This window comes from Corvus kubaryi, unplaced genomic scaffold, assembly GCF_017639235.1.
Source record: "Corvus kubaryi isolate FWS band 111438036 unplaced genomic scaffold, C.kubaryi_AGA036_p1.0 76, whole genome shotgun sequence".
Taxonomy (NCBI): domain Eukaryota; kingdom Metazoa; phylum Chordata; class Aves; order Passeriformes; family Corvidae; genus Corvus; species Corvus kubaryi.
This window is the reverse complement of record NW_024582063.1, coordinates 13,423,865-13,643,104: the sequence shown is the minus strand read 5'-3', so window position 1 is coordinate 13,643,104 and position 219,240 is coordinate 13,423,865. Positions and strand designations below refer to the sequence as shown.

General features: G+C 38.8%; 1 protein-coding gene across 4 annotated transcripts; it reads left to right on the top strand.

The window, feature by feature from the left end:
* The first annotated feature begins 20,597 nt into the window (after positions 1-20,597).
* Positions 20,598-147,220, top strand: SRBD1 (S1 RNA binding domain 1). Of its 4 annotated transcripts, none has more exons than XM_042051702.1 (23): positions 20,598-20,718; positions 21,914-22,015; positions 25,772-25,868; positions 27,156-27,232; positions 27,660-27,825; positions 28,440-28,790; positions 30,224-30,390; positions 31,513-31,630; positions 31,775-31,913; positions 34,701-34,797; positions 36,126-36,261; positions 41,275-41,378; positions 47,509-47,616; positions 53,648-53,805; positions 54,983-55,073; positions 56,095-56,202; positions 84,216-84,307; positions 97,535-97,617; positions 128,675-128,781; positions 131,028-131,204; positions 132,991-133,143; positions 143,765-143,949; positions 146,204-147,220. In XM_042051702.1, the coding sequence occupies exons 4-23, from the start codon at positions 27,156-27,158 to the stop codon at positions 146,491-146,493; spliced, it is 2,907 nt and encodes a 968-aa protein (XP_041907636.1). In that variant the 5' UTR covers positions 20,598-20,718; positions 21,914-22,015; positions 25,772-25,868; the 3' UTR covers positions 146,494-147,220. The 4 variants fall into 4 exon arrangements, with proteins under 4 accessions (XP_041907636.1, XP_041907637.1, XP_041907638.1 ...); XM_042051703.1 differs by having other exon boundaries at positions 20,598-20,765; XM_042051704.1 differs by lacking the exon at positions 25,772-25,868.
* Positions 147,221-219,240: the final 72,020 nt, after the last annotated feature.

Here is a 219,240-nt window from a genome sequence, read left to right as displayed (position 1 = left end):
CCCGCCCGCCGCCTCCCCTCGGCCGCCGCCGGCCGCCTCCCTCCGCGCAGCCCCCGCCCGCTGCCGGTGCCGCTCCGCCGCTCGCTCCAGCGCAGGAAATGCGCAAAAGACGTCAGTGTGTGTGTGTGTGTGTGTGGGGCGAGTGTGCGGCGGCGGCAGCCCCGGCCGTGCGTGTGTGTTTCTCTGTGTGTGTGTGTGTTTGAACGTAGAAAGTTTTGCCTGTTGGGGGAGCAGCGCGGCCGCCACCAGCCGGGAACTGCGGCGGGGGTCGCGCTCCCCGGACTGGGCTTGCCGCTCCTCCACACCCGCCGGGCGGCTTTCCGCCGGGGACACTGCCCGCCCCGGCCCCACGCCTCCTCCGCCTCCTCCTCCTCCTCCTCCTCCTCCTCCTCCTCCTCACAGGATAAAGTGGTGAACCAAACACAGATAAAGCACCCCCGGACGCCTTCCTCCCCGACCGCCTTTATTAACGTGCTTGACCACCAAGGTCCTGCCCGGACCGGGACCACCACTCACACCGCGCCGGGCGCTTCTGGCGCCGCGGTGCCGGCAGACGCCCCTTCCCGCAGGGCTTCCCGCCCCTCGCGCTTCTCTCCGTGATCCCCGGGACGCCTCTGCACGCGCCTGACGGGCAGCGAACTCCGCCGCCCCCGCCCTGCCCCGCCGCCTGACAGCGCCGAGCCCCGGCCCCGTCTCCGCCACCCCCGCCCGCCGCGGCAGCGGCACAGACAGCGCTACGTCAGCGGGGGCCGGGCCGGGCCGGAGGAAGAGTTTCCCCGCGGTGTGCGAGCGCCGGGAAGTGCCGAGCGCCGCCAGGGGAAGCAGCCTCCCGGGGCCCGCCCCACCCGGCCCGGCCCGGCCCGGCCCGGCCCGGCCCGCGGCCGCCCTTCCCCCGGCCGAGCGGCGCTGCCCGAGTTGGGACAGAAGGCGCCTGTTGGCCGCCCGACGCCCCGCGGCGGTGGGGCACTGCCAGCCCCTTTGTCTGCCGCCGTCACCTGGCCGTACCTGCCCCATCTCAACCCGCGGCGCCTCCCCGCTGCTCCGCGCTGGCGCTGAGCGGGACACCGCAGGCGGGCAGTCGCCGCTGCCCTGCAAGCGTACTGAAAAGGGAAAAAAAAAAAAACCAAAAACCTTCTGAAAGGGTAAAAGGGTGTGCATACTTTGTTCTTGAACGTTATCCGCACGTCATGAAAGATTTCAGTCATTTTTCATCACCGTGGTACCAAATACCGTATGAAACACCCGTGAAACTACAAGAAGCCTGACTTTTTCCTCCTCAGAACAAACGTACTCAGGATCAGAATGGTTTCCCATAGTGAAAATTATTACTGCCTTAATTATTTTTAGCTACCGATTTTGCCTTTTTGTGTGTGTGCTTGTGTGAGAAAGTCACCAGGAAATGGATGGACTTCGGCCTTTGATGGGATTTGAGTTCACTGTAATATCACAAGAGAAAAAGAAGCAGTCCTGGCACTCAGGAGGGTGGCTGCTGTGCTTCGAAGAATCAGCCAAAGTAGAAAGAAGCTCGATTGTCTGGATCCAGTTGAATAAGGACATAAAAGATGAGCACCCAGTCCTTGATCTGGACCTGATATTCCTGACTGGAGAGGAAAGAACAGATAATTATGGATTTCTGCAGATAATGGCTCAGGAGGCAGGTGTTATATTTGGAGCTAATGAAACAGCTCCAGTATCTGTGCTTCCAGAGCAGTTTCTAGATAGGAGATACGGTACTAATGAAGCCAATGGGTCACGAGAGCATTCATGTTAATGGAAGACAGACTTTCTGGTGCCTGTTGCCACTTAGTCTACTAGTCAAAATAGAAGTACAGTAAAATCTCCATGTTCATTATCATCTTGACAATCTCCAAGCAGAATCGTTTGATACAAAGCTGTGGTATGGAGCCAATTATGGGAAATGTCTTCCTTCACAATTCAGCCTTTCCTGGGCTCCCAGCAGCTGTGATACATCTATCATGTTACTTTTGAAAAGGACCGTACTCGCAGGCCTCACCAGAAAGGCAAGAAGAACCTGCTCCTTTCCTCCCAGCCCCATTCACTACCTGATGCATATAGTACTATATATTAAGCTATATGGTCTTACATTTAGGGTGTCAGACAGAATGCTGTAATTAAATCTTTCGTCTGGATGTCTTTGTGTTCTTTCTCAATAAGGACAATGTAAACAGTATGCTCCATTTCCTTAGATACTTATTGGAAAACATGAAAGCCAAACCGATACACTGTTTAATTTTTTTTCTGTTTATTTTTAGAGAACTGCAACTGTATGTATTCTGTATGCCCAAGGTAAGTAAACAGAGTCTCCATGGTGAGTTTAATGACCTAGCATGTCTCTGAGATTATATGTATATTACGAAAGTCTGAATAAATACAGACAATATTAGCACAGCATACAAAATAATATAAATAGACCTTATATTTGGCTAATTACATGTACAATCTACTACATACCTAGCTAGGCCCTGATCCCTCATTCGAGCCATGTCCCTTTTTCCATGCACTGAAGCTACCTAAGGTTTGGTTTCATAAATCATTTTTTCAAAGAATAAATGTCTGCCTGCATGAATAAGGATTTACAAGCTCATTGAGAATCAGACAGCTCCAGCCTTACACTGTTTAGGAAAATACAAATATCTTTCACAGTTTTAATTTATTTTTAGATTTGGGGGTTTTAAAATTATATTTCAGAAAAGCACATCTATGTCAAGACTGAACTTCTATCATGAAGCAGTTCTTAACTTAACCAAAGTACCCTGGAACAGTATTCTTAAAACCAGTAACTCACGTACATGGACCAACATTACAGTGCTTCTTGGAAGTTCGTCTAAAAACTTGGCTCAGTGGTCTCCAGAACTCTAAGTAATAGACAGAAAAGAACATGCCAACTGTAAGTACCATTTACCACTTGAAAAGTTTTTAAATATTTGTTTGCTTGATTTTTTTTTCTGTTCTCTTCCTGTGCATATGGAAGGATTTGGTTCTTTAAGAGCAAAAGCTATCCTATTTTGCACAGGGAGGTCTGGAGAGGAAGATACAGCATTTGCAGTATTTCTCCTGCAGAAGGGCAGCAAGAAGTATTCCAGATGCATTTCTGTACTCTGTTGCAAAGCCTGCAGCAGTGTAGTAAACCATGGCCTGAAGTTTAATTACGTTTTAGCTATTTTTCCCATCTGTGTTTTTTTAAAAAAGACACAGAGGGTCTACAGGGTACCTAGACTCAGGACTGGTTAAGGAGATCTGTCTACTCTCCAGAAGTAACCTTTGCTGGTAGAAGCCCCTCTGTTCAGCACTCTGAGATCAAACAGCCTTCGTGTCAGGGCTGCTCCCGGTGTGTGCTGCTCGACTGCAGGATCATCTGCATGCTGGCGTTTGATTTTCATTAATGTCGACTCACTTACTTGACAGACAACTGCCCTGTCAGACTGTCCTGTAAAGCTGTAAGGAAAAGACTCCCGAGAGATCACAAAAACCCAGGTTAATTGCATCAACTTCTGTTTCCATTCTTACTTTAGGAAAGAGGCTACATCAAACTGATAAGGAATAGCAGCAATGGTACCGCCAGCACGCAGTCATCTGCAGACAGCGGCCTCCCAAGGCACGGTTTTACTCCCGCAAATCACTTTTAGGCTGCGCCTGCCCTGTTTGAGGTCGTGGCGGTGGCAGCGGCAAGGAGGGACGAGTGAGCCGTAGTAATCTCAGACAGCCCCTGACCTTTCCCTGGCCTGTGCATCCTCAAGAGCTCCATGGAGAAACAGCACTATCTGGTGGAAAGAGGATGTAAAGTCCTGCCAGGAGTTGCGTTAGACTTCATTCTACTCTTGCAGCCGCAATTGCAACTGGGTTTGAGGTGTTCTTGCTCAAGATTGATAGATAGTTTGACTGCATTTTTTAGAGGATTTATTTTTTTAGTTATTCCCATTAGTCCTGAAAAACTGTTCAAGCATTGGAGAAAAGTCAGCAAATTTTCAGGTTTTTCCAAGCTCAGCAATATGAAAGAAGGAGCGGCAATTTTGTGTTGTTCTATTTTTAAAAATAAATAAATAAAAATAAAATCATGTCTTAAAGTTATACTAAGCAGATAGACAAGGAATAAAATCCAGCTTGAATGCAGGAGAGATTTTCAGAAACACCTTTATGTAAAAAATGAAATAAAAGCCAGACCCCTCATTATAGGCCCTGTGAAAACTAAGGAACTTTGAATCCACTCTGGACAAGAACATATTCCAAGCATGTGAAGATATTCACTAGTATGAGTATATCCACTGAATTCCTTTGAACTTAATGGTTATGCTTATGCAAGTGCAATAGTTGGGTGTTAGTGGAATCAGTCCCTTCCTGGCAAGAAATCAAAGATTGCTGTCAAATGCTGACTATCTTTGAAAGTCAAATTATTATTTAGTATCTAATTTTGGAGGTATGGTTATGAAAAAAGCATCCTCAAGAGTATTTTCATTCCTGTCATGCTGCAAATGACTTTAGGGTATACGAGAGCTAATTCATCTTTTCTAAAAATAAAGAAAAAGACCAGTCTCAGTGAGCTTGGTCCAGCCTCCAACTCCATTCCAAGGTTTCCTTTGTATCCAGCCAATTTCCTACTAATTTATTCTTCACGCGCAAAGTATGTACCTGAGGAAGTTACTTAAGGTACTCCCAATGTTCCCTGTGAAATGTCTCAGCATAAGGGATCCTGTCAATGTGTGATTAATCAGGTCTCTGACTCTTTCTCTAGTGTAATTATACTTTTGGTAGTCTTCCCAACCTCTTTTAAAAGAACATACTAAACACTAGCTCCGTGTGTTAGCTTTCACTAGGAGTAAATCTCTCAGGGTACATCTACATGGATTTGTCACTTTAAGGTACATGGTTCTGGCGGACACGGTGACATGGTGACTTCAGTGCAATATCTACCAGCCAGCCTGTTCTCAGCTATGCACCTGGTTTGCTGGCCAAGACTGAACCTCATGATATCATACCTTCCCAGCAGTTCTTATCTGAGCTAGATAGATCACAGCCAGCTCAAGTATATCTGCACGTGCTACAAAAACATACCTCCAGTTGCAGAACATATGCTTAGGTCACTTCTAGGCTAGAGATTTCTGGCTCAGGCAAGGCTGTAGAGCAGTATGATCTCAGACAAACATAGCTGTGCCAAGGACTCTCACCATTGTGGGAGGGGGTGTTATTACTTTATTGCTTGTGGATGAGTTTTGAAATTGATATAAAAAGTTTTAGCACTGTACATCTTTCTGGTAAAATATAGTGGAACTTCTATACTGGATATGTACCCCAAATATAAAAATAGGCTTCCATTTCGTCTCCTACATGTGTCCTCTCAACCTTCACATGAGTATGCTGACAGCATTTACTGTGGGTTTGCCATCTGCAGGATTGTTGCTATTCTATACAATGAATTGCTGGAAAAGCTTCTGAAGGGTAAAACCGAGCTCTGATCTGTTCCTGGTTTATCAGCCCTCGTACTGAGAATTTTCAAACAAAAGTTTCTGTGGCAGGGAAACTTGAGGTTACCTGGCATTGCTCAGGACTATATTAGGAGTCTGTTGTTATTCAAACTCAGTGATTAGATTGTCATTGCTGGAAGTGATTTTGGTACAGAGTGACAAGGAGAGAATTCTGGAATGGATCAGGATTCAAGAGACAACCCTCTGCCCTAGATCAGCCTCTCCATGCACACAGGGTGGGCCTTGGAAGATATGTTTTCTAAGAGTACAGTTCACTCTCTGCATCAAGACTAGAAGAGGACAGGAACACGAAGGTCAGTCATGCCTTTCCAGGCTGTTGCTTTCTTGAGCAGCACACAGAAGAAAAGCCCATCGTGTATTTGCTGCTTGAATGAATGATTTTGTATTGTATCGAAAAAAACCAAACCAACCATGCACAGTAAATAGGGAAAAGGACGAGTCTAATTGTGTACCAGCTACACAATTGCAGGCAAAGAGCAAACATAATCTAGTGCTAAATGTGATTCCTTTCATGATAGAAAAGCTGGCCCTTGGGTTGTTACAGCCCCCTGAGGCTGGACACCCAATGTATGTTGGGGTCAGCTGGCAATTATCCATACTTCTCTTGGCTTTTCCCAGTTTTATTTCTTCCATAGGGTACCGAAGTGGTGTTGCTTTTAAAAACTGTTCTTAATTTGAGGTGAACTTCCCTGAAAAAAATTGTGAAAGGATCTGAGTGTGCTTGCCTCCAGGATATGGAATTGATTCTCTGCTTTCTCATACACTACAGGAGTGCAAGCCATACAACACATGGCAGGATACAGCATACCAGAAGAACAGGCTAGAATGGTTTGCTGTTCTGCTGATCTGTTTGGTGTGAGTACACCAGAAGAAATTTGAAAAAATAAGGGAGGTTCCAAGTCTGGGCAGCTTGATATTTGCATGCCTAGCCATCAGCAGATATAGTGATGTTTCCAGAGAATAATGGCAGTGTGTATGCACTTTATTGAAGCATTGCTAGCATTTGTCCTACTGTCTTACCCTGAACCCTGTGCAGGATTTGGAGCATCTGTCACTAATATGTGTGACATTCCAAGGCAAACTCCTTTCACAGCTGATCAGTTGCAGTGGAGTGATGTGTGCCCTAGGTGTAACTATCGTTACCAGCTTCTGTTAATTTTCTTGATGATTTTCAATTATGCACACTGCCACTGTCAGTTCAGTAGTATCGATGAAATGTAAAAAGAATCAGCTTTTCAGAAGTAGGTAGTCTCACTGCTTTACAACACAGGGGAGTGAGAAAGACTATGAGTAAAGGGCTGCATTTTGGAAGCACTCTGAATTTTGAGTGCTTTAATTGTAAAATATCTGACTAGAGACATTTTAGGTATCTCAAGTTAAGTGGACAATTTTCAGAATTTAGTCCTAATCACCTGCTTAAACTCACATATGAAGTCATTAAAAGAGTCATTAATAAAACCAGTATGTTGTTATTCTCACAGCCCTCCTCCAGCCTTTTCCCATGGTAGTATTCAAGAAGTGAAACTTTGTAAAATGGATAAATAAAGGCAGAATAAAGATGTGATGTAATGATTTACAGTACTGGAGTGCTGTCACTCGGGACATGTAGGATATGCTGAGCTGTATTTTTTACTGGCTTCATTAATAAGTTACAATGAAGGCTAAAGCCTAAAAAGACCGATGTGTATGTGCATAACAGTATACAATTTGAATTGTCAGGATTCAGGACTCTTTGGCAGACTTACTCCTGCGCATGTCTTTGGAGAGCTAAAATGTAGTCCATAGGTTCACAAGTATTTATATTCATGTCCTGGAAGTTGCTAAAGCCTAGTTTCATTTTCTAGTATAGGTGGCAGTTTCAACTTTAAAAAGCCATGAACAGCAATGATTGTTGCTCTAACATACTTCTCATAAGGGAAGGAGGGGCGTCAGTGCTGGGTGAAACCTTTGAGGTGTGGACTGACTGAGATGGCTTTTTCCACGACCTGTTAATGGGCCTCTACTGGCAAACACAGAATAGAGAACAGTTGACCACTAAACTGCCTTGACTCATGACTTTGGAGTTCACAAACAGAATAAAGACACAAAGGAATAGCAGGTCATAATTACTCCTCAACAGTTTATTTTACTTTTCTTTCCCCTTTTTATGTTTGTGGGTGTGGTTTTAAGTATGTCGCATTCAATTTTTCTTCTGCATTTACATGCCCCAAACATACTCACCTCACCATATGTCCAGCTAAAACCTTAATCTCTTTTTCTTAGTGTTTTCTATTCTGGATTTTAGAAGCTCTTAATAATCCAAAGAATGTCTTCATTCAGTGTAATCCCACTTTGCTCTATCACAGCACAAGAGAGGCAGAAAACAATAGATGTGATTCTGTGAAACAGAATACTTGCAGCAAGACAGGGCATGATCCACTCCCATTACATATAGGTAATAGGGAATTTCTGAGTCTGAGCAAAGCACTACACGTCTGAGTTAGTGCAACTTAATTAGTAATTATACCTCTGTAACCTCATAGCTATCTACAAAACTTTCACATGTCTATCCTCAAACCACCCTCTTCACTTTAATAGTTTCATTTTAGGATGTGATGGCTATTCTATAAAGGAAAGAAAAATCTATGTTTAGCAAATAACTTTTAAAAGATACCCTCTATCATAAACATTTCTGCTTTTAGACATATCAGGTACTTGGGGGCAAAAAGAAAGTACCACAGACTACAGATTTTCAGTATCTGAAACCAGTCTAGGTCTCAACTGAAAATAATCTGTCATGGAATTTGAAGTTTTAATATGATAGTCAATTTGTTTGGTTGTTGTTTTGTTTTTGTTTTGTTGGTTTTTTTAAGGAAAGCAGACACTCTAAAAGAAATGTATGAGAAATGGTTGCCTTCATCTAAATCTCATATGATTATGTCAGTTACTTCTTGTTATGTGAATTTAAATTAACTAATAGAGGTATACTTGCCCTAATGCTGCTCTTGTAAAGTCAAATATGTAACTGATCCAAAGGAATCAAATGTAGGGCTGCTGGCTCTTAGCTAATCCAAGATAGAACAAGTTATAACTGATTTTTTTTCTGAGGTAGTTAATTAAGAAGTTTAAATTAGATTAGTTACAGTGTTTCTTTGAAAAAATATAAAATACTAATAAAACCATTTTGGGGTTTTTTGTTTGTTTAGATCATAGCTGTCAAAGTAGTGTGGTGAAGAGATATGTCATAATTAAGGACACTGTATTTTTCTGAAGTATTTTTCATGAAAACTGTTTCCCATCTCTAATATTAACATAACTGAAGGAGTCCCTTGGGAGATCTTCAATATCCATGGTTTTAACATTCTGAGTCTGGGGAATCCAGTATTCTTCACCCATCCCAAGGCAAAGTGAAAGGAATCTGTTGCATCTAGAGGTCTAGATATGATGCTTAAAAAAGCAGCATAGAGGAAAAAAATAATGTTTCTGCTTATGAACAGCTCTACTATTTTTGTAGATATTACAGTCCCATGCCTTCATTCTTCATAAAATAAATTATTAAAAGTATATATTTTGTTTATTTATAATATATATTACATTAGTTATTTCTTATATTTATATGGTATATATTTTTTATTTATTCACATCACGCAGTGCATAATTGCTTCAGTTTTTTTTTCCCCCATTATTTGTTTTGATCTGTTTGTTTATACTGACATTAACATATCTTTGTATCCTTTTCAAACTAACAAGTTTTCTGTTTTGTGCCTTTATGCTTCAGTTTGTATCTGGTTTTTTTTACACTAGCTTTAGCCTGGGGAGAAATGTTGCCACTTTTTTTTATTAGGATAAACACATACTTACAAATGAAAGGAGTGGTTCCTTTATGTACCTCTTCCTCCAACATATGGAAGTAGCTTACACTTGCTGCAAAATAGAGAAAGCTGCAAGCTGCACTAAGGAGTCATCAGGGAGAGAGGAAGGAAAGGGGGATTAGCAATTGGTTTAGAAACTCTAATAAGGTCTTACAATCAGCAATTATTTATTATCACAGAAAGAGCTATTATCCAGTATCATCAAAGTAATCAAGTCTATAATTCTAATATATTTTTCCTAACTTGTGCCATTGTATTTGTAATATTACAAAATACTTCATTCGGACTGAAACTCTTCTAGTTTTGCCTAATCTTTTTTTGTATAAAAGCTTGAGTAATATAATTCCAAACATTTCTAAGTTATGTATGTATTAATAACATAACCTTATTCAGACATTTCAGTAGCCAATTTTATGCCTGAATATTTCAATAATGGCAAAGGACAGTAACATCACACCTAGTTTGTTTTGGAGTGATTTTTCTTTTTAGTTTGGTGTGATCTAAAAAATGCCAAGTGTTTCAAAGTTTTGAGTTTAAAATGAGATATTTTCCTCAAGAAAACCTTATCTAGGTTTGTTTATCATCTCTCTCTAAAAGGACAGAAACTGACAGTTTCAAATGCACTAAGATGTCTAAATATTACAGTTCTGGTCTCCAAGGATGATGATGCCAAGATCATGTGGCAAAGCTCCCATTGTACTTACTCTGGAAAGGTCCAGCACTGTACTGAGATATAACCTGAGACCCAAATACCTATTTTTAATGACCTCTATTTTGTATTTTTGGAAAGAGCTCAGATGTCTTCTGCTGATTCAGAAACTTATCTGATGATTGGATCCACGTGAATATCTATCATGAGAACAGACAAGCAGAAATGAGAGGGAGTTCAAATATTTTGAGTCTGGCTTTGAGTAAAAACTACTGAATCTTACCTCATCCATCAGGTCGTTAATGGAACAGTTCAGGTATTTCACTGAAACCTAATACTCTGTACTTTGGGAATACAGGTCCACTGATGAGAGACAGCATTCACAAAGGTGTTTGAAGTTGGCAAGCTGTGACATGTTTCCACTCGCCTCTTCCCGTAAGGACAGTGCATCACCATGTAGAAAATAAAATGCAGATGGTTTTCTTCTCTTTCTTGATTATTAGTGGATTGCATGAAGTGAATGATAACATATTTATTGCAAGCTGTCTGAAATACCCCTTATGAGGCTTTTTCTCCTAGCTTTGCAGGTGAGTGCTTATTTACCTCAGGAGGCAACCTATAGTGTTATCACAGCTGTTCAGAAGCCAGGAAGCTTTGTAGTGAAGCATATGGGCACATTAAAAATGTGTCTGTAACTGCAGCTTCAGATTAAAATGTGTCTGTAACTGCAGCTTCAGATTAAAAAAGGACATGTGCATATAACCTTTTCTGAACTCGTTCTCCATTTGACATAAGTGAGTTTAGGCAGCTTCAGCTGAAGGTAGGGCACACAAAACAGCAGCAAGTTACTGCGCTGGAAGGGTGCAATTACTGCAGTTGAAAGGCACAAATGCTCCATCCTCAATAGATGGGAAATAGTGGATTCATTTACACTGCATGATTAAAGTAAACGTTCCTGGGAATTGTCCTGGGTAGGAATGTTCTCTAGATTTGTCCTTCAAACAGCTGTTCAACATACCTGCTCCTATCCCACTTCATCAGACAGCAGTCCAAAGCTTTCTTAGGAGGGCAAATAAAAATTTATTTAATTCTCTGGAAGGTCCTTCCAAACTCCACATGAAACTTACTCAGTACCTCCTTTAATGGGCAAAGCACTGGGAACTGCATCTTTCTATTTCTTTCAACTTCCCAGCTCATTTTTTTTCACAGATACCTTACAGAAAAGCGTTTCTCAAACCGGGTAGAAGAGATCCACTTAGGTACACAAAGGGGGAGTAGTGGGAGTGCTCTTTGGTGTCGTGTGTACTTACCACTGGGATACTTCAGTGACACGGGGTTATTGCCCATCAACAACATCCATTTCTGTTGTTACAGGAGCAATACTGCTGAAGTATGGGTTGTTGCTTGATGTTATTTTGTTTGACAACAAGTTGAGAACACAAATATCTGCATTTTTGTGGGAGCTAATGCTGAATTGCTGCAAACGTATTAAAATACAGAGAGACAAAACAAACAAGTTAATACAATTTTGTTTCCCATAATGATTCTTTCTTGTTATCTGCTTTCTTGTCACACTATTGTCAGGTCTAATAACATAGGTGTCAACTTCTACTCTGAATTATCTTCAGAGTTTGTCTTGTGGATCTTTTTGGCAGTGAAATCTTCAATCAGAGCCTGTACAAGTTACAATGGAGCAGCAGCCTGCTTTTTCAGTTATGACAGATATATTCCAGCACTGCTCCTGTTCATTCAGAATCTTGTAAGGATTTGTGTAGGTTTTTGCCTAAAACAACATACTGGTTACTCTAATTTATCCCTGTTTGCATAAACTCATGCTGTTGATTTTCACTTTCAGGCTCCTACGCAGCCCATCCCCACACTGCCTACAATGGCTCCTTCCTAACAAGATGTCAACACCTTTCTCTGCTCTTAGAAGCAGGAAAACTCCTTTCTTAAGTTTTAATTCAAGTACAGAAATGGTTTTCCTATTTAGTCCTTATGACTAGTAGCTCCCTGAAGGGATTTGCCCATCTGCCCATTGGGCTTCATGCTCAAAGCTCTCCTTTACTGTGACACCTACAAATACACACAATACTGGTCTGCTTTTCTCCTGTCTATAGCTTGGTGGGATCCTGCTCCCTTGCAGCAGCTCCCAGATCTTATGACAGTATAGAAATGACAATAAGAACCAAATCGGCAAAAGGTATTTCATAGGGATAGAATACTGGTCTCCTGATAGGTCCAAAGGCAGCTGATAGTGCAAAACCAGCTTCGCCTAAATAAAAAAAAAGTCAGATTAGAAAAGAAAAAATAAGAGACTGAAACTCTTATGTAGGTGCCCTCTATACTTCTCACTTGTGAAATTGTTAAATCCCTACCAAAAAAGGTACAAAGGATGAGTGATACTTTTTCTTGGTCTTAAAATACAGAGTCAAACATGGTTCGAAGCGAAAAGGGATTTTACCTTGGTATTTATTTTAAGGATCCTTACGTGTACATGTCCAGTTCGACTGCACCTCCCTGCACACCACAATGCACACTCCCAAAAGATCGGGTATAACATTATAGGTCTTAGTAATTACTGATCTATCAAAAATTCCCCAATGAGAGGCTCAAGTGAGCCCCCCTCCCCAAGGAGCCTTCCCCTGGATAGTTCTAGCTTAGTTTACAGAATGTGTTCTGGAGAGGACCTTGGGGTCTGGGGCACACTGATCCCTAGCTACGAAGCTTCTAAAATGTTTCGTCTCTTAGCTGAACAAACAAGTTCAAGAATTTAGGCAAAAAGCACTAAGAATACAGAGGTTGTAAAAAGGTTTAACAGGGATATAAAAGAAAAGGCAAAAAATCATCATGGCATCATGAGCAGCAGGCTTTCTAGTTTTACCAGCAGTAGTAAGCAAAACTCCCACAGTTTATGGGCAATAACTCTTCACTGAAGGGCAGAGATCACTGTAAGCCTACCTTCAAAGTATTTAACTGGTGTCTCTTCCTAGAGCAGCATGGTATTCAAGCTATTTAATATCACCTTCCCTCTCAAAGATTGATGACACATTTATTAAGAGATATCACTTCTGATCTGATCTTCCATCAATTTATCTCACTTTTACTACCTATAACTGCCATTTGAATGAGACGATTTTTAAAGACTGAGAGCTTCAAATTAATATTGTCTAAAAATTCATCCAAATGCCCAGGAGAACCTGAAGCCTCTATTATACCTATATTAATCCTAACTATAACATAAGATTAACAAATAATTGCATGGCAGTATATTTGGTGAAATGACTGTACTTTTCTTCACTAATGAAGGGTGAAGTGGCCAGCTAAAATGAGAACTAAGCAGCTTTAATGGAAGAGCACTTTATTTAGGAATGCGAGGAAGTATAATATGCCACACATATCCTAATTTAAGTCTTGTGGCATAGCAGAGCTATGACTGCAAAGTCATCATGTGTATAAGGGTGGGAGTCGGCAAATAACTGTGTTGGAAGCTCAAAGTTTCTCTTTAATCTTGTAATGTGTTCACTGGTATTTTATTTACAGAAGCAATTACTTCTGGCTATATATAGTTAGCTACTGTAATAGTTATTTTACAGAAATAGCAACTGAGTTTTATGTGTCAACATTCTCCATTCACTGGAATTTTTGGAACTTCTTGTCAGAGAATGAATGACCTGCAATGCGGCAGGATAACCGAGACAAATACAAGCAATCATTTTTAGGCCTTCTAGTACTATTAAATCTGAGGTTGCCATGTCACAGTTTCTTGAACCTAGCAGCATTGGTTTAAATTCAGCAAAGCTGACACATAACATATGTTTATGTTACTTCCAAAATTTTGGCCCCGTTACAAAATACTGTGCATACTTCAAACTGAGCAGATATTGAGACTGAGTCTGCAAGACTGATGGCAGTTGTTTAAAAGAATGGTCCCTAGGATTGCTAACAGTCATTTTCTGAGTATTTTTAACAAAACTGCAGGCTGCCATGCTAGTGAAAACACCGACACAAACCAAGAGCAAACTCTAACTTCTCCTGGAGAAGGCAGAAAGGCAGGATCTAAGGGGAAATTGCATCTCTCCCTGCAGCCAGGAACTGCATCTTTTTCTCATTTAGGATCAGACTAATCCATCTCCAGCTGCAGCTCTGCTGAATACAGTGGAATTTCAGGCAGGTGATAAAGGTCTTAAGTGACTCTTGTTTTCATCTTTACAGTTGTGTGGATTTGACCGCACACATAAAAGCCCTCTTTTGGCTTTTAAAGCATCAGTTTGCTTTTGAGGATGGGAAAAGAGAGGAAGCGTTGACTGAGAATGAAAGAAAGTCTCCAAATGATAATCTGTCTCAGGGTATCTAGTACTATAACTACATTTTGATTACCTATAAATTTTCTTGATTCAAAATGATCCACAGGTTGCTTGGTTAGAAATGTTTATGTATGCCTGTATAAGCTGTTGTGCCAGTAACAGACCTGCAGTGAATAGGGCAAACAGCAGACGCTGTCACTGTCCGTGCACTCACTGGAACTGGTCAACATTTTTCTGGCAGAAATTTCCCGGTAAAATCTGACATGCTTATCCATCTCCTTTACTTGCAAATGCCTGAGCATATCACAGTCATTGTTTATCCTCACACATCGTTTTAGGAAGCATTATTAGTAGCCCATTTTAACAATGAGGAACCGAGGCACAGGAAGAGTCACTTGTTGAAGGTCATGCAGGACATCTGTAGCAGAGAAGAAAATTGAGTCTGAGATTCAGATTTATGTTCCCTAGAATGAAGCCCTTTTCATAGCTTGCTGAAAGCATATGATCAATTTGTAAGCATGTGAGTTGCTATTTGAACAGATGGGAATAATGGACATGTTTTGAAGCTCCTCCACTTGCCAACATCATCTCCTCTTTTCAAAAGTGGTGGATTCAGTCCCTCTGTAACAAGACATGTGGCCTTGTGACTATTGAAGGTCCTGACCTGGATGATGCTTCTGCAGAGTCAGAAGAGGAAACTGGAGACTCTGATTTGCCTTTGAGGTATCGTAGTCCCACAAAGAGAAAACTGATAGGTATATATATGTACAGGGCAAAATAAAGAGGAAAAATCCTTTTATATGGATAATAGTACGGAAATAATGGGTTTTGATAGTTCAGTGGTCTAACTTTGAGTGAAGAATTTTACTTCTGATTCTCCCAAATGTGACTTTTTCCAGAAAACTCTCGCAGCCCAGAAGAAAATTTACTATCATCCTGAGCATGCTTATTTACAGAAATCAGAACTGATCTCTACAGAAGTAGAATTCCTTCTGGCAATCCCTAAACCACCTTTGCTTCTGATTCTGAAGAGACCTTCTCTTTGAAATAAATGTATGCAGTAACCTAGGAACAATAGCCTACACTTCAGTCCAAACATCCTTTGCACCCCGTAGCTTCCTTCCAAGACTTAATTCTTTTTCCATTCTCTTGTGTATATAGACTGGACATATGAGCATGTAACAGAACTTCAGGAGTAATCCTGCAAAAGAGTTGCTGGATCAGTCAGAAGAAGAATTACACTATCTTCCTTTCTGCACCTGTAGAGTTAACAGTTCATGTATGGAATACCAATGGATTTTGAAGGTGCTGGTACAGTTCTCTACGTTTGCACAAGGTATGTAATTTGTCTGTGCCTTTGTCCTTCACAACAGGGAAACAAGAAGGCTGTGAGGATAAATACCAGGGCTTTCTGGAGCAATTCAGAAACTCTTCAAATACACTCTGACAATATCATCCTATAAATGCATAGGGACTCTGCATGATATGGACCCTGCATCATCCACACACAAATCAGAGCTGCTGTAAACACCCACAGAGCAATTGCACAGCAATGACCAGTAGATTCAGTAGGTTTGGGACTAAAAATCTTGATTGCAGGATCTTCTTCAAAATAGAACTTAGGTTCTGAGTGTAGAGGACCCTCATTTAGAGACAACACCATGATAAATACTGTACTGTGGGGCACTCACAGTCTGCAACAGTGAAGGTCACATTTGTTTGCTAGAAAGGCAGGGCATAGGCTTAAGGCAGGGTCTAACTATGTGACCAAAGCTATGAACTTTCAGCAGTGAAGAAGGTAACAGTGACATGGAGTTTCCATTTACAAGCATTCCCTACCACACAGAATAAAAAATATTGGTGCTTTGTCCACCTGACAAGTAGAAAATATGAGTACAGTGCAAACTATTTCCTGGCAGATCTGTGCTTCTGCTGATTGTCATTTATATTAGTCCCAAATCAAATCAAATCAAAACAAAACAAATTGTGACTTAATACAGGTCACCCATATCACTGCTGCGCACACAAGTACTTAGGAGTCAGAGGCACAGATGAGGATGCCATCACACTGTATTTTTGTACAGAGACAGTGAGATAGTTTCTTTCATAGACACCTTTCAATATAAATATAAAATAGGAAGAAATAAGAAAACAAAAACAATGGGTGCTACAAAAGTGCTCTGAGTATATCAGCAAGATAGACAGTTGAGTCAACAGTTGAAACACGGGGGTTTTTTTGGTTTTAGTTTTTGTGGTTTTTTGGGGTTTTTTTGGCAGGTACTCTTATATCTGTATTGTTTGCAAAAAGTCTTTCCTAATTAATTGGGGAATTGCTGCTTTTTCTTCTGCAAGGCCATGCAGACAGGTGCAGGCAGACACAAGCAAACTCCGCTCACATGCTGAGCTGACCAGACTTTGCAAGCCTCTGTCTGGAAGATGTAGAGTCATGCTAATATGGCACCATGCCCAAAATAACATACCCTGCCTCTCAGCAGTGCTCATTAGCTCAGGTTCATGTAGTTATCTTGCTTCTGGACTGGGGCCTTCCGGTGTCTGACAAGCTAAGTGCACTGGCAGAGTTCTCCTGCCTCTCTGGCCTCCTCTGTGTACATATACCTTTATGTCATTACACGTTGTCACTTTTTGTTGAGAAATGGACTGTTAAAAATCACTGACTCTCTTCTCCCAGTCGCACTCCTAAGGAAACTTTTGTCAGTCTGCCAAGATGATAAAAACACATGAGGATCTCATGGTTCAGCTCACACCACCACCAAAGCAGCAGTAATGGCTGCAGAAGAAGCTAACTAACAAGCTGGCAAAGCACTGAGGTAGGAAACAGAAGTATGGATTACATTCTGTATGAAACCTGAGTACAGACCGTATGACCCTCAGCATGTTACTGCAACATAGCCAAGAACCAGACTGCACTCTCATACTATAAGTAATCCAGCATCTGCCCCAATGGCAAAATTTTGGGAACATTGTGAATGTCTGGATTTCCTCCAGTTATCAAGGAGGAGAGAGTAAGACCCAGCAGATTGCCCCACTGGTTCATCTCCCTTCCTGACATTTCAGGCAGCATCAATTTTCCAAATCCCAGAAAAAGAGAAAAAGATGCTGAGTTTCTTCCCACTGTCCACTGATAGGACCCATAATCCATCACCCTACATTAAAATGACATGTTTGACTGGTTTTATATTGAACTGTGGCTACTGTGGAAAAGACACAGGTTTCAATCCTCACTGGATATATATAGGTATAATATAGGATATGGGACAACTCAATTTAACTTTTACCTATCTATCAGATGTAGAAAATTGCACTCAGTAATACAAGAATGCTGCTGAGAATGCAACTTGAAGGACTCAGTGGGGAAAGAGACAATCCAGGTTGCTCATCAGATTTTAATTCTGCCTCCTTGTGGTTATTTCACTATGCTGGTCTCACAATTTTCCATGGGATGTCTCCATTCATCAGTAAATATTTGCACAAAGGGCAGTATAAAGATTACACAAGGAGCTCTAAGAATGGCTTTTTGCTTGGTTTTGCAGCATATATAATACTCTTTAAACACAGCTTTAAAAAAACATATCAAGCACACATATTTGTAAAATAACATTTATACTAATAAATGGATGAGAGGTTTTACCACAGCTATACCTCGAGTGTCTTTTGCAAGCATGTGCTTATTTTGTGCAGCTTGCAGAGCGCTAGGAAGCTGAAGCAACGTGAAGCTGCAGCTCTGTTAGCAGGGCCTGTTAGTTTTGAGGTTAGGTGCTGCACTAGCTATGGCTGCCCAGCTGCTGCCCAGCACAGAGCCTACATGGATTATTTCTTCTTGTAGACGAACTCATACACATACCTTTTGCTGAAGCTTTTCAAGCCGAGTTTGAGAAAACATTTTATTGAGGGCAATACTGGAATAGGCTGACACTTAAGTCCTTCTGAAACAAGAGGGGTAATCTGTGTTTAAACTTAGTCCTATGCTTTAATCTGCTTTTTTACTAGTTTGCTATCCTGAACAGAGATAAACATAAGCATGTGCTTTCCTGAGTGGAGCTCTGAAAACATTTACATGTAGCAGTTGAGACATTGATTTATTGGTGTCAAGTCTAGCCCTTATCAAAGAACAGTAACACAGAGAACAAGCCTTACCTCTAGGAAATGAGAAGCTATTTTACTTTGCAACTATATTGCATTGCATTAGAAAGTAAATGCTACACATGAGAGTGGAAAAGCTGTCGTATGATTCAACTAATTTTACTGAAAATTATCCAGATTAGGGAGTTTCAAATTTTATACATTTGAATTTACGTCTAGTTGGTTCTTTTGTGCTGCCTCAGAAATAATTGGGTAAATGTCTTTTTAAAGGCTTAGAGAAATGCCAGTCTTAATCTTTTGCAGCAGGGGTCACTATAAACAAACCTACAAAAACCTGCCAGAATACATATGCCAGAACAGACAGAAAACTTACTGATTATAGATAAGAAACGGTGTCACTGTAGGCGAGCATGAGAAAGGAACCCAAATATTTATATATAGGTAATTTCTTTTAAATCAGTTGTACAGGCTTAGCCTATCCTTACAAGAACAGTGACCTAATTTCAAACTATTAATAGAAGAGAAGTAAAGTTGACTGCATGATATGTACTTAGACATAGGAATTTTAATGCAGTGCATTAAAGGAATCAGATGACACAGGCAGTATTTTTATATTCTGAACAAAGTTGCACTCTAAGTATTACAAAATTTAATCAGACCAAGTCTTTAAATATGACTTTTAAGGTATTTATAGTCTCAATCTTTTGTCCTTACTTATATAGTGCACTGAGTTCCTAAATTTATTTAAAGGTTGTTTTGGCATAAGAGTAGAATCTGATCTGAAATATAAAGAATCAGAACCTTTCCTATTATAAATGACAATGTTTCATCTGAAAAACTGATGATCTAACATAATTTTATGTTTCCTAGTATTACACTAAACTACCCTTTGCTCAGCTCTTACGAGGGCTAAACTCCAAGTGAATCAGCTCTGAGCCTGCAAACACTTGCACACTCAATTACCTTTAAATATGTGAACAATCCTGTTGAGGGCTGTGAGTCAGATCCTCAACTTGTGTAAATCACAGGCCCTATTTAAATCAACAGAGCTGTGACAGTTTATATCAGCTGAAGATTTGGCACCAGAAATACAACCCCCATGCATAAAGACATGTATGTGCATAAGTCTCTCTCCAGGCCTCTGAAAGCCAAAGAAGTCAGGTAAACTCCATGGAAAGAGAGAGACTGCATTGAACATTATTGTGTTTAAACCCATTCCAGACTGATAAACACACATTTATTATAAAGTCAAGATGAAAAATTATGAATTATTTAAGTTTATAGCACCTTAGTTACATTTAAGATGTTGCTGTTCCAAGGCTGGAGGACAGCTGGCTCGCAGTTATGACCACAAGTTACAAATATTTATGATACAAAGCAGAAGACCTTTTAGGGTAATGGAAGCTCGAAAGGCGGCTGTAATGTAGCAGCGTGCTTGCTCCACGCTTCTGATGATGGCTGCAGAAGCTAGCACCCATTAAACTTTTGCACAAGATGTGATCTTCACAGGATCCTTGCTGAATGCTAACTTCGAAGATATGGATGAAAAAGGAATAGGTGTAGAGACTGCGGGGAAACATAACTTTAGATGGAATTTTAAGGCAGGCACCTAACAGCTGGATACTTTTTCCAGTACTAGAGGGGAAATGCTTGTAAGGAAAAACGATGCAAATTTTAGTGAGCATGGGTAAAGGAACACGAGCATCCTATGTATGCTGGGACCTACATGCTCCTATCCGCTCTGGGGGCTGAAAGGGCGTGTATTTATTTCTGCATCCTCTGTAGTCACCTTTGACGCAGTATCTCAGCTTCACACAAAGATGACTTCTGCTTCCCAAGACCCCTGTGAAAAAACCCTGCTTCTTAGCTAACACTTTTCCAATTCCCATCAACCCAGAAGCGAACCGGAACATTTCTGCATGGCCGCCCCTTGTCCTTGGTTTACGTGAAGGGCAGCTGATGCTCTCGCCCTGGGGGCAGCCTCTGGGCCGCTGGCCCGCAGCCCGCAACCCCTCACCCCCCACAGCTGCAGCCCGCCCTCCTGGGGCGGCGGGGGCGGCACCAGGGGCGGTACCAGGGGCGGTGCGAGGGGCGGCGGGGGCGATACCGGGGGCGGTGCCAGGGGCGGTACCGGGGGCGGTGCCAGGGGCGGTGCCGGGGCGGTGCCATCGCCTCACCGGCCCGGCCGCGCTTCCTGCGGCGCGGCGCGGCTGCCGCTTCCTGCTCCTCCCCGCGGCGCGTCGGGCGGGGGAGTCCGCCATGGCCGCGCTGGCGGCCCTTTCAAACGCGGCAGCCGGCGGCAGCAGCGGGTAACGACTGGGGGAGCCGCCCGCCCCTCGCCGGGACCGGGCTGGGGGTGAGGCGGGGCGGGCAGCGACGCCCTCCGTGCGCCCTCCGAGCCACGCCGCGGCGCCCGGCAAGCGAGGGGTTCGCTCTTGTCTCGGTTGTTCATAAGGAAACGAGCCTGTTCTTTCCCCGCCCCCATTCCTACCCCCTCTGGCCGGGGAGAGAGGTGCCCGACCCCTGCGGGGGGTGAGCGGGACCGCGGATGCGGGTGGGCACCCCCGGCTGGGCTGGGGCGGGACGGCTGGAAGGGGTAGGAAGGCGTCTGAGAGGTGGCTCATTCCCGTGGTTCTGCCAGGGAGCTGGTGTGCTTCCCTGGCGAGGAGGGTGATGTTTAGCTCGGTTAGCCCTTCCTCTTGAACGCTGTCAACATACCTGAAATAAACAGGGTGTCGCCAGGGAGAGAATAGTTCTTTGAAGTACATAAGGTGTATTTTCATCTCGGTCGCGTTTCTGGGCCGAAAAGCAGTGATTTGGGGTGGTAGTAAGTCACCAAGCAACAAACAATGCTTTGCTCTCAATTCCGCTTGTGCCTCCAAGCCTCCAAAATGAATGTTTTGGTGTGATAAACTCTGTTGTGGCTGTAGCCATGCAGAAGAAATGTGTGTCTTCCATATCACTTTGGGAGTGAAGACATCCCGTTTAATGAACCAGGATGGAAGTGTTACTGTGGGGCTGGTTTGGTGGACTGTAGAAAAGGAGTAACTGCACATGATGTAGCCATTTGTTGCTGCATCAGAAGCAGTAACCCCTGATTTTGAATAATGTCTGTCTTCATAGGTGGTTTGAGATAAACTGATTAAAGAAAATGCATGAAAAGCGTTTGTGTCCTCCCGTTCTTGGGCAGACCTCTTCTGATTCATTTACACGGTGCTGCATAACACAGGTTGTTCCTTTTTCTCAGAGGGACCACTAGTTATAGGAGCAGGCATGGGATAGAATGCGCTTTCTAGAGGCAGAAATGCTTTGCCTTTTTGATGGTACTTCTGTAAGTAAAAGCAGTAGGTGGTGTTCTTACTGCTTCTTACACCTTTTCCTCTCTGATTAGCTTTGAGGACTGTTTTGGTGTATGTGTGTACCTTGTATGTCTGTTTCTTTGTAGTTGTAATTTTCCAGTTAGTGCTGAAGTCTTCTAAATTGTGTCTGCAACTCCTTCCTCAGGCAAGCCTGACTGGCCTTGTGCAGTCCTTGGAAATCTGCACTAACTTCTCTGAACAAAAGTGTCTGGGAGTTCTCCAAGGTTTTAACCTCAAGAGGATTACAGTAAGTTGGATTTATATTTTGAAATACAACTCAGCTGACCTACCTCTCCAGGATAAAAACCTGGAGACAGAAAGATTTCCTTACAAGCCCCTCCCGTTGGTCTGCATAGTGTCTTTCCCCCTTGTTGCTGACTGTATGCTCACGTTTTGATTTTTTTTTCCTTAGAATGTTATTGTAGCATGCAGTGGAGGTATTTTAAAATGACAAGCAAAATCAGCCTGTTGAGAGCCTTAATATAATTATTGAAGTGGGCCATTCTGCTGCTACTAACAATGGTCCGAAATTCACTTGTCATGTGGGATTTGTATAGTGCTCTTTTTGTCCCGCCCCAGGTGCTTCAAGTTATAAATGCTGGTTTGGCTGGTATTGTTAGACTTAAGAAGAAGCTAAAATGCAAAATTCTGTTATTCTTGCTGGTTTATTTGTGATAGAAATGCAGAGGCTGTAGAGCAAAGTTTGAGGAGCTTCCTGCATAGAGGGATCCCCCTTTTGTAAGGAATGTGTTGCTTTGGATTAACTGGAAAAGAGGTTCAAAAGTTTCTGTCCGCTTTTCAGCTGGATAGGGCTTTTTGCAGTTACTGAAATGAAATTAATTTCCTAGTGTATTTGTGATGGTGGTGTGTTTTGGGTTGTTGGCTTGTTGGTTGGTTTTTTTGGTTTTTTTTTTAATCCTGTGCCTTCAGGTAGAAAAATCTATTAGAGTTATTTCTGAATCTGAAAATTGTTGCTCTATTGATGGAGTTTTAAAAGAGGTGTGTGCTAGTGCAGGGTTTTTTGGGGGGGGAGGTTGGGAGAATGGTGGTGGGGAGTGAGAATTTTTAAATCTAATTACTTTTAAACTGTTATTAAACTTCTCTTTCTGCAAGCAGTTGCTTATGCCAATGGGATTCACATAAGAAGAAATTTATTTTTAATGGGTTGTGCCTTTGCATGAATAGGGAGATTGAAGAGAACAGCAGTCTCCAAATGAGATTTGGATTGCTCCTTAATAAGGTCTTTAAAACCTCAATCTACTTATATTCTGTGTGCAGCCTAGACTTATTTGGGTAGAGAGACCAGAGAAATGATTTCTTCCTTGCTGTATGTTTTGTGCATACACATATTAAGATTCTCTGCAGTTAAGGGTGAGAGCTACTCAGCCAGTCTTTATTTCTGGCATGGCCTGACCCCAAACTACAGTAGCCTTATTTTAATGAGTAGCTGACAGGCAGGGAGAAGTGTACTATTTGCAGCCATCCAAACTGTGATGTGGAGCTCTCCATGGCATGCAGAGGATAGAAGTGGTGGTGGTGGTAACAAAGTAACTGGCAACAAAACTGATGCCAAACTATTTGGAGAGTGGACCTAGCAGATACATTTATCTACAATAACAGTGACTTAAATAGTTTCAGCTCTTCTTCTCTGGACAGCATAACAGCTCTGTGAATTTCTTGAATTTTTACCTGGGAAGTACTTTTGAAGAACCTGCTATAACTGCTGAGTTTTGTGGAGAAGCCAGGCTTTAATGGTGGCTTAGAGTGTTTCAAGCAATGATGCTTCACGCTGTCATTTGGGACATGGACAAACAGGCGAGTTTTGATTCCCTTGAACAGAGGATCAAGGGTCTAGTGTGAAGAAGGTTCAGCATTAGGGTTTCAGCCTATCTCACAGAAGCAGAAGATCATACATAGACAGATTTGAAGTGAAACAGCAGTCGGAAGCTTGAGTATGTGGGCAAGGCCAAAGTTTCCTGGGCCTGGCTCATGTTGCCTGCTATGGAAGTAAAATGTTGTTGAGATGAGTAAGAACTGTTTTTCTTAAAGAACAGCATTGTTGTAAATTAAAAGGTTGCTGACAGTGTATGTAAAATAAGAAAAAGTGTGTTAGCTGATGTTTACTGGCCAGAAGTTTACTGGCCTCAGATGTGAGAAGAGCTGCTAGAACAGAGCTTGTTGAAGTTCAATATGACAATTTGCAAGCTGGTGAAATCCTGAGCAGATTGGCTGGATAACTTGTGCACAGCTCTGGATACTGCATGTTTACTTCCTTCAGCTGATAAGGAAACACCAAGCACTGTAAACATCTGTTCAGCGAAACTGAACACAGTCATGGGAAGGGAAAATGACCTGACTGGTATAAATAGGTTACTCTTAATTTTTCAGCTTTGTAATTGGCTCTTCTAGAGCTATGCGATTGTTCTGGATCTGGAAGGGACTATCATTTCTTTCCTCAGGGTAGAAGAAACGAGCTGTCTTGGAGTATGGTTAACTGCAGCTGACAGAGAAGGATGAGTTAAAGGCAGTTTTCCCACTGAGGCCAGTCTTTCTGGAAAATATAGTAGGAGATAAGTGGCCGACTTCACACTGGCTTGATCCCAGCATGCTGTGGGAGGGTGAATAGCGGTGTTCCCAGTTCCCTCAACACTTGAGGCAGGAGATACGGGGGACTGTATCCCCACAAAAGCAGACCATGGAGCTGGCAGTAGCTTATTGAGTGCCTTGTCGTGCAGTCAGTGTTGTAGATGTCCCATGTGGAGCTTAACAGTGTTTGCCTGTTTCTTGAGTCTTCTGGCCTCACTTCAGGGACTGTCTCCAAGCTTTTTTTCTGTATTAGTTATCTGTCATCATCAGTGGCATTTAGACTTGTTTCTTTTTCATCCTCTTCCCTGCCTCCCCCTCCACAGTGAATCACAGAAGGGCTGTTTTTCTTAGTCATTAAATGTAGGTGTTTGCACACCCCAGCACAGGCCGCTCAGGAGGAAAATTTAGCAGACAGCTGTCTGGCAATTTGAAATTAAACAAGAAGTACTTTTGTGGGTTCTAATTAAAAAATTATTTTTTGTAAGCAAACAGTGTATATCTATAGTAGCTATAAGATTCTTCTACAGTTAGTTTCTTGTATTCACTATGAGAAGAGGAGCTGGTAATAATTTAGCCCCACCTCGCAGTGAAAATATGATTTTTTGGGGTTTTTTTCCTTTGTGATACCCCATGTTTGATATTATCTCACATGTGCTTTTTTTGTATTGGCTTTTATTTTCGGCTGTGTAACTCCCTTTTGGCTTCTGACCATGGCTTGGCTGTTCATGGAGAATTACTAAGGAGCTCATCTCCTATTCTTATGCAGATATGGAGAGTCAGATAGGTCACCAGTATTGGATGTCAGGAAGTACAATTAACTTCATAAAGCAAGCATTACTCTTGCCATAATCTTAATGTAACAACACAAATGTTGAGATATTTTGAGACCCTGCCTGTAGCCACTTGGGGTGGTAGGGGAAATACTAGCAGAAAGGACCTTCCAAATGAGGTTTTCCTTTTACCTGGGCTTCTGGGTAGGATCCAGAACTTTCATGGTATATGCTGAGTGTTCCAGACTGAGAGGGATGTTTACAGTGGTGTTACTCAGTAGGAGCAATGCTGACCTCAGGTGACAGACCATGTATATTGGTCTTTTCCTTCTTAGTTGCAGTGATTCAGTGGATACCTATAAAGAAGCTGGTTAGAGTGTTTAAAAACTGATCACTTGCCTGGAATACCCACCTAGTTGGATTAGCTGAAAAGAAGCATGAAGTGTCCCAGTGCCTGCAAAAGAGTGGATCAGGGATCCCTCTAGCTTGGATGTTGCCTAACTTTGGAAATCTTGGTGTTTAATATTTTTTGTATCTCCCATTCACACATTAAAGTAGGATATAAAAATGGAAACATAATTTTCATGCTTCTGAAGTAATGGGAATAAATAAGTAATCAGTTCAGCACTGTGATAACAACTGTTCAGGTATAAAGAGCAACGGAACACGGAGAAGCAGAGTGGCTGGATGAGCTTGGGAGTGTCTCAGAACTGACAGTGAAAAGGCATCTGGGAAGCTGATAAGGTGGGTAATATTTGTTGTGTTCTTTGGAGATTTGTGTTTTTCTGTGGTAGATGTGTGTTCCAGCCAGTCACATAATGGAATTTTAGTGAGTGGAACAGCATGGAAGTGCTGACCTGTTACTGACCAAGATGGTGGCTCCAAGAAGGTGCTTTGCAAATGAGGCAATGGTGCTTTTTGGTATGGGCCTCAGTAATGCTCTTTCCACTGCAGTGCTGAAAATTGTCCCCCAGTTTTGTGTTGCTTTACAAGGAAAACTTGCTGAAAGGCATTAATAACAGTTGTGTTCCAGCGCTTGAGCAGAGGTCAGAATGAAGTTGGATGAAAGGGTGTTTTGCCCTTGAGTTAAATGGCACTTTGGAAAATGCTTATCTGGTTTGTATTGTGCAAACATGGGACTTTAAGGTTCCTGTTGCAGTGGTAAGGCTGGATCAAATGTCAAGGTATAAAAATGTGAAGAATGATGATATTGTGCCAGATGTAGGTAAAATATGCTTCTGAATTTTGTACTAGTTGAAATAAATTACAGGACTTTTTTTTTTGCTTTTTAAGATTTTTAAATTTTGATTTTCTGGCAGGTAAAATTTTGAGGGTACCTAAATTTTTTTAACTAAAACTGCTAAATATGATTATTGAAATTCATAGGCCTGACCACTGCCAAAAATTCTGTAGCTGCTTAACTGAAATGCAGCTATTGTAGGTATGAATGTTGTATCAGGGGAAAGAGTGTGCCTTCCCTTTTTTCATTTGGTAATTGTTTTATGCGCTTTCTATATGCTAATGAGAAGCTCATTCAAAAGAATGGTTTCTTATTGTGCATACAAGCAACAGATAGTTTGTAAAGGAAAATTCTAGTTGAAAATGGAAAATTGTCTAGTCCTGTCCCATCAAAACCATATGTGAGCTCACTTTAGTAGATTTTAATTTGATTTGCTATGCTTTTTAAATGGCTGGAGGAAAGACTGGCATGCTATGTATGATACCAAGTAAAACATCTGAGAACCAGTACCCTTTTTGCTAGAACAGCTTTATGTGCAAGCCAACTAATTACCTTCATGTGAAGAGAAAAGTAGTTTGAGAGGTTATAGTGCTGGTTTGTTTGCTCAGTTGAAAAGATTTTTGAATGTGTGCTGCTGTGGCCTAAATTCTTGGATCCTGAGAAAACTAAACTTGCTCTAGAAGAAACTTTTGTGATTGCTGAAGACATTATGAGGGCATATTTGACAGTGAGCTAAAGAGAATACAGCTTCAACCAAATGTTATGTTTCTCTCTTCTTGCATCTGTTTCAGATGTCATCTCTGCCAAGGAGAGGGAAATCTGTAGCCAAAGCCCCTACATCAGAAGAGCTACCTTCATTTCTTAATTCGTAAGATCATTTTTTTCCTTAGGATTTTTTAAAGGTTTATGCTAAGTATGAGCACTTGCATAAGAACAACACTCAGTTTCTGAGAAGTTGATTAAAAAGCTTTCATGCACAAACCTTCAATTATGAAACACAAATTACTTATACTTCTGCCTGCTCCCAGTAAAGATGGGGTGAAAGTGAATTGTCAGTTGTCGAAACAGAATCAGATGTGTACACATCCCAGGAACTAGCTTCATAAAAGTTGGGAAATTGTTTAAGCCGTTAGTCCTGCAGCAGTGTGAAAGACCTGTATTTGTTGAGTCTCTCTACCTTTCTGTTAATTTTTCCTGTTCACTTTCTTTCACACCAAGAAACACTCAGACTATCTTGCTTATGTATTTTTTTTATTCTTCTCATAAGGAATATTATTGATTCATTTGTTTTTCAGGACCTCTGAATCAGAGGAGGAAGAGGAGGAATGGGAGCCAAAAAGCAAAATTGCCAGGAGACCTCGTTTGCCAAAGAAAACCGAGGCAAAAACTAAAAAAGCTGCTGCTCCACAGTCAACTGTAGCCAGGAAAATGGTGAAGAAGGTAGCAATAAAAGAGGAAATGGTGAGCATCTATAAGCAAGAGACATTTAATTACTGCTCTTGGGAAGCAACATAAACGGTTTTTCCAACTCTGGTTTAGTTGGTTGCCTGAGTCTGATCAGCTCATACAATTCCACTGTTCCTGTGAATATTCAGTATGTTGGATAAATGGGGCTTTGTTATGCATTAAGGTATCCATGATATAAAGATCCTCCTTGGAAATTTTGGCCAATGATAATGGGATGTGGTTTTCCCTGGAGATCTCTTCCAACAATGTAAATAAATAAATGCCTCTGTTCTTTCTGTAATATCTCTGGTTTTGATATTGCACCTTTGATGTCTTCTACCTTTTCACTGTCTGGGTACCACAAAAAAAAGGCAGCCTGTGCTTACATTTCCTTGCATAGCTGTTCAACCCAGTAAGGATTGCAGTTTTATTATTATATGTGTTTGTATTGTTTCTTCCATGCAAGATACATTTCAGGTTACTTGATTTCTGGCTTGGCATTTCGCTGCCAGAGACATTACTTGGGAAAATGATGTCTGGTAGTAAGTCTTTAATTTAGAGTTTAAATGAAATGCTGAACCACTTTGTAACAGTCAGTGCTTAATATGGTTTCAATGTCTTTTTGGCAGGATGTATCCTTGCCTATTGCACCTGTAGAAGATAATAAAATGCAGCTTCTAAAACCTAAGGAAGAAGATGCAGGCACTAAACCAAAATGTTTAAATCAAAAGCCAGAAGTGCCTAAAAAAAGGGAAATAAATTCATTCCAAGGAAAAAACCAAAACAGTTTAGTGAGTGATGAAAAACCCTCAACAAGTTTTCCTGTAGTGAAACAAGAGAAATGCGAGGAGGCGTTTGCATTTGATGAACCACCCTCTAAAAAGATTAAGTTGAATGCATGTCCTGAAGGAAAGCCAGTTAAAAATCTGGGAGGCAACAAAATAAAAGAAGAATTTGAAATGAACTGGGATATTGTACAGGTATGAGATCTTTTCCTTTTCTGGGGTACCAATGAAACTATTTCCTACATAATTAGCGCTTAGAATCTTAACATACAATTTCAGTCCTCAGAAGTTAAGTAGTCATTTAACATCTGCTTAGGTTGTCATAAGATGTGTATAAATAGAGATGGTAACTGTTAAAACTTCAGACTAGTACATCATTCTAATATCTGTGACTTTGGGTGTCCTTAGTACAAAGCTTACCTGTAACAGTCTGCGTGGTTCTCCTGTATCAGCACGTGGGGGGTTTTGTGGATGTACACAACTGAAACTCCTACAGGAAGGGGTGCTGAAAGATTTGGGATGTCCGTGTGCAGTTTTACAACTTAATATCTAGTCAGTGTTGATCATTTAGTTGTATAGACTCATTTGAGAATGTTCATCAATTTATGGATCTATCAGGAAGGAGATTCGCATTCCTCCCACAACAGTGACAACAAGGGAGATATCATCTTTGTTTTTGTAGGATTTTAACTTTGAAGCCATTCAGGTGGAGGCAGTTTTAGCATAGCTCTTGTGATGGAAGCCTGGATGTGATAGTGGAAGATTTTAATATGAATAGAATGGGAATAGATAGGACACATTGTGTTCGTCATCCTTAGTACTGTCCGGTAAAGAAAGCTGTAAAATTTTGTGAGTTTTCTCACATATTCCTGGAAATACATATGGAAAATTTGATCCTTGTGTGTGGTCTAAAATAAGTGAATATGATTGTGCAGGTGTTGTTGTATTCTTAGGCTTCACAATGAAACTTCTGCAAGGCTTTTGTATCAGCTGTCTATGGTAAGTAGTATAGCGAAGTGCAAACGAGTAGTGATGGTTATAAATGTTACTAAGATAAGCTGCTTGTATAGTGTGTCAGTGATTCCATATTGATACACTATAACTTCAGAAAGCTCAATTTGTACAAAATCATGTTTAATCTTGCGAGGCTTGGTTTGTCTTAAAACTGTCAGTAGTATCACTAGTTTCCTATTATTGGTTGGGTGGGATTTGGATCAGCTCTGGCTTTGTGGGTTTTATTTGTTTCGCTTAACCATGAGGTATGTCAGTGTTGGCTTAAAAAAAAAGTTCCAAGTTTTTCTGAGTTGATGTGTACAGTTTATGGTCTTTCTGTTTTGTTTTATACTTTTGGTTTGAATTTTTTTCTTCCTTGTCTTTTTTTTTCTTTTTCCCCCCATTTTTTACTGAGGTTACAAGTTTCTGGAAGCATTGGCTGCTGCATGTCTTGATGAAATACTGGGTGCAGTGGCTGGATGCACGAGAAGCCTGGCATCCTGTCTTAGGGAGGACAGTAGTCTCTGCTGGCCAGTGTAATGTTCTGGGAGTGCTTTTGAATGTCGAATGAGAGGCTGTTTAAGGCAATCTACCATCTCTCAAATGGTGTTTGGGTTTTTTCTCTCCTTTGACAGGCCTTGTCAGAAATAACAAATGTTGAACCATGGGTATGTGCAAACTTAATTCGGCTCTTTCAAGAAGAAAACACAATTCCTTTTATTGCTCGCTACCGAAAAGAGCTCATCAATAACCTGGAGGCCGACGCCTTGCGAGAAGTGCAGCAAACATTGGAAGAGCTATGGTGAGTGAGTCAACAACACAAGGAGGGCTCTGGGTGGGAGGTGAGTAACAACTGGCTGCTGCTTCTGTATCCCTTGTTTTACCTCTTTGTGCACACTACAGCTGTAAAGGAACTAATAAAGAAAAAAGTTTAAAATGAGGTAATTATGCTTGATACCTGTCTGGGGTTTTGTTGGGGTTTTTGGTAGGTTGGGGTTTTGTTGGGTTTTTTTCTCTCTAAGTAACAAGAAATCTAGAATTATTAATTGCCAAAGAGAAACTAACATCTTAATTTCCTTGCAGTTTCTTAAAACTGCACAGAAAAATCTTGTACTAAAAGAGTAGTTTATAGTTGCTGGAAATATGTAGCATGATGAGATGGAAGCTCCACTTCCATCAAAAGAATGAAGAAGAATTGCTGAGAATCTTAGCTCCCTGCTTGGATCAGGGAAGCTTCCAGTGAAGAGCCCTTCTTGAGGTCGGAGTGTACCAGGAGATGAGGCTAAACTATCCCAGATCACTGCAGGAAAGAAATGATCAGCAAAGGTTGTTGTGGCCATGGATGAGACTGCTTTCATTCCATCTGCTTTTGAGTGGCCCAATGTTCTTGAGATGGCAAGGGAACAGAGTTGTCAGCTGTTCTGTTAACTTGGTGTCGTCCTCCTTGTACTCCCTGCTAACCCCTACCAAGAGATTCTTTTCAAGGCGGGAAGGTGGCCTGAGAGAGTATCTTACTGAAGACCTAGGAGTTTAAATCTGGTAGCCTGTACTTGATGCTGCAGAACTATCTTGGTATGAATTGCAGCTGTAAGGGCTTATCAGGGTGGATTTATTCTAGGGCCTTTTTATTTGACTTCCAGGCCAGTAATCTTACAGAAGTGTATGCAGCAGTAATGACTATCAGTGTTAGCTGATGATTTTTCTTAAAGCTACCACAAGATATTTTGACACAGTTTTGAATTAATTGGGGAGAGAGAAAAATGGTTAGAAACTTTTGGATTATCAACTTGGTTTGTTGAAGATTAACATGAGATACAATCTTCTGGGGTTTCAGAGTTTCAGCAGTGTAATAGACAAGGTCACAATCAATAGACTTTAATTCACTGTGAAATGTGACTGTTAACATTAATCTCTTGCATTTTAGTACTGTTGCAAAGAAGACACATACGATGATACAGAAGTTGAAGAAAGAAGGCAAGTTATCCAGTTGCCTTTTAAAAGGATTGCTAAATTGCAGAACTTTGGAAGAATTAGACCATGTGGTTAGTACTCTAGTCTTTTTCAGATCAAGTTTAAATGTAATCTTGCATAACTAAATAGTGCATAATGTCAAGTGCATAGCATGATTGAAATACTTCCCTGCTTTTTAATAACTGTTTTTGTTTTCTTTGGTTTTTTGTTATAAGTCTGCACCTTATAAAACTGGGAGTAAAGGCACCAAAGCCCAGAGGGCCAAGCAGTTGGGATTAGAACCTGCTGCTCTCTCCCTCCTGCAGAATCCTATGGAACTCAATCTCTTTTCTTACATTAGACCCAATACCAAAGGTAAGAGCCCTTCTTCTATGAGCTGTAATGTTCTAAATGTCTGAAAATATTTTAGAAGGGGAATTACTTTAATTGTTCTGATGTTGCTGGAAGTTAGGCAACTACTTTAAATTCAACAATGCTTTTAGCAGCATGTGGTAAGAGCTTACATTTAACACATTTAATGACTCTCCAACCTTTCCTGTCCCTTTGTATTGTAAATAGTAATAATTACGGCATAGAAAAGACATAAGTCTGGAGACCTTATAGTTGACGTGTATTTACTGGTAAGAGAGAGGGAACCACACCACACACCTGAGACATCACCATGGTTCTACTTGAATTGTTTCCTGAAGATTCAGTGCTGATTGTACAAGAGGCCTATGCTCATACTCTGTATTGCAGGAAATGTCACCCAGCAAAGCATATCTTAATAAAGACTGGCCTAGGGGATTGGGAGTGAGCTGGAGAGTTTTTGTGTCTGAATGACAGTAGGGGTTGGAGAAGGTGTAATCTCTGAAATTTGAGCAAGAATTTTTAACAACATGGTTGTCATAGACTGCAGAATTGTGTGTCTTTGTGGATGCAGTTATGGCTGGATCTGTAGGGGGCAATCTCTGACAATAGAATGTGAAGATTGCTGCAGCCTTCTGTATGATGTTAAAATAGAGATGTACTTCCATTCTTCCCTGCCCCAGCACATACTTTTTGAATTTCATTGTAAAGGTACTGGACCTCCTGAGTAAGGCTGACTCTTACTTTTCCCACTTCAGTGTATTTTATTTAAATATTGCTTATAAAATTCTGCTAATTTTGCAATTAAAATCAGTTACCAGGTATTCTGGTTATTAAATTACTGCATTTCAGCATATGTCATTACTTCATACAGCAGTGTATTACAGCCATATATCTGACTATTCTGGTGCAGTCTAAAGAGCCAAAAGAAATCTTCACTGTGAAAGTTCAGATAAATTATTTAGAGTATATTCAGAAGGAAGTGCTATTTGTTGCAGCATAAACATTAGTTTTTGAAAATCAGTGCATCTATTTTCAATTCTGTGCTAAAAAATTAGGCTGCTTTGGTTTATATAATGGTCTGCCTTTAAAAGACATCAGAACTTATATACATCTATAAACTGGGTCACTTTTATCACCTTGGGAGCCAGTTTGATGGCTTATATACAGCTTGAGATCAGAGTGATTTTTTTTTTTTTTTTAAGGAATGAGCCATTTGCAGTGCAGAAAACTTTTCATCGGATCTTAATATTTGGTTCTTTTGAATTCTCAGTGTTTTTCAACTTATCCTAAAAATAAACTGAAATAAAAACAGCAGTTCATGTTTCAAGGCCAGACATATGAAAGAAGCAGGCTAACCAGAAAACTTTGTTCTTCCTTTTAGTTGTATGCATAGTCAAAAATTTCTCTAGTTACACAAGCATGTGCTGGTGGACACAGTAAAGTGCCTGAGTGGTGCTTGTTGAACGGAAACTTTCTGGTTATTTCTCTAATTCTGACTGGTTTGGGCCTATGCTGTCTCATTCAAATGATCTATTTGGGTGTCTCAGTTTGTATTCAATATGATGCATGTCTTCAAATTCCCTTGCCTTTGTGTTCTGACATTACTTTCACTGTAAGAAACATTAACTTGTAGATGTAAGGATCCAAATTTTACAACTTTTGATAAGTTTAGACATTTAGTAATGTATTCTTAGTCTCACTTTTTTTTTCTTTCTGGCAGGTAAGTTTAGCTTCCTTGTCTTAAAAAGGGACAAGATAAATTTTTTTATAGTATGTAACTTTATAGCCTAATCAGAAGCAGGGTTCTGGGTTCAATATAATGAATAGCTAGAGGTGTGCAACCTGTTAAAATGATGTAAATAAAACTGTCCACAAGGCAGCAGAGTGAACAGTAATGGGTTGCAAGAGACAGTTAATGTTGCATCTGCCAACTCCAGGATTCTTGCTGTTGGCTCTGAAGCATTCATTACTGACTCTTGCTAGGAGCAGGGTTAGATATATTGAATTAAAATACAAGAAGTCTGTTTTATTTCATTATCTCTGCTTCTGGTCTAGTTCAATCCCTGTGCTAAGGAGAGTTATGTGCTTCCTCTTCTGGCCATTTGAAGTAAAGAATTGGTTCTGCATGTGGAAAATTAACTGAACGATTCTGTTATCTCTTCAGAGATATGAAGACATTTATAAATTCATGTCTTTGAAGACGTTTTACAACTTCACTGTTTCATGGGAAAGGTTGATGGTACCCTGACCTCAAAAGTGTTGTTGTGCACTGCTATAATACAGTGGAAATATGAAACTATTCCACAGAGAAAAGAAAGGATTACCTGCAAAGAATTTAGGAAGTTTCCATATCAGTAGCAAAATATGTAGACTTTTGCTGCAGTTACTCATTTTATTAAAACCTCAAAAATTATGTTTAAATATCCAATTTTGCTATTGCACTATTTACATCACAAATGTCAAGATGTTAGCATCAAAGTCAAAAAAATTATTTTTCTCTGATTTTAATATAATTTTGACTTACAATACCACATTGATCACTTTAGGCTCATTAAAAATATAATAATTTCAGATGTTTTGGAAAGGAAGATTTAGTTGATAAAAAACTTTTAATGAATTAGCATTCTTTGAAACCTTTTCAAGTCAGTCAGATATCTTTAATCAGTTTCGTTTGCATATATGTTCTTAGTGCTTGTGCAGTTGTGTAAAGTAACTTTTTAATTAGTTTTTTCTGTAATTATTAACTGTTATTGTAGTGACTGCATATTCTATACTTATTTTTCTTCTAAGGGCTTGCAAATATCCAGGAAGTAGAGGCTGGAGTGCAGCATATTTTAGCAGACATCTTCGCTAAAGATAAAGATACACTGGATTTTATCAGGAAATTGTAAGTTTCATTCTTCCTTTCTGAACTTTCTTTGCTAGCATGGTAAAACACAGTCTCCTAGTGGCAGATACAGGACTTTTTCTTAATGATATGAAAATGGTGTTCCTGTGAGGTGGATTTAGGTCCATTCCTGTGTACATTCGTAAGCCCTTTTGCCTGTCTGGCTGTCAGTGCAGGAGAGATCTGCTGTGTGCATGGCATGATGCTGTAACTCCCAAAGAATGAAAAACTCTCTGTGCTCCTCTGCCCTATATATTGCTGATCTCCCCTGCAGTTAGTGACCCTTAAGGGAGTTTTCCCTCTGTGCACTTTCTTCAAGCTATAACTTTTCAGAAGTGAATCTGCTTAAGCTCTTGCTCCAATAGCTGACTTGACACTAGTCAGTGTAACTAGTGTACTGTGATGGTTGATTTTTGGCGTTGGTAGCCAATAAGGCAAACAAATATGACTGTTTTTAAAGCAGGACTTACTGATTCTTTGATTGTGTTAGCTGAATTTAAGTTTTCTTACATTACCTGACCTCAGTGTTGTTAAGACTGGGGATTTGCTGTGACATGGTAATAGTTACTTGTTATTTTATTTTGTCTGCTGTGTGCCATCTGGGACAGAGAAGAGAGTTATCAAAGAGCATGCACCACCTTAGGAGCATGCAGTGTTGCTTTGAATCAGCAATGTGATAATTTCAATGAAGAGGTTGTTTTGTAAGGGATGTGCTGTCACTACCTGACCATAACTTTCATTGTTTTGACTACTGGAAGTTTCTTAGTTGAATACTCAGTGCTTTACAGATGAATCCTGTTGATCTCAAGTCTGTTGTATGTATGATAGTCATGAGGAACATTCGGAAAGCTATCTGTTTGGGATCCCTGATACTCCTAAAAATAATGAAAACTTTTCTGGGTGTTAAATGCAAAAAGCAAGAAATTAATTTTGAGGCTGGGTAGATTCAAGAGGATGTAGCATTTCTATGAAATAGATAGCTACTGTACTTTCTTTGCAACTTCCCAAAATTTGTAGTGTGAAGTTGAATCCATAACTGAACTAATTGAAGTGCAGGTGGTGGCTTTTGAGTTTCCATTCCCTTGAGGAGGAGGGCTGTGATCAGCTTTTTCTGCTTCATTGTCTTCTCTTGGTATGTTACAGTCAGTACATACCATGTCGCCTCATCATTAAGTTATGTCATCCGGTTCTGCAGGTGATTAGATATAACATCACTTGTAATTGAGCAGACTCCAAACTTCATTTTTATTTGAGCTGTACAGTAATAATGAGTTGTTACAAGTTTCATGCTAAAATACCTTATAAATATCTGATTTTCTTCTATTCAGATGTCAGCAAAGGTACATTTCCATCCAGTCAACATTGGCAAAAGTGTCGTCTAAAAATGGAAATGAAAAAGATATTGATAAATTCCAACTGTACCATGAGTTTTCTTGTAATATAAAGAATATTCAGCATCATCAGGTACAACTTCAAATTTTAATATTTTTTTCTTAGAATTTTAACTGTAGTAAATGTTGCTTTGTTTTTGAATTTTGTTGCTTAAAACTGATTCTAAAGATACTTTCTTTTTCTTTACAGTTATCAGAGGTAATAGAGGTTTTCAAATTCTTGAAATGCTCTTGATCTCTGTTTTAAGAAACAGAGCAAAGGACTGCTATTCAGTACCCCAAAAATGGGTTTGTTTTGCAAGTCATCATTATTCCCTTCTGTAAAGCATCTTTGGTTATCCTAAGCCCCAAGCTTAGATTATATAATTAGATAAAGAAAGGAGGGCTGAAGCAAACTTACTAGCTGATGAGAGGCTGATGACTTGATAGCTAGGCTACCCCTATTACTGAAGCTCACAGGCTGAAGTGTGATGCATTTAATGCAACTGTCAAGACCTCTGCATTCATTCATGACTAACCACCAAGTGAATTGTCTCTTGCTTTGGTCACAATCATGTAGCTTAAAAAAAGTTCAGATAAAAACCCGCAAAAATCCCAAACCCAAAACAAACCATAATATCACAGAAAACAGACTCTCTTAGATGCTTCAAACTAGAAATGTCCTTTTCCTTTAGAAGGCTCTGATATGCTCTCGTTTTTTCTGTGCTTTCTCTTTTAAACTGGTGTGTTTTGAATTAATAAAGGGTTCATTTATTACAAAAAAATTTCATAACATGGATGGGCTCATTTTTAAGCTGTTTTTCCCCTTCTAATATGAAAGGTGTTAGGTGAAAGACTAAATAGCTACTGATGATTTCAATAGGCAGATCTTGTATAGATATTTGAAGAGGTATCTGTGGTTCTCTTTGTAATAAGTATGAACATTTACTGTACTTCTATTTGTAATTATTTGGTGAAAAGTTGCTTCTAGAGAGTCTGGAAAAGTTGATAGGGCAATCTGTTGGCTACTGTGGTGCCATGGCCAAAGATTGGTGGGTTCATCATGTTCTGATAAATGGATTCTTTTGTGTCCTTTATTGTTGAAGGAATACTTGAGCTGTCAAAGAGTATTTCGTTTTACCTGCACTCACAGTGGTGAATACTGTGATGTTTACTCAATACATGTTTGCGTAAGTGTTTCCTGGGATGATGGTATGATTTACTTCTTGCCCAAGGCATCCTTTTTTTTACTTAAGGAAAACTGTTGCTTAGCTACAGCAAGGGTTAAAAACTGTATTTCCCAGACCTGGTCAGCACTTTTGACTGTGTGGCTGCACTGCTTCTTATCCAGGATGTGCCCGTAGTTTGTCTGTTTGATGTTAAGATTAACTCGATCTGTTTCGTTTTATTCTTCCCTGTGTCTGCTGCTAACCTGAATACCTCTTTCTTTACCCATTCTGGCTCTTCAGAGAAGTAATAAGCACCGATTTTGTAGCTGGCAATCCTGTAATCGGGATGGTTTTGCACACTTACGTGCTGTCTTTCATCTGTATATTTCCGCTACTGACTATTCTAATGCAGTATCTCTGTAATGTGAATTGTAGAAGTCTGAGTTGCTTGTGCTTCACTGAGGTTTCAAGGCTCAAGGTGTGACAGGGTTCTCTGTACTAGTTGAGCAAAAAATGCATTTTATGATAGTTTCTGACATGTAAAATTTGCAGAGTTCGTTATCCTGTAACTTTTCGTATCTGTTTTTGGTTCTTGGGTCCTTTGTTCATTTTTCAGTTTCTCTCTCTCTTTCGTATTTTGATAGTGAAATAAGGAGAGAATTTTTCTCTTTATCTGCCATTTCTTCATTAAAGTTAAACCCTGGTATTGTTTCTCATCATCTTCATTTTTTTATTACTTGACCGTATTCCCTTACTGATACAAACTGCCACTTTTTAATGTCTTTTATTTTCTTGGGTTATGACCATCCTTTTCAATACCTAAAAGTCTTTATTTTTGCCTTCACCTAAGACTGTGAAGAGATAGTTCCTTTGTGCATGTAAAAATACGTTCTTTAAGAAGAGAGTTCAAGATGTCTTCAAGAGAAGAAATTCTCTGTTTTGGCTCAAGATTGTTAAAAGGAGCTTATACCTGAAAGAGATGTAGGAAAGCCTGAAACTCAGAGGGATTGATATAGTTTACTAATCCCCCAGGACTGCAGGTTAAACAGGCGTGTTTGAAGAACAGTTGTAAGACTTGCTCCCTTGAAGACCTTCTCTACTGCTGTCATGTCTGTGTACAGACAAGCATTCTGAATGCCTTTAGGTAGATGCAAAAGTCAGCTTTAAATCACCTCTTTCCAGAGTTGCAAATACAGCATTCCATAAAACACTGCACTGAAACTTGTCATCACCTGAGTATGGAAGTGCAAGTGATCTTAAAGACCTGGGTACAACCCTAGCTCTGCTCTGGCTTAGATGTGTGTACAGGGGGTGCACAGTAGCTTGTCATGTTACTTGTTGGAGAGTAAGCTGTGCCTTTATGACCAAAGCCCTGGCAGCTGCAAGTGTGTGTTGCAGTGAGTTAAAGTGCTGTGCAGTAAGCTATACTGCAGCTTGGTTCTACTGCAGGTCGGAGTTACTTCCTGTGCCACTGTCATTTTGTCCCCTGAGACATGGCATTTTGTCTTGTTTGAGCCCTGAAGTAATCAGGACTGGTGTGGAGTCAGGTTGTTTGATAAAGTTAAAATACTAAAACTATAATGAGAAAAAAACTTTGTTGTTTTAGTCAGCTTTAAAAGCTGACTCCAGATTTTGACATGGCCAAATACCCTGTGGGTGTTTCCAGCTGGAACATTTTGCTAGCAGGAGGTTCAGTCACAGCTTCTTCCTTTGGCAGCAAGGAGAACCTGACTGGACTCTCTTAGGCCATGGCTGAGAAGCAATACCAACACTGTCATAACTAAGGAAAAAGATCTTTCAAGAGTTTATTTGAATTTTTGACTGATTGTAAACAGTTCAGTGTTTGTGTATGCCTTGGGGTTGCTTTCCTTTATTTGGAGATGACTGAAATAGTGGGAGGAAAAGAATTCATGAATAAAGTGTAACATTTGAGTCAAGTGCTCTATTTTCAATCTCATACTTAAAAAGGAATTGGAAATTAAAGTCCTTGGCAAAGTATACAGAACTTATTCTGTGAGTTTAAATCAATATGCAACATATAAGGGGGCTGTTCAAAATGAAGCATGTTGTATTTTTATGATAAACAGAATAAGGTTTGATGAATCTTGTGACTGGATCATATTGTTGTTCTTGCTTTCTCTGAAAAATGTATGTTGTTTCTAACAACCCTTGCCCTGGATCTGTTCCAGTCTCAGATAAAAACAGTCTTTTTCCAGAAGTGAAGACTGCTTTGTGACTAGAATAGCCAGATTTTAACCTGTTACTTTAAAAACCAAGGTAAACAAAAAGAGCTTTATTATATTAGAGGGAGAAATGGAGTAATTCCGTTCTGAATTGAGCATTTATTAGATAATTCTTCTCTGAATGCATCACTTAAAACAGGATAGGCTGATTATTTGAGAATAAAAAAATATAAATAATATTAGTGACTGCATTAACAGCTGGTTTAAGTTCGGGTGACTGACACATTCTGCAGATAGAGTGCCAGGAAACAAAATGTGATGCAAATATTGACTCTGCTGACAGCATGCTGAATGATGACATGATAATTCTATCAGATGTATTCTATGTTGTGAGCATCCCTTTGATTTCATTTTAACTTGACATTTAACTTTCTCTCTTTTTAAAAAATAAAATCAGAATAAACGTGAAAGCATTTGATTTGTTAAAATGTGTCTTTCTAATTTGTACGTGAAAACATTTGCTTTGGCAGTCAAGGTACCAGATGCTATAATATTTCACATGCAATCTTTATTATTAGCTTTGTTGTTCAATGATATGTCAGGCCTGGTATGTCACAGGAGCAGTAAGGCTGAGGAATATAAATTGGTACTATGTCCTGGAGTCATTTTAAACCATTGTATTTAACATATGTGACATGTCTGAGTTAGCTAGTGATTGAATTAAAGTTCATGATTGACACAGAATGCTCTGTTGTGACAGTGCTCAGGGCCTGCTACATACAGCAACATGTGTAGTCATACAGGAATGTCAGCTTCCAGCAGGTTTCTTTTTTTTTTATTTTTCTACTTTAAAATACTTTGGAAGAAAAAATGAAATCTAAAGATGTGGCTTTTATTTGTAGCTGCTTCTGACTATTACTCTATTTCTAAAACCCACTGGTCAGAGTTTTCTTACTATTAAGGTGAACATTCAGTGTCTCCATAGTGAGATTAGACTAGGAGATATCCACCAGAATCCTCCAGGATCCACCACTTGTATTGTGATCCAGGTTTTAAAAGTAGAGTCACAGTCTCCCATTTAAAATTGAACTCGGTATGCAGGTAGCACATACTCAACCAAATTTAGCTTTAGATCATGACTGTAGTTATGTACGCAAGACTGTCAGAAATACGTGCATGTGGCTTAAGGCTGGAGTGTTACTGTAACGAGAGTGTTTTCATCCTTTTCTGCTGTTTGTGAACTAGGCATGAATAACTAAATTCATTCTCTTTCAAATTAAGCTGAGCACCTTTGTGTCAGAAGTTCTGATTCATAATTAATTTTAAATTTGGATTTATCTTGGGGAGAAAAATGGAATCTGAAGTGCGGGAATAACTTTTTCCCTTTCTGGTGTCCAGTTCTGATTGGAATCACTTTTCAATTAATTTCTTGAGTTTTAATTTGGGTTATTAAACAAGATTATTCCACCACCTAAATTCATGCTGTCTTGCATTTTAAGTGTGTTTAACATTGAACTGGATCCTGAGATTGCAGACTCCAGGAAAAATATATTATTTGTTATGCCATGGCATGATTTAATGTGTGTTTAAATTGTGGATGTTATCTGTACATGCTAGTACTTTGTGAACTGATTTACTGTACCACCATCCTGATTTGCTACAGAATGTCAAGCAAGCGTGTACACAAATGTTGATAAGTTTATCTTTTGGATATTTTGTGTGTCATCTGTCTCTGCCATTTATGTTTGCACTCAGATTCTGGCCATTAACCGAGGGGAAAATCTGAAGATCCTGACAGTGAAGGTCAACATTCCTGACGGGGTGAAGAATGAATTCTGTTGGTGGTGTGTCAATGAAAGGTCTGCATGGATACATATTCTTACAGAAGTCTCTTTTTTCTATAGACAGCTGCATACTGAAGTGTACCTCATATGTCTCGTTACATTAAGAGGACAAATTAAACAAATATTTATTAGATTAGATGAAATTAGCAAGTGGATAATTCTTATTCTGTATTTCCAACTGCTGTACCATTATGCTGAAAAGATCTTGCCTTAGGCTGTATTTGCAAGTTCTAGCACCATTCTTCAAGCACTTGAATTTTTTTTTAAACATATGCAAAGGCTGCTGAAATGTGAATATATTTTCAAATTGTAATATGCATCACATCCAGTAGCCTTTACTGAAAGGACTTTGTAGAATCCACTAGGATATACTTCAAACTTCAGAAAATAGCTTCATATGCCTGATTGCAATGATTAAATAGGACTGTCCTGGATTTTAGATCTGTGAAGTACATAACTTCAAGTTTCACAAATGTAAGGAATTACATGTTTAAAAAGAACTTAATGGATTTAACAGGCAAACCTAAACATAACTGCCTTCAGTGCATAACTCTCACATATTGTGTGAGCCATCTCTTGCAAAGTTAGAAAACTGGACTGTGAAAACCAGATTCTTTTATTTCTTACTGATTTGTTCATATAAATTGTCTGGATTTTTTAAGCCTGTAGTGAGATGTTTAGTGTTGCATAATTTTGAAGGTCTTTTGCAAAAGTTTAGGTTAAGTGTATGGGGTTTTGTGCAATATCTCTGTCAGTTTTTTTCTTGGGAACTGTACCTTGATGTCCTCTGTTGGAGAATATTGTGATCCAAACTGTGCATCTTCCTTGCATGTACAAAAAACTACTTTCTCTTCTCAGTAGTTTAAGATATTGGACATTGTTCTGATGGTGTCTTAGAAACTCCTTCCTTTGCATCCTCAAAATGAATAACCAAAAGGATGGAAAAAAATAGGAAGAAATGCACCTTTTAATGTATAAAATTGAATACTGTGATACTGCTTTAGCATGTATTTCTTTTTCACAGTAAGTCCAAGAAATGGATGTGGTAAAAATGTTCCTTTTCACTGTAGAAATTTAATAGGGCTGTTTCCCTGTGAAAGGGAAGAATAGGGCTCTGAAAGTATTAAAATATTTTTTGGTCAGATACTATTACTCTTAAATCATATTATGCTAAGTAACTTTTTCCCCCCCCCGGCTCCAGGAAGGTATCAGGATTCATAAACAAACCTGTTTCTTTCTAGTTTTAGTACCTGTAAAAGAATTTCTGTCCTCCCCTCAAGAAGTATATTCTGTAGGCAGAACACAGCTGTCAGTCTTGCTTTTACTGCATCTGTGACAGAATTTGGAAGCACTGTGGACCAGAGATAATGGAACAGCTTGTCACTGCTGCACAAATAAAAGTGGGATGTAAATTGAGATATTTTTGGTTGATTACCCTTTTGTGAGTCATCCTGGGATAAGAAGAGTATTGACCTTGGAAATGAATACTTATTAATACTTAGCACTCATGAGGCTATATATGCTTATGGCTTTTTACTATTTAAGGACACTTTTCCACCATTAGAAAACTTCTGAAGGAATGGTTTTAGTACATCTTTGTGCATTAGCATCTGTAGTGGTTTGGTCCAAAATACTCATTACTGTTTATCTGCTGTGAGATAAGAATTAGGAGAAATGCAAAACAGGCACCAAACTTGAAAGAATATAAAGAAGTTTATTAACAGACCTAAAAGAAGAAAAAAAAAATTATACCACCTTCAGAACTCTCCTCCTCCCCCCACCTTCCTCCCTTCTCCCACTGACAATGTAAAAAGACAACCCTTGAGGTGTTCAGTCTGTTTACCACTTCTATAAGAAGCTTGTTCAGTCCATTTAGAAAGAGAAGTCTCTTCGTGCTCATGCTATGAAAACATTATCACAACGAGCCAGCCGCCCACTTCCAAATATTGTTCAGTCCATTCAGGAAGAGGAGTCTCTCTGCCTGCGTGTGAGTCCTTTCCCCCGACTTGCAGCTTTTCCCGCAACTGCTTTCGAGGGTCCACTCTTGAAGTTTTTTGGGGTACAATTTTAAGGTTGAGCCGTTCAGAAACAAAAACAGAGGCCCTTCTCCTTCCCTGGGAGCAAAGGGTCTTCATCATCTTCATCTTTAGGACTATCTCTGGGAGCATCTCTAGGGACTGAGGTTTTCTCCTTTCCTGTTTGGAGCAAAAGTCCTCATCTGGTCCATCTCTCCCTGTCCAAACTTCTCATGAAATTACAGCTGCGTCAGCATCTGCCTATCTCAGCGCAGGTGCTTTTGCTTACGAGTTGAACACTCCACCCCCCATATCTTCATGGAATTACAACGGGATACTCTGATATCTCATAGCTTCACAACAGAATTTCAGCTTTAAGCATCTCCTCTCTCTCTTTCCCTCAGGTTTTCAGCTCTTCACAGCTCTAAAAGGGTTACTCTCACCTCGGCCTTGCAGCTTTGCAGCTGGAATGTTGAATTTTTCTCATCGCAGTGGAGAGGGGGGAGAGCCGAGCCGCTCCGGCTGCCCATGGCAAGGCAGTGGGGGGGGTTCCACGGCTGGAACAGGTCCATGGCTCCAGGGTGGCCGTGGCCCGGCCCAGCCTGGCCCAAGCAGGGCCTGGCCGGGCCCGCTGGCCCCCACACGGGCCCCGCAGCCACCTGTCCCAGCGCCGGAAATGAGAGAACTTGGGGGGGGGTTTGCCTATTCTTAAATGTGGATCACAGAGGTGATCACAACTTTAAGTGGCTTAGAGAATTGTCCATATTCAAACTGGCCAGCTGATAGGTTCTATCAGTTCCCAGAGGAAACTGTAAGCACCCCTTAGCAAGGACATCCCTTCCGGGACTATGCTTGCTAACCTACGACAGATTCTGATCTTCCTCATTAGATTGACAACTGTGTTACCAAACTGACAAACAGTGAGTGTGTATTCTTCCCTGCAAGCTTTGAAATGATTGTCCAAGGGTAGAATTTGCATTATTTTCATTGCATTGATTTGCTGGTTAGAGCAGAAGGTTTATAACTTTTATCTGAGTCAATGGTTTCAAAACTTTGCAAAGGTATTAAAACTAATTTGCTAGAGATCACACTATCAGTTGCAGAACCAGAAATGCCAGCTTGCTACAGAGTTTGGCCAGTATTTTAGCCACAAAACAGTATCACCTACTGCGTATTGCATTAGTGGCAAATATTCTGAACTTTCTGTGTTCTGAGACAAATTTTTTGGCATTAAATGCCCCTGAAATAGGAAGTGAGTTTGGAAGACTAGAGTTCTTTATTGCATTGACCTCCATGTAGATGCAGGCTAAGAATATTGTTAATTTTTTTGCAAGTTCAGAATGTTTATTAGCTTGTATAAGCATCTGTTTCCTTGCAGTTGGGGTTTGTGTAGAAAACTCAGGAATATCCTTATGCCTGGCCCTATGGATTGTATTTTTCCCCAGAAAATGGCATCTCTGACAGTGAACCTACTTCCATTAACACTAGAACTCTACTGGTCCCAAAGACTTGGTTGTGAAATTGAACTCAGAGAAGGGATCAATGAGAGAGCCAGAGAGGGGCTGCTTAGCTGTCTTTGAGTGGAAAAGCAACAGGGAGTTGTTCTTTGGGGTGGGGTGAGAGTTTGTTCCAAAGTGGGATTGCAGCCTTGAAAATGAAGTTTGATGTTTGATAATGTTTTTTTCAGTTTCCAGTCAGAATTCTCAGCTCCTCTGTAAAGTCCATGGTACAGGCCTTAAGGGCTTGCTTTGTCTGTGGTTACTAACTTGGTACATGTTTTATATAAAGTCTTGGAGGAACACAAAGCTCTGCTGTTTGTCCTTCAGGTCTGAAAGCCTAGCTGGGCTATTCCTGGGACAGTTACTAATCAGTACTGGTGGTTCTTAACAAGGGTTCTGTTAATTCTGTTGATGTGTAGTTTCACCCTCTGCTGTCTCAGTAGTCTTAAGCCATTTTTGTTTGTTGTGGTCCCTGTTGTGAGCACTAGCACGTGGAGAGCTGATGATCAGAGTAAGATGATATTATGTGTATGGAGCTTTTTAAAAATTTGTCTTCAAAAGTTAGATCTTGACTAAATAATCAAGAAAAATCCATTCTTAGAGGGAGGCTTAACTGGGCTGTGATGGTCTTTAAAAATATACACACGATTTTGCTTTGCTTTTTGCGGCAAAGTGGATTTTTCTCTTCTCTCATGAAGTATTGAAATTATTAAACTGCAGTATTTGCTATGATTGACCTTGCTGTTTGAATGCTTTCTCATTTGTAACAATTTCTAACAGAATGTTGCCTAAATTGTAGGCAGCTAATAAAAATATCTGCTGTGATAACCTATTTACAGAGGAAAGGTTTGTTAATTGGCTTTAATGGACGGAAGAGAGGGGGAAACAGCTGCCAGGTTTCCAAACTCATTCTTATTTGTGCTGAGGATATTTTCTGGGGGATTGTAGTCATACTTGCCACCTGTAAAAACTTCGTGTTTACAGAATGTGATGGCAATAAGAGGGTTTAAAGCCCCTGCCAGTTTTATATAGGTATGGAAAGAGTCTCTAGTTACAAATAAGTATAATAGAACTATTTGCAAAAGCTGTTAGCAAAGTGATGAGGTCATGTTTAGGCTAAGCACTGAATTACAGCCCTGAATGTTGTAAAACTAAATGGTGAGCTTAATTCTGCTCCTGTGTCCATCTGCTCAATGCAGGATTGACTCGATCACACATTTCTCAACTATTATATGCACTGACACTTAGAAAAGCTGTTTCAGGAAATTGCAGATCCCCTTAGACAACTGAAAAGCTGTCTGGGTAGGAGCAATTTAGAATTCTCAGCATTTATGACTGGCTGCAAGTAAACAAGGTCAAAAGTAGAATTCAGTTCTGTTTTTGCCTGCACCTGCACACTTTATGAAATTACCATAATTCTACCATGTTTCATTTAAAAAACCCAAGCCAACCAAACAAAAAACTTCCAAAACTTGCATGCTTTTTTTTTAATATATCTGAGTATCTCCCATTACAATTTGGGATCCAGGTATGTTAAATAATACAGTAAGTGAAGAAAACTCGGAATGTTATAAATATTTTTTAAAAGTAATAAGAACCAGGTGGACTTTAACAGAAAATGTTAATAGTATTTACTTCTGTTTGAGTATAACATATCTGGTTGCTTCTCCTCAATCTCTTCTCGTAGGTTGGACAATCTCAGTCAGTCAGTTCTGCTTTCTCAAGGACACACCCCCACACCAACCCACAATCCCCCCACCCCTCTCCTTTATGGAACTTTGCCCACAACAAAAAGATCAATTGATTAAATACCTATGAAGCTTTGACAGTGAGGTGTATTTTACAGCAAAATTTGAAGTACTTGTCTTTGTAGTTATGACTACTGTGTGTTCTCCCTAGAAAAGAGTTCAAGGTTTCAAAGAGTTTGGCTTAGAAAAAGTTGGGAAGCAGTCTTGTGTTTATTATTGTTTATTTAATTTTCCCTTTTCTTTTATTATTAGTTACACTTCAAATATATTAATAACAGGTAAAAGAAAAAAATAATTTGCAAGTTTTTTGGCTTTTGTGGTTTAAGAAGTGCTGTTAAATTAGTAAGATTTCATTTAGAAGCTGAATAGAGATACTCAAGGCATTCCAAATGAAATTTCAATTGGGTTTCATTTATTGGCATTAGTTTTGCTCCTTAATCTCCATCTGGGCATAGTTGCCTTTCGTCAGTAATTCTGCAGTGACAGTCAGAGAGGGTGTTTTGTCATTTTTCTAATGTACTGAGCAATAGCAAACAAAGCAACCCCAAAGGTGATATGGAACCAAGTTCTTTGTTCAGTTGTAATAAGCTTTGACTTCTCAAAATGAAGAAGTTTTTTTGTTTTCTTTAAAACATAAACCATGATTGTGTTCTAATACCTAAGAAAAGGAAATATATGCCTGTCCCTTGTGTGGTAATAGAACTATAAGCAACTTCTCATTCCATTAATACTAGACTCATGATTTAGTTGCCTATTATAGTAATTCTGTGGTTTATAGGATTTAACAATGTAGAAGCCTTCTTTGAAAATTCCTTTTTTATCTAGGTGTTTGCATATGTTCTTAAAATATTTCTTTTATTTTTCTTGTTCCCATCTTTTGCAGATGGAGACCAAAACAATTTTTAAAACCAGAGTTTATGAGGATACTACGGAGTTCTGTAGAGGATGCATATAAACGCCTTATATATCCTCTTCTCTGTCGGGAATTCAGGTAAGCTTGGAATAAATCTGTATTTTCATTATACTGATTTTTTTTAGCAATTCCCTCCCCAGTGTTTTGTTAGAATATCTTTTATCTGTTTGGAAATATCAGCGTGTTTCTAATCCTCTGTGCTTACAGAAGAAATGAACTATATTGGTTGTATAGATTTAATTTCTGACCCTATCCAGTTCAGGCTACAGTAGGTAAATGATCGTTCTGTGCAAACATTTTACATGTTTACATTCTAGATATTTGTACATTTATCTAACAAAGTGCGATTTAGATCTGTGTTATCATCACAGTTTTATCTTTATTCTTGTAATAGCATAAACCAGGATGTCACTGAATTTTCCCAGCATGACACTGTTCTGACACATTTTCTTTTACCTGTCTAATAGAACTGAGCAAACTATTGTTAGGGTTGGAAGCACCCCTCGTGTTTGCCAGCTGCATTTTGTGGCAAACTAATTAGTCATTGTGTTAGTCTGATACTATTCTGTAAGTATTGTGATGTGCCTAGAGAAGTCAGTAAACTTATTACTGGTGATACTGTAGTAATGATGTCATTGGATATCATGTCACTTGTTAAGGTCTATAATGCTGTTCTGAATTTAAAGGAAACTTAGTATCAAATTAACATGAATTGAGTAGGGTATATTGTGGTGTAGTATAGGAGTTTACCACATAGTGGAAATTATTCAATATGTCAACTAAAAGCATTATCTTCTGATAGTTAACAGTACTTACGGTGTGATTCTTCAATACAAGAGCAGCTCCTCAAAACATAACATGTTTCATTCTGACAAGGCTATCTGATACGTGACCTAAAAGTTAATGCCTTTTCTGAGGTAGTTCAGAAGGAAATATCAAAGAGACCCTGTTTCTTGGACCAGAAATGTTGACATGAGTTGTATCAAAATGATATGGTCTCTAGTACCTAACATCAGCGACTATGAAATGTAGTTCTTCTGTACTTTCCTGGGTGTGCTCTTGTGTTTGTGTTCAAATTGGAGTTGTTTTCCTGCCACTTTTTCATGGACATCATTGCCTGAATGGTCTGTGTTCTACCCCTCTGAAAAGAACCATCAGCTCAAGATTTTAATAGCGTGTATTTCCAGCATGTATTTTTGGGCTTCTTCACTACAGTATGTTGTGTTTGCTTATTGCTTTGCAAGCAAAATTGCTTCACCTCTTTTGATTAGTGAGTCTAGTTTTTTGTTACTTAGAATTTCACAGATTTCTAAAGTTACTGAGTTCAGTTGTTATTTTGTGACCACAATACATGCAGCTACTCTAGGGGAGCCACTGTGTCTATTGTGGCCAAAATAATGAACATCTCAAGGTGGAGAGTTCACTTGTTGGCTTCTGTCACGTGGGAGTGAAAATAGTTGTCATTCCTAGCCATTTCTACAATCAAACTCCTTTAAAATAATGAAAAAAGACCTACTTTTTAGTGGGGTTTGGTTTTAAGAGAACTAAGCAAACTGACATACGGGTACTTCAAGGCTCTTTTATTGTGTTTTTATTCTGTGGTTTTTACCACAGGACTGTTGTGGCTTGTGTTGTATATAACACTTTGAGGACTGCTAGAGCAGTAGGTTGCTGAAAGTTTTTTGTTTTCTTAAAGGGAAAAAAAAAGCTTCCTTCCCTACTAGTTATTAGATGTAGCTCACAAGTAATCAATGAGAAGAATATGAAGCTTGCTGCCTGTTCCTGAGTGGATATCTGCTTAGGTTTTACTCTTTGTGGTAATGTTGCGTGATTGGTGGTGTTTGGATAGGAAAAGCTGAAACCTCTCCCGTACAAAGGAACTCAAAGCACCTGACAGTGATATCCTGGTCCCTGACCACTTAACCCTTATCCTTCTTCCGTTTTCTTTCCGGACGCACCAGGAATGTTTTTTCCGACTCTTGCAAAGGGCTGCTAAAGTATTCAATACCTCCTTTTAGCATTAATATTTCCAACCCACCTCCTGCTGTTCTTTTTTCTTTTTATTATCATTAAATGTTGGAACAGAAAGTTTCCAAGAGTGTATTGAAATTGCTGGTGCTTCTAGTGATCAGAAGAAGAATGAAACTTGCCAGCAAGATGATTACCTTATTTATTGTTTAATTTCCTTTCTTCCATTCTGTCAGATATCATTTCTTGTATCTGGTATAATAATGTCCAGTGTTGCTTTTGGCTCTTTGAAATAAAATTTATCTTGTTGCAGTACTGCGTGGAATGATTCCGTCAGGGTTTCATGCAAGTGATGTGGCATGGGCATATTCTTTAATGGATAATCCTTTCATAATTTTCCATGCTTTCTTGCAGAGAGAGCTTTCTTTCCTCTGTCTTCAGGGACACAAACATTTCTCTGTATATCTTGTTTCACACCTGAAGCTAGTTCACAGATATTTTTCCATAGAAAGGATTGCATCTCAGACTGTACATGGAAGTGGGGAATTTTAAATCTGTTTGAAAACTGAATCTTATAACATTGACTGTCGAAACTAGTAGGTCATGCATAGGTTATTTGCTTTTATTATAATACACCTGTTAGTGATATACAGTCTGAGTGCTTTGTAGAATTCAAGGGAGGGGCTTGGAGTCCTGACTTGATTGATATTTTTTCATGAAGTAGGAGCTGAAGAGTTTTGAGGTTTATTTGTTTGGGTTTTTTTTTCCAAAATAGCCATTTTTTTTGTGTTTAGAGAGTAGGACTGTTCTCTGCCTTTCATCTCTGCCATGTCTCTGCCATTTTAATGAGAATTGTTGTAAATTGCAAAAGCGCGAAGATGGACATCTTGCCATTTGGATGAAGCCAGTAATACACTGAAAAAGAGAAAGATATTAGATCGTTTGAGGTAGTTTGATTTTTTTTTTTTTTTCCCTTCTTTCTGTTTTCTTTTCCAAAGGATCAAATGATTATACCAAGCTTGAAATTAAGGGCCGCTACTTCGGAAAGTAGATCATGTAATTGATACAAGTGTTGAGTAAGAGACAGTGAGAAAAGTGATGTCTATATTTGAAATTTAAAAATACAGGATATTATGTAATAGAAAGGACATTCCCCCTACGCACCTGGCAATTTCAGTAACATTTCCTGTTACTGTAAAAGTTTCTATATATCCATGCCAATTTTAAACATGATTTCCATAAGACTGACATAACTAATAACATGTGTTCAGGGGCAATTTTAATTCCTACACAAGTCCGCCTTCATAGATGGACTGATTGGAATTTGCAACGTGGGAGGACTTGGCCTTGTGGGAAGCTGGGACCCTGTATCTTTGGGATAGATGGAAAGATGGAATTTGGCCTGTCTTTGTACAAAGCCTCCAGTCCAAGGGCATTCCCTTCCCTTTTTTACAAGCCACTTTTAACCTTCATTTGCATGCTTGGGTGACTGGTTGATTCTCTGTTATGTGTGTATATAGAAGATCCATACTTCTGTGAGGCTTAGGTATCTGCTTTTGTTTTCTCTGGTCTCTCGTAAATGGCATCTAATTATTCAGTCTCTGGACTCTCCCTAGAAGAAACTTGTTCTATGGTTTAGCTTATTTTTTTTCTATTTAAAAAAAAATAGAGAAGGGAAAAGTGGGAGAAGGATGCTTCAAGACTGAATGATCAGGAAATGGAATGGCAGCTGAAATTCAGTGGAATGAGTGTAAAATGATGCTTGCTAAGGGAAGTAGTTATCTTTTTATAAGTATCTGAGCTATCCTGCCACAGGAGAGATGCTTTGGCACTGTGGACGGTAGCTCCACATAAATGTTAAGTGCTCAGAAGATAAGATTATTTAATTAAGGAATAAAGACAAAGAATCATTGATTTATTTGGCCTGTATTTGGAATATAGTTGTCCGTTTTGGTCCACTCACTTGCAGAGGGGAGGAAAAAGTTGGAAAACAATTCACTGGAACTGGAAAAGGCCCAGTGAAGGGGTATAAGGAGTGAAATAATTTCTCTGGAAAGAAAAAAAAATGACTACACTATGACTTCAGCTTGGAAAAGGGAGGACTTGGAGATAAATGATGTGTGAACAGTGGAACGAGGCTTCTAGGGATAAATTTTTACTTCCCTCCTGTATAAAGCTTAGGGGAACATAATAAAAAGAATCAGTTTCTAACCAAAAGGTGGCAGCTATTACACAGTTTGTGATGGACCTGCAAAACTCACTGCCAACAGACTCTGTGGATGAAAGAAATATATCTGTCTTCAGGAGGAGATTGGATAGTTGAGCAAGAGCTCTGTTATGAGCCAGTAAAGAGACGATTCATGTCAAGCTCAGGAAATGCTCTGGAAGTAGTTGGAGGCCAGGATAAGATTATGGGACACATATGCTAGTGCTGCTTAGGCAACTATTTGGAGACAGCATACTGGGATAGAGGGACAGCTTAGCCGAACTGGTGCAGCCATTCACACGTTTGGTGGCAATGTACAGTGTGTCTGTTCTTTGCTGAGAGCACGTTTGAACTGCAAAGGAGCCTTGTAATGCATATATGGGCTTCACCATCTCACTTTAAGTTGTGTCTGGGGTAGTCTGGTCTACCTGCTACAGAAACAAAGCACATGGATAAAAGGGAGCCTTTTGCTGCTGCACACTTCCGTAGGAAATGTTCAATCAGTAATGTGTGAAAGAGCATCTAGACCTCTCTCTGGACTGGTTTACAAATAAGAGATGATGAGGACTTACTGGTTCTTTCTGTACCACTGTGCGATGGGACAGGGCTGAGCTGGTTGGTTGGTTGGATGCTGGGCAAATTCAAGTCAGGCTGTTGAGTTCTTCCACATCCAAAAACTGCTCAGAACAGCTTCATATTCCATCATGTCAAATAGCCCTTATGAGGGTTGTCTTTGAACTATTTGTAGCCTGTTTGTGCCATGCACTGATTGGCCTAAACAACTTGAGTGATTTTCCCTGCCCCTTTCTTTTAGGGTTAGTTTAATGCAGGTTTTTTCCATTCTGTAAAAATAAACCCAGATAGTAGGGGTTTTTTTTCAGTGATAGGTAAAAAGAAAAGGAGAATAAGGGCACTGGCTACCTTTAAATGAAGGCTTTACTGGATTGCTTTTGACTCCCTAATTACTGTAATTACTGATGATGTAATGCATCTGCAAATGGTAATGAGTACCTGCAAAAGAAAAACCAGTGAGGTGATGAATATTTTTGTACCCATTACTCTTTCAGTTTTGTTTTTTTATATAAAGTGCCACACCATGATGAAAATACTTGTCCTTGTCTGTCATTGTCTTGACGGCCACATCTGACAAGAAACACATCGTGCATGTTGTACATCTTCACTCAACAAGACTGATTTGTTTCTTGTGACACTCTGCAGTAAGTGTTCATGCTTCAAGTCATCAAAGTCAATCCTTGCTGCACTACCTCACTTCTTTCTGTTGAAGAACATAACTTGGAAAAGAAAGGGAATGCTGTGGCCCCAGAAGCTTTCTTATTTGGTTCTGAGGAATCAGAATACTCTCCTAGAAAAAGCTCAAGTCTTCACGGCTCTTTGATGTCTGTTAAATGCAGTAATCCAAAGACAAAATTAAATGCCTCATGAGTCATGGCATGTTAGCAATTAATTGGAGGGACTCTTCCAGTGTCTCTCTGGTACCTCTCAGTGTAAACCATCGTCCTTTTTTTGCTGGGTGGTGATTTTTCTCTAGAACTGTGAAATTAGGATGAATTCAATCCATGCCTCCTTCAAATCCACTTTTCTTTACAATTTGGTATCAGCTTTGAAAGGAAGATGTTCTTTGCTCAAAATTATGAGTTGATGTTTGAATATTAGTTGGTGGGTGTATGTTCTTGCAAGTGTTTCTCTTGTACTTTTTATATTGGCTGACTTTCTTAGAACAAAAATGAGATGGTATATAGTTGATCCTTTTTTAAAAAGGTGTCAACTTGATTTGAATTGTAACATTTAATTAAAGATGATGGAAACATGATTGGAAAAAGCCTTACAACTTTGGAACAATTAGTAAGTGTATTTGAAAGCTAATTGAAAGAAAAATGTTTTGGCTTTTTTTTCTTTTACTTCTGTCCTTCTAAGATCCAAGTTGACATCTGATGCAGAGAAGGAGTCTGTGATGATGTTTGGGAGGAATCTCCGTCAGCTGCTTCTGACCAGCCCTGTGAGGGGCCGTACTTTGATGGGAGTAGATCCTGGCTACAAACATGGCTGCAAGTTGGCAATTATTTCACCAACCAGTAAGTTTCAATTCCAAACATTTTTGGAAGGACTGATAAAAATGTATTCATTTAGAGTAAAGATAATTTCAAAACCTACTTTTTAATCGAATTGGGGTTTTTTTTTTTTTGAAGCTTTTAGTATTTTCCACACATCCTGTCGTGTAAATTCCTTTCTTCAGCTAGCTCAAGGTTAGGTTTCTGGCACCTGGATTCCAGTGACTTCTTTGGTGTTATTACTTCTCTCTTAAATAGAATTTAAAATGCCTTCTGCCTCCCTGAAAACAGGTTCAAATAATTGCGCCCCTCAGTAGTCAGCAAAGAGAACACCTGGCATTTTTACTGTTTAACAAAGAATTTGAATTTAAATACTTTCTATAATATTGCTTTGTTCATGGCTAGTATCTTGGACATCTGGACACTTTATCAGCCCTTTTTGTTTAGTAGCGTGTGTGTTAATGTAAGAAGTCAGAAACACTGTTTGCAAAACTTCTTAGTTCACATACAGAACAGAGTCTTTCCGCTGCATCCTAGTCTGTTCAGGGGATACATACCTCTTTAGGCCCATGCAAAAATTATTTGTTTTTCTTTTATTTTGTTGCTGCATTTTGCCTGAGAATATATCCACCCCAGGTGAATGTAAAGAAAGTTGTGTTCTTGAAACTTTAGAAGGCAGTAAAGGTGAGGTAAATGATTACAAGCTTTCATTGCACCATTAGCTATCAGTACTAGTTAATACAATTCTTTCCAAATGTGATAGATGGGGTGATGACAAGAGCTAGCACTGGAATTCTAGAACTCCTGTACTGCAAGTCCTTGGATTTTCTACTTTTCATCAGTCTTTACTGGATTTATAAATTGTACTACACTAGAACAATAACTCTTTTGCAGTAAATTGCTCTTTTTCTCTATGATATAATACATTATATTTACTAATAGGTTTAGATGCTTATTGCTTGTTACATGAATGTATCTGCAGGGAACTACAAAATGCATTAACTTGTTTTGCTTTGCCAGCCAAAGCATTCTTGTCCTATGCCCACCATACATTTCTTCTAAATGGATATAAAGATCGAAGAGAAAGATGGCTTATTAAGAAGCTTTCTTTGTGAATCATCAAATTAACTTTAGTAGTTCTGCAGGACATAGCTTTTGGACCTTTGTGGGTTTAATCAAGTGGATTTGCCTTTCATTCTAGGTCAGATACTCCATACTGATGTAGTTTATTTGCATTCTGGTCAAGGATTTCGTGAAGCTGAGAAGATAAAGAGGCTTCTGCTACAGTACAAGTATGCTAAAGAAACTTCCATTTGTTGCTCCTTCTTACCAAACAAAATGAAAATCTTCATTATAGGAATACTTGATTTTTGAGTGCAATAAGAATTCAATTGATTTAACTGGAAGTTTATTTTTTTTTAATCTGGTTCAGAGCTTGCTTTTTCTTTTGGTCTGTATTCATGTTTTTACAGTACATATATTTTAGAAGCAGGTGAAATCAAGCCACGGCTATGAGTAAGGCTGCATGCTATGAATGTATTCCCATAAAACTCTGTCAATCCATTTATTTTTAGGAATAGGAATTAGCATTCTGCTAAGACATAAGTTTAGCCCCACAACCCCCAAACCACTTACCAATCTTTCCCTGTTCCGAAAGCCACATTTGTTAAGCCAAGGAAATCCTGCACAGGTAGATCTCCAGATGGAATTGCAAACAGGGGCAGCATGATTAAAAGTTTGTGTCCAGCTAGTCTGTGGACAGACATCTGGTCTAATGAGTCAGCTGCTGAACTGCTACAGCATGCAGTCCAGTTTGTCTTTAAGCATTAGATTGGCTTTAAGCAAGGTGATTTGGTGACTGACTGGCTGTGGTGTGGGCAGTCAGAGGGAATGACCTTGCAAGCTGTTGGAAAGGATGATATTCCCATTAAGAAATTAAGATGCTGATTGCTTTGGCTTCTGCTCTTTTTCATGACTCATACCAGATGAGAGAAATACGAGGTAAAAGTGTTTGAGGACTGTAAATAACATTCCATTTATTAATATGAAGTATCATTTTTGAGTTTTCTGCTTGTATTACCATTGTACAATTCCTTTACAAATGAGTGAAAATTCTGATTTATCTCATGAACTGTCACATTGAAAACATGTTAAGCACAACCTGATACTTCTAGGAATATGTTTTCATTACATCTGGGCCTTGTCTTATCTAAAATCAGATGTATTGGTCATTGTTGTGGATTGAATGCGATGCATGAAAAAGTATAAAAGATATTTAAGAATAATTGTTTGTTTTTTTTAACCTGCACAAAGCTGCAGCACTGTTGTGATTGGCAATGGCACGGCCTGCAGAGAAACAGAAGCTTACTTTGCTGACTTAATTATGAAGAAATATTTTGCACCACTGGATGTTGTTTACTGGTAAGATCGCTTTGCTGGGATATTACTCATTTGTTCGGCATATTTTAATTTAACAGGTAGTTTTAGATGTAATTTTTGAAGTATTTCTTTTTGCTGCCTTGTCTGTATTTGAGTCAAGCTTGGCCCAATGTTCTAGCCAAAGAAAAATGGCTGTAGCTCTTTGAAGCATGAAAGTAGTTATCCTGAGTCAGTAAGAGGGACTCACTGAAGCATTTTATTTTTTCTTCCTGAGGTTCTCTCTGTTGCTATTATTGTAACAAAGTATGTGAGAATAGCAACAGTAACAGCTACCAACCTGTTTGGCATAGTGTATTTATTTCTTGATAAATGAGGTTTAACTACATGTGATAAAGCTTCTGTTGTCTGACTACAGTATGAAATGCTTGCTAGTCCTATGGGAATTAAATGATCTGGAAATAAATATTGTGTTAATACCGAGCAGAGAGTAGTGAAGATATTTATCCTTTTCAGACTTCAAATCTTATCCAATAGTTTGTTGAATTTAAACTAAAATATTTTTCTGCTGGTTTGGATGGAAACTGTATTTTATCACTTTCTTTTTTGCCATGCAAAACTGCAGAACTCCTCTTTTTTTTTTAATTCACACCTTTGTTTTTTTCTAAAGCATTTTTTGTGATTTACCTTGCATTATCTTTTGTGCTGACATTTAACAGCAGTATTTAGTTTTCACTGTCTTAGCATACTGAAATAAGTTTTCTATATTTTTAAAACGGTTATGGCCTTTCACTGTTCAAATTATTCTATACATTTAAAGGTGCCTTTTCTTCGTAAATTAGGAAGTGGTCTTACAGATATGTTTAACAAATGTGTTAGGCCTACTAACTTCTGTTGTGATTGAACTTGTTCTTTGTTTCTAAGATTCCCAAGTAAATTTGCACAAGATTCGGTTCCTGAATCCCTCTTATTCCAGGAGACGTAGTGAAGGTTTTCTAATTGTGATTGTTTGTAAAGGGAAGAGGCTATTCAAGCTTTTGAAAAATTAGGCATCCTCATTACTGAATCCAACACGAAAGCAGTGGATGTTTAATGACTGTAGAGAGTGCAAAACACTTCATACTGTGTGGGTTTTGGCAAATTCTTAATGTCACTATTGTTCACATCTAAAATAGTGATTTTATTTATTTATTGATCATATACTAGTTTACACAGAAAAATTTATTTATATAATACTGTGATTGTTTTTTTTCCTCACAGTGTTTACCCTTCTGATTTAATATTTTCTGCCTGTTTATATTTCAAGATGACAAAATTTTCAAAGTAGTGCTTAAGCTACCAAGTTCTTGGAGCTGATAAAAGCTCTTGTGTAATAGGAATTAGTATGAATGCTGTAAGGCAGAAGTCAGGCCAATAATTTTTTAACCTTTCACTTTCTCCAAAACTTCTGATATTTGTAGCAAAAATGTATAACTGCATTTGTTTAACTTGCCATGTTATATCCTGAAAATTAACATAATCAAAAATATTTTTATTTATTTATACATTTATGTTGCTAATGGTTTTCTTGTGCTGTGCTCATACAGCAAAGAGCTAGTCCATATTTCAGAATTTGTGTGCAGAGCCATGAGGTACTGCATGTTAAAGCAATGTGATTTTTTTTTTTTTTGTACTTCATGCTATAGGTGACATCTGGGATTCTTGAACTTTGTGTACTGCTGTCTGTGTGTGAATTGATGTATGTGAGTTTTCAAACAGGTTGGATTTGCAGTCCTTGTCTCTCTTCACATTTTGTCAGTCTGTACTGAGTTTTTTTCTAAAGACCCGGGTTTCCATATATCCCTTTCTGATAAACTAGTTTCATGTACATCTCATTGCTTTATCCAGTGTTGGGGTTTCCAGGCCATGCTGCTGAATCCTTCAAGGTAGCTACTTTTTCCTTTCTAGCTCCAGAATGCATTAATCTGCTTGGTATTTCTTAGTAACAGAAAGGAACGATGAGTCCAGCCATCCAGCCCCTACTTCTGATAATCCAGTGAAAAGCCTGGAATTTATGTCAGTCTGAGTTAAAAAATGTGATACTTGCTAAGTGAGGAGCACTTAGTGCAGTGTTACTGTTTGAGCAATAGGTGACAGGAGGTGTACACTGTGAGAACTGCTATACCTTTTGAGGGGAATTGTGAAAGGTGATTTGGAAGAATATGCTCTGCTGATCCTCTTTTTTTTTTTAAATAGTAAAGAGCTCCAGAACATGTGCTTTCAGATCACAAACAACTTTTCTGCTTCCACATACAAAGTCTTCCCTTGATTAGGTTGTTTTCTCATGACAGGCAAAAGTATGAGGACTTTGTTTATATATAGGCTAAATACAGATCTCTTATCAGTTCTGTGGAAACCTGTGTATGCTTTTGAATGAAATGATCTTTATGAATTGTTTTTCAGTTAAAATCTGTAAGAAATAATTTCAGCCATTGTTGGAACAGCTAATTCTTAAAGTAGGTCTGCTTCAGCAGGTTGCAGTTGTAAATAAAGAATGGATTTGCTAATCAATATAGTGTTTGAACTGTGGGAAAAACAAACCAACAAAAAACCCCAAATGAAACAAAACAACCTGAACACCCTAGAACAAAAAACCCCATCCAGTACTTGAACTGTAACAGTATGAGTCAGTTGCATCTAACATGATACCATTTCCCAAGCCTTGAGCTTGTCACAAGGATGCAGAGCTGCATCAAGGTGGAAGTCCTTGCCCAGCAAAACAGAGCTCAGCTCATTGCTGTGTGCAAGTTTTAGAGAATTACAAATTGTATTTGCATTGAAAATCCTTCTTCCTTAAAGGAGTCCAAATGTACAGGGGATTGGCAGATGAGGCTGGATTGTTTTACAGTGCTTTATAACCAAAATCCCACTTGACATAAGCTGTTGTTCAGAAAGGTGGCTTAAGGGGAGATACTACAGACTTTGGCTTCCTTGGCAAATATTATCAGTGGAGAATAGGATCAGGAATGATGATAAAAAAATAAAAATCTGTTCATACTTTTCTGTCCAGTTCATCATATAGAGCTTGGAATCATGCATTTCCAGGGAAATGAGCCAATAATAGAGTATGTAATTTCAGAAAGGTGTGTGCTGTTGGTGCACGCACAAATAATGAAGGCTAAAGGTAATATATGAAAAGAGTAATTAAAGTAAAAAAAACTTAGGGGCCAATACAAACTGCGTAGAGTTTTACCAAAGTTTTCCAAAGAGAAGACAAACCAGTGAAGACAGTAGTAGGAAATGAGGCATATGGCATGATTTTTCATGTGGCTTTAGAACCTGTCTGGACTCAGTGTGACAGTTTTTGATTTAAAGTAAATATTTTTCACTATTTTTGTAACTAACGTGCTTTCAGATAGCTACATCCAACCTAAATAACTGCAGGACTTTCTTTTTTTTTTTTAAATGTAGTTTCTCTTTTAGAACTATGTTTATTGACTTAGATTAGGACTGGACTAGAGCCAGGGACAGTCATATCTAGTCTTTGGGTTTTTTGTTACAAATCAGTTTTTGTTACAAGGTTCAATAAATATTCTTGATTATTTATGTTAGTTCTATTGTGAGTTCTTGCCAAAGATACATTGTATTATAACCAAAACAGATGTTCTAGTTTAGACAAGTGTATTTGTTTTAACAGGGCCAGAAATGTAAATGAAACAACATTGTCTTCAGCATTAACATGGCATATGATGAACTTTTAGGATTTCATTGGCCTTTTTGGATTAAATCAAAATCTTGAAAAAATATTTCAGGAATCTGTTTTTCTTTGATTGCTGTCAGTTTGAGGCATCTTGGAAATGAAAACTATCTGAATGACAGGTGAACTATGCTAAAGCAGGACAAAACTAACAGCTCTGTATTTGGCAAAATCAAATCACAATTTCTCTTTCAGCCTCAACAGTTTCGTTGTCACAATACCAGCATTCTTACTGGTCTGACTCCTATGTGCTTGCTACATTAATGCACACTCAGAATAAAGTATTTCAGCTTGTATTTAAAAGCTTGATAAGTGTCAGGAATTGTTAATTGTTTTCAACGTGCAGTATAGAATGCAGCCAGGCAAGTGTACTTTTTGTTGTTGTTTAGATGGGTTGGTGTTTAATTTGTCTACTTGATTTTAAACTTGATGCAAAATCCTTTTCTGCCACATACAGCAAAATCTTTTCTTACTCTCAAGACTTTATAAGCAATGTAATTAATAATGTACTGTTTAAGTTCAAACACTTCTATACTGTGACAAACAGGGGAAAGTCTGTAATGTCTTGTAAAGTTCTCATTGGGTTTTCTTTAATGTTTAAATTGTCTGCTTTAGAATACTTAGAAATGTTCTGCTAAGGTAGAATAGGACTGTAATACCTTTTGAAGTTGGACTTTGGTGGCAAGAAATTGATTTAGAAATGTTTGTTCTACAGGATTTTAGGTCCGCTTGTATTTTATAGGTGTCTGCACATGCTTTAAATATCCTTTTCAATTTAAATGTGTGTTTTATGTTGTTGAATATCTACATTATGCTCTCTCAGCTTTAACAAATGCCACTTTCAAGTTCCATGCCTCTACATTTCTAATGTTACACTAGCTTAATTCCCATTACTTTTCTGCTTCATAGCACTCGCAGTTTGAAAGGGACCTAACATTCGGGTTCACATTATGATAATTAGGTTTCAAAGCAGTGTGGGGGGATTAAGATGTCTGAAGTCTAGTTGCCGAATAAAGTTCAGAACTACTTGTAAAACTTGTTTGAGTGGTTAACAGAAGTGGTTTTATTTATTCAGTGCTCATGCAGCATTAATCCGTATTTCATCAGGTACCCACAGTGCTGTAACTCTAGATATGACCTTGGGACTTAATTTACCCCATCTCAGTTTTCCTTATTAATGTGCCATGAAAGAGCTACATGAAAGATAGCCAACTTCAAAGCACCTTTTCAAATAAAGTGGTTGATATGAATCCTCTGGTATTTAACACTGTCTGTCAAATGTTTCAGCTGGTTTGCATCCTTTTACAAGCTATTGCTTGCTGCATTAATGCAGTTGTTTCAAGTCTGTTGAGAGTATGAAGGGGGTAGGGGTAAGGGAAACTTTATTCTTTTTTCTTTTTGATTGTGTTTTCTTTAAGCTGTGATTTTTGTCTGTTAAGCTATATGACTTTATTGATGACACATTTATGTATGCACACCTACACACCTTAGATCATTAGCTGTCTGATCCAGAAGGTGGAAAGTAGTTTGGAAAGTTTCGGCTAAAGGAATACATATTCAGCAGAAACAATGCACACATTTGAAATGTGCACTGAAGAACTTTTGTTGTTATTTCTTCTCTTTCAAGTTCTGTTGAAGTCATGAGAAGTCCTAAACAATAAAGAAATAATTGGAGGAATGAACAGGTTTAAAATGTGAGTGTAGAAGACATAGTCAATGAAAACATTTTAAATTACATGGTGTTTTCTAGCCAAACTGTCTTCTGTCCCTTACTTAAAAGTTATGTTCTGTTGTGTTTATTTACCACAGCTGAATGATCATGCATACCTCAAATGAAAAATCATTTTGTATGTATTTACATTTAGAAAAGACAGTCCTGTAAGTTGGAACCTTACAACATAGAAAATTTCAGACCTAGTCATCCAGACACTTTACATAGAGATGACTTCCTCCTACTACTCCTGGTTATTCATAACTTTGGGTAGTAATTTATCTATTGTTCAGTACAACACGGACTGGAACAAGTGACTGCATTTAAGATAGGATCCAGTGCTTGTTCCTGGTGTATCCATAGACTGGTATCTATGTTGAGCTGAACCCATACTATATCCAAAATGGGAAATTCAGAGGTCATCTTTGGCTTTGAAGCAAGGATTCGCCCCTGCCCTAGCTTTAGACACCCATACCATCACTAGCTGTGTTTTTCTGAGGGGAGGGAAGGAAATAGGTGAGCAGTGAAGTTGTAGTGGGGCAGGTGAAACAGGAGATGGTAACTTCTGGCTTGCATGGCATGAATTTGAAACCTTTTGAAGCAAACTGTATAAGTGATACACTTGACAATTATGGAGCTGTCTTTGATGTTTCAGAGAAATAATTCATAGTTTTCAAGGTGAGAACAAGGACTAATTGGAAGTCTTTCAATGTAGTTAAGGAGATTATGAATTCCTTTAAGTTCAGAAAAAGAGTAAGATGCATATGGAGTCTAGATTTTAGCAATGTGAAGGCAGGGGTCAGGAAGCAAATGTAACTAGTGACAGAAATCTAAATCTTAAGGAAAAAGTCCATTTTTCCAGAACACTGGGACATGTCATTTGGCTTGTGTCCAAGGGAATCTGTAGTAAAACAGTCTTCGGGGAGAGAAGAAAGTTATTTGTGCAACTTCCCTTCTGTGTTTTCTCTTTCTAAGAGTTTTTGAAAGTTATGCATTCTCAATATGTAGATCTCTTCAGACCTTTAAGGGATACTAAAGAGAAGAAAGGGAAGATTTTAGGATGAAAAGCCATTAAACGTGTGACAGCGTGTTTAAGGGCAGTAATGCATTCTCTTCAGTTAGAAATGTACTGATCTCAAATATAGTTTTACAAATCAGATAATTACTGATAATTCTTTCCTTCCTTTGTTTTCTCACAGAGAAGCCATTTGTATTTAGGATTGCAAAATGACTTCTTTATTTTCAATTTTATGTGCTCCACTGAGCAGTAATTTGTACACAGGCTGTTTTCTTGTAGATCTCTATTGTTTTCAGATTAATAAAACAGCTTTTTTTAAGATCAGCTAGAAGTAATCTGGTATTGCAGTATAACAGAAGTCAGGTGAAGAGGGAAAACCATCCAAAAATATTTGCAAACACAAAAAAAGAACATGTTGGGAAGGTAAAACGTTACTGAGAAATGTCAGAGAAAGAAGATGCAGTGAGCAAATGCTACCATTTCTGCACTAAGTGTGCCCATCAGGTCCCCTGGGGGCAGTTTTGGCATGTGTGTACTGCATGCAGTATAGTAGGAGAGCAAGATTGGGAGTTTTCCTAAAATTCAATTAAGATAAAATCAGATTTAGTCTTAATTTAATTGTACAGCATAGAACTACTAAAACTATACTGTGAGTAGGGGATTTATTTTTTGCGTGTGTTTGACTATGTTAGTAGAAATCTTTAAAACTATTATCACTTCACACTGTGCGCTGGTCAGTGTTTCCAGTGCGATATCTTTTCATAAGGGCTTTCTATGATGACAAAATTACTCTGGCCTAAAGTCTCTTGTTCAAAGCTGTTTCCAAAGCCCAGAAATAAAGAAGGTTTTAATAGAGTTAAGGAAGATGACTAGGTCTGAAATTCCCTGGATTGCTCCACTCAAACAAAGAAGAGTAACAAAGATGTTGAAGGGCCTTGAGGGGAAGCTGTATGAGGAGCGGCTGAGGTCGCTTGGTTTGTTCAGCCTGGAGGAGACTGAGGGGAGACCTCACCACAGTCTACAACTTCCTCATAAGGGGAAGGGGAGGGGCAGGCGCTGAGCTCTTCACTCTCATGACCAGTGACAGGACTCAAGGAAATGGCACAAAGCTGAATTGGGGGGTTTAGGTTGGATATTAGGAAAAGGTCCTTCACCCACAGGGTGTTTGGGCACTGGAACAAGTTCTCCAGGGAATGGTCTCAGCACCAAGCCTGACAGAGTTCGAGAAGTGTTTGGATGATACTCTTGGGCACATGGTGTGACTCTTGGGGCTGGTCCTGTGCAGAGCCGGGAGTAGAACTTGATGATCCTTGTGAGTCCCTTCCAACTCAGGTTCTTCTGTGAAGTAAAACTAGTTAATTTCTGTGTCTGCTATTTCTGAGGAGGCAGATTACCTAACAGGCCAAAATGAAGCTTTTTAATTCAGACTGAACTGGTTTAGATTATTATTTAATGTAGTTACAACCTCTGAAGTTTTTATGTGCTTTCTGGTCAACACCGTAATGTTCTTACCAGTTTAATGTCATAGAAAGAAAGATTTCCAGAGAGATCTTATTTAGTAAAATGAACATAATACAAGATGAGAGTATAAAATGCCCACTTCTCTCATAATTGCTGTGTTTATTTGGTTCAACATCCTTTTTCTCTTGAGAGTTACCAAACCACTCTTCATTGCATTGGCTCTTACCATGTTTGCAGTATCAATAGAGATACCAAAGGATGGAACTTTAAAGTTGTTGTGAAAGGCAGGTCTCAGCACTGTGTGCCATCCTGTACTCCTTAGCGGGAGAAGGCAAGGAGCCCATTGTTAAGAGGTGTTTGAGTGGTTGCCAGAGTCAAGGGATGGCTCAAGGAATGCAAGAGGCTTGAGGAAGTGGTGCAGAAAGAATGAGAGTGCAGTCAGGGAATAGGGGGCATGGCACTTTGAAGGTCCTTCCCCTAGACAGACACACTGAAGTACAGCCTGTGGGAACTTTGTACAGCTTTGACCTCATCAGAGTTGTGTCTTCCTTGCCTTTTCAGTGCAGCAGGTTATGTCAAGAGAAATTTGCCACTCCTGTTCCCTGATCATTTGTGAGCATGAATGTACGGTGTTCAGTCCAAGCTTAAAATTGAGGCTTGGACTTCAGCTGAAAAACATGACCTAATGACAGAACACTGCTTCTCAGAGTGAGTATTGGAGAAGACTCCTAACAGCTGCATCTATGAGGTTTTTTCTAATACTATGTTTATCAATTTTTTTTTAAGCTGGAGTGAGCTAAATACCCTTCCTTAATATATCTCCAGGGTATGTTTTAAAATGCTGTCTATTCATCAAAAGGCATTGAAGGTTGGGATTTGATCTGTTAGCGGGAGGTCCCACATGAAGAAAATGAGTGAAGGATTAATAATACAAACCTTAGGTGTTCCAAACTTGGTATTGATACCGATTTCAAACAAACGAGAAAAGCTTAGACTTTCAGGTAAACTGCTGCATCAGCATTTTAAGAGCTTCCAAAATGAGCATGTGTGGCTCTGTAGTTTCAGGTGGCTTTTTTTCTTTGAAGTAACATGTGTGGTCAGCCTCAGTTTCTCTCATGCTGGAAATAGAATGTAGTCAAATTTGGATGTTACCTGATAGAACAAATTGAGGGAAAGTGACTGAGCTGAATAATGATGGTTCTTTGATGTATTTTTGATTTGCAGATCATTGATGTTTGCTGGCAGTGTAAAAAAAACACTCCAGAAACTGTAAGCCTACTTGCAGTGGGCTGTATTCTTCCATGTCCTTTTTTAAACCTCTTGGAAGTAACCTGTGAACCACAGGTTGAAAACTATTGGGTTTAGACCTGAAAATAACAGAAAGTAGAAAGTATTTTAAATAGGTGAAATCCTCCTTCTTGTTTTCATTTGCAGAACTGTAATGATGGGAATTTAATTATGGAAACTTGGAGTGTGGTTCTTGTTACTCATGTGTGCATTTTAAGCTGCTGGTCCTCATCCATTGCCTAGATGAAACAGCATTGCTCCACACTAGTATGGTATGGTCATGCTAACAACAAAATCATTGATACTGGAAGTGAATGTAAATTAAAATCATTAAAAATGTTAATTTATGTTTTGTGTCAATATGGCCTTTCTAAAATGAGTGATACTTGTGGCATTTGGGATCTTACTATTATCCTTCTTGCACATAAGAATGTCAGAAACATGTTTGTGTGTTTTAAGTGACCGTGTCATGAAGTAACTGTTGGTAATTGGCAATTGGTAAATTTTCACTAGTAAAGATTAAGAAACTTCATTTAGGCTCCTTATTATGTAAAGAAGCTCCAACAGGAATTATTTGTGAAATCCTGTCAGGAGTTAATTTAAATGGAAGCATCCAAATCTAGTGTGATTAATAGAGCATCCAGATTAAAATTATATAAATACAAGATGATTTGTAATGTACTAAGACTGAGTGTTATTGCGGTTGTATATTCTGATAGTGTTTTGTCTTCAAGTACACACTCTGTAAGAACCTAATGGAGAAGTAAGCATTTTTCCATTTGTGTGAGTTTGCCAGTAATATGTTTTTACTTAAGGTGAGATTCTGCCAAACTTCATACCTATTCATTTGTAAAACCACATTTGCTGTTCTGCATTTCAGCTCATACTCGGCTGCCTTTATTATTGTGAGATGTGATACATGGATTTACTTATTTATTTAAACTTACTGTGCTATTATTGCTGATGCTGGTAGCAGAAGCTTAGGATAGGCAGTTAGATTACATTCAGCTGCCAAACACTAGTTACCTTAATTTCAGTGTCTTCTAACTGTCAGAGAAGTACCTTTGGAATGAAATTTTCATCCTAAGTCATAAATGCTCTCATTAGTGGGGAAAAGTTTCTTTATTCTTTGAAGTATCGATACTGTTGAGGTCTGGTAAAAATGAAAAGTTTGTGGGCAGATCCTAAGTTTAGATGGAATTCTCCCCCAAAAATATTTTCAGGTCTTTCCTCAGTAGTAAACCTCAGGAAACTGCCCTCTGTACTGCTGCTAACAAGGTCCCCCAGTGCCAGGAGAGCAATTGGTACAAACTTCAAATCAAACCCAAAACAGACAAAATGCCTTGGATTTTAGGAAGATTTGAAAATTAAACGTTTATGACCTCTAGGTGTCTGACAGCCCGAGAATCTTCCAAGCCTGAAAAGCGAATGCAATGTGTCTGTCAGTAAAGCAAGAACTCTTTCCCTCTGCAGTTACCTGAAATTATAATTTCTCTTCCTGATTTCAGGCTATCTGCTCTTAGAGGTTGTTGGCAGTGCAGGAGTGAGTGCTGCCCATGTTGCACCCTCCCTTGGAGTAATTTTGTGTGATACTAAAACTGGGGGTTATGCTTGCCTGGACTCATTTAACTTTTCTTATCAACAAAGTGCATGGCAGTCTTAAGAGCTCCATGAATGACATTGAAAGAAGCCACAGCAACAAGAGATACTTCAGCACACTTCTGCTTTTTTCAGGGTATGAGAGGCAGAGAATATAGACATGCTGTGTGTCTCAAAGGGACTTTGAGTAGGTTATTTCAGCTTGAAAAGGGATTAGACTTAGGTGACTGCAGTGTCATGCAGCTGTAACTGAAGGTGCCTATTGAGGATAATTCCTTTCTATAACTGAATCCCAGCAGTTTTGTCAACGATGAGTAAGTGGAGAGAGGGAGAAATGATCCGTTTGTCGTGGTGAGTGATACAGAGGCGAGAAAGTGCTCCTGAAAGGACACATCAAAATGCACAGGCTGCATGAAGCACCTTCTTCAGTACCAGCCTCTCCTGCAGCAACAATGGGCAAGTGCAGGGGAGAGGGCAGAGAGGAGAGAGTGATGTTGGCTTTCTTGTTCCTTTTCAGTTTTGGGGGCAGATTGGTGTTGTTTGAGTGACTCCATGTACGGTTGTAAATGTAATCGCATCCATCTAGCAGTTCTGCGTGTTTGGATATTTTCCTTTCCTTCTAATACCTAATGCTCCTGAAAGTAAATTTGTTGCTCATGTAGAATAGAAGTAACATTTTTGCTTTAATCCTGTTTGCAATTGCAAGTAATATCAGAGTTTCTAATGGAATCAGATTTTTTTTTTATGTAGCAACAAATACTATTCAAACAGCTCAGTTGTCTGTGGATGTTTCTCAATAAAAAGCCTGGAGGTGGGGGCGAAGATGTCTGTCTATAAGCAGTTCTGGTTATTGCTTATAATAACTTGGCTTTTCCCATAAAAGTTCTCTCTCAAACCTAATTAACTTTTACATTTTCTAAAACTTCTTTGGCAGCCAAGGCATCATGCCTACTGCCTGTTCAGTTCTTTTATTGGGTTGAACTAGAACTAACATTTAGATAGAATACATTTTGACATTTGAATTTGACGTAAATTCAAATGTTTCAGGGAAACGTGCATCCTCCATGGGTGATTCTCTTGTCAGCATTATGATGTACTGTAAATATACTTTGTAAGTGGGCTTTCAGTAAAATCAGTGATGCATTTATTGCTTGTTCCTGGTCTATTTTTCCTCATAGTATAAAATCACAGCTCCAACTTACTTTTTTTAAAATTAAAGTTATTTTCTAGAAGTTTGTCATTTTTAAGTAAATCAAACTGGATATTCCTGCGTTACTTCTCAGTGATTATCTCTCTCCAAAAGGAAATGTTAGCTCTAATCTTCTGCTGTTAGAGTAAATAGAAAGAGACATTGTCAATTTGAATGTTTTAAAATGAAATAATTTCAATATCATGATATAGTATCTTTTTAATATATCCTGGTTTTCTAGCTAACAAGAACAGTACAAAGACTTTTAAAGAATGTTTAATTCCTTTTAAAGGAATACTTAGGGGTCTCCTATTGACTGTTCCTCTTGTTAACCCCTGCTCCTGTGGGGAATTGGCTCTGCCATCATCTTCCTGGCTTTGTATGTGAGTGTCCACAAGCACTTGGTGCTGCCTTGGTTGTAGCTTTCTCCTTGGGGGAGCTGGTTGATGATCTCATGGCCTTTCTGGAGAAGACCACTCACTGGAAAGTCTGAGCTCATTATTAGGAGATCAGTCTAGAGGAAATTATTTTTCCTCTTTCTGGCTTCTCTTTGGTAAAGCAGTTACAGTAGATTGTAGGTTACTGGACTTCTTACACTAACAGGAATAATGTTTTCTGATTGAGACAAGATTTTGAGCCTGGGGTTGTTCTGGTGCTATGTGAGAAGAAAAAGGTGGTGGCACCTAATTCAAAGCAGATTCTATTCAGTTTTATGGTCTGTAGGAAATTTCTTCCAGGTTTTTATAAAGTAAAGATACAGATGAAATGTTGATTTGTGTCAATATATTTTATTTAGTATGCAGTGCATAAAATGCAAAATTGATTATTTTTGGTTTGACTGTAAATATCAGCATTAAGAAACCAAGCTAGTCTGTGGTTCATCTTAGGTTGTGATAAATTAAAAGTTATAATACAGTGAACTTTGAGTGAGATGCTTTCTTTATGTAAATTGTCTTTGGGTCATCTGAAATACCAGTTCTAGCACTCAATACAGGTTGAAGTCTTAGTGATTACAACAGGTCTCATCAGAATTTTAATGGAGTAATTATGGTTTGAGTTCACGTCTATTCCTTACTTATAAAGTATTTGTAGGTTAGTTTCTGTTGGATTTAATGACAGAATACAAGTTTGTGGTTTCTTCTTTACCATGCCACCGTTAATATAATTAAATTGCATAAATCACATCTTGCACGTGATGATGGTGATGTTGTGAGCTTTTATGAACTTCAGAGGAAGTCAAGACTTGGAGCTTGTGAAATGTGTTTGTTCTGGTTCTCAGGGTTTGATTAAACTCAAATCTAGCACATGCCAGTTTGTGGTATTAGTAATCTTAAAGCATTATTTATATATTTTTAAGAAAATATTTCAGCATCTTGACAGAATTCTGAACATGCGTATCTGTGGCTAATTTTATAAAATAATTTCCAAATATATAGTTTAGAAATAATTACATGGCATTTTCAGATTAAATTCTCCTTAATACAAATTTATAAATTAGGGAGAGAGGAAAAAAAAGGATAGCAGCAATTTGACCCTTAATATTAAAATATACACCAATAGTTCCTTAATATAATTTGGATCTGAATTTAGCTGAACTTTTGTTTATGCTTAGACTTGGAAGCCTGTCCTTTCTTGGGGGGGCAAAGGGGAATATTTAATGTTTGTGCCTTGTTCTTCTGATGGAGGAGGAGCTTGTTACCCCAGCTCTGCAGTGGGTTTAGGAAATCCTGTCAGCCTTGACACTGAGCCGTGCTGTAAATCAAGTCTCTCCGGATGGGAGAGAATTTGCTGAAAGTCCTTGCAAGGCGTTTCAAAGATAAACCAAGACTTTTCCTGGAGTTTCAATGCTGCCAGATAGTTGTTTATTAAGTCTTATCAGAGGAACAGAGCCACTAGCATGACCCAGGTACAGCACAGAGCACAGAAAAGCAGGAGTGGAGGCTCTCTATCAAGATTTACACAGCCTTTTAAAGATATTTTAACCAATAGTTACTAAAAACGTACATTATTTTCACTTTCCTACCAATTATTCAGTAACATGACTAGGAACTGCGGAATTCTCTATCCAGTCATTCCAAACTACTTCTACTGCAGAATATGGAGTAGTAGAAGAAAGAGAAGAAGGTTTAGAGGACAACAACAATCCTCCATTTTGATATTTTTTACTCTTATCTATTTAGTGCAAAGAGAAGCCCAAAACCTCTAAATTTTTCACCCTGTGACAATCTTACATAGTAGTCTATCACCTAAGTCACATCACTGTATTTTCTAGTTCCTGTCTGATCGTTGGTAATTTTTTCCAAGGTTGGAGGCTAAAACAGTGTTGTTCAGGGGGGTAAGAGCCCTTAAAAACAAGCAGAGAAATATTCTCGGTACTCTGGGTTCCTACAAGCCTCGTCCCAAGCTGCCCAGTCCAAGCCCCGGCCTGGTCCCGTGCAGATCGCGGTTGTGTTGTTGCACATGGTGATGGTGTGCGAACACGAGCCTCGTGCTGCTCTGGCTCAGGGCTGTGGGGACTCTGGCAGCAGTGGCACTGCTGGCCTGTCTTCCAGGGGCAGGCTGGGGACAAGGCTTGGCTCTGCCACCTCCTGCAGTAGCCAACAGAGCTGAGCAGGCGCCCGGGGGCAGGAGATGCTCTGCCGTATTAAAGGGTGCTGCATATCCCACCCTGGCATATGTTCTCCATAACCCCCCGCAGGAGCTGTCTGCATCAGCCAGAGCGCCTCCAGGCTCCGCACTGCTGTGCTGCCATGGAGTCTCTCTCAGATAACCTCTGCTTCTCATCCGGACAATTATTGCTTAATATTGCGCTGTCTCTTCCATAGCCCTGATCTCCAAATTGTTGTTTTGTTAGTTTTGTTGTTATTTTTCTTTAATAGCTGTTAATTATCAGCTGCAAGAGTAGTCTTAACAGTTTAACATCAGACACTGGAAATTAAGTGGGCCTGCTCTGTTCCTGCTGGAATCAGCAGGGCACACATTTCCATTAATTTAATTTTCAAACAATTTCATGTTTTCTTTTTGCTCACAGCATTTGAGGAAGCTGGGATTATTTAGTGAGTTCTCAGTGGAGCACAGTTTTTGAAAACAGAGTTAAAATCTCTGTTTATTTATGCCCCACTGTTTCAGGGCAAGTATGTGCTTTTCTGAAGTGTATATATATGGTGCTAAATTTTTAAACTGCCATTAAAAAAAACTTTGAACCTCAGCTTAATACTATCAAAACATCAAGTCTTAGCTACAGAGGATCCAAGTGTTCCTGTTAATATATGGTAAATTTTAGAGTCTCTGTTCTTGGAAATATTTGAAACCTGGCTGGACCCAGCCCTGAGCTTTGGTTCTCCCTGCTTTGAGTGAGAGTGTTGGACCGATCAATCTCCACTGGTGTTTTTTAACCATTGTCATTCCCTGGCATTCAATGGTTTCCAAAAGCTGAAAGAATCATTCCAAGACCCTCACTTTTCATTGGTGGCTTATCTTGAATGATCCAGGCATAAGAATAATGACCAATCCAGAGAAGTAGATGTAGGATAGATGCTCATTGCAGAAAAACTGAGGGTAGAAAAACTGAGCATGAACTTCCTGGTGCAAACTGTGGCATCTGTTAGGGAAAACAACATAGTTATATTTGAAAAGGATGAGTTGCCTCATCCTTTCCAAACATTTTAGTTTGTTAGCACCATTGCTTAAAATCATGTAACTGACCTACAGCTTCTCAAATGTTTCTACGAGACTTTGCTGATATAAAGTAGGGTAGGGATGAAAAAGAGGGGTAGTATGGTTAAAAAAAATTGCATGTTCCAAGGTGTTTTTCTGCAAAATATATGTTGTTGGGCTCACAAGTAATTAGATGTATAAGTGTATTAATGCACCTTCACACTATCATAAGGAATTTTATTGCTAAAATTGTAGTTGATTATCTAAGTTCTATATAGCATACCTGTGACTGGAGAATCATTTGAAAGTTGTGGTGTAAAAAGTAGGACATAAAATAAGCTGCATTTTTGTGATTTAGTAGGTGTAAGGCTCTCTTAAAAAAACTAGAAAGCCATCTTATCCCATGCTTACAGATTTGGATAACTAATAAAACAAAAAGGCTATGGTTGGGATTTTCTTTTCGAGTCTAAAAATAATTGGCTAGAAATGAAGCTGAGAAATTTCTATCCAGAAGATTTTTTTTTTTTTAAGTGTTTGTAGCTGAATGAAAAATGTATTTTAAATGAAGTGGTCTTTCAGCATATGTTTATGCCAGTTCTAGTGATATTACTCATGGAAAGGTCTCCTGTGTGGATCTGTCACAACCTAAGGGAACAAATGATTCCCTTTTAAGAGAAGGGGGAAAACAAATATAGCACTACCTAACTGAACTTTTATTTCACTAATTCCAGATACTTATTTTTGTCAGTTTTTTTCCCCCTTTTGGTTACAATCTTATGAAAGGAGTTTGTTGTCTGTAAAAACATGTAATTCATTAATCCATTTCGAGTTTGTGGGAATTTGGTCATTACTTTTATTTGTGGGGTTTTATTCACAGAGGTTGATACATACTTCTGTTTGTAATACAAAATGAATGAGAGGGTGTCCACTGGTGTAAATGGTTAAAGGATAAAATATAATATACCTAATGTTTAGCTCACTTTCATTTGGAAATATGTTATTCAGATCTTTTACTGTAGATGCCCAGTGGCTGCACATGAGAGAAGTAAAATAGTAATATTTAAAACTATGACAATGAGGAGACCAGAAAAGTTATGGATGAGCCCTAGAGGCCTAAAAAGAGAAAAATGGGTAATTTAGTAACAAGGCACTCAATCTACTTATGTTGCTCTACAGACATTTGAGTATATCTTTGTACCTTTAAATCTGTCTGAGAAAAGTAACTGAGCTATTAAAAGTGCTTGTTAAGGTAAAGTAAGCTTCAGCTGATATTTTTGTTTGTTTTTTTTTTTATGTGTAAAATGTTACCTTTTTCTGTAGAATGAGTAACCTAGTCTTTTTCTTAACTTTCTTGTTTGATTTTATTTTCCTGTCTGTTACCATAATCCTTTCTATACTGTAATGCTACAGTTCCTTCATAGGGGACTAATAGATTTTTCTGGAAACACTTAACTAGTACCTTGGTTTTACAGCCTTTTTTCCAATGAAGAAAAATATTTTCTTCGATTGACAGAATGGAACACTTCTTGATAAGTGTCAGCTTGGAATGGTAATAAACTAGATCACAGGAAAATATCAAAGCAACTGTATTGTCCTGTGTTAAAAAAACCTGACAGACTCAACAAAAAACCTCCCAGCAAATGAGTACTTTAAAAACGATAAGCGCACTGTCATGATTAAATTTGCTGAAGTGATTTTTAAAAGGTAGAAGCATATAATTTTGAATGGGTTTGCATGAAGCACTTTTACTTTATGTAACATTTGTCTTGAGTATGTTGAGCTGGAGGATAAACTCAGTAGGTGAACGTATCTTCTGTAAACCAAAACAGACAGCTTATTTTTTTAGGTGAATTCCAAATCAAAGTAAACTAAGAAGAAACAACATGGCTAGAAAGATGTGGTCACACTCTTTCTTAGTATTTAATACCTTAAAGAATTTTCCCTGCCAGCATTTATTCTGATTCCAGAATTCTTAATTTAGTTTGAGTTTTGCTATGTGGAAAACCTGGGTACTTCAGAGTTCAGTAAGCTGTGCCAAGAAGTGTCTGTAGGTTAAAAATATTTAATATGAAGTCTTTGGATACAGCCTCACTCTTAAGAGGGATGGGGAGGGAGCAGAGAGGAGTAGCAGCAGAGGATCTGTGATTTCCTCAGTGTGTGCAGAATCTTTCTGCATTGCACTGCTCAACCCTAGTAGAAGGGGGGTATAGCTGACTCCAGCTTTCCCTCCTGGACCTGTGCTGAGGAGAGGGTTGGGCTGGTAAGGAGAGATTGAGTACTATGATCAGTGGTACTGTAGGAAAGCACGGAGGGGAAACAGAATAAAGCCTGTCTCTGGCCAAAGCTACAGGTCAGAATTTTGCATGAATCAGGGCTGTGGAGGCAGCACTGGCCAGGCTGCCTCCCAATTGCCCAGAGTGAGCATTAAAGAAAATGACAGTTGCTGGAGGTGCCGTTCTCCAAGAGGCATTTTCCTCCATATGTTGTGGTCTTGTCCAGTTATGCTCCACTCTGGGGACGAAGTCTCCATGAGAGTTAATGTGACTCTAAGCTCCAGCCTTTGGTCTGGTTTAACTGCGTTTTAGGCACAGCAGTTGCTGCATCTGTGTTACTTGTTCTAACAGATAAAAATGATTCCCAAGAGCCATTATAGCACTGGAATGGCATGTTCTTGCAGCCTTTCTAGGTAGTTTCAAACTGACTGGTCACATGTGATGCTTCTTAATGCAATGTTATTTGATTAACTCTGAATGCTCTGTAAAGTTAACTGACAAATAAATTGGTTGAGAGATCTGTATTCACTCAAGAACCTGATGGACTCTCCTTAATGGATCATTTGTTTTCTTGAATGTCCTGTGTGAAGGGTGGTGTGGGTATGACAGTGCATGCAATAGGGAAATGTTTTGGTTTAAAAATTAAATTTGCTTTAGTCAGATATGAATTATCCCCCGATTTTTTAAATTGTCAATGACAATGCCAAATACAGGTGATACTAGCAAAGGTCTAGGTATTTCTTTATATGCAGGAATCTTTTTTTTTTTTTAAAAAGTCTTGTTTGTTTCCACAACCTTGGTATTGGATAATGCTTCAACTTGAGTTACTATGCATGAACATGAACTACCAGGTTTCAGGGTAGTTCATGCCTTTGCCTCTGCTGTTTCTAAAAACAGCCAGGATAGATCTTACTTCTTGTAAGATCCTGCGTGGCTGAAAATGGACTGGTTGAAACACCACCTTTCGCCATGTGCTGTCACTGCAGGGGTTTCTGCTTGGCTGAGCTGAGGAGAAGCTGCTGGAAGGACAGTGTTGGTGACAGCCTTCTGCTCTGGAACTTGCAGATTCCTTTGGTCTGCTGCGTTTCATGGTGTTGAGTCAAGCTTGTCATCTTCACCAAGCACTTGAGAACTGTGAAGGACAGGGTCTAAAAAAGGCTGCTTATTGAGCCCTTCAGTGGGGAACAGTTTTTAAAGGCTTTTTGGGGAGCATCATAATCTTTTTGGACTGTGCCATGTTTTTAATGTACGTCTAGGTGATTTAATTTCAGGATTATCTATAAAAGTATGAATTTTGAGTGTTTAACATCACCTAGTGTTTCTCTTCTTTCTGAAGCCTGACTGCCAAATTGGTTGTGTTTCTTTGTCTCCCTATGCTTCCCTCCTGGATAAAAACAAGTTAGGTAAAATCCTGTCAGTGTTTGGCTATATTTTTTCAGTGCTGTATGTACAGTTTGCTCCCTTGAGTTCACTGAGATAATTTAATTGCGTAAAACTGCATGAGCACTGGCATGATTGGTCTGGAAATAAAGTGTATTCATAAAAAGCATACCCATTTCCGTGGCTATTATATTTTAGAAGTGGACTCCAGGGCTTTCATTTCCTATGTCAGTCTTAAAGCCTTTTTGACTCTTTCCTTTCTTCTAATGGTAATTGATTATAGATAGATAACTTTTGAACATAATTGTATACAACCATTTTTCATTTATACTGCTTAGAATTACTTTAATGTTGTTGCATGGTAATCACATAAAATGTGCTTTCGAGCTAAAATTGTCCTCTTGCATTAAGGTAATGTTGATTCTGTAACATTATCCATATTGTCACAATTTCTCTCCTTGGCATTGCTGCAGCAAGGAGATGAGCAGTAGCTAAATTTTCTCTGAAGTTCCTATTGTGCTACAGTGTTTAAAGTAATAATAAATTACTTGGCTGCTTTTTAGTTGGATGGTTAACTTGGGAGTAGATTTTGGACCTGAAGCTCAGATTTTAAAGCTCTGTGCAAGAACAGAAAGGAGCTTCAACTCCAGCTGCTTTATGAGCAATGACAGCACTTGCTTTCTGAAACTGTCAATGAAAGTGGTGGGGGCAATCACAGGTGACTGTCACCTTCAGTCTTGAGACATGCCACCCTAGGTCTTTCATTTTTCACTGCAGACATGGGACGTGTATTTCTTCTGGGGATGAATCCACAGCACCAGTTTTGTTCTGATAACAGCATCTGGCACTAGATTGATTTAACAGGCTCTGAGGTTTGCTCTTTTCAGATATACGCTTGTACGGCAGCTTCTGTGCAGCCGTGACATGGCCACACGCTACTGTTGTTTTTTCTGCCTCCTAGCACCACGTGTGAAGCTAAAGCTCTTTGACACCTGCCATTTGGACCCTTTTCTTACTGAAAAATGTCATCGTTTTCAGACAAGATGAAGACAGATATCTGATCATTCTCCTCTTTACAGGGATGTGCTGAGGGCATGGTTCATACACAGCTGAATAAAGGCTTCCAGACTGGAGCTGTACAGTTAGTTTTTTAGTTTAGTATGGTAACTAGCTCTTGCTTTGGGAGTTCATAGAGAGTTTTATCTAATACAAAAGAAATTAAAGCATGGTAACTTATTGTTATGTTTGCAATGATTCTCAAACCTCTTTCATTCTGTTGCAAGTAGCAATTGTCTTGCTGTTTTATTGGCAGGAAATGCCACATCAGTTTGCGGAGGAATGATGGTAGCTGAAGAATTGAAATCAGAGAATTTTGAGCTCTTTTAATTCTGTAATCAGGGACATTTTTTGAGGGATATGTTCTCTGCATTGATCCAAACCTGAAAGCAGAACTGGGCTGCATTTTCCAAAGTAATAACATTTCTAAAAGGAGAAGCTTTTAAGTACACTGCCCCAAGTGCTTCCCCTGTGTTCCTGAAAGCTGTTTTACGCTAGCAGATAGGCAATCAGGTTGCCCGACTCAGAGTATACTTGTCCTTAAGTTTGAAATATCCTTGTATTATGTTTGATTACGAGCAACGAGGTCTTAGAATGAAAAATCAACACACAGCCTTCTTATAGGCTTCAAAGCAGTAAAAGACAAAAAGGCTGGGCTTTTTAGCCCCAATATTTCCAATCTTCAGAGGAGTGGGTAATACTTGAAGACAGCTATTTCAATAACTAAATTTTTTAACATACTAATCTTTTAGTCTTTCTCATACATTTCTTTTGAGATTTGGATGCTGGTCTTTTTAATTGAACTGTCTTTCATTTCTTATATTCCTTTAAATTTCTTGTAAACAGACATTCTTGCATTTTATCTGCTCTTGAAAAACTATAATTTAGTATTTCAAACCGTTAAATTTTGCAGGTTGTTCATAATCTGAAAGAGTGTACTTTGATTCTGTAGGGAAGTTTAGTTTTGCATAAGCATACTGGAAAAAGTGGAAAACAGAGTGTCATTGTAAGACTAAGTGTTATTTTAAGATAAGTCATTTTTAATGATCTGAAGCAACAAGACCAACACTTGTTAGAGCATCTTGCTAAAGATGTATTGAAACAGGACTAATTCTTCTCTCTTGAGTAGGTTCTAAAGATCTATACTGTCTACCAGGAAAGCCATCAGCTTAACTGGTGCTAAATATCATTTGAAGCTGAACAGGGGAGAAATAATCCCTAATGAAAGGATGATTACCTTGAACTTCTGTCATTTCAGCAGTTGCTTAATAAGGTGCTTATTTATTGTCCCTGCTGTGGGGTCAGCAAGCTGTTTCAAAAGTAGGGTTTGTAACTGAAAGAAATGATGATATTCTGTGTTATAATCTGCTACAAAACAGAGTCCCTGGTATGAAATAATGTAGTAATATTTACTTTACAAAGTAGATTGGGTTGGTCAAGAGCAAATTCCTTTCTTTGCATGGCATAATTTCTAGTAAACTTTGTAAAATACAGAACAAACCCATTCATACATGGCTAGAAACACTGACTTTTTTGTTCTGACTTCAAAATGCTAGTTGTAAGCAGAATTTCACCAATATTTTCTATGGAAACTTACAGAATGCAGCTGAGCAACCATGTGGGGTCGGTATCACTCCTCTTCATTTGGTGTGCTCTCTGAAGACTCTTTGTGGGGTTAACTTCTTGTGTGCATGGGAGGTCTGAAGCAGGAGCTACTTTAAGGCTTATGGTGTCCCTCCTGCATCTAACTGAATAGTTGCAACTGTGAGTCACTATGAGCTTTTTTGTAATACTTTTGATAAAGATGGCTATAACAGCTTTTGTCTAATTTGACTGATTTTGAAAGATGGACTGTCATATAAGCAAAACTTTTATGGTGTGTAGTGACTAAAAGTTTTGAGTGAAGCAGTGGAAATTTGATGAAAATTCCTGTCTAACGATGTATTTCGGTATTAAATATATTTTACAATGAAAATATCTCCCAGGTTCTACATATTGTTAACACATTTAAAGCTAATTCTTTATATTGATTAAAAATCACAGAGGAATTGTATGCTTTTTTGCCTTGATTCTGTTGAATAGTGATTGCTTTCTAGCATGATCCTTTTTCATGATCCTAACATCTTCCTTTGCTATGCCACTACTTTATTGGCGGTGGGGAAACACCAGATTATGAGTCTTATCTATCAGAATGAGCAGGCTTTTGAAAATCTCTTTGGTCTTTTTATTCTTTGAATAAGTTATTCAGTATATACCAGAACCTTTTAATCTTACACTTCCATGACTTATGTTCCTCATATGAAAAAAAGCAATGGCATAGCAGTGTCAGAGCCAGGCTCTGTCAGTGCTGGTGTCCTGTTGTTCCTGTGGTGAAGCACGTGTGGCTGCACAAATCACAGCCATGCTGTGCTGCAGGCTCCAGCTGGCCACAGTCCCCACCACAGCAGAAGGAGCTGTGCACAGCACAGAGGTGCTGGAGTATTCATGTGCCCAAACATGAGTTGCTAGGAGGGGCAGGTAACTCTGCCTTTGCTAAGGGTGAGGAGTTGAAGGGGCCGTCGTGCAAGTTCCTTCTGCCGTGGGCAATGTCCTGCTTGACATGAGAAGAGAGAGCAACACAAGTCACAATGCAAAAGAGCAGCTTATTGCTGTTTCCTGTGAAGAGCTTTTTCAACCTCTCCTCGGTGATTTTCATTAGTCATCAAAAATGGGCGTGTAGGGAGGCATATAACAACAGATGCAGGCATCCTGTTTCTACAGTGTGACTCTCAACCCTTTTGGGTGTTAGGCTCTTCTGGATCTAGTTGTGACTTCTGTGTTTGCAGTAAGGCCCGATGGATTTCTCATTCATGAAGTAGCCCAATCTTCTTTTGAGCATGTGCTTAATTAAGTCTTCCCTGCCCCTTCGTAGTTTGTTTTTAATCATAACATCTGTCAACATAATTAAAGCTTGATACATTCCAATTGAGTGTGTAAACACAGCGTTCTTTTCTAGAGAATATTTTGTCATTTTATTTTGTTTTGTTTTTCTGTCCTGGGTGATTCATAAGCACATTATTTTAGTAAATAACACTGAATAAACATTTGACTCTTTTTTTACTCTCGTACTTTGTGGGAGCCTCTAGCTTTTGTAGCCACAAGTTTATGAACAATATATTTATCAATTAATATGTAAAAAGTTGGGTATGGGGAATTAGCCACAATTATTAAATTATGATTGTGAAGGGAGTTCTTCTGGCAGACCATCATTTTATGGCCAAATATGAGAGTCTTGGCCCATTTTGAGGTTGACATACCCTTTGCTTTTAGAGTGACCATGATTTTCTTCCAAGTAATAAACACCAGACTCTTCTTTGTACTGGTATTGTTAAAAACGTCATTTTAAAGGATTGAAGTTGTAAATCAGGGATTTGGAGGCTGTAGGAACAGCAAGTTATGTAAAGTTGGATAAAGTTGCTTTTTGTTTCTTTGTAATGTTATTAATCCAGTGTTGCATTTGATTGTGGCAAAATTACCTCAGTGTAATGTAGGAGTCTGAAATGTTGGTAAAAGTTCGTGAAAACGTCAGGAAGGTGCATTCATCTTCAAACCCACAGAGGTCTAGCCTGATAAGATTTTTTTTCACATAGCTTTGAAAAGGTTTACAGTGAAAACTAGTAAGTTACCTGAGAAACTTGGAAGCTTTAAAAATTGTATTTTAGTTAAACCACTGTTGTTAACTAGCTGGTCATGTCATCTTTGTACGTTTTTGTAGGTATGTAATAGGTTTGAATTTTAAAAAGAGGAAATTTTAAGTTATCTTAGATTTTATTTTTTTTACCTTTTACAAGAAAGGCTCTTTTTTCCTGTAAAAATTAGGAGATTGAAAATCTGAATGTTTTCAAAAGAAATCATCTTTTCAGACCAAGTAGGTAATGCTTATTTAAGCTGAGTAAGAAAACTTGCTTTAGTAAATGTTAAAAGGCTCCTTAAAGTATTTAGAGTATAGCTGCCATGGTCTCTAGCATAAAGCTGAGGGCCCACCAGGTGGTGCTGGTGGAATATATTTAATGTTGCTTTAGCTGCTTAAAATGTGTCTTAACAACTGTGAATGAGATGGGTGCAGTGTAGGAAAACTTAGTTCATATGCAGCAAGCCAGTTTGTACTATTAAAAAGAATACACTTGTAATATTGTGTAGTGGCTTTGTGATTTGGACACTTTAATTTTTAAAAGTTAGATATACATGCTGAGGAAGAAGCCCTTATCTGTAGGATAGCTGATATGGGAAGCACAGTATGGAGGTGTAGTCCCAGATCCTTTACCTGCCTTTTTGTTAATCCGAAGAGAAGTTTATGACACTTGTTTATTCATGTACTAGAAGCATATCATATCATAACCACGTGCTTATTTACCTATTACGTATTGACTTAAAAAAGCAAAATAATTTTTCAATAAAGCTGTTTTAGCTGTTTAGATTTGGTCAGAGTCTTCCCTCCTAAGGAATGCTCATTAGGGGTAATAAGGGTCTCATTAGGGACAGGGGGAACCAGTTCTTTTGGTTTCATCTATTATGTGACTTAAGAAGGCAAAATAGAAACAAATTCTGAAGATACACAAGATTTTAATACAATTTCGGTAACTCTTATGAAGCTTTCCTTTTGGCTTTCTTGAGAACTGTATCCATTATAGAAATGGGAAGGGGAGATGAACAGTATCCATTATAGAAATGGGGAGATGAAGAACAGTGTGGACTGCCAATAGTTTGGAGTAAATTTCTATTGCCTACTCATTTGACCATGTTTGGTTTTGTCTTACCATGCCCTGACATAAAATATATATACATTATTTAAAAGGCATGATGTAGACTATTTAGCAACATTAAATTAGCTTAAATTGTCTATAAAGCCATTCTCCTTTTCAAGAGAATTATGAGAATTTGGAAAACATACAGAATGTCAGTGAACCAAAGTGATTGTCTCCTGTCTAGTCAAAAAGTAAAATCCAGAACAACTACAGACAATCCCTAAAGCTATTTTGCTTGTAATCTTAGTATTTTGACCAAGCTAAATGTTTTAGCATTCTGTGTGCCATTGTCACATCAGTAACCACTCACTGTAGCAGTATCAAACCATGTGATAGCCACTAATAGTTCTCTAAAAGTTTGGTTGAATGAACCAGAGGATGGTGGCTTTGGAGCGTGTGGCCTTACGCGTTTAATCTGGGTAAAAGGTTTATTTAACGTCTGGGTTTTGCTGTCTTGGGCAGAGCAGTGTGGGGTTCTACGTGAGTGGAAATTCTTCCTCCCCTTTTACACGTCTGCTATACCAAATACTTCATAGAATAACTGCATGCATATACTAAACCATCTCAGAGTGGATCTCAAGCATCCAGCGTATGCTGCTTCTGAAAGTGCTTTTTATATCTTGTTCTCCTTCTTGAGATAATTTTTCACTTGGCTTCCCCCCTTCTCCTCACCCTAGTGTATAAATGCTTTTGCTCTTGAGGAAAGGAAATACGCTTTTTTCAAACCTTTGTCTCCTATCCTGAGTTTTAATTTTATCTACTCATTTTAGCAAGGAGTTCTTGTGCCTACCTTAAAATTTGGCCCAAGTCACATATTACCATAGAATGACAGTGTTAGTGCGATCCGTACGCTTCTGCAAATTATCGGTGTAGTATTAATGAGAAACATTAAAATGTTGTGTTAAATTTCCTATCAAGGTCACATCAGTTTTTTCACTGCAGAAAATACTGGGAGAGGATCAAGCAATAAGCTGTGTGCAGTAGTACTGTTTATAGTACAGCACTGTAAAAATGTGTTCAAAACACTGATTTTTTTTTTTTTTTTCTTAATCGAAAGTTATATTACACTGTATTATCAGTGTATTACGTTTAAAAATTGCATGAGGGCTAACTTCTGGGATCTGTTACAATACGAAGACTGAAGTGTGATTAGTGAAAGGCTGTTAGAAGTGTGTGCTTGTGTGTGGTTTTTTGGAAGCGGTATCCAGAAAGGGAGCACTTGCTAGATGCTCCCTTTATAAAGTGTGAACTGGTTAAGAAATACATTCTGCTGCATTGTTTTTTAAATTACTCAGAGAAATCAGTTTTATGAGTCTTCTGTCAACATCTTTATGTTCAGCAGTTAGGTTTTTGTGATACGATCTTATTGCTGAGCGCTGTGATGGGAATGTTTTATGAATGTCATTTATCGTGAAGGAGTGCTCATAATACTGAATCTTTTTAAAAGACCATGTAAATAGTTTCATTTTCACTTGCCCAGTTCACCTGGTCAAGGATTTTTTTACTCTGTTAAATTGGTTGTTTGAACATGTCTGGAGTTACACTAATTCTGAAGAGAGCAGGATTTTATTCTCTGTATTTATTGAAAGATTCAGTCTGTCTGTACTATTGAAATGTTCTTTAGAGTTTTGCGTAACTATAAAATCGGACTTGTGTGTAGAGCACTCCACCAAATTCCAGTTTTAATTGGGGAAGAGGGGAATCTGTAAAGAAATTCTTTACCTTATGTATTTGCATTTTACACTGTTTACTGGACCATTGAATGGGAATATATTTTACCTCTGAGCTGTTCTCCAGCTTTTTCTAAAGGGAGGAGTTTCTAAGTATCAGTTTCTTTATTTAAAAGTTTGACCTAGTAAATGTTCTTAAAAGGAAAATTTATAGTCCAATTTTAAAACAGTATAAAGCAAAGTTATGGTTTTTTTGCTGAAAGGTCTGTTTCTTAAGGACTGTGGTTTCTCTCCTTATGGCAAAGATTAGGTTATTCTGAAAGTGGAATAGTTAAAGTAAAAATAGTTCTGAAACTGATAGTATTAACTCCAGTGCAGTAGCTGTATGATGCCATAATTATCAACCTGAAATTCCAGTTCTGTTGAAGTTATTTGAAGAAATATACTGTTGATTCAGTGGTGTCAGAATTTCACAGCTGAAAATAAACTTACACTGCGAATACTTGATTGCAGTTTTCTCTTGAGTGGAGCTAGAGCACTTGAGGGGTTTTTAATTATGTGTTTGATTTGAATTGCTGAGTTTATCATCATTACTGAATGAGTTTGAGGTGTATGGTAGATACATGAACTGTAGTTTAAGTTCCTGAAGACAGGCAGTCTGTTTTTCTTTGAGGATGGCAGTGAGAGCTGGGAGAAGACGGTATTGAATGCTGCTGAGAAGGGAGCTGCAGCTCTGTGGCTCAGTATGTGTCAAGTTGGGGCTTTTTGAGTGTTTTAGGGCAGCTGGCTTTTCACAATGTGTGTGCACGCTCATGGCTTGGATTCATGTAATAGTTGAATGTTAGACTTTAGAACGTAGGTGTTTTTAATGAAATCGTCAGGTACGTTTTGTTTTGTTTATGGAAGCTGGTTTGCCTATTTACTTCTGGTAACACTTGTTTCTTGTATTCATTTTCTCTCCTCTTGTAAGCATTGAGACAGGGACTGATATCATGTGCAGTGTGTATTTATAATAAGGCCAGAATTGATAAAGAATGAATGTTGCAGGTCAGGGAGGGGTGTTTTGGCTTAAATGGAGATATTTTTCTTTGTACTGTCTTACTTTTGTAAGTATTTGGTTTATTCAAAACATGAGGCTTTAAATAAAATCTGAATATTCACTTAAGTCACTTCCAAAGTCTTTCACTTGTGTTGTTCAGTTGTGTGCTGTTTTACAATTTGCCATTTTATTTTTCAGCATTGTCAGTGAAGCAGGAGCATCAATCTACAGTGTCAGTCCAGAAGCATGCAAGGAAATGCCAGACCTAGACCCTAACCTAAGAAGTGCAGGTATGAAGAGTATTTAATTTTATCACATTTCAACATGGAACTCAAGTCTCAGTTCTCAGACTGTTTTATTTGTATTATTAAATAATATAATAGTCAAAAGTAGACAAAAGGTTTGGATATTTTGTTTCTAAACTTTAATTCTTTTGTCATTTCACCTTTGAAGTCCTAGGCATGCAAATGAGTGAGATCATCTTCTACTAACTCCTGTAATGTAAAGATCCTTGTGGATGTAGCCCTTCAACAGGCTGGTACAGGAGAATTTATGGCGATAAATATAACCAATGAATTGCATAAACTTCCACAGTTGTACCATGTCCATGCCCACAGGGGCTTGACCTTCCCTCTTCTCCTCTGTGTGCATAAATATCTCTAGTAATAAACCATTCAAGGGCTAGAAAAACAATGTAAAACTAGAACAGATCATTTAAAGGTGTGTATTTGTTGTGTTCACTGGGGTCTTCATGTAGCTGAATAGAGTTTTCAAGAAATACCATTTAGGTTTTGTTTTTAAAAAGTTATCTACTTCAGCATAAATGTCACTGAGGTATAACACAGCAATTAGAAATGTGCAAGTGTTGCCACTATTATAATTTTCAGTGTTTGGGTTTGATAATTTTCAGAGTAGTCTTTAAAGATCAAATTCCTACCAGCTCTGTCCGTGTCCAAGTTCTACTCGTGGATTTGTTTTATTCGGAGACAACTGTAAGGGACCTTTGAGGTTATTTTTGTATTACTTCACTTATGTATTTTTAATTGTGTATCTTACTGTATTTGTTTTTATCTGCCTCAGGGGTTTTTTTGTTCTTAGTTTTTCTGCAGTTTGCTGTCATACTCAATCAAATACAGCATATTGGAAAATGCAGCAGCACTCATATATAACACTTTTCCAGTCAAAATTATAATGTTCTTAAATTTAATGTTTTTCTATCAGGTTACTGGCCTGGAAATCCTTTGGAGGGTATAGATCAGCAGAAAAGAATTCTGACGTGGTATTCAGGGGTAAAACTTTATAGAATTCCCCATGTTTCCCTTTCCTCTTATTTCCACAAAGGGGAAAGTGTTAATTCAATGTTTCAAGTGAATGTTTTCATAGGAATATTCTTGGAATGTCTATATCAGCCCCTCCATTTGCAGGAGAGGTTTCCAGCTTATTTTTGCTTGAAACTCTTTTCCCTGCCCATGAACAGACTCCGTGGTGATTATTTCTTCCCTGGGCCACAAAGGTTTTAAATGTGTCATGGTATGGCCACAGCAAATATTAGGCATGTGACATTTCTGTATTTGTGACAGATAGCACTAGCTTTCCCTTGGGCCAAAGTTTTTTATGGTGCAGATGTATTAAATGTAGGTTTAAAGTTGTTGTAAATGAACAAAAAACACTGAAAAGGAGGAAATCTAATTATTAACATTATGCCTTTCCAGATGTCCAGGTTTTTCATTTTCTCCAAAACTAATTTTTCAACATTTCAGACACTTTTATTTAGTGTTGTGCATCAAATACAGTAAATTAAAATCCAATTTTTAGTAGACAATCAATTGCAGTATTAATTACCTAGAGTTCATAATTGCTCCATTATTACTAGGATTTTCTTCGGGCTTAATTTAAGTGCTGTTGCATCTGGTTTTAAAAGCATCAGCAATTTTAACATGCCACAGCAGTACCACAGAGTGGATAGAAATTGAAAAAGAGTAGGATAGAAATTGAAAAATAATTGCCTAGTTTCATGCATGTTGGCTATTACGAAACTGACAGCTAGAACTATTGTTACAATCAGGGTATTCTAGAAGTCTTAGGCTTTCTTCATTACATCTTCTGGTGTCAATTTGTAATTAGCTGTGCTAAAGCTGTGGATGTCTTCGTAAAGTTGAATGTAAAAATGGGACATAACATTAGAGGGAAACATTAACTGATGTTTGAGGTTTTTGCAGACTTCTTTCTTGACTAGCTTACTTGTGTAGTTTCAATTTTCCTTTAATTTGCAGCAAACAGAAAAGTGACATTGTGTCAAAACTGACTTGCTTTGTATTTTAATTGTTGTGTTACATCATGTCAGATTCTGTGCTTACATGATAGCATTTAGTACATTAAAGGAAGCTGACAGCTGCATGATGAAGTGTGACATTTATAGTTAAAATAAAAGGTACAACTGATGTAAGATATCTGTGATCTTAACGCTGTTTGCCACTTTAACATTTTTCTCAACAAAACTTTATAGAAGGCTTTTTGAATTACACAGATAGGCCTATGTTTGTGCACTGGGTACCTAAATATAAAATATTAAATAATACATGTGAGAATACTTTCTCATCTTGTGATATGATCTCTGTAATATTTTCAGCGGTGTTTAGCAACTGTTTGTAGTCAGTTTTTGCTTTATACAGCGAAATAGAAGATATCAATCCTGATAGAAAAATTAGCTTAATTTCTCCTTGGCTGAGTGTTCTGTGTAGGGGGAAGACCAGCAACCTTCAGCATTTCTTGGGGGTGCTAATTAAAGGTATTAGTTAATCCAAGGACTCAGCTGGATTTTTTTTTTTTTCCCTTTGAGCTGTCTTTGAAGGTCATGGATGACATGAGTTTGTAATAAATGATTGAGAAAGATCTCTTTTTAAACCAATGGTGTATATACAAACTATAGAGGAAAGTCTTTATAGTCATCCATACAGCACTTTGAGCCAAAATTGCACTTGCTTGGAAGAAAAAAAAAACCAAAAAAACCTTTTCTTAAAGAGCTTGCTGTTGTCTACAGTACAGAGAAGGAAATAGGGTCGCTCCAACTTTAGAATTGTCCTGAATATTTTATGAAAGTGCAGGAGCTGCTGTTCTGCTACTCCAGTTCCTAGAAAATCTTGTGGTCTGGGGCTCAGCTAAGTACATAGTAAAGAACTTGATGAAACCTAGTTACTTGTGTTTGAGTAGAGTGAGAAGGTATATATCCCCTTCTGACAGTCATTGTAGGATTAATGAGCAGAACAGCTATTTCTCAGCCTCACAGAATTAGGAGATAAGAAGCTTATAGGCCAGAGCAATAAAAGGATTTCCTACTTGATAGGCTGAGGAAGTTCAGCTGCAGCAGATTAGGAGAGTTCTACCTAGAGAGCAAGCCACTGGAGTTCAGTAATGGGGGGTTTTGGATGAACCTGTGATAGGATTGCAGTCTGACAGAGAATGGAGTGCAAGGCTTCCATGAATTCTCCTCAAAAGCTGTGCCTAAGGACACACTTAAGATTTGGGGTGGGAAGTTTTGTAGGGACGAATGGACACCATGAAAAGAGTACTTTGCAAGCTGGAAATGTTGATCACCTTTGTGAAGTTTATTAATATGTGCTCTACCAAGACTCTGTGACTGCCAGCTCTGAGGTTGTAATGAGGTATTGGTAATGAGGGAGCTGTGAGTCTGGGTGGATGACTGCAGTTCTATTTCTGTCCTGGCATGTGTCCTCTGGCCACCCTCTTGAAACATTTAACTACTTTTTAAAAAAAAAAAAAGAGCTGTCCAATTCTTTTTTTTTTTTTTGGTTGTTCCGTTTATTTTTTGGGGGTTTTCCTTTTTTTTTTTTTTTTTTTTTTTTTTTTTTTTAAAATTTTATTTTATTTATTTTCTGACCTAGCATCACTACACCACTTCATGTTTAACCTTTGGTTAGTTTTTATTCATGACAGCTTCCAGTAAGAGTTCTGCACTTGAACTTGCCTGTAAAATCTCCTGGATTGCTCTGGCTCTCTGTGATTGAGATTTACCTTTGCCTTTTTTCAATGCAAAGCTTGGATGCGATTTTCCCTTAGAAGCAGTTGTAAGTAACAGTTTACTGGGCATGGTACTTTGCCTTGCAAGTTTAACAGTAATTCACTTGCCGTTAGTTACCTTTCATTGCCAGAGCACATGAGGTGACTGTCTTGGTGTGGTATTCTTTGTAGAAGAAAAAACCTTAAACTCAGTGGTGACAGGCATTCCTCCCTCAGACAGATGAGCTTTGTGACAATCAGTGCCAGCCTGGGTTTGGTTGCTGTCACTGGGCCCTGTGAACCCTGGAATTCAGTGATTTTTCCAAAGGTTGATATCTCCTTTGCTTTACTTCCATCCTTTCCTATATAGTTTTGCCTGAGGTTTTGTTTTGTTGTGCAGAGCCTGTATTCCTAATAAAAATAAGTTTTATGGGATAAGAAATGCAGGATGTCAGCATAGGTGTCAACCCATACACACTTCCAGGCTTTCTAGTTTTTTCTCTCAGTGCTTCTCCACTTCTCCACTTCCTTGTTGCAAATGCTTGTTGGCTTGAGCAAGTTTGGCTAGACAAAGTGGGAAGACTGTGAGGAACAGGTGAAGTATATAGGAAGTGTAAACGCATATAGCTCATGTTGAAGGATTGTCACACAGAAAAGTGGAATTTATGTACTTTCTGGATGCCTGGAAAGTTCTTAAGATATGGTCAGCTAGTGGAGGTTTTGTTGTCCTTAGAAGTTTGATCATATACTACCTGCAAGCTTTACATGTCCTTAGAATAAGTACCAATTGTTTGACTTGTGGTCACAGTAGAATTTTTTTCTTCTGCTGCCTCTCTACCTCTTCGATACCATAATGAAATGAATGTTGCTTAATAACTAAGAATCAGAGGAAACTGATGCATTCTAGTGAAACAGTGGCCTGATGGAAGGGAATTGAGATGAGGAAGTAGTCATGCCAGGATTTTACTCTGGTTTCAATGTACACTCAGTTATATAAATGACAAATGTCTTCATGTCATTAAATTGATGAATTACCTTTCCTTTTGAGATGACTGCTCCAACAAATAAGCAATTTTTTCTTTCTTTCACTATGTAAACAAAATAAAAGGGGGAAGAAAGGGGCTGTTTTACAGACACCATGTTTGTGTAACCACTTGTTAGAAGAGATCTCATGCTAAGCCTCTCTGTTTTATTTTCATACCTTATGCAATCATACACACTTGGTTTTTAGTTTGCAATTCTGTGTTCAGATGCTGAAAGAAGAGCAACATACCTGGGCTTGTCCAATGCAACAGCTCCAAGAAAGGAGCTCAAGAATGCACATTTTCCTCTTGGATGTGAATAACTAGGGCTCTGTCAAGGCTACATAGTTGTGTCACCCAGCTAGGAAAGCAACAAAGGTAGATAAAATATTCCCTAGAGTGACTCTGTTTTAAGATTTGGAAAACTAACAGGGCGAGCATGTGTGGTGCTGCATGCACAGGTATGATCCAGTAAGGAAACTGTGTTGTTTCTAAGGGATGTTTTCTGAGGATAAAGAAGAATCTGAGAGAGCCAAAGGTCACACAGCACAGCTTGCCTTAGCATTGTCAAATCCCATCTGCTTGTCTCCTCTCCACAGGGCAGAACACGTTGCATTATTGTATGCTCAAAGTTCAGCACACCACTTGCACTTTTCCTTGCAAAAGAAAGCCTTGTAGGCTTTGAGGGCTTGTTAGGACTTTCAGACTGTTATGCTACAGGGTTTCATTCCCTGAGGTCCTGTTAGAGACATAGAGTTCAGAGCTGTCATACTGGCCAGCAAGTAGAAGGTAGAGATTGGAAAAAATGTAATTTCTTTTGACTTTATCTTAAGGAAAGTAAAACAATTTGATGATTAGATGTGTGGGACATAGTGCCTGGATGTCTACTTGAGCTAATTTCTTCATCATCTTGAAAGAGCACTGCTCCCCTTTGGCTACTCAGGAGAGAAGGTCATTTTTCAAAAACTTTATTGTTTTATTTAGTCCTACGGTTAAACCATTCACACTGCTGTCGAAGTGGAAGCTTTCTTCTACAGCTAGTTGGAGAGAATTGGTGAAAGTTCCACAACCTTTCAGAAGAGAAAGTAAGCACTGAATTCTTATGCATTAAAATGTTTTGTCAGCGTAATGTTTAGTTGGGTTGTGTGCAATTAGAGCATCGTATTTCATCTTATCAATCATATTTCATCTTCCATCTGTTGTATTCTGTAGCATTTAAAAATGAGTGTAATTTTGGAAGGATGGAGAACAGAGAACTGCACTGTGATGACGAACATTCAGTGGTTAGAAGCAAAAAGGCGGTGAACAGCAGTAAGATGTTAAAGATAGAAAATGTTAATGATAGTAATATTAATAAACTAAAACAATAATAATAGCAATATTTAATTATTAATTAATAATAATAATAATAGTAATAGGAGCAAGAGAGTCTTGTTACTTGTCTCCCCATAGGACCCGGTTCCTACTTATGAGCAGAAGCTTATCTCAAGGTGTGGGCTAGGCTCTACAGTTTAAACAGAAATTATAGGGAATCTGTGGGTTCTGTAGGAAACCAAAAACCTAACTGCAGATAGTTTGGAAATGACTGAGCCTCTCCCAGTTGGGCATGAACATGTGCCTGCACCAGGATATTGAGAAATAGAAAAATGGGCTTGAATTGCCCCAAACCACTAGCACAATCCTGATATAACAGATGTTAGAGATGTTTGTAGTCTTCTTGTAGTTTTCTTGTTGTTCTAGACAAGAATCTAATGTTTTCTAATCTGTATAATCATTGACATCCTGCCTACTGGCACTGTATTTCCTCTGAAGCTGTAGAGCTCAAGAGTGGATGGGAGTAGAAGAATTTGATCATCTGCTACCTGCAAGCTTTACATGCTCTGGTCAAGCTGCTTCCCCTTGCATAAAAGAGCTTCCCCCCCTTCAGGTGTAATTCTGTGCACGTGCTGTGTCTGTGTGTTTCCTTTTGAAGGCTTTGTTACTTCCTTGAAGTGTGGAGCTAGAGGCATGACCAGTACCAGGATGCTCTTCAATTCAAGGAGTTTTGGTTTCCTCTTAATGCTGGGATTTGATGTGTTACCTGCCAGAGCTGATTTTCTTATTACAGGCATAGGAAAGAACATTCTGGTCACTTACAAAAGGTTAATATTTGTTGTTGACACAAGTGACTAATTCTTCTAAGATACAGTTGACTAGCTCTTGTAAGGTTAGAACTTCGACTAGTTTTTTACTTTAAGTAGTAACAGTAATCAATGGCATAGTGATGCATTTAGGATCAGCAGTGTGAATGGGAAAAGGATATTGATGATATCTACCTTTTATGCTGAACAGATAGGGAAAGTTTTTTTCTGAGTTTATACCAATATTGTGAGAGTAACTCATTTGTTTGACAGAAAAATCACATCAGGCTTTCATTAAATGATTATATGTCCCCTATCTCATCTTGGATAAAAATGGATACTGTTCTGTGATACAGAAATTACTAATGCTTGAGAAAAGTGTTTTTGAGAGTGTCTTTAAGAAAAAATACTGACTTGAAAAAGCTGAATTGTAATATTCACTTGTTGAGATTTTTTCTTTAAATGTATATCTAACTTTCTTGTTGTATTCCGCCCATCTCTTTTAAAGATTATTTTTTTGTAATAAATAAGTAGAATATTGTCATTCATTATTTCATTAATCTTAGGCAAATAACAGATTATCAGTTTTATGGAGTTAAAAGTAAACTAAAATGTAACCTTTTTAAAACAAAAACCTGCTCACTTGCTACAGAAGAGCTTTGGATGAAATGCAGCTGTTGAACAGTTGCTTAAAATAAATTACATACTTTAAACCCACCAAGAAGATATATGAGGATTCAAAACTGTGTCACAAATCCTGACCTACTGAGAAAGAATGCTTAATGAAAAGACTACTGTACGTTTCACTGTATCCTTTGCAAGGAGGGTGAAATTCAGGTCAACAGGATAGAAAGCTTCCAGGACTCAGGAAACCTGAACAATCGATCACTGAGTAAACATTATTGCAGATACTTATGGAGAGTAATTGATCTTGAACACAATAATAGGCTTTATAAAAGGATTTAAAAAGTTGTAATGTTTCCATATCTACTCTGGTATGATATATTGACAGTAATTACATATGCATTTGTGACTTAGTCCCTGATTACTTTAATATATTATTTTTTTATTTCAGTGACATTGTGGTTTCAACCAAGACTTTTAAGGTGTGAAGGTTAATTTAAAATACGAGGGTGGATGAGTTACTTGGATGTTATAGTAGCATGTCTCAGCAAGAACGAAATACTGAGGTTTTGTAACAAAGGTACAGAATGTTCTCATTTTTGACAAAATTGAACTAATCATAGCTTAGTAGCTTGTGGTTGCCATATATTTATCTGTAAAGCATTTGTAAAGCTATCTGCTGCCTTTACATCTGGAAGCTTCACATTTTTTCAAAGCACAAAACAAATGCTCCCACTCATGGGGGTAGCTATTGTGTCACAGTTATTGACTGGGACACATTTTTATCCATATGTGAAGATGTTTTTAAAAGGAGGAATGCCATCATCCTGGACTTTTGGCCCAAAGTGTTTTTCTGCTTTCAGTGGTAAGCAACATTTGAATGCCACTGTAACTGAAAGAAATTGAAATTTCTTTGTTCTTCTATCCATAAGCATTCCTCATTTTCACTCTTTCCTTATCTAAGCCATTAAGGTCTTGCTTTATGGTGTGGCTCTTACATAAAGCAATGCAAAAGGAGAACATTTCAATTTGCAATCGTCTGTACGCAGAAGTTGACAGCCTGCCCCCAAAGTGGGCACAGTACTTGAAACCATAATAAACTTCATCTAGTTGACAAGGTTTCCAGCTGCCCTTGCACCCTAAATACTCTGCATGTTGGATTTGGGTCTCAGTGATTGCTTTAGACCTGTTCCATTACTGAAGTGAGGCAGGTAGCCAAAGAAGGTAGCACAAATTCTGGTTTTTTTTAAGGCTGGCAGCTGAGCTGACATGGCCATTGTATAGATACTGTAGAGAAGGAGTAAGGCTGCTGTGTTGTTTTGGCCCTTCACTGTTGAGTGTGGAAAGTTTTTTCCATCTTTAGTCTGAAAAAATTTAGCCTGAAAACTATTATCAGTATTCCTGAGTGAAAACTCTCCTTTCTGATCTGTGTGAAAAACACTACAGCTTGCTGTAGAAAGAGCTAGAGAAACAACATTATGTGATTGTCTTGTCAAATAACCAAAGTATGGAGTGAATTGAGACTACCAAGCAGTTAAACTGCTTTGTTAAGGAAATGGCAGAATATGTCCTATCTAAAGACAAGGCAGGATTATGGTAAATATGCTTGCTGTAATCATCTTTATTTCTCATTGAACTTGGATGTGAATTACATCTACATTGAAGTCAGAGGGCCACCTAGACCATTCTGTCCCTCCAAGTGTTAACATTTTACATGAATTTTTTGAAAGGCAGCACAGTATGTTACTGCCTTTCCAAGTGTTACAATAATACTTTCATCTTAATTCACAACTCCAAGCTTTGCATTTATTGAGTGTGCAAATCTTGTAGTAATTTTCTAATAGAGGGTCATTCCATCTTAATACCCTGTTTAATATTGATTAGGGGTTTTTTTTCATATTTTACTTAGACTAGCATATTTTAATAAAGGCATCTCTCAAACATTTCGTGTTTGGCCATGCTGGTAACTTTTGAGAAATATGATTTTCTGGTTTTGCCCTTCATGCTGTAATATAATTTATTCTGATTTTGTTTGGGCAAAAATGAATACCCCAATATCTACGGAAGTAAGAATGCATTACCTGTTTCATTGTTAGTCTTCAAAAAATGCATGATTTCTGAAATGTACCCAATGTAAAATAGTTGAAAATGAAAAACAAATTTTATAGTCTTGATTTAATTTTGAAGAAGAAAATGCCAGACCATCAGGTTTTACTGTCTCTGCTCCCTGGTAGTAGGCCTTGCACTTCTGCAGAGCCCTCATGATTTCAGTAATACTCTGCTTGTGTTGTGAGAGTCCAGCCACTTGGATCAACTGGCCAGGGTGGAGCCTCTTTGCCCCCAAAAAAGATCCATCTATTGCAGTGTGCAAGTACTCCAGCAAAAAATAAATGGGTTTGCCTGTACAAGAGGCTGTAGATGCTAATCTTGACTGAGTTCCTGCCTACCAAGAATGTGGACAACTCTTACATTTTCCCTACTGTGCTCTCTTTTATTTATTAATTGGAAAAGTTCTGGAGTGAAATTGCGGCTTTAGTGGGAATTAGGCAGGTCAGCTATCCTGCTGCTATTGACTGTAGGAGCTGCATCCCTTAATCTGTAACTGACTGTTAGCTGATCTTCCTGCTTCGATATTGTAACTATTAGGCCTGATCCAGGAAAGCACTTAAATGTCTGTGTAACTTTATGCGTGTGAATAGTTTTGCTGGTTCCGGTGGGAATTCCGACATGCATCTGTGCTGAAGTGCTTTGCTGGATCAGGTCCTACGCCTCCACTGGAAGCCTCCTACGGATATGACAGCATTGTCAACCAAGTTAATATGACAAAGAGAGTCATCTTTTAAAATTTTAAAATTTTACTTTTTAATTGAAGGTTCCCAAGGGAAGGTTGTGCTTGGAAAATTCCTGTATCAACCTATCCATGTAGTTGTCTGTTTTTAAAAGACGTAATGAAAGGAGATGTGGACAGTGAGAGGTATTTGCTCTCAGCTTATCTAAACTATAACTTTTGAAATGTGTTTTGCTATTAGGTAGAACTAAAAGAAAATTCTCTAGAACACTGTATAGGTATTAAAGAAGCTGAGTTTAAGGAGATTTGCTGAAGGACAAATGTAGTCTCTATGCATAGGCATCAGTGCATTCAGAAGAAATACATCGTTGTAAGTGTTTCTTGGTTTGGATCAATACTACTTTCACTGGTGTTTTGTTTCACTTTTGTTTGTTAGGTGGTGGGTGACTAGTATTTCAAAGTAATTAATATGAATTATTGTTACAGGAAAGCATTTCTGCAGTGAGCTATACTTGTGTAAGTGATAACTGGTGTACTTACACTGATTACCCCTTTGTGGGGTATTTTTTTGACAAGAAGGCATACGTGATTGTCTTTGAATTCAGAACTTCTCTATCAGAGAAGCTGGCATATCAGATGTCACCAGCACAGTGCTTTCTGAGCCTAGCTAGCAAACTGCCTTTGTCAGCATGTTAAAATGGATATTAAAGGATATGAAAAGTCTTGCCTGACCGAGCAGTGAACTTCACGTTAACTGTGCATTTAGCAGTGCAAACCTTTAGAAGTGAAGCCTCTAGTGCAGCATTTAATTGATAAACTTTGCAGTTGTGGCTTGAGGAGCCTGCATATCTCTGGCTGCTGTTTTGGCTTCAAGTACAAATGTTTAGTGAAGTCTTTTTCTGAAATGCTGTGAAGCCTTTAACAGTAGTGATGGTTGCTGTTTAAATTAGGCTGCAAGGATGATTAAGGACTGGGGCACCTTTCATACAAGGAAAAACGAAGAAAACTGGAAATGTTCAGCTTGGAGGAGACTCGGGGATCTTACAGAGGGGTGTAAGTACTTGATGGGAGGCAATGAAGAAGAGAGCAGCAGACTCTTCTCAGTAGTGCCCACTGTTAGGACAAGAGGCAATGGGCCCAGACTGGAACAGAGCAAATTCAATCTGGACACAAGAAAACATTTAGCTACTGTCAGGGTGGCCCAGCGCTGGAATGGATTGACCAGACAGGTTGTGAAGTCTCTACCGACCTGGACATGATCTGGGGCAACCTGCTGTAACACCCCTCTGTCAGCAGGGGTGTTAGACAAGGCAGCCTGTGTTCTCCAGAGGTGTGTCCAACCTAAACACTTCTGCAAATTAATACATTACTTCTGTGATACGGTAAAGGGGCTTATAGATTATTTTATGTATATGGGAATTATAACCATGCTCATGTCTTCATACACGTGTGTATGTGTGAAATCAGCTGGTGAACACTGGAGATACTTCCAGTATTCCTGTTTAAACACTGTGTGTGATGTTGACCAAACCACTGTGCATATATATATATATATTTACTCCTGACTCCTGTCTGTTCTTCCTCTAACCCTGTCCTGATTTGCTTAAAAATGTAAAACACTCTTGAAATGACTAGTGCCCTGTGGGGTTGATTCTGGACATAGCTATTAAAGGCCCACAGCTTTCTTTGGTCCCTGTTCTCTTACTTTTGCACTAGTGTGTGTGGTACAAAAAAACAGCCTTGGCAACAAGGTCTGTCATTGTTATGTTTGTCTTTTCCTTTATTTTTTGGAGGGGTTTCTTTGGGGTTTTTTTAACTTTTTTTGAGTCGGGATGTTTTTGCTTGGTTGTTTTTTTTTTATTTTGGGTTTTGTTTCTTGTGGGATTCTTGGGGTTTAGGGTTTTATTTGTTTGTTTGCTTTTTTTAAAAAGATTTTTGGTTCTTATTTGGAAGGATTTTTGGAATATGTCTAAACACTTTTGTTCTTCATTGGTGTTTACTTTGCTACGTAGAATGAAGGTTCTGTGAGCTGCTAAACCAGCTAACACGTTTTGTTTTAACTCAGGAGAAAAGAAAAGTTTATAAATGTAATATTGGGAGATAGAACTCTTCTAGTTTCATATATGTGGGAGGGAACACAGTTGCAAATACTGAATGCAACCCAATATCTGCAGAATCAGACCAAGTTTGTGATTTGACATTTGGAAATAAACTTTTTCTTCTGAGATTTTTGTAAGCAAATGATTTATCAGTAAATACAGCCTTCAAAAATGCAGTCTTGATTCAACATTTGGATTTAGAAGACCAAAGGTTATTCTTGTATGCTCTTAATGGCATTAGAAATGTTGGAAATTGCTTTTGGTTTTCTAAATGTAGTTATAAGGGTGACAGATTGCAAATTGATGTGTTTTGGTGTGCAGCTTAGATTAGTAAAGTCCAAGAACCGGTTGAATTAGATAAATATGTAAGTATCTGATACATACCTTAGGGAATACTGTATTAGATAAATAAGTCTGTGAACAGATACTCTGTTAATTTGTAAAATGTTTATTTGTTTCTACATATCTGTGATTTCAGGTTAAAGGTTCTTACAGAGTTTAATGTTAAATGTTGCATATGCATTTAGTATGGATACAAGGAGAAAATATAGTGTACACAGTTTTATTTATTAACTGTGGCTCAGAAAAACTTTTTAAACATGATTACAGTTTGAAATGTTCTTAGGTCTTTGCAGGAATTATTCAAATAAAAAGTTTGATTGATGTACATGTGATGTCCTTATCTAACAATGACAAAGGATCCTGCTATATTATTGATTATTTCCAGGTTAAAAAAAGTTAAGTGCATAGAAGATGTAAAAAAACCCAAAACACCTGAGCAAAAGCAATTACATGATTCAGGTTTGTCAGATAAAAGTGATAGCTGTTTTCTAATTCTGTTTTTCAGTTTCCATAGCTAGACGTGTCCAGGACCCGTTAGCTGAGCTAGTGAAAATTGAGCCCAAACACATAGGAGTTGGAATGTATCAGGTAAGATAATACGTATCATTTAATCTAAGTAATGTGTCACGATGTAGAGCAACACCAAAATGCTGCTTTGTAATTGTCAACTAGTTATGTCTCCTTTAAAAGACATTTTCAGAGTTGATGGAATGGTAATAAATATCTAAAAGTCATAAACTGCCTTTTTTTTTAATCTCTACTTTTCATGATTGTGATTGAGACTCTGAAATGGCTGTAGCCAGATGTATAGTCTATTAAATACATCGAATCAGACAGGTAACCTGATCTGTAAAGCTTTCTCTTTTTCTGTATTGTTACAGCAATGGGGTTTTAGCTCTTTGTGTAAAATACAATGAGATATTGATCCTCCATTTAGAAGCCATTAATTTGAACTATTAGGCACATTCCTTCTTAGAAGTTTGTAATAAAAGGGCTTGTTTTGGAGTTTTTCTTTTACTAAAGCTGAATTGGAAAATGTTTGACAATTGTGATTTTTATACATTTTTGTAGGTTATTTCTGAGAAGTAACTTTTACTTTCCAAGTTTCTTTACAAAGAGCATTATGTTAAGAAGTGGTACATAAGTTATTGTTGTTTTATAGCATATTGGCATCGATTCAGGAAAGCATTTTATGCATGTGCTTAAGTCCCACCAAATAAAGAAGCAAAAAAAAAATTATCCAGAAAATATGGCATGTGCTTTTCTCTGTATTTTTGAAACTATAGAATGTGAGTAAATTTGAAAGCCTGCAGCAGCAGAATTCAGAACAGAAAGCATAGAACTGTCTGGATCTGTTCTTTCAGTTAAGCTCATGAGAGTTAGTGGGGTAGAATGCAATTAACAGCCTAGAATCCCTTGCTGCCACTGATAAAGGTGGCATGACAAAGAAAAGGTGTTACGAAAAACTTCCAAGAAATGTGTATTCTGTTTTGTTTGTACAGAACTGAGGTCAACATTTTAGTTGGTTAAGGTAGAATTCAGAACTGCTTTTGTAAGTCCTACTTGTATTGCCACAGACAGTAAGACTTACTGATGTTGCTTGCTAACTGCAAACTTATTTATTGGTAAACCTAACTTAAATAATCTTTTGGTATTAATTATACCATGATTTTTGAAGGAAATTATATTGAAGGGCTGACACACCATACATTTCTTTAACATATGTATCCAGATTTCAGTAAAAAATGTGTGTTAATGGTGGCAGCTGTAAATATGGGTGTGGTCACCTAGCAAAAAGAAGAGCTTCAGTCTGAAGTGTAGTTGGTTTTCTTACTTATGGGGACCCAGGGCTTTTATTTATAACAGTAGCAGTGATATGTTGAAACAAAAATAATGAAAATTATACAGATTTTTGTTCATACTTACTTTAAGGGAAGAAGTAGTTAAAAAAAACCCCTTGAAATGCTATGTCAACATTTAGCGAAGTCGGTTGATTTTTCTAAAAACAATATTTAAAAAAAATCCATTCCAAGATGGAATATTTTACTATTTGCAGTATACTGTGAATTCTTAAGTACTAGGAGCTTGCATTGCTGTGTCTAGAAGCTATTGATTTAAATGCACACCATCTCCTGCGGCCCACGTGGACATTGTACCAGCATTCATCTAAAGCAGAATGATGTGGAATTGGTGGTGGTCATATGGTTTTGGGAGCATTTTACTATGAGATGAATGTTGCAGTGAACAACATTGCAGCAGGTCACTGCAGTCTCAGAAACTGAAGCTGGTGTCATTTACTTTTCAGTGACTGAAAGTAAGGTAAGTACCATGTTCCTGGCCTTTCTAGAGAAGCTTCTTGATCCCACTACATTTGTGTTGCGAGTAAATGCCCAACTGTGTTGTTTTTGTCCAAACTGGTTGTATGAAAAATTTCAGAGAAATAATTCCTAGAACCTTAGGATAGAGGCAGACCTCAAATATTGTTCATTCCCAGCTATCTGCATTCTTAAGTCTTGTCATGGTTTGAATAAATCTCCGAGGTAGATACACATCCTGTTGGAATTATTAAGAATCACCACAGAAGCAACAGTGTGTGTGTTCAAAGATACATAAATTTCTCAAGTACTAGATCTTTATGTGACATTATTGAAGGCAAATTTGCACTCTTGAAAACAAAGTCAGAAGATCTGCTGCCCTTTGGGCATGACAGCTGTCTGGTGGCACAGGAAGGGAATGGGAGGAGAAAGAGAATGAAGCTTTTCTATTTTGTCTTCCTTTAGAGAGACGCTTGCTGGTGTCTCAGAGGACAGTCACGGAAAAAGCTGTTGTGTTGTACAGGGAGTCCCAGGGTAATGGCTGATATAATCCCTCAGATGAAGAGTATTTCAAGTACAGAATTTTATAATATCCAAGGCAACTTGAAAGGTTTTATTACATTTTAATTTATAATCTAATTGCTGGCTGTAGCTTTTTATTAATTTCTGTGTTGAAATATGCAGTGCACAGTCTAGATCACAAATACAGCAGGCTTTTCACAGAGGTGGTTGCTTTCTTAGCCTATTGTAACTCTAAACCTAGCATTTAAATATGACCTTTCCTTTCCTAAACACCCTGAAATTGATATTTAAGAATCTGACAAATCCAGGTTTTGGCATTCTTGTCCTGAAAGAGGGACGGTGATTAGTCTGTCAGCAATTAGGCAGAGGCAGGCTGAGACTGTGCTGCTGCCCATGACCCTGGAAGCTGTGTAGCACGAGCAACATGGTGGTTTCTCAAGGGATGGTTGCATGCTCACTGTGTGCTGATCAAAGTGGGAACTCCCTGAAGGGATGATCCTGCCTTTTCTGTTGCTCCTACCCAAGTGCCCCAGTCTTTTTGTGGCGTTGGTAATGGCTACATGATGTCCTGGGCTGGCATAAGAGAGGGGCAGCAATGCACAGCTTGCAGGGGCGTGGAGCTGGGGCTGCTGCCTTCACAGGAGCCTGCCTGACTTGGGACATGGCCTCTCTGTCAGGTTAGGATAGCCAGAGCTCCCAAACGACTCTACTTGAAAGGCAGGGTCAGAGACAATAATTTCTGTCTTTTCTCAGAGGCTGAAGTGAGAGACTGGTGAAGCAGAATCTGCCTGATGAAGTCTGTAGCTTTTGTAATGTGACTGTGGTACAGGAACATTGTGTGTTCAGTGAGTGATCCACTTGGGCAGGACCTGCTCTGCTGCTCAGCAATGACAGCAATGCTACAGGAAAGTGAAGTGGTCGTATGCTAAATCTGCTGCTCACAACATGAGCTTGCTCAAAATCTATAGAATGTGTGCCACACGAAGAGAACTGAGTGAAGGGGCTGCATCTTCTCTTGTTGCTACTTCCTTGGGATTTTGGATCCCTCCCATCTGGTCTCTTGGTACTTCATGTGCAAGTTTGTGAGAATATTGGTGTTCTCTCGCTTTTCTAATGCAAGTTTTCCAAGCAAATCTGCTCGTCTGGGTGTGGATACTTTGGATATGGATTTGCAAGTTTCCAAGTAGCTGGAGATCTGTGTAAATTGAGTCCCATCAGCTGGGAATTGTTTACTTACTTTAGATGAAAAAAAAATTGAAACTTGAACTTGGCCACCTGCTTTGATTCTCATTTCAATTTATGATTCTGAGTTTGTGCACTGCCAAGAAAATCAGGTTTGTCAGAGAAAAATAAACAGGCCCCAGATCTCCTAACAGGTATTTCCTTAAACAAAGAGAAGCACAACCTGATTTATTAGGGCTTCTCTCAGACTAAATTCCAGTTGCCTGAAGGTCCTTGTCTTCCTTCATCTTTATCTCATTAGGAAAATTGTTCTTTCCTCCCAGACAGGAACCTAGCCAAAATTAATTTATCACCTTCAGGCCATATTACTATGATTTCTTCTGTAGTTGAACATGAAGATGATGCCCAGATTCTGCCTGATACAGAATATATTTGCCTTATCACCTCCTCATGCCAATTCAAAGCTAAATTTCTGTCCAGGGAGAAGTAGTTAGTGGCTCAAGACTTTATTATGCTGTACAGTGGATTTTGGCGATGAATTGCCATGCAGTTGTAATGGTCTTGGAAGACACAGATAAGAGCTGAGAACAAAGCTGCTTCACAAAGACTGATTAGGGAATTGAATTTCAGAGCAAAGAAAATGAATGAGAAGACAAAAAAATCCTTACTCTCAAATAAAAACCCAGCTTTTCAGAGGTGAGCAAAGCAGCACTAGCATAAACTTTCTCTCCATCAGTTCATCATAGTAAAGAGGGGAATTAAATTAATATATTTTTTAAAAGTAAAAACCTTACAAGGCAGAGAAATGATAAATAGAGCTAAAGGATATGTTAAGTTTGGTTGGACTTTTGATGTTCATTTGATGTACAAAATCCCTAGATGCTAAAAAGAAAAGTAACCTCCAGAGAAAAAGATGAAGCTCAAACTCATCTGTAACCTAGGAATAAAATACATGATCTGCGCTGTAGGATTAGAATTTTTGATAAGTTCTGTGTAATGTTAAAAAATCTGCACCATGTCTGATCTTGAAAAAGTAACATCCTATTCGGTCTTTATAATTTTGTTAGTCCAAAAATCTGTTCATAATCTATTTTTGGGTGTGGTAACATCTTCACTGTTCAACATGTTTGGAAAATTAACATCCTAAAAGGATGTAAGAGATAATATATGTAGTTCTCTAACCTCTGAAGTGGGAGAATACTTGATTACATACGTATCTGGAACATTTTGTGTCAAATAAATAAAATCTGTAAACAATACTCTTAACTAGCATTCCTTCAAGAAAAAAGAGATTGAACTAATTCTTTGTTTGTTTTCTATATAATGCTGGAAGATCATGATCAAAGGAGAGTTTCATAAAGCCTAATCAGGATGTCTGATAATAACTGATTCTGGAAATGTCTTTTTTGTCCCTCTTGTCCATTTTCCTTCCCATGGTCCTCTAGTTATTGGAGTACATTGGTCTTGCATTTGATTATTACCTGGAGGATGTTTTATTGTTTCAGTTGCAATTTGATATTCCTTTTAGTCTTGAGTTTTTCCTCCAAAGAAGATGGGTATCTTTTGGTAAATGACAGTGCAACTTTAGAGAATGCTTCTAATCAGATACACTTTCTCCTTAATTGGACCAGTTGTCTTAATTGTGGCATTGCAGATATAAACCACTTTAAAATCCTCAGCCAGCTAGTTAATAGTGAGACACCTCACTGGAGGTTGTTTTTCAGTTGGAATGGAAGGAGCTTTTTTCTTTCTCCTAGAAGGCTGTGTAGAATGCTGTCTGCTGTTGCAGGCCAGCCTTGCCTGGGTCCTTTCTTCCTGGTCTCAGTGCCAGTGAGGGGCAACTGATAGAGAGGAAGGGTGTTACTGGCCTCTCCTGCATGTGGCTGAAATTGCATGTAGCCCTTCTAGTCTGGTGCATTCTTCAGTCATCTTCCCCTCTCAAAAGATCTCTGTGGATGGCATCATCACTGCTGAGTCCAGCTGGTCCCTCTGCAACAGGAGGGCTATTAGAAAGAGCTATTAGGAAGGTGTGGTGTTAACCTCACTTTTGACAAGAGTACTATTTAAAATTTCATTACTCTGGTGAACACCCGTCATGCATATTATTTACCTGAGACAATCTGACTGTATATTTAATGCAATGGAGATAATCTGAGAGCTGAACTATAGCAACATTTTAGAAATGCAGGGATGAAAGGGGGAAACCTCAGGGATATCTCTAAGTGTGAGAGTATGACCACGTATAGTTGGGTCAGCCTGATTCAGCTGTGGGCTGAACAAGCCAGCATTATTTCTATTGTCTTTGCTGCAACAGAACCTGGCTTGTCCCTTGCACTGCTGGTATTTGTTAGCCTGTTCTTACAAAACCCCAGCAAACAGAACTCAGTAGCTTCCTTTGGATAAAGCAAATGTTGTTATTGCTTCTCTAGTAATGGAAACCTGAAAATTTGTGTTTAAAAGGAAGCTTCTGACAAAAAGCTGTGAAGTAGTGAATGCTAATGGGTTGTCAGAATCTAAACATTGGCCATCACAAAAAATCAGTGTTTAGTTTAAGAAAACCTTTATCTTTTTTTTTCCTTAGAATAGATACACAGTTTTTAGTGATAAAATATATGAGACTTTGTATCCTTCTTGGTATCTGCTTTTGGTTGTATCTCCTTCACATAGTATGCTTTTATTTAATAGTGTGGAGCAAAGTACTGGAGCTGACTTTTTTCAGTCAGGAGAGTGTGTTTTTCACTGAATATTTCAGTAGTTTATTTCACTTCTTTTTTTTTTTTTTTTTTTTTTTTTTTTTATTGACCCATAGGGTATATGAGTAGTTAGGTGTGTTACTTGGATAGCATAGAAGAATCACTCATGTATGATGTGGGAGTATGATGACATGATGTGCAAGAGTGTCTTTTTTTAAATCTCTGAGGTGAGTTTGTCAAAACAGCCTTAAACTCGAGCTTGCTGCATTAAGCTTATTAAAACTAGTTTGTGTGGGTTCTCAACTTATATTTTTTGATTAAGAAAATGGGATGTCTGATGAGGTGAGCAGTGCTTTGTTTTGTGTGATTCACGTAGCTCCTGTGGAAACACAGTTCAGCAGGAATGTTGTTTGCTGGTCAGAATTGTAGGTTGCAGGTTTCAACGTCGAACATTGAGCAGCCTGTCTACAAAAGGCTTGAGCGTTCCTTCAGTGTTACTACACTGAGTATACATGCACAGTTCAGCAAAGAACTGAACCTCCTTGGATAAAATTGGAATTTCGTGAGCTTATGGTTTTCTGTACTTAAGTTGAAGTGGTTGCCTGCAAAGAACCTTTGCTTAAACAAAGCAAAGTCTAAGGGTGAGAATACCAATACTCAGTTCTGTGTATCTTGCAGTAATCAAACAACTTAGTAATAAATGTAAATCACTCCTTTTTGGCACTATATGGGAACTGGTGATTATGGATATACCTTAAGTTGAAAAGCCTAATAAAAGGAGATATGCTGATGAACTGGAATCTGTCCGAAATGAAAGAAACTGGCTATACTTATATACATTTCAAAAATAGGCTAAAGGATATGTTGCCATTATTGTAAATCAAAAAAAAAAAATAGTAACTGGACAAATTCTGGGCTGCTTCTGTATTGAATCTCATCTCTGAATAAACTCACTGGGACTTTAAAGACAGAGACATGCAGGATAGTATTTCACTGTGCTCTTAGCTCTGCTCCTCAATAAAGGAAACTTAAACCTCTCCTGTGAACCTGTAGTCTCCTGCAAAGAGATTATTGTCGCTGAATGTTTTTGCTGCATACTGCAAGGGATTGCTTACCTTGAAATTTGTGGAAAAGGGAGAGAAGTACTCAAGATTTTAAGGTTTACAAAAACTTTTTGAGGGACAGGCTGTGGTGGCTGTACGTGTAAAATATTAAGAGCAGCCCAAAAACCCAGTATCTTTTCAGTAAGGAAAAAGGTGTATTTATTTATTTACTTAAATGGATATGTAGACAGGTGAATGTGTTTGTGGTTAATACAGGATTTTCAGCACTGAGCAAGTTATGGAATCCTTAATTGTCCTGGAGCAGTGGTGAAATATTAGCTCTGCGAGGAAAGCAAGCAGAAATCATATGTGCTTTTTCTCAACATCATTTTTAGGGTAAATTATGAGCTTTTCATTTTGAAAAGTAAAGCTCTGTGAACCAAGCCATCTGAAGTCCAATGGGAGCAAAGTCTTTGCAGACAGCTTTTCCAGGGAGTGGTAATAACCCCATAATGTTTTGGATGCTTCCCCGCCCCACCGAAGTAGGTGCACAAAACTTAAGAATGCTTTCCAAGTAAGTTACACCTCTGGCAAGTTTGTGTAATTTAATCTTCAGCAGCAGTTCTGCTGACTGCCAGGAGTGGTTTATATATCCTGTAACTTGGCAGTTTCTCTGGTTGCATCTACCTATTCTCTGGCTGGCAAAGAGAAGTCAAATGTTCTGCCAGCAAAGCACGATAAACTTTTGCTAGTCTATTACAGCCATTTGCAACAAAACAAAGGCATATAGAAAGAAATAACTGTTGTGTTATTAGTTATTTTAGTTAGTACACTGTATGTATTTACTGGCATCTCCAGGAAAACATGCCAGCTCAGTGAGGTGAGATGCTGCCCCTTTAAGGAAATGAAGGAAAATGTGTGCATGTGTATTTACAAAGAGTGCAAGAGCACAGCGGTATCACCCCATCTGCACATGTCACTCATGAAGCTGCCCGTGGACTGCATCTCTTTTTGCTGCTGTCACCAAAAATGCACTGTAGACATCATTTGAAAACTTGTCAGAGATGTGCCATTGTAAGCAACTTGAACTGCAGGTAAATTTTAGACATTGCTACTAATAATCCCCTTGTCACACTGCTGCTATTTATTGTTAGAGAGTTTGTACCTGCATATGGGGGCTTTTACAGAGCTGCTGAGGTTGTAGGAAAAGTAGGGAAGCCCCAGAAGTGTTGGTGTACTGAGGTGGGATGATCTAAGGGTGTTGATAGGAAACAGCTGCTGGACAGATTTGCCCTCCCTGTCAGTTTGTTTCTGATTTCTTAATTACCAGTTCTCTTGGCAGAAGTTTGTTAGGAAGTTTTTTGTCACCATATGAGAACAGACTTGTGATTCGTGCTGTAATTGGGTTAAAGTGATGTGTTATTGTTCATGAAAAATAGATGTAAAGGTTGTTTACTTCCAGACCATCATAAAATCAGATAGAAAGTTGTGAGCAGGATTGTCCAGATTTAGGGTACCCTGTCTGCAAACCTGTTTAATATTTCAGTTTGATTTTTTTTCCCCCCCTTCTGTTTTGTAAATGTGCTTGGGCAGAGCTAATTCTAACATAGGCAGGTGACCTGAATGAAGATCCATCCAGGCAGATTAAACTTTTTGAAAGACTGTTCTGATGGGGGAGCCAAGTGGCAAGAGAGCAAAATGGGAGTTGTGAGGCTGGGATCCTGCAAATAGGCTTGATGTGGCTTCTCTATGCATTGCATTGGAAACACTTGGTTGACTAAAAGCTGAAATAGAAACGAGGATGATAAAGCCTGTCTTTGTAAAAGTATTTTGATTGAACAGCTTCTGAAATGTGAGAGATGCTGCTGGGTTTCCTGTTTACATTTCAAGTGTTTAATAACCTTAAGTGACAATACACAAGTTTAGCACTGAAAAATTGTTCAGCTCCTTTCATCTAGGCTTCAGTTAAATTTTCATAACTAAAGTTCTTTGCATTTTTGAGACAGTCTTAACAATATTACAGTAAAAAACAGCCAGAGAGCTGCAGATTACTTATGGCATTACTTGTACCCATTATGAGCTATTTGTGTTTGTGAATTTGTGTTTCAGGCTCAGTCATCTTTTATGTGAAGTAAGTTAATTTCTAAGATGCTATATTATGAATTCTAGTCAGATTTTAATGTAAATATTATAATGATAAAATTGTTCAAACTATTACTGTAGTAAAAACATCCCTTTAATGTCTAAAGGCAGGTAAAAGTGGCAGTAGGGATGTGAATCACTTGCTTTGAATGTGTGTGGGGGGCCAGTTTAAACATCGCAAATGTAAATATTATTTGTTGGTGGAATTCCATAGTCACTGCTTGCTGTGCAGTGGTCATCTGTTGCATCTGTTGTTTTGGTTTTATGAATTAACAGTATATTCATTTGACTCATAAGGAAAAATACTGTTGTACTTTTGAGTGATTCCATGTGAGTTCATAGCACAGCAGCTGTTGATTTGATATCCAAAAATCTGAAATCAGCAATAAATTTGTGCTTTCGTTCAGTAGGAGACCAGAAGTGGCAATTAAAATTCCTATGATATTTTAAACCCATAAATGGTTTGCTAATATGTACAGTTTTATTGGTTGGCATTTAGTAAAGTAAGAACTTGATGTTTTGCAATGAAATACATAAAATAATTATTTTTACATAGTTTGAACAAATATCAAATTATGGAATGCTGCAGGAATTCTTTTATATGTTTATTTACGCTATGAATTTATTTTTCTCATTAACTATTTACTATAAAGTGTAAGTAACTGATAAAATTAATACAATATCTTAATGTACATATTTGTTTTAATATTGGAACCGTGATCAAATTTTTCCTCTCTCTCGAAGTAAGATGAACTTAAATTAGTGTGGGAGGAACTCAAGTTAATGTTGCTGTTCCTCACAATAATTTTGGGACAGTTATGTCTTTCAATAGACATCACTGAAAACTGTAGTCTTTTTTCACTGAGACAATGTAGCATGCAAGATTTCTCTGTTGTTTTGTAATTTGTTGCTTTTTAGATTTTTATCTTGCTAATAACACTTATCCTAACAAACAGTTTTGAAAAAAATCATTTTAGAAACTAAAATCGTGTTTCACTAGACAGTGATTAATATCTGTGACCTTTATTTTTGTATCAGGAACATAAATATACCCTTTTTTCTGTGTCAGTCATTGTCTAAGATTTCATCTTTGTTCTGCTTTCCATTACATACCACGAATTATATGAAATTAATTTAATCACTACTCCAAACAGAAATTAAATGTGCCCTAATCCAGAGTTACGTTGTTTGCTTTTACAACTGTAAGTCATAAGTAATTAATTTTCCTTGGAAAATTAATTCACTTACCATTCCCAGTAGCATCATATGTTGACACAGGGTTATAGATAGTTTAATATTTTTGTTCAGCATGTTGGCTTCAACTTTGGAAGACCTTAAAGCAAAACAAATTCAAATTTACTCAACTGTATATAATTCAGGGTTATTTAAAGTGAATGTTGTCTTTATTGCTGTCAACCAGCTGATGATGATGATTCTAAAATTATATTCAGTCTTCCAGAAAACAAAAGTCTATGGACATATGTGATTTATTTCTTCAAAAGCAAAAAAAGTGTTTCATATCATGCATTTGGATAACAGGGCCGCTGGAACACCATCAGTAGTAGAAAAATTTAGCTCCTTGGAGAACATGACTATACATTAGAAGGCCTTGGGCTAAGAAGCTCTGGTTTTCAACATGCCTTGTACTGCTTGAGATATTTGTAAGATTCATTACTCCTGCTGCACTCAGAAATTTCCTAAGTTGCCTTCCTTTGGAATGTTGTTTTCTCTATAGTCATGTACAGAAGGGCATCTCATTGCAGCACCAAAGGGCATCACAGGCACATGTGTGGGTGGCCTTGGGGCCCACAGCTGACTGTCCTTCAGAAATGGCATTGAGTGGCATGGGCCAGAAGTCTTCCAGAATGAGAGGCAGCTTTTAAGTCTAATCTTTCAAGTTTGCCAGGAGAACCTCTTTCTTTTTTTTTTTTTTTTTCTCTTTTCTTTTTTTTTTTTTTTGTTCTGTGCAACTTCATAAAACATGGTGTTTATTACTTTGGTTTATTTTTATTTATTTAAGTCTCCCAGCTGAAACTCCAGTGATGGCAGTGTTGCAGTTCAAACAAGCAAGGCTTATTTTATAAATGTCCCTTTGTGAGTTGGTGGCTGCATTTTGCCTGAACACAGGGGGTCGGTATCAGTGGCATTTAATTTAGAATTTTGGAGGTGGAAAGTAAAAATTGACATTTAATTCCAGTGTAAAGTTACTGCTAGAACAGGCATAAAAATATTATTGCATTAGCAATCACAGGAAGAAAATAAACTATGAGCACATTAACAATATACAATTGTATGATAGACTTGTATAAAATAGAGAAGTAGATAGACAAAAATAATTTTTCAGATGCTTTTTTCACCGTAATACATTTTATGAAGTAGAGAGTGTACAGAAAAAGTATTTAACTTCTAGAAATAGGTCCTCCTAATAGTGCTAGCAAAGGTAATTTTATCTGTACATAGCAAAGTTGTGCATAGATAAATTTTATCACACATCTCTTATACATACATGCATTTATATGCAGCATTGATGAATGTGTTGACAGAGATCTCCATTAAATTCTCTATCTGTTGCTTTCAAATTCAATTATCTTGAGCTTTCCTAGCCTATATAAGACATTTAATGCTGCTTATTAATGTAACAGGTCTCAATAACTACTGCTATCTGTTTCATTATTATGGCTAAGCTACTTTAAAAAGACTTCTCTATGATACTTAAAAATATGAAGTGTCCTGCAAAAAAAAGTCTGGTGAATTGAATTTGGCCACATACTTCTTGACAGTCACGTCTATAAGTGAAGCTGTGCCCTACCCACCGTGCCAAGCTGTTCTTGTGCTCCTTACCAGGGCTGCCAGCTTGAACAAAGTGCAACTCTAGCCAAGCCTGCACTTGTGCATTTCTTCATTTTCACCTACCCTGCGATACGGTGTACTTCCCATCTCAGGAAAATGAGACACAAGAACCAGCTCTATCCTTTTCTTATCCTTCTTGCTGGAGCTTTTGCTGATTACAGGTATGAGCTGGAGGCTCAGAACACCCACCCCACTATATCAGCATTCTCTTTAGTTACCCTTCTGTCCTACTCTTATCTCTGTGTACTGCATGTAACAATGTGTTGCCTATGAAAAATCTTGGGAGCCAACCAAAAGCTGTTGCTGTTCTTACAAATTTCTTGGCAGTGAGAGTTTATGTTTTTGTTGGGAATATCCTCATTCATTTTACGATGACAGTGATTGTCTAAATTTGTAAGAGAAATGATGATAAAACAATTATTGTTTAAAAAGAATCTGCAGAAACTATTTTTTCAGGCGAAATTTATATTTTGAGCTCGACTAGTTTTGGATTAGATAATTCAGAGTTGGCACTAATTCTGAAAAAAGCCATTGAGTTGTGAAGTACAATAGCAAAAATCCCAAGAAGCTTGAACAAACGTGTACAGTGTCTCCTAGTGTAAGTGCCTGGCTCTTCGGGGGCCACCAAGAAGTCTGCAGTGATTGACATGCATTCTGGCAAAGCATTTTTTTTTCTCTTCCTCACACCCCCCCTGCAGCAGTGTTGCAGTCAGTCAAAGTGTATAGACAAAGCTGAGTGAATACCAGTTTCCCCAGTACAGGGGCTATTTTTTCAGGAAGTCTAACTCAAACCAGATGTTTTGCTTAGACCTAGAGTTTGTTGCTGCCAAGCATCTCATCAGAGGTCAGAGTTCTGGGCTCAGGGCCCTGCTAGAATTCTTTCACAAATTGCTATTCGGTGAGGTTTTAATCCTAATGGAAAGAATAATGTGCTTGTAAAATCTGCAGTTATTACAAACACAGTATACATATTGTGGACTTCAAATGACTACATATTTCATTCCCATAAACAGGGAATGCAGATGAATGCAGTGTGTAATAGTTTGAGACACTCAAACTTAAACCAAGTATATAGTTTATACTACTGTTAACCATTTGCATTCTTAACACTCCTGTAAAATGAATAGTAATCTTGACTAACAATTGGCAGCCAAAAGCAAAACAAAATGAAAAAATCTCCAGCGTGTTTTGACTTGTAAGCTGTTTCCTGAAGTAAATAGTAAATGCTTTTGAGAATTTTCAAAAACACTCTGCTTGCTAAGGCACTAGGTTTGGCACAGTTTGTTTCTTTCCTTCTTTTATTTTTTCTGTCTCCGTTTTTAAATGGCTTGGTAGCAGCATTTTATGATCAAGTTAATCTTGTTTCAACTCTTTCTTCATATAGCTAATTATTCACCCCAAAACCTCAGAGTAGAGCATATATACTCCAGCTTACTTAAAAAGAAATGCTGGTAACACAAAGTGATAAGAACAAGACTTAGTGATGAAAAATCTCACTGTATTTTTGTGTTGTTGTTGGGAGCAGTATTGATAAATTTCTGTTGTGGTTCTACTGAAGTGAACTTTTGAGTGTAAGGAAAAATTCTAAGGTAACTAAGATAGTGCGCTGCAGCCTGCAGCTAGAGAAATGCTTCTTGATGTGATATGAAGATTGATTTGGGATATCAGAAATTATTGTATTCTGTAGAAAACAGTGCTGTAGTGTGAAATTGGATGATGTAACTGATAGTAGAGTAAGGTTATAGTGAGAAGTTGTTTCAGTTTATCTTGTGTAGCATCTTATTTTTCATTGAATGCTGCTGAAGAATGATGTTATTTCCAACTCTTCAAACTCTTAAGTATGCTCAATTAACATTTAATATAACTATGCTGTTTCATCACAGCCTGATTTGTGATTTTTATGTAACTTGTAAATGTGTTTTCAGTTTGGTGAAAAATGTAACTTAAGGTAAAGGTGTTGTCACTTGAAAAGTTAACATTTTCTCAATTTGTGCGATGGTCATACTGATAGTCACGCTGGAAGGAGGTAAATATGTATAGGTCACTATGTCTATGATTATACTCTGAGACATGCTGAGGTGTTCCTCTACCGTGCAATTTATTCTTTTATTACTTGTTTATAATAAGAAAAATGGGCAATGATACAGTGCAGGTGTTACCTTTTGGAGAGGGGAATCTTATATACTGGTTTAACTTTTCACTAAGCCTCCCTGTTGACTAAATTTGTTTCATGGCATTGAATGTGGAGATTTGTGAAACAAATCACTACTATATCAGTCCAGTTGTTGAATAAGAAATTGATGATGCCTATATTTGGACAGCAAATTCATTTTCAAATATGGTATGCATCTTTTGGATGGTAGAGAAAATGGCTTTGTTCATGCCATGTTCTTTAGAAAGGAGAATGTGGCCAAAGTGGTGTTGATAAGCTGCTTTTCCATTATAATGTACACTTGTGTAAATAATATTTTTCCCTTGGTTTATTGAATAAATGTGACTTATTTATGTTTGGATGTCCAGAACTGAATTGGAAAACTTGTGTTCTCTCTGTGGGTAGATCTTAAGTTTTAACTTTGCTCTGTAAGAATGTGCATTTTTATTAACTGAAAGCATTACAATTGTTTACTAAACACCTAAACCCCCAAAAAGACTTGTGTTGCAAATCGGATGATCTTAGTGCAAGCTGCTGCCTCAAGGTGAGAAAGCCAATATTAAACATGTAATGAAATTAATACATAAAACCTAATCATTCAGATACAATGAGAAAAGTGGAGACAAACTGCAGTCTTATAAGAGAGGCTTTTTCATATTAATGAGTTTCCATTTGCCAATAATTCTGTCATTTGTAGCTTGAATCATTCATCACCCCTGCAAATGGTTCTTTCAAGACATTATTTGCAATTTTGTCTTGTGTTTTTGTCCTTGATGTTGTGAAAATGACCGTCTACTGTTACAGGAATGAAAAGAGATCTCATTCAAACATCTTTTGTGTTTCCACTTTCAGTGAAAAATGTTTTTCAAACCTGCAGCTGGTTATTTCTGCAGGAGTTCCCACTTACATTCAGGTTTGATTGACATTTTGAAATGGCAGCTTTTCATGAAAAGCTGTTAACTTGTAGAATTTGGTTATGGTACTAAGACAGACTGACTTTGTTCTACTGTTGGGGCCTGTCCAACCTAAACACAACCCTGCATCTGAATTTAATAGTGCTACTCAGCACAGGGAGTGCGAGCTTTTTTCTTCTTTCATTTTTCTTTTCTGTTTTTTTAACACTGTTGCTTCTGATGTGTTTTTGAACCTGACCTGATAAGTACTCATCCTGATAAGTACTGATCCTCTGTCAGTAATTGGGTTAATTGGCATTCGCCTTTCTCTCTCTCCTGGGCTTGCTAGGAGAAGGTAGGTTGTGTTATAATTTCAGCGATGGAATATATTTTCATTTTACATTACGAAAATAAGTGGAAAATGTTTTTTAATGACTGTACAAATAGTACAGTGTCTGTCTTAAGATAAAAATTACTAACTGCAGCCTTTTTTATTATTATTTATTTTTGAAATTTTGGGTATGAGGGAAAGCTTATGGTATTAACAATTTTTCTGAGCATTGATTACTGATGTGATTTCTGGTCAAAAACTGAGAAAGCAGTGCATAGCACAAATATTCGGCTGTCGACTTTACTGAGTTGGTCTTTAATTTTGTGCCAGAATGTTGAAAGTGGGAAAGAGAGAGACATTATGCAAAATCAGTTTCCCTGTGTGTTTCTTGCCAGGCTTCTAAATAAGGATATAAAGTCCCCATATACATTAGCTGAGAAGGAAGAGGAGTATTTTTAACTTTGAAAGAGATTACTATTTATGTAAGGGAATTGAAGAAAGTAGAGATCCAAGCATCCCGGATATGTCACTGGATGGATGGTTTTACTTGAGTGTGAGAAGTAAAACATGGGAAAATATTTGAGGTTTTCCACAGGTTATCTGTACTGTCCTGTAAGAGTAAACTTGTGTGATTTGTATTTGGGAGCATTTAAATCTTGTTTTCTAAAGACAGGAGTAACAGTGCAATTGATTACAAGTAGTTGTAAATTGTTGAGCTGCTGATAGATTAAAAAAATATTATTTTCTATATACAGTAGTTAGAATTTCTGATCAACTGTTCTCCTAACTGCTTAATTGCTTTTATAAAACCTTCCCTATAGATTTGCACCTGCTCATGGTGATACACAAATTGATATACTCATCCAACCCCTATGCCAGTGCAGTTTGTTTAGGATGCTGAGGTGATAATGTGAAATACGTCCTGCTTATCTCTCCTGGGATGTTTGTGATCTAGCACTGGTAGAGCCACATTTTGGTTAATATTAAAAACCATGGGACTTCTTGCAGTGAAATGAAATATTATTTGCTTCATCCTTTTCTTTAAAATGATCTAAAATGACTAAGTGAAAGTGAATGTTTTCTTAAGTGTCTGTTCTGTAGTTTCTAAATTTTGAAATGAATTTTTGAGCCCCAACCAGAAGATAAACTTTGTTGATGAACCAGTGTTTACAGTTCTGTTCCGTAATTTTGTATGAATGCTTGTGAGCTTCATGTGAACTTTCAAAGTAAAAGCATTTTAGTTGCCACCCAGACGTTACTGTTAGGAGCTAATACATGCCACCACTATTCCTGCAAGCAAAAGCAGGATACATTGGTACAAGCTTTTTGCTATACCCTTAAGGTCACTGTGAAATAGTAGACCAATTGAATTAAATGGCAAACTGCCCACTGACTTCAAATGGAGCCAGGATTTTGCCCTTTAACTATCAAGCCCTAAGGGCAAGCAGATTTCATTCTTAAACAGCCCCGACGTGGCAGTGCTTCAAAGGAAAGTTGAGCTATTGTGAAGTTGGACCCAAACAGTGCAAAATGCAGGGGGAAGTACTGGGACCTTGAACTGCACTTGTAAGTACAGGGGCTACAGGTAAATGGCTGCTGTCCCATTGGATGCAGTGGAACGTGATTACCCTTTTGAAATGCTGTCTGCCATGTCATTTGCTATAGGAATACATTCTTTTCATGCGTTACTGATTGCAATAAACATTTTTCATGTAAAAGTAATTAGAAGGATAAAGAGAACAGGTGAGACTAACCAAAGTGCAGCTGCTTCACACTATTCCCATGCACAGTAACACAGGTTGGATTTTTCTTATAACTCCTCGGTAATAGGACTTAACATTCAAAATAGATTTTTTTTTTTTTTTTTTTTTTAATTACATATTCAGTGGTAACTTTCTCTGGTATTCCTTCTTTAGCAATCTGTGGTAAATTTTCAGTAATGTGTATGGTCATTTCATGTGACATCTTTTTTTTAAAGAAGGGTATGTTAAGGCAGAATGGTTATCAAATTAAGGACTGAAACACTAGTGATTTGCAATCACAGAAATCTTGGCTTGCAAGTCAAAATTTTAATGAAAAACATTAATTTCAACCAGGTAAGCATACATTTAGGGTCTTAAAACTCACTTGTTTTACAAGAAGTGTTGTTCTTATTTGTAGTGGTTTAAGTACTCTCTGTTATTATTACAGAGCAAAATAAAAATTCTTTGGTGAACCTGGACTCTTTCCAGGGTTGACACATTTATCTGGGCAGAGGAATTAAGTAGCCTTGTAATACTTCTTTTTTTTTTCTCTCCTGCTAATTAATTTTTTTAAGTGATAATGATACTTTATTTCAATTTTACTTCCTCAACAGAAACATGCAGTGAATGAAAATTCTCATACCTGTTTACTCTCTTAAGATTAGCATAAATTTAGACATCACAAAGCCTCAGAGCAGGTGGGTTGATAATCTGGACAATCTTTGTAAATATTAAACCCCTCCCCATCTGTTTGAGTATTTTTTCTCCAGCCTTTACTCCTGCTGTATGATTGTCCTTCATTTTATTTTAATTTGTCTGATGGATATAATGAACTGGAGGGGAGAAGTTAAGGAAATGTTATTTTTCTTACGTCTTCTTAAATTTCTTTCTCTTCAGTGAAAGAGGTCAGTGACAAACCCTTTTATTACTAAATTATAGATAAAGTCTACTTTTAATCTTAATTAAAGCTGTTCTAAAGCAGTGTTCCTGATCATGCTCTCAGTGTTGTCGTCTTAGAAAGTGTAAGTTGGCAGGAGCTTCTGCCTCTACAACTGCTTCTCTCTACGGTGCTGTAGTAAAGCTGTGTTGATGGATGTTATGTATATATGTTACAATGAATGAATATGTGAGGGATATCTCAGGTAAATCTGGTCCTGCCATAGCTTTTCCTTACTTACCCGAGGGCCATTGTTAGAAGTACTTTGTTCTGAGTAGTGCTGTTACAGAACCCAGGCATTTTGCTGAATGATCTTGTAAGTATGGATAAGAAGGGTAATGGTACATCTATTGGCTTGAACTGCGGGCATAATAGTCCATGCTCTTTATTTTCATAGCATTCCTTCCCTCTGTGTGCATGTCATTAGACTGTCTTTCTCTTTTATCACATCCTGAGATCTGATCCAACATTGCTATTATTAGGTACCATATAATTTCCGAGCTCTATTTAGGAAGGCATTATGCTTCTTCCACAATCTTTTCTGAAAAGCTAGTGTCCCAAGTAAATGGCTTATCTTAATGTGCTGTTGGGATTAGTTTTTCAGGGCTTTGGGAAGAAATTTGCTAAGGCATCTATCTCTTAGAGTGTCTGCATCCTGAGTTTGAGATACCTTTCAGAATGTGTTTTTTTCCATGAGTAGTTTTTTTGCCTGTTTTTCTTGCAGTCATAAAATGTCCCATAACTAGGACAAATAGAAAATAGATTAATATATTAACTCCTTAAAGATATGAATGCTTTATGAAATCTTTGAACCAGTTGAAAATAAGAGCAAATTGTAGGCAAATGCAATAGTCTTCTGAAAATGGTAGCGTGGATTTAGATGTCTGGTATCTGAAGAGACAGTAGGCTGAAACTGGGCTGTATTGCAACACTCTTGTATGTGACTAAGGAATTTCGTTGCTGAAATTTCAGGCTGCTGTGTAATAAGTTTTGCACAGCAGACTTTCTGATGAATTTGTGCTTGTTTTGTGTTAGTAGCTATAGAAGTGTTTAAAGCTGCAGCTTTCCAAGAGAGCTCTTTCACTGACTATGTCTTAAAGACAGAATTTCAGATGGAAGAAATGTGTATTTTAGCACAGTTGAATGATGGAGAAGACTGAGAGTACTTAAAGAACATATCTGTGCATAAGCCATTATAAAGAACATCAGCTGTAGCTTCTTGTTTGTTCCAAGTATAAATTTCAAAATGGCTGCTGTGGCTAGAAGCAGTTTTGGTTGAGAAACATTTTCAAGAGGAAGTAATTATTTCTCTCATATGACATGACATCATCTGTGTGAATCTATGTGCAATGCTCTCTTTCATTTTCCTAACTTACTTGTTTTTCAGTGTACTTTGGACCAGGTTTCTGTGCCTCATACCTAGAGGTCTTTGCTACACAAATAACTTGAACCACTTAGATGTTTGTTTATAGTTCTCTCTTAGATATATTTCCTCATGAATCCTACCTAACTTAAAAGGAGAGAAAAAAACCAAAACAAAACAGCAGCAGCAAACAAACAAAAAACCCACCAACCCCCAAATCAAAGTACAAGCACGTACCTTGTTCTACAAAGACAGTATCTTAGGAATATACTTGACTGAAACAGTGTTGGAGGCATTTGTCCTATTTGGTTGTAGATGTGAGGTGGTCCAGTTGATGTTGCTAGCAGTTAAGAGCAACAGGACAACTTGGGAATCAGTTTTTGAAGTCACCTTTCCCACTGCTGGGATTTGATTGAGTATTAAATCGTTTCACTTTCCAGCTTCTTGTCCAGACCTTAAATCTGTTAGTCTGAGGGGACAGCCTAGTTGCATCCAAATCTTGATTCCTATTTGAAAATAACTTATGAAAGAGGGCAGCCCAATTTTTATCAGTGAACTGATGGCAGCACTTCCTCTGGAAGAGGATATAATGGGTTCAGTTACAGCACTTTTTCTATTCCTGCTGTAATAAATAAGACAATGGTTTAATGAGAAGTGGTTGTTAGCTCTAAATACCCTTTACTTTAGAAGCTGTGTTTTAATTGTTTTGTATTGATACATGGACAGCTGAAAGCAAATATATAAAAATATTCATAAGCTGTCTCTGGGTCAGTCAATCAGCAAACACGGCTATCAATGCATGAACATCATAAAATATTGGAGAAGCATAATGTGTACTGTTCATTTCTGGGTAATGGTGCTTGGGTTGTAGTCAGGAAATGAAGAATTGTGATCCTTTCTGGTTCATTTACTTCTTTTTTAGTTTAAGAGAAATCACTAAGTTCTTGTGGGTTTGATTTGTCATCTGTGAGACTGGGACTGTTTTCAGGTACGTATATTGAAGTAGTGTGAAGTTTAAAGGTTCTGCAATATGTATGTGACTGAGGCAGGGGAGGTTATTACTATTCTAATTTTAGAATAGCCTAGCAAAACCAGAACTGTTTCTGTAAGCAAATATCTCCCAGAAGTTCTGTCACCTACAGGTCAAAGTAGTCTGAGTAAAGTACACCAAAACCAAAAGTCACCACTTTGTATCTCTGCAATACCAGCTATGCATTTTTTGCTGCTGAAAGTTTGGAAGAAGTTGAGCACTGCTCATGTTTTATGAAGTGACTTCGGAGTTTTTGAGAATGCACTACTCTAACATGTAGATTTTCTAGACTCTTAGGAGCTACGTTTTCCTCTTCACATTCTTGACAGCCTGTGTTTTTAAAGAGTAAAAAACAGTGGTTTTCTTAAACTTTTCCTCTAATGGACCTTCATATTTTTGTCTTCCTTGAACTTCTCCTTGTTTTTTGCAATCGTATGAAAAGCTAATTATTTCTGGTCTGTCTACCACAGAAGGGTGTATTTGGGGGATTGCCTTTGGATGCAGGAATTGCCTTTGAACCTCAGGTGGTACACACCAAATCTTTGTGTGGCCGAGACTTGCATCCTCGGTTACATCTCAGTCTGAGATAAATTTGCAGTTTGGGTATGGCATTAGCTGTCCATGTAGCCTCCTTTTGCAGGCAAAGGGTGGAGTTGCTTGGGCCAGAGCTGATGAGGACTCTCCAGGCAGAGCTGCCTACCCCATCACAACATTATTTGGATTAGCTCCACTCTTTGTACCAGCTTAGTCAGCCATATGCTTTAGACCTCAGTAGAAGACTTGCACTTGAGCTTCTTTGCCAATCTTTGTGTGTTCCAGAAGAGGAAGATTGGCCATAGCTGATCCAAGGTGTCTCAGTTGTCTAATTTCCTATCAGAGCAGCTGCTAACTTGTGTGAGGATTCATTGAAAGCTTGATGCCCTAATCTAGGTTATTTAGAACAATTGTCTTTCAGTGTTCTTAAAATACAAATTCTCTACAGAAAAGAACACCCAATAATAATTTTTTTTTTCATATTTAAAAATTCTGGATTATTTTAGTGTAACTAATAATTTGCTAAAGCTCACACACATTGAACAAGCCTAATATTTGTTTGATCCATCTGCTACCTCATCTCTTAACTCCCAGTCCTGCAAAGCAACAGACAAAACTGCTACTTAACTTCTGTCCTTAATTAGTGTAAAGGGACATCAGCCAGTGATTTCAATGGAGCCTTGATTCTGGAAGTCGTAAGTCATCGGCAGGTGGTGAGAGGCAGACATAAGTGCTGCAAAATCAGAGGTGGTTTTAGTTCCCTTCTTGCTCAGTGATATACCAGCTTGGAGTTGTAAATGTTTGTACAAATAGAGAACTCTATTCCCCCTAGTTACAAACATTATTAAAACTGAGCCAGTAGTTGCTTTTTGGACAAAATGTTTTTATAATTAGAATTCATAATCATACCTGATTTTAAAATGATGTTTTTAGGAGTTTCTAAAGTCTTAGGTCTTAATTTTTCAAATACTTTCTTTCTAATTTTATTTTTATGTTTCTCCAAGCTTGCCTAAAACTTTATTTAAGTTTTAGATCAATTATAAAAGAAATTTCCAGGGAAATAGAGGTCAGTTTTTAAAATGAATGATGCTGTGATCTGTGATCAGAATACAGATTTGCAATGAATATACTCATATAAGCAATAGTTAGAAGCTCGAACTTGGTAAATATCTTATAAACTTTTTAAGTCCATAGTAGTAATGCAATTATTATTTACAGATTTTACATTAGAGGATTTCTAAGAAAAACTTGTTCCAAACATTTTTTCTAAATTTGTTGCACTATAAAATTATGTATTATTTTACACATTTGCAACTACTGTATTTTTAAAATGTTTTCAAGAAGCCTTCTGAAGGAATTTTCAGATTTTGAATATAAGTAAGGACTATATTATAAGGGCACAAATCACAGTTTCTGTCAGGGATGCTGGTAAAATACGTGTTCTTTGATTTGTGCTTTTTCCCTTCTACTTGCTGAGGGTTTATTTGTTTAAGTAAAAATGTGTCTATTGCAAGAGGACTCAATTGGTATTTTCAAGTATGGGGTAGTACATGCCCTGTTCTTGTTTATGCCATTCTACTCATTCATTTTGATTTCTCAGTTTTTATATTATGGTAATTACATTAGCAGTAACAATCATATACTGTCAGGGGTGATGGTGGTTCTAAAATGTTGCTTGGTTTTGAGAATTACAGAAATGTTTGTGTTCTTGTTCCCTTGTAAAAACTGTCATTGAGAACATTTTAGTGCTGACACATAAGTGAAGCTAATTTGTTATTGAGACCTGTCAACTTTTCAACCTCCTGTGTGCAAACACTGTTAGTGCCATGTATGTAATAAGAAAAGTGCTAAATACATGCCTTAATGCAAATTTTGCTAAGCCTGGTGCAGAGCACATCTGAAAAGTCATAAGCTTACTATATTATGGTGATTTTTTTTTTTTTGCAATTGCTTACTTATTCTTTTGCTTTAAATACACCTTGCTGTTATACGTAATGAGTGGTGCTGAAATTGGTTTCATTTATCAAAGATGTGAATGACACAATGGATGCTTATGTACTCTGCCTGTCAACTCCATAAATGCTGCTGACTGAGCTAACTTCTGTTTTTCCACATGTTCCTGGTTTTCTGTCAGCTTTCAGTCTTCCACGGGTCGTTCAGTAAACACTACTCTGAGTGACTTTTTTGAGTTGCCATATGTCAATCACACTTATTTTCTCTGCTTTTTTATAAGCAGAGAAAATAAGCTTGCTTTATTTGGGTTTGGCTGTCTTCTGCAGGACAGTGTCTTGTGTTCTGTTTCATTCCTAGCTCATTTCTGCTTTTAGCTGGGGTATGGAAGAGGTTGGGGATCAAGGGGAAGGAGTGTCTGATCAAAGTAAAGGAGGAGCCAAATAGAAGAGAGGGAGATAGCAGCAGGATTTGCAAGTGTTCTTTAAGCATATTTAATTTGAGCTGATCTGCTTAAAAAAAGAGTGGGGACCAGGTGAGGGGGGGTTGAGGAAAGTTGAATTACCTTAAAGCTTTTTTCAGCAAGCATTTTCAGGAAGTGGTGTCACCGTAGATAAATTTTTCTTTTCTTCTTAATTGTATCATGACTAATTCTATATAATCACTATTTCTGTGGGGTGTGGGATTAAAAAACTGCTGAATGTCATTGTTTCGCGTCTACATTTTTTCCTAATGAGGGATATATCATTGTATTAAATATATTCTCGGTGCATTGCTGATCTGAGTAACCTGACATTGAAGGTGCTAAGTGTGTGTACTAAATTTGAGAAAGCCAGTGAGAACAAGAAGTTTCTTATATTAGACTTCTAGGGTACAATAAAATATGCATCAACTATGCTAATCTTTCCTTTATAGAAAATAGCCTTAAATGAATTTGTGGGTTTTGTTATAGTTTTTAATAGTATTTCAAGTACCACATTCCTCATTAGAGATGAATGAGAGGAGCCCCAGTGTGTCTTCAGTAGAGCTGGAAGAAGCATGTGTATTTCTGTAGCCTCCTGCCAAGCTTCTCACATCCTCTGGGGACTCCCTTTGCTCTGAGTAAGGCCGGTGGGAGCTATACCCAGGAGCTGCTGTTCCTCACCCGTCTGCTGCAGGGCGATGGGTGGTCACTGACTTCAGACTAAACAAAACTCCCACAGATGACCACACTAGCTGGGCTTCGTGACTTCTATCTTCTCCCTCTATTACTGCAATCTCTTTCTTTTCTTTCTTGACTCATCCTTCAGGAAAATCTTCAACTGAATGTGTTGCCTTTCAGCCATGGCATCTGTTAAACTCCACTCCTGATGGACCTTGCTCTATCTTTCTGTAGTGTTGCAGGATATCCCCTGTATTCGTAGAGCTTTAAGAGCCCCAAAATATGTGTTTGGATTGAAAATGAAATGCGAGGCTTTCCACCTATAGTAATTTGGATTATTGCCTTTGCTATTTATTGGCAAAAATGTCCCTCTGAAATCTCCAGGAGTGATGTAGTTGCTTATAATTGAAATTTGTATTGCTGCTCCTTAGTCACATAACAATATGCATTGGCGAAAACTTGTACCAGCTCTGGAAAGAGGAAGGTGTTTTTGGGTACACATCATTTGCTGCTAACTTGCTCATGTCACAGAAGCTAACTTTAGAAATAGACGTGTCAGTGATGGGGCTGAATTTGTGTAACAAGCTTGGCAGTATTACTGCTTCTGTTAGGACACAAGCACAAGTAAATATAAGATGAATTCCAGCAATTTGCAAGTGACTCAAAGCATTTACATGATAAACTGGTGCATTTTTGTTTCCTTACATTTTTTAAATGTTAGAGCTGACAGAGTTTGGTTTTGTTTTATCATTTTCTTTGAAAATCTAAATCCATTTCTTTCTCCTGGGATATTTCAGTAATAGTCATATGCTGTTAAAATAAACAAAATTTGGATTTTTAAAACAAGAAATGAATCAGAGTTAAGTACACAGGATAATAATATATCCTATAACAATATAACATTTGGAAAAACCACAAACAATCTTCAAACAAAATTTAAAAGAAGTTAGATCCTTTTATCAAACATCAGAGGGATAAGCTTGTTTTCTTAGAGTCTAACTGGAAGGGATTTTCCAGAGGATGTTAGAGATTAAAACCCCAATCCTGAACTTTCCCATTTTTCCACCTGACATGTAAGGTATATTTTAATTTTTTTTCTAATTCTGGACATGAAAAGGTGCTTCTCCTTAAACTATTTCTGTTACTTTAGTCCTGCTGTACTTAAGGGTTTGTTATGAATGCATTTTGCTTTTGTGGTTTCACAAGCATTTGAAATGAAGCTGATTGTATATAGGTTACAGCACTAGTAATGTTTTTCCATTCTTTAAATTTTGAAACACATTGCCATGGATTGAATCTCTGTAAAATAATGTCTTTTTGAACTTTGCTTAGGATGTGTTGTCCCACCTAATTTCTCTTTCAGTAAATGTAATTCAGTTTGCACAGTTATAGCACTTTTTAAAGAAAAAAATATTTTTCAAGAGGCATGTTGTCTGGTCGCACATGTCAATATTAAAATTCATGGATACAGAAGTTAATAGTAGGTACCAAGAAAATAATGTTTTATGAAGTGTTAGAAGTCTTTCAGGACTCACTTGGACAGAAAAAAAAGTTAAATTGCATTTACTTCATTGAAGGCTGACTTTTGCAATCAAAGAACAAGTGAGGTATAACTCGATCAAAACCCAAAATAGATCGTCTGGCACACAGCTCAGTCTTATTTAGAATGAATGTTGATCTTGTTATAGTACTGTAATGCTGAGCCTGGGTCAAGAACCTGCAAGTTGCTGCCCAGACTTGAGAACTCATCCCCTCCCCACTGCTTTCTAACCAGCATCATTAGGTCATGTCTGCACTACATTTGTAGGCTCTGCGGGGTACAAGTAATTCCTGCTCGACTGTGTTGCTTGGCTCTTGGGCATTTTAAAGTAATAATGATGCACAGGCTGATTGTGTCTATGTCTACTAATGTTTGTAAATGTAAAATAATCATTTAAGAATTGCTGTGCGTTGCAGTAGAATTTTATGCTGGCTGAATTTGTCTTTCAGATACATATGCAATCATACCATACTTTGTGAAATTATGATTTTATAGGGAACCAGGAAAAGGTTACCAAATGCATTATAATTGTGTTTGTTTGTTTGTTTTGTTGTTGTGTGGAGGTTTGTTTTTGTGGGGGTTTTTTGAGTTGTCAGAGGTAATGAGCTTGGAGTTGTAATTCAGTTGCATATAAAAGCTGCCCATTCTAGTCTAGCACTGGTAATCTAGTGTTCAGGCAAAGTTACTGTGCTGATCCACCATCTATGTTCATACACACTGGCTAAGTACAGCCTCCAGGCTTTGTGTGAGCACTGGCTCTTTGACTTGATAAATTTGCCATGCTGATGACAAATGTATTTTTACAGTGTCTGTACTGGTGTACTGCTAGAAATAACTGATCTGAGAGGCTATTAAAATACTGCCTTCCTTTTATGTACATCAACAAGTTTTTGAAACTGCAGAAGTGATTTCAGTTGCAGTTGAAGGTTTTTAGTAATGTTAATTTTACAGAGAGATTTTTAGTAATGTTAATTTTTTCCAGTGGATGTTTGTAGCTCTTGAAACTGAGTGAAACAACAATCCTTGCCACATACCATATGGCAAGAAAAGATAAGTGAAGTATTGGGAAATAATGATAGAGCAGAACAATCATGTGCATAATAAACAGGTATTCTTAAACATTATTCTTTAGTGGTAAACATTTTGTGCCATGATTATATGAAATTGTGCCAAATTATATGAAATGAAATTCTATTGATTTTTTAGGTTGTTGGGATATAATATTTTTTCTGGTAATTTTAACAAGTTTGCTGTGGTCTAATCTGAGTGGTAATCATGACCAGAGAGCTAAATAGCAGCCTTTGATTTTATTCCGTGTTCATGTATATAAGTTATATTTGGGATACTCTCTATAAAAATATTAGAGAAATTTAATGTTTGAATTTAATTTACTAATTGACAGCTCTTTACTGTAGAGGTTTCAATTAATCAGTTAATTTTCTGTCTCTTGTTCCCTGGCTCACTTGGTAACTCCTTAGAAAACAAATACTAAAATATGGTTACAGTTCCTGATACTTCTGAGACAGATGAATTTCTATAGTCTGCCCCACAAAAGGCTCAAACCAAATGTCTAAGTTTTTGCTAATGCTATCTGGGATGCAAGGTGGCTTTGTTTTCTGGAGAGTGATGACAAGCAAAAGTTTGCAGATTTGCACTGGACATCCTGCAATTTGTGGGAAGTCCTTTATTTCTGCTGGCCTTAGTTTCTATAAATTGGGAGTGTCAATGCTTTTGGAGATCACCATATAAAATTATGTGTTCTGCTTCAGATCTACTATTGCAGCGAATATTTGAATGGCAGCCATTTCTGAGTATCCTTTTAGGAAAACCTTAGTGACATATTTGGGTGGTAAATTCAAGAGGATGTTTGAAAGTTGTACCGAAGGACACTCTCTACTCGTTAGATATAGCTGTGATAGCACCTAATGTGCTTGGCTCTGAGCTTAAAGGCTATCCTGAACAGTTTTAGCAGGGACACCCTCATTCATTGGGGTGTATTCAGAGTCAGTGCTAATGTGCAAGTGTTCTATTTAGAAGGATTTGCAGGGGATCAGCTGATGCAATGATCAGTAGTGTGTGGAGGGGTTGTGAGAGGCTGTGCAACATCAAGTTCTGCATAACCTCACTTTGGAAGCAGCCTGGCATTCTGGACTTGGGCTTTACTTGTGCAGGTTTTATTCTGGTGCAGTAATGCAACAGTTCAGCATTCCTGTGCTTACAAACCTGTTGCAGGGAGTGAGGAGCAGGGTGTATGTATGCTCCTAGTAGTGTCCGACTCATCTGATACCACCCCAGTGCATATAAATAGCACACAGAAGTATATAGCATCATCTAACCTCTGATACTTGAGAAGATGAGTGGAACTGTTGGGAGAGTGGAAAATGCACTGTACTTCTAACATTTCTGAAGTGTAACCTCTTAGTAGGAAGTCTTGGCAATGGTATTGAGTTAATAAAGTTTTTAACTACTTTTAGAAACTAAACATGTAACATTCCTCTAAGCCTTGTTCCAGTGTAAAAAGGGGTGTAAAAATTTCTTCATTATAGCCAAAGGAAGCTTTGATGGTCAGTAGCTGCATCTTGGGAGGCAGGTTTGCCATCTGGAAGGTTTTCCTAGCTTTTACAACTTAACATCATTCACTCGCTAAATGTATCTTACTTCTGTGAGGTACTGGTAGCTTAGGGATTGTTTTATGCTTATCCTGTTCTGTCACATCTGCCTTTTCACTTTATCTGTGCCTTCACATACGTGCTGTGATGTCCATTCCAAGTCACATGGCTCTTATGTGTTGGAGCAATAAAAAACAACTTGTACATGTCTCGTTTTGGTTTTTTTAATGATGATTGTCAAGCAGAAATAAAGTTAAGATGCAGATCATCTTTGAGGGACCTGAGAACTTTTTGTCTTCCTGGAAAGAGAAAGAGACAGTTAAGTACTATAGTTTTTTCCAAGATGTGTATGTTGTATCTCTTTACACAAACTATTGGAATCACAAGCTCAGGTCTTTAGATAAATGCCAATGGTGCATTTGAAACAGAAGGTCTGTGAGCGCTGGTGTTTCTTCCACTAGCAGAGATATTTTAGGATGCTTAGCTTTTGATTGTGACATATCCTTTCCTTGATTTATGGGGAGCATAGTTGGCTGAATTACTATCTAGGTTCACTTTGTGCAGGCTGCAAATAAAGCTTGTGCTGTATCAAGTCTCTTCCAAAGAACTCCTTAGAAAGATTAGGCCAGATCAATGGATTTCCTTCTTTGCTACACCCTATGCTATAAGGCATTGTGGAGGCAGTGTCTGTTTTGAATCATGTAACTGCATGTTGCTCCTACTGAAGAATCATCATCTTAAGGAATGAGCCTGAAACTTGGGGAAGCAGCAGTCTGCACTTCTCTTTGCCACGGACTCTATGTTTTAGAACAAGATATTTTTTTTTTAGAGATGGCCAAGAACTGCTACAGTTAATAGAACTTATTAATGTAACTTGTGAAACTGTTTCATAATCAACTTGCAAGTACTTTGGAATCAGTAGCCTTCCCTAAAAGCAGAAGGAAATTTTTCTGCATTATTTTCTCCTTTTGCCTTTCTTCATCACAATGAAAAAAAAAAAAATATAGAATCTTTATCTTCCAATGAACCTCAAATTCAACATTTAGTGAAAAACCTAGCTTGGTATTTGGCAGCTGTACTTGGCAAAGAAGAGAAGATGTGGGTGTTGTTTCTGAACATTTTATTCTGGTTCTTGTGCTGCATTATATAAATGCATCCTTGCATGAGTGTGCATGTGAGCTGGAAGCCTCTAGCTCTAGTGTATTATATGGCTGATGCCAGGAGGAGGAGGGAATATATTCCTCATTAAGAGAAGCTACATCTTCAGTAAAGCAGAAAAAAGAAACACAGGACTTCTTTTAAGGGTATGGTTTTTTGTTTGTCTCTTTATTCAAAAAAGAAGCTATTATGTTGCAGTAGCAACACATTAGTAAGTGGAAACTGATGTTTGATCTGCCAAGTGTACAAGCAAGCTTTGTGGTTATGAGACCAAGACTGTGCAAATGCCAATACTTATGCATGTGTATATGAGCTTTGTGTTTGTAAGTAACTTTATTATGTATCACATCATGAAAATGCATCCCATTACCATCACCTGAAATAGGGAGTTATGAAATGTATTGCCTGAAGTTTTACAACTGCCTCAGTTATTAACCACTGCTTGATGAACTACCAGTGTTAGTAGATTGGGATTGATGCTATTGGCATGTTAAATTTAACCGTGAAATCTTTAAAAGATCTGAATGGCTTAGAACGTAAAACAAAGTAATGGATGAAGTGTTCGGTGCCTTGGCTTGGATCCAGCTTGATGTCCTAAATGAATGCATCATGAAACCACAACAGATCAACCCAGATTTACATGAGTGATGCAGAAGAGCCCTGAAGCTAAGCCAACATAGTGATTGAATTAGCTCTTGCATTTAGAGAGGCTTCTCCCTCCCGGTCAGACTTCTAAGCACTGATGGACTTGTGTGGGGAACTCGCAGTTACAGACTGAAGTATGCCTACATTTGGGAGGAAAAGAAATCTTAGAGCTTCAGAACTTTTAACTTTGACAAGTGTGACTGATTTTTCTTTTAGGGGGGAAGGGGGAAACACTGTGAACATTTCCATTAGTGGTGCTTTGGTCAAGGACCTGCCAATCTTCCCAGAAATATCTGTTCAAAATTTGAAACATTTTGTTGCCACAGGGTTGATAAGTACCTTATGTGTTGCCCACCTTCATACAGTACCTGCCTTTTTCTTTTAGTAAATAATAACTGCACTGTAGTGTGATGCTAATAAATGGGACAATTTTGCAAATATCTGTGTGTACAGGTGCAAAAGTACAGCATTTGTGATCTCTTCTCTACTTTATTTTTAATAAACGGATTTTTATAGGTAAATAAATGTCAGATTAAAGACAAGACATGGTGGATGACCAGAAGCATTCCTCTTTTTGAGTAATCGTGTTTTTAATAAAGTTTTGTTTTTACAAGATTCAGGGAAATAGTTATTAAAAATACAGGGACATGAAGTGTGTCTTTATTCTAGAGATTTGTATCATGGCAAAGATGTTTCAAAGAGATATTGGGGACATTCTAAAAATATATTCTACAATTCATGTTTTTAACTGGTACCCTGACATAAGATGTTAAGTTCCAGCAACTATTTTATTGATGTTAGTGCTATATGCAGTTGCTGTTTATGTACACTTTGATACTTCAGTAACTAGATATCTCCATTTTTGTTTCTCAGCATGATGTATCACAGACTTTGCTCAAAGCAACTCTGGACAGTGTGGTTGAAGAGTGTGTCAGCTTTGTAGGAGTTGATATTAACATCTGCTCAGAAATACTATTAAGGTGAGTGAAACATTTTCCTATTCCAGTAATTACATGGCTCTGGATCACAGAGTCTCTGTTTAGTCTGCCATCCGACTCGAGCTCAGCTGGAGCAAATGGCTCTTGCGTTAAACTTCCAATTACATAAAAATGACACAGTAAGACAGTATTTCACTGAATCATTAAGAGTCAGGTTTTAAGGTTATGTGTGATTCTCCAGGGTAAAACTATTCTTCAGAGAAAAACAGATATTTAAAAACTTTGAGCCAACACTGCAATTTTAGAAAAATGCGATATAAGTAATTTGTATTTTTACACTGAGAAAGGGGATTTTCAAATGTACTTTGTCTCTTAGAAGGTATTTTTATAGGTACTTCTAAGTGGAACAGGTTGTAAAACTTGGGCGAGGAAAGGAGAAAAGGAAAGATTTCAGGGGAAACTTGAAAAATTTATCCCTTTTTACCATTTGTTTTTTGTTAAGTAGTTATGCCATGTTTACTTGAAAAATGTTCTGGACTTTATTTTTCTTGGTTAGAAACTAAAAGCTCATTCTCTCTTTAGTGTCTAGAATTCAGTGTTGTTTAAGTGACTAACTCGCAGAAGAGCAAAAGCGTTGCTGTCATCCTCCATAGTAGGAGGGGAAGGAAAAGAACGTCCATAATATTCTGTCCATATTCTTCCATAATATTATTGTCTATAATCAGTAATGAAAATTATATCAGGTATGAAAGCTAGGAAAATTGCATTCTTGCTAGCTCTATATTTTAATTTTTTAGCCCCTTAGAATCATTCTTAAAAACATATTTCCATGTTTTGGAAAAGCCTCTCTTTCTATTCTTTTGGTTTTCCACTTTCTCTTTCATGTTCTTTTTCTGCATATCCAGCCCCTAGCCGACTGTGTACATGCAGTCTTAAGTTTCCTTCAGAGACACAGTTTATGAGATTGTCACCCTAGCTAGATTGCAGCCTGAGCAGAGCTTTCTGCTTGTGGTTTCTGATGCATCAAATATACGTCTTGACTCATACAACACAGGGAAGGGATGACAGTGCTACAGTTTTCGCATTACTGCTGAGTATTGTGTTGAAAAACTTGAGACCATCAGCAGAAAATTCTGTCAGCTGTGTAATGTTCCTTTGTCAGTGTAAATAAGATGGATTTCTCAATGTTTCTAAGAAATTTTTGAAGAAAATTCCATTCCTAATGATTAATATTTTGTCTGTGGTTAAAGGTGTGTCCCTCTAATTTCATTCTGCACTTTCACCAACTTCGGACTATTTTTATAACTTTTGCTTAAGCATGAGAATAATGGAAAGATTTTTTTCTTTTTTTCCCCTGAGATTTTATGACTCTTGCTGGGTTTGCTGGTGGTGTTTTTCTAGAATCAGTCTGTGCCATTCCACAAACAGGTCACTGCTGCTGCTGCTGCCTTAAAGTAATGGCATCTGATACATAGATCCTAGTGGGTGACATTTCCTTCTCTAGTGCCAGGAGTAACTCCCCACGAGAGCTCTTTTCTCTGTTTTTATGATGAACATACTCCACACACAGAAAGTTTTACTCACATGTACATACAGAAGATGTGCAGTAAGCCCGCTGCTTCCTGAAGCAACCTGGCTAACTGCTGTTGGACTTCACAGGTAAGTTCTTGGCCAGGTCCAAGTTACCCTCAGAACAAGTCATGCAGCCTTTTCCTGATGCTTTTTATTTCAAGAACAGCTGAGAGAAAAGAAACAAGCTTTGTGGATCAGTTAAACTGCGTGAGGAAGGCAAGCTGCTCCCAGCCACTCTCCTTCTGGATAGCAGACGTGAGCCCTTCATGTTGGAGCAAGGTGTTTCACTACCATTGGAAGAGCTGAGAGGGGACTGTTCTTACAGGAACAATTTATCTGTTCTGAGCCCTCCTCCCACACTGTTTCCTGAAGAGGGCAGCTGGGGGCAGGCTCTAAGACATGACAAATTGAATTGGCATTACGGAAATAGCCAACAGATCATAAATTACATGTCCCTGGATTACTAGTTAGGCATGTACAGAACCATATTGCTGTACTAAGTTTTGTTGACTTGAGTGGATTCCTTCCATAGAACTAAAAGAAGGCATCCTTTTTCAGATGATGCCTTTGGTCTGGGAGTCTATTTGCTAATTTCTTAGCAGTTTTTAAGTTTTGTAAACCAGATTTTCTATAGGAATGTGTATCCTTGTAATGGGTAACACTTGCATTCATGACTGTTCAATGGTAATAAAAGTATTCTGTAAATTTTCTCTTAGACACATTGCAGGGCTGAATACTAACAGGGCTAAAAATATAATTGAATGGCGAGAGAAGAACGGACCATTTATAAACCGAGAACAGCTCAAAGAAGTTAAAGGTTTGGGTCCCAAAACCTTCCAACAATGTGCTGGCTTCATCAGATTCAATCAAGAGTATATAAAGACGTTTTGCAGGTAACAGAGGTTTTAACTGTTCTGACTAAATTGTCTGAAATAGGATAAGACTTTCCCCTTTTCTGCTTTGTATTCATGCTTGAGGCTCAAGGAATCCTAGACCACTGTGCTCTGAAATACAACAAATTAACTTGTTGAAGTTGATGGTTCAAGTTCTTCCTCTGAATAGTCATGACTTGTTAGCCTAGTCCTCTAAGTCAGGGTTTTGATAAATATGTAAGTTTAATCAACAATTTTGCCCCTGAATTGGTGTAAGAAATTTGTCGTGTGGCAGTGTTGGGATCTGAGATATTAAAACTTTAGTCTTGTGTTTCAGGCATAATTTAGAGGTCTTTAAATTAATTAATTTAATGTGGTAAAGCTTATTCTGCAGAACTTAATGGTAGTAAGCTAGTGCACATCTTTGGAGTTTCAATTTCATTACCTGGAGAGAGGAAGTTGAGTAGCTGCCTCGATCAAACAGTGTCTATATTATACTCCTGTGCCTAGCAAGTGTGATGTGACTGTCTTCTGTCTGCAACATGTGGGGCCTTTTCCCAAGTCCAGTTTGTCAACAGTGCGTCACCCTCTTCCCTGTCATCTCATTCCCTGATTCTGTACCAAGTCTTCTACTCTTTCAACCATTCATAGCGTTCCTCTTGACCTTTCTACAGCTGAAAATGCCCTTTCTAGCACAATGTCCCTTCTCCTGTCTTCTCTCATTTCCCTTTCCAAAATAAAGAACTAAGAAAGGGCACGGTGGTAGCACCATCCCCACACTTTTGCCACTGGCTCTTCTCAAAGAAATATTTTCCTGGGAAGCACATGCTATTTTTTAGCCAGCGCAGTGCTCAGAAGTAGTACTGTATTCCCAGTTGCTGCTGGCCGAGCAGCACACGCGTAACTTCCAGGCAGGACGTGGGCACATAGGGACTGGCTTTCTGCCCAGGTGGAAGGTGTACAGATTGGTTGCCCATCTGGCAGGGAAGCATAGGCTGCAGGCCAAATGGTGCTCGCTGTAAGCACCAGAAGACCAAAGAAATTGCTTCCAAAGCTCTCTATGATTGATAGGTCTTACCTTGTACAGATCTGTTCTAGTTTCTCTAGTTCGTGCTGCAATATAACCAATGAAGAAAAGGCTGATGGGTTTTCTTTTCCCCCCCAAATGTTCACTGGTGAAATTTGAACATTGTTTTGGGTTTTTTTAACCTTCCTGGAACATGATTCCGATGTTAGTGAGATGCCATAAAACCTGGGAGCACTGTATAACCTGAGAAATGGATTTTGAGGCCAAAGTAAAGCTCTAACACCACTGCCTCCACAACACTTCTTGTGGGTCCAGGTGACATAACCAGAGGCTTTTGAAATGAACTTTGAGGTTTCATTTTTATTCTTTCTAATCATGTTGATGACTTTAGAGTGCTGTGTGAAATAATTTTTGTGCTTTTTACTTGAAAGTTAACAAATAGTGGTTATTTTAAAAATTGGTGTGGAAAGAGGAAATTATGTCTGCTTTTCTGCCAACAGTTGATGAGTGGAGCCCAAAATGCCAGTGCTGGTTTCAGGTCTTTCAGTGTGTTCTCTTTTGTCCTCCAAAAGCAGGAGCCACTTGTGATTTAGGAAACAAAACCAAAAAGGCATGAAAGGAGCATTTGCAGTAGGAGTCATTTGATGCCTTTAATGTATCCTGAGAAATTTCTTTGTTTGAGGGAAACTTCCAGGGAAAAAGTGTGTTGGTTTTGTGTGTGGACACTGGGCCAGGATCATCTTTGTTGAGAATGACATGTCTATTTTTGATTTCTGGCAGTAATAAGAAAAATGAACTTGGAAGTCGTGCACTTTTGACTAAAGCAGGTGCGCTGGGTAAAAAGAAGAGTAAACTAACACCATGTGCCTTGCGACAGCCCAATCCTTTGGACCAAACTTGTATTCATCCAGAGTCTTACAACATTGCAATGAGGTAAGTGATGGGAAAGCTTTTGAATGACTGACACCATCAATTATTAAAATGGAATTACTGATTTTTCTGACAACAGTCTGCTCAGCCTTTTGAGGCAGGAATATTTATATTAATTTGAAGCTTTCACCCCTTTCTTCAAGAAGAAGGCATGCTTTGGATATATGCGAGCATGTGGCATTACTATGGGCCTTTAAAATTAAATTTTGACATTGCAAGATCTAATTAAGATGTATATACAAGTTCCCAAACACACGAATGCTATGATTGTTTTACCAAGTGGCTAAAAGAAGAGAATGGTTTTTGTGTATGTCAGAAAAAAGTAATTGGGAATCCATGTGTGTCTCTGAAATGCTACTATAAACTGTGATCTTTTCTATCAGCAGCTCTGATTGAAATTGGACTTTTTTTTCTCTTCAGAAAACATTATTTCCTACCATAGATGGGCACATATTTATTTTTCAAGTGATTTTTGCTGAACAGACTCTTTTCTTAAAAAGTACTGAAGCTAATTTCACCAGTAGCCAGTCACTTTAAGGTTCTTGTGATCTCTGTTGGAAATATTATACCTGGACAAACAAACTCTTGCTTCCTGTTTTATAAACAAAACCATCTTTAAATCTCAGAGAGAGATGCTGAATTTCTGAATTCACGAAACTTGACTTTCTTATCTGGAAAAGTCATACAGGACTTTTCATTTTTAGGACACCTTCCCTTCAGTGTGTACTCTGTTCTCACTTCCTATCCATAGGTCTCCATGCTTTCCTTCTGCTAGGCATGCAGTGCACTTTTGTTTCCATCCTCTCCCTGCCACACTTCATTCTTCTTCGTGCCTGATTCTAGGACCCACTGTGCAATTTCCTGGTAGAGTCTATTGCAGTTGTGCAGTGTGTAGATAACTGTTTTCTCCTTTTCCATGACCATTTCCCTTTTTTCTTATGCATCAGCATTTGTTACAAAGTCTCTGCCGTGTGCAGCTATGGGAAAAAACAACCAGGCAAGCTCCTGATCTTAATGATCTTATATTTGGTAGGTGATTTGTAGGGTGTGCAGCTTGGTCACCCCAACTGGAGATTATTCAGTGTAAGTGAGTCAACGTGAAAAACAAAAATAAATTGGTTATTCAAAGATAATTTTGATTTTTCAATATTGAATTTCACTCAAATTTCAAGTACTGGGGTTTTAGTTTTTACCTTTCCAGTCCTGGTACACTAATAAAATAATCAGTAAAGTGGTCACAATGCTACCAGCCTTGCTTGAAGTCTGATGTGGAAGGGTTGCTTTAGGGAGTGGAGAAGTATATCCAGATAATGGTGGAATACTACAGTAATTCCCCTACACACAGTGTTTTCACAAAGGTTGGTCAGAAAATAAAGAATTGTGACTTTGTTTCCAGAGCAGGAAAGGTTACTTTTATATCTGAAGTGGTGAGTGGGATTGCTATTGCATAGGGTAGAACAGATATTCACATACAGCTGAAATTCTACAATTTTAGTAGGTATCACAGATCATGTAATTGTGATTTGAAATTTGACTGGGAACCCACCACTAGCACTATCTAAAAAATAAATAGAATAAAAAAACTTAATGAGCACAACTTTTACATCTCAGCCAAGACAGTGGTTTGAGTCCCAGGCTTGTGCGTGTTTCAGCGATGGGCTGGCACCTATTGCACAGCCAGCACTGCTTAGAAGGTACCTTGCTGAATCTTAAAATAATGTCTCACCTTCAAACTCGCATTTCAAGAGCTTCTAAGCCAATGCAGAAGTGCTACGTGGCTGGAGACCAGTGTTAATTTATCTCATCATCTCTCTTTGGATAATGCAATTATTTTACAGTAGATTTCCAGCAGTGCCATTTTCTATTTTCTGTTCCTCACCGAACACTTTGCCTTCCTAGACTGAATTTTCTGATGTAGTATTTAGGTCCAAATGTATGTCATAGATATTGTACCATACAGGATTTTATTGTGGGGTTTTTTTAGGTTTGTTTTAATGCAAAAGAATATAAGCTGATAACAAAGCAAGTATACATCAATTACAATATCTGCTAATGAACCACCAAAACTAATAAGCATAGCACCTCTCTCTGTAACTAACTGAATCAGTCTTTTCTGCATCCTTTGGGCTCTTTCTCTGTTGTCTTCTTACTTTTATAGTATTGCTTCATGTAGTATGATGGGTGGGGGGGAAGTCTCCAAGTGCTTTCTGTGCTTTCTGTGAATGTACTTGATGTACAACAGTGTTTGTATTTTTCTTTTTCTTGCAATCAAAAGATAATTTCTTTGGAAGCTTGTTAAATATGAAGGTGACAGCTTTTATGGTAGAGATTGTAGGAATATGCAGCAACTTGATATCCCAAAATGGTGTGGGGAAGGGGGAAAATATGTTTAATGTTTTTTCATGGCAAATAGCTGTTTTGAGAAAAGAAAATATAGCTGTACAGCAAACTGACAAAAGCCAAGAAGTGTAGTATTAAAAATTGACACTGGTGACATAAGGGCTAAATATAAAGCAGACATCCTCCCCTCAAGCAACTAATGCTATAATTTAGCAATGATTATATATTTAAAATGACTTTTCAAAAAAAGCATATGAGCTGCTAAGCTTCTCAGAACTTATGAAAACAGCTTTCCAAACCTTTTTTCCTGCCTAAATATGAATTAAGAAAAATTTTTACTAGGAATCCAGAGTGCATGGAGTATTCAACCCAAAGCTTATCGGGGCTGATGGCAAGTTTTGTTGAAAGGCAGTGGATGGGACTGGGCTTGTAATTTCTTTTTGCTGAGCCTACGTTCATGAGAAGGCTTTTGAGAGCCTGAAGATCCAGTTGTGTTCATGGGGTTGGTTGGAGGTGTCTTACAGAAGTTAGGCAGTACCTGAAAGTCTAGAATGTTAGAATTAAACTAGATTAAAACCTAATTGATAGTTCTTATAACTTAAAATAAAATGCATGAGAAAAGTTGAAACTGTTGGATGTAGATTAGAATTGGTATTTAATAATAAAGTTTTCTTAAAAATATATCTTTATGAATTCTCTGGCTTTAGTGCTATCAAAGTATTTCTTTCTTCTTTTTCTATGCTTACACTGAACTTTGTCAGGCAGTGTGTCAAGTTCACAGGTAGATCTGTGCTGCCAAAGGGCAGAATTGTCTTGAATATGACCAGATTTGATCAAAACTACAGTACCTCTTACCACAAAAATTAAAATGTATGGAATAGCTGCTGCATAAATGAATCATAAAGGCTTCCTCATGCAATGTCTACCACATCTTGCTATGAGAAAGTAGTTTCTGAAAGTTTTATTGGCTTAAAAGTTTTCATGGAAAATTGCATTTATTTTTAAATGAAATAAGATGGTGATTTTTATCCCCTGCTTATAGCCAAATTACCCAAAGGCAGCAGTCTACATTGCAGATTTATGACATGCAAAATTATCAGTTTTTAAAACAATGTTTTTGAGGGATAGAAATTTACCAAAATTTGAAACCACTAATTTTCTTTTTCAGGACTATTTTGTAGCTTGAAAAGCCAATCCATTAAAGAAAAATATGGTTAAAAGAATTACTCCCAAGTGGTGACTTTGGTTGCCAAACTTCAGGCTGAAACCAATTTTTAGGGCTGATTTAGAAACCCCTGAAAAATAAGGTTTTTATAATGGAAACTCTGATGTAATCTTTACTACAGTGGTACAAATGGTGCTGGTATGATCGATTTATGGCATTTAAGCATCTTAACTTAAAATCTGTACCATTTCTGTAAAATAATTGGAAAATATCCTACTGGTGATTTAACACGCTCTGCAGAAGACCAAAACATTTTTGTTCATGGTTTCCACACTGTCAGAGCTTGGCTTTGTCATGTGCAGCGATCAAGCTTATGGACACCTCTAAATATTATGAATTGGAATTTCCGAAAAGTTAAAATAAAAACCTCAAAACTTTATAGACAGCCTATTCTCTTGCAAAGCAGAACCGTGCTTTAAGTTTCTGAAAAGTCTATATGTGAAAACCAGTTTATAGTGGCAGAATCTTCTACATACAATTAATACAATATGTAGAGCATATCCAATTTCTTGGGATGTGTTGTTAAAGAATTGGTAGGAAAACAAAGGAAACATTTAGGAAGTCCCCAAAAGTTACAACCAGGTTATGCTTATAGACCAATGTGTTGGAAAGAAAAGGGAATGCTTTTCCTTTGTTCTGTCGGTCTGCTGGGTGCAGTTGGTTTCATGTGACTGAATTTTAACATTTGCTGATTTTTTTATTCAAATCTCATTAAAATGCTTTTTGTGATAGGTTGGCACTCAGAATGTGTATTTGCTGCTCACAGATTGCAGCATCTGGCAGGCAGGTTGTATTTTAGCCTGACTTAGCGATACAAATTTTTTGCCAATATAAAAGATCTAAAGCTGTGATTTAGAGTAACAAAGGTGAGGATCTTCCTTGGCTAATTACCCAGGCTTAGGACCTCACCTGGTAGAGGCCAGTCCTGCTCACTGTGGTTGCTTATAACTTAAGATAATTTTTTGACACACTGAGAAGAGTCACTTGCAGTGAAGATTTATGTCTTCTGTGTATTGATAATGCTGCTTGATATCTTCAGAAGGAATTCGAAATCCTGAGAGACTTCCTGTGCTTTTTCTTCACTGAAGCTAACCACTTGGATTTGGTGCTCATTTCAGCAAGGCATTTGTGTTGATAACAGTTTATATTCCATTGTAGGCCAATCAATCATATTTCAAATAACCCTGGTGTTTCTTGTACTCTCTATGGGTGGATGTAACAGCTTTGGGTTTTTGTAACAGCTGATCCATGGTATCTCATTTGCTGTGCTGATAAGCTGCATTTGCTGGCTTTGAGGGCAAGTACAGGTACATGAGAAAATGCAGAAGAAAAACTGTTGATGAGGCCACCAAAAGAAAGAGATTTTCCTCTCCTGCCCTTTATGCAACTGGAAACTTGTCCTTTTATGGCATTTCCAGCTCTCTGGCAGGCTGGTTTGCCTCTATCCAGATCCCTGAGTTGTCACCTGACAACTGAGGCAATGCTTAAGGGAAGTAGAAATCAGGGAGGGAGTTATTACTTAGTATGGTATTTGAGCAATGAAGACTAATTGTTGTGTCCTACTTAATAATGCAGTCTACATGTGAATATTTTTACAGAGGATACGAGTTGTTACTGTGGTGGGAGGCCTTTCCTTACAAGTCATCAGAAATATCTCTTGTCCACTTGAATGAGACTGTACTTGCATGTACATGTGTGTGGGTATTCAAGTTATTTACTGTGCAGAATAATACTTAATAAAGTCTTACATTTGGGGGTTTTTTAAAAAGAAACTTTAAAAACTTAAACTCAGTCAATGAACCTTTATGACTATTTCCAATAGCCAATGTCCAGCCCCAGTTAAGGAGAACACTTGCAGAATTGTGGCCATTAAGTATTATAAATAACAGTTCAAATTCATCACTTTTGAAGGCCAGTTCATTCACAGGTTTTCTACTAACTTAACTGGGTTTTTAGAAGCCATATTTTTGAAAGTGATCTTGTCAGTAAACAAAAGAGCAGAAAAAGCTTCCACTGCCAATTGCCATCCAATAAAGAGATTTTGAAACTTTAATGTGTTGTAAAATACAGTTAACAAGAATGATTAGAACTTGGAAATAATGGAGAAATATGCTCCATTTACACTATAAATACTAGACACATAAATCAAATGGTATGCTTTAAATTCGTTGTAATTTTTGGAACTTACATAACTTCCCACTAGTTGCATGTAGAAAAAAATATGGGACAAAACCCCCCAGAAGACCTTTTTAATGGAATTATCTCCTTTAAGTGTAGTATACTAGTTCTTTGTGGATAACTAATCATGTTTCACTATTTTGTATCTCGGGTTGCACTCCGGTTATGTGATATATCAACAATCATGAGAACAGCCAACAGCAGCGTGCCTAATGGTATGGGAGCAAAGTAGCTATGCTGTAGTGGAACTGTGTCTGAATTTCTTTTCTCATTTAGAAACTCATTGTGTCTCAGAATTTATACGTTTGAAATGTCATAAACTGAGTGCTTTCTGCATGCACTCCAATAATCTGTATTATTAATTATTTATGCATTTGAAGAAAAACATATTGGTTAAATAACTTTGGCTAAACCACATAAGTAGTTTTAGATATATTTGAATCTTTAGCTTTCTATGTCCAGCAATTAATTGCAAAGAGTAAGCACAAATAGTTTGATACATAGTCTTCATCGGTAATCAAAAATTTAGGATCCGTATCACTGGTGGGAACAAGAGCAGTCAACATCTGCATTATACAAATACTGCTTTTGCACTTCAAAACATTACTAAATCATAAATGTCTGTATAATTTAAGCTTGTTACTGTCATAAATGTACGTTTTACCTAACAAAGTGCATGCTAATGCAGAGTTGTTTTGTTTTCAGAGTGATTATGTTGCTTTACCGTTAATTCATGTGTGCGCTGTGACAAGATGTAATGGCGTATCATGTTGCTTTAATGTAATGAATCCAGTACTCCCAGCTCTTAAGTTGTGTTGCTGGAAATGATTACATAAAACAGAAATGACTGTAACTAAAGCCCTTGCAAAGCTTTAGAACTCCTGCACATTATAAGAAGCTTTTTGGGGGTGGTTAGAGTAACTTCTTAAAAATTTACTGTAGGCTTCCCTTGGTAAAATTTTTACTCCCTTCTGACTGATTTTTTGCATTCCAGTGAAATTTGCATTACCTTTTAAGCATTGCAAGGGCTGTGCTGTAATTTTGTGCAGATGTGTATGTTAAGTGAACGTGATGTGCTTATTTGTTACATTTATGCTACTTTTCTTTCTTTCCTTATCTGGATAAGATGGATGAAATTATGTATTAAATAAAAACATCAGTCATTTATCCATGACCATTCTCTGCAGGTCCTGTAAGACTGCAAAGATTGCTTTTAAAACTAAGGTGATTGCAAAGGTTTCTGAGGATTCTCTAAATCTCAAAACCATAAAATTCAAAGTTCTAAACTGTTTAAGTTTCACCCTGTTCTTCCTAAGGCTCTGGCAGCTTTTATCTGAGTTGATGTACATTGAGCAGAAAGTTCACCATTCATTCAGATACTCAACATTTGAGGAAGTAAGGGTAATATATCTTATAAGAATGACCTCACTTCAGAAAAAAAGTCTCATCTTCCCCATTTCTGTTAACTTTTCTTTAGGTTTTGTCTTTCTACTAGATAAACATAGCACTTGAGCTACTGCAACATATTATTTATTTCCCATATGTAGCCAGGAAAATACTTTAAGGACTTTCATTTTTGCACAGATCATTCATGTTCTTATGTTGTGCAGCTGGGGTTGTCATTAACAAATTGTGTGAGAGAGATATTTCAAGGATTTTAGTGAGATAGTTGAACATTAAGAAGATCAAAATATTTAAATTAAGGGAAACCTCTTTTTTACCTCATAGCCATATCCCAGCGTTACTACCAACTATGTCTTTTTTTTTTCTGACCTTGAAATAACTCTTGGAGGAAGTTGTTGGATTGCTTTTTTAAGGAAAAAATAAACTTTGTTCTTAGCAATGACATTTAAAAATAGACATTATCAATGTAATGCACCACTGTCTGTTCAGTCAGAAACTTGTGCTTTATAGTGATTTTTTTTTTTTTAGCCCAAGTGCCCTCAGGCTATGTTAATTTGAGTAAAAATGATACATTAAATATATAATTAGAATAATCAGTATTTCTAAAACTAAATGCATCTGCAATCACTAAGAAGTTACTTTAATTTGGAAATACTTTAATACATAGGTTTTACCTAAACCTGTCCTAAAAAGGTGAGAATTTCCAAAATAGAAATAATACTGTTTCTTATAAGAGTATTTCTTCTCTGTGTGTGGGCATGCTGGGCTTTGTTACAGTGCTCTGTTTTGCTGTGATATATAACTTATAATTCTGAAATATTCTTAACAGAATGCCTGATTTTTAAAACATTAAAATTCTTTAGAAGTCGATGGGACTTCTCATGTACTTAGAATTGGGCATGTGTTTAAGCATCATCTTCAGGTGGAGCCAAAATTTTACTATGGGCAGTAACCACGTTAATAAATTATTTACACAACTGTAATTGATAACGTAGGACCCAAACCTACCACCCTTGCCTAGATGAGGAATCCTTTTTAATTTCAGATAAATGCTTTGGGATGTCCAGAGGGAGGCGGTTGCAGGGAAGGAGTGGGGGGTGAAATATCTTTCATGAGTTGTGCTTGAAGGCTTAGGCACTTGGTTTGTGTCCTGTTTCAGGCTGGTTTTCTTTCCAGCAGTGTGCACGTAGCGCCGTTTATTCTGATTGCGTTATCCACACGTTTCACAGCTTTGTGTGTAACAGGGGCTTTTTAGTACCCCTTGGTGGCTGTTTTGTGTGGTTGCACTCACTAGTGGTGAAACCCACCCCTGATCAATTTACGAAGTCAATGCGCTTCTGCGAAATTCCAATGGTGAGAAAGTGTTACTTGGTGTACTCAAGCCGAGTTTCCATTTGAAGGGAAATAAAGCCAAGTACGTGAATGTCAGCAAACTTGTTTATAGGGGTGGGTGGTAAGGCATACATTATTTAGAAGGTTGAGTCATGAGGCTGGTCGGGTTTGTCATGTTACATCTGGCATGTCAGTCAAAGCTGGGGCAGCTGCTGCCTGTCACTAGTGCTCTGCTGGGGCATTGTCCAGCCACCAGCATTAGCAGCCCCCAGCAGTCTGGAGAGGAGCACTTCACCTGGGCCTGGGCTCATTTTCAGAGTGATCGTTGCAGCCACTTTTGGGGCTCCTTTAAGACCAAAAAAAGGTGGTTTCATTTCACAGAATATCGGATATTTTTCGTATCTATTATTAGACAAAATATTTGAGCTGTAGTGGTGAGGTTTGTTAGCTTACAGAAAAAGAAATTGCACTTGATATTATAAAACATTTTGCATGTTTTGTTATATACTTTGCTTCCAAACCACCTTAAACTACTTTAAAACGTGATGTCAAAAGTCAAAATGCAGTCAAAGCAAAACTCAATAAATCCTGAGAACAGCACCATCCACCGAGTCCTTAGTAAATTTCATTGTATACTGCCACAAGAAAGATGCATATGCACTAAAATAATTAGTGAATACTGTATTTATCACTACTAAGTGCAAATCTCTGTGTTTGACCAGCACACTTAAGTCACTATGTTTGTACTTGAATTCAGTAAAGAAGTGGAAGTCCTGGCAGCCAGTTATAACAGATGTCCTCCTTTAGCAAAATTAGTGGACATTTTTAAGTGAAGCTTTCCCCTCATGCTCAAAGATGAATTTTGTGATTTACTGAAAGTCAGATATTACTTTAATTATGTCTCTTCAATTTATATTTTGTCAAACATAAATTTAGTTTTGTGTTTCAATCTGTATGACTTTCTATTGCTCACCATCTGAAAAAATATCAGTTGGATTTCTTGAGTTAAAAAAGAGGAAACAACAAAACAAAAAAAAACCGTCTGGGTCTCCTGACAAGAGAAACACTAGCCTCAGGTTTTGATAAAAGCACAGCATGTATTTTGGTGGGGGAAAGAAGGTTGAGTATCCAGGGCTTTTGCTCTCTTATAGAGCTGGAATGTCTCCCATCAAGTTCAGGGCATGAACCTGCTGATCAGCTCTTCTTTTGAGACTTCTAGTTTACACGTGTTGTGGAGCAGGATAAGGAGAGGAAAGAGGGATCTCTTTTAGGAATTGGGAAGGAATGTGTACTCCCACTCTGTAGGACAGGGACAATAATTCTACCTTTCTGCTGTGGTGGAGAATATGCAAAAAAAAAAAAAAAAGTTCTTCCCACCAACAATATGGGGCATGATAAAGCAGGGTAGAAGAGGCTTTTTTATTCATGGTGAGATGCAGATCATGGCGGAGATCACATGTCAGGACATAATTATTTAGAAGTATTTCTTTTCAGCTTTTTAGATATCAGTCCAAATTTGTCTCAGTCTGCAATGTGTGTATGTATGTGACAATAAGGAAAGATAAGAGTGTTTGTGTTGTGTGAATACTTTGACTTAATGATTACCTAGTGTCTGAAAATGTTCTGAATGTTCTTAATCGTGAAGTTCACAGGCAAGAGAAGTATTTCATGCTAAGTTTCTCTTAAGTTGGGTTAAAGATTTTTCATATTAATTTAATATTTTGAATGTTCATTGTTGCTTTACTAAATTGCTATTCATTTTAATTTGAATGAGAGTGACAACTACAATAACAGCATTATAGAACTCTCACTGATTTCTAGGGAACTTTCATGGTAAAAGACATCTTTCAGTAATAGGGGAATTCAGTTTTATTGTGAGATGAAATAATTGGTCTGAAAAAAGATTTTAATTGCATTTTAATATTTTGTTTCTAGTTTTGCAATCTGTTCCAGAAGATACACATATACAGACTCTAAGTTTCCATTTATGTGTCAGATCAGTGATGAGAGGATATGCACTTGAGAAACTGTTCATATTTTTTTAGCAGAAGTTTTGTTCATGCATCAATGATAAGTAATAGAGCAAAGGTTCCGTTCCCACTAAAGGATGTTACAAATCTTTTTATCTTTGTTTGAACTTCCTAGGTTTTTATCTCTCATTGGAGGAAATGCAAATGACATAGGAAAATCAGATATGCAGCAAAAAGTAAATGCAGTAATTCAAAAGGAAGGACTGGAAGGCACAGCCAAAAGGCTTAATACCACTGTGCACACACTGCAGCTGATCATTGATGGTCTCACTCAGCCTGAAGGCTACGACATCCGAACAGGTAAACCTCAGTTTGGAAGGGTGTAATCTCAGTTTGCTTGTTCTACATATCAGTTTTAAACTAGCACACTTTCTTCTTCTAAAATCAGTACTAGATTTTCATGGACGTGGTAACTCCATTTCTTTTCTCAGTCAAGGTAAAGGCTATATCATAGTCAGATGTTTCTTTCCAGTTTCCAGGTAGGTAAGGAGTGTGAATCCTGTCTGAAATCATGGCTTTTTCGGCCATAGGAAGGGGAGTTGTATGGCTGTTAACAAATGAAATAGTTTCAATATGTTCACTCTCTACTGATTGAATCTGTGTTGGCTCTCCATCACGGAGGGGAATGCTGAGTGGAACTGAAGCACATGGCTCATGACCTACCCTGGTTAAAACCTGCAGTGGTACTGAACAGTTTGAGGTAGAGGAAAAGAAAGATGAGGTAATGAAGTAAAACATCTGGGGATGCTGTTGTGTAATGAAACAGCTGGATTCTCTTATGACAGCAGGAGATAAAGGTAGACAGCAAAGATGGCAGCTTGTAATAACAAATAATAAACGTATGCTTGAGAAACAGCCAAACCAACATTTCTGTCCCCGTCTTTTGGTTCATTAATAGTTTCCATGCATATTTTTTAAATATTCCCCACTAGTGATCTTGAAAATATGTATTTTTGTTGTCTCAATTTGTTCTGGTGATCTCACATCTAAATTACAGTAGGCTGTTAACACAGGAAGACATAAAAGCAAAAGAGGGAATCTTCAGTGGAAATACTCATATTCTGTTGATCTAGGACATTCATTATTACTTTAGACAGACTCTATGACTGGAGTAGGCAGCCTAGTAGCCTTATGTAGCTGTATGAATTTCTCCATCGTGAGTCCTTCCCATGGGCTGCAGCTCTTCATGAACTGCTCCAGCATGGTCCCTTCCATGGAGTGAAGTCCTTTAGAAACAGACTTTCATTGTTCCCTAACGGGGTCACAAGTCCTGCCAGAAAACCTGCTCTAGTGTGGGCTTCCCACAGGGTCACAGCCTTCTGGCATCTACCTCTTCTGGTGTAGGGCACTCCAAGGGCTGCAGAGGAATCTCCGCTCTGGCAGCTGGAGCTCCTTGTCCTCCTTCCCTTGGTGTCTGCAGAGCTGCTTCTCTCACATGTGCTCACTTCTCTCTCCTGTTGCTCTCCCATTCTCTCTTCAAGTCGCTGTTGCACAGGGATTTTTTTTTTTTTTCTTTTAAAAATGTGTTATCCCAGAGGCACTTACCACCATTGTTGATGGGCTCGGCCTTGGCCAGCAGGGGATCTATTGGACACAGGCAAAGCTGCTAGCAGCTTCTAACAGGTGCCACCATTCACAAGAGCCCACACACACACCTACCAAAACATTGCAATGCAAAGCCAATACAGATCCACAGACTGATTAAATTCCAGAGCATTTTAGCTATCAACTTGTTTAGGCTGAATTTTATTTCTCAAAAGCACACAGAGAAAAATGATGGCAATTCTGGTTTGGTGATGTTCCCTGTGGAAAATCTCAGTCCTTATTGTATCTTGGAAAGGTGAAAAAATGGCAGGAAAAGATTGAAAGAGAAGTTGTTGAGATGACTCAGAAGGATTTTCTGCAGAAGCAGAAAGTGGTAGGGAAGTAAAAGAGTTTAAAGCATCTATCTGTGCCCTTAAATGCAGAATGTGAACATTAATATCCCAGTATATTCCCTGCTTAAGATAGTGCCTGCAGGATTTTCAGGTTGTCAGTGCAAAGCAGCACTGTGATGAAGCTTGTGTGACGTCATGGTGCAGATAAACAGCAAGCCTAAGAACTGTGCATTGTTGACTTTTCTCTTAGTAGGTGATGAAACTGAGTACTCACCTTCCTGTGTAGAAATTTCTATAGGAATAGAATTTCATTATAATTGACGTAGCTCAAGAGTCACCTCAAATATTTTCTCCCTAGATCGGAGAAAATTTAAAGAATCTTTCATTCACTGGCTACTATACAACACGCTTCTGATCCCCTCATGATAGTTTTCAAAACACAAAATTCACTATACTTATTACTTCACTCATCAAAGTCCTCTAAAGTGATTCACAAAAATATAAGAAAAGTTGTTTATCACAGATGGGTCTTTATTTTAAAAATGTACAGAAAGCAGTATTTGGGACCTAAGAGCTCCCTTGGGATGACTTACTAGTTAGAAACAATCATCTGGAAACAACTCTTAGAAAACCTTTTTCTCTAGCGTCTTATTTGTGTTTCTTGTTTCTTATAACAGATTTTGATAAACCTGACTTCAAGAGAAGCATAGTCTGCTTTGAAGACTTAAGTGTTGGTGCTGTTTTGACTGGAAAAGTTGAAAATGCAACGCCATTTGGAGTTTTTGTTGATATTGGTGTGGGAAAATCGGGTTTGATTCCAGTGCGGAACATAACAGAAGCAAAACTCTCTAAAGCGAAGAAGAGAAGAAGCCTGGGCCTAGGTCCTGGAGAAAGAGTGGAAGTTAAAGTGCTTAATGTTGACATTCCTCGATTGAGGATCACCTTGGATCTTATTCGTGTGTTATGAGAGGGGTTTCAGGAATTGAGCCTTGACTTTAAAGGTTAAGTAATGTCAGCAAGGTTATGGAGACTCAGGCATTTAATGAGTGTCAAAAATGAACACATTTTGAAACCTTCAGCGCCTTGCTTTTTTAAATTTTATTTAATTTTTTTTAATTTTTTTTTTTAGTTTAACAGTTTTACCACATTTCTTGAATCCTTTCTGTTAATAATTGCTGGAACAGTTTTTTGGATTACCTCCAAGCAACCTTGTTATTTTGTCTGCAGAGCAAATGAAGTTCCAGTGGGCTGTCAGACAGATCTCTTATCTGTTGTCTGTGCAAGATTTGCTGTCTTCATCTTCAGTTAGTACTGCACAAGCAGACACATCTGTAGCTCGCCTTCCAAAAAACAGCCATTCAGTTTACCTGTTTTCTGACTGACAGTCTAGGAGAGTTGTAGGAAAAAAGTGATCTTTTTAAGTTAAATGGTTATGATGTTGCTTCAAAAAGTAGTCTGAGGAAAAAGCATCTGCTAAAAGTATTGATGGTTCAGAAATAGTTATATTTAATTTATTTGACCAACATTATTAGGAGGTCTTTTTACCTGTATTATTTTTGCTTGTTCAGTTACCATGGATTAACACAGTTGGATGTACCTTGCAGTTTAAGGAGCTTTGCTCAAAGGTGGCAAAAGACATTTATGTTGTTCTATATTTCTGCAAAATAAAAACATTTCTGTCCATGTTTTCTCAATGTACTGGTTCTACAAGTGATTTAATAGTCCTAGTTGTCTTTCTTTCCAGCACATGCTTAATCAGTAACACTTCAGCTTGAGGATTTGTGTTTTAATAAGAATGCTCACTGTTTCCTGCTAGGAGTACCTAGCACAGGAGGTTTGTTTCTTCTAACTAGAAACTTCTTGTTTTTGTGGTATTTAGGTGGTGTTTCAAAGGATTTACCACTTGAGCCAAGTTTGCAAAGGACAGGTATCATGGAAGATCAGTTTCCAGCAATAGTAGATACATATATGTAGTCCTTCCAGGGAGTTTTTGGTGTGTTGGACATTTATTCCTTTGCAGCCAAACTTGCCTGTAAGTTGGCAGAAGCTCTGGTCTGCAACAGATGAGCCCAAATATACTACAGCAAGTGTCAAACATCTTCAGTGACAAGGTTTCTAACTACAAATGTCCAAGTAGCTGTTGGCACGGGGTCTATGCATGAGTTAGGAAAAGGTTGGCGTGGTTTAATCTCCCAGGTCTGTGCTTTAGTTTTCAAAATGATGAGCCAGCTGTAGACAGTGTATTTTGGATATTAAAGAATCATTTAGCAGATGGAAAAAAGGAGACAGATCTTACTAGCTTCACTGCATTTGTCCACTGGAGAAAAGACAACCATTTTCTATTATGTTAAAGTCAGCACAGCTTGGAATCATGTTTTGCAGGCCTTTTGAAATTTTCCTGTAATACTTCTGCAAGGTAGATTTTGTTGTTATGAGATTAGAAACTGTAATACCATGTTACTGTCTTGGAAAACAGAGATGCAAAGCAAAGAAGTTGAAATTATTTTTTTCTGCAGGTGATACATTCGCTTACAGCAGTATGTCCATCAGTAGAATTATTTAAGTTATGCTAAACTTTTTATATGATCTCTGCAGTATCTAAGCACTTAGCAAATGAACTGGATTTGCTTGGCCTTCACTAAGGAGGAGATAAACTTGATTTCCTGAAGCTCAGTTCAGTGGATAATATAAAGAGTATTTTCTCTTTTGGTGCTATTTTGTTACTGAAATTCTTTTTTTTTAATCCTTAATATCATGAGAACTGTAGCATCTTTTTCATTTCTGCATATGTCTCTTGGATTATCATAAAATTCTCTAACGGCAAGACATCTTGAGACTATTTCTCTCACTGTTAACTCACAGGAGGCTTTTTGCCTACTCACGGGACTGACCCACAGTTCAGTGTACATACTCATAAGTAGTTTGCTTTCTCCTTAGTGGAACTCAGCAGCTTAGCCTATGTCATCACAGGAGAATATCATGTCTATCTCTTTGAATTTTTTTAACCACACCAAAATGGGAAGTAAATAACTTCATGTCATATGTCTTAAATGTCTGCAGCTCTGCAAATGTAATCCCATTATTTGTCAGCTAGTGCAGTGCCTTAACTACTTCCCACAAAAATATTTTTTCCATTGCAATTTCTTTTTTTCTTTGCCAGAACACAGCAGTTAAAAGAGCCTAGGGAGAGTCTTAACAGGGATGAATATGTGTGCATATGAACTTCTCAGGTTTTGTCAGATCTTTGGAGATTTAAAAATTATTTCTTCTTAATCTAATTCTCAGTTTTCATCTTAAATTCTTGTGGTGTTCAGATTTCTGACATCAAAGCATCAAAACTGTTTTCTCTTATTCACCTCCCCATTTAGTTTCTGAACCAAGACATGTTTGCTTTTTTTTTTCCTGGATGGATGCTTTTCCCCATTTGAAATGCAATCCAGTCTTTGGAACAAATTCAGTACTGCTGATGGTGATGCCTTCAAAATTTAAAACAAACAAACCCCTTCTTCCTCCTGATCTTAGTTAATTTCTTCAAAGTACAGTTTCTCAGAAGAATTAAATACAAATCTTTGAGTCTCATTAAAAGTTCTACTTTTGCCTTAAGCTGTAGATTCCAAGGCATCTGCACACAGTTCCACCTCTCCCCAGAGAGAAAATCCAGCCCATTGATCTTGGATGACAATCTGCCTTTTTAGTCCCACCCTCACTCAAATAGTCTGGTATTTTGCAATCACCTTCTGCTGATATGCAGACCCATAAGAAGAGCTTCTAAAGATTTCCTGTGCTTCAAATATTACACAAAGGAGAAGAATTCTTCTACTAAGCAAGATGGCACTTGTATGCCTGGCTGTAGTAATGCAAAACAAGAGTTTAAAAGAAGCCATTTGTTTTGGTTTTATTCCTGCCTCAGGCAGTTTTAGACAGCATATATCAATTTTCCAGAAACTTGTCAACCTCAGGAATGATTTAGTATGCTGTTAAACATAATAAAATCAATAGGAAAACAAATAGAATTTCCATGAGGAGCAGACATTTGGAGAAGCTGGTCCATATGGCATATAGACATGCTGGAATTCGGGCTTTGTGGGGTACTTGTGTTAGAAAAACTGCATACCACGGGAAAGCAACGCATAATTCAGGAGAACAAATAATCTAACAGCTTTGTGGTAGTGTGTCTTGAACTTGGTGTCTGTATTTGTTTAACAACAAATACACTTAGAAATTCTATGCCTGGAAGCTAGAAACCAAACATGAATCATATTTGCCTAATTTCAGAGCTTTCTATAAGGAGCCTTACCCACTGTGAAGTGAGTGCTGAGTGAGTTCTCGGTTCAGCCTGAACAGCACCTTGCTTTTCTAGACTTGCTGAGGGTAATTTATGTACCTACTTAGCTCTGCTTCAGGACATCCAGCTTCAAGACTATCAATCCTGTAAGACAGTGGAAGGAACAAGTTGGTAATGCCAGTCCATGTTACTCTATGTCACTCCCTTTTGTTCAAGGTTTGGTAAAGGGCTGTGAGGGAGTTCGTGTGTCCCCAGGGCTATGTAAATGTTAGGCAAGTCAGTAATTCCACTCCTTCCCATTAGAGACCACCTAAAGGTTTGGGAGTGCCTCTGTTTACTGATCCCAGCATTTCCTCACCCTCCTCATGGGCATGTAGAAGTTGTAACTGTTTAGAAGTGTTTTGTTTTGAGAAATCCTTGTGAATCCATACTCTATAAAGCTTCACAAGTGAATGATGTGCCTGTGTTCCTCACAGCAAACTTCAGTGACTGGTTTATAGACAACTTCAATTGCCTGTTTCCAGTTGTGCCTCTAAATGGTCTCTCTGGTGGATGTTGTAACTCTGTGCTGGCTACAGGTACCTCCTGCCAGGAGGCTGTTGGAGGTCACTGCTTATTGACAGGTATTTCTAGGAGCTGACCATCTAATCCATATTAGAATTTTGGTTGGGCATTTTTTCAGATGGATGTAAGTCACTCATAACAGCAACTGATGACAATTTGTTGAACAGCAAATCATAAGAAGTGTGTATTGCACCACAGACTTCACTACAGCTTCTGCAAGTTGAAAATAGCAAAATTCTGCAACTTGGAAATAACAAAATTCTTCAGTCTGGGAGGGACCAGTGCTGGAGTATTGCTTCTGTGTGAGCTTCCACGATGGGGATTGCTGCTTTAATTAAGTCTGTTGGGTTTCATGCTGTTTCTATAACTGTTAGGTCTCCTGTGAGCGCGTTATAGCTGCATCAAGAATCCTGAGAGATTCTCCAGGCTTTGAAAGTGAGAAAGGACTGGTGGCCATGTCCAGAACAGGAGGAGTCATCCCACTGAGAATTTTAAATCTAACCAGAAGTTCAGGGTAAAGCACTCAAATCTCATCTCACCTGCTCTCTGTCCCTGACTAGGAGCTAACACGTTTGAAATTGATCGCCTTGCCCCTGGTTTCACTAGTTGGAGCTTTTACCTTACTTGACTTCTAGAACTGAAAAACATTAAGGCATGTTCAATGCAGCAGTCCAATTCATATTATTAGAATTTTTTTTTTGTCTCCCTCTCTTGTTCTCCAGAAGAAAAAACAAAAAAGGAATATTTAGTAAACTGAGGATTCCCATGACTTCTTTAACTTTATTAAACCTGTTTGAGTTCACACTTTAGAGACGTTGTCTTTAAGCAGTAATCAGGAGACCACCACCTCAGAAAAGTTAATCAATGTTATTTACTCCTTATCTTACAGATCCATTTATCCTACTACACTTGTCTGTTACTAAATGAAAAGTGTTTTCAGTATGCAATCAGCTAAGCTGGAGTTTTGCATTCTTGTATCTCAATGACAGTCATATTTCTAGGAAAGACTGCCTTTATTTGTGGTCAAGCACAATTTTTTTGCATGTGACTCACAATGAGGAATGTGGAAATAATGTCATGAGAGGAACTGTTATGCTTGGGGGTCATTTACAAATACCGAATAGAAGTGAAATCTTAGGAAAGTACTTTCATTTCAGAATTAAATGCGTGGAATAGCTTGGCAGAGAGCAGAAACTGCCACATACCAGAGGCTGTATATTGGCACCATGACTGCTTTTTTGTGTGATGAAGAGAGGGAGGGGCAGGAAATGGAAGGAAATGGAGGGATTTGGGGAAGAACATCCTGCAAGATGTAAATGGTCTTATGGGAATGAAGTTAAAATGATGAAATGCAAATGGTAGTAATGTAATGGTAATGTAGTAGTAATGGAATCGGAGCCTGGTTGTCTCTTGCTTCCTGTACCTCCCGTGAAGATAAAAAATAAGTGTAAGTATTTGTTATAGCTAATGGAAATTGCATATCTCATATCAGTGCGTATTGTAACTAAAGACTAGTGTGGAACTAATTGGCTTCAAGAGGGAGAAGCACATAATAGGTGCTCTTAATTGATTTGCTTCTCATTTGCCAGTGTTGCTGTTCCTAGCTAGTTTATTAGGAGTAGATCAGTCCTTGCTCATCAGCACTTCTGGGTGAGAGAGTGCAGCTGTCACATGTGACGTGTTGTCCATCGACATATGGCAGGGGGAACCAACAGAATTTTTACTCATTTATACCCATCAGGAAGAGTCCTTGAAAGATGACTTTGTCATAGCTTTTTTTGATCCCTTGAAACTACTGTGTGGCTATATTTAGTGCATGGGGGTAGATGCAGAGCCAATCAAAAGCTGAAAATAGTAGAAAATCCGGCTATTTGTATACTGGGTAGAATTTTTTTCCAAGAGCACACAGCCTCAGTGATTTAAGATCTGCGCTGATGATTAACTTTTTATGTAAGCACATGTTTGTTAGCCTCTTTGCTTACCAGAAATACAATCTTTCCTGGTGTGCTCTATGTCTGAGATAGTTATTCTGTTTTAAATTTGAGCCTGTTCTCAAGGTGTTGTCTTTTATGGACTGTCTAGTTTAGAATTAGTCCAAAGTAGCCCAGACATATTAATCTTCAGTATGTTTTATGAGGCCTTGTGTTTTCTGGGACACAAAATGAGTGATCATGTAAGAGCTGAAAGACACATTGTCCGATGTTTGCTGTTGATGGAGTCTTTGTTTTTTGTGTCTGATGATACATGGCCACTCTTCATGGAAAGGAAGGAGGGTTGGCAAAGCTTATAAAGTGAATTTCAAATTTCGTGTCATTCATTAAGCTTATAAAATTATTTATGTGTCATTCAAAATGACAGGAAAGGAAAATGTCTGCCTTGGCAGTAGGAAGTCATTGACAGTCTTTAGCACAGTTGTTTCCCATATTTCAGAGTATTAAACTTCTCACTTGGATCGAGTTGCAGTAGTGTGTTTTTTGGGAACCAGTGTCACTTGTGTGACAATCTGGCACTTTTTAGAGACCAGTAAAACAACAATAAAAAATTCCCACCTGTGGGAGTGGATCTTGAACTCATCTCCAAAACCAAGGTTGCCCATGGTTAAAACCCTCTGAAACAGTTTTCCAGCTGGGAGAGGAGTGGCTTCCTCAAGTCTTTTCTCTTTGTTGAACCAGAATATTGCTGGTTTATCAAAATATATCCATGCCAGTCTTTTTTTTCTTGTCTTTTTTTTTTTTTTCCCTAATGATGATCTGCAGTGAGTTATTCACATCTAGGGAAACCAGAGTGCTGCTGCAGAGCTTTGTTTTCAAATGTAAGTACAATTTCATTATTTCAGCATATGTTCTATGTCCTTTAAGTGTAACTTGTATCTGGGTTTGTTGTGAGAAATACTGAAAGACTTCCCTTATAATTGGGGTAACAGTTACAGTATTAACTGATTTAGTAGCTATATTGTATCACAACCATGTGGGAAGGTGTAGTGCTCCACAGACTGTCTATTCAAGGAGAACTTTGTGATATTGTATGATTTTCAAATGTGGAAAAAGTTAGTAAAGGATCAGGGCTTAAATTGACAAATCAGGCATCTGAAAGTTGGGAAGAGTTTATGCATGTCCTTTGGAGTGCCCATCCTCTGCATGAAACAAGGCATGGGTTCCACAGGAGAAGTGTTACATGATGACCTCATCTGAGGCAAGGCAATGGTTTAGTGCCTATCCATAGCATAACTAGAAGTCAAGGATAAAGATAAATTTCTCTAGCCCCCTTGCAGCCTGAAGGAAGGTCTTTTTCCAGAGATTTCTAATGTCTGTCCTTTCCTGGATTGTTCTGTAAACAAGAGACTAAAAACTCTGTAAGAGCAGAAGGTAGGACAGCAGTCCTGAGTCCAGTTCCAGTGGGCTCAGTCTGATTCCATCACAGGCATCTCAGTACAGGATCCCTTTTGTAAGATAATATGTGGAGTCCCTTTTAAAAACTCATTTGGCAAGCTAATGATAGTATCCTGTGTATAAAAAAGAAAGAAATGGGGGAAACCCCCAACCAACCATAGGCCCACTGTAGGTGAACTGGGATTTCAGTTGGACCCAAACGGGACTGTGACTGTTCAAGTGGAATTTACACAAAGATGGTGAGTCTCAGTGCAGGTGATGCTGTGTTTCAGAAGTATCAGCTCCTTTGTCAAATCCACAGAAGCTAATGATGTGGGCTGTAAAATTAGTGTTGATTACAACATTAATGTTGTTGGTCTGCATTTCAAACTGAAGCTTTGCTGGTCATAATAAAATGGAGGCAGAGTTTTTTAACTTCGTTTTACATGCAAGCAATGACAGCATTCCAGGAGCTCCTTTGTATTTTGATGACTACAAAAACCATACAATTGTAGCTGAAAATGAACATCTAATATATTCACTGCAGAGCAAAAGTATAAATATGTGTGACACCTTTGTTTCAATATTTTATTTCTGTTTGGAAACTATGCTCATCGATGAATCTATTTTGTAGATTTCTGGCTAACTGCTGGCAAGACAGACAGATATGTCTAGGAATGGATATGCAATAAACAAGCTATGCAGAGTTTTAAAAATATAAATTTTTGTGATCTTAGAAATAGGATGGTTTTGGTCAGAAGAAATTCACTCTGCAGACCAACATGCCAAGAAATACTTTTTCATGTTTCATTTAGTTGAGGGTAACAGTTTCATAGCTTTCTACTGGGGCAGAAAACAAAGTTTTAGGTTTTGTTTTACTTAGAAGTGTTTATGGGAATTACTTATTTAAAGAATTAATTAAATGAAGGTGCACCTTATCAATATGTACTTCAGACTCCCCAGACGATTTTTTAAATTTTTCTTTTATTCACCCAGTGGCTTTAGCACTTGCAAAATGCCAGTGTTGCATACTTCCATACTTCTCTTAATAGCATCCTAGGCAAGCAAAGATCATCTCAGTAGCAAAAATTTTAAAAAGGGATAGGGGGAAGGCAAGAGGCCCAAGTTTACTGTGTAATTTAGGTGTGTGCAGTGTTCTTGCTGTATTCTGCAGAAACACCTTTGTTATTTTTTCGTTCAAACTAATTCAAACAGTACTTTGTGAAAATAATTCTTGAAGGAGCTTGTACCAATGAAATGGGAAAATTTTGGTAAGTAGAATGTTATCAATGCAACAGAGATTGACTGTTCATCATGCCTGGTATATATTGCTTTGTCTAACAACTTGCCCCAGCAGACTTACAATTGTGTTCTCTCTGAAGACCCTCCCAGCTGTAAGGCCTGATTGACGGAATCTGTGGGCAGATGCACTTGCCAGACTCCAATAAAGATGGGGCCTTGGGAAAATCTAAGGCAATTATTGATGGGCAGCAATCCACTAATCAGACAATTTCAAAATTAATCCCACAGTCCCTTACTGTATTAGCTTTCCTCCTTGTTTGTATTTATACAGCAAATTCATGACTTCAGTGAATACTCTCCCTTCCAGCCCAATTATGTATCTCTGAGGGTATTAAATTAAAAACAGAAGAAATATTGAAAGTGGCTTGCAATTAGTTTCTTTAAAAAGTGGTGTGGCACTTGCAGGCTGGGGTTCTTAATATGATGCTTGATAATAAAAGTAAACAGGATTTTTTTTTCTCATACAAGTAAGGCAAGTAGTCCTAATATGCCTTGTTATAAAGCAGCTTATATGTAATGAGAGGGAAAAAATGATTTGATTTTGGAGTTTAATTATATCTTCATAAAATTCTTCTACAGTAACTGACAAATCCACAGTGTCTCCAAATAACATAAACAGATTTTGGGTTGTGCATTTTGGTTTATCTTTCCCTCATTTTATTTTGATCACTTTAAAATACAAACTTTCATTTCATTTGATTGTCATCTGTCTTTTAAATGAAGACTGATCCGAACAGAACATTTCTTTCTTGTGGAAATGAAATATAGAACCATCTTGATGGTGTGACTGTTTAAACATGAGTCACTGCCTAGAGTCCTTAGTTGTGTACTGTGCATCTCATTCTTTTAAAATTTGGAAATCTGATTCCTACAATGACCGAAGGATTGTTTCTGCAGATCTGAACCTGAATATAGAATTTCCTATTTTAATTATTGTGCCGGTTTGGACAAATTTGGAGGAAAATATCCTCTGATAGAAGGCAGGTTACAACCATCCCTGCCCCACCAGGTTCAGGGGGAAAAAAAAAATTCTTAGAGGAAAGTGAAAGAGATAAAACCTATTTATTTAACAAACACATGGGAAAAGGATAATAATGCTAAATAATAAAACCTCTCACTGTGGAGAGAAACCTGGGAGGATTTCAGAGTCCTTCTGTGTAGGTGTGGTCTCTCTCCTCCTCCTCGGAGCTGGGTCGTGGGCCCACCTCTGGGGCCTTGGTGGAAAATTCTCTCGATGTGTTCTGATGTTGAAACAGTCCAGAAGAGAAGGAGGGAAAAACTGAAGTCCCAGGAAAACAAAGTTCAACTCTCCATCTCCCTCCAGAGAAGAGGAGCCGAAAGCTGGCTGGAAAGCAAGCAGGGCGCTTCCTCTGCTCTTGCTGCTGCAGCAGGACGCAGAGGTGTGTGTATGTGTGTCCTTGAAGAACTGTTTTGAAAAGTTTGCTCAGTTTTTTTTCCTTTCCCCCCCTCTCAGGCTCAGTTTAAAGGCACAGAAAGGCACAAAATTAATTTCTGGGCATAGAGCAGCAATAGGGGATACACATCATAAAGTCGCTCCAAGACAATTATCAAAAATGGGCGACCAAAGAGAGACATCACTTTAAAGGCATTCTTTTGCATCTTTGCATTGCTGACTACTGTTGGATTGAACAGTAAGAGAACCATGCACTTCTGCTGCTTCCCACGTACAGCAGAAATTGTACGATATTATTGTTGAGAAAGTGGTGAGGCAGAGATTCTACTGAAGAGGCTTAGGCTCAAACCCCTTCCTGGGTAAATTTGGTGGGTTCAGCCACTTTCTCTGTATCTCAGATTTCCATCTGTATGGCTTCAAGATTTCCATCCTCAAATGAGTGCTCGGGGGGGGTGGAGGGGGGGACGTGATATGCAAGTTTTATTAAAATTATAGAATTGGTATCATTTTCAAGTAAAAATGATAAATCTATAAGGGACAGCAGCACTGGTTAACTTTGATCTTTTTAGTAATTGTGTGTGGAGCTGATGAACATAAAGTTACAAACATATAAGATCATCATCTACTTTGAACAAAACTTTGAATGAACAGTATCCATTTTTGCCTGTCGTAATCAATCACAAGTTTGAATTGATTCACAGGCATGGAGGACTTACGAGGCAAGAGTCATACCCCAGGTAAACTATTTTTAGATTACCTAAGTGATTTCTTGAACTCTCTTTCCAGAGCTATGCAGCTTTTTGTCATGGAAAAAGGCTAAATTATCACACTTGTGTGGCTGGATATATTTAGACAAGAAGCCAAGGCTCAGGAGGCACAAGGGTAAGAGTTCCTGTGCTTCTTTTCTACTTCAGTGTTCAGCAATGTGCCTGTGATGATGCCAAGCTGCCTTTCCTCGTGCAAGCAAAACCCAGGATAGAGCTACTGGTAGGCCTTGTTTTATATTACTTTTATTTGATTTATTGCAGAAGTTGTTAACACTCCATAGTTCTTTGAATAAAATAAAACAAGAAAACCTGTAAGACTCAGCAACAACATAAGCCAGGGAGTCCTTCACCTTCATTATGAACTAATTCAGCTTTTGATCACCTGGGGATTAACACCTCCATGTGTAACAAAAGATGCATTCTGCACGTAAGAAGCTCCATAAGGTAACAGCTCACACAATTTGGCAGATTTCAGTCTAGCTCAGGACAGAAAGAAAAGTGGGATGCTAGCAAACAGAAAAGATTATCCAGCTCTCCACCCATCCTTCTGAAGACATCTCTTAAAACCTATCAATTCATCAAGTAGATTTCACATGAAATGATTAAAAAGTGCTTTAAAATTCACAGATCTTCTCAAGAAAGTAGAGCTTAATAAATTAAGGTCACTACTCACTGATATTGGTGGAGCTTTGCCCTTCAGTAAGGGGCTGAGTTTGGAGGTTTCTGAAATCCTTTCCCAACTAAATAATATGTTAGTGAATGAGGGCAGCTCTTCAATCCACATCTGCCTAGAGGGATCCTCCTTAGACACAGACAGGTACAATTCAATTTCCCTGCTTACACTGCAGTTCAGCTAACTGATCATGCTCTTCTTTGTGGGCATTCCTTTGTCTTCATTTTATATGTGCAGGTGGATTCAGACCATGGGCTTTACATACACCACCAGCTGATGATGGCTTTTGGCTGTGGTTGACCTGGGTTAAGTTAGAACTGATGACCAAAAAGTGAAACTTGACGTTACCAAAGCCTGAGGTTATTTGTTGCCCTTTAGGGATTGCTGGTTCTAAAGCAGCAGCAATTAGGTTTGTGTGGCACAATAAACAAAAATAGAAAGTGCATTCATATGGATAGTGTAAAGATTAAAGCCCTTGCACTCTCAGCTGCACACTGAATAGCTTGGGTTTTTATATGCTTTTAAACGGGAGAGCTGCGTAACATGACCCTCCAGTTGAAAGGATGCAGAATCCCTATACTCCCATCTGGATTATTACATTCAATTTAGGCCACATGAACTCCTGTGCTGAAGGTGTACATCTAAGAAAATGGTTGTGAATTGAGCGTGACTTGCATAAAAGAGCAAGTTGCACCTATTCGTTCTTGAAAACCATCTGCTTTTAGTTAAAATCACAGTTGGCTTGCCAGCCAGCCATGGGGGCCCCATCTTCTTTTCTGTATCACCCCACATTCACATGCTTAATATACTAGTAATTTTATTATGGAGCTGTGGTCAAGACTCTATGGCTAAGGTTGCAACCAGGTTCTTTTATAAGCTCTGGTTTTTGTCTGCCCCACTAGAGCTTTCACTAGGAAAATTGACTTGAAAATTGGCAGCATTCACTCTGCACTTCATATCCATATATTTACATTCTCAGGCATGTTTAATTGTCATGCTCCCTGCTTTACTACTCTTTCAACTTCAATGTTAATTATTAGGCCCCACTTAAAATTAAGCCTTTCTTGGTGTCTTTTAATTATAATCAAGCCCTAGGCAGTCGGGTTAGTACAATCACTGCATATTACACCATTCTTGGTTGTGGCCCTCAGTTGCCTTGTTATGGCTTATTTGTAGACTGGAAGCTCTTTGACTTTTTCTTGAGTTTGTTTGAGTATGTTGAGGGTCCTGGTCTACAGTTCAAGCCTTTTCCTACTACTGCCATTAAAATAAGTGGTAATAACATCCAAACAATTTATAGATGAAACCTGACTCCAGCTGATGCTGATGGCAGAATTTCCACCAACATCAACAGGAATGGTGCAGCTGTGACTCTCCTTTTGTAAATGATCGTGGGTGCTAGATCACCCTACCATCTAAGCTAAACTAGTGAAGTTTTCCAAGCATTGTTTCCTTATCATTTTAAAAACTGAAATCACCATTTTTGGCAAGATAATGAAAGTCTGCACGCTTGAGTGTAGGGAGTACATAGTGTATCAGTGTTGATCACTTATCATTGGCAAAGTTTGTTATGGAAATTATACTGAAGAAGTGTAATTTGAGTAGCTCCTTGTTTTCTGTTCTAATATACTTTTCTCATCACTTTTAAAATGAAAACCTGGCCTTACTCACAGGAGCTAGGTAGTGTTAGAGGATTTGCAAGCAGTCAGTTGACTTTGGCACCTTAATGTGTGTTCCAAAGTGGATACAGGTTAAAGCAGGGTGACCCAGTCTCAATTTAAAATGCAATATCTGTTGTTATTCGAGAGGAGGAGGATATTTTTCCTATTCAGTCTGGTCCTGTTTCATGCAATTTATAAATAATTATTTCTGACTACATACAGGAAAGCTGTTGAGAATCCTATATCCAAAAGTGACTTAACACCATCCAGACCTCTAAATAATTGACATGTTCACACTCAGCATCCCCAGTGTGTGATTAATTATTTAAATTGAGCCAGGATCTTCTAAGTCCTCTACCTCTTCTTTTTGTTTTCAGAGTTTTACCTAGATTCTGTAAGTACTTAAGCTCTGTAGTCAGAGAAGTTTAAAACTGATGGAAGAACCAAAATTATCTGCAAGAAACAGGTCCTTTGATATTTTCAAAAGAGATTTGATGAAGGTCAAACATTGAAAACAAAAAGGAAAAAGAAAATTTGCTGCTGGAAGAGAGAGACCCTATTAAAAATAGGACTAAGAGGGTGATGGTCACAGTGGTAAGCAGATATAAGTCTAAAAGGAAACATGGAGTGCAGAATGAGAGATGTTTCTAGGCAAAGGCAGAATGGATAAACATCCTATGAATGTTAGTTGGTCTGTAATCCTTATTTTGAAAAAAAAATCTTTTTAAAAAGCATGTAGATTTTTTGCCCCTTTCACTGATGTGTTTGACGTATTTGTTATCCCTTTTGTACGAATTTCTCAGACTTGCAATGCATTAATCAGTCTTAATGTAAGGTGCAGTATCCTTGACTCTAAAGTATAAATTCACATCCACTTGGGGAAAACATTGCCCTTTCTTCTGACAGAAAGAATACAGTTCTACCACATGATAAAGAAGTTGTGTCTGACAAGTCTTTGCAAAGTCAATCATCTCAAAAACATAGCATTTAATATGCCAGTAGTACCCCTCCAAAGCAGGATCTGTCTTACAGATTTTTGGTATCAGAGGAACCTATTGCAGACCTGAGACCACAGTAACTATAGCTGCTAGGTTTAAGCAGGTCATGGTATTGTTAGTGATGCAGTGACAAACTGCACTTACCAGAGAAATTTCGGGAGTGCTTGGGCTGCAGTTGTAGCTAGATGATTCCAGAAATCTCTCCTGACCAAGGATTTGGAGAAATTTTCTGTTTCCACTTAAATTAGTACAGCCGAATAGCAAAACTCTCTGGAAATGCCTTTTTCAGATATGGTGTAGTTCGCTCTTCTGGTTTGAGAGGGAATGTGAGGTAATACTGTGTTATTACTAGCCTAGTGATTGAGCTGCTACATTTACTGTCAAATTGTGCTTTGTTTTATTGAATATGGGAAGTCTTAATATGTTCTTTGACAGCAAAACTCTCTGCAAACCAAGAATGTGGGATATCTTTCTTGAGTACCTACCACAGAGAGTTGTCACTAGTCTATACACTGCAGAGAAGATTTGAGATAGACAAATCTCTTTACAGATCAGGCTTTTTAGGAGGATGCACGGTGAAATCTGTCTTGTTGGTTTATTTGTGTGTATTGCTGTTGTAAACTTAGTGGTACATATATTAAAATTCATGTAACTTGGTATGGTGTTGTTTACTAACTTCATGCAATATATATCGGTTTAAAAAATCACTCATATTATGTTTAAATGCTAATAAAATGAAATCCCTTAGCAGTCAAAGGAATTAGCCCATATATGAATGAAATAGCAAGGCAGGTCTTGTTATTTTTATGAAACTCTGAATAATATAAGTATCCAATTGATAAAATTTTATTAAAGCTGACAGCCCTTAAGTGATCTAAGTGGTAAATATTGAAATGAAGTTTCAACAACACTGCAGTACCAAGGGAGGCCTAAGGCAGTAATAAGGATTAAACAATGATTTAATGTTGTTCCTTGGGGGTAGGGATTGTTGTTTTAATGGAGAGCAAAAGCTCACTTCCTTCTAAATAATTAAACTGTGATTTGAGAAATTGATCTAAGGTAGTTGTAGTGGTTTGTTAAGTCCGAAAGAGATAAATGAAGGCAAACTGTCCTGGGGCAAGGGGAAGTCAGGGGAGAGTAGTGAAGAGATAGTTTTGCAGGATAGATTCATGACAAGTGTCCCTCGGGAAGGGGGAAGCTGGCAATGAGCATATTTTATCTTTTATTTGTAATGTAAACAGACTTGTGCTGCCTGAGGGTGGGTAATAGCTAATGAGCGGGGGGTTTCTGTGGGGTGCAGATTTTATTAGCACAGCTTATAAAAAACTGAGCTAAATTAAAAATGCAATGTCTTCTAGATAATCTGATAATCAGCGATGCTACAGGGAGCACCTCCACCTAAGTAGAGCAAGTGTATTAGCATATGCGTGTAAAATTTCCCAACAATTTGTTCAGCAGTTTCCATGAGCTGAATGGATTTCTCATCGTCACAGCAGAAAGCGGAATTCACATAATAGGGCTGAGTATTTTGGGCTGTCTTAGGAATGTAGGAATGAAGGAATTTTGTAATGTGTTTCAAATCTGTCATTTGTATGTAACTAGTGGGAGACTTGGCCGGAGACCTTCTCATTGTACGTGCCTCTTGGGTGATTGTTACAAATGAGATGACAGCTAGGATGGTGGTAGAGATGGGATAGAAGGGGAAAAAGAGAGAGAGAAAACTCTGCCTAATTAGTTAATTACTTAAGGTGATTTCCTTGGGATTAATATGATACGTAACCCTGAGTTGTTCTAGCCAACTGATGCAGAGCTTCCAAAACTGTGGTGGATGATTTCCAACTGACCGGCCATCTCAGTCTGTACACCCATAACACTCTTTGGAAACAGAGCTAAATTGAGTTAGCATCCTAGAAAACGTTGAAATTCCCTCTACTTACTGGAAAAGACTGCCCAGGTTCAATCCAGGCCTTCAGGTGTAGATACAAATGGGCAGGTCACATAAGAATAATGTTGTATTTAGGCACATAGAAGGAGGGATAAATTGAAGCATCATCAAGAGCTCCTGACAGCACATGCCACTGTCAAAGTCTTGTGGCTACCACTGCCAATGCCTCCCTTTTTCTCAGCACCCAAGGCAAAGCTCAGAAGGCAAATTGAGTACAGAGCATGAATGGAAAAGGTCTTCTAGAACTTCAGTATTAAGACATCTGTAGTTTTCAGTAATAAAAAAGGATATTCCAAATACTTGTGGCTATCAGGAGCTTTGGGGCATCCTGACTAAGGACCACTGAAACAGGAAGAATTAACAGACATGTCCCTGCATATCTCACTCCAGACTGTAAGACCTGGGGCTAGTAGTGTTAAATCTGAGTTTGCACAGTCAGAAACATGTCTTTGACCCACCTGCTCCTCTCTGTGCAATAAACTAAAGAACTGGAAGTGAAGTCAAACCATACAAGCAGATAAGTGTGTCTAAAACAATTTTTTCCAAGCAGACTGTTTTTATGTTGTTCTATTTTGTATACACATTACTATAATTAGAGGAAAACTTCAGGACCACCTGCTGTAAAATCAACTTTGTTGTTCCCAGCTCCTCAGGCTAGGAGAGAGAAGAGGTTGTACCATGATCAAACAATCATTGTTGTTATTTATTGATGGCTTTCCATAAGTGCTAGGCAGGTTGCAAGTTCTAGTGTACATAATTCTTAGTGCACTCCTTGATGCACTGAAGGGTGAGCTCCAGCTGTCTGGGTTTGGGTGTTTACCAGTAGTTCAGTCTGATGGTTGGAATCCATCATATGTCTGTACTCATCCTCTGTCCAAAAGAAGGAATGAAAAGTAGATAGGATATTATGTTTTGGTACTTTCATTTGTCAGATTGTATTTGGTTTTGCATGTGTACATGTTGCTTTTTATTTATATTGGAGAACAAAAGGCAGAAGAAATGTCTTGCACTTGGAGCCAGAAGATGGTAGAACTAAGCCTCAGGAAATAGGATTATCTTTCCCATGGGAGTTCATTCCATGAGCTCAACCCATCACTCGGAAGGCTTCTGTCTCCTGAGGAGGCAAACTCTGCTTTATGGGGACCTCCATTTTATGAGAGAAGGGATACACATCTGAGGTTCTTAGGAAGCACTTTGGAGAGAATGAGCTGGAAATCCTAAACACAATTCAAGTTCTGTGGGTGGCCAGGGAGCTGGGACAGGGCTGACATGCCTGTGGTAAATCATCTTGGTGAGGAGGTGTCATCACAGCATCAATGAGGTTGGAAGGCACCACTGGAGAATGTCTAGTCCAGTCTCCCTGCTCAGAGAAGTGACATGTTCAGGGCCATGTATTTTAGTGCATCAGCTGGAGTTTCCAACTGTCTAAGTACTCCCTGTGTAGGTATCTAGTCCACGCTCGAGGGAAGGGTGATGTAGTTAAATGGCATTTGTCACCTGCTAGGATAAACTGACAGGGTAATGATAGAAGCACTACTTCTTTGTTATCACATTTCTCTAGTATGTGAAATACCACAGTATTTCTAAAACATGGAACTAACCAAAATCAAACACTTCAAACTAGCTTCTTCTGCCCCCCATGGGTGAATACCTATGGCTTATCCTAAGTATTGGGATTGTCAATAGTAGGGAATGGTAATACTTCTTGAATAATAACCAAGGCACAGTAGCTTGCTGTCATGTAAGTTTGTGTTGTCAGTTCGCCTGATTTTGAACAGGAAGAATTGATCAAAATGAATAAATGAGGCAATTTGCAATTAAAAAATTATATTCTGATCCTCTAGAGAGCCAAGAGGTCCATCTATTTCAGTTGACCAGAAATGTGCTGGGGTTAAATTTAGAAGTGTGCTTAAGGTGAGACCTGAGATATCTTCTCTACGAAGACAATATTTTACATCTGATCTTCTGCAAAAATGCAGTTCTAATTTTTGGATGTAACAACATGGCATTCCACATTGTTTATTCAGGGAAAATATTGCTTTTAGAATATCAGGTGGTGCACATCACTAATAAAAACATAAATTCTGGCTGATTGTTTACTCACCACCATGTCAGTAGACAGTTGCATTCCTGCCTTTGCTTTATGCTTCCTGAGGAACTATCATGCAAGTCACTTGTCTTTCCAGGCTTCCATTTACCATATCTGCACCAGTAGTAAGAGCAATGCCTTTCTTACTGCTTTTTTAATCTGACTACTTTGTTTAGATGATCACCTCCTCAGTGATCCTCTGAGCATTCTGTTCTCTGCATCTGAAATGGAGCCAAACTGGGAGCTTGGAAATGAATCTGAAGAGCTTTGTCACTGTTGGCTTAAAACACATTTTTGCCATGGTCAGATTTCTTACAACAGGGGTTTTTTTGTGGCAAATATTGCTATGTTTTGACTTAAATATAGCAAAATCTTCAACATGATGAAATGGCAAAAAATGTCACAGTTCATTATGCTGCAAGGTATAAACAATCATCGAACAGGTGAAAAATACATTAAAGAAGAATAAAACTTCAAACAGATTTTAAGTAGTTCACTTTTATGTTTTAATAGCTCTTTAGGAGCCAGTAAATAGAAAGTCAATTGGATTTCAGACTTGTTTCCATAGTTATATTACACACAGGGAGTATTCAATAAAACAAATCTTTTATTTAGTTCCTGACAGGTAATTAAAATGTGCCTCTGCATTTTCTTGTCTGTTACTGTAGGAACTAATATCAAAGATTTCTAGAGTTTACAAGTATTCACAAATATATTTCAACTTAATTTTATCTTTTGGGCTGCAAACCTGGTGCTAACTGGAAGTGTTTAGTTAGTGGAAAGTTTGAATCCTGTTTGGCATTCTAAGCCTAACATTTCTTTTTTACTACAAAAATTTACTCTCAGCTTCAAAGATCCCAAATCCTGTTTGCACTTTTTCAAAGTAATAGATGGTGGGCAAAGCCAAATACGTTGAAAAACAGCTACTAGAAGCAGAACAAATTTAGAGAAAAAGAAAAAAAAAAAAAGATTGTTGACATTCCTGAAAATATTTGGTGGTAGGGAGAAGGTGCTCATGAGGGTTAAAGTGCTATGAATTTTTTTGAATTAGTAGTTGTCAATTAAATTGTTTTTATTTCAAGTGTCTGAGATTTTTCTAGGTACTGTTCCATAAAGGACCATTCAGTTCTGCAGTCTCTTCAATATATATATTTTTTAGAAGTTTTAGGAGACAGAACCTGTGAATGTCAAAAACAAGCAGGAGAGACACTTCTCTTTACTGCTGACATGCTACCTGGATCAGTCTGGCTAAATCAGAAACTTTCAGTCTTTGTGTTTTTACAGGATTGTATATGGTGGCACCATGGGGTTGGATTTCACAGCTGGGGATCATATAAAGAAAAAGCTGCATTTTACCAGCCTTACCTTTTTTTTTTTTTTTTTTTTTTGTATCTCATTGTAGTCTCTTGCCGCTGCAATGTTTTAGTACCCACTATAGGGTATGGTGACCAGTATATCTACCAGGATCTGTATCAAAATACCTAAATCACTCACTTTTACAGGAAACTACCTCTGCTATTCTTTGTGTATCTCCCAGACACCCAGACATGGAGGAAAACTGCTTTGGGAAGGGCTTTACCAATTAAACAGGTTAAGAACTAAGCTAATAATGATGATTGGCCATAGCTTGGCACGTGGTAACTTTGTGATGTATTTCTCACACCTGCCTTGTCATTTTGGCTACAATTGCCTAACTGCATGGATAACCAACTACCTTGTTCTTTGTGAATGCCAAGCATTGGTTGTCCTGCCCATGGTTATCTAAAACCATTGTAATTTTTCTTTGATCAGGCATACTTAAGGAAATGCACAATTCTTCAGGTGTGTTGGGTGGATCTTCCTGTTAGCACCACTTGTAGAAGCCCATGCTGTATTCCACAGCTCTGGAGCAGCTCAGTGCTATGGGGGGATGTTTGATGGGCACAGAGGCTGGGGGCACTGGGGTCATAAGAGAAACTGCTGGATAAAGCAGAGTTGGGAGAAATAGGGTTTCCTAACACAGCATGGGAATGCTCTATGAAGAGGCTTTTGCCTTCCAGATGGCCATGTCTAAATGGAGGCAGCAGCATCCAAAGGAGGGAGGATATCAACTTCTCAAGCCTTGCCAGCTTGGGTTGGTGACTGTTGCAGGTCTGTTGAGTAACGTGACGAGCCATAGCTATCACTTTACACACAAATGCATCTCGGTCCCTTGCCGAGGCTTGACATCAGGCAATAGGCTTATGTTTTATGAGTATTAAAATGTCATAGCTTTAGTACTAACTTGTACAATTTCTGGTATAACTCCCCCACCCTTGCTTCTTCTTTTATGTTAGAGTTAGAAGAATGGTGACAATCTTTATTGTCCCTTAAAAATGATCTTGGAGACATTATTATAGAAGTGGTGTAATCTCAACAGAATGATAAGATTTGCAGTGTTACTGATGGGCTCAGCTAAGCCAATAAAATTCTAGAAAAAAGGCCTAAGCTGCAGGAATTTGCAGGGATTTATGAGTTCTTGGCACAATTGGGAGTAACTGTTTCCATGAATGGCCGTTTTATCAAAAAGAAAAATTAGAGTTATGTAGCACAAAATGTTTGCTACAGTGGAAAAAGTCCTTCTTTCTGGATTACTCTTGGCTCTATCTGTTGTCAAAACTAATCACACCGAGCTGTTCATCTGTTTATTACCACAATATTGTATTTACAGCGTGCATAAATACAGCTCTTTTCATATTAATCCTGATAGCCGCTTTAAACCTGTCTTTTATCTATTGCTCTTACATTTCTAACCCACTTATTGCAGTTGCAGATACTGCAACAAATTTATGTGTTTTATAAACCTAACAGAATGCCTTGTGTACTGATTGATGGAAAATCAGTTGCTCAGTTGCCAGGCAATGATTGATTTTCCAACACAGCTGCTCCAGCTGTGCTACAGATGCTATTTTTTCTCAGATACCATACATGGTGTTGCAAGCTATTGAATGTGATCCTTAATTGTAAGGATCTCTGAGAAATCAGTCATTTCAGTACTAAATGACCATTTGGTTATTACCTTCAGCTATGCTTTGTGTTTTTATCTAGTAAACATGAAATTAGCTGTACTGCTTGGAGGTGACTTTGGTGTATTTTGCAAGAAGCTGGTTTGAAATCTGTGACATAAGTAAATGCTTGTCACTAAAAATTACAGTTCATTGCAAAATGCTGTAGCCAATAGCATGTGCTGATGACAGCAGGCCTTTTTCATGGAATGCATTTCAGATTCCAGTATTTTATTTCAAACCTTGCTCAGCTGTGTATGACTAATAAATAATAGAGGAAAGAATAACTCAACAGAAAATTTGCAGACCTTCTTTTGATCTGGGGAAGCAGACTTTGGTTGCTCGGCATTCTTTGAGATGACCTTCATAATTTAGTTGTAGCCTGTGATTTGGCTCCACTATCCATTTCCACAGCAGCATAAAATATTAAAGTCAAGCGATATCAATAATTCATACTCCTATGGCATCAGGGATATCAATGAGAAGGAACATTTGGATTTGCTAAAATTAAAAGCGCAACTCTGCTTAAGGTACAAGTGCAAGCTTAAGGCTTTTAATGCTCATTATGAGAAAGGAAATTAAGCCAAGTTTCATGTTTCATAGAAAGAGGAGCTGTAGTTTGTAGATGTCCTGTCATTAGGCTCCTGTTCACAACAGGGTAAAGTGTCTGCTTGCTAAAATAGACTTGTTGGCAGACTGGGTCCTTTCCCCTACCTTTCTCAAGAAAAGCATTTCTCAACCTTTTCTCCCTGGTATGAAATCTGATTCTTCTTAAAGAGCCAGTTATTACCAATATTGACAGCGCTGCTGGTTGCAAAGCAGAGAGAACTGGAGCATGGTCTGGCTTCTACACCTGGTTTTGCCACTGCCTTGTGGGCAAATCCCTTTGGTGTTCTGCATTTAATTAAAAGTTTCTCAGAGGTATTGTTCAGTGTCTAATCCCAAGAGCCTCTGATTTCAGTGGGCCAAAGCACTGAAACAATATCAGTATGAATCTGAAATGCAATTCATTCCATCTCCGACTTCTAGAACATGATATTTTCCTTGGGGTTTTCTCTTTTAAAAGTAATTTGATGTCTACTTTGTCTAGTCTGGTCTACTAATAAATACATGTCTAAATGGTATAAAATGATAGATGATTTAATAATCTGGTAGACTTCCATGCAATAATTTTTGGTCTAGTCATTTATATTTGCCTTCTGCATTAAGGCAATATCCTCATGCACATCCATTTCTTCAAAGCTGATATTCTTCCCAAACAGCAATAAAAAGTCTCTCCGCTTTTTAGTTGTAATTGATACTTTTCAAAGCCAGTCTACTAGAGACACTTCAGAATAAATTTATTCTTTCCTTCTGTCAGCTTTCTTCTTCTAGCGCCTTCTCCTTCAAGAGGAAAGAGTCACCTCTACTTTTCCTTTGGTAGTTTGCTCAGCTTTTCAATGTCTTGCAATTTTAGATGCAACTATAGGAGAAGGAGTCCCAAACCAAATTCCCAGTGGAGTTGCTAGTTTTTAATTAAGGAAGAATGTCCTTCTAGCTTAAATATTTCCCTCTTTCCATATAGCTGGTAATGAGTGGCTCTGTCATTTTAGGATTTCTGTTACTGTCAAGTAGGCTGCTAGCTGTACTCACTGCACAGAAACTGGAAAAGACATTATTTACATTTATTGTGGTTGCATGAAGATACCTGGGTAAACACTGAAAATAAAGATGAACAGTGGCCTAGATTGTCTTCCTATAAGTTTGTGCATGCTCATGTCAGGCATTCAACAGGAAGATTCACCTTTTAAATTCAGGTTTGCTTCAGAAACACAAGTAAGCTGTAGGATCAGGCTAGAAGCAGATGGCTTTGGCAGTCTTGTGTGAACAAACAGCCTGGTTCTTCTGGTTTGGAGGAGAACCAGGAGGGAAGTGATGGTAGCACTTCCATTTAGTATTTAATGTTGGTGTTGCAAGGGAATAAGGTAAAATGAGATCCTTTCCATTGGTACGTGTCCTGTTGAAAGAAAGATGCATGAAAGAAATAGTAAAATGCAGATGAGCATGTCAGGGCTTCTTTGACCTCTTCAGCTAAAGCTGTGGATTGGCTTCAGTTACTTAGGGAAAAGCAAGCTTTTAAGAGAAGAACTTTGTTTTCCTGAGGCTGTGATCCATTTTTGCCCCTGCTGTAACACTTCCTGAACCTCTCTGCTATTTTGCTGTGAGTGAGGACTTAGACAACTGACCCTTCAGTTGTTTTGGTTTCCTCTTGGTAGAAGTGCTGCTCTTGCTTTTTGGAGGAGGTTGCAAAAAGCTGCTTCCTGGCAATAGAAGGAGTTTTCATTGTGATCTCCTGATCCCCAGCAATGTGTGAGAGACAGGTCATCATAAAACTTGACTTCAACTCCCATATCAAGTCGGGAATCTTATTATGCCAATGTCTGGTAAATGACAAAGTACTCCACCTTCAATGGAGCTCCATCAGGCTTTGGCTCTGGGGTGCATGGGGCATTCTTGATACTTCTGAGATATTTCTCATCTTCTTTTAAAATTTTATGAATTGCAACATTCTTGGAATTTTTTTCATAATCTTTTCCTAGTCTTTGCTATCTTTTTCCAGTTGCCAAGTAATGAGGCCATCATAATAGTAAGCATGTCCCAGTACAGGTTTTGCTATAAACTGTAGAAGGAAGCCCTTGCTGTTCCTCCTGAATGCTGCTTACTCGACCAAGCCTTAATACCTTGCTTAGCTATGTACATCGTTACTCAGTGCTCTTTGTCCCCCGCTTAGAACTTTTCCAAATTGACATTTTCCTTTTCTTGATCACATATAATGCATCTAGCTCCTTACCCTGAGTAATACAGTTGTGATGAATGTTATTAAAAATACCATGTTTTCCTCCCTTTTCTTTAGGCAATTCAGATCACATTGTGTGAAAGACCTACTACTACCCTCATCTACCACCACAGAAACTTTGTGTTGAACTTTTTAAGCATCACCATGATTCTAGAAATGAATGTCCCATAGCTCATGAAAGAACTTAAACTGTGTTCCTTTTATTTTAAAAAAAGGTTTCACTTTCTTCTTTTAAATTAAACTACAAATTCCACACATGTCATAGTGTTTTCCCTTTTCCCCCACACCAGACTAAGCAGAGGATCCAAGCTACCTCCTGCTCCTACCCCTCCTCCCACTCCTTTTGGGATTTGTGACATTGGAGATATGTGGTGACTGCTGAGGAAATTGCCCTAAGTGATACAGGGGTAATTCCCCTTCATTTTAGTAATAAAGGTTGCATATGTTTTATGAGAATAGCACCCCTGCAGTACAGAGAGCTACTGTGATCCATCACTTTAAATCAAGGAATCATTTGACACGTTTATTTCCTGAACAGGAAGTGTTCTGTCAGATCAGCTGGAAACCCTGAAATCCGTACATGTTAAGATGAAAATCAAAATAGCAGATGCTGTTATTTTACTGGTCCAGTTCCATTTTCCTCGAAGGCCACTCTACCACTGGGATGCTGAAGAAGTATCTCTTTCTTTCCTTTCAGAATGTGTGTATCTGAAGAAATTCATTAAAATAGGCATAGGGATTGCAGTTAGTCATCTTTAGAGGACTGTGTATCTGATAATTATGTGGTAAAATCTGATCCAAAATAGAAATATACTTCAAATGTGTCGTGTAAAAGTGGTTTTGGCAGAAAAAAAGGGGAGTGAGAAAATTTTCCATGTTATTTTAGTCAGAGAGTTTTAAGGTGTATTTTTCAAATTTAATGCAGGTCATAATTATCTCATAACTATATACACAGCAGGACCAAAACTGGACACTTTGAAAAGCACTGGTGAGCAGGGAGATGGCAAGGATGGCCAATTGCACTTACTTTGAAAGCACCAGTTGCACAAGAACCTTTCTGCCTAGACTGGGGGCATCAGAGGGGCTTCCAGCCAGGCTGTTTAGTTGTATATGTGTAAGAACTGACTGAGTATTCTCAGGTTAGTCAACTGCAGCTTAAACATTGCTGATATAAAACCTTCGCTGGAGATGTGTGAGCCTTGCATGCCAGCTGCATTTTTATTGGCCGTCTGCAACTTCAAAGGCTTTCCTGCTCTAAAGCCCAGGCAGGTACCCTGGGCTGCCCTCAAACCTGCCTTTCCTGGCTTATTGATTCTCAACATGGCTTTACCTACAAGTCAAGCTATTTGTTTTCAGAACGAAATTGTCTTGAAAGTATACTTTTATTGAGCTGCTTAAGATTTTTAAAAATGTTATGTCATTAATAAATATGAGTTGCTGTTTTCCCCCTTCTTTGGCTTCTGTTATTTCACCTGTCAGAGAGATCTGTGTAAGTAACAGATGCCTGAAGTATTTTGACAGGGTGTTTGTTTCTGTTTCCAGCATGAAACTCGTGTGATGACAAGCAGACAGTAAAAAGAGATTTGCCCCAAATGTGCTAGAGCCCCGCTTTTCCTCTTCCCTCTCCCACTTGAAAATTAGCTTTACTGTTATTACTTTGGCACGTGCCTTGCTTAAAAAATTCCCTCCCTGGCTAGGTGAAGGGGATCCTGGTCTTCTGTCTTTTTGAACAGGCATTCTTTGGCAAGATTCTTTGTGTGGTCAGGAAGAAATACTAGTGTATAGGAGTGTTGTTGAATATATGAGGTCTGTCAGTCATCTTGAACACACAACTGTTGAACATCCTGAACAGCTGAGAAGAAATCCCTGAAATATCTGTAATGCTCCTGAGAGTCAAGCACAACAGGTATGTCTTGAAATTAATCTGAAAAGTTCATCTTCTTTTTTCTGTGATTATTAAAAGCAAAGATATCGAAGCATAACAGTGCCTAAATTTGCCCTAGCTTGGTTTTGGTGTCAGATACTCAATAGAATGACTCAGTTATTTCAGACAACTGCACTGAATTTCAGTACTTTAGTTAAGATCAAAATCTAGTATTCTGCTGGTACTGTTTGTGAAGTAAGCCATGTTGATTACCATATAAGAGGAACTCATTGAATTTTTAAGTTTTCATTCAGAAATATGTGTATTTTATCTTTATAGTATCTGCCTGCACTACCAGCATTTCAGTGAATCTCCCTATGGTCAGCAGTACCACACAATCAGGCTTTATAAATTCAGTCATGCCTGTGTATCTGCAGCACTTTGGAGCCTTCTAACTCTTTAATACCATACAGTGGACCAGGATTTAGAGATGTTCCAAGGAACAATGTGGCATTTAAGTAAAACCTTATAAAATGAAGACCTTGTTGCCTTTGTAAAATTACGGCTCAGGCTTGTTACTTTGCCTGGAAAAGCCAGTGAGAAGAAAAACAATTAGTTCTTACCCATGAGAGTGTAGTGTCAACAGAAGCAAGAAAGTCGAACAGTAGGAGAAAAACAGCAACATATCTGCACCTGTTATTTTTCTGAATGCTTGAATGCTGATGCTATAGGTAGCCAGTGGTAGTATATTGAAGTTAATAATAGCCAATGAGTCTATTGTAGTAGTTTAGCAGCCAATGAATCTGTAACACGAATGATAACATACAAAAGGTGTGTAAAAGAGGCTGCTTTGGTTAATAAATGGCTTTTTAGCCCTTGAAGGAGGCACTGTCTGTGTACGTCGTGGCTGCCCAGCGACAGAACAGCACTCAGGAACCAGATGGAAAATTGCCCCATGTGTCTCAATTAAATAATCCATCCATTTTCATACAGAAAGATGACTGCTGTCATATGGTATTAGCCCCAACATTTTCTTTACAGTACTCTGGATGTATCCATATGGGCAGGTGGTACCTGAAACATTACACTGACGTAGTTCTGCCCCTCAGACTGCAACTCTCTGTACTAAGGCCTGTCCCTTTTTACACCAAAGCAGCATCTAGTCAGATGGGGTCCTGAGCTGGGGTGAGGGCTTTGGATACTCTTATAAAATGGGATAGTAAAGACCTGGTTGTTGAAACTGAAAAATACATTAAGCATCCAACTGAAATTTCCTCATTGTTCCTCATTCTTACTAATAAAAACTTGGCACAGCAGCAGTGTATCTGCTTTTCTGAAGTTTTTGTCCTAAAGTCTGGGGATTAAAGTATGAGTGGTGAAGGTTTGTATGACTACAAAGAACATCTTTGCTCCATGTTTTCAGATGAACTGTCCCCTGCCTGATTAAGTGTCAGGACTGTAGCTGAACTGCAAGATGCTGAAATTAATTTCTGCCCCAATATGTTCAATGTTCATTTTCAGGCATAAGCCTGCGGATAAAATCAGTTCAAAATCTGCAAGTCAACATGGCAGAGAGATTTCAGGGCAGCCTACCTGTCTGGACATTAGTGGAGGAAAAGCCCTTTGAAGTCACAGACGGCCAATAAAAATGCAGCTGGCATTCAAATCTTAAACTACTCCAGCACTGAGCTTTTACATTGCTGGTACTTCAGTGGAGGCTGAAAATTTTCAGAAAGTGCTTTTGAACACTGGTCCATAGTAAGCCCATGTACCCTACAGTATGACCAAACCCCATCACCCTAGTTCTCTTGCCAATAAAAACAATTTGTGGGAAGTTCTGTGCTGCTGCCTTGCCCAGGGACAAGCATGGCAAGACCCTGCCATGGTTCATGCTTCCCTCTCTGCAGGACAGGACACCAGATGAAGAGTTCCAGAAGGTCTGTTTGTGCCAAGGCTGGGCAATCACCCAGGAAGGGAAGGGTGAAATTCCTGCTGATGTCTCGGAAGTGTGGTCAAGTGTTTCACAGGCTGATACAAGTGAGTATTTTGAAATCATAAAACCTTAGAATCCTTTAGGTTGCAAAAGACCACAAAGTCCAACCCTTAACCCAGCACTGCTAAGTCCACCACTAAATGGTGTTCCTAGTTGCCACATCTACACATCTTCTGTTTTCTTTTCCATCTGTAAATTGCCTGACCTTTCCCTTTCTGCAGGGTGGCTCTGGGGAGGTCACTTGGCACAAAAAGTCAGGGGGGAGTTTAGCTCCACTTCCCTTGGCCTGCAGGGGGAACTGGAAGAGCTGGTATGCTCTGTCTCTCTTTTGACCCCTTGGTGGATGCAAATTCTTTCCAGAGCCTTGTACAGCCTCCAGCAAAATGATGCCGGGGTTTCTGAGCTTACTGGCATAACTGAAATGCAAAGACAGATGAATGAAATTGGTATGGCTGACTCTCAAATAAAATTCAAAATAGCCCCCAGCTTTCTGAATTATCCAAGTTTATTGGTTCTTGAAAGAGGAAGAATTAAGACAGACACATTAGACACCCTTCAGAACTTAGTTAATTTTGCCTCTCTGTTTGACAGAACATAATGTGTCTTTTCCTAATCCTGGATGGACTTTAAATACTGTGTTTCTGGCTTATAAAGATATTTCAGGGAATCCTGAGTAGCCTTCTTTTTCCTGTGGACAGGGTTAAGGGTGGAAGATGGGGGCAGTGGGCAAAAGTGGGGACATAAAGTTGTTCTTTTGTTGTAACGGGATCATGGTATGGAAATTGTTGACAACTAGTGCAATTGGATTTTACAGGGAAATTAAAATTATCACACTAAAAAAGAACCCATTTTTGCATTCACAGGTCCTGAAATAGCATGTCATGGGTGTAAGCACTGAGCATTGCCTGTGCTTGGCCTCAGGTTAAGCTAATTTGGAGGAATGATAGATAGAATTTTATTGCTGACATTTGGTTTGTTTGGGGTTTTTTTTTTGATGACAGCTGTTGGCAGCTGCTTCATGGTTTGGAGGGTTAGAAGTAGCCTGAGCAGAGCTAGACCTGTGAGCAGAGTTCAGGTACAGCAGGAGTCAAAGATGGACGAGGCTGTGCCACGTTCTCTCTGAGCAGCCCCATATGTGTGTGAGTGAGTGGTGTAGTCAGTTTACTTGAGCAACCCTGCCCATGCCAGGGGGTTTGGAATGAGATGATCTCTAAGATCCCTTCCAACACAAACCATTTTATGATTCTGTGATTTCCAGATAATTTATGCTTTTATCCAACTATAGAGCACATAATAAAAAAAAAAAAATCCCTCCTTAAAAATGTTTGCAGATGTTCTTCTCTGGCTTTTTTTATTTCCATTTGCAAACTTCCTGTGTTTCTCATGTAATTCTGAGTCCTTTTTTTGAGAAAGAAAGTACATTTTAAATGTTGTAGCTACTTCTGCACCTCACAAATAAGATCAGCCTCAACTTAGCGCAGTTCTGGTGGGGAAAATCTCTTCACACTGTGTTAAAACCTCACCTGATTATATTCTAGTTTTGAATAGACAGAAGAAATAATAGAAGGAAAATCTAACATTTCTAATTACAAGTGGTATGCTTTGCTAGCCTGGTAAAATCTTGCTATTCTAAATAAATGCATCAAACATTGGATTAGGAGTGTAGAAAAGCCTACATGTTCAAATCTTAAACACATCATAATTTTAAGTGTCCGCAAGTGTTTAGAAAGTGTTGGTAGGAATGAGCACATATATCCATTCACTAGTTAAATATCATAACCTGTTTCTTTTCTAAACACATGCACAAGGGAACAGAACACATTTAAGATGTTAAACACATTGACATGTTTACAATGTGTTGCAAGAGAGTGTTTAACTTCTTGCGCTCCAAAGCTAAACACTTTGAAATTAGAGGGTTTACTAATTCTGCATTTATTCAATGTGACTATCACTTACTGACACTTATTGGATGAAGTCTGAATGGATTCAGAGGAGATTAAAAAAATTAATCGGATAGGGAGGAACAGTTTGGCTTTGGAACCATAAGGGAAAAAGATGTGAGTTAATAGTTTACAGTGTTCTGTGGTTTATGCATATGTCCCAGTGAGCAAATAATTTAAAAAAAATTGACCCGAGATTTATGAACTGTCCCATATCTGGTTCATGTAAATACTAGTACTGATCATTAGTTCAAATTAGAGGTCAAATTAGAATTCATTTACAAGGTGCATTAAAAATAAGCCTTAAAAAACAAAGTCAAGTCTTATGTAAGATGCTTTCTCATTGGCGTTCCAGATCACAAAACGAACCCTAGGACTCCTGGCTCAGTAGAGTTGGCACGGCAGTACGGCGGGGGCAGGGTGGGGAGGGAACACTGCTCACCTCTTCAGGTGGCATTTTTAAAGTGCTCTCTTCTGACCTGGTGTTCAGTTTGGTTGACCCAGATGTGAGGCTTTATGTAGTTTAACTTCCAATTACCGTGGAATCAAAGAAATGCGAATCTGATTGGCGTGGAAGTTGCTGGGGGAGGCTGGAGCGAAGCCCTTTCGGTGCCGAAGATGCACTCTGCCCTTTCTGCTGTGAGCTTCCTGGAGCTCAGTGCGACGCTGCGCAGGGGCAGAGGCTGCAGACCGGTGACTTGTCAGACATCACACGCAGGCCAAGTGGTTCAGTCACACTGCAGGGCATGGAATGGTTACCTGCACTGACTCCAGGTGTAGAATGAGCCAACAAAATACCTGAGTGAAAGCATGGAGCTCTATAAACCCATCAGAAATGGAAACTCTCCAGAAACATAGAGGGCAGCTGAAAGCAGCTTAAAGAGCACTTTGCTGGAGCTTTAGGCAACAGGTGCCCTGGTGAGGGAAAGCAATTAGAAGATAACCTTATTACTGACATCCTTTCTCATCTTTTTCATGGGTTTAATTTAGCTTGGGCAGAGAAGGCTAACTATTGCTCTGTATAGCACACATTTGGGAAGTACTGCATTCCACAGCACCCCTCCTCCCAACAATGGGAATGATGCATTTCAAATGGAGATTATGGAAACGAAAGTGAAAAATCAGTGTAACTGATCTAAGGTTAAGAGCTACATTTGGGAAGCTAAGGCTACATTTAAACTGATGATGGATGCCCGCACATGAGGGGTCCATCCAGCTGTAATGCCTGGCTTTCTTCCTATAGATGTAGTGTGTATTCTTGGTAAGACACAAGGTAACTCAGGGTCTAATAGAAAAAGTTAGGATTATAAAGGATATCTGAGGTTAAAAGCCAGTTCCAGAGGCAACAGAAAACAATGGATATCAAAATAAGCACAGCATGGTGAGTGGTTGAGGACAAAATACTTACAATTCCAAAGGAGCTCGTCATAGGAGCAGTGTTGCAGCAAGGAAAGGACTTTCATCTGAGAGTAAATGAACATTTAAAATTCTGTGATGGATACAGGTGCGTGAGGTCAGACCACACTTGCGTAGTACCAGAAAAAAGCAACATAACTTTTGGTTAAGAGGAAAGCTAATCTCACATGGTAGCCTTCAGAAAAAGAAAACTAGTAGTAAATAAGAACTTGGAAAACTGCAATTTATAAAAAGAGAGGCAGGGAAACATGAGTTACTGAAAGTGTGTCTAGGCTTTTTTTTTGTTGTTTCATGGAGAGAGTGCCATCAGTGCAGTGGTCAGGAACACAATTTTTTCTAATAAAATTGGAGACCAGGTGTGTATGAGCCACTGAAGTAAAACAATGGCCAAAGAGCTCATTTAGCTGATGCTTACACACACAAATTTCTGTCACTTCTCTCCTTCATGGAGATGTGGGGGTTCTTTTCAGCCACACAGGTGTTATTTGCACACTGAATAACAAATCAGGGAGAGCTTTGGTGTTACAGAAGGCTTGTACTAAACAATTCACATGTATATGTGTGAATATCTGTCACTTCTAGTTCAAGTTAAATAAGGACTGATGCTGCACCTGCAGAGAATGGGACTTAGAGCCTGAAGGTAGGAATTTTGCTTAAAGGCAGCGAGATAGTGATTCCTAAGGTGTTACAGGAAAATGTGTAGGAAAAAACACATTAAGGTAATTTAAGGATTGGAAAATCTCAGAGAAAGGCCAAAAATGCTTTTTACTGGCCTCAAATAGCAGTCACTCTGAGGAGGTTGTTCAGGCCTATCTCTGGTGTCAGAAATATAAACCAAGTGAAGTGGCCTGTGTTGATGGTATAAGAAAAACTGGCTGCTGAAGCAAAGTAGGTGGGTTTGTTTGCCTTGGCTAAGAGAAGCCACATATGTAGAATATGTCTGGTTTTGATGTGATGGCTTTACTCCTGGGTGTACCTGAGCAGAAGGCTGTGTGCACTGATTGCATTTTCATTAGATACAGTGGCTGTAACACGATCTGACTGAGCCACGGCTTGTTCATCACTAAAGTGCAACCACCTCTCTGCATTATTCCCAGTCTCCAGACCAGTACAAGTGAGTGCTAACACAATAAAGCTTCTACCAAAAAAGGATTCCAGGCTCAGACTCTGGCAGGTCTTTAGCAGAGCAGAAGGGCACAACGGTGCTAGTAAAGGATGGGGCTGCCTCACTGACATGAAGGATCAGGAGCAAGTGGTGGTGCCACCAGAGATTTGTTGAGTGTATAGAGAGTCCGTGTCACAAAACAAAAATGTGTGATTCAGGACCCCTGAATCAACATGTCTTTTTTGGAAAGAGATCCCCCCTATATTCACCATAGTGACAGTAGGCAGTGGTGTCACTTTCAGTTGACACATTCAGCAGCAGGGAATAAGCAAACGCTCTTCCAACACCAAGGAGGAAAACAAGGACAAGTGCAGCAGGATGAGGCAGCCTGGCCCAGGCAAGCTGATGCTCACCAATTTTACAAGGAAGATGGTGTACATGTTGTTTGGGTGTGCTGTGTGTTTGCCCCATGACCGACAACAGGAATTCAAACATGGGGTGGCAAAAACCTTTTTCAGACTCCTGGGCTCACACTGTTTACTGAACAGCTCAGTGGTTATGTTTTGGGGAAAGCGGTGAAAACAGAAACCTTGCACTTACCTGGAGCAGCCTGCTACTGCTTCTTGCAGCTTGTGACTTTCTGATGCTTGTTCTGTTTTCTCCTTCTCTGAGAGCTCTTTCCACAGAGGGCAGATCATTAGTTATTGCTGTTCTGCTGAGCCTCGGGCCACTGAGTTTTAGGTTGATTCAATAATTGACTCCAGAATTCTCTGGTTAATGGCAGTGCCCAGCTAGTCCTACTCTCTCTGGAGACACATGTCTGATGTAGTATTTTCTTACTCAAGAGAAACGCTGGAACTGTGTTGGTCAGGCTTCATCAGCTTGGCCTCAAGAGATTGCTGAAACCTGTCCCTGGGTGGCTGGCAGCTGTAGTCACTGTGACATGCAGTCGAAGGTTCTGGTAGCACCAGAAACCCTACAACTTTTTCTTCATACTCTTTTCAGGTATTTCTGCTGGCACAGAATTGATAACAGGTGCAAATCAATATAAAGAAGCATATGGGAAATTTTTGGTTCAGTGGAAGATTTTCTAGTAGGAAATGTGTCAGTGACAATGATAATTGAGATGTTACTTTCATCTCCTGCACTGTTTGCCTGTATAATGAGTTTGAAGGAAAAATTAGCATCTAAACATATGGGCATAAGTTTGGGAGGAAGAGGTTATATGTATCAATACAGAACTATGTGGATGATGCTTAAAGCCAGTGGGGATGACAGGCTTGCTAGTAGTCAGCAGGATTAATTTCTGAGGCAGCAAAGGAGTTGAGATTTTTTTCTTTGCCTCAGCAAAATTAAAACCCTAGGAATGGAAACACTTTTATTACAGGACTGCAAGAATCATTAACTTCCCGAGCTTCATGATTTTCCTGAAGCTGCACGTGATCCTTCTATGGAGAAGAGCATTCATGTGCGTGAAGAGGGGACTGGAAGGGAATATGACAACTCAAAGTGAATTCTTTACAGGAATGTGAGGAGTCAGCCAAAAAATTGTATTTCCCCACAAGAACATAAGGCTAGATCTACAGGAGGTTACAAGACAGGTCCCGTTTATCTAATTTTTAATTTCATAACTTGAAATTATTAGCAATTACTATCTCTTCCTCCTTAATATAGTTTATTATCTGTACATTTTTAATTAATTATGTATGGTTTACTGTTGACTTGATGGTAAGGTTTGGGGTCTTTTTGGTTGAAGTTGTTCCCTCTCCAAAATGAATCATGGCTCTTAGGACTTTTAGTAAGCTCTGCTAAAGTGGTCTCAAGCTCCTTTAGACATGGATTTAAATGGAACTGGACTCATCTGGGGCTCCCTGTTTACCCTGATGATTGTTGTATTTCTGAGCACAGAAATTGCCCATTCACAAGGGATGAGAGACAAGTAGAAAAGGACAAAGCAGGATATGAAGGGGAGGCATAGGAAACCTGAGCTCACTTCCTTGCCCTGTGTCAGGCATCCTATGAGTTGTGGGATGTAATGTAATTGTAAAAGTAACATTCATCCTCTCTGCCTTCCTTCCTGCAGCATGGCAATAACACTGCTGTGTTGCCTCCAGAGAAGCACTGTGAGCACATTTTTTAACAGCTATGAAATGCTTTGAAGACACTATGGTGGAGAGCAGGTAAACAAAGCATCTACAGGAGACATTTCAATGCTTCCCTTCAGTCCTGACTTAGTGACATTAAGGGTTGGTCTCCGTGCACAAAATTAAAAGTCCTTTGACCCTGGTGGCTGTGCATGGAAGGCAATAGATGGGAGTTTCAGTCTCCCCTTCATTCTGTGGCCTCTGCAGGTACCTTGTCTTTGGAGGCTGTCCTTTGAGGCTGGTTACCATTTTCCCCCTGAAAGTTTCTGACTGGTGTCTCCATGATGGCTGCAAGCTGTTGGCTTTTCCCCTCCCCGTATAGTTTTGTGTTCCATTTCTGTTTTCCTAATGCCACCTCTTTTCAGGCTCTTTATTTTTTTCATGTCTCTGGCATTATCTTTTTTCACTCAGCTGCTGATCCTCTCCCACGTGTTGCTTTTGAGGGGGACAGAGCATTGTCTGTTCGTGCACTGGCCGCCACTTGCTGCCTGGAGCAACAGCTCTGCTGCAGTGCTGGGGCTGTACTACAGCAGAGCTGTCCCTGGTGTGAGATGCTGCCTCTCCTCACTCGTGTATGTGCAGACAGGCACTGCTTCCAGAGCCATACACAAGCCAAAAGATGCACACACTGCCCTTCTGTGTCAGAGACACGGTGTGTTAGCAGCATCTTCTCCACTGGTAGAGTATGGTGCCATGATGAGCTGATCTTGGGTCAAAAAAACTTTCTGGTGTATCATGGAGAAGGCTTAAGTTGAGGTGAGTTCATAGGTGCCATTCACTGTGCAGTTCCCCAAATATATATCTCAGCACAGCTGGGCAGATGAAGCTTTGTTATGGAGCACTAGAGGTTAGATACCACCTTCACTTTTGTCACCTCCTTAATCACTTTCTACCCATACACATTACTTGGGCATTTTTTGGTTTTAAACCATTTATGATCCTCTCTGGACTAAGTGCCTTTCCACTCCATTTATGTCACAGCAGGACACTTCATAATCTCAAGTTACATATTTTTCTCTGCTCCCCCAGTGGTGTGGGTGTCATTTACACTCATCCAACAATTTACAGCCATTCTCTTATTGGCATGGGTTCAGCTCCCAGCTAATCGGTGCATCGGATTCAAGCACAGTTCCAAAGAGTTTGTGTGGACCTAAGGAAGGCAGTGATGGGTCATTATTTCAGTAGCCCGTTACTGTGAATATAATGTCCTGTAACATGTAAGAAAATGTGTGATGTCTTTTAACAGAGAGTAAAAGACATAAATTGTATACAGAATACTCGCAGCATAAATTCCTTTTTAACTGCTCCTTTCACTCTTACACAATCTCGGGTAACTTGACCTTCTTAATTGCTGTATTTACAGTAGAAATTTGACACTGAACTGATTGCAGATGTATTTCTAATGGATTTTCCCCAGAGATGTTTCATTAAATCTGGTGAGAACCTTTTCATTGCTTTTTGTATTACTTGTAAAAATGCTCTTCTTAGAAGCAATCAGTTTTAACAAATAATCATTTGTTTGCCCTTTTTTCCCTTTTCTTTCCTCACTGGACTTTGTGTTTTTGGAATTTGTCATAATAATAATGGTATAAGGAGCCTGTTCCAGGAGACTCCTCTAATTTTGAAGAAGTGACTCATAGTAAATGGGGCCTTCAACTCAGGACACCTTTAAGGTGACAGTCAATCAGCCTGAACAAATAAGTAAAATAAAATTAATTAAATAATGGAGGGACCTGAAGGTGAGGAATTGCAGCATTAAGACATTATTCTGTCCCCTTTGAGGATAAGGGGCTGAGTTTGTCCCCATCAACCTGAGTGAAAAATTCTTCTACTGCTGGGAGCTCTGGGGGAGCCCTGTGGTCTGACACTGAAGAGTTTCAAAAATGTGCAGGGAGAGGAGGGTGGATGTTGGTACCAGTAGCAGCAAGGCACTTGGGTAGCCTCTAGCTCTTATACACCAAGCCTGTGTGGGGCCAAATTCTGCTCTCAGCTTGCCTTGTAAGACCAGAGATTTTACCATTTTCCCCAGAAAAATTCCCACAGGCTTACACAAACCATGTAGCCATGTCGCTGAGACCAGAGTTTGGCTCCAGTGCCAGAAGTGAGGAGCTCATACTGAACTTCAGTTGTTTTAGCTGCTGTTGTTACAACTTCCAAAGAGGTTATAGGAGAGAGTGAAAATTACAAAATTATATAAAACACAAAATATATCTGGCCACAGATAGGAATGTGTTGTTATGCAAGATTTTTTTCCCAGAATGTTTTTACTGATATATGTGTGAATCTCCCTATCTATATTACTTTATTCTTTATTATTTCCCCTAGAAAGATCCACAACCGCTTTTTGTTTAAAATCTATTAGAAGATAATTCCAGGATGGTGGAAGAAAATATTGGGATTTGTTTTCAAGTGAAAGGAAGTAAAATATGTGCATAAAGATCTGTATCTGCTAATCAAGTTTCTGGCTGCTTGAGGTCTATTTAGCATTGTTTACACTGCAATGTTTACGGGAAGACCATTAAGAAATCCACTCAATGCCTTTGATTAAGGGCAGTCAAGCAGACACCAGCAGCAAACTTTCTTTTTTTTTTTTTCAACTATTTAAGTGAAAAAATAAAAGTTCACTGAATCACCAGAGTTCAGGATTTTTCCCCTCCTTTCAAGTAGGGGTTGTGATCATGTTTTCTGTTTTCCACAGTTTTAGATTAATGGATAATCTTGGCTCACTAAGGACTATACTCTGGGTATTTCCTTCCCTGCTGGCCGTGTCATCTAGTGTGTTTGTGCAGTCCTGCTGTGACTTGCTCACTTGCTGGATAAACAAACTTTTTTTCTCATTTTCTTTCTTCACTCTCCTTGTCTTTGAACGGTTCCTTTAACTTGACTGGAGCCATGTAATGGATCTACACATACTGTTATAAAGCTTGGTGCTGGATTGTAACATTGCCGTGTCTTGTACTGGTGATACAACCTTTTCCCACCCACATTTGTAACTAATTCAGTGGGCAAGTAAATGGTTCATGACAGTGAATCTTGTTCACAAGCATCTTGTCTCTTAGAATCTGTAATAGTTGGCAGTAAGTTTAGGAGAAATTAGCTCCTCAACTCAAGACTGAACCAAACCCCAAAACCGTAGGAGTGGAAAACTCTTTGGACTGTTGCCATTTTTGAAAGGAAGAATATGGGTCAGTGTTCATGCTTCAGGATAGATTGGATAGATACTGTGTGCTAGGAGGAAGTATGCTTATAAAGGATTTTCCATAGTTATAAGCTAAGCATAAAAAATAAAGTTATTCTACCCTACAGCATTATAAATTCAGCTGCTTGGGGAAACTCTAAACCGGTGACACTGGTCATGTAAGTTGCCTTGTCATGTTCTGTATTTCTGAATTATTAAAAAATGCCAAAGAAGGAGAGATTGTCAGGTTATTTAGAGTAAAACAATTACCTTAGCAATTTTTTCCCCTTGCTCCTGAGGCTCCTTCCTGTCTCCAAGTTAATCATGTTTTTAAGTTTAAGAAACTGATTGTGACAGATGGCTCCCATGCACAGTTGTGCGCATGGATGTGTGTGCACACAGACGCTCGCGGACCTCTGAAGCATGTGAGGAAATGTGATTTTTGCATTGCATGCTTTACTTGGGTAAGAAATACCAAACCAAGCCAGAGTCAGTTGGCCATTATTTTTACAGCTATATCATGTCACCACTGAATGCGATTAGCAGCAAAGGTGTTAGCTCAGGAACGTGAAGGCTATAAATTTTCCATGCAGCAAAGAGAGAGTATAAGGACCAGAAAGCAGAGCTGTCCCGCACTGACTCGCTGCTTCTTTTAACTTCCTTTAGGGACTTACGAGATCCTGACAGACTTCTTCCTTTTCAAGCTACACCAACAAGTTTGTTGGCAAAGATGTTCTAGGAGGTCGGTTTTGTAGTGCCTGGAAATAACTAGCAAGGAACAGAATAAATATCATGCTAAAACACTGCTGCCTGGGGCTGTTTGCTAATTTGGTAAAGACTTTGATCATAGCTGGACAAGCGAATCAGAGTTTGTTACTTTAACTGGGAAGCAAGAGATTCACTCTCCAGACCATCCTGTTCCTTGGTGAGGGTGGGGCTTCTTGTTTTGAGCCTAACAGCGAAGTGAGGGAACAAGACTATGCATTAATACAGGAAAAAGAAGGACCTCTAGCCTTGGCTGGGAGCTGTAGCCTTTCAGCAATTTGATGGATACAGGAGTGATTTTCTTTAATTTCAAGGCTGAATTTTTAGCTGTGTTTCAGGTTTTAGAAAAATAGTAATTTTGATTTGGAAATTGCCTCACAGTGTTGTCCCAGCTCTCTCAGTGGCCCTCCCTTGTCCCCAAGAGCCTCTTTTCCCCCAGGATAATTTCACCAGTTAAATTTTAATTCAAACTTAGGACCTGATCTTCCTCTGGTGAAGTCAAGGGAAGCTTAGCACTGACATGCAGCCAGAAACCCTGTGTTTTAAATATTTGCATGTAATAAATAGCTATTTATGTATCTTTAATTGACATGCAATGTGCCTTTATTAACTGTAATTTCAGGATACAAAAACTGTTCCCAGGATTTGTGTTACCTTTTCAATCCCTCTGTGTAAAGCAGGTGCCTGTGCTTAAGTCCAGGGTGGTCCCAGAAGATGTCTTTGATTTTACATCATCATGAGTTATACAGATCCCAATATTCAGGTTATTTGCTATGTTTTCTTTATTGAATACTATAGCTGATATTACCCACAGCACCGTTTGGCTGAGTTCATTCTGGTAATGACATTGTGAAAGACAGACAGAAATAGGGCCAGCAAGCTCTGTCAAGCCTGCACAGGATGGTTTGTGCTCCTAGTCCAGACCTACCAAACACAAATGTGGGTAATCTCAGTCCAAAGCAGGAACCAACACATCCAGTGCATGTAACCAATTTACACTGATGGGAGTTACTTCCTTGCTGTCTTATCAAAATATTTTTCAAGACGTGGTAGAAATATTTTCTAAGTGGGATGAGCACATGCAATTACATTTATTTAAAGCCTTCAAAAGCCCTGTCCTTCATGAAATAAAACCCATATTAAAAAAATAATAAGGAAAAAAAAATTTTTATAGATTCGAGGTTTTTTCACAAGCTACTTTGAGTCTTAGAAAATCACTTTCCACACAAGATTCTTCTCTTAAAAGTAACTCTATGACTTCATTCTGACAGAAACATCCTCTAGCATGAACCAGGCTTCTTCAGGAAGGAAAGGAGAGTGTTGGGGGGGGGGGGCAATGCTTCCTGGAAAAAGCTAATCAGTGTAAAAGGGAAATGGTCAGCAGCATCTGCATTAATTTGGAGGAAAAACTGAAGTAATTCAAATGTGTAAGATATTTTTCAGCAACAGGAAAGCACATTATTTTCCTCGTCATGTACCCTGTACTTTGTTCTTCTCCCCTGAGGGAGCTACTTTGCTTTTATTTTTTGTCCTCTTGAAACTTAAAAGGTTTGAGAAGGAAAAAAAACTGGAGTGAGTTATAAATTGAAAATACATGTATATGACAACATCCTTTGTCTTTGCTCTTCAGTTTACTGTACTGACCTGAATCAGCACGCTAAGCATGACTGTGCTGTGCCTCCCTGTATTCCCTCGGCGTGTAGGTAAGCGGGCAGCTTTGCATTCCCTGTTCCTCAGGATGGTTGGTGACAGTGGAGGGGGCACCTGCAGGTTTACTGCGCACGCAGGCACCTCTGCCACTGCAGCGAGGTCTCACGCTTGAGTTCCAGCCTTAGGAGGTCTCTCCTTGACCGCCACCTCCAGGGAGGAGGGAGCGAGGCAGCAGGGCTCGACAGCGGGGCCGAGCCCGCATGGGGTGGTGGCGATCTTATGTCCCCCCGAGGGGTGGGACCTGCACTGGGTGAGGTGCACATCACCTGCCGCCAAATGTCAGCTGTACAGAGCAGGGAGAAGGCAAGGGAATGGACAGGATGAAGGAAAGGGGAGACTGAGAGTCTGAGCAGCACTGACATTGCTTTTGGCCGTGAACTCTGGAAAACCTCGAGGTAAAAAACTCCACTCTGGCGAAGTGATTTCCTTTCAGCTCCGGCCTGGTGTGCAGTCTTAAGGAAGTCACTTTATCTCCAGACCTCGGCTGCTCCTTCCCATTGCTGTCCTTTTCTGCTGCCTCTGCTCTTGTTGCAGACCCCATGGGAGCCAGGCAGTCACTCCCAGCACACCTAGAACACATTGCAAGGGTGGTTCTGGTTCCTGCCAAACCTGTAAACAAACCTATGCTTAAAGAAGTGCTTCAAAAGATGCATTTTAGAAATCTGAAGGGAGTAGCCAGTGTTCTCTTTGAGTGCTTCTGAGTTTGTGCCCAAAAGGGCTTGGTATTTGACTCTGCTGGTCTGGTTGTGGTTTAGTTTTTATCGTCTAATCCTACTCTTTTCATACAGGAACTGAAAATTGCCCAAAGACATATTTTTGAAAGCACACCATAATCATGCAATTCTGGTTTCTATCACACCCTTAAAGGGACATTTTCTGATCTCACTCACACCCTGGCAGGCAGGAAGGGTTTGCTGTGGCTTTGTATGCTGGAGCAGAGAGACCAGGAGAGAGATGAAAACCACAACTGTTTGTTATGCAGAACATGGTTATTTTGGTGTCTTGCCAGTCATGCCAGAGTATCAACAGATGCTGCATATGTGATTAGAGCCTATGCAGGTAAACAGAAGGAAACTATGAGGGTTATGATATGGCTGCAGTCTCTAGTTTGTGTTAAATTGCTAGATCCCTAAATAAAACACACTCACCTGCAAATGTCTTTCATTTGCTCTTTTCTTGGGTTTAAAAGAGTTTCCTGAGGGACGTTCTTTTAACTTTGGTAGAGGGAGCCCGATTATTTAGTTTTTTAGAATAGCTCAAAGAAAATATTATCATTTTTCAGGGAGAGGAACAGTTACTGGTAGAAACATGCTGTTGCTGGCTTACAGACTTGGGAAGCCAGGCATATTGTACATCATTTCTGATGTGCAGTGTGTTATCCTTGATTATAAAAAGGCAGAGCTAAGCCTAGGCAGGAGCAGTGACTGGCATTGGAGGGCAGAGCCGAGCCTGGGGAGACAGGGCAGCCTGGGATGTGAGGCTAGACTGCTTTTTCAGGATTGTGTTTCCCTGATAAGTTACTGCCCGATTCTCCACTGTGGGCCAAATGTGCAAAATACCACAGTTAATCAGGCTGCTTAACCAAGGTGAGTGTGTTTACCCTTTTTTAAATCTATGTATTTATTTTTACTAAGAATTTGTAAGTGGCAAACACTGCTCCCAGATCAGAAAGCGCTGCAGCCAACAGCACCAAGTGGGCATAAGGCAGGGCTCTGTGCCAGGGGAGCACTGGGTACAACAAGAATTCCCTCTCACCCTGCTCCCTCTGCAGCTGTGCATCCTCTCTGCAGTGCAAGCCTAAGATTCAGGAGATTTTCAGGGTTACTGTTGATTCCAGTGGGAAATGGCACAAATGTTATAGAGAAAATTACATGGTAGGGAACTGCTGAGTTTTACACATTGATTTCAATGGAGTCTTTCATTGGAGTCTGGAAGAGCAGAATGTGATCCTGTGCCTTACTTTCTCTTGGATGTAACCTAAGAGGAAAAGTGGGAGACTGAACGTTGCCTTTCAGGAATCTGGCCCTTCGCCTTTGATTTTATTCCAGAGCGGAAGTAGCAATGTTTGCAGCTCCCACGTTGCCGGTGTGTATATCATCCTAGACAGCAACTTCTTTGTTCAAAGATGCTTTTAGATGTAGGATTGAGTGTATTGAGTGCACTGATGTTTAGCCTGGTGTTTTTACCCCTATACCTGCAGGTCTGTCATGGCTGTAATCTTCTGTTGATGCATATGTTTCTGGTCTGCAGGCAGTCTTCCACAGCATCGTTAATGGCAGTGTGCTCTTTCACAGAGAGCCATGGAAAACACCTGCCTTCTACAGCTGCCAAGTTTTTTTCAGATGTAGTCTTCATTGCATTGTGCTTATCTTTTGTACATATATACATGGATATATACATAAATACATGCATATGTACACGTATGGATATTTCTGTGTAGGGATATTCTCTCAGCTGTCATGAAATAATAAGAGTGAATAAATATAACAACATGAAATAACAGTGAATATCTTTCATGTCCCTACTTTTAGTCATTTCATACTGTGAATTTATATAAATTCATTGTTTTCAATGATTAGTTTTTTGAAACTCATGATGCATTTTAACAAGCGACGAGAGATTAATGGGCAAGTGCCTACATTGCTCCATAGTGTAGGTGCAGTCATGAGGGATTTAAATATAATTGTAAAAAAAAATATTTTTTTTTAAATTAAAGTGCAAGAGCTTTTGTTTCTGTGATGCAGATTCTGACTATATATTTACAGGGATAAGGAAAAAGGCAAATGAATGCATATTGCTGAATGAGCTAATTTTTTTGTCTTGGAACATAAAAGGCCAGTACATTAATGTGTAAATATTCCAGTGTGTATTTGTCATGGTAAAATCAGAGAAAAGGATGGGAAAATGCAAAACTAGGCATGATAAATCCTGGGCAGGAGTAAGCTCTGGTGAACATCTCATAGGCTAAGAAAATCTGATTTTGTCAATTGATCTTTAAAGGGAATACTCTGCTTGAAGATGGAGAATATGTTATCTTGGAAGGGATACTTTTTCCACTGGCATACAAGCTATCAGTTTTCTAGTCCTAGTGTGAGGAATAGAAAACTGTACCTCATCAGGAGGAGAGTTGCAAAGCCACCAGTCCTCAGTTCCATCAAAGCAGGTGATGTCCAGCAGCTCTGCTGAGGGGTAGTGGCTGGTGCAAAGGGGCTGCTGTGGGACACCATTCACACAGTGTGTCTGAAGGCAGAAAGTCACATCGCAGCTGTCTTCTTGGGAAGGAGGAGAAGTGTAATATTTAGGTTCTTTAAATGCTACTTCTCCAAGCTGCATGGACAAGTCATCCCAAAGAGAGGGGGCAGCGTATCAGAATGGATGAACACAGGGGTGGGAAGTATTGCATGCCACAGAAAATTGCCACGCTTTGTAGCAACAATAACAAACACGGGCTTCTTTTTATTTCCTTATGTATTATGGCTTTCCAGACAACACTGACATTATCCTGCTAGGAAAGGCTGGTGTGGTGACCCCAGAGAGCAACTCCTCCAGCTGACTGCATGTGCTGGTAAGATGTTTTCCATCCAACTGTTCTGAGATGTTTTCCAGTTTAAATACAGCCCCAAATCAGCCATTTACGAGGAGCTCTTGCTGGACAAACACACACTGAAAACAAGCACAAACCTGTAAAGTTTCTCTCCATCTTGTCCAAGCGTTTCAAATGCCTCAAAAATGAGAAGAAGAAATAGCATCCTCTGAGGCCTCAGAGGTGGGGCTGTTTAGGTTCCCAAACACTTCTGTTGCTGCTAAGCCCTAGAGACATTGAGACATGGCGTGGAAATAGTGCCTCTGAGTTAAGGCTGAGCAGCATCATGAAAAAGCTAATGTTGAGGATAAAATATTGATAAAGCAGGAGTTTGTCAACCAGTATGTTGTGAGCTGTGATTACAAGGCTGTTAAAAGCCAGAGATGAAGGTCCTGTAGAAGCACCCCCTTGGGTAAGCAGAGACAGCGCGCTGAAGAAACAACAAGCTGTCAGCAGGAATAGTTAATGGGAGGGCTTGCGAGGGTGCAGTTCCCCTGCAGATCAGGTGGTGACATTTCAGAGCCATTTCATCAGGGGAGGGGAGTGAGATATACAAGGCAATGATCTTAGAGAATTGTGATAGCATTTCCTAGAGGGGGAAGGAGAAATAAATTAGATCAGTGATCTCCCTGAGCAGAGCTAACAGTTGTTAACGTCTCTGAAGGGAGTGCAAAAGCCAAGATGACACTGCTGAGGGAAAAGGAGGAACTCATTTGTCTAGATGTACTAATGCATTATTTTGATTGTACCTGTGCTGGTGGGCCCCTGTTGCAGGAGGTCAGGGCTTGACAAATGCTGATTAAACAGCCCCTTTATGAGGATAAGCTGTCACAGAACAGAACAGATAGGTGGGACTGGAAGTGTTGTTTTCCTCGAGGTAGTGGAAATGTGGAAATGTCAGAGCCCTGTTGGCCTCTGATGCTGCCCCAGAAGAGGGATTGACAAGAAGAGCCCTCAAAGTTTTCAAAGGTGCTGTTAGGATTTCCAATGCAATTGCAGTCTGGTGTCGCTTGTTACCCTGCAGATGCAGTGTCTCACAAATGTAATCTGAACTCATGCTTTTTAATGGAGTGTGTACTACTAATCGCTCAAAAATCAGTGTTGGTTTTTTTTCCTTTATAATGAGGCTGAGCTTTTTATTCATATGTGGATGGAGTTTTGCCAGGAAGGCTTATGTCAAGTGGTTTCATTCAGCAATGTGAAAATTCGTGTGCTTGTCTCGGCAGGTAGAGAGAAGTGGAAATCATACGCTTGCAAAGAATGTAACTAATGACTCCACTTCTGTATGTGTTTTTTTCCAGGGAGAAAGCTGGTGTATAAGTCTTCAAAATGTGACTCAGAATGAGACAAAATTTTCCTAGCCAAAATGTTTAAGTCTGTGTTAAAGCATAAATATTGCTTTGTGGGACCACCATGCATTGCTGTATAAAACTTTATGTGCAATAATCAATGATTAATTGGGAAAGTTGTGCTAGGAATTTTAGTAAACTGTTCATTACTTTAAGCTATCTTGATTAGAAAATCAGAAAACAGTTTGCATTTAACTTGCAGCTGCAGCAGCCCTTGCCTTCAGTGTTCTGTCGAGCAGCCCCAGAGTGGTGGGACACTCATGTGCCGAGGCTGGGCTCTCGCCTATCGAGCAACGTCACTGACATTTCCTTACAGCCACTGCCTGCCAGTGTGACTTTGCCTTCTCAGGTGACTGTTTAGGCTCTGGCAGGAGCAGGCAGTGCCCAGCTGACCTTTTACAAAGGAGGTTTGTCTTGGCAGGTTGGTTCTCTGTTGTCCGCGGTCTTCTGCTAGCCAAAGTGAGGGTCAGCACTGTCCTCCTACCCAAGACAAAGTTCAAGATGTCTTGGAACATCTCCTCTACTTGTGATGATGATGACAAGGAAAGGACTGATTCCATATGACTTTAACATTTGGATTTTTGTGCTGCAGCTTGCAGAGGGGATGATCTGAAATGTGTAGCAGTGTAGGGTGTAGTTCAGGGTTGTTGCTAAAGAGGAGAGGTGGCATGGTTTAGGAAATTTCCTTCATCAGACCTGGCTCCAAGGTGGGAATACAGTTGCCTCTCCAGACTTGGGTCATCTCCTCAGCAGCAACATCTGCCTTTTCCCTCAACAAGTCAATAGTTTGTTGCAGGAGGGCAGCAAGGTATGACAGGGGTTTTCTTCCCTGTAACACATCCAGTGCTGTGCTGAGTTTTCTCATGTCTAATAATTGAGCTGATTGGGCCTTTCAGCAGGACAGCAGTGGTCTGAAACAAGGAATTCGTTTAATACCTTATGACAGAACTAATGTTAACACTTTAATTTTCCCGCTGGCAACAAGGAGCCTTCACTTGGCTTCACCACTGCCAACAGCTTTTCCAGCTCATGGGTGACAGCCTCCCTTCTCTGTGTGCAAAAAATGCAGAATGTCTCCCTTCCTTACAGCAAAATGAAAGAATTAATTCCTAGTTATACTATGAAACCAGCAAAGATCAGCAACAATGAGAGATGAAGACTTCAGTGTTTTAGTAAAATGTTTCTTTGAAGAGGTGTTTCTAAAGGAGATTGATGACAACCAGGAATCTGAAAGACTATCCATTAAAGAAGATCTAACACAACTCCAGATAGAAGCCAATTATTTTTTAAAAAACTAACTGCTTTTTAGTTTTGATTAATGACTTGGCACCAGAAATTGGACGTTTAAAAGGACTGGATCCACTGTGGAAATGAGCATCACTGAGAGTCACTGATGCAAAACTAAAGGTTTAGAGTAACAACCAGACAAACCCATTATTTTAGCTTTTTTTGTATTTCTATATGTATGTGCAAGGAGTGGGTGGTGTTGTTTATCTGACAGTTGCTAGGTCAGAGGCTTTTGTGCTCAGAACAGTATAGAAGTGTGAGTTCCAGCGTAAGATCATATCTAGATACAAACAGAAATGTATCATTTCCGTTTGTGACCACAAATTTCAATGGGAAGCAGGTTCTGCACTCGGTAGGAGATTTTTTTGAAAAATAGTTGGCATCAACAGAAAGTAAATTAGATTAACAGTGTTTAACTTCTGTTTTATAAGCAAAGTAGGCATCAGGTTATAAGCCCAGTTCAGTGCAGTTTCATTTACCCATCTTTTTCTTTGCAGAGGCTAGCTCTCTGCTAATTTTCCTGAAGAACTGATAGTCAGAAACCTGAGATCTGAATGCAGAAGAGGAAAAAAAGCAGTTTAGGAAATGTTATAAACCTATACAGAGCTAAGCATGTATAAAAAGACATTTTGGGCCTGAATTGCATGAAGAGAGTACGGCTTTAGTGCGTGCTGCACTTTTTTCTCCTGGCTGGGTCAGACAGGGAATCCACTGTCAGAGTGGACCCCTGCCTGCAGCCATTTTACTCTCTCCCCACATTTTGCTCTAATCTTCTCACAAGCGTTCCCATACCTCGGCACCTGCACGAGATATGTGTGTGTTAAATGTGTGTTAAATCAAGTAATGGCTGGCTGGGCCTTGTTGCAATTAGAGCTGCTGTGAGCTGTTCTCCAGAGACTTGGGCTCCAGTGAAAAATCTCCTCCAGACAGATTAGGAATAGCTCAGCAGCTTGCTTCCCTCTTCCCATTGAGTTTTCACTGAAAAGGCAAGTCTGAAAGCTGCCTGTACTTATATTTTTATATTCAGCTGCACTATCTTGAGGGTGATACCAGGTATCAACACCAAAAGAGGGAGAGTGAGAGAGAGAAACTTTGTGCTCACAGTAAAACATGGATATTTTGAGCTCATTCCTTAAGTGTGGGAGGGAAGGAGTTAGGGATTAGCTGTGGAGAGGGAGGTGTTTAATGGAGGTATTTCTCTACTGACTTCAGCCAAGATCTCTCAAGGCTCGTAAATTTGACTAGCAGTGCTTTTGTTTCTCTTGTTGCTGAATGATATGGATCACTGGATAGCTCTTTTCGTTTTTTCCTTTTTTTGTTTTTCCTTTTGCTTTATTACTTTCAAACTTTCTCATCTCAGATAAAGAGACATTGCCAGAATAAAGAAACCAAAATAACCAGGCTTATTTTGTTTCATTTCTTATGTCTCATCATCCACATTATTCTTGATGGGTGTTCTTCCTCCTGAACTATCAAAATTTCTCCTTCATTATGAAAAAGGTCATGACAGTTTTGTTCTGGAGTATATGATTTCTGCCAAGTCAGTCTATAAACTACAGTAAGGTTCCAAGGCCCAAGATAAGACTGGTCTTTGATGATTCTACAGATCCCACAGCCCACACTTCTTTTAACTGAATGGGCTGTAGCCTCTCCTGGCTTGCTCTGCTGATGAGCTGAAACATCCAGTAACTACAGATTGTGAATTGATGAAGTTAAACAGTAGCAGGGAGAGAATCTGCAGCTTCCTTTTCTTCCAGTAGAGAAATCTGTATCTCCCTCAAGAGCCTTTTTAAAGACCTTCCAAATAAAGTTCAGGAGAGTGAAGAACTATTAATTAATCACAACCTAAGTTCCCAGTGCAAGGCAGGAATGGCTGCTTTTGGGACTAATGTTTGAAATCCCAGACCACGTTTGCAGAAGCACCTGTCTCTTGTGTCTTGGGGTTAAATTTTGTCTGTTTTCTTCTCTTTTCCCTGTGTTTTCTGATCATGACTCACCCATTGTTTGCGTTATTCTGGCATTATTGTTCACTGGAGGGAATATTTGAAAGGGAGATGAGATTTACTGAGAAGAGCTCGTCTGCTTTTCACAGTTCTAAGGATACATTCGAAACAGAATCTCCTTTTAAATTAACATTGTGGCAGACTGAGTTACCTCTTTTAGGAAATTACTCTCCCATAAAAACTTTTTTTTATTTTGAGAGAAGTATTTGAGTTTAGTAAACAGAAGCAACTATTCGTTCCACAGATCTGTTTCAAGAAGATTCAGGCATTTGGGGCTTTTTAGTTAGTTGGGGTTTTTTTCCTCTTTTTTCTTCACTCTCCTAGCAGATTTGTTCTAATTTAAAGTGTATTTCAGATGTTTTGTTATACCTACATTTCCCTATGCTTCATGCTTTTGGTAGGAATCTCTCTTTAACAGATAAATGATGTAATTTTTCTCATCTGCACCAATAACTGTTTTCTCCAAGTCAATTTGTCATTGTTTTGTGAAGGTGTAAAAACTCTCAGGCTTAAAAAAATTGTACTTTTTAAACATTGTTTGTTTGGACTCAAATTTAATAAGTGAATTAAATAAGTGAAATGGAATGTGAGGCATTTTTAATCAATTATTATGTAAAATGTAAGAAGTGCACTATTAATTATTTCTTTATACGATCAGACAAATGACACTGGGACAGGAAGGTCATAGCTTCAGACAGAGACACACAGGACAGCGGGAGATTTCCACAGCTCATTTAAAATAAGTTCATAGTTTTCTGGCATCTTTTGAATTTTGAGTCTGGTTGCTAAGGAAAAAAAAACCCAATGTTAAGGACAAGGGAGATTTAATAGTTGTTGTAGCTTTCTGAGCTTTTATAATAATTCCAGCTTTCCGGTGTGAGCTTCAGTTTTCTTAACAGTTTACCTATTAAATTGTTAACTATCACTCCACTGAAGAATTAATGTTCATTTAGATGTGCTGCCTAATTCAGTATTGACTTTTGGAAACACTTTAGGCATTACTTAAATATTAGTGCCACCTTCCTGTTCAACCTGTATATTCAGAGTACAGTGGCATCAACTGCTGCACAGTTTCTTCCCTGGGAGACAGGGTGAGTGTTATTAATAGGAAACAGTTGAAATTCTCCTATGGTCCCTGCTGGACGTGCAGTGCAGCCACAGTGGGTGATGGCACGGTGACTGCAAGTCACCAGCCAGAGCCTGAGCTGTTTTGCAGTGGGGCTTTGAAGTGCAGTTAGTTGCAATAACCATTTAAAATGACAGAAGATGAGATGCCTGCCTAACTGCAGGCTCTGTGTTTTCCCTCTTTTCCTCAGTGGTGAGGCTGTGACTGGAATTTTCAGAGAGAATTTAGGAATACCAGCTGTGATGACCAAGTCCCTCAAAGGAAACAGAGGAAAATGAGCTTTTTTTTTTTCAAATTAATTTGGGGACCCTCTTGGTGATGAACCACATCCATATGTTTGCCACAGAATCACTAATGGTCTGTTGTTTAAAAAATCAGTAAACCTGGATGGCATGGAGGTACTTGCTGAGGTGTGGGAGGAGGAGAAGAGAGTGAGAGCAATCTGACAAAAATCCTGCTCCTAGGGGTTTCCATACTGTGTGCATGGGAGCTGCCTTATGTAAAAGCAAAGAAAAAATGCCACTAGAAAGAAACAGTGCTTCATGGGCATCTTGCATGCAAATACATCTGTGCTCACATCTGTGCTGGAATGCAGACATAGATACAGATCATTAACATCCATTTTCTGAAGGTGATCCAAGGTATCAATCACCTGAATTACTGCAGTAAAACCTGTCTTCTAATGAAACAGAAGTGAGACGTGAAAATAAAAGGTAACCTACTTTTAAATGTTTATAGAAGATAAAGGTTTAACCACAAGTCTTTCATCAAATGGAAGACAGTAGGAAAAAAAAGTTTAGAAAATGCCCTTTGGCTGCTCTTTACTGTGTGGTGAAACCTCACAGTATCTCACCTCATATACTATATGGGCCCTAAAGGCAGCTGGAAATGTTTAGAAATACGTCTATTTTGGTACATGGCTGCCTCTCTATCTGTTATATCCAGCAGTGTTTCAAGGAAGGGAGATATTTGCTTAAATGAAAAGCCCAGACCAAAGTGTGAGATGGTAAATGGTGCTCGAGGGTATACAGCAGTCTAAACGGTGCCCTCTGTTAAAAGAATCAGCCACCTGACTGCTCATTAGTTAGCAGTAAATAATGAGGAATAGCTTGAGGCAGGAGCTCAGAAGTGCAGATGTCCCAAAATATTCACCCAGTTTGTGGTGTCACGAGATCTGTAGTGTCATAAGGTAAAATACACGTAATCCCTCTTCTGAGCAAAGTAAAGCATTTTACAGTCTTTGTGCAGTCTAGTAATTTTGTGTAATCTTTTCAGTGAGGATATCAGAAAAGGAAAAGCAAGGTTCATGAGATAAGGCAGTGACTGCATAATGTTGCCCTTCCCTGTCACGTTGTGTGCACAAAAGGCATTTAGCAATATGTGGAAATTCCCCCACATGGATGCTGCCCCCTCCTCCCTCTCAAAAGGCAGTAGGTGATGAATCTTGAATTAGACTAATAACAAATCTGAATTTCTCAGATGGCTCCTGTTGTTTTAATGGGAAGACCAGCATCTCAAATCAGAATTACCCTGGAAGAGTGGGAGGAGGGTGAGGAGGGTGAGCAGTGACAAGGCTATGGGAAAAGCCCAGTCACATTTAACAGTGATGGTGCCATTGCAAAGAACTGCAGAGACATAATAGGTTTGAGTAGAAATTAATTTAACGATCTATGGACAGTTTTATAAAAAGATATGTATCTTATCTGTTATTTTTGTACCCTAGAGATTCCCTCTCTTAGATCTATAGCAAGTCTGGTTTTCTTTGCTAAATTTTAAGTTGCTTTGGATTTTGGATGCTCTCTAAGGTCAGAAAAAACCTATAGTAAAGTTGCTATAAGACTTTCAGTCACAAAGAATCTTCAGCCCCATTAAATTTTAATGCAACTTGGGCTGCTAAGTGCCTACATTTTCACTTTTCTGAATGTTTCTCCTCCTTTTTTTCTGCTTTTGCCAGTTTGGGTAAGCCCCCCAGTTGTCTGAGGCCATATGAAGCAATAATCTTGTGAGGGAGATGAGAAGGAAGACCAAACTCAAGGCCTGCTCTCCACAGCTATCCTGATGCAGCACTCCCTGCACTGGTGAGTAGGTGATACCTCTTGTCTGCTCTGTTCTGGCTTCTCTCCATCTCCTTGACCCTCCAGCCGTGCATCAGAGCTCAGCCTCAGGCTCCAGTAGGTCTCATCTCCTCTTGTATCAGGTGTCATCTTATGTTATCCTCTCCTTACAGCTCACAGCTCTACCTGCCTGATGTTTCTTTGATGTGTCCAGCTTAATCTCATACCAGACAGCCCCTGCGAAGGTACCTGCCCAGGAAGGTAGTCTGGGCAGACTCAGATGCCACGGCTGTTACACGCTTTTCAGTCATTGCTGCCATAATCACTGCCTGGGGAGGGACTGATTGAGGTCCCTGCTCTGTTCACAGTAGGTTTCTTACCTCCTCCTTGCCACAATCTGCCCCTACTTGTGGCCTATTTACTGTGCTTTGCACATTCGTTATCTGAGCTGAGATGCTGAGATGAACCCCCCTTTCCCCTGACTTCTTACCTTTCAGCACTGTGTCAAATCCTGTTTGCTGAGAAGCTGAAACATTTTTTATCTGGTCTGAAAAATCAAGCCAACACTGCTTGGGAGCTACCTAAATCCCATAACCAGGGGGTTTAAATTAGAAAGTGTTTAGGAAGAACTTAAAAATGCAGGCCTGGACTACAAGTCCAGGTTCTTTCTTTTGTTCCTGTATGCCTCTCCTTGATCTCAGCATATATGCCAAAGGCAGAAGGGATGTTTGCAAACAGATGAGGAGCTGAGCAGTAGTGAGAAAGCATGGGGAACGGACGATGGCTGCCACTGCTGGGTGTGCTCTGCCAGAAAGGGGTAAATCTGGCTGTGTCCTCCCAGTCCGTGCCAGGCTGGGCCCACCCTAATTCTTAATCACTTCTTCCCTGGTGATACTGGAGTGCAATTCTCATCTTGGGTCCTGCATATGCTCAAAAGATTTTGTTTGTCCTGAGGGACCAAATTCAAAGGTAGAGGGGATCTCCACCAAATGGTCACTGAGCCCAGAAAAGGCTGCTGTGGGACTGCTCTGGGAACTTTATTCTGTGACACAAACTGTCTGTCATTTCTTGTGACTATTAATCTTTCATATTTTCTCTTTCTCTCTCTGTCATGCATTTACACAAATTGAAATTTAAAAAGAAAGAACAAGTGGAAAGAGAAGCGGGAAATCCAACCTCAATAAACTCTCCATAAAATCCACAAATTAAGGGCAAGTACATCATGAAAGCATATTAGTCAGAGAACTATAAATTCCAGCAAATTGACTGTCATATATAATCAAAAACATACTATAATATATAGTAAGTTGAAATAAATACCGCAAACCAACCTCAGGCTGTAAATGTTTAAGATTAGTCCTTCATACCACATGTACCTGAGGTATAAATAAAGAAAGCAGGAAGGCTTTAAAAAAAAAAGGAAAAGGGAAAAAGGTGTGTGTCTTAAAAATGGGAATTGAAATGAAACTGCAGCCCTTTGAGTTACCTTTAGAAATGGACCCCAAGGGTTTTCACAGCGTGGATACATTCTCATGCACTGCTCACCAGTGACCAGCCTCCCCTTCTTGATCTGAACCGATAGAAAAGCCTCTAGTGATGGTCCTCAAAGGGTGTGTCCTTCTTGCTCTCTGTGGAGGTGACAAGTGCAGTGGGTGGCTGTGACACAAGGTTTTGCTTTGAGCAGACAGTGTGGCAACACCTTGACTTGACTGAGAGTGGCTGGAGGCCACCAGCTGGGACTGCAGTAGCTCTGCTGGCTGCAGTACGACTCTGCCATGTCCCAGACCTGCCTGTGCTCCTTGGGTGCTCCTTTCACCCACAGCAAGCTGCACCTCACCCACAGCTGCCTGGGGCACCGCAGTTATGGACAACCCCATTCACAGTGTTGGGCCACCTTCCGGAGCTACCTCATGGTTTGTGATGCTCACCAGGACCTGCTTGGTGCTGATGGGTTGACGGATTTCAGATCACTTCTCAAATTACTGTCTATACTCTTTTGAAGCAAAACATTTTAACCTTCAAAGTTAGCATATGAAACAAGTAGAGGAAAGCTAGCAAGAGCCTGCATTTCATACAAATGTGCAATTGTTTCTGTGTGTAATCTGAAATGATCCAATCAGGATGCCCCTGAACTGTCTAGAAGTCAGTTTCTTCTTTATTTAGCATATATACTAAATAAGTAGTTGCCTAAGGTGCCTTCCTGCCTGCATTATTAATGTGGTATGGGCCTATGGTTTCCGGTATCATATATATAGAATTTCATTTCTGAAATCCTGGTTTCTCAATTCCTCCAGCAGGAAAGATGTTCAAAAATCGTGGCACTGGGCCTTCTGTTTGAAACCATTTAGCTCAAAACAAGGAATGTGTGATGAGCACCCTACATCCAGAGTAGCATCCATGTAATTAAAGACACAATTACACCAAACGGGACAGGCAGTGAGTGAAATCATACTGAGAAACCAATTGGGATGGCTGGCAGCAGGACAGGGCAGCGTGCAGGATGGCTGGGCTGAAGAAGCCAGACCTAGTTACACATGTAGGTCTCCCAGCCCACATGGCTGAATCCGTACCAGGGCAAATTTGGCTGTAAAGCAGGAATCTGCTGTCAGCTGGTGCTGCAGTATGGCTGGTGGGGGGCAAATGAAATCCCTTGGGTAAAGGCTGGTAAAAGAAAGTGCAGCCTTGCCTGAGCTGGCTGTAGGCACCGACTGCACCACAATCCTGACCACGGACCTGAAATGTAAAGCAGTTTTCATTCACATGGAGCCTGAACTGCACCAAACCGACAGTAACTACTGCCAAAGCCCTTCAGGTGAAGATAGACTTGAGAAGTGTCCCGAAGCTGCCTGAAACCTGATACTTCCTTCCTGGCGGGATCCGAGTCCCACTGTCAATAGCGTGTCAGTGCAAAACGGAAGCAGCAGTGTTTACAAAATTAACAAATGGACTTCAAGTTAAACACTGGCAATTTGTGAGACCGTTTTTTTTCTCCAAGCACTGACCAGTCTCTTGAGATTACTTGCAGGTGAATGTTCTGTTATTCTTTCTGGACTGACTTATTCTAACATCATGTCATTTTTAATTGCTTTTCTTGAGAAAATATGCTTGCAACTCCATCCTGTTAGCCTCCATAGGGTGCTCTTGATGTTAACCTTTTCCCAGGACTGCATTCACCATTCCTAAATCACACATATAGCTTTACTGGCTTCTAATTAATTACTGCAGTTGGGAATGCAAAACTCTATTCCGTATATGGGATGTGCCCTATGGTATTAAGCTCTGGGATTGCATATAATACAAAACTAAATGGCACAGGCTTGTATGTACTGGGCCCTGATCCTGCAAAGATATACAGGCTGCACATATTTCAAACAGTCTTTCTGACTTCCCTGGGACTGCAGAAAGGAAGAAAAAGTTCAGCACATGCCTAAAGCCTCAGAATCAGGACTTAAAATGTTAACTTATACAGCAAGAAGGAGAAGCTTTTATCACAAGACACCCTCAGGGAGATGCAAAGCAGAAGGCAGCCTCCTATCTGCCAGTGTGGGATCTGCCTGCCTTGCTTTGCTAGACCCTGATCCTCCATCCGGCCTCCACAAAAATGGAGGATCTCAGTGTTCACACCCCCAGACACATTTCAGGGAGTTCCCGAGTAGGTGAAAAGCCTTGGCAGGCATGGGTTCTCTCTGCTTTATCATCACTACTAACCATTTGGGATGAAGTGCATAAACCATACGATATTTTTAGCAAACTCAGCTATAGTCTTTGGACTGAAAGTACATCTCTTGTTTCGACAAGTAGCAAATATGAAGCTGGAGGAGAGGGCAGGAAAGTATCCAGAACTGAAATGAATATTATTACTTTTCACCAAGCAAGCAGGACTCCTTGCAAGAGGATCAAAATAACTCTTTGTCAAAAGTAAAAGCACTTGCTGCCAAGGTTTATGAGGAAGAAGATACACTAATGCATTAATTAGGTTATACAATGTTTATCTCCTTTTTCCTTTTAGTTTGCACCATTAAATGTAAAAAGCAGATCCATCAACATCTAATGTTTCTTCAAAACACCATGTAGTGTCTAGAAGATGGAACTGTCAGACATGCTTGTCATGTACACATATTTTGTTATTAAATGTGTTTGGGCATGAGTTTTGGCAGGATTTCTTCACAACTCTCCTGAACTTTTCTTGACACCTTTTATGGCACGTAATACATCTGCAATTCAGGGCTTGGTTAGCGCTTAACTCTTTAATTAGGAGCATAGAAACTCTCTTCCTAATTATTGTCCTATAAGCAACATGATCTAATTCTCACGCCAAAGCCCAGAAATCCATGCTGCAGGTGCTTTGCTTTGTTTGGCTGCCTTTTGCTATTTTTTTTTTCTTTTTGCAGTGTCAGGAGAGTAGTGTGTGCTCTGCATTCTTGTCTCAGTGTGATCCTGGAGTATTGCAGTCTCTTGCTGGCTGACCTGACTGAGATGTAGCATTTGCCACTTTTCCTTCCACCTTTTGCTCCAGCTAAGGTCACTGCTCAGCTCTCACACAGTGCCTGCTGCTTGGACCAGGTTTAATCGGAGGAGCAATTCCCTCCTGTGAAGGGTTAGGGTTTGGTGCTGGCAATTGTGTAGCACCAAGTGCTGCCAGAAACCTCTTTCTAAGTGAGCAGGACTCATATAGGTACTGAAGCAAATAAAAGAACAAAACTCACATAGCTGACGTGTCGAATGCTACATAAATCGCTTTTTTTCCCTCCAGGGAAACTGAGCTGGAAAGTGGCTCAGTGCCTTGCCAAAGGCCACAGAGGATATCAGTGCTGGAGAGTGAATGGACCCCGCCACTTCCGACTCTGTAGCCTCCATGTGATCCCTTTGAAAACTTCATTTCCTTCTATTGGACTGATTTAAAAGAGAATGATGAAACAGGGAATTTTGCTCTTTTTCTTATGACTTGAGGGAGGAAGTCAGGAAAAGGTTTGACTGATGATTTAATTAATTTAATAAAAGAGGAATTACCTACAAAGTTTTTTTGTGAAATTTCTACAGAAACTATAAATCATGTGTATATCATATTAACTATTAAATCAGAAAAGAAAGATACAGCAGTCTAAAAAACTAGAATATACTTCCATCTTTCCAAAGTTTCAGGTCATATGTACTTGTGCCATACTTGTATAACACAATTTTATGTAAGCCTAAATATAAGTAAGTGACTTTATTTTGTTTTCTTACATTCTGATGTCCTTCATTGAAAAATGGCTTTCTGTTTCTTTTGATATTCATTCAGCACTTATGTATCAAGTTGATCATCTTACTGAAAAAAAGGTTTCTGTTCTTTCTTAAATCTGGAGTTGCTAGCGCAGCCCCATCAGCCAACAGCATCCTTCCATAGCCTTTCAGAACGCGTACAAATGGCACAAGGTGTTAAGAGATGCAGGCCACGAGGCCAAGAAGTTTAATGATGGATTTATTATTGAAAAGTGTATGCACTTTTCTGAAATACTTGTTGAACTTCAGGCTCCTCCTAAAGTCACTGTTTAAAGAACAGAGTTCAGTACTGAAATAGTCTGCGCAGTTTCCAGCGAGGAACTCAAAGGACCCCTCCTGGATGACAAATTGGGGAAATTCCCAAATCAAGGTGTAAACTTTCTTTCCAGGTAAATAACAATTGTCAGAACTGTCACTGTTCCCTAGGTCTGAAAGAGAGAGCTTAAACTTCATCAAAAATTCCAGACCCCAACAAACTCAAACTTTTGCATTCATTCATACTTGGATTTGAATTTAATAATTTGGACTGACTTTGGTAGCCATGTTGGTTTTGCAGTGGCAGCTTTCCTATGGCTGTATTTTTCCAGGCTGATAATTTTTGATAAAGCTTTCTGAGGTTCAAGATCAGCACCACCTGGAATCTTGTTTAAGAAAAGCAAAGTATTTTCCTACCTCTCCCCATGCAGCTGAGTAATTACTTTAAGTTTGATGTTTTTGTGTTAAATGGCATTGCTTCAAACTCTGTGCATGTCAAACAGCAGAAAGCTAGGGGAGTTTGAAAGGTTATCGCTGTTTCTCTTCGAATTCCTGCGTACTGAAACCCTTTGGAGGTGGGTGCCTACTGCAAATCATTGTTTGACAGCTTCACTCAACTTCGAGACTTGTCAACTCAGGGGCCAATCTGACAGCTCTCAGGCAATAAAGTAAACAAGGGATTTGGAGCGTCAGGGAAGGAATGCTTAAAATCATTCCTAATATTTCTCCTATTCATAACATGTCACCAAGCCAGTGAAGTTATGAAGGCAGCAAGTCTCAGCTTCTTACACATCCCAGGTGGTGTTTGCAGGGTGAGGGAGAGCTTGGGGGAACCCTGGCAACAGACTTCCACCAGGTAGCATCCAGATTTGTTCCCCTGATAGTATTCCTGATAATAATGAAAACTCCAGGCATTCTTCTTCAGATGGATGGATTTTCAGACACTTTTTGCACTAGTCTGAGCTAAAAGGTATTCAGTATCGATGGAAACAGAACATCATGTAAGAGCTGTTCTTTAAAACAAAAAAAATGACCACATTATATGTTTTCTGTGCAATAATGTAGTTAAGAGAGACCTCTTTCCCAGCATCCAGGAAACCTGCAGACACTGGCTGTAAAAATGCTCAGATGCAGATGGTGCTGGAATCTGCTGAGGGTTGATGACTACATGGATGTCACCACTCACATACCTCTCTGTGGACTTACAACATATCAGCACATGAACTAACAGGTACATTTTCTGAAACAGTCCCTTTTACGGTGTTCTGTCTTTGTGGAAATTATACAAGACACCTTAAATAACCTTTGTTGTTGTTGTTGTTTTTGGAGAATCTGAGGCCAAATTTGATCATCTGACTATGTTAATGCATTGCCAGTTGAATGCTCACAATTATTAGCAGCTTTTGAGAATGTAACCTGATTCTTTGAATATTTTTCATTGTAAGTTTTAGTATTTCTATCAGGGAATAATTTGATTCCAAATAAAGTATAGAAAATCTGACCTAATTTTTAGATTAGTGTGACTGTTTCTTGCACATCTATTTTGAGAACTCCTGCTGCTAACACACCTAGAGCTGACCCCTTTGTTAACTACGTGGCATGTGCATGACAATAAATTACCTGCTGTCATTATTGAAAATGACTAATGACCTGCTAGCCTTTTAGGATGTTATTTAAAAGTCATTTTTCTAAAAGAAGAACTATATTCCCTCTTGAGGTAATGCTTGCCTTTTTTTAAAAAACAGGTCAGTTAACTGTTGCTGCTCTGTACTATTATAGGAGGTTTTCTAATTACAGTAGTTGCTATGCAGTAGTTATAGCTCAATTGTCTTCTGATTATTGATCTAATAAGGACACCTTACTAGAAACCCAACTAGCATGAATATGTGTAGCTGGGTTTTCAATGGATTTTATCTACTGTAGACTAGCTGTAACGTTTAGGGATAATGTTAAACATCTTCATTTACAGCAGTATTACAACTCCATTAATTCATATTTTAAACTGAGCCCTGAACAAATGCACTTCAGCAGCCACTTGTGCTTGCTAAGAGATTAAAGGTTCTGGACCATGAGAAGAAAGGAAATCGCTACAGTTTGCTAGCTAATGGTTGTTTTCTTTACTGTTGGAGTCAGTGAATTGAATTGTAATGGACTGGATTGACTCCACATACGGAAATTACAAGGAACAGGATCATTTTTTTTCCAGATGAAAATTTCAGTTGTTCTGAAAGTCAGCTATGCACTTCAAGATACTGGGCTTCAAGACATTATTTGAAACTCTGATAGGCCTTTTTTAGCATAATATTTCTTGCTTATGTATATGTCGTGTATTTTGCATTAGCAGCTTAATAGTTGCTATAAATGTAGTTGGTTTGACATCAGAGCTGGAGGTGCAGGTAGCATCACGTAAAAGCAACGTGCACTGTGCCATGACAGTGAGGAATACTTGGTCCAGGATGCACATGAATTTTATTGCTACCAATGTGCAAGTAAAAATTGATTAGGGGAGTAGATCTGTGGGCCTGTGTTCTTTTGCAGTGTTCCTGAGGCTTATTGAGCCTAAGCTGCATTCCCAGATTTGTCTCTTGCTGATACTGTCATGACAGACTCAGACACATCATAGCTGCTCTGACTAAGTAACAGAAGGGCAAAGTTTCCACGACTGAAACTGCTCTTACTGCACAAAGCTAGACAGAGTGATGGGAGTTAATCACTGAAACACGAACAGACAGGACTAGCTTGTCATAATACGAAGCTATCAAATCACAACTCTGTAAAACTCTTCAATGTTTTATCATGAACAGCTGTCAAACTCTTATAATTTCATGATTAATGCATTGCAGAGTGGTTTCCTCCCTTACGCTGTTGCCCGTAGCAATTTTTTTAATGGAACTGGTCTTGGTCATATTTATTGAAAATGAGCTTCAATTCTGCATGTGCCTGTGTATAAATGTACAAAGAAGCACAAAAAGGAGGAAATAATTCTCAGACCTAGCTCCATGCATGGGAGGAGACCACCTCACACAGCCTGCCTTCCGTCGTGCCCCTTGCATGGCAAGCTCCATAGGCATAATTCCTTTTCTCCCCATGGTAACATCTGTGAATAGTGCGACTAGGAATGGCTTCAACATCATCTACTCCTGGGGAAAAACTTAACGAAAAAGAGTTATCACTGACTTGTACACAGCCAAATCTGGGGAGAATTTAAATGTTGCTAAGTCTCTTTCATAGTGTTTCCACATGAAGGTAAAGGTCTGGGTCTTCTGCTTTCTCAGGGAACATCTGGGGCTGCCCATGCAGTGTTAAAAAAGTCATTTTGGGCTTGAACCAAACTCAGTGAAACAAGATGGTCATTACATTGCTTACAACTCTGGCCACCAAGAAACTTGCAGACTGTGCCCCAGAGGCCCCCGCTGTCCCTCCAAGGGCAATCTGGGAGCCAGCGACCCAAGGTGTGTGGAAAGTCCCTGGACATTTCATTTGAACTGAAATTAATTCCCTTGAAAATTACTGCTAAACAACAGATACTGCAGGCTGTAATAACCACTGAGCTGCTCTTTGCCATAGTGGATTCCTGCCAGGACAGGATTCCCATCTCTTGAAATATATTTCATATCAGTCTTGAGGTCTGGGACTCTTTGGACTTGCACCTCTGTGGATTTGCTTGTTTAAGACTATTTGTGTTTGCTTTAAGTTTTTAAGAAATAATAATACTTGTAGAAACCTTTGAAGAAAAGAAAACTACTGCTGGAGTCTGTTTCTTTTGGATTTTCTAAGAAGGTTTCTGAGGAGGGCACCTTCATGACAATATAACTAAGCAATGAGACATGACAGCTAGTCGTTTCAGGGTTATTATTGTATGCCTAAGGTGGCATTGCAGGCATGAGGCTGAAGGGCAATTGGTTTTAATCACCCATTAAGTGCAATAATCCCTTTGATATGCGCTGTCTGGAGAGACTTACCAAAAAGGAATTTATGAACAATAGTAAGAGGAACAGACAAACTGGTGAATGCACTGGGTGTGAATATTAATGTGGTTATAACATCACTGACAGACATTCAAAAAGGTTTATTTGTGTCAAGTTTTCCTCATTAAAGACACCCCAAAGGAGTTATTTTTAATAAGCAAAATATTGCAAGGACTTCTTCGTGGTTTTGCTTTTTTCCTCCTTAAATATTTCTCTTCTATACTTCAAGCAGAGATCATGTTGATATTAACATGGATAAGTTCATCCCTACAGTACAGATAGATAAAAATGCTGATGGCATGTGATGATGTGTCCATAGCAGGCAAGTCTTCTATAAACCCCATTATTTGGGGATCCTAGCTCATTTTGGTACCCTTGCCTGGCACTCTGCTCTCAAGGAATGCAGTTCTTCCCAAGGAGAAGGTTCCTTCCTACAGCATGTGAAGATCAGTGGTGTGTTTTCCACATCTGTTTCAGCTTGTAGAGCTGGGAATTGAACTGTGGTCCTCAACGGCCATGCAGACATAGATGCCAAATTGCCAAGCTACTTCATCAACCTAGTAAAATATTTTGATTGGTTTTAAAGGAAGGGCATAAAACATGGATATTTTCATATGAAATGGGTTATGGAAAGACATAATTTAAAAAAAAAACCATAATTGTGTGAATTTTTTAAATGCAAAGCTTTGTGCTAATGTGTCACTAAGTGGAGAAATCTGGTGCCAACATAAATGTTAGTAATACGTTCATCATATTTACAGGTCTGGAAATGTTTGCTTTTCCTTGGCCTCCTTTATGTATATTAATACGTTAAAATAATCATCAAAATGTAAATATGAGAGTTAAAATATCTTCTTCATCCCAAAATTGCTCTAAGCTGCGTAGAAAAGAGTATTTTGCTGAATTGGCCCTTGTTTGAACTTAGGTTTGCATATTTTGTGCTGTATAGAAAAAGCTTTGCCCTTTATTTGAAGTCAGTTTTGAGTGTGTAATTACCAGTCTCCAGTTTCCATTTGAACAATCAGGGTTCTCCTGTCAGTCCTGTTTGAGTACACATGGGTTGAACAATTAAAAACTTCCTGTTGTGTGTGCATGGGGGGCTGTGGGGATTTTGTTTCATTAAAGAAGAGGGATAAAAATTGTAAACCTGAAAATGAAAATTGATGAGAGCTGGACTTCTATTTTATTTTGTTTTTCCCAAAGACTTATGGAACTGCAGCATAGCAGAGCTGTTGTCAGTGGTTTCCCAAAAAGGAAAAAAGTATTAGTACTAAACAAAATGTATTCTGTGAACAATACTGGAAGAATTAGTCTTTAAAAAATTGCCACTATTCCTCTAAAGAAAGGGTTAAAAAGAAGTCTGCTAAAGTGTCCCTAGGGACAGGATAGTCCAGTTTTGAAAAAAGTCATTGTTATGCTAGTAATAGGATATGCCTTAAGCTTGTTCTTAAGTCTTATTTTCTTTACTGCAGGTTGAGAATGTTTCTCTCCATCGTGTTCCATGCAGTTGTTCTGGAAAGGACTGGCAAAGCTGTGCAAGGCTTTGCAACAAAAACCCCCTCTTCCTGTAAAGGCAAGACCCTGCCAAAATAAATAGGGACATCAGCAAATTGTACAGATGGTAATTTCTTTTAAACATGTGTGTATGTGTTATATATAATATGAATTTGAATATATAGTGCATATGGATGTGTGTATTTACATGCATTTGCATACGTGTCAATATTTTCAAGAATATATGTTCTGGAGCCTATATTAATCAATGCAAGCTTTCCTGGAAACTGAGCTCTCAGCACAGCCCAGCCTGCTCACAAGTTCAGCTTGCAGAATCCTGAGGTGGAGGTTACTGTGTTGGGATGCAAAAGCTAATTTCTTAATCATGATTAAGTTACCGAAAGCAATGCAAGCTCTCGATGCCTGGAACAGCCAGATGAAAATGGCATGGTCTGGTGATTAGAAGGTTTTAGTAGGAAATAATACTTTTCTTGTCACTGGGCTGTGCAGGCAGAACGAGCGCAGCAGCTGGAACACATATGCAGAGTGTTTACTGCAGCGACTCTTACACTTTCAGACAGAAGGAAATCCTGTGCAGGATTGGAAAGCGCAGAGAGCTGTCACCAGGGAATAGGCTGTCTGTGTGTCTCCATGAAATAAAAGCTGTGTGGACCACAGACCCTGCAGTGGGCACTTCCTGCCGCCTTCACTGCAGCAGCTCAAGACTGCTTTTTCTTTCTGCTTTTCTTTTTTTTTTTTTCAATTTTGCTGGAAGATATCAAATCTACCAGTATTATCAGCAGAAACACCGATGAAGCTCAGGATTTACTTTGTATCAAACTTCAAAAATCTCTTTAAGGGCGGGGGTTTTGTTGGCTTCTGTTGTTATCTGGCAAAAGGAGAACCTGCAAATTTGGCTATTGCTCAGGTTGTATAGTTTAGGCTAATAAGACATCTGATATTACTTGAGGTGATTTTTTTGATTGGTGGTTTTTGAATTTTTTTTTTCTCAGATCTGTGTAGGTTTTTAAGTAGTATGAATGCATTTAAAGCAGTAGCAAACCCTGGCACCCAAGGGTTGCTAACACAAGGAATGTTTCATTGTTTGCTGATCTTATAGCAATGACCGGTATCTGCTAATGCATAAGAAAATGCATTCATTATCCAAATAATTTTAAAGATCCTAAATTAATGATGTGTTTATGTGACAGATTTGTGGGAGGGATTTCAAATATAATCACCATCAATCTGGCTGCAGCCAAAATAAATTTTATGAAAAGTAAAACAAACTGTTGCACAGACCAAGTAGGCCTTCAGGGGCTCACACAATAATCTGTGTTTTCTTATTTAGCTGTGTATAATATTTCTGTTCATATCTTGTCCAGATAGAATCTCAATATATATAACATTGCTGTTAAAGCTTAGAAAAGTCAACATATGCCACTATACAAAGGGGAGGAAAGAAAAACATGAAAGACAAATACATACTTAAAATGTTTCTTCCAAATGAGCAAGCCATGCCCAGGTACCTGTGTCAGACATGGTGCGATTGTAAAGGTGAGCATTAAACATAAAGGCTTTAATTCAAGGATGGTGGCTTTTCAACACGTGACTGTGTTGGGGTGTATGTTCTGGAAACCTCAGATGCTGCTGTCACCACTAATAAAATTATTGCAAGGTTCAAGCTTTTGGTGAAGTTCCTGCGTATGTTCTCTCTTTTACTGAGCGGAAACGTCAGATTTAATCAGATGCAAGGGAGAGGTGGGGCCCCAGTTTCGGAAGCACAGGAGCAGCGCTGATCCAGGGGCAGTGGCCTGTAGCCCCAGCCTGCACCATCTGCGCTGGCCTGGGCCCAGTGACACGCACTGGGTGGGGGAAGCCGTGCTGGTGTTGGCATGATGGTGCTCCAGCTTGGAAATGCTGCTTTGGGCTGAGGTGCTGAAGGCTACCGAGCACAGCAGCTGACTCCCTGTGGACATGCTCCATTAATCAGTATCATTGACAAGGAAAGGCTTAAATTCCTATTTGCACATTCCAGTAAAAATGCATCAGTAATTTTTAATTGTCTTAACACTGTTCTGCAAATAGGTTTCAAGAATATTTTTGCCTCATAAAGGGCTTTTGGGTTGCCGAAGGCATGTCACCATCTTTCATTCACAAGTTCAAATGTATTACATAGAGCTGCCAAAAAGATCTGCTTTTGCATCCTTGTCCAGCTTTCCTGCTCTCGTTATTGGTTTACAGTCAGTGCAGTGGGAGTATGTGGCTGTCATTCAAACAGATGAAAACCTTTGGCATTGAAAAGATATCAAGGGGTTCCTGTTTTTTAAAGGAAACATACCCCTTTCTACTATTGCATGATTTCTTGATCAGATAAATCCCATCTTGTGCTAACGTTTAAATTAAATGCACTGCTTTCTGACCCAACAATAACAAAAGCAAACCCACTCATTGCCAAGTACCACAAGCTCTTAAAATACATTCAGACAGTGCAATGATATTAGTAGGGAAGCAGATATCAGGTTTTGTCTGACAAAGCAAACCACACAATGGAACATGAGAAGTGCTGTGCTTACTGGCTTCAGGATAAAATGAAGGACAGAAGCCCTATCAAAAATTATACTAATAATCTAATACTGTACATTTATATGGAGACTTGGCCTGGAATTTCTCAAAGATGCTTCACAAAGAAAGACATTTTGATCTTATCTCTCCATCTAGGTGACCGAGTAAAGAGGTTAAACAATTTGAACTCCAATTTCAGAAAAAAAGCATTTTCCAAGGTGTGTTTGTCAAAGAGTCTCTGAGAAACTAGGTTGTATTGCAGCAGAAAAAAATACAACAGTAGACTGGGTAATCATTAAACTTCACCAGAATTCAGCAAATTGGACAAAGCTTCACTGTGTGCTTGCCCAATGTCTTGGAGTGACTCTATGATGTGTATCCCATATCACTGCCCTATGCCCAGAAGTTAATTCTTGTGCCTTTCTATGCCTTTAAACTGAGCCTGAGAGTTTTGAACTCTCCTGTTAAGCATCTCTACTGGCTATATTTAAGGTATGAGGAGGTACTGGGGTGGACTTTAGATCTTACCTACTGTGGCTGTTCGTAGCAGAGTTGGGAATAAAGCTTGGCTTGCACTTTTCTTTTTTCAAGCCTGTAGTCATCATGGATAAACATACATTCACAATCCATAATCTACTAACATGTTGATAATTCTTTCTTTTCAAAGCTAGTGGAAAAATTGTTCTGACATTATAATACAATTGATAGGAAGGCTGAGTTTCCTGCCTTATGTGTTACTATTCGTGTATATATATATATATATATATATGTAGATGTAGATCATACGTGCTCTGAGAGGGATGATAACTGAGTTCTATGTTTTAACCAAAAGAATGAACTGTGGAAACAATAACATTCCAGCTCTGGTAGATGCATGGTGGTTTCCAACAGCAAAGTTCAGCTGCATCAGCAGTTTCTCTGGCCATATCTATCAGATATGTGTCACCAGACCTTAGCACATAGTCTTAGACCTAAGCACAGAGAGCCTTCTAATGAAAGGCAAACTAGTCTTGACTTCTGTGTTAAATTTGTAAGGTTATGCAATACTACGTATTTTGGACATCCATAACTGTCTGCTTCCTTTAGCCTTTGTTGTAGGCTTATTGATAATAATTATTTTATAATCCTACTTAAAAAAAAAAACAAAAAAGGAGCTTGAGTATTGGTACATTCTCGGTAATCGCACACTCATGATAGGTCTTGAACCAAACTTCTGGAAGTATCACAGACATCTTAAATACCAAGGAATGGTTGGTTCAGCTTTGGTTGGTGGTGTGAAGGACATTGGTAAATAGAGTAAGCTTATTTGTATACTAGAAAGCCATCTAGCCCAGGAGGTTTATTCCTTATTGAGGAGTTAAGGAATTCTTTGTACAGAAGCCAATCTCCTTCTCAAAGCGTTAAGCTCATGTGCCTGATATTTTCCATGCATTATCAAGCTGTTGTCTTCAACTGTTTTGATGAAAAACTGCAGTAAGTATGCTCCTGGGAGTGTCAAGGATTCAGTCAAGACAGTAAAACCTGGATGCCTAAATAGTTATCGTGGAAACAGACTCTAGAATGAATTTCACTCCTGGTATAACTGCAACTGTGACCTGATAAAGGAAATAGAAAGCTTTGTGGGAAATTTGTCCTTGTGCCTTGCTTGAGTTCTTTCTGTTAATGAGTGAGCTTAAGTGCTACTGCTGTTACGTAAACAGGAATTAAAACACATTTGTGCAAATACATTGCATTTGAAAATTTGTGTGAATTTGATTCACTGTCAGTGATTAAATGGCCTCACTGCTTGATGCCCACCAGCTGTGCATACACCCAGCCAAGGGTTTGCTTTTGAGCTATAACAAGTTAAAGTGTGTAATATTATTTTGATAGTGCATAAACTCGATATTTGTGTACGTACTGCTTTTGAAACAGGCTAGAATACCAGAGGTGCTGCTGATGGAGAGTGACCCCACCTCCATAACAAGGTGCTGTGCCACAGAGACAAAGCAGGATGTCATATGCAGTGGGATGGTGTTCTGGCCAAGAGAGTTCGGTGCACACAGTTTTTGGGGGCATCATCTGCTTGACAGTCTTTGCACACTCTAGGAAGTAACTTGTGGCACTCCTGAGCCTTGCTTTTAGGATTGATAATCTTTGGTCAAAGTGTAAATCCCAGCCATTTGCTATGTGTCCCTGGTTAAAGTTTACTAAGTGTCAACCTTCTTGCATTTCAAATGCAGGTGTCAGCTTCTATGTCAGATCCTCTATTCTTCTGTGCATCTCTTGTCAGTGATAGGTTGTTCTCAATAATAAAAGAGAACTATTTCCACCGTGCTTACTTTTGCAAGCAATGCATCTTCAGCATCCTCTTTAATTTTAAATTCAATCATGGAAGGGATTCTTCTGCCCCTGTGGATCAATTCACAGCTATTCCGTGAGTTAAAGGAAAGCATTTACCTTCTCAAAGGAGCTTTTGTGTTGGTAAATACTTTTATGGAGTAGATGGCACTTTTGGAGGATCACAGTGGAAGGCTCTGCCTAAAGGAAATCCAGCATCTTCTCTGGACCATCATCAGAGCTCTTCTTCAAACATCCATAAGGTTGATAAAAGAAAATAGGTACAGGAATACACAGCACTACTTAATAGGAGGGGAAGACACTTGTTTGATATTTGATTTTGTTGAGCTGAGATGCAGATAAGAATTAGTGGCCTTTTACTTGCTTACTTTGGAATAATAATTTCTTTTTAGTTATGCCTTATGAGTAAGGAGAAAAATGTTTAAGGGAAGCTGTAAATCAGAATCTAATTAGAAAGTAATTTTATGCAGTGAATGATATACTAATCAATATGAAGTTTCAATTTTGATCTTAGAATTAATGAACTCTGCCTTTTCTTCTTGGTAGATATTTAAGGCCTGCCAAAGTGTTAAATGGCAGAAGTAATTTCTTTTTTATCAGCTCAGTTACTTCTTTTTTTAGCCATTTACAATATTCTGCTTATTTTGGTGGAAATACTAGTAGTTCTTTCATTAAATTTGTTAGGAAAAAATTGCAGAACATTTTTTCATAGTCATGATTTCTGATGTATGGTTCCAGATGTAAAGAAGCTGTATTGTGTGTTCTGAGGTTTTCCTATTGAGCATTTCTGAAATTTCAGAAATGAACACTAAGTAGGTCTAAAAGATACAGTATGGGGTGCACGAGAGATGTTTTTGACACAATAGGGTCAGAGAAGTTAAAGACACGTTCTTTGTTGGCAATTTTGGCAGAAATACTGAAACACAATGTGGGAACTGCAAACCTTATGACATTCGGTAAAATGTGAAAAGCTTCATGTCTGTAATATATGACTTGATGTCATGTATATGAGTTGGTAGCTTTTGCACAATATATAATGAATCTCGCTTTTTTTGTCTGAAGTTTGAAAAGATTTTCCCAGTTTAAATAACTCATGCTTGAAGTGCAGTGTGAATTTAAAACTCCCTACTGTCTGAGTGTAAAAAAGTTCATTTCATGATGCGGCAAATAATTTAGTCTGTATTCTTACCTCAATGGCTCCGAATAAAATTGTGAACCATTTTGAGAAACCTTTGCTATCTAAATGAAGGTAGTATAAAGAGAGGCGTGTATAAAAACAGGGAACCAATTTCCCAGCTATGTCACTGGAACTTGAAGTTCTGTTATAGTCCCCCACTACTTTGCTGTGTCTTTTATTTGCTGCTCTTGTGTGGGCTGCAATAAATATAGCACAACTAGACTTTTCTGCTTTTGTCAGCTGGTTTCCACTGTTGGAATGCAGCATTGTGTTTTGGGAGGCAGCACTGCCTTTTCAGAGCCGTTTCAGAAAAAGGTTTGTATACCTTTTCTTTGTAGCTTTGTTCATACTATATTCAACTATATTTACACTGAGGGAAGTGGGAAGCTCCAACACACTGGGTACATTGCACTGGAGATGCCCATTTGACCAGGAGAGGAGCCATCTGCATGACAGCAGGGAAGGAAAACAGCCAGGGCAGTGGAGACACCTAAAACCAGCTGTACTGGGTCCAGCCAGACTTGTGTTCTGAATAAGGCAAATCCAGAGATAATTCACCTGTGATATGTACTGTAGTGCCACTGCAGGAACATGACAGCAAAACTCAGTCTGAGACCTCAGTCAGAGGAGAGGCCATTAGTGCCACAAACTGACTGGGGCACCTGACATATGGTGAGAGGCTGAGGGAGCTGGAACTGTTCAGCCTGGAGCAGGGTCAGGGGCTCTTTTCACTGTGCCATGTGTGGGGAAGTAAAAAAGGCGGAACCAGGCTCTTCTCTGTAGTGCCCAGTGAGGACGAGAAGCAATGGGCACAAGTCAAAACACAGGAAAATCCATTTAAACATAAGCAAACTCTCTTGTCCTGTGATGGTGATCAAACACTGAACACTGGAATGGCTCACACAGAGAGGCTGTGGAGTCTTCATCCTTGGAGGCCTTCAAAACTCAGCCCTGTTTAGAACAGGGGGCTGATCTAGATGATTTCCTGAGGAAATCCTGGAAAGTTGCATGTAGATGTGCCAGGAATTTGAGCATATGCTAATCTGGGTGCCACCAGTGCCTACAATTCTTATCTTCCTTTTTCTGTTTTTCTTCCTGGTGCTCCCATGCACAGACATACCTCTTCACTGTCCATTCATGCAGTCTTAGCATTTCTATTTCAAATATCTGCAACCCAGCAGTCTTTGCTGTACTCCCATGGACTTTCATGACTAAAGTCCATATCCATGAGTTTAATAACCCTGGGAAAACTGCTCTTTTCTCTTATTAATTTGTCAAATTGTTTGTTGAATGTATTTGTAGTCAGAGGCTTCTTCCTTCCACAACGTTGGATGGCAATTAATTTACGATAAATCCCATGGGGGATAAGTTCTTCCTTTCATTTGCTTTATAGCTGCTGCCCAGGAGTTTGCTTTGGCATCCCCTGGGTCTTGTGTCAGGAGAAATAACAAATAATGGGCCTGTATTAACCTTTGTATTCCAGTCATGGTTTGAAGACTCTAGCATATCTTTCATCAGTCATTGCTTTTCCAAACTGAAGAAGCACAGTCCGCTTCCTCTCTTCTCTTCCAGAAGTCACTCCACCCTGCTGATCATCCTTCTTGCTTTTCTTTGTTCTTTTCCTAGCCTGCCAGATGATTCCTTTAGTAGGAACTAAAGGTGTGCACAACACAGGTGGGCTGAGGTGCTGAACCACGGCATAATATTGTGTTTGTATTTGTGTATTTTGTTTGTATGTTTTCTCTATTCCTTTCCTAATAACTCCTAAAATGCCATTTTCTTCATGTGCCTTTACTGAGCACCACAGTTTTTGGCTCATCTACTCTTTCAAAGAATCTGAACAGATTTGTTCTGCATTTCATCTCTATGCTGAAGGCACCAAGACTGACATCCCAGATTAACCCTGTATATATATATGCAACTGGGATCCCAAATCGCTTCCTTCCAAGTTGCCCAATGAGCAAGTCAGGCTTCCCAATTCGTACTTTCCTAAATTTCTTATATGCCTACTCTGAAAAGCAGTGTCATGTTTGCCATCTTCCCTTGCTATGTACTGACAGATGTTCAGACTGTAAATTGTACCAGCTAGTAGTTTGAGAATTTCACATATAAGTTTCCTTAGGACTCCTGGGTAAATGTCACCTGCTCCAGCCAATTTGTTACTGTTTTAGTGATCTATTTTAAGAACTTTTCTCCTGACTTTTCAATTTGAGACAGTTCTTCCAACTCATTCTGCTGAAAAGAAAAAATCCTCTGTAAGTTTCTCAATAATGCATCAGAGAGAAGTAGGTTTTTTTGCCTAACTGTACTTCTGCAAGTGCTCCTATTAGACTGTGATTCTCTATCAGCCCTAAGGGCTCTCTAGCAGGCTTTCTGCTTGTGATGTCTTAGAAATAGATTCTTGTTGTTGGTTTTTACTATTTCAGAAAGTTCTTTCTCAAAGTCACATTTCTCCTTTTGTACTCCGGTTTTACTTTTGACATGCCATAATTTAACTATTTCATGGTTTTCTCCATTGTGTACAAACTGCACGTTTTGAAGCATGCCTTCTTGCTTCTAATATTCCTCTTTACTCCAGTGATTAGCTATACTGTTTTTCAATCTCACTTTCTTCAAAATCTGCAGCCAGCCATGTATTTTTACCAAAACGCCTCTGTGCCACTTGTTAGTAATTTTGTTGGTTCTTTTTAATTCTTTCTTTCTAACTTACCAATTAATTGTTCCTGGTTCAGGTTTTCAGGTTTGATATCTTAAGACCTCCAAGGAGATAGACTGTGAATACATCGTGGTCAAGATTTTCAAAGGTAACATTTTGAATTTCTTCTGGGTTGATAAATTAATCAACCAACAGTTTCTCTTTTTTGGAAGTTTTCTGACCAGTTGCTTCAAGAATACAGTCACTGCAGGAAACAGCACTTGTCCATGTGTCTGAGACCATCAGATTGCCTCAGTCCTTTGTGCTTTCTGTGCCTCCTGTGGCTCTGATCTCACTCAGCATGTCTTCACTGAGAGGGTGATAGTGTTGTCATCCTGTCTTTTCCCAAGTACCAAGAGACCCTAAACCCCTTGCTGCCAGCATTTAAACCCAGACACCCTAGGTCAGCCCTTGCACTGTTAGACTTCTACCATTTGCAAGGAAAGAAGTATTTACTTGTGGTCTTCTTGTCTATTTTGCATAAATGGGACTTCATTATTTAAATGCTATTGAAAAGTCATTGTTTCCTATTAAAATTTTATTGGTATCAGACTTAAATTATATTTTTTCAAAGGATAGAGAGCTTTTATTGCTTTCCCAGGAGAGGATGAGTCATTCCAATCTTTGTGCTCTTTCCACAGCCTTTCATTTTAAAACTCCCCTGACACTCTTCTAACTTTAAGTGCCTACAGTGTGACTTTTTTTGATGTAGACAGGAGATTGTCTTTCCTCTGTAGGCCTATTTCAAAAGTGTCCTTGGTTACTAATTGTTCCTCTTTCCTAATTAGTCCCTGTTCCCTGATCAGAGAGAGAGAGCACTTAAACAAAGTGCTAATTTATAGAGCATTTGAATAATTATGCACCAGTTGCCGAGGTTAATGTACATCCTCTGTTAAACAAACATCTGTTGCAACAGTGGAGTGGAATCTGGTCTCTCCTGGAGTGGAAAAGGTTGTGCCAGAGCTCGAGTTAGAGCTATCATCCTGAATTAGTCATGTTGGTTGCAGCACAACTGGTTTGCTCAGAGATACCTCTTTTATCTCCACAGGACAATGCACTGGTTTACGTAATCACACCATGAATTCCCTAGAGAGTACATGAGTAAAGACAGATACCTAAAATGGGGTTCACAGCCACCAGTGGTGCTTGGTTCTATGAGTACTCTCCAGGCAGGAAATAATTTATGTCCAACAATAGGAAACAAAGAAGATATTGAGGTTAGAAAATATGTTTCTCAGTAAGTAATATATGTTTAATTCAAGACTGGTAGATGATGCCTCTGTGGGACCAGGATTCTCAATTCAGAAAATTCCTCTGGGGTTTGTTACCAGCACCATCTGTTGAATATCTTAGACGTAGCAAAAGCACTTGACATGAGAGCAGGGATGTAGAAATTGAATGGCCATTTTGATTATATATACGCTTGCAGGATATCCCAAAGGCTTACATAATAAATTATTATTGCACAGCTGTCTCGGTTTTGAAAGACAGGTGTCTGCTAAGGAAGGCAGAGGCC

Bases quoted from the DNA above. Each gene is read 5' to 3' on its own strand.
- SRBD1 (XM_042051704.1), top strand. From the start codon at position 27,156: ATGTCATCTCTGCCAAGGAGAGGGAAATCTGTAGCCAAAGCCCCTACA. The intron at 28,791-30,223 runs GTATGAGATCTT...CTCCTTTGACAG, and splicing joins TGAACTGGGATATTGTACAG to GCCTTGTCAGAAATAACAAA. The intron at 31,631-31,774 runs GTTAGTACTCTA...TTTTGTTATAAG, and splicing joins TGGAAGAATTAGACCATGTG to TCTGCACCTTATAAAACTGG.